Below are 288,358 nucleotides of genomic sequence, written 5' to 3' on the forward strand. Positions count from 1 at the left end.
CAACTAAGCCCGTGCGCCACAACTACCGAGCCCGCGTGCCTAGAGTCTGTGCTCCACAAGAGAAGCCACTGCAATGAGAAGCCGGCACCACAAGGAAGAGTAGCCCCTTCTCGCCACAACTAGAGAAAGCCCGTGCACAGCAATGAACACCGGACGCAGCCAAAAATAAATAAATAGATAAAGGAATAAATTTATTTAAAAAAATTGATACAATCCACCAAGCTTATATATAGGCGTGTATTTAGTGCTGTGCAATTTAATGTGACCACCACAGCGAAGGTACACTTGAGATGGATTTTTACAGGCACCTTCCTTTCAAGTCTCCATTTACAAAGGAAAAGTCACCTCATTCTTCTAACTAGAGGCATTCTGGACACGGCAGCTTGGAGTTATTTATGAGGCGGTGACCCCGTGCCCAGCGCCATGACCGGTGCCCAGGGGAGCTGGCTCTCTTTCTTCAATTGTCCGGATAAGATGCAACTGATCAGCCACAGAACCAGAGAATGCAAATCTCTCTTGACCGCTAAAGACACTGGGACTGCTGCTGAGATTCCTCGTCCTGGCTCTACAGCGGCAGATCCCAGACAAGGACTCAGGGACCCCTGACTCTCTGTTCTGCGCTCTCCTGGCTTGTCCTTGCCACCTACTTCCTGCATCATCACCTGGATGAAGCGTCTTCGAGGAACCAGCTGCTTCCTAGCGTCCAGCTACAGAACAGTAATATACCTAATACGTCAAGTCCTCTGGGCACAGTTGTACCAAAGGGAGAGCGGGGTTTGAACGCAATGACTTCCTCAGCTGTAACTATAGAAAGAGCCAACACCGGCCACTCGGTATCTGGGCTGCAGCGCCGGACAATGCGGGCGCGCGCAGAGGGCTCCAGGGACCCGCCATCCCGCTGCCCTGCGCTGGGGGCACAGTGGGCCGGCGCGGGGACAGGCGGGCGGCACGCGGGTGGGCGCGGGACTGCGGCGGGGACCCCCGCGGCGCTCCCGGCCTCACCTGCGCGGCCGCCCACCGCCCGCGGTCCGCGAGAACAAAGGCGGGGGCGCCAGCCGGCCGCGCGCTCCAAGATGGAGGGCGCCGGGGGCTCCGGCCGCCGCTGGGCCCACCTCGCCCCGGCCCGCCCCGCGCGGGCGCTTCCGCCGCCTCACCTGCCGCACCTAGGCCACCCGAACATTGAGCGGACGTGCCCCGAGCCTCCGAGGGCGGCCCGGCGCCCGAGACGGAGGAGGGGCCTCCGGACCTCGAGCCCCCGCCCCCGCCCGCCCTCTGGCCCCGCGGGTCGCGCCCCTCACCCCGAGCGCGCGCCCCCCACTCCGCCCCCCAGGCCTCCGCGCGCCCCGAGCGTGAGCTCCGGCCCCGGCCCCCAGTACACTGCGCTCGGCTGGCGGCGCGAGGTCCTGAGCGCGCTCCCAGCCTCGGGGCGACTTGGGGAGCCCCGGGCGCGCGCCCCCGACCCCCCGCCTCTCCCCGCCCCTCCCACCGCCGGCGGCCGCGAGGGTCCCGGACGGCGCGCCTCTCCCCCCACTCCGCCTCCCACCCTCCGGGCAACTCGCGGGAACCCGAGCGCTCGCCCCGCCCCCTGCCCCCCGGGCGGCGCGAGCCCCCGAGCGCGCGCCGGACCCCGCCGCTCCCCGCCCCCTCCCCGCGGGCCCGCCCCCTCCGGGGCCCGCCCTCCCCCGCGCGCCGCGCCGCGCCGCGCAGCGCCGCGCGTTCTCCCGGCTCCCTCCCTGTCCAGGGCCGGTACTTTCCTCCCAAGTTGCAGCGCAAGTTTGCCAGTGGCCGGCGGCGGCGGGGCGCCGGGAGCCTCCCTCGCCCTCGGCCGGCCGGGGCTCCCCCGAGTGCATGGGCGCAGGTCGGGCGGCCCTGGGGGCCTGAGCGGCCGCGCCGCCTCCGAGCCCCGCGCCATGGAGGGCGCAGAGCCCCGTGTGCGGCCAGAGCGCCTGGCAGAGGCCGAGGCGCGGGCGGCCGATGGCGGGCGCTTGGTGGAGGTGCAGCTGAGCGGCGGCGCCCCTTGGGGCTTCACCCTGAAGGGCGGCCGCGAGCACGGCGAGCCGCTGGTTATCACGAAGGTACGGAGGGCGCGGGACACGCACGGTGACAGCCGGGAGGTGGCCTGGGGCCGAGGGACTCGTCGGGGGGTAGGAGCGCTGGAGGGGGTGTCCAGTTCGCGCCCCCGGGCCCGGAACGCGCGTCCGCCCGGGTCACCTGCGAGGACGTGGGTAGTAGGACTCGCATAGGTGTGTGGTCCGGGCGCCACCTTGGTCCCTCTGCGTTGTTTCCCGGTCCTGCTGGCTCCCAGCGCCGCGCAGTTTCAATGGCTCCTGTTCCGGGTCCCCTCCCCTCCCCCTCCTGGGAAGGGCCTGGCAGGGTCCCCTGTCACTCCCGGCTTCGCCTGCGCCGGCCTGCACCTGTGGGCCTACCCAGAGGTCGGGGAGGGACATTCCCACGTGCCGGGGGTGGACAGAGACGTCCCCACCTGTGTTTGCCTGTCTAGGTATTTGTTTCTGCACCCCTTGGACCTGCACCCGTTATCGCTAGGAAGCCCAGACTAGCAGCTGCCGCCAGCCGAGCTTCTCGATTCCCAAAAGCCCATCAATATTTATTGACTTTCGCTTCCAGCCCTAGACCCACGGCGCTCTGGATACCTGCAAAAACAAATTGAAACTTTTCGTCGTCCTTTATGAAAGTGGGGTTTGAGCCCCCAAAATAAGTTCCTAGTGTGTGTGTGTGTGTGTGTGTGTGTGTGTGTGTGTGTGTGTGTGTAGGGGTAACTTTGAATTCTCTTGTCTCGAAACAGAAAACCATCTTGAAACTTACCAGCCGAACCCGTATAAACCTGTAAAAAGCACACAGACAGCAAACCAGTCGTCCTGTTTTCTTCTGGTTAAAAGTGTCTGTTGGTCAGTTTCTCTGGGAAGGTCTGGGCCGCGCCATTCCTGGGGACAAAGTTCCCTTTAAAATGCAAAAATTCTTGGCTTCTAGTAGCGTTTTAAGGTGACTTACTGGTTTTCTCTGCTTTCCTACTTCACCACAGCAGGAAGAACTACAGTGACTCCTAACCCACCCCACCGGATTGAATTTGGGAGGCGGTGTGGCTTTGTTGTCTAGATAGTAAATGAGACACTCAACTTCTGATCTTTATTTTCTCTCATTTTTATATTTATAAAACTAGAGACTTTGAGGGGAGACGTGCACTGAATTTATGTGGAACCGGGGAAAGAGGGTGTCATTGTTGTTATAAGTTTCACCCATGTGCAAACCCATTAATGAATTGGATTCTTTGGAAAAATGTATGTGGTGGAGTAGCCATAGAATGTACACCTTGTGCAGGACAGGCATTTCCTGCATATACGTGTATTAAGGCACAGTAGCCTGTGCCTTTTCAATAATAAAAGTTTTACTGGGCATTTCTGATGGTAAAAGTTAAAAAGATATCAGGTAAGTTACTCAAACTTTTATCGTTTCTAGAGATTCTTTTAAAAAAGAATATGCGCGCGCGCACGCGCGATTCAACCTGTCTTCCTCGGACCTGTCTTTACAGCAGATGGAGTAAGTCGTAAAACATTATTTAAGATGACATCTTGCTTTTTGGGCTTATGCAGTGTAAGAAAGCTGGACTTAAACTCTAAAATTCAGTTGTTTGACCGGAAGCTGGAGAAGGGGACCTCCTCCTTTCTCTGTACCTCAAGTTCTAAAAAACCCCGCGCATTTTTAGTTGTTTCTCCTCAGCTTGTGCAAGAGGACCCTGTTCTAGAAACTGAAGGAGGTGGACAGTAAAACGCATGGACACACACCAGGGCCTAATCAGGGCACAGGAGGCAGGCAGTCTGCTCCTGACTGGGCCCCTGGGTTGGCTGTCACGGTAGTTGCTAAGGTGTGTGGGTAGGTAGGGCTAGGCTGGTAGCGGTGTACACGCCCTGCCTTTCCAGATCGTGCTTCAGGGTTTTGCAGAAATAAAACTGCTTCTGAGTCTTATCTGAGATGCTCATATGTCCCTCCCTTAAACTGCTGCTTGGTTTTTATAGGTGCTTTACTGTGACTGGAGATATGTGGTTTCTTTGCTTAGGATGGAGAGGATTCAGGACAGTTTGGGACATCTGTGACAAATTTCCATGCACACTTGTGTACACATGCACACACGTGTCCTCACACGCGCACACACGTGTGCTCACACATGCATGTATATATTCCTTAACCACACATTGTATTGCATGGTATTTGCAGTATTTCACCTACTTGTCTTTTCTCCTGCATTAAGTCATCACTGATGCATGTTTACAATCCAACAGCTGGTAATTAACTGTCACATTATTAGAGAAGGATAAAGGAAAGCGTGTCCATTATAATCACTTAAAAAATGGAAATAGACTGTTGTGATGGAGACTGGGGAAATTTGTTCCACCTCCAGAATGTAGATGAATCCAAGCTTTGAATCTTCCTTTCCCAGTACCTACTAAAAAATCTTTAGGGCTCGTTAAATAATAGGCCTTCTAATGGCTTTTTTTTTTTTTTTTTGCATTGAAAAAACCTTGTAATTAAATTGTTACATATTAGAGCCCTGGGATATTATACAGCTCACTTCTAACAGAATCTGACTTGGAAGAAGCTTGATCCAGTGTAAGAGGATGCACTCTGTTTACGATGATGATGTCTCAGTTGAAAGCCTCATTGGAGTATACGTCTTAGAACTGGAAGTGATGCCAAGAACAAGGCTGGTTCAATCCCTGATCTCCTGATGGAGTTTTTTATTTTATTTATTTATTCATTCATTTATTTTTGGCTGTGTTGGGTGTTCGTTGCTGCCCACGGGCTTTCTCTAGTTGTGGCGAGGGGGGCTACTCTTCATTGCGGTGTGCGGGCTTCTCATTGCAGTGGCTTCTCTCGTTGCAGAGCATGGGCTCTAGGCGCGTGGGCTTCAGTAGTCGTGGCTCGCGGGCTCTAGAGCGCAGGCTCAGTAGTTGCGGCGCACAGGCTTAGTTGCTCCGCAGCGTGTGGGATCTTCCCGGATGAAGGCTCGAACCCGTGTCCCCTGCATTGGCAGGCGGATTCTTAACCACTGCGCCACCAGGGAAGCCCCTTGATAGAGTTTCATTAGCCCATTTTGTAGATGAAACAGCTAAGGCCAAGGAGGGTTCAGTGGTGTGCCCTGAGGTCACAAACCTGGCAAATCTTGAGAAGGGTCCTCAGGACCAGATCTTGACCCTGCATGTCTCTGCTTTCTCTCCATGTGCTGCCATCTGCTCTTGTCTGGAATCCCTTGCAATGCCATCTTCAGTGACTTTGTCACATCCTATGAGGGTTTTTCAGCCTTGGCACTACCGATGTTCTGGCCTGGATGTGTCTTTGCTGGGGGCGGGGCGCTGTCCTGTGCATTGTAGGGTGTCCAGCAGCAGCCCTGGCCTTTGCCCACTGACACCACCCCCCAGGTGTGACAACCAGAAAAGTCTGCACACGTTGCCAGATGTCTCCCAGGCACAGATCACCCTCGCTAGAGTGACTGTACATCCCTTTTGCTTTGAAAGGATTTTAGCTTTGAACGCGTGTGCTGAATTCTTCCTTCTGAAGATACTCAGAGGCCCCTGGCATAGTCAGCTTTGGCGGGGAAGGCTGTTTTCTTCCTAAGCGCTCGCTGGCCCTGGTGATAGGCTTTATTTACATAGTAAAACTCAAACAAATACTTGCTTCATCTGCATTTTTGTATCTGGAAAAAGGAAATGGAAGCAGGAACTCCCGAGTGCTGTGTTTCATGGGCATTCAGCGGGGCTGCTCGGGGAGGACTGCCTTTTCTCTGGGTCGGGTTTGAAGTTACAGGGATACTGACTTCCCGGGAGTGGCATTCCTGGAATTCAAAGCGCACACTTGAAGTCCCCCAGCAAGGTGGCAACCAGATTTGTAACCATTCGTTACATTGACACTGACTTGCAGCTTGAGGTATTACCAGGGCTGGGAGAGACACAGAACCCCAGTGTTTCATACTGCTGTCGGAGGGGAGCAGAAATAATGTCCGTGCCTTAAGAAACTCCAAAGACTCTGACTTGTTAGTGTTTCCGAGACTGTGCTTTGACGCGGGGCCTCTCAGGACCTGTGTAAGCAGGTGCGATGTTGTACGTGGTCCTGCTGTGTACGTGGTCCTGCTGTCTGCGTGGCGCCTTCTTTCCCCATCAGCTCAGCAAGTGTAGAAGTGCCGTGGGCGTGGCTAGGGCCTGCTTTCTAGCGCGTCCCTGGAGGGGCTGGAACTCCAGGAGGGGAGGGCCTGCTTTCTAGCGTGGCCCTGGAGGGGCTAGAACTCCAGGAGGGCCCTTGGGGATTCGTTAGGAAACCTTAAGTGGGCCAGCTGGGTGTCAGCAGGCCCCCTTCGGCCTCAGGAATGTTTGTGAACCGGGGAAGGAATGAAGCCCCTGGCCCTCCTTTTCACCGTTTCTTAGCCCTCCCCGCCCCTTCCCGCCAAGAATGCGAGAGAGCCTTAGCCGGGAGCTCCAAAGAGGACAGTAATTTGGGCCTGGCCTGGTCCCACGGGCGGCTCCTTTGGGAACCCGTTGATTTTCAGGTTGCCTTTGGGGACCAGAGCCGTCCTGGGGGGTGGTGCGGGGGAGCTGGGGCTTGGGGTGCCCAGCCTGACGCACCCTCTCGGGAGCCTTCGGACCGTGCGGCGTTCGCTGGATGCCAGGCCGTGTCCTTAAACGTCCTTCTTGGTCTGCACGCTGAAGGCGGGGTGGAGGGGAAGCGGGGCGCATTTCTGGGGGGTTGGCCCACACACCCAGGTGGCACATGTCCTGTGTGAGCCGTTAGAGCTCCTGATGGCGGAGGCTTGGGGCAGAGACTAGCTGTCGGTTGGGGGTGGGAGGTCCCTTCCGCGGTGGTCTGAAAGGGGCTCCGTTTCATGGGCTGTGCTGAGTCACGGTCGTTGGTGACCTGGCAGCCCTGGTCAGAACAAGTTGTTGTCTGGACGTCCTTATATTTGCCCCCAAGAGCCAAGTTCTTTATCAGTTACCACTGAAGGCTGTGAAAAAGGGTGGTGGGGGGGGTGTTGAATTCAGCTGTGTATCGGGAACCGATGGATCTCAGCCTCTCTGGGTTTTGCTCGATGTCGGTGTCGAAGCACAATCCCACGTCAGCACCTGTCTAAGGACCGCTGCCGCTTTCCCAGGGCTCCATAGAAATAAGTGGTGGGTGGGCGAGGGCTGGGCGCCCCTCCTCGGCAGACCCAGGTGCTGTGGGTACCGTTATGGCCGAGGCAACTCCTGGGCACTGTGAGATCCCAGCCTCTTGGAGGCCAGCTGCAGTTTGCTGATTGTTCAGAGGAGTGTAATGCCAGAGACTCATTTGTATTTAAAAATTAATAGTACGGTTAAAAAAAAAAAAGAAGGGTGAGTTTTCTTTCCTGTGCTGAAACCCCTTTCCAGTTGGTGGAAAGGCAAGACCTGTCTTGCCAGCTGGCATACAGATGTATCTTTATTCCCCTGTCCCAGCCTGTGCCTAGCTGGGTCCTGTTAGTTCTTACCCCTGGTCCTCCTGAGGTGTTTTGGGTGCAGGGGTGGGAAGTCTGGCAGAGAGACCCAAGTCCCATCCCGAGCTCTGGTGCTGGAGCTTTGAGGTGCAGTGGGTGGGGGGTTCTTCCTCTCGTAGAAATTAATTCAGCAGGACTCACATCTATAAATCCAGAAGCTTCCACAGTGTGAAAAGCTATAAACGTAAGCTGTCCATCACACTTCTGCATCGTGATGGATTTTGCCCTTCCTGGTTCAGTTATGAGTGCTTCGTAACATGTCCTAACACTCATCTTTTGAAAAGAAGAAAACAGGTTTGCCCGAGAGCTAAATGTGGAAGAGAATGAGAATGGAAGTCTCATAAAAATAGCCGTTTTCACCTTGTCCTAAGTATCTGGGATTTCTTAATTCACCTTTCCATTTCTCGGCCAAAGAAACTGGGCTCCCAGCTTGCAAAGGGCTGGCTTTTCTACTTGGAAGGCATTTTGGAGCTGTCCCCTTGCCGAAGTTGCTTTGTGTCAGCATGCAAATGAACCTGGATTTGAGGATTTCTTCGGGGCTCTGGGGAGCTTTTCTTCTTGTACACTGGGCGCAGTGTAAACAGTCAACGAGATAATTTAAGGACTTAAAGGCTGAACAGACTTTTTATTCAGTCTTACCTCTTTTACTTTTCATGCACTGCAGTCAGGCATGGGGCCATCCTTTGATGAGAAATTATGCAAGCCGCACTCTTCCAAGCTGCAATTTCCACCCACACGAAGGGTTTTGAAAGCCCTCAGGGTTGCATATTGCTCTTTTGGTCTTTTTAAAACCTTGCCAGTGCTCAACAGAGGGAGGGTGTATTCTGGAAGAATTGTTTTCCTGTTACCTTGCTGGATTCGATATTTGCATGGCCCTGTGGTAGGTGGAGCCTGTTTCCCTGACCAGTGCGAATGTTAAGGCCTCTCTTTGGGGGAACGTATCTTAGTGGAAGGACGACGGTAGGATATGGTTAAAAAATAATTGGACTAACTTTATTTTAGGTTCGAACAACTAAGGTTGTTCTGAAAAGCCAGGATATTCTGAATTGCAATGCAGAGGTGACTTTTTTTTTTAACCTGGGCTGTTTTTCTGAAATCTCCTGGGTATGAAGTTGGAGGTAATGTGTGCCGCCTCTGTGGGATGGGTCTGGAAGAACAGTGCTCTACGTGGCCTGGGAAGGGTTGGGATTGTCTTTCTTTTGGCCAAAGGTGACTAAGACTTTCAGATCAAAGGCAAATTGTGACGGTCAACAAGAACCCAGGCAGGGTAGATCGTGTGGGCTCTAAAGGCAACATTTTACTTATTCAAGGGAGGAAAGACACAAAATGTTAGTGTATCTTTTTTTTTTTTTTACTGTATCTTTTTGAGATTTGTTTTTATTTTTATCAGAGTGGCTCTTGCAGGGTTGAAATAATCAAATAGTTCTGCAGGGCTTGTTATCATACCAGCAGTTCCCCACTGTCATTTCCTCTTCCCTAGAGAAGCTATTGAAACTTTTTAGCTGATTTCTTTGGGCATTTGCCTATATTCTGTACGGCTGCTACTTTCATTGTTCCGTTTCGGGGTAACTGTTGACTTCCCACTGTGGGAGCTTGGGATGTGGTCTTTTTTTCCACACCAGCTACCCAGACACATACCTTGGGCCCCCATACTCCCAACGTAACTACATCATAATTTTGGTTAGAAGAGGGTTTTTTCGACCTTAGCATCACTGACGTTTGGGGCCACCTAGTTCTTTGTTGTGGGGGGCCGTCCTGTGCCCTGTGGGAGCAGCATTCCTGGCCTCCACCCCCGAGAAGCCAGTACAGATTCCTCCGTCTCCGGTAGCCGAGATGGTCAGAAACGTCTCCAGACGTTGCCAGATGTCCACTGGGGGACAAAAATCGCCCCCTTTGAACTGGGAGTTTGGGATGAGCAGATGTAAACTATTGTATGTAGGATGGATAAACAATAGGGTCCTACTGTAGAGCACAGGGAACTGTATTCAGTATCCTGTGGCAAGCAATAATGGAAAAGAATATTAAAAAAAAAGAATGTCTCTATGTGTAGAACTGGGTCACTTTGCTGTACAGCAGAGATTGGCGCACGTTGTAAATCAACTCAACTTCAATAAAAAAAATAAAATTAAAAAAAAAAATCCTGTGTGCTGAGAAGACCATGGTTCGGGGGAGAGTCATGTGCCACGGTGTTCATTGCGGTGCTCTTTGCAGGGGCCAGGACCTGGGGGCATCCTGGCTGTCCATCGACAGATTAATGGGTGGGGAAGATGGCTGGTGGGGGGCGGCCGCGTGGCAAGGGGAGATCAGCTTGGTGCTTTGTGACCACCCGGAGGGGTGAGATAGGGAGGGTGGGAGGGAGGGAGACAAAAGAGGGAGGAGACGTGGGGATGTATGTATGCGGGTGGCTGACCCGCTTTGTTGTACAGCAGGGGCCGACACACCATTGTGGAGCAATTGTACTCTAATGAGGATGTTAGAAAAGAAAAACTAATATGAATACAAAAAAAAAAAATAAATGCTAAAGCATCTTGCTAATATGTAGAAAAAGTTATTTAAAGACAAAATTTATTTTTAAAATTTGTTTTTCGTCTCATAATTGACAGAATAAAATGTTACAGCATTTGCAAAAAAATAAAATAACTTGCCCCCTTTGAGAACCACTTGGTTAGCAGTATTCGGTGTGTGTGTTATTTTGAATGCCAGTGCCAACACTTGCTGAGCCTGGTGGTGCAAACTATGATTATTTCTCCTGCACAAGTTTTCATAACCACCAAGTGTAAGGATATGCTTTGCTTCTTTGCCTGATTTTCTATGTGCATATCGTTGATTCATCCGCCGCATCTTCCCCAGTTGCAAAAAATCTTTTACTATATTCAGACACACAGTGGGTCATCTTTTGAGACCTTCTCTATCTGAGAATGTCGTTATTTTACCTTGACAGTAAATGGACTGTTGGGTGTGCAAGTCTGAGTTGGAGACGGTTTTCCCTAGGCACTTTCTTTGCAGGTGGTGTTCTAACCTCTGCAGGTGTACAGTATTGTTGGGGAGACAACAGAGCTTTCTGTTTCTTTTCTTTAATTTAATTAGTTTATTTTTATTTCTGGCTGCGTTGGGTCTTCGTTGCTGCACGTGGGCTTTCTCTGGTTGCGGCAAGCGGGGGCTACTCTTCGTTTTGGTGCGCGGGCTTCTCATTGAGGTGGCTTATCTTGCTGCAGAGCACGGGCTCTAGGCGCGCGGCCTTCAGTAGCTGTGGCACGCGGGCTCAGTAGTTGTGGCTCGCGGACTGTAGAGCGCAGGCTCAGTAGTTGTGGCGCACGGACTTAGTCGCTCTGCGGCATGTGGGATCTTCCCGGACCAGGGCTGGAACCCGTGTCCCCAGCGTTGGCAGACGGATTCTTAACCACTGCACCACCAAGAAGGTCCCAAAGCTTTCTGTTTCTTAGTCCTTTGGACTAACTCTAATTTTTTCTGTCGTATTTTTCTTTTCTCTGTATTTTTGTTCTTCTCCGGAGATTTTGTACAGCCTTATCTTCCAACCCTTCCACTGAGTTTTAAATGTGTGCTTTTGGGTTTTTTTTATTTCCAGAGTTGTTTGTTTTTTGTTTGTCTGTTTGTTTTGTTAGTGTTGTTCTCGAATGTTCCTTTTTGATACCATACTGATCTTGTTTCATGGTTCTTCTTTCATATCTTTGAGAATATTCACTGGTTTTACAAAATGTCTTCTTGCTGTGTAGATTCCGTTTCTGAGCTCCGCTGCTTTTTGTGTGTGTGTTTGCCTTCTGTTGGGGGCTCAGTTCGTCCTTGCGGTCTGCAGGGATGTAAGAGTGGGTGACCACAGTGCTTTTTGGAGGCTGGTGCATGTGGGTGAATGATCTAGCCAGGCTGCTTCTCTGGGGACTCCTTTAAGGCCATAGCTTCGCTTGTTTCTTTTGCACTGGTCACATCCCTTCAGATAGTAATGTTTTCCTCTACTGAACATAAGTTTCTGGTGTAGGGCAGATTTGAACGTTGGTGCGAGGTTTGCCAGTTTGGAGGAGCCCTGCTTTGCTTGGCGACGTGAGAGTGGTCATCTCTGCCTCCTGCTGTGGCCACAGTGGTTCCAGTTTGGAGAGAACGTCTTGCATATGTAGCTGAATCGTGCACTCTGTCCTTAACCTTTTCTCACCCTTAATCCTTCAGGCTGTCAAACTAGAATCATTCCCACTTCACTATATTGACATAGGGGTGAAATGAGTCAGTATGGAAAGCTAGCTCTAGTAGATTTTTTTTTTTTTTTTTTACATTTTAAAATTTTTATTTATTTAGTTTTGGCTGCATTGGGTCTTTGTTGCTGTGTGCGGGCTTTCTCTAGTTGCGAAGAGCGGAGGCTACTCTTCTTTGCGGTGCACGGGCTTCTCATCACGGGGGCTTCTCTTGTCGCGGACCACAGGCTCTAGGCACGTGGGCTTAAGTAGTTGTGGCTCGTGGGCTCAGTAGTTGTGGCTCACGGCCTCTAGAGCGCAGGCTCAGTAGTTGTGGCACACGGGCTTAGTTGCTCTGCGGCATGCGGGATCTTCCCGGACCAGGGCTCGAACCCGTGTCCCCTGCATTGGCAGGCGGATTCTTAACCACTGTGCCACCAGGGAAGCCCTAGTTCTAGTAGATTTAAATTCCATCTCTCCTCCGCCTTCCCCCCTTTCCCCTACTTCATCCTGCTTCACTAAGAATTTGGAAAACTATAAAAAGTAATGTGAAAAAATTTCTTAAAAAAGTAATGTTAATGTATGAAATTGCCAATTTATTATGGAAGGACTTTAAGCTGGATTTTGTATGGCAACATTTTAATGTGTCTCCTAGAGATTTTGGTACTTATTCTGACTGTTTAGCATTGGATTTGTAGAAAAGCATTTAATTCAAATACACATCTTATGCCAAGCACCAGTACATTAGTTGTGCTATTTACAGCCTACTGGAAGTGATTATTTCCTCCTTTCCACCAAAAACTGGTGTTTTTTTTTGTTTTTTTTTTCCCCAAAAACTGGTTTTTTAAAAATATATTTATTGGGGCTTCCCTGGTGGCGCAGTGGTTGAGAGTCCGCCTGCCGATGCAGGGGATACGAGTTCATGCCCCGTTCCGGGAGGACCCCACATAATATATATATATTATATATAATATATATATATTTATTTAGGCTGTACCGGGTCTTAGTTGTGGCATGCGGGATCTTTAGTTGCAGCATGCAGGCTCTTTAGTTGCGGCATGCGTACTCCCAGTTGTGGCATGTGGACTTTTAGTTGCAGCAGGCATGTGGGATCCCCAACCAGGGATGGAACCTGGGCCCCCGCATTAGGAGCGTGGAGTCTTAACCACTGGACCACCAGGGAAGTCCCTACAGTATTTTTGAATAATACTGGTCTTTCTTTTTTATAATATTAATGAAAGGTGGCTCTTTCAGATCAATGTGATATTCAGAAGAATTGGATTTTAAAAAGTGGTTTGGGAAGTGAAAATAGTAGGAAAGATGAAGGTTAAATATCCCATGGCAACAAACTCCATTTCTTCACCGCTTTGCTTTCTGGCAGTAGAAAATCTTTCAGGGCATGGAGTCAGACCCACAGGCTTGGTAGAGATGCTATCTGTTTACTGGAGCCTGCGTCTCCTTTTCCTTCTGCACATGCTGCTGGACTACACTTCCCAGATTCCCTTGCAGCTATGAGGCCATAGTTCTACCCAATCAGAAGCAAGTAGAAGTGATGCAGGCCATTTACCGCCTGTCGTGCTTTCCTCTTCTGGTTGTCTGGAATGAAGATGGTCCTGGGGCAGAGCCTCATCAGCACGGGTCCCTGAAAGCCTGAGGAGGAAGCTAGCTGACCATAGCCTGGTTACCCTCCCAGTAGTACCAGTATATGAGCAAGAAATAAGCCTCTGTTGTATTTGGGCCATTACACGTTTCTTTGATTACTCACTACAAGAGTTAGACCATTCTAACAAACGAAATCTGGAGAGAAATCAGGAATTTTCTTTTTTGTTGTTGTTGTTTTTTTGTTCTGTTTGTTTGTTTTAAATTTTTATTGGAGTATAGTCGGTTTACAGTGTTGTAAATAGTTTATAGTATAGTTTCAGGTGTATAGCAAAGTGAGTCAGTTATAATATACATATATCCACTCTTTTTTAGATTCTTTTCCCATATTGGTCATTACAGAGTACTGAGAAGAGTTCCCTGTGCTGTACAGTAGATCCTTACTAGTTATCTATTTTATATGTAGTGGTGTGCATACGTCAATCCCAGTCTCCCAATTTATCCCTCCCCCCCCCGTTACCCCCCTTGGTAACCATAAGTTTGTTTTCAAAAGTTTTCCTTTTAATGAATACCGCTAGCTTTAAGAGACTGAATATATAATGTTTAATTTACACCCATACAGAGGGAATGATTATTTACTTTGTAGAAGGAATCACTGTGGGTGTCCATTTAGCATGTAGCTTATTCCCTGCACACTTATTACGTAAAATGAGACCTGCGTGCTCAGAAGTTCCGCTTCTTTCCACCGTAGCTTTTCCCTCAGCTGGTAATTTAATTTTCACCCCGTGTTGCTTTGCCTTCCCCTCCCTGCAGACGATTGCCTGGGAGCTATGGAGAGGTGGGGCAGAGGCGGGGAGGCTCCCCAGTCCAGCTCCTTAGCCCCCTGGGAGGGCTGACCACAGGAGAGGAGGGTGGCTGCCCAGCCGCCGGTATGCTGTCAGGGCGTGCACCTTTCTCCTGGTTGAATTGTGCTTTACTTACCACTTTGGTTCAAGTGCAGAGGGTATTGCCTGGGTGGGTTACATTAAATCCTCATTAACCGGGCTGCCTCTATCAGATTAATCACTTATGATCTTGTATGGCAGGCTCTTCTTTTCCCTAGGGAATAGAATACAGAGACACATGAGGTAGACCATCAAGGAAAGGGAGATAAAGGCGAGTGCAAAGTAAAGCTGGTCCCCGGAGGAAGGTGGCATTCGTGTGGGGATCTGAGGGTTAGGGGGCAGGGGATGCCGAGAGGGGTGGGGAAGGAGAGCCTCTTCTGTTCCAGGTGTTGAAATGCTTACCGAAAGCTTGGGAAGGTGGGTGGGGGGAACCCCGGTGGCCCTCCATGACTTTCAAAGGAGGTGAAGGGATTCTTTGCTTGTGGCTTGGAAATGCTGAAGCTGATGAAATACTGCTGCTGCTGAAATTCTGATCTGTCTCTGTGAATTGTGCCATGTTTGTAAATCTGTAAACACAGTGATACTTATCTGTGCTGATTGTACATGTGGTTGTCAATTTGTAAGCATAGTAGTACTGTTTTTTTCTTGTTGCAGAAAGATTCAAACCATCTTCAAAAAATTGAAACTCACGGAAAAGATAATCAACAACCCAAAACATTTAATAATCTTATTTTTGGTAGTAGAGCTATATTGAATTTTTTTTCCCCGTCTGTGGAATTCTTTGCTTGGTACCGTGCAGATCTAATTACGAGTTGCTTGAACGTAATTCTCTTAAGAATTACGTTGTCGACAATCTTTGGAATCACATGCTAGCTTAAAGGAAGCTGAGTTTTGTGTATGCCACTTGGAATTTAAAAATGATATGTTTCGTTTCTATGGTATATATTGAGTTTTATCATTTAGCTTTTTGTAGACAAGCATATAAAAAAGAAAACCCTAACTTCTGGAAAACTGAGTACTTCGTATTGATCAAATACGTTGGTCTTTAAAACAGCTGTGTGCTTTTTTTGGTAGGTGCAGCTTTTCTTTTAATTTTCATTAGTGTTTAGATGCCCTGAATCTTTTTTTTTTTTTTTTTTTGTGGTACGCGGGCCTCTCACTGCCGTGGCCTCTCCCGTTGCGGAGCACAGGCTCCGGACGCGCAGGCTCAGCGGCCATGGCTCACGGGCCCAGCCGCTCCGCGGCATGTGGGATCCTCCCGGACCGGGGCACGAACCCGCGTCCCCTGCATCGGCAGGCGGACTCTCAACCGCTGCGCCACCAGGGAAGCCCAAGATGCCCTGAATCTTGAATGAAAGTTTGGAAAGGAACATCTAGACTTGAAAAGACAGGCCTGCTGCTGCTCGAGTCATATTTATTTTGTGCTGATCTCACCACAGAGTGGATGAAATCGTCCAGAGTGGATGCCTCTATGGGTTACGAGCTGGGGTGGGGCTACTGTTCCCCCTCTTCCTCCCCACTTTCAGGGGCTGGCATTTTGGAGAGAAATTATTAGAACCTCACACCACTGCATGTACTTGTGCAGTTTTACCCCCAAAGGTGAATTTACATTGTCTGCTACTGATCGAGGACACTCCTTCTCATGCTCCCTGGCAGGGACTCGGTTTGCTTTTACAGAGTGTAATTCTCGAATTACCTGTGGTGGTATTGCCGATTTGAAAGAGATGTCTCATTCATGCAGAAACGCTCTCTTTCTTTTGACCCTTGTGAAAGTGGCCTCTACTGTCTCTTCCTGTTGGCGTGCGCGGCAGTGTTGGTTTCTGCTGGAGGCCCCTCCTTCCTCTCTCCTCTCTTGTCTAGGTGGTCTCGTGCGCTTCCTTGAGGCAGGCAGACGGCGCTCAGGTCTCCACTGCAGGCCCAGAATCTGGGAGAGCCCCCGGGTACCGCCCAGGCTGCTCCAACTCAGCGTGTTGCAGATGCAGAGCTTGCACCTTCCTTTACCTTAATTCTCCTGCACTTCCGGGCCTGCCCACAGGTGTATCCCCAAATGCAGGAGTCATCCTTGATGCTTGTCTCTCCTTGACCTCCCGTGGCCAACCGATCACCCAGTCCCTGGAGCCTCAGTGTCTCGTATTTGTACCTTCTCTTTCACCCCCGGTGTCCCCGCCTCCGTTATCGCCTCTCGGGGCAGTCACGGGACCAGTCTTGTACCGTCACCACCTCTGGACTCTCCGTGCGCCAGCCTCCTCTAGACCCCCAGCCGTGCACGTGCCAGAGCCCGGCGGGGCTTCTCAGGCTCTTGCTGGAAAGGTAAACTCGTGTTGCACCTTAGCTGGTGCAGAAGGTTCTTTACCTTTCAGCTCCTGCCCATTTCCAGCCTCGTCTTCTGCAGTCCTCCCTCCTGCCTTGACTGAGGAAGGAACCTTAGGTGTTTCTAAAGAACGAGGCCACGCGTGTTGTGACACCATTACAGAATGATGCTTCCCAGGCCTCCCAGCGACAGGGGATGACTTGCGGTGTGTGACGGGCAGTGGAAGGAAAAGCAGAGTGCGGGACTGGAGGAGTCTGCCCTGTAGAGACGGTGCCCCCGGCCTCACCACAGCGGCTTGTCTTGCACATTGCTGTCGCCTGGTCCTGCTTTATCCTGGAAAGGCAGGCACGTGCACACGTGTGAAGGAGGCCCTGCCAGAATCCCCCGCAGCGGGGAGAAGGGGAGAGGGTCCGTGGGCTGTCCTGAGTCTCCCTTGCCTGCTCTCCCAGGCTGCATTTCTGCTGTCTTTACTGCCTCCGAGGTCCCTTGTTAACCAGACTTCAGTGTCATGGGCAGGTGCAGGAGGGGGTGGCCCAGGGAGTGTGGAGGACGCAGAGAACCCGACCTGTGACCAGCCTGGGGGCCAGGCCCGCCCCGAGCACCTGTGGCCCCGCGCGGTCGCCCAGAACCAGCCCGGGCCTGGCGCCACGGGGCGCTCGTCCCGTGGATCCACACAGAGACCACGGCCTGGCTTCCTTGCCATCCTTGCAGCCCCGAGAGCATTCTGACCTTGGATCTTTGTGCATGTCTCCCAGCTCTGCACCCACTTGGACTAAGGGTGCATGCACAGTGTTGAGGAAGCCCGTTCCATTCCCTGGGGGCGCTAGAAAGCGTGCAGGGCAGGCCTGCCGGAATGTTTTTTCCCTTGAGTTTAAAAAAAATTTTTTTTTTGGGGGTGTACGCGGGCCTCTCACTGTTGTGGCCTCTCCCGTTGCGGAGCACAGGATCCGGATGCGCAGGCTCAGCGGCCATGGCTCACGGGCCCAGCCGCTCCGCGGCATGTGGGATCTTCCTGGACCGGGGCATGAACCCGCGTCCCCTGCATCAGCAGGCGGACTCCCAACCACTGCGCCACCAGGGAAGCCCTAAAAATTTTTTTTTTAATTGAGATATAACTCACGTAGCATAAGATTCATCCTTTTTAAAAAATGTACAGTTTGGCGGGGTTTAGTATTCTCGGTTGTGCAGCCATCGCTCTAATTCCAGAAATTTTCATCACCCACTAAAGAAACCCTGTGCCCACGAGCAGTGCCTCCCCGTTCCTGCTGCCCCCAGCCCCTGGCAACAACCGGTCTGCTGTCTGTCTCCATGGGTTTGCGTCTGCTGGACATTTCATCTAAATAGAACCACACAGTGCGTGGCCTTTTGTGTTGGCCTCTTTCACTCAGCATCACGTTTTCGAGGCCCATCCATGTTAGCGCGTGTCAGGATTTCTTTCCTTTTTATGGCTGAATAATATTGCACTTTATGGATAGAGCACATTTTGCTTATCATTTGTCAGTGGATCGACGTCTGGTTGTTTCCACCTTTTTTGCTTTTATGAATAATGCTCCTGTGGAGAGTCGCACATTCACAGTTGTCTGTGTGTGGATGTATGTTTCACTTCTCTTGGGTGTTTTCCTTGCATTTTGAGCCTGCCATCCACACGCCCAGGCGTGGTACCTGCGATTCCCTGGGCACGGTCGGCGGGGGCGGGGGTGGGTCATACCTCTCATAAATCAAAAGAATAGAATTGGTCATTCTGGCTTCGAGGCTGTTTAAGCACAGTTGAAACTGACCATTTGGAAACCTTAAAATCTTTTAAAATCTTAAAAAGAACACTTTTCAAAACTCATGGGACTTCTGTCTTAACGACAACAGAGGGGATGTGGGCCCCTGCCCTGACACACGCGGTCAGCGTCTCACCTCGGCCCCTGGAACACTCCAGAGTGTGTGTTGGTTCCCGGCATCGTCATCGTCTTCGTCTGTAGGATGACAACTGACTTTCTGAGGCCTTGCTTTTGCCTGCTGCTTCTTGCTTTTGTGCAGGAGTGTAGAGCACCTCCAAACAGCCCTAGAAAGTGGACACCCGTATTTCTCCTGTATCGCAGATGAGGGTAGAGATTTGCCAAAAGGGGGGACTGCGCCCACTGCCCTGGTCACCCAGCAGGGCCGTCCTCAGGAGGAGGGAAGCTGCAGCCTGTCTCTTGAGGGCGTGGAAGATGCCCATGGACCCATCTTGGAAGGAGGACACCGTCCTTTCCTCCTGGCACCCTGCTGACCTCCATTCTTCTGTTGAGGGATGCCTTTTCCTCTCTGCAGGGGTGGATTCTGGGGTGCAGACACTGAGTAGGGTCGCTCTGTGGCCGAGGGCAATAACAGCTCAGCAAGGTGTCGCCCCTCCTTGGGAAATGAGCTGCTCTCTTTTCCTTTCTGCTCTCTTTCCTCTTTCCAGTAACACAGCTTCAAATGAAAATGAGGCTCCGCATCTCCAACCTTTCTGGTTGTTTAACGAACCCAGACTACAGGGGAATCCCTGAATGGGCTTAACCTTTCCAGGGTTGGGGGTGCCTTGATATTATCTTGATATCACATTGTACAGTTTATCAGGTTTTCTGCTGAGTCTTTCTTCTCATCCTTGTTCTGTAATGAGCCTGCTGGGAGGCTTCACCAGGGTTGTTTATGTTTACAGGTGGGAAACCAAGCCCCAGGCGGCCTGCTTGCAGATCACATTAGGCGGTCAGGACTCCACGACTCTAGCCGGGGGCCTTTGAGTACAGGAGTGCAGTAAAGCTCTTTTTGCTATGTGACTTAAAAAAATCTTTCTTTTTTTTTTTTTTTTGGGCTGCATGGCTTGCGGGATCTTAGTACCCCGACCAGGGATTGAACCCGGTCCCCCTGCATTGGGGGCATGGAGTCTTAACCACTGGACCACCAGGGAAGTTCCCCAAAAATCTTTTTTTTTTTTAAAATATTTATTTATTTGGCTGCGCTGGGTCTTAGTTGCGGCACGCAGGATCTTTTTTTTTTTTTTAGTTGTGGCATGCGTGTGGGATCTTAGTTCCCCAACCAGGGATTGAACCCGGGCCCCCTGCATTGGGAGCATGGAGTCTTAACCACTGGACCACCAGGGAAGTCCCCGAAAGTCTTTCTTAAGGGCATTGTTTAAAGGGTAAAGATCCTGAGGATTTTATAAAATTACATGCCATCCCCCCGCTTCTCTGAAATGCATATGAAGTACCGGAAGTCTCACCTTGGCCATAGACACACTCATGATATTTCTAATACTAGGATCATCCTCTGTAAACTAGAGGTCAGCAGACTTTTTTCTGCAAACGGCCAGGGTCAGTGTTTTTGGCTTTGTGGACCGAACTACTCCTTTCTCCTGTTGTGGCATGAGAACAGGCTGGCTCCAGTTTGAGAACTGCTGCTCTAGAAAGGTGTGACTCACCTGCCATTTATATCGGAATTAACAAGTGCTAGCCTACTGAATCAGGGTTGGTGGTGCCCAGGAATCTGAATTTTAACAGTGGCCCCAAGATGGTCTTATGCCCATGAGATAAGAACCAATTGCTAAAGCGGGACTGGTTTGGACCAGTAGAGGAGATGGGGGAGGTGTCAGGGAACTTCTGAAACCTCAGCTGGGACTTGTTTGGGGTAGGGCGTAGTGAGAAGAGGGTGATGTGGAAGGTTGGGGTGAGGGTGGCCTTGTCCCAGAAGGTGGATTTCTTTCTCCCAACCCCTCATGTGTGTCCCAAAGCTGGGAGTTTCTGAAACTGAAATTCAGCCCTTCTGTTAATAGCTATCGGACACCACATTTCCTAATGCGTGTGTTTGGCATTTGAAATGAAAACAGGTCAGGAGCACACACTGTATGTTTCCTTCGATATAAATGTCCCGCGTAGGCCAGACGCACAGAGACAGAGCTGACGGGCAGTCGTCAGGGGGAGGAATGGGGTGATGAAAATATGCTGGAATTAGAGAGTGGTCATGGCTGCACCGCTCCGAGCATGCTAAACCCCACTGGATTTCCTCTTTTTTTAAATTAATTTTTATTGGAGTAGAGTTGACTTACAATGTTGCGCTAGTTTCAGGTGTACAGCCCAGTGAATCAGTTATACGTACACCTGTATCCGCTCTCTTTCAGATTCTTTTCCCATAGAGGCCATGACAGAGTATTGAGTAGAGTTCCCTGTGCTGTACCGTAGGTCCTTGTTAGTTATCTATTTTGTATATGGATGTTCTCTTTGAAGGGGTGAATTTTATGGTGTGTGACTTACAGCCCAATAAAGTTGTTACTTCCCATAAGGAAATGGGTCAAGGTGTTCAGCCTTATCCTTGAGTTGCCCAGACCTGGCGGAGAGGAGGCTGAGGGAAGGCCCCTCCTAGGGCTCGTCCTGTGGGCAGACCCTCCACACCCCTCACCATGCATGTCATAGGGATTCCTCTGCTGGTGCTGGGTGGACCCACAGGCGGACAGCCTGGGGAGAGAGTCAGGCCCTGGGCTGGGGGAGGGGCCCACGCTGTTCCTGCAGGTTAGTGGCAGGGGAGGGGGCTGCCGTGGGTGAGGTGGGCGCTGAGAGCCAGGGAAGGTTGTTTTCTTAAAAATTTATTTATTTATTTCTGGCTGTGTTGGGTCTTCGTTTCCGTGCGAGGGCTTTCTCTAGTTGCGACAAGCGGGGGCTACTCTTCGTTGCGGTGCGCGGGCCTCTCACTGTTGCGGCCTCTCCCGTTGCGGAGCACAGGCTCCAGACGTGCAGGCTCAGTAGTTGTGGTTCACGGGCCCAGTTGCTCCGCGGCCTGTGGGATCCTCCCAGACCAGGGCTCGAACCCGTGTCCCCTGCATTGGTAGGCAGACTCTCAACCACTGCGCCACCAGGGAAGCCCAGGGAAGGTTTTTAAGCAGGAGGTGATGGCGGGGATCTCTCCGCAGCAGAGGGCAGATGGGTGCGGGGGTGTGGGCAGGAGTCGGAACGCTGCGGGCTCTGGTGCCGATAGAGAGAAGGCAAGGGATCTGAGGGGTACCCCGGGGCACAGCAGGGTCCACCTAGCGCTTGGCTGGAGGATGCTGGAGATGTCCTGAAGGAGCTGGGCGGCTGCAGGTGCTGGTCACCTCTTCCATCCCATTTGGTGGAGGCCCGGGGCTGCATGGCCATGGGAGTCCCAGCTCCTACGTGCAGGTGGCACCTCTAGAAAGCCCCGGGGAGGGAGCAGGTGTGTTCCAGGGCAGCCCGGGCCCCTCCTCTTTGCCCAGGTGTAGTTGGGGTGATGGGGCAGGTGTGCTAGGGGCGCCTCCCCTGGGCCTCTGTGCCTTCCAGAGGGTTCCCGACAGACACTCGGCTTGCCTTGCTGCTGTGTTTTCCATGCTTGGTCGTAGCTGCTTCAAAAGGAAAGGAATCATTTGGAAAACAAAACTCCCTTGAGTGTAATAATTATTGAAAAGTAGGTGTCTGGTTCAACCATTGGAGTCACTTTGACTCAATTTTTGTCCTCCCCCCCCCCCTCCTTTTTGTGAAACATCCGTCAAAATAAGGATGTCACAGACAAACCAAAGGCTAGGTATTGACTGGGCTTCTCTGGAAGGGAAGATTACAGTCGTTTTGCTTTTCTTGTTTTAAATAACATGCAGCCAGCGATATCCTGGTGAGGATTAAATGTCATAATGATGATTTCAGGGGCTCTAGAAGTGAGGAGATAGCGGAAAGTTCAGATGTCCCTTTCATTACAAAGAGTTAGGAAGAGTGTCTCTACATGGACGTGTGTTCACCGTTGAAGGGATTACAGACCACGTGTAGAAATGACCTCTGTGCATAACAGAAAAAGCAGTAATTTAAAAGTGCAGTAAATATCAAACAGCCCTGGGCTGACAGCCTGCACTTTGGGGACCCAGTTCCAGTAGTAGCATTAAAAGCTAGACTTCCCTTGTAATTTAGCCCCAAGCTGTAGCCCGATATAAACAATATGAATCCCCACAAAACTGTAACTCATCAAATGAACCACCTAATTTTGCACAGATCAGTACCCATTCTGGTTATGTGACTTCTGGCAAATTGATTGCACTGTAGAGTAAAAATCGATGGCTGTAATTGAATAAATCTCTTCCATGCTTTGTTCTCTTACCTTTCTTGTTATTCTTAATTGTAGATTGTATATAGTTTTTAAATTTTTATATTTATTTATTTATTTATTGGGTTGCTCTGGGTCTTAGTTGCGTCAGGCGGGCTCCTTAGTTGTGGCTCGCTGGCTCCTCAGTTGCGGCATGCATGTGGGATCTAGTTCCCTGACCACGGATTGAACCCGGGCCCCCTGCATTGGGAGCGTGGAGTCTTAACCACTGTGCCACCAGGGGAGTCTGTTGTAGATTGTATTTAAATTGTCAGTAGATTGTATTTTTATAGTTGTGCCTTCAATTCATTAAAATTACATGCTGCGAAAACATAATCAGGTATTACTTTTCTCAGAAAGAGGGAGGATCTGAGAAAGTCATTTTTGGTTTTTGGCTATGTTTTTTGTTCTTGGTGGGAATCAGGAAATCATGTTTCAGATTTAAATAAAGAAACAACATTTAGGTTTTAGGCGAACGAGGTTAGTACATTCTGGGTTTTCCCTCAAATCGTTCTAGTTTAACTGTTTAAGCGTTTAAAAAAATCATTGATTTCTAGTGAGAGAAGGGAAACACGTTAAGTTCACATACATAAAACCTAGAAGTCTTCCATTGATTCTCCCCGCCTCCCAGGAATGAGGCGTTTGGACAAAAGTAATTGCACGGAACCTTTGTTAGTTCCAGAATTTTGAGCCTCCGAGTCCAGGGAACAGTGATGGACAGCGGGAGAAGCATTCTGGGGATTGGAATGCCTGCGAGCGGATCAGCAGCCCCGCTGTGCTTCTGTGACCCCAGCACACAAGAATTCTGCCCTTTTGCACCGGGCAGGGTCTTGATTGGGCCAGGCCAGTTAATGTAGCTGTTTTCCCCCATTCAGACGCTGCATTAGGGTTCAGAACCTGGGCAGGGTAGGGAGAGCCTCTCAAAGCCAAACACTCGCAGAAATCCCAGGTGGGATGCAAGGGAGCGCCACCCACTGGGACCGCCAGCATCTCCACTGCTCGTGACGCTCTGCTGAAAGGAATGAAGCAGTTTCACTTCTTGCTCTGGAGTAGCTCATTTTCAGATGTGGTGGAGTAAAAGCAGGAAAGATTTTGGACTTCCCTGGTGGCGCAGTGGTTAAGAACCTGCCTGCCAATGCAGGGGGACACGGGTTTGAGCCCTGGTCTGGGAGGATCCCACACGCTGCGGAGCAGCCGGGCCTGTGCCCCACAGCTGCTGACCCTGCGTGCGCTCTGGAGCCCGTGAGCCACAAGTGCTGAGCCCACGTGCCGCAACTGCTGAAGCCCGCGCGCCTGGAGCCTGTGCTCCGCAACGGGAGAGGCCACCCAATGAGAAGTCTGCGCACCGCGACGAAGAGTAGCCCCCATTCGCCACAACTGGAGGGAGCCTGCGCACAGCGACGAGGACCCAGTGCAGCCCAAAATGAAAACAAATAAATAAATTTATTTTAAAAAAAAAAAAAGCAGGAAAGATTTCTCCTGAATGAAAGATCACTGTTCTTACATCAGGAGCTGTGGAAAAATAACCCCTCAATATCAAAATACAAAGGTTATGGAATGATATGTGCTTGGAATAGCTGTAAAGGGCTCCATCTAGAAACTTCAAGTTTCAAAAATTTCTCTGTGCAGCTCAATATTAAAGAAAAAAACCAGACTGCTCCTGGACAAAATGAAAGGAATTGCAGGGAATGTATTTTAAGCCTGCTTCGTTGACTGGGGTAATTACCCATGATTCTGTCTTCTGAGTAGAGACCACATTCATTGTGTAATTAGTTTTTGCTTCAAGAAAACAGTATTTGCACAGATACCCTCCTAATAGCATGAAATTTTAGCTTTTAAAGCTTTTTGGGTTCTCACTAAATGGTGAGAATCTGGGGTTCTATTCCCATCATCCACTTGGTAGTGAGAAAATTAATGGGCTGGCATTTTAGGGAAACTTACATGCGTGGTTACTTCTCTTCCTGTGTTTATATCCACACTGTCAAAAATGCACCCTGGCTAGCTCATTGTTTAGGAACTTGGGTGTTAAGGACAGTCACTGGGTGCTCAGGCTGTGTTCATGGTACCGTCTGTATTGCATGAGAGCAAAGGGAGGAGCTGCTTCCCTTCGGGAAGAAGAACCTGTGGGTGTGTTTGAAGCTCTCCGGGTGACTCCACCTTGACCCGTGGCCTCCTGCAGCTGTATGGCCCCCTTAGCATGAGCTTCCCCAGGTAGCAACTCCAGGGCCTGGCAGCGTGGGCCCAGCATTCCCCTGGGAGCTGCATCCCCACTTCACTGCCCAGCGCCTGACACGTTTTAGCTACTCAGTGAATGTGTTATGCAACGGCCTTTGTCAAAGTCAAGGGCACCTTTCTTCCTTTTACTTTCCTTTTGCATATTGGGTTTTGAAAGCAGGTTTGTAGTCATCCAAACTGAGCTCTTTGTGGATCACCTAGCGGTATGTGTCACCGCTGGGCTCAGGTGACGCGGGCAGAACAGCTTGATATAAGGTAACCGTAACATCTAAAGTTTACACCAAATGACTTTTCTTTGATAGCTCTCATTTTACCTGTTTCAGGTCTCGATTTCTAAGAGTAACTTTACTTTCATTTAAACACAGTAAGAACAACAATAACAAAATCACTGCATACATTCTCACTTTTCACAAGATGAGCACGAGTTGGGAGATCTCGTCCAAAGGCGCAACTGCGTTTGTAAGACGGACCGTGGCAAAGGGTGCCGAGCCTTAAAGCCTCTGGTCAGTTTTAAAACCCGAGTGACCCTGACTCCCGGAAGTGTCACTGTAGGTTTTGGGTACGTACGGGAAAGGGCACGACTTGACAGTTCTTCTGGGGGGGGCGGGCAGCGGATTGAAACCCCGGCTGCACATTGGAATCACCTGGGGGAGGGAGGGGCTTTGAAAGCTGTCGCTGCCTGGCCACACCCTGGGCCAGTTAAGTCGGGGTCTCGGGGGTGGCCCAGCGTCCGTGACTCTGAAGCTGGCCGGGAGATTTGAATGTGCAACCAGGTGGAGAATCACGGCCTGACATTTTAGTTTTTACTCGTGTTGGTAGGTTTACAGACAGGCACCAAGAGCTCCCTGCAAAACTCAGAGAGAAAATTCCGTCCGTCTGGCCAGAGGTCCCCCGGGTACGCTTACAGGTGTGTTTTCTTAAGCCGAGGAGGCGTGTTTTCAGCCAGGGCAGGGAAGCAGGGTCAGGCTCTGGCCGGGTTCTCGTGGCCGGGGCAGTCACGGGAAGCAGGGGCGGAGGGGGGCACAGCCTGCAAGCTGAGGCTGGGGCCGAGGGATTTTTAACACAGCAGGAGAGCTGGGGTGCTGAGCTGTGCTTATGGGGTCCTGGCTGCCAGTTGCAGGCCTGCCAGGTGCCGGGGTAGACGCTTGAAGCGGGCATTCTCTAGGCGGGGTTTCTGAGTCAGCAGCGTTCTCCTCAGGGAGCTTGTCAGAAATGCAGAGTATCAGGCCCTGCCCCCGACCCGCTGCTTCAAAAACTGCACCAGAAACCCCGGGGGTGGGGGGAGCTTAGCAGGGTGCATTTAAGGCCCCTCCCGGAGCTCCTGTTCGTAGCCCAGGTTTGGGAATCTCAGCTGTATATCCTTTCTCTCGCTTACTCCTCACATCTGCTCTGTGGAAGCGCTTGTTATTTTGTAACACGTTACAGCTGAGGAGATCATGCTTTTACGTTTTCCAGCTGCTGGAAATTGAGGCTCGGGGATATATCAGTCCAGGGTAGCGACGTTGGCGGACGGCGGAGCTGCGAGCCGCGGTCAGCCGGGTGCCCCGGGGCTCTGGGCGTGGGCGCAGGACTTGGGGCCACTTGCAAAGCCCCTGCACCCCAAGTCTGTCACCTTTATGACATCTCCTTCCAGGGCTGCCGGGATTAAATGAAGTGTGAGGTATGTAAGCGTGGGACCAGCAGTTGGTGTTAATAGATGGTTAGCTTTTGTCGTTTTTTAATCTTTTTAAAGGTTATATACTGTGTGGTTCCATTTATTTGATATTCTTTTTTTTAATAAATTTATTTTATTTATTTGTTTTTGGCTGCATTGGGTCTTTGTTGCCGCGCGCCGGCTTTCTCTAGTTGCGGAGAGCGGGGGCTACTCTTCGTTGCGGTGCGCAGGTTTCTCATTGCGGTGGCATCTCTTGTGGAGCACGGGCTCCAGGCGCGAGGGCTTCAGTAGTTTTGGCTCGTGGGCTCTAGAGTGCAAGCTCACTAGTTGTGGCACACGGGCTTAGTTGCTCCGCGGCATGTGGGATCTCCTCGGACCCGTGTCCCCTGCATTGGCAGGCGGATTCTCAACCACTGCACCACCAGGGAAGCCCAGGCGGTTAGCTTTTAACAAACACTTATGTGGCCCTTGTGGGGGGTTACTTTCTACTTTATGCCCTGCTGTAGCGCTTGAGGTTTTTTAACAGCATCGTGGCCTGTGTATACATACACACAAGTCTGTGTACAGATAGTAAAGCAATGGTTATTTCCATTTGAACAGGCAAATAGGAGACTCAGCACGGGTAGCATAAAGACCTTAGAATTATGCATGAGTTAGGAAACAGGACGCTTGTGAATTGAGCTTAGACAGGCACTTAAAATCTCTGGACACATGGGCTTCCCTGGTGGCGCAGTGGTTAAGAATCCACCTGCCAATGCAGGGGACACGGGTTCGAGCCCTGGTCCGGGAAGGTCCCACATGCCACGGAGCAACTAAGCCCGCGCGGCACAACTACTGAAGCCTGCGCGCCTAGAGCCTGTGCTCCGCAACAAGAGAAGCCACCACGATGAGAAGCCCGCGCACCGCAACAAAAAGTAGCCCCCTCTCGTTGCAACTAGAGAAAGCCCGCACGCAGCAATGAAGACCCAACACAGCCAAAAATAAAATAAATAAATTTTAAAAAATAGTAATTAAAAAGAAATCTCTGGACACAGTTCTCTTCTACCTCTAAACTTGGCGTGCACAGGGTCGTTTGAGCAGTGGGCTGGAGCGTGTTCGAAATGCTACAGCAACACCCGTCAGCTTCCCCGCTTTTCAGTGTCCTTGCAGTAGCTGTGATTGGTGTGTTTGGCTAAGCGGACGCCTGGTCAGAGGTGGCAATGAACAGAGCTGTCCTGTGGCCATGGAATCCCGGGGATGCCCAGTCACCACGCTGGGAGAGGTGGTAACAGGGCCACCGTCTGTCCAAACAGCAGGTGGTTACACACTTGCTTCCCTTTCAGTCCTTAGGGTGACGTTCTAGGGCCCACCCAGGGTTCTAGGGCTCACAGGCTGGGAGTCCACCCCAGGACAAGAGATTTTTTTTTTTTCATATGAAAACTGGAACAGAGAACTTCAGGGCTGAGAAATTGCTTTTGGCTGAAGATGAATCACACGTGAGTGTGTTTTCTGAAGTTCGCGTCCAAGTCAGGTAGAAAGTATGATTCCGACTGGGAAAAGAGCATATACCTGTTTGTCGGGGCGCAGTTACCTACCTGAATGCTTATTGTGACATCCTAGTTGGGGTAGGTACCAAGGTTCGTTATGCTGAGTGTTTTCAGGGTGAGAAAACCCAGGACTGGGATCTCACACAGTATGATGCAGGCGTCAGGTTCAGCTGGGAGAGCATTTCCAGCCAGTGCTTTTGAAGATCGAGAGCTACTGGCTTCAGAAAATGATCAGACCATTTCAGGTTTCCGGTGGCACGTTCGGGTGCTTCCGAGGGGTTGGACTTGGAAGAGGTAGGGGACTTGCTCTTTGCGTGTTGTCGGTGAGCGTGATCAGGTTGGCAGGAGATGGAAAGGAAAACTCAAAGCCGGGGCCAGGCGCACGCGGGCCGGGGCCGCTCTCTCTGATATCAGCGTCTTGTGGGGCTCTGTGCTGGCTTCCTGTGACGGGAGTGTCTGTGCAGGCCGCCGGGACAGTGGTGATGGCGGCAGGCTTGGTAGTAGGAAGCCGTTGGCTCAGAAGCAGGCCGACGGGAAGGGAGTGGGCAAAGCCCGTTCGGGAAGTCGCCACCAGCTGGAAAAGCAGCCCAGCCCGAGTGTGGAGCAGATGTGCGGCTGTGAACGGTGAAGTGTGCGGCGTGCGGCGGGGCCGTGAATCACCGGGCGCCCCTGCTGGTCCAGCATCGAAGTGTGCACCGTGCTCCGGGGCCCTGTCACTGGCTCCCAGCCAGCGTCATCCTGATTCCCCCCCGGCTGGCCAATGGACCAGGTGCTCCCCCGGCCAAGGTTAAGGTGTCAAGTATTTGATGTCACTTGCTTGTGTCTAGGTCACAGGAGAAACCCACCTAATAAATGGGTCAAAGGGAGGGTGAGGACGTATTCCTCCTAGTTTGCGCAGCAGGCGTGGCCAGACCCGAGGGTTTTGCCGTGACCAGCCGTGCGCTTGAAGAGGAGAGGATAGAGTCGCCAGAACCACTGTGAGTGTTTTCCTTCACCTTCTACCAAGTGTTTTCTGCTATCGCTCTGGTAAAGGAAAACCGCAAGCAATCCTTAGACTCTGCTAGGAATGGACACACCTGAAAACTGCAGCCTGGTGCAGAGCTCACCAAGCACCCTTAACTGTCGGCGTGGGCCGGCAGGCTGCTTCTCATTGGGAACACATGGACCCCAGTGGGGAGTGGGCGTTCTCTTACCAGCCGTTTCTCATTGCCTGTTTGGGGAAATGAAAGCTTGCCGAGGTTTCTCTCTGGCTTTCCTGTTAAGACTACTCTCACTAGTCCTGTGACTGGTCTCTCCAAGAGTGAGAATTCCACTCTGAGTTTTTCCAGTATTTCTGAAATTCCCCTCTCCTAGGTCATGATTGTGAAAATAGTTCAGAATCCTGGGTGCGACGTTTGAGCTGCCGGCTATTTTTGCTTGTAACCTTATCGTGAATCTCTCTACGTTTTTAGCCTCCCCTTACCCGCAGGGACCTCCTAACTCTAAGCACTTAGTTACTAAGACATTGACCACCGAATGGCGACCTGCAGGCACATTCATACGTGTGGCTGATGAGGGGAACAGAGCCCTTGAGAGAGCTGGACCATTTCGGTTGCAGGGAGCCAAAGCGTTTTTAATACCCAGAGTAGAAAAGGGAATACGCGCACTCCCCCAGCTGGGACACCTCCAAGATGCATCAGGCGTGGTGGGAGAGGGCCTTGTGCCAACGCTGGAGGCCCGCATCTCCCTCCACCACCCCCTTAGGTCTGATTGTGTCCCTCCTGCTGGCTGGCTTCTCGGGCAGACTGCCCCACGGGCAGGGGATGGTGGCCGCACATGGCCCTGGGCATGTGCTCTACAGGCGTGCCTTCTCAAAGGGGGTCCTTTCCTCCCTGTCAGGCCTAACAGGTGCTCACCTAGACTGCAGCCGGGGGTGGCTTTGTCCCACACACGTCTGGTGATGTCTGGAGGTACTTCTGGCAGCTGAGGGGGAGGGTGGCTCCTGGCGCCTGGTGGAGAGAGGCCAGGGATGCTGCTTGCCGTGCTGCAGTGCACAGGGCGCCCCACCATAGAGAGCGGTCCGTCCCGGCATGTCAGTAGTGCTGGGTTGAGAACCACAACGCCAGACCCAGCGAGTGGTCCCTCGCGTGGGTGCAGCAGTGAGCCTTCGCTGTTGGGAAAGGGGCAGGGCAAACGGGACGGTGGTGGGGACACCTGTGGGGGACAGACGGTTTTCTCAAGAGGAGGGAATGTTGACAGACAGAAAGGAATCTCTGGAGTTAGCTGCTAGGTGTGGGCCCCCGGGGGGCCCTTCCTCTGTGTTCTCTGGAGTAGTGAGTACACAGCGGACACTCCGTAGACGCTTGCTAAAATGCATGGAAGTTGCGGATGCATCTGGAGCTCTTTAGGCGGGATTGCATAGCTCAGCATTTACTGCTGTGCTCAGGTGTTGGGAGTTTTGGGAACATACTGCAGATGAAGCAAGGGTAATTGATGAGCTCTGAAAAGTCATCTGATACTGGTCCACAGTGCCCTCCCCAGCCCCCTTTCTCTGCCTTGGTTTTGTTTGTACAAACCTTGCCGCTTTGTCAGCTAATTTTACACCCACTCTTTTTCCCTGCCCGGTAGGTACCATTTCTTAGTTGAACCCCTCTCCGTTTCTGCACGTGTCATCTGCAGACCCTGATGATGTCTTAGGGCAAGAAGGGACTGGGAGCTACACACCCTCGTGTGATGGAGAAAACACTGAAGTCCAGGGAAGTAAAGGACACTCCCCAAGGTCACACAGCTGGTTTTTGGAAGAATAATGCTAAAAGGAGGTTTGTTTGGGGCTGTTTCTTAAAAAAAAAAAAAAAAAATTTAACACGAATGACACAATCATATAGTTACTTTTAAAAAATAAATTTATTGGGCTTCTCTGGTGGCGCAGTGGTTGAGAGTCCGCCTGCCGATGCAGGGGACATGGGTTCGTGCCCCGCTCTGGGAAGATCCCACGTGCCGCGGAGTGGCTGGGCCCGTGAGCCATGGCCGCTGAGCCTGCGCGTCCGGAGCCTGTGCTCCGCAACGGGAGAGGCCCGCATACTGCCAAAAAAAAAAAAAAATTTATTTATTTTTGGCTGCGTTGGGTCTTCATTGCTGCACGCGGACTTTCTCTAGTTGTGGCGAGCGGGGGATACTCTTCATTGCGGTGCGCGGGTTTCTCTTTGTAGTGGCTTCTCTTGTTGCAGAGCACAGGCTCTAGGCGTGCGGGCTTCAGTAGTTGTGGTGCGCAGGCTCAGTAGTCATGGTGCACGGGCTTAGTTGCTCTGCAGCATGTGGGATCTTCCCGGACCAGGGCTCGAACCCCTGTCTCTTGCATTGGCGGGTGGATTCCTAACCACTGCGCCACCAGGGAAGACCGTATATAGTTACTTCTAAAGAGTCATAAAAACAATGGTAGTGGATATGGGTTAAAAAAAGCAATAATTATTCCAGCCTGGGGTTTCAGAGACTTGTGCAAAATAGATGCAGGCTTACCTCCTCCTTTTTTTAAAAATAAATAAATAAATAAATTGGTTGCGCCGGGATTTAGTTGCGGCTCGTGGGCTCCTTAGTCGCGGCACGCATGTGAGATCTCTTTCCCTGACCAGGGGTCGAACAGGGCCCCCCGTCATTGGGAGCTCAGAGTCTTAACCACTGGGCCACCAGGGAAGTCCCTAGACTTACGTCCTTTGAGTATCTTTATTACGTGGCATTTTTTCCAGTTATAAATTGGTGAACTGGCAGTGTGACATTATAGGGTGACATCTGGGTTTTTTTTAATAAGACTTTATTTTTTAGAGCAGTTTTAAATTGTGCAATACAAAGATTTCCAGTGTACCCACCCCCCGTACACACACAGCCTCCGCCGTTATCAGTCTCCTCCACATTTGTCACCAGGCCTGAACCTGTGTTGACACACCGTCGTCAGCAAGTCCGTAGTTGACATTGGGGTTCACTCTTGGGGTGGGACGTTCTCAGGTTTGGACAAATATATAATGATATCTATCCATCGTTATAATATACAGAATAGTTTCACTGCCCTGAAAGTCCTCTCTGTTCCACCCATTCATCTCCTGATGAATTTTTAGACTGTCTGCATGGTTGAGCCTTTTCCAGAATGTCGTATAGTTGCAATCCTATAGAATGTAGCATTTTCAGATTGGCTTCTTTTATGTAGTAGTATGCGTTAAGGTTCCTCCATGTGTTTTCATGGCTTGATAGCTCATGTCTTTTTAGTGCTGTGGAGCAGAAAATGATGTTACTTCTTATGGAATGAAATATCGATTAAAAAAAAAAAATTCCCCGCCCCTCATTTGTCCTTCTCCTCCCTGAGTTGCTGAGCAGCTTCTCTTCTGTGTCCAGTTGGTCCTGTACAATGTACTTTGGAAATCATATCACTCAGTGAGCGTCTATTATGTAGCAGATTCTTTGCTACGTGTAGGACATAAATTATCCATTTGATTCCTCGACAGCGCTGAGCTATGTACTGTTATTCCTACTGATAAATGAGGAAACTGGAGTGTGCACACCTTAGTTAGTCCAAGACCATGAGCCAGTACTTAGTGGATGCAAATCAGGGCTCTCGCTTTCTGGATCCTGTGTGCTTTGCACCTGCACCGTCTCTGATCGGAGTATGTGCTTTAATATGGTAACGTGGGTGTTCTCCAGTAGGGCAGGGCTGAGGGTTCCCTGAGGACACCACGTGGTGGTCTAGACCATCTTCAGAACACTGTTGATCATTGCTGTTGGGATTGAACAGGAGTCACTGCAGAAAATACTCTTCTATTTGGTTAAAACCTGCTGTAAGGAGTGAAGTAAGTCAGAAAGAGAAAAACAAATACCGTATGCTAACACACATGTATGGAATCTAAAAAAAAAAAGTCATGAAGAACCTAGGGGCAAGACAGGAATAAAGACGCAGACCTACTAGAGAATGGACTTGAGGACACGGGAAGGGGGAAGGGGAAGCTGGGACGAAGTGAGAGAGTAGCATGGACATATATATATACTACCGCACGTAAAGTAGATAGCTAGTGGGAAGCAGCCGCATAGCACAGGGAGATCAGCTCGGTGCTTTGTGACCACCTAGACGGGTGGGATAGGGAGGGTGGGAGGGAGACGCAAGAGGGAAGAGATATGGGAACATATGTATACATATAGCTGATTCACTTTGTTATAAAGCAGAAACTAACACACCATTGCAAAGCAATTATACTCCAATGAAGATGTCAAAAAAACAAAAACCTGCTGTAAGGAATTTGTATTTCTAGCTGAGATGCACAGTTTGTTCCTGTCCTTTAAGTCCCATGTCGTGTTTTGTTTGAGTGTTGCTTGGTGAAATTAGCTCTTGTCTTAAAAGAGGACAACTGTCCCCTTTCTTGGGCACTTGTTCCTCCAAGTCCTCTGTGGCTTTGTCCTCTCCTGTCCCCACTAGCTGGTGTTTGTCTCTTATCTGTCTGAACGATCAGCCCCTCGGGAACCTTCGCTTGCTGTGTGGTCGGCCCGCTTGGGTTCTGGGTTCTGGGTGCCTGCCGGGTCCTCCCGCCCCCGCCCCACTCCCGCAGTTTGTCGTTTGTCGTGCTCTCCACGGTCGTGGACTTAGAGATCGTTCGATGCTTTGCCTCACGTGCAGTGGACTGTGCAGCCGTAAGATCGGTTTCTCTTCCCCTTTGACAAGCAAGGGAGAGCTGGAAATGCCCTCTCTCGGAGCTGGCTGGGCGGAGGTCAGGGGCTAGAGGTCCCATTTGGTGGGCAAGTTGCTGCTCGAAGGTGTCACATTAGAGACGATCCCCCGGCACAGGGACAGCGGAGAGGGGAAGGGAGCAGGTGAGGGAAGAAGGGGACAGCTGGATGGAGAGGAACGGGTGTGAACACCAACGGAGTGGAGAAGCTAGAAATGATGGGATAACAGCGGTCCAGCGCTGGCGTGAGAAGGCGTCCCTGAGGAACCTCGTCTCTGCGCTGGCGGGACACTTCCTACCCACCTGCCTTCTCATTCACCCTGCAAATTCCCAAGCTGTGTGGGCGTCTTCCCCCCAAAGAGGCCTTGGAGCCTCTTGGGAAGGAGTCAGGACGAGCATCTTCCGGGAGGGAGGACAGAGGGGCTGTGTGGTGGGGGTGACCGTCACATCAGAGCTGAGCAGAACCGGCTCCACACGCACCCCGCCAGGGCCCACACGGGAACACGCCCGCCGGTGGCCGCAGAGCCGCTGTTCAGCCTCCGCTGCGGAGCCGTCCCCAGGGCCTGGCCAGTGCGGGAGGGAGGAGGTGTTGGCGAGCACTCTCCCTGCCTGACCGCTGGCCTCCAGCTCACGGGGAATGGCAGCCTCGCCCTGCATTGGCCCTGGAACGTCAGCAGCCTCTGCAGCGCCGAGCCCGGAAGGTTCCCTTAGAAGGCGTGGGCTGGTGTGTCCTCCTTGGCCACTCGAGGTTGTCCCTGTTTGTCCCGACAGATGCCAGCTCCCAGTCTCGCAGAGAGCTTTTCGTCGTTACGGAAAGCAGGTTTTATCCTGCTAACCCTGGAAACAGCTCGCTGATGGAAACAACGCAATGCCAATATTTACTGTAAATATGGTGACCTAATACTTTCATTTCAAAACTGGGAGTCGGGAAACTTAAAGCACGGCTCCTTTCTTCCTGACAGGTGACCTCAGGTAAAACATCTGACTTACACTCTGTGGTTGCTTGGAGGACCAGAGCTCTGCAGGAGGGAGGGGTGGGCTGTCTACGTGTACTGCACGTGTGGATGTATAGGTGGCAAATAACTTCTGGGAATCAGTCTGTCTGCCTCCCCAGTTCCACCCCTCTCCTCCTCATGGGTCCCAGTTCCTTCATCCCACTCGTTTTCTTCCTTGACTGGTGAGCTCAGGTAACATATCTCATCACTGGCCTCAGTTTCCTCATCTGTAAAATGGGTGGAAAACCCTCCCTGTGGCCTTGTTTCCAGGACCTGCAGGGCCTGATGTGTTGCCTGACACTCGGGCAGTGCTCAGCAGATCGGAGCCTCAAATTACGAGGGACATCTGTGACCCTCGTTTGTGTGTGTGGAATGTCCGTCTTCCCTCTGCACTGGCCTGTGCCAGCTCGTCTTCTCCCTTATTTGCCTGCCTGTTTTGTCTCCCTTCCCGTCTTCCTCCCCCTTCCGTCCTCCTTCCCCTCCCCTTTCTTCTTCTGCAGCTTTATGTAGGTATGTCATTTCCATACTATACAATTCGATCGTCTTACGTGTCCAGTCCAGTGACTTTTAGTAAAGTCAGAGTTGGGCATCCATTCCCGGAATCCAGTGTTTCAGAGCATTTCCATCACCCGAAAAAGATCCTTTGTACTGCCTGGTCCCACCCCGGCCCCAGGCAACCACGAATCTCCTCTCGGTCTTTCCGGGTTTGCCTGTTCTGGACATTGATGTGAATGGAATCGTGTTCTCTGTGGCCTTTTGTGCGTGGCTTAGTTCCCTCAGCATCACGTGGTTCAGGTTCATCCGTGTTGTAGCCTGTGTCACTAACTCATTCCTGTTTCTTGCTGAATACTAGTCCGTCGTGTGGACAGACTGCCTTTGTTCATTTGTTCATCAGCTGGTGGGTATCTTCGCGGTTTCCCGTGCGTGCCCTGTCTTAACTGTCCGAGTGGGCGCATCCCCACCTCCGGTGGGCCCCCGGGGGAGGTGGTGAAGCGCCATGGCCAGGGGGGAGACAGGTCGCTTAAGTCCTTGGACTATCGGTCAGTTCCATCGCTTGTAAATAGGGCTCCTAAAATATGTCATAAGCTCGTTAGGAAAATCTAATAAACCAACTATTTGAAAAATGTGTTTCACGTCGTCTCTGTCTGACCTCAGGAAGTAACTCTGAATTCCTGTAACGTGGAGAAAAATCCCCGGCTTCATCAGACTGACAGCTAAATGGACGAAGCTTCGGGAGGCACCTCTTCCACGTTGCTTTTCTTAAGATAAAGCGTGTAGTGTGCTCGTGTCCGGTCTTGCCTCCTGCTAGTGTGGAATGGGTTCGTCTGTAGAGTGTCAGGATGTCTGGGGGCGGCGGGCTGCACCCCGAGGCTGGATGCCTTGTCTTGCATTGTTCTGCCCTCTCCATGGAGTGGAGCGAGCGTCAGGCGGTCACAGACACCGCGTCCTGCGTCCAGGCCCTCCTTCACGGGGTCGGCGAGTCCCTCGCGGGCCTGGCTCTGTGGTCAGTGCCCAGCCCGGGACAGTGGGGGACACTCGTCCCCGCGTTGTGCATCAGGCCACTGGGCGATGGGGGGCGCAGTTTATTGGCAGAAGCGCGGGAACTGGGTGGTCCTGGACACTTGGCTCGCAGAGCAGGGGTGCTGAGGTGGGTCGGGGTTGAAGTATGGGGGTTGGCTGGGGTTGGCCCCGTGCTCCCCTCCACGACGGCTGGAAACCGCTATTAGTGTGTTTTATTATGGTCTGCGTGGCTCAAGGGAGCCTGGGGCTGTCTGAATCCCGCAGCACGCATCTGGTCTTGACCACTGAGGAAGGCGTTAGAGTAACTTGCCTGTTTCCAAGTTTCTAGAAGAGCAAGCAACTCGTCATAGAACATCCTTTGTTTCTTTTCAGAACTTTCACAGCAAGTCCAGTGCAAACTTAGGCCCTGTAGAGTTAAAGCCAAAAGGAAAACCTTAGAGAACGTTAAGATGGCCTCCCTGCCCTGCCTCAGTTTACGTTGGAAAACATCTGCGTATGATGGTCAGGGAGGGGAGAGGGCCGGCCCTTCTTCCAGAAGCGGCCTCAGCTCTGTGACCTGCATGGGAGAGCAGTTATCCGCTGAGATGCAACACGAGTCTTCCGTGGAAGGAAACGGGAAACCTAACAGAGGGCTGGATGCATGGAATCGGCGACATCATTATCTTGACTGAAATTTCACCAGGTGGCTCTCGGGGTTGAGATAGACGACATTGAGTAATACCAGGTTACACCGAACATTCATGGTTTTTGTCACTTCCCTTGGTGTGCTTGAGGCCAGCAGCCCTTGCCTGCCCGGTGAGCGGCGTTGGTTCTCCACAGCCGTGAGGGGGCTCTGGGGAAGGGGAGGGTTTCTGCTGGTCACCCCCTGTGGTTTGGGTGCCGTGTATTCACGTGATGGGTCTCCTGCTCTCCTCACCCGCGTTTCCTTGCTGTGGCCTGGGATCTGGCCAGGAAGGAAACCTTGTGTGTTCTTCTAAGGCTCAAGAGCTTCCCCACCCCCTCACCCTCCAGAAAACAAGTGACTGAGGGTGAGTCTTTGAAAACCACAGCTGGAGCTCCTAGTGCCTTCTGTGTGTGCTTCCTAACTGCTCATTACAGCCCCACCTCCAGGCCTTGCGAACGCCCTTCCAGAGGAGTTCTTTTAAAAAGGCTTTAAGGGGAGTTCCCCGATGGCCTAGTGGTTAGGATTCCGGGCTGTCACTGCCATGGCCCGGGTGCAGTCCCTGGTTGGGGAACTGAGGGTCCCGCAGACCACACAGTGCAGCCAAAAATAAAAATAAAATAAAAGGCTTTTAGGAATAGAACTCAGTTGAATGACTCAATGAAGTTCTGACTTTTTTTTGGTTTTGACATTTTATATATGTGTACTTGTATACACACACACGTGTACGTATATGGATACACTGTACATGGGAAACCGTCCGCAGCATCGAAGGGTGAACGACAGGCATCACCCTGAAAGTGTCCTCATGCTGCACCCTTGCGATCTCTCCTTCCAGCCTCGCCCCCAGCCCTGACGCCAGTCTGCTTTCTGACCCACTGTGGGTCAGTGTACGTTTTCTGGAATTTCATACAAACGGACTCTGGTCAGTACTCATTCCTCTCCGGCTGCTCTCCTCAGTAATTGTTCTGAGGTCACCTGTGGGGACGAATATACCAATAGTTCGTTCCATTTTTTCACTACTGCACTGGCAGGCTGTGTGTTACGTGCTGGTGGGAATCTGTATTTTTGAATATTAGAGGCTACTTTCTAGAAATAGTTGAAAGGAGAGCTAACGAGGCGGACAGAGCCAACTTCCCTTGGCTGTGAAGGCTGCCGCTCTGGACGGATGGAGAGAAGCACGTGTCTGCCACTTCCGATTCCTGCGTTTAGCCCCAATGCCGCGAGCTCTGACTTCAACCTTGACTTAGGTCTTCTCTAAACTGGGAAGGTTATCTCCTACCATGTTGGAGGCCATTGGACACCTTCATTTTATCACCAGCAGGAGAACAGTGGAAGGTTTTTTAGGGGATTATTAAGGGGTGTGACGTCCATCTGGGAGGAGAATGTGACTTCACAAGGCCTTGCACACCTGCTTCAGTGTGCCATTCCCAGCCCGCCTGCTCTACTAGTATCTTTTTTAAAAAAATTCAAAGAATGTCTGTAGATGTACTTAAAGGCAGTCTTTCATACAGAAAAAAAAAATGTAAATTGAACTCACCTGTATAGTTGATTCCTGTCTTAAATTCTTGTGACTGCGTGTTAGAAAACAAAAATTTGAACCTCAGGGTTAAAATCTGCTGTTGTCACGGTTGCTAAGTGAAAACAGATTCAGAATTCTAGGCAGGTGTTCAGCCCATGGAATATTCTGCAGCCATTCAAGCTGCTGTTTATGCGGAGTTTATAGGAGGGCAGATGCTCGTAACTTAATGTAAAATTGAATGTGCAACGTAGAAAGAGGAAACAAAATTGAGAGTACAGAAAGATGTTACGTGTTTGTGTTTTGGTGGTTGAATGTGGATGAGGTCCCCCCACCCCCATTTCTTTAATACTTTCAAGTAATTTAAAACTTTTCTGGAGTGAGTACTTGTTTTTAAGAAGGAAAATGAGTGTTGCATGCAACCTGCTTTGCAAAACTGGGCTTTCCTGACTAGGGTTACTGGCAGACTGAAAGAACTTCTCTCTTGAAAAGTGAATATGGTAACATATGTACGCAAGGGCTTTTGTAATGGAGAAGATATTACAGTATAGATTACCGTACATGCGTTTGATGTGTTTGCGGCCTTCTCCCTTTGGCTTACATAATAAATGATGAAAACCCTGTAGAGTTTCCAGCTGGGGCCACCGAGAATTCCTAGGAAGGGAAAGCGGAGTCGACAGGAGAGAAGAAGCTGGGAGAGATGCCGGTGTAACAGTAGCTGTTTCTTTCTGTGGTCCGCTGTGTGTCAGACGCAGGATGCTCACTGCACTGTCCCTTGCCCCGCGGTTAGTATTCCCCCCCTTTCCCGAGGTCACACAGCTCAGCAAGGGCACTGACAGACCGCGATGTCCCAGTCTGCCTTTGAGGCATTGCTGGACACTCCTCAGCAGTTACTCACCATGAGTTACATGCAAAAACGACCAGAGACTTTTCAGTAACGGGCCACAGAATTGAATCTGATGTCGCAGTGCTGTGCGGTGTGTATGTTTGTGCGTGGTATCGTAACTTGGCCACTTCTTTTTTTTTTTTTTTTTTTGCTGTACTGCGCGGGATGTTAGTTCCCCAACCAGGGATCGAACCCGTGTCCCCTGCATTAGAAGTGCAGGGTCCGCTGGCCCGCCAGGGAAGTCCCAGTAACGTCTTTAATAAGCATTCTGTGTTATAAGTTTCTCTTATTTATGATTTCCTGAGATTCTTTCAGTTCTTGTTAAAGCAACATAAATTTAAGGAGTTTGGACCTTTCCCCCTCAACCTAGTTAGCGTTCTACTTAATGATTGATATATCTTTTATTTAAAGGAACTCCTGAAGGTCCGTGGGGGGTTCTGAGCGATTTCTGAAATGCATTCACACTTTGCCGTTGCACTGTGGCAGTCACGCCTGTCCTGGGGTCCTCGGGAGAGAATTCAGCTGCCGGGCGTGCGGCGGCTGGATGACTTTTAGTCCTAGCCTGTAAGCACGGTGGGCTCTTAAGGGGGAGTGGAGGTCCCCTCCTGTCCCTGAGTCTGAAGGCAGCACGTAATCTGATGGCACACATGCCTTTGGTCCATTCAGAGCCTTCAAGGGGATCTCCCCCTACGTGCTCTCGCAGCTGTGGAAGGCCGGGGAGCCAGGCGGGATTCGGTCTGGTCCTTCGGTTTCCTCGGAGATGCTGTCTTGCGTTCCACACCAGTGCCACGTCGGGGAGGGCCGGAGGCCCGGTCTGTCCCTCTCTCACGTTTCCCCTCCCTCCCGCCTTTCCTGGAGGTGGGGTGGGGTCTGTCTTGGGAGGGAAGTAAAGAAAGCTGGAATTTGTCTCCAGTGCTTCCAGTGTGCCCTTTTCTGACATTGTCCCGCCCATCAGGTGGCTGGGGTGCCGTCCGCCTGGCAGGGGCTCGTCATCCAGTGGGTTGGCCCAGGAGGTCTGCAAGCCCTGTCGCAGTCAGACTTGTTGAATCCTTGCAGCTCTTCTGTGGCTTATAGGACTTTTCTAAGACATTTAATTTAGTGACTTGTATCTTAAAAAAAAAAGATGATATGGGTATCCATTTCTTAAAGGCTAAGTTTTCAAGTTACTCTTGGGGAAATAATGCGAGTTGACTTCTGCCTTGCCTCCGTGATCCCTCGAGCTGGGTGTTGCCGTGTTTAAAGGAGAGCCCTGCGTGCTGAGCTCTGTTTCTCCAGGCTTCTGAAGGCGGTGGAGTAGGGCTGCTTGTCTGCCTACTTGCTGTCCTGCTGCCGTGTCCCTACAGCACGGCTGCTCCGGAAGTTCTCACCTGTGGGCTTCACCCCGCAGCTTCCCTGGGCATCGTGCCCTGGGTCCCACAACTGCTACAACACTTTGGGGTGGCATCTTGGCTTCCTGGTGCTTTTGCTGAGGTGCGCTTTATCAATCAGCGTGACCTTGACCCCACGGGCCCTAGACCTCTTACCGGGCAGTGAGCTGGCCTGTCATTGGATATGGTTGTTGAAGTGCAGATGCCAGTCGCCGGTGTCATGGTGGTATTGATGTAAGAGTGGCATAACCCTGCTGTGGGCAGTACCGAGGGACACCCCAGCAAGGGGCTGGTTCTGTTCTAGAACAGATGCGTTTGGGGCTGTGCTGCTATGTGTTTTCTGAGTTTTGTTGCTTTTTTATTTCCTTGAAATAGTAGACACACCCTCTGTTTGTTTTTTTTTTTTTTGTCTGCACCTCGCGGCATGCGGAAATTCCCCGACCAGGGATCGAACCCGAGCCCCCTGCAGTGGAAGCACAGAGTATTAACCACTGGACCGCCGGGGAAACCCTATTTTTTTTTTTTTTTTGTGGTATGCGGGCCTCTCACTGCTGTGGCCTTTCCCGTTGCGGAGCACAGGCTCCGGACGCGCAGGCTCAGCGGCCATGGCTCACGGGCCCATCCGGTCCGCGGCATGTGGGATCTTCCCGGACCGGGGCACGAACCCGTGTCCCCTGCATCGGCAGGCAGACTCTCAACCACTGTGCCACCAGGGAAGCCCCACCCTTTTTTTTTAATGTGTATATTTTTGGTAATGTAACTTGCATTCAGAAAAGTGATCCCACAGTGATAAACAGCTGGATGAATTTTCATGGGATGAACACAGCTGTGTAACCCACTACCCAGATCAAGAAATAGAACGTTCCTATTTATGTTCTGGGAATGTTCTAGTTTCCCAGAGGTGCCCTTGAGTCTCCCCGCCAAAATACTGCTATCTTGAACTTTCATACCACAGGTTAGCCCCTATTTGACTTTTATGTAAATGGAATAATATATTTATGTCTAGCGTTTTTTCACTCAATCTTACATATGTGACATTCACTCCTATTATTGCTGGTGGCAGTCGTAGCCCGTTTTCTTTGCCGCACCTCAGTGTTTCTTTTTTTCTTTTTTTTGTTTTTTTCCGGTACGCGGGCCTCTCACCTCTCTGGCCTCTCCCGTTGTGGAGCACAGGCTCCGGACGTGCAGGCTCAGCGGCCATGGCTCACGGGCCCAGCCGCTCTGCAGCATGTGGGATCTTCCCGGACCGGGGCGCGAACCCGTGTCCCCTGCGTCGGCAGGCGGACTCCCAACCACTGCGCCACCAGGGAAGCCCTCAGTGTTTCTTTTTCTAAGGGCACTTCTGAACGTGGTTTTGAGCTTAGTTTAGTCCCTTTTCATCCTTCCCCAGAGGCGAGCCATCTTGAACACAGATTTGGCGTCTGTGTTGCCTCGGAGCCTGTGTCTGGCTGCTCTGCGGTGGGTGTCTGCCTTCCAGAAAATTCATTGTTTTCCCACAGCCGGTGGGTAACTCTTCAGTAGAGCCTTGGGGATCATGTGAGCTGCTTCTGGGTTTCACTTCCTGTCCGGCACACCTGAGGGTTGTAGAGGTTTGCAGGTGGTGGGCTCTTAGAGGTGGAATCTGCACTCCAGGACAGGTCGGCTTCCCACGGTTAATGAGGGTCAGCCAACTGCCAGAAGATGGCTTTGGACCTGTTGGTTTTCCTCATTTGGGTTTCTCAACACTGTTAACCGTGTTGATCGTTCTGTGCTTGTCTCGGCTTGAGCTGAGTATCCATGGAGCCGGACAGATCTCGTAGAAGAAGGCTGGCATGCCAGAGGGATAGCATTCAAACCCAAGGGCAAGGGATGGGACCTTGAAATTTACATCCGTCTCTGGGTGCATCGTTGGTCGGGGCTTTGACGTGACTGCGAGATGGTGCTCGAGGAGTAATGGTCGTGTTGGGGGCTTTTGGGGTGCATCGTGGGCTGCTGGGCGAGAATCTGTTTCATAAGCTGTCTTCTGCAGCGAGTGACCATGGCGTGCTGAAATGCAGCGTGTACCAGAGGATGGTAGGATTTTGCGGAACATCCCAGCCTACTGCTGAAGTTTTCAGTACAGAGGAGCGTAGGAGACTCAGTGTCCTGGGGGCGTCTGCATAAGTAAGTAGAGGTCCGGGGAAAGGGAGAGGAGGGGGTGCTGGAGGAATCATAAGGTAAAAGTTTTACCGGGAGGAAAACTGATCAAATGTCCAGTTGTATAAAATGTGGTGTTCCTAAGAAGTCCGCGGGGCAAGGCGTGGCCAGTCCTGAAACGAGTGCTATCTGGGATTTATTTTAATCGGTGTTCTCATCCTCACCAGTGATTGGGGAACCTGCTTGTGCTAACTTTCGTGTGTCGACTGCTGTAACACGGTCCGACTTTTCTGCGTTTCCAGTGTTGCCTCGTTCTTTCTAAAGATTTCTTCCATTCAGCTTACTCTTGTCCCAGTCGCTTTGTCATTTTAAAAATAGTTTTTTTCTCTTTTTTAAATATTTATTTATTTGGCTGCACCAGGTCTTACTTGTGGCATGTGGACTTCTTAGTTGTGGCATGCCTGCAGGATCTAGCTTCCCGACCAGGGATCGAACCCAGGCCTCCTGCGTTGGGAGCGCGGAGTCTTACACACTGGACCACCAGGGAAGTCCCAGAATAGTTTTTCTCTTAATCTCTGGCACCTGTAGCTGCATTTCTCCTCACCCACAATGCAGGTAAGGGGTGGAAGGAGGAATATATTATGGATTTGAAAGGCTTACGTTCTAAGGGGGTTAATACCACCCAGGCCTTGGAGTGCGTGTCATGAGGGTTATAGATGTACGAATCCACATTTTGTGAGCTCAGTTCAAGGTAGCCTTGGGGGATCCTGCCTTTGTTTTCCACCCTGACTGTTGAAATGTTTGTTATGGTTCTTGAATTTAAAAGGATTTTCAAGATGCTTGTCAAAATGCTTCGCACGCGACGGGCTCATTGGTTCTAAGTATACTGGGAGTCAGATGACGGTGCATACAGTCATACGAGCTTGGTGTATTTGTTCAGAACGTAGCGGAGCCCTTCCCATAAGCCAGGTTCTGTGCTGGGCGGTTTGGGGAGACTTCCAGGAAGAGGACTTGGGTATGAGGTGGACAGCTCGCCACAGGGCTCATCACCTCACTTTGTAATCTGTGTCCTGAACTCAGCAGAGTTGACAATCAGCGAGTTAATGTTAGGAGTCTACCCAAAGTAAGGCAGGACAGACTTTAGTTTTATTGACCCCAAGGGATTGTTCATTTAAAAATTGTCCATTAAATTCTGTACTCAAATGAGAATATGGTTAAAAATCTCATACCATACAGACATCCTGTAATTCCGTTAAGTGCAGAGGGACATCACGTCTAATTCCCAGGGTTTTCTTTAAGTGAGCTAGATAAATTCACATCAGGGAAGTGTTATTGATGTTACTGTCTAGCTGTCAGTCGAGATGGAAGAAGATATACTTCCTTTTTATAAAAGCTGAGTGCTTTAATGGTGCGGATTTAAAGCCAAGTTCTGTGTCTGCCTAGAATGGTGGTAGAGAGAAGGGCCCTGCATTCCACATGCTTAAGTTCCCCCTCCCTGCTCCCTTTGATGACTGTAACTGTCGAGTTTTTTCCATGGGCCGAGTTGTTGATAGTCTGCTGAGTGTTAGTGGCAGCAAACAGGCTGCATCAGTAGAACTTGGGTAGTCGTTTTTCTAAGACTTTGCAAAGTGGCTTCAGATTATGAAGTGAGTGAGTGGCTTGCTGACCGGCTGCTGGGTGAGAGTTCACATCCTCTGAAACGAGTAGTGGACGTTGGTCGGTGTTTGGCTTCCTCGCTCCCGCGGCCCTTCCTTGGAGCACCCCGATTCCTTTACGAAAATCGCTTCCCCGTTGTTAAGTCTTGGCTTGTCCCCACGGCCTCCCAAGGGTCAGCCAGCCACATTCCTTCGCTTCTGCCCCCGGAACAACCTGGGTGGCCGTGTGATCTGCTCTTGGCCAGTCTTTTTAATTAAGCTTGTATTTTGAGAGAACTGTAGATTGACTTGCAATTGTAAGACTATAGAGAGATGCCACATACCCTTTACCTGGTGTCTCCCAATGGTAACACCTTGCAGAGCTCTAGTAACAGTGTCACAACCAGCATGTTGACATGGATACGGTCAAGATACAAACCGTTCGATCCCGCATGTGGCCCCTGGATAGCCATACCCGCTCCCTCCTGCCCTCAACCCCACCTTAAGCCCTGGCTGCTGGTTTTGTAATTGTTTCATTTCAAGAATAAGACATAAATAAAATCAGACAGTATGTCACCTTTGGGGATTGGCTGTTTTCACATAGCATAACTCTCTGGAGATGTGCCCACGTGCATGTATATCAATAGTTGATTTTACTGCTGAGTCATGTTCCATGCTGTTCACTCACTGAACGACCTTGGGCCAGTCTTTTGTCTCAGACTCGTAGGACTTTTGTCCTTACACGAGGAAGTAAGGAAAGAAGGAGGGGTTGGAGCACATTCACGCAGCCGCCTCCAGGACCTTGGCATGCCAACCAGCCGGTTTCTGCCCTGGGGCCGTTGCGGACTTTCCTTGTCCTCTTTGCTCTCTGGAACCTGCTTGGGCAGTTCCCAGTCCTGTGGTTTGCATGTTTCCCCATCTCTCTGTAATAAATTCCACTTTGCTTGTCTCTCGGTCGGAGCCTTAAATGATCCAGAACCCGGTGATTACTTGGTCATATATGCCCTACCTCGAGCTAACTGGCCATCCAGGAGGCTGGAGTTCAGAGAAAACAGTGCAGCGCTGCCACTCAGATGTTTGAGTTTCTCGCCGGTTCGTCCAGTATTTTCCTCTGAAGTTTGCGTGTGCAGACAGTGCTGTTATCCCAGGCGCATGAATGGAAATGTGGAAAGGTACAGAATTGTTTTTCTTCTACTCTGTCAAAACACTGCTGCTTCCCCTTTCTGGTGACACTACTCTTTTAGCTTTTGCTTTGGGTTGCCTCCTCTGTCCTGCTTTTATAAGGATAAAAAGTTCAGAACCTTATTCTGTGGTAAAACTCTGTTAATCAGTCATTGACCACTTAGCCTGGAATTTAACTTAGAGCCAGGGATCTTCCCTAGGTGACGAGTGTCTGTTTTGTCCCATCAGTTTCTAGTCTTGTATTAATAGGAGTTCACTGTGTCAGACAAGAGGCCTGTCTCTGCCTCATTCCGTTCCTTTCAAGTTAGGGTCCAGCAGGAAGGGCCTGCTCGTTAAAGGCAGTGTCTCCTGAAGCTGATGGAGATGTACAGCAGGGCAGGGCGTGACTACCAGCTGGCTGAGCCATCCACATCCTTTGGGGGAGGTTAGTGCCCATGAAAAGGCCGAGTGGTAGTCTGTAAAAAACAACAGCAACAACAAAAAAACCTGACAGCAGCTCCCAGCAACATATTCAGCTAAAGCTTTGATTACTTGGAATATTCAATTGACTAGATTGATTTTCCATGCTCTGCTCTTAAGGACCTTCCAGGCTTCTCTGTGCTGGGGTGGAGAGCAGCAAACATATGACCTCCTGGTGCCCAAACCGTCTGTACAAGTTTTCCTGCTGAGACTTGTCTAGCTCCTTGCTGGGTTTTTTTTGTTTGTTTGTTTGGGGTTTTTTTTTTTTTTTTTGGTAGCATCTGAGGCTTAATTCTTTCTTATTTTATTTATTTTATTTTTGGCTGTGTTGGATTTTCATTGCTGTGCACGGGCTTTCTCTAGTAGCGGGGGCTACTCTTTGTTGAGGTGCACGGGCTTTTCATTGCCGTGGCTTCTTGTTGTGGAGCACGGGCTCTAGGGCGCACGGGCTTCAGTAGTTGTGGCTCGTGGGCTCTAGAGCGCAAGCTCAGTAGTTGTGGCTCGCGGACTTTGTTGCTCCGCGGCATGTGGGATCTTCCCGGATCAGGGCTTGAACCTGTGTCCCTGCATTGGCAGGCGGATTCTTAACCACTGTGCCACCAGGGAAGTCCCTGAGGCTTAATTCTTAATGGCATCATCTTGAATTTCTATTTGAACTGGGTCTGCCGGAGGCTTTCTTTCTGTTATGCGCAGTCTCCCTTGGGACACACATCATACCTTATTAGGGCACAGGTCTGCATGAATTGCAGTTTTCAGGTGTGTTGAATTAGACCCACAATAAAAATGACTGTAGAATTGCTGTTGCAGAAAAATTTAATTATGCTAATAATCGAGGCTAAAATTACTTGTAGATATATAACATTTCCTAGTAACTTTAGTCAGGAAATGGAAAATTCTCTAAAACACATTACAACTTAGAGAATTTTATAAGGATACTCCTCATAGATAAAGTTATATTTTTAAAATGAGATACTAATTTTCTAGGTTACAGAAAAATCACGCAATAATCATTAGTGCCTTGGGGGAAAATGGTATTTTAGAACATTATAGAACATAAGAACGTAAGAAATGTAATCTGTTTTAAAAAATTTTATTGGAATATAGGTGACTTACAATTTTGTGTTAGTTCAGGTGTACAGCAGAGTGGTACAGTTATACATATATTCGTTCTTTTTCAGATTCTTTTTGCATACACTTATTACAGAATATTGAGTAGAGTTCCTTGTGCTCTACAGTAGGTCCTTGTTGTTTATCCATTTTATATATAGTGGTTTGCATCTGTTAACCCCAAACTCCCAATCCACCCCTCCCCCTGCCACCCCCTTGGCAACCACAGCTCTGCTCTCTGTGTCTGTGATCTTGTTTCTGTTTCGTGGATAAGTTCATTTGTGTCATATTTTAGATTCCAGGTACAAGTGATATCATTTGGCATTTTGGACAAAGTATTTTTTAATACCCTGTCATGGGAGATAGCTGCCTCCCCCCCTTTTTTGAACACAGTGATAAAAGTCCCAAATAGTCCCATAGCAGTCCTAGCAGACGAATGTATATTTTGTATTAATTTGTCCCCCGTAGGGCGGAATAAAGCACAGGAGATGGAACGAAGGCAGGCTGTGGCCAGCTTCAGAAATGCCCTTGCACAGCAGTGTGAAGCAACTATACTCCAGTAAGGAAAAAAAAAAAAAAAAAGTCCTTGCACAGCAGTGTAAAGCAGCTATACTCCAGTAAGGAAAAAAAAAAAAAAATGACCTTGGTGCTGCTGAGTGTTACAGCGCCCCAACCCAGGAAGAAGTAATGGCTCCTTCCCTCCTCCGGGCACAGTCTCGGGGTGTGTCGGGCTCTCGTGGCCCGTGCCTGCCTCTGCACACTTCTGCCCATCGTAAACTGGCACATGGTTACCTGTTTTCCCTTGACTAGTGAGTAATACAATCTTCAGCCTGGGGAAGAAGGAGGAATGGGCTCCTAAGCAGACTCTGACGTCCTGATACAAGGTTGCACACCTCCCTCCCCGCGAAGCACAGCGCAGAGGCTCTCGACGTGCCCTGCCTCGGCAGACGATGAGGCGCTGCTGTGTCGGAAGAGTTAAAGTCATTGTAATACGAGTCTTTTTTTTTTTTTAAAAAACTTAAGAATGAGTCCAGTTTTTCCCCAAAGCTGTGAATGCACTTGGGAGACATAAATGTAACATTCAGGAATGAGGATTTCGCCTATGAAAGCTGGCCGCTGAAAAGTCGGCAAAAGGTTTCTGTTTTTTTTCGGTGCAGACGCATCACGATTGGAGTAGCTTAAATCTTTTCTTTCTTTTTATTGAAGTATAGTTGAGTTACAGTGTTGTATTAATTTCTGCTGTACACCACAGTGATTCCGTTATACATATTTACGTTCCTTTTCATATTTTTTTCCCATTATGGTTTGTCGTAGGATATTGACTGTAGTGCCCTGTGCTCTACAGTAGGACCTTGTTGTTTATCCATTCTACGTATACTAGTTTGCATCTGCTCATCCCAAACTCCCAGTCCATCCCTCCCCCACCCCTCCTCCCCCTTGGCAACCACAAGTCTGTTCTCTATGCCTGTGAGTCTGTTTCTGTTTCGTAGATAAGTTCATCTGTGTCATATTTTAGATTCCACACATAAGTGATATCCTATGATGTTTGTCTGACTTACTTCACTCAACGTGATCATCTCTAGGTCCATCCATGTTGCTGCAGATGGAACTATTTTGTTCTTTTCTATGGCTGAGTAGTATTCCATTGTATACATGTACCACATCTTTATCCATTCCTCTGTTGATGGGCATTTAGGTTGCTTCCATGTCTTGGCTATTGTGAACAGTGCTGCTCTGAATATAGGGGGCGCATGGAGTAGCTTAAATCTTAAGTGCTTTCTTTTTTTTTTCTGTTTTTAGATGACAGAGGGAGGTTACAAGTTAGAAACATAATATTTTGGCAGTTTTGGTTTGATTCTAAACTTCAGTTCACTGGGGAGAAATAATATTCCTGTGGAGATGAGGAATGTGTTTAGTGAAACACCTGTGTGCATGTAGTAGTCCCATTGATTTAAACTCTCTAGATTTTCTAAGTCTCCAACCCTCACTCCCCTCGTCCATGATATATTTTTTAAATGCATTATACTCCTCTGTCAGCCAGGAGTACAGGTGTTAGATGAGGAGAAATGTAGTGACTTGGAGCTGGTAGATTTCTAGAGCGTACGCAGTATGTCTTAAATAAAAACATGAGTACAGCAAGACGTTATAGGTTTTCGTAGCCTGTGTCTCAGACGTGATAATAAATGATGCTCCTCAGCGGTTTTTTGTTTTTTTTTCTTTTTTGGCCACCATGCGCGGCCTGCGGAATCTTAGTTCCTCGACCAGGGATTGAACCTGCGCCCTTGGCCGTGAAAGTGCAGAGTCCTAACCCCTGGACCGTCAGGGAAGTCCTTCAGTAGGGTTTTTTTTTTTTTTTCTTTGCGGTACGCGGGCCTCTCACTGTCGTGGCCTCTCCCGTTGTGGAGCACAGGCTCCGGATGCGCAGGCTCAGCGGCCATGGCTCACGGGCCCAGCCGCTCCGCGGCATGTGGGATCTTCCCGGACCGGGGCACGAACCCGTGTCCCCTGCATCGGCAGGCGGACTCTCAACCACTGCGCCACCAGGGAAGCCCCGTCAGGAGTTTTTTAATTAGAAAAGCTAACAAAGTTTTAGTGTTTCAAACTGTTTTATTTGGTGTTGATTTTTTTAACATTATAAACATTAAAAGGAAAAAACGATTTGCATTGATAAAGAATTAGGACTCATTCTAAAGTATGGATGTCTTCTGGATGAACCCGTCTGGTTCTCTAAGGACCTCACCCTAGGCCCTTCCAGGGAGCCCCGGGAGAGGGTGGGGTGGGGTGTGTGTGTGCTGCTGCCTCACCGCCCAGCCCCATGCTGGGCACACCTAGGGCCCTGGGACCCTTCGGGTCTCTGCCCTGCATCCACAGTCGGTGTCTTTGTTCACGGCCAGAAGCAGAGGGAAAGGGTGGTTCCAGATGTTTCTGCCCCTTTGATGGCAGAGACAAAGGCTTTCCTCACAGGCCTCCAGCCGACATCCGCTCCCGTCTCCTGTCAGGACCGTCACGGCTACCCTCCCTGTGAGGGGGGGCGCACGCGGCCCCTCCCGTGTCTGCGGGGACTCTGGCTCCACAGTGCTGCCGGCCACCGCGGATGGTCGGATCGTAGTAACAACGGTGGAGGGCGGCACCTGCGCAAGATGGGGTCAGGGATCTTGGAGGATCCGGACGGGGGCGAAGCCCTGATAGACCGGCCGGCCGTGGGGAGGCAGGAAGAGGAGCTGGCGGTGGGCGTAGCGGAGACCACCTTGGTGTGTGCAGGATCCTGCGTGGGGGTGGATGCTAACTGCAGAGAGGAGGCGTGTACACAGAGTAGGACGGGAACGCCCCAAATCACAGGCTGCCCCTTGGGGGTTATGCGCGTGTGACTTACCCGTGCAGCTTTTCTTTTGGTGTGGGGGGCGTTCTCGCCAAGTTTTAAAAGCAGAAGAGTGCCAGCGATTTGAGGACAGAGGAATAGTACCCGTAAAAATCCAGATCTCCAGCTTCTTTAAAACAAAACAAAAAAAAATCAGAAACCTGGAAGACCCGCCCACACTGGCTGTTAATTTCCCCGGGGCTCCCAGCAGCCAGGACCGGATCTAGCTGCTGCGCCTTCAGAGGGGAGCGCCCTGCCGCCGCCCCAGGGCCCCCTTCGAGGGCTGTCTTTTACACCCCGGTCCCCTTCCCCACTCTCTGGGTGCGAGTGTGTGCAGCCCCGAGATTCCTGTGCTTAGTTAGGTTCCCCAGGCTTGGACTTTGACATCTATCTTTGTCCATTTGAGCTGCTGTAATTAAAAAAAAAAAAAATTCCTATAAACAAGAAACATTGAGTTTTTTTTTTTTTTTTTTCCTGCGGTACGCAGGCCTCTTACCGCTGCGGCCTCTCCCGTCGCGGAGCACAGGCTCCGGACGCGCAGGCTCAGCGGCCATGGCTCACGGGCCCAGCCGCTCCACGGCATGTGGGATCTTCCCCGATCGGGGCACGAACCCGTGTCCCCTGCATCGGCAGGCGGAGTCTCAACCACTGCGCCACCAGGGAAGCCCGAAACATTGAGTTTTCATAGTCTGGAGGCTGGAAGTCCAGGATCCATCCAGGTGCCGGCATATTCAGTGTCTGGCGAGGACCTGCTTCCTGGTTCATAGGTGGCATTTTCTTTTATCTTTAGCCGGTAGAAGGGGTGAGGCGGCTGTCGGTGGGGGGAGGGGGCTCTCGTATAACAGCACTGATCTCATTCCTGAAGGTTCCACCTTCATAACCCAGTCACCTCCGCGAGACCCCACCTCCTTATACCGTCACATTGGGGGTTGGGTTTCAACATGTGAATTTGGCGGGGGGCGGGGGGTGGGCACAAGCATTCTGTCTCTGACAGCATCCCTGAGGAGAGTTTTTCAAAGAGACAGCCCTCGTGATGGGTGAGATCTTCTCTCTTTCACCCGATAGAGAGACGAAGCCTTCCGGGGAGCTCTGACTCATCTAAAGGGAAGGTGAGGTGGCCTTGGGCGGGTCCCCTTGGAGCAGCCCCTCTCCTGAGTTGCCCAGCGGCAGCCTTATCTAAAAGAACAGGCGCCGTTTCTTTGAAACAGCAGAAGGCTGGGAACGTCCATTACAAATAAACAGCCATGTGTCTGACAAGCAGGGACACTTTGTTCTCGTGTCCAGCAGTTCCGCTTCCTGTTTCTTGATTGTCTATCAGCTCCTGCAGATCGCTTTTCTTCTTTGAAAACTGCAGAATTAAGTCACTCCAGTTATCCCTGTTGAACCGGTGCTTAAATGTTCCCACTACTCCTGTGCAAACGATGTATGAGAAAAGGTTCGAGTCGGGGCAGGTCTCTGTTCCCCGTCGGCTGCGGAGCCCGCTTGCTTCTGCCCGGTCCGTGCCTGATGCTCGTACAACGCACTGCAGAGGGCAGGTGTGCCTCGTATTCCTCCTGTGGTGTAAGGTGAAGGCTGGCTCTAGACGGGAACTTCACTCTCCAGGCTCTTTTCCCTCTCTGTTCACCCTTCCCACAGACGTTGCGTGACAGACGCTGGTATCGGAGGGGAAGAGATAAAGAGACTCTCGGGGTTTTATCCTCCAGGAGGTGCTAGTCTTGCTGTGGGGCTGGCAGCAGAAGCAGGGAACCGAAAACGGGGGGTTTGGGGGACTTCCCGGTGGTCCTGTGGTTAGAACTTTGAGCTTCCATTGCAGGGGGCATGGGTTCCATCCCTGGTCAGGGAACTAAGATCCCGTGCGCCACGTGGCGCGGCCAGAAAGAAAGAAAGGAAGGAAGGAAGGAAGAAGAAGGAAGGAGGGAAGGAAAGGAAGAAAGGAAAGGAAGAAAGGAATATATAGGGCTTCCGTGGTGGCGCAGTGGTTGAGAGTCTGCCTGCCGATGCAGGGGACACGGGTTCGCGCCCCGGTCCAGGAAGATCCCACATGGCGTGGAGCGGCTGGGCCCGTGAGCCATGGCCGCTGAGCCTGCGCGTCCGGAGCCTGTGCTCCGCAGCGGGAGAGGCCGCAACAGTGAGAGGCCCGCGTACCGCAAAAAAAATAAGGAATATATAAAAACCCAAAACCAGGGGGTTTGGAGCCCTGAGTGGTGATGCGCCCAGGGTATTCAGGAGGCCAGGAGGTGGCCACTGGGTCCCATGGTGGAAGCGGTGTTGGGGGGTCCTGGTGTGGGACCCAAAAGGATGAGTGGGGTGAGCCAGGCGGAGTGAGTGTGTGCGTGTCAGGGGTAGCGGGGTGTGAATAGAGGGGACCCAGCCAACAAAGCCTGCAGGCAAGGAGGACCATTTCTTCGGGGAGAAAGGACAGAGGCTTCTTAGTTGCAGCCCCGTGCTGTTTGGGCCGGGCTCAGGGCGTCCAGAACAAGGCCTGTTCCTCCTGGTAATGGTGGGATCTGGCTGAACACAGTGGCTCCACCTGGCCTGACTCGCTGGCCTCTCGCGTTGCTGGTGGAAGAGGCTTTGCGGCAGGTTCAGAGGGGGTGTTAGAGCTGTCCGGTTTCCTGTGTTCCCCAAGAGTTATGATGACTGCTGCAGGTACTTCGTCCTTTCTCTAGAACAGTAGTTCTCAACTGGGGGTGATGGCCCTTGTCCCCAGCCCCCTCCCCCCCACCCCGGGGCACCCTGAGTAGTATCCGGAGACGCTTGGGTTGTTCTGACTTGGGGTTGGGGACGCTGCTGACACCTAGTGGGTGGGGACCGAGAATGCCGCTCCTCAGTGTCTGACGGCCGCCACCCAGAGCTCAGGACCATCCAGCCCTGGTATTGGATGTCTGTAGCGCCGTGGCGGGGAAAGGCGGTGTGGTACCCCATCGTACCCCGTCGTTGGGCTATGCTGTGTTTTGTCTGCTGGACATTTGGGTGGTTTCTGTGTTTTAGCTGGTGTGGTTGATGCCAGTATGATCATTCTTGAACGGGCCTCTTGGTGAACATACCTACACAGGGTTGACTTGAAGGTTATTCTCTCTGTTTCTGCAAGTGGTTGTGTTGATCTGTGCATCCGCCCCGTACACAAGAGTTGCAGGGGTTAGAAGGAGGCCAAGTGTCCACCGACAGGCGAAAGGATAAGGAAAATGTGGCATACACATACGATGGAATATTAGCGTTAGAGAAGTGTGATCACGTGGACGAACCTCAAGCGCCGTAACCAGACACAGAAGGACAGTCCTGTATGATTCCACTTACACAGGGTATCCTCAGGAGTCAAGTTCATGGAAACAGAAAGCAGAACGGTTGTTGCCAGGGGCCGGGGAGATGCTGGATGGATATGGAGTTGTGCAAGATGAAGTTCTAGGGATCGGTTACACACAATGTAATTCTAGGGAACACTGCTGAGCTGTACATTTAAAAACGGTTGATGGTAAATTTTCTGTGGGGTTTTTAAACCACGCTTTTAAAAAACAAGAATTACAGGTGCTCCTTGCCCAGCTGCTTTCCTTCGGGTGTCCTGGTGTCTCCGTGGTTGCACTGCACTCCTTTGCAGCTCGTGGGACCCACCCTGCCTCTTCTCCGAGGTACGCTCGCTCGCTCGGGGCAGCAGAGGCACAGTGGGTGTTACAGGGTGACAGGAGTTTGAGCTTATGTAAATGTGGGAGAGGGTCCGTAAGGGAGACCTGGGGGATCCTGGACGGAAGGAGTGCCTCTGAGAAGCCACGCCCAGCCGGCCTGGGGAGCTGTCCCGGAGGGTGCCTGCATGCAGCCACCTGTACGTGGGCCCGGGCCAGGCATCTCCTCGTAGGAAGACGGGGTGCAGAGCAATGGGGTGTAAGAGAAGCTGGAGGCCGCCGGGCTCTTCTGCATCGCTTCCACCTTCTATCCTTGGACAGATTCTCCTTTGGACCCAATCTAACCAACCGTACAGGGATAGAGATTGTAGAAAACGTAGTTCCTGTGTTAACCACGAGGACCCAGAGCTGTGCCTGTTATGAACACCTGACCTGTGCCTGCAGCGTACATTTCAAAGGGCCGCCTGGGGAGATGGGGCATGTGTCCTTTTTTCCCCTTTGCTTCGTTGCAAAGCCACAGTATATAAACCATGACATCTTTTAAAGAGGTATTTGTGTCTTAGCCTGAGAACTTAAGTACCACTTAAATCATGTTGTTTGTTTTTTGTTGTTTTTAATGTGAGAAACGCGGTCTGGGTTTCCATGAACATAATCCACTTAGGGGCAACTTTTGTAAAACGCTCCATGTGTAAATGGCAACTTGCTGTATTTTAGAAGTTTTCTGTAAGGCTATAGTAGCTAATCAAGGGGAAAAAGAAACTTTAAATTAGCTTGAGAATAACCACTAAGAACATCTAGGATAACTGAGCTTCGGGTTTCACTTTCCCCCCAAACAATGTTGCTTGAAAGGACTTAGAAACCGCTCTACCTGAATAGCGTGCAGTATTGTAAGTGAAGCAGTCTCCCTTTACCACTTCAACATCTGGTTTCCCCGTGTTCATGATCAGGAATGGGGATCATTTGTCCCTGAACTGGAGAGTCCAGGAACCTAGCCTGTGCTGTAGTCCTGATTGGAACGCCAGCAAATGACAAGTAAAATGATTTGTAAACATACTTGTATAATACTTCTGAATTTACGAAATATTTCCATAATTGTCTCACTTTTATCCCCCTGTTGGTCCCGGGTTGTAAGACAGCCAACTCCTCCCACCCTTGTTTTGGGCGACAGAACCGAGGCAAAGAAAAATCAGTGACTCCCTTCCCGTTGTGTAGTGAGGGGTCGGGGTGAGTCTCCAGCCCTCGGTCCAGCACCCCCATCTCTGTGAAACCTTGCCTGATACCCCTCCCCGTACCCTGTGGTTTGACTCTTCCCTCCTCTGTGCCACCGGGGCCCACGGGTGCCTCCCTTGCTGTGCTGTCACCTGGAATTTATATCCGTCAGGGTCCAGTTGGGAGGCAGAAAGCGCATAGTAATTGGAACAGGGCCCGCATGATAGGAAACAGGATTCCGCAAACTGGCCACATAGCAAAACACCCCTTATGTCTTGTCTGTCTGTCCGGCAAGGTTGAGCAGTTACCATAGGGACCGGAAGGCCCCGCAAAGCCTAGAATATTTACCATTTGGCTCTTGAAGGAGAAGTTTGCCAGCCCCTGGTGTAGAGGATTACTAACTATTAGCAGATGATTACTTACTGTCAACTTACTGAGTCACGATGAGCTAGGAACTCCTCCGGGGTAGAGAGAGCTTTAAAAGAGTGCAGGAGTAGCAGGCGCAAGGACCAACCACTGCCTCTAGGGCTGAGGCCCGTTACCTATAAGGGAGGAGGCAGGAGGTGTGCGGCTGCCCCCCCCTTACTGCCCTCCCTTCCCCCAGTCTGAGATTCAGATCTGCATGGCATGGGTGTGACAGCAAAGTCACTAGCCCCTCGGGCTAGCTGACAGACAGGAAGCTGCCCGTGCAGAACCTGGCAGGTGGCCAGGGAGCCGGCTGGCATGCCAGTGGAACCCCTGGGAAGCCGTCCGAGGGCATGCTTCTAAAACTGGCCGGGAAGCTGCCCGCTGGAGCGCTCGTGGAACTTGGCTGTGGGGCCGCGGTGGATTCAGCCACTGCCTTGTCCACAGGAGGGGGCGGAGAGGACAGCAGCCCCTCCAGCGCCCTCTCCTGAGGACCCTTGCAGGGCTGCCAGCCCACGGAGGAGAGCTATCCTCAGGTCCTGCCCCAGCATCACCGCTCGCTCGGGCAGCGACGGGTGGTTTGCACTTAAGAGGCTAGCTGGCGTGGTGTTGAAATGGGTCGTTCGCCCACCTTGCTCCTTCTGGATCGTAACGTACCAGGCAGGGGTGTTCGGAAAATGCTCCCTGAATGTTGCGTTCCAGAAACTGTCCCTTGCACGGGCTGGCCCGTGTTCTCTAGAGTGCTGTGCTGTGCTGAGGCTCTGGACTCCGCAGGGTCCCGAGGCCCCTAGACCTTTGCCCCACCTGGAGAAGAGGCACATACCTTGGGCTTTATCCTCCCCGGGGGAGGCCGTGGCCCCTTGGCTCCGAACGAATGCTCCTCCCGGGGTTCTCTTCTGCAGCCAGCCTGGGGTCTGAGCTGCCGCTGCTGATCCCCTGTTGCAAATTCCCTCCCCTCTGTTTCTTAAAACCGCTCCCTGAGCAGCCAGCTTCTTGTCTGTGTGTGTTTGGGCTTGTGGTTGCGCAGTGCAGCCTCCACTGCCTCTGGGTCTTCACACATCTCATTGACCTGCTCAGCCCCTCAGCCTGGCTCTGTCGCCTTGTCGGGGCCACACCTGCCTTTGTCTTGGGGTGGCATGTGACCCAGCGTTCGCTTTAGCCATGGGTGGCAGGCGTGTGTTAGAATCTTCAGAGCAGACGCTCCTGTTCTTGCGCATGGGACTGAATACTGACGTGCTCATCTGAATCCGAATGTGTGAGGTGGGTGTTGGTTTCTTAGGATTTTTTGCATGTGGGGGTAGTTATCATTTTTCTTGCTTTTTGGTATGTTTTTTTGTCAACCATGAGGAAAGCAGTTTTCTTCCCTAATTGATATTTTATTGGTTGTTTTGAGGATTGGTACACACACGGTTCAATTTGTACATCCTTCCTAATGTATGTAGGAACCGAGGAACTAAGAAACCACGTAGTTCTGATTCTTTTCTAAACAGGTGTTCCACTGACTTTCTGGCTTAAAATGTGGAAACAACTTTTCCTTAAGAGGATATCAAGTATGAATCCCTTCAAATGTTGATAGGCTGTGACATCACAGGTCCCACTTCACCATTTCATATCATAAGCACCACGTGCTCAAATTTCCATGTTTTTCTTGGCACATTCATGGCGCGTTATTAGGGAAACTGGAGTGTCATGACCGGGGACAGGAAGGGCCAAGATCAAGAAGTGGTTTTCTTTAGGAAGTAATTATACTAAAAAACATAGGAGTACAGGTAATTTTATTTTTATTTTTTTAACTTATTTTTTTGTTTTGTTTTGTTTGTTTGTTTTTGCGGTACGCGGGCCTCTCACCGCTGTGGCCTCTCCCGCCGCGGAGCACAGGGTCCGGACGCGCAGGCTCAGCGGCCATGGCTCACAGGCCCAGCCGCTCCGCGGCATGTGGGATCCTCCCAGACCGGGGCACGAACCCGCGTCCCCTGCATCGGCAGGCGGACTCTCAACCACTGCGCCACCAGGGAAGCCCTAACTTCTTATTTTATATCTGAGTATAGTTGATTAACAATGTTGCATTCGTTTCAGATGTACAACAGAGTGATTCAGTTATACGGTATACATGTATCTATTCTTTTCTAAATTCTTTTCTCAGGTTGTTACAGGATATTGAGCTGAGTTCCCTGTGCTACACAGTAGGTCCTTGTTGGTTATCCATTTTAAATATAGCAGCGTGTATCTGTCAGTCCCAAACTCCCTAACTATCCCTCCCCCCACCCCCCTTGGTAACCATAAGTTCGTTCTCTAAGTCTGAGTCTGTTTCTGCCTTTTGTAGCATTTTTAAAATTTTCCACATATAAGCGATATCATACGATATTTCTCTTTGTCTGTCTGACTTGTGTCACTCAGTATGACAATCTGTAGGTCCATCCGTGTTGCTGCAAATGGCATTATTTCATTCTTTTTAATGGCTGAGTAATATTCCATTGTGTGTGTGTGTGTGTGTGTGTGTGTGTACACACACACCACATCTTCTTTATCCTTTCCTCTGTTGATGGACGTTTAGGTTGCTTCCGTGTCTTGGCTATTGTAAACAGTGCTGCAGTGAACACCGCAGTGCACATATCCTTTTGGACCATGTTTTTCTCCGGGTATCCTGTTCAAGACCTATTACGTGCGTGACTGCGTCTCCAAATTGCCATTGAGTATGTTTTATGTTGTCAGGTTAAGAAAAACTACCCCCCATGGAATGTTAAGCTGAATTCATTATCCCACCCTTCCCTGGTTGGACTAAAAAATAACCAACGAACAATTTCACCTCTTCAGAAAGCGTTTATACTCCAGAAATGGGGTGAGGTGGGATTTCCTTCTTAAGCATGTTTCCAGAGCTACGGCGAAGCTTAAATTCCCCAAATAGTCGATAAAAACACTCCTCGGGATGTACAAGAAGGGAGACAGGGACCAGTGACTGATGGTATGTTCACGTCTTAACACTTGAGAGGTTTTTGGTTTTCGATGGGCTTCTCGGTTACCAGAGATGCACTCTCCGATTAGTTCACAATTTGATACTTTTCCTGGATGAGTCAGCTCTCTTTTCTGAAACAAGGGAGCTCAAGGAGAACGAGTTAAAATAGTTAAATGAAGCAGACCAAGGAGGTGACGTCAGTGATTGTCCTGGCTCACAAAAGGCAGTGCTTTCTCATGGCTTGTTCTCCAGACAGCAAAGCTTTCTTTGAGATAGTCATAACTGATTAATCACGGGTGTGATTCATGGCCTTTGAAATATGATACTGGACTTAACACATTCTTCCTCCTTTGGTTTTGATCTCTGGGTGTCACGATTTTCCACATCAGTCCCGCTCAACGTCTGAGCTCCCCCCGGCCGACCCCTTTCCTGTGGCCCTTGACGTCCAGCATCGCTTCTGTCCTTAGACCTTCCTTCCCAGTGTCTGGAGCACTTACTTACATTAGTGTTCTCTGCCCTGTGTTGGTTTGAGCCCTTGTTTCTGTCCAGTACAAAGACAGAACCCGCCGCCTTCTGTTCTCGGGCAGAAGAAATTCTTTTCGCGTCAGCCTCCAGGATGAAGCTACCAGACGCATTTGCTGGAATAAGAAGGTCGCTCCCCTGCTTCCGTGCTGGCCTTCGGGGGCCCCCACTGCCTCCAGGATATCATGCCAGATTCTGACCCAAGGTCAAGTTCCTCATCTTCCTCTTTCTGCCCTTATCTTCAAACGCTCCCCAGCCAGAGCTCTGCGCTGGGCCAGGCTGACATTCCTCAGACCGGCCCGGCTTCCTGCCTCTGCCCCATCTTCACATGCAGACCCCCCTGTGGACTGTCCGCCCCCATCCATGCCACCCCTTTCAAGTTGCCCTTCGTGGGCCTCTCTCTTCGTGAAGTCTTTCATCTCCAGCCCCGAGGCCAAGCGAGCCCGGCCCCTCGCGCTCCTGCTGCCCTGATGTGGTTCCTTCCCACGGGAGTCCCGGCTTCCAGGAGAATCAAGGTTCTCCGGCCTCCGTGGATGTCATCCTTGATCAGCTGTAACTAACATCCGTTGGATGAAATACAAAAACTTTGTTCCAACGAGATTTCCATTGACTGTTTTTTTCCCCCGCTGCTGTTTCCAGAAAAAGTGTTTCCATAAGAACAGCAAGGAAATCTGCACATTTGGGGACACTTGAGTCTTAATTGAGGCCCTACACAGGAGTTTTCCAATGCCAGTGAACACTCAGACCAGAATATTTGACCTGGCATGTGAACGTGGGACGTTGATTCTGCCCGTGACACACGGACAGGCATCATGGGTGTGGAGTCATTTGTTCTCGTGTGCCTGTCTTTTTGTAAAGGGACTTTTCTTCTGAGCTACAGCGAGCGGCACTGAGAACTTCGCCTGGTGGCTCTGGGACAGGACTGCCCTGTTTGTGGCTCCCGAGTGCTGTAGATGTCAGGCAGTTCCCTCTGCTAGTGGCAATGCCAAGCGCTCTCTTGACTATAAGGTAGGGGACGGTGACAGAACGATCCTGAGTGTCTGTAATGTGTGATACACTGTACAGTGCTGGCAGGCAGAGTCAGTAAGTATCCTATGAGACTAGAGCCAACTTCAGGTTTGCTCTCTACCAAGTTCAAGCCTAATTAATTCTTCCTAATGGGAGAAGTTTGAGGGGGTCAAGAGTACAGACTGCAGGTTTTCAAAACGTCTTCTTTTACAACTGTTTTCTCCATGAGCACAATAAACGTCAAACAGACAGTTTGTCTTGGCGAGGAAGCCAGGCGGGGAGAATTCCCCAGCTTCTGTGTCGCCCAAGCCCAGTGCCGTCTTTGCTGGGAATGTAGGTAGAGTGTGGTCGGGACAGCACAGGTGGACACTTCGGAGTGCGGTCTTCACTGGTGCAGGAGGAGCTTGGGAAGTCTTTGCGGATGAGGGGAAGCAACACGATGTCATCACACTTCGATGCCAGCGCTTGGAGACAGTCTCGCAGAACTTGTGCATCCAGGGGTTTGTGGGAACGAGACTGAAAAACCCACCAGGTCATGGCTGAGTCACACGGGTTGCCTCCAGGACGTCCTGCCTTGGAAAGCTGTCCTAAGGCCCTTGCAGGTTCCTTGGTCATAGTTGTCTTGCCTGAAGAGTTTTCTTGTGAAGCTGAAATTCAGAGAGGCATCATCGCAAGGAGAGGGACACACGTACACGCGCTACCCTCGCTTCTCGCCAGCTCTGCGCGTGTTTGCTTGTTTGGGCTTTTGTGACTCTCACCCCCTCTTTGTTCACTTTCTGCACCTCACCCACCCATCTTCTTCCAGGTTTCTCCGTGTTGGGGCCCCAGGGTTCTGTCCTCAGCTCTTGGTGGGTCTGTTTTCTGTGTAGGAGGCCTCCATCCCCGTCCCTCCAGTTTTTAAATTCCTTCCGCTGCTGGTCACCCCGTGAGCAGGCCACCTCTCCCCGGGTACCCTCCCCTCCCCTCAGGCAGCCGCCCACCGACCCTCTGCCTGGACGGCCCTTTGGCCTCCCACCCAGGGCGTGCCAAAACAGAAACTCCCCACCACGTAACCTTCACCTTGGCCATGTGTGGCTGAGTGTGTAATCTTGGTGGGGTGGAAACTTATTTACGATCTGTTATCATGTCGGGATAAAAGTTGTCTAGACTTTGAAACCGGTTGTTAACCGAATGGTTCGCTTCATAGTTTAGTTAGGAGTGCTCATTTTGTTTATGCCGTGGACTTGCAATGAATAATTGCTTTATTAACCTAGGAAAAGTTCAGCTGTCCTTGGGATCGGGCGGAGACTTCAGGAAAGCACCACGTGGTTTCAGAGCGGAGCCTGTGAGTTGCCTCGTTTCCAGCTCTGTAACTACCGGAGGAGAAACGTTCACGGCTTTAGTGCTTTGTGAGGTTCGGAACGGACCTTTAGGTTAGTCCTGGCAAACAGCAGCGAACTTCCTAACCCGTACACCTCTGTGCCTAGAAGCATTCATCTTTTTCACTAGTTGTCCTAGCAGTTCGTAAACATAATGGCTTTTCAGTGTGAAACGGGGGTTGGCAACTTTTTTTTAATAACAAGCCAAGTAGTAAATATTTTTGGCTTTGTGGGTCAGACTCTGCTGTTCTCTCCTGTAGCAGTGTATAAACAGATAGCTCTGGTTGTATTCCAGTAAAATTTTATTTACAAAAAAAAAAAAAGCAGCTGGCTGGATTTGACGCATGGGCCCCAGTTTGCCAAGCGCTAGTACAGAAAGCAGATTGGTTAATCGATGGATTATTTGATGCTGAGTTGGATTATTACTGTATAGGGCAGACGAGGGTGAGGATTTAAAGATTGAGATTCCTCAGGATAAAAATCATAAAACGCTTTTAAGGAGTCAGTCAACACACATTCATACACGCGTGTTCAACACTGAGTAGGGAGTATTTTACGTACCCAGCGTGGTGTAATCATCTAGGACTGTAATGAAAGGAATCAGATGCTAAGCGTCAGCAAGGATGTGGAGAAACTGGGGCCCTCGGATGCAGAACGTAAAACGGTGCAGCTGCTTCAGAAGGCAGTCTGGCAGGTCCTCACAAGGTTCGCCGTAGCTACCGTGCGACCCTGCCGTTCCACTCCTAGGCGTACACCCAAGGGAAGTGAAGACGCACGCGCAGGCACGCACTTGTACACCAGTGCTCACGGCAGCGTTAGTAGCCAAAAAGGAAAAGCAGCTTCAATACCCGGCACCGATGAACGGATAAATAAAATGTGGTCGGTCCATACAGTGGAGCGTCCTTCAGCCATAAGAACGAGTGAAGCTGTGACGCAGGCTACGACACGGTGCACCTTGAAACCCTGAGCAAAAGAAGCCAGACACAGAAGGCCGCCTACTGTAGGATTTTGTTTATATGAAATATCCAGGGTAGGCAAACCTAGACGCAGAGAGCAGACGCATGGTTGCCAGGGGCTGGAAGCCTCGGGAAGTGACCGCTGACAGGCACGGACGAGGTTTCTTCTGGGGTTAGGAAACCGTTCTAAAGTGGGTGGTGGTGGTGGCTGGACAGCTCTGTGAATATACTAAGAAGCCACTCATTTATCTTTATATGGGTGAGTTGTGTGCTGTCTGAATTATATCTAAATACAGCTGTTACGGAAATAACTAGGTGCGGGATTAATCTATGAGAAATAACTAGTAAATAATAATTTAAAAAAAATCCATCATGATTTTTTGGAGGAAGGAGATCCAGAAAGTGAATCGGTATTTCTGGCTCTGCTGTTTCTGGTGTGTTTCTGAGAGCTCGTGCGCTTTCCCGCCCCTCCGTGAATGGTACACCTTGAGGAGGCAGACCGGGTGAGGGATGCGTCCCTGGTCTCCCGCTGGGAATCATGGCCCAGGTGGATCCCTTCACCCCTGGGTTGTCCTGAAGCCAGTCTGAGAAAACCTGTGGGTGGCGTGTGTCACGGGCATGTTGTCTTCCTGGCCAAGTCCTGGGGACTTGTTTGCTTGTTCAAGAGGCTCACAGGGTACACTTCTGTGTTGCAGATCGAAGAAGGAAGCAAAGCCGCGGCAGTGGACAAGTTGTTGGCCGGAGATGAGATCGTTGGCATCAACGACATCAGTCTGTCGGGGTTTAGACAGGAAGCGATTTGCCTGGTGAAGGGGTCGCATAAGACCCTGAAGCTGGTGGTGAAAAGGTAAGACCTGGGCCTCGTGCCTTGTTTACAAACAGAGATGAGCGGGACCGTGAAACCTGGAGTCTATTGGCCACGCCGTGTCACTGTGGCAATCGTGATTTGGACTTAAGTCACGCGCGTGTGTGTGTGTACATGCATGTACACTTAGGAATCTATCTCTTGGCCAAGGATGAATCCAACATCAAAAATTTTAAACATTCTTTTTTAAAAATTAATTTTTATTGGAGTATAGTTGATTTACAGTGTTGTGTTAGTTTCTGCTATACAGCAAAATGAATCAGCTATACATATACAGATGTCCACTCTTTTAGATTCTATTCCCATGTAGATTATTACAAAGTTGTTGTTTTTTTCCCAATAGTTATTTATCTTGGCTGCGCTGGGTCTTAGTTGTGGCACTCAGGGTCTTCATTGCAGCACGTGGCATCTTTAGTTGCGGCATGTGGACTTGTAGTTGTGGCGTGCATTCAGGATCTAGTTCCCCAGCCAGAGATCGAACACAGGCCCCCTGCATTGGGAGCGTGCAGTCTTGCCCACTGGACCACCAGGGAAGTCCCTACAAAGTATCGAGTAGAGTTCCCTGTGCTATACAGTAGGTTCCTAAAAGATTTCTTCTTTTATTACTGTTGACTGTTAATTTCGATGTAAGTGATTTTGAATACTTAAATCTTATTCTTGGCGACATGTCGGTGGTTTTCTGGCAGTGAGGAAACTGCTTATGCTCCAGATGATGAAGTGTCATTGCTTGTGTTTTACACAAGGTGGCAGGCTACCAGGTTTCGGGGTTTTATGCTAAAATGGGATGCATATAGACTTACAGGTCAGCTGGCAGGTGTTTCCAGTGCTGTGCTGAGGTCCGAGGGGAGCAAGTGCATATTCCGAGAAAGGAGATTGTGGATAGGAGTTGGCATGATTTGAAGGGGTCGGAACGTGAAGTTGGGCACGTGATGCTTTCACACACAGGCACTAGAACGGTCCTACGGGGCAGCATGGAGGTGTTGTGTGACTTTTGTTTTTTGGCCACGCTGCACAGCTTGTGGGAATCTTAGTTCCCCAACCGGGGACCAGGAATCGAACCTGTGCCCCCTGAAGTGGAAGTGCTGAGTCTTAACCCCTGGACCGCCAGGGAATGCTGGTGACTGGTTTCAGATAGAAATAATTCTCGACCTTGTGTTCTACAGTTGGCTAATTCATAGTAAAGTGTTGACGTGCCCCTTTTAGCAGAATTAGTGCAGTCTTTCCAAGGTTGGCTGTAAATTTTATTTTACTTTTTAAAATGTTATTTATTTATTTATTGTTTATTTTTGGTTGCATTGGGTCTTTGTTGCTGTGTGCGGGCTTTCTCTAGTTGCGGCGAGCAGGGGCTACTCTTCGTTGCAGTGCATGTGCTTCTCACTGTGGTGGCTTCTCTTGCTGCAGAGCATGGACCCTAGGCGCGCGGGCTTCAGTAGTTGTGGCACACAGGCTTCAGCAGTTGCGGCTCACGGGCTCTAGAGCACAGGCTCAGTAGCTGTGGCGCACAGGCTTAGTTGCTCCGCGGCATGTGGGATCTTCCCGGACCAGGGCTCGAACCCATGTCCCCTGCATTGGCAGGCGGATTCTTAACCACTGTGCCACCAGGGAAGCCTGGCTGTATATTTTAAAAAGTAAATTGACTCAAGGCCTTCAGTTTTTAGTACAGACTTGAAGACATTATCCCTGTGGACTTTTTATGTATTTATTTTTGGGGGACCAAAATAGCATCCAAGGAGGAGGTTCAGAAACGAAGAAGGAAAAAATTTCATCCTTTGCCACATTAATGTAGCAGCCTCATTTCTCAGTGGAATAGGCTGTCCTCCTTGTAAATCAGAAAACTGAAGTCTCAGAATGGCCATTTTGGAGACTTCTGGGGGAGCAAGGGACAGGACGGGTACCATCATGGTGTGTAATTTCTTTGAGGTCACCTTATTAAGCCTCCTAAGGCAGGACGTGTGAAGTCCTCACAGGATTCCGTCAGACTTGGTGGAGCGCTGGTGATGGTGAGGGACACTGACCCACACAGGGGAGACAGCGGTTATAAACCACCACCTGAAGTGTCTCCTTTGCGGGGCTGCCCGAGCCCCCAGAACACACAGACGGCTCGTTGGCTTACTGTCCATCTCCCCCCACTGGGAAAACACTGGCTTCGTTGACGCGGTGAGCAAACCGTCTCGCCAGTTTGCGGCTCCTTATTGCAGTGCCCGACGCGCAAGGGCAAGTGAAGGGCTTGGACTTACTGAATCGAATTGATTTGAACTGCACCGGGACGGGCATCATTGGAGGGCCTCATGGGGATGCTGACACTGAGGTGCTCACTCAGTAAAACCTGTCAGTGTGACATCGGCCAGCCCGGGGGAGGCAGCAGCGAATAAAACCGAGCCAGTGACACATCCTGGGGGACGGAATCAGGATGCATGAATATTTTCACCGGTTGCATCTCACAAGGTAAAAATGAAATGTTGGTCTATGTCAGATCTTATTCTAGGGTCCAAAAAAAGAAAAAGCAGGTGTGTAATAAAGTTGGTTTAGTAACAACAGCTATAAAGAAGGGAATTTGCACCCCAGTAGGAAGTTGGATGAAAGACACTCATAGGCAGTTTCTAATATGAGAAATGCACATAGGAAACAAGTGTTTAAAAAGACGTTTAACTAGGGATCGACAAGTTTACTTACAAACCAGGTTTTGATTCTCCAGCTGGCCGAGATCTAATGGAATAGCAATGCCCGTTGGTGCTGAGATGTGGGGAAACAAGTGCTTATTTGATGTAATGCTGATGAGACTTTCTGGTAAGCGGTTTGGCAACATGTGTCAAAAGGCCTGTTTTGGACTCAGAATTTCATTTCTTGGATCCTAGATATTCAGCAAAAGGAAATGACTGAAGTGAATTAGGGACCATCCATACTGCAGAGTGCTGCCATTATAAATGGTGTGAGCCAAATGAACTTACCTACGAAACACAAACAGACTCCCAGACACAGAGCACAGACTGGGGGTTGCCAAAGGCGGGTGGGGGGCGGAGGAGGGATGCATTGGGAGGTTGGGATTAGCAGATGCAAACTCTTATATATAGAATGGGTAAACAACAAGGTCCTACTGTAGAGCACAGGGAACTCTAGTCAGCATCCTGTGACAGACCGTAATGGAATAGAATATGAAAAAAATATATATGTGTGTGTATAACTGAGTCTCTGCTGTACAGCAGAAATGAACACCTTATAAATCTATACGTCAATAAAAGTTTTTAAAAAGAATACCAGTGCTACTACAAAATTAAAAAATGGTGTCAGTGGGCTTCCCTGGTGGCACAGTGGTTAAGAATCCGCCTGCCAATGCAAGGGACACGGGTTCGAGCCCTGGTCCGGGAAGAATCCCACATGCCGCGCGGAGCAACTAAGCCCACGCACCACAGCTACTGAGCCTGCATGCTAGAGCCCGCAAGTCATGATTACTGAAGCCTGCACGCCTAGAGCCCGTGCTTTGCAACGGGAGAGCCCACTGCAATGAGAAGCCCGCGCACCGCAGAGGGGACTGAGAAAGCCCGTGTGCAGCGACAAAGACCCAACGCAGCCAAAAATAAATAAATAAAATAAATTTATGGGAAAAAAATGGTGTCAGTATTTCGTGACATGGAAAGATGCCCCTCAAAGTCCAGTTGAGTGGAACACATACAAGCAGTTACAGAACTGTATCGGCCCCATGAAAAAAAGTTTTAATTTTTAATTGTGGTAAAATACACATAACAAAACTTACCATCTTATCCATTAAGTGCACAGTCTAAGTGTATTACTTCTCTGATGATAAAAATGGCGAGCTTGTTGCACTTTTTTTTTTTTTTTTTTTTTTTTTTGCGGTACGCGGGCCTCTCACTGTTGTGGCCTCTCCCGTTGCGGAGCACAGGCTCCGGACGCGCAGGCTCAGCGGCCATGGCTCACGGGCCCAGCCGCTCCGCGGCATGTGGGATCTTCCCGGGCCGGGGCACGAACCCGTGTCCCCTGCATCGGCAGGCGGACTCTCAACCACTGCGCCACCGGGGAAGCCCTCGTTGCACTTTTAAAGAGGAGAGGCCTTTGGGGTTCCGTGTGATGTGTTCACAGGACTCAGCAGGAGGTTTGGTCCCCAGGAAGCGGTCAGCTGTGCTCTGTTCTGGGCGGTGCCCCCCAGGAGGCTCTGTTTATTGCTCTGTGATCAAGACAGGCAGGATCACCCTAAGGGGTGGGTGTTGGAATGCCGGCTACAGTTACTCCAAGAGTGACTTTTTATTCCGCATTTATGAGTACTCAGAGTAGTAACCCGTGGGCGTGGGACAACATTCACTTTGGAACGAGAACTGGGTGGGATACATCAGCCTTTCTCCCAAGCCCTCTCATCTTCCCATTTTGCCGCTCCGGAGAGTGGCCGTGTCAGTACTAATCTCTTAGGTTTCCTTTTAGAAACAGGTACCTCCTTATGTGTTACACGTGAAAATGGGGGTTGGTCCAGGGTGAGTGCTCTGAGTCGAGATTTCTCCTGACCCCGTGCGGCTCCACGGTCTGGATCCTCTGCTGTGTGTCTAGCAGGTCCTCTGTGTGCGGACATTTACGGTGCTTCCGGTGTCCAGCAGACAGTGCTGCGGTGTGATGCTTCTGTACCCGAGACCCCATACATGTGCGTGTAGGCCGTCCTGATCCGTTCCTAGCGTGGGAGGTTTTGAGGCAGAAAGCACCGTGCATCGTGAAGTCTGTTTTTGTTGGCTTTGTGGATGTGATAGGTGACCGATGCTTTTACCGTTTAAATGGGCATTTCTGTCATTATGACCGAGGTTGGGCATCATTCCATGTGTTCAGAAGCTTTTTTTTTTTTTTGAATTCGAGGAACATAGTTAAGGATCTAAAAACCGGATGATGTGAGTTCTGTTCGGAGTACACACCATGAGAACTGGGGGTAGAAGGAGAGAGAAGGCCTGGGGGCCCGGCCCGTTGGCCGTGGAGCTGACTGCGTATCCAACAGACTTGTGGGGAGACCGGTCAAACTTTGGCTGTGAAGGGTTGATGGGGGCCCTGGTGTAGAATCCCACTTTGTAATCCGCATACCCGGTTTCCCTTTAAGTGAGGGGTGTGCAGGATGACTATCTAGTTTAGATAGAGCTTAATAGTCTAACTAACACATATAACCCAATATAAAACCAAACCAAGCAGTTTGTCCAAATGTTTTTTTCTTTTCAAACACACTTTTAAAAACAAACTTAGGTGTTTTTAAATTTTTTAAAGGTAATTTTGGATTAAATTTTAATACTGTGTGTGGGTATTACTTTTGCCTATTAGAAAAGTCTGAAACGGTGGTTTTGCCTAGAAATGTGAATAAAATTCTACAAAATGGTTAATTAGTCAATACTAGGATCTGTTGATGTCGTCTGGCACATGGTGAATTACGGTTGTAAGTACTGAAGATGCACATAATAAGGAGTTTTAAAACTCCATATGGGGCTTCCCTGGTGGCGCAGTGGTTGAGAGTCCGCCTGCCGATGCAGGGGACGCTGGTTCGTGCCCCGGTCCGGGACGATCCCACGTGCCACGGAGCGGCTGGGCCCGTGAGCCATGGGCGCTGAGCCTGCGCGTCCGGAGCCTGCGCTCCGCGACGGGAGAGGCCACGGCGGTGAGAGGCCCGCGTACTGCAAAAAAAAAAGAAAAAAAGAAAAAAACTGCATACTAACTTACCATTTACCTTATTACAAAGGCACCAGTGAGTGCTTTTAACATGATTTCTCTTAAATCGGTGACGTTTTCTTCTCTCTCTAAATCTCACCATTCTCGTGTTTCTTTATCCCTAGGCAACCACTAATCTGACTTGTATCTCAGAGATTAGTTAGCATTTTCTAACTAGTGTTATATGTAGAGCTCCAAAAGGGATCATGTACTCTTTTAATATATATATATATAAATTTATTTACTTTTGGCTGCTTTGGGTCTTCGTTGCTGCGCGTCGGTTTTCTCTAGTTGCGGCGAGCTGGGGCTACTCTTCGTTGCGGTGCATGGGCTTCTCATTGCGGTGGCTTCTCTTGTTGTGGAGCACAGGCTCTAGGCGCACGGGCTTCAGTAGTTGTGGCGCGTGGGCTCAGTAGCTGTGGCTCGCGGGCTCTAGAGTGCAGGCTCAGTAGTTGTGGCGCACAGGCCCAGCTGCTCCGCGGCATGCGGGATCTTCCCGGACCAGGGCTCGAACCCGTGTCCCCTGCATTGGCAGGCGGATTCTTAACCACTGCGCCACCAGGGAAGCCCTGGATCACGTACTCTTAAAAAAAAAAAATGTGTTTGGTGTCTGAAGGCACTCTGTAGTTAATTCATAGACGGAGCCACCAACACGTCAATATCAAGTGTTGCCCTACCTGCGGATCACCAAATGATAAATGAGCTGCCTGAACCCTCAACTCCCTGCCCAGCCCAGGCACCTTAAGAAAGCGTGGCTTTTCTGATGAAGATTGAAAACAGCTTAGGGTCCTGAGGGTGAGAGTGGCCAGTGCGGGCTTGGTTTTTCTCGGAGGTTCTGGGAAGAGGCGTGTACGCGCCTCGGTGTAAAACACATACCCGTGGTTTTATGAACGAAGTGGGCATCGCGGATCACATCCTGACGCCCTCCCGCTGGTGACAGCTGCTGGGTGTGCGTGTCTTGCTTCAGACTGTGCGGCGAGCAGGGCACCCGGCGGCCAGGCGAGGGTGGTGGCGGGCTGACTTCACGAGGCGGTGGCGTCCGGTTTCACGGGGCATGGGCACCGTGTATCTTGTCATCGTTTAGAAGCCGGGACTGGGCGAGCGCGATGCCTTGGGAGACAAGGACCCAGATCACTGTCTCTCCCCAGCCACGTTTCTTTCCCAGACAGCTGAGAGCCAGCGCTTCCCTCCCAGAGCTGTGTCGGCTGGAAACAAAGCAGGGTAACAGGAAGCCCCACCGGGTGCACACATGTTCTCCTTTGAGATGTCCAGGTGGCATCCTGGCGTCTGCCCGGGAGTCAGCGGAACCGGGGCACCAGCAGGGGCAGCCTGGCCGTGCCTCCCGGGCACCCTGTCCTTCCCTCTTTGTTCGGCCAAGGAAGTGCTGCTCGCAGGAAAGTGTGGGAGGATGTGGTAACCTCTTCTTCTGTGTCTGTTTCTCTGTGTACTTGTCGCCTGCACTTTCTTCCCCCGTGTCGGCCCCTCCCTGGAGATCCTGATGGGCAGGTGTGGGATGAATCTCGGCGCTGGTGTTTCCCTGAGGGCCACGGGCTAGTTTGCTGGGTGGCCGCAGTGCTTATACCACTGGCTTAAGCACATGTGCTTGGAAAAGGTTAAGACCCGAAACTAGGTCACTCGAGGCCTTTTCCTGATTAACGCAGGCGTCGGTAAGCCCCTTGCTGTGGGAGACGTGCTGAAGTAGGGGACGCTTCTCGCCCGGTGCTGGGTTAAGGCTGTTGCCGTCCGATGCCGTAAAATGCTCACTAAAAGCTCTGTGCACAGCACCGGGATACCATCCACTGTCCTCCGTTCACAGGGAAGTTGGTACCATACGTTCAGCTCCTAAAACGTACATGGAATTTCAAACACCATAGGGAACACGTCTCTTAACTGTCAGGCCGTGAATTCTATTGTATAGCTTGTAATGACTCTTTCGGTCTTCCTTCCAAATGTATGTGGTAATCTTAGTCTCGTCTACAGTGAACTTCGCCTGCCACTTCGTCGTTCATGGCCCTCTTGAGCCGTCCGCTGCTGCGAGCAGTTTTTATGCCAGGGCCACGTTATGCATAGGGTTGACGTATGTTTCCTGCCTCTTTGCCGGAGGCCTTAAACCCTTCCGTGACTCTGCTTACGTCCGCCAAGCTTGCCTTCGGGAGGAGATTAACACCCAAGGATGGAGGTTCGCTGCAGGAGGCCGTAAGGGACGGCCACGTGGGGTGGCGTGGCGACACATCTGAAGAAAGGAGGTGTCTGGTCTAGTGACGGCACCCACGCCTGCTAGGAGCAAGTTTCTTGCCCCGTGCGTGGGTTTCTGGACGTCACTGAGTTGCAGTGAGTTCTACACCAAACCAGTGTGGTGCCGGGCTCCCCTCTGCTGCTGGCTCCTTGGAGCTGTCCTAGGGCAGGTGGCTCTGTGCGTGGCCCCAACATTGATGAGTGCAGGTGTTCCTAAAGCAGCAAGAGGAGAGGGATGGATAGGACGTCAGCAGGTTGTATCCCTCCTGCTTTTCCCTCCTCCCCCTTCCTCTCCTTTCTCCCCCTCTCCCCCACCCCCAAGAGCTCTTCCTGGGGCAGAAACTGTGTGTTCCCACAGAGGGTGTCTGTCTTACTGGGGATGCTGGTGGGTGTTGCCTTTGGAGGGTGGTCTGAGATGGATCGTTCAAATTTCAGGGGGAAAGTGTCTGTTTTGAGCATTTGCGGGATTTATTCCTTTGTTCCTGTGCTTATTTTCTTCTTAAAACAGAGTAGACCCAGAGGTTTATCCTGGACAGATGCCGACTCGCTTGGGCTGTTTGCCATTCTTGTTTTTATGAAATAAAATCGGGGGGAAAAAGCCACACAGAGCAGGACTGTGTTATTTGGGGAAAGGTTGCTTCTACTCAGATGCAGATTCAGCGTGTGGCTTAACCAGCTTAATCAGCTGAATCTCCAGGTGAGATGTTTCAGATTCTAAGCCACGTAGAGAGCGGTAAACAGTTAGGATTTTGGTTTTCGTCAGAAGGCGTGCGAGTGATGTTGATATAATTTAGTTTGGAAGCGCTGGTGGTTTCTAATATATTAAGGCAGGCAGAGAACGTTTCACGTACTTTTGTTTCTATACCCTGACGTATGAGACTCTGTTGCTCTGTTGCTCATCCTTAGGGCTGCTCGTACTTAGTTATGTTAATGGTTGCACATTTGAGTGTCCGGGGTGTCTTTACCGAAAAATCCATTCTGTTTAAGTGTAGCCAAGAAGCTGCATCGGTGCCTTTCTGAAAACTGGGGACATGCACCGTGACCTCGGGTGGTTTGGACAAAGCGTTTTTAGTACGGGTAGTGCTGGGTGAGACAGTCCCCTTCACCCCCCTTTGCAAAAGTTAATGGAAAAATAGCCAGGCCATTTGGGTCTGCTCCAGTTCTGCCTGCGTTCATTGTGTGACATTTCTACACGGTCTTTCCTGCTTATGCACCCGGGGAACGCCGGAGGCCGAGACAGGCGTGCACTTGCCCTTGCTGGGAGACAGATAAGGGGTGCCCTGGCCTCGTGGGGCGGAACCCTGATGCTTTTATCCCGTGTGAATGCTGCTACACGGCCCTGGCATTGGTTTAAAATGCAGCTTTGATGTCTTGTATCAGTTTCAGCTATTTAGGTCATTTGGGAATTTTCCTCTTTACCTCTTTCGCCTCGTGTATAAAGGCAGGAGCTCCTGGACTCTTATCCCGGTTTATCAAGTGTGATGTCACCACCCACAGCATCGTGTTGTCAGATCAGTGCCCGGGAAAACAACTCCGCCATTCACAGAGTGGTCTGATCTCTGTTTTTATTCATTCACGTAATGTACATTGGAAGCGCTCCAGCCAGGCGGCTGAAGTCGTACCCATAGGTCCTGCCCTCGGGGCGCTGGCAGCTGAGGGGGCGGATGGGCATGGACAGGAAAAGCTCTAACAAGTGGTGGCTCTGGGAGAAGGAGGGAGGGCTGGAGCAGAGCTCAGCAGTCAGGCTGTCCTTTGAAGGCTGAGCCAGCTTTGAGACACAGACGTGGACCTAAGTCAGTGATGCCGGGACCTCCTAAAGAGGCTGGCAGAGCGGATGGGGGAAGGGAGGAAGGGTATCTCGGGGCTAGAGCGGTGAGTCTCAGACCTGAGCTCGCCTCGGAATGACCTTGAGGGCTTGTGCAAACACAGCCGTCCCAGCGATGCCAGTGCCGCCTGGCCCGGGCTTCGCTCCGTGGCAGTTGGGAGCAGCTGAGGGCGGTGGGATGAGGGCAGGAGCTGCCAGAGCTGAGTTGCAGGGAGACTGGTGTGGTAGAAGGTAGAGGCAGCTCGGAAGAGGGAGAGGCCGGTCAGCATCTGTCCTCTAGAGGCTTGACCGGCGCAGGAAGGAAGCAGCAGCTCAGGGCAGGCTTCATTTTGTGTCTGTAGGGTGGTGCTTTTTATGTGTGTGTTTCACTTTTAAAGAATAAAAAGGCTGTTTGCAGTTGTCGCCCTCCTCCAGCCCAGTATCTCGAGGGCCTGTACCCTCTGTGGGCCTGTCCCTCGGGGCCTCTGCACACCCTCCCTCCCTAAGCTTCTGGGGGCTCCTTGCCCGGAACTCACCCCCATCACCCGCAGGACTCACTGGGAAGCATTTGAGGAACTTCCAGCCTTCCCTTTATCTGGAAGTCCCTCCCCACTGCCGCCCCCCTTGGCGCTTGCTTCTAAGGTGCCCCAAGCATCACTGTTGGTTTCATTTTCCCCGAGGATGTCGCCTGCAGCCAACACACCCTGTGGTGCCCCCTCACAGTGTCCCGCCAGGCCCTTCCTGTTGGCTTCCCAGCCTGTAGGCCTGGTACTGTCAGCGCCCCCCGCCCCCCCACCCCCCCCCCCCCCGCGCGCTCTTGGGGACCACATGCGGACCGCGTTTATTTTCTGAGGCAGCGCCTGTTGGCTGCACGTGGAAACGTTAGGAAAATAATCCGGCGTTCACGTGATTTTTTTTTTTTTTTTTTTTTAGGGACTTCTCTTTTTCTGAATGAGAAACATTTCATTGAAGCCCTTATTTTAATAATTTCTTTTTAAAAATGAATTTTATGTATCTAGATCCATTCTTAACTTTCATTGGTATCCTAGCATTTTTTATATTTGAGATCTAAACCCCTTCCCTTCAAAAAAAAAAAAAAGACTACCTAGCATAAAAAATTATTTTTAGAAATTGAAGTAAATTTAGATTAATTTTGGTGTGCACCTTTTGGGAAAGGTTTCAGAGAACCCTCATTAGGGCGAATAATTTGATTTGGAAGCCAGAAAACCCGGTGTTTAATAGTCAGCAGCATTGCTTTTCAGTATTCATGTGGAAGGAATATTATGCCATATTAAAAATGACATTTTGGAAAAGTGACGGTGGCCTGGAGAGTCAATGCTCACCAAACCAGGCGGGCTGCAGAGAGAAAGGGCCCCGCCAAGTCTGCACGATGCTCTCAGCCGTCTGAAACGGGGAAAGAAATGCAGAGACGTTACCCACCGTTCATCTTCAGATGACGGGTTATCCTCCTTTATTGTCTTAATCGCATTTCAGTTTTTAAATGTTCCATGTTTTCTACAATATGCCTATTCTTTAAGCTTTCCCAGCAGCAGTGGCCATGTGAATGAAAAGGCTTTCTTCCCTGTACACGGGGTGACCGTGGTAGTGGCTGTTAGTCTCCCGTGGGCGTGACTTGGACGCAGCCCTGTTGCGTTTCCGGAGCTGGCAGGATTGTGCAGCTGCACGCACAGGAGGGGTCAGCACCCGCACCCCGGCCGGGTCACGGCTGTTTCCTCCCTGGCATCGCTGACCACACTGCCTTGCACAGGAAGCATGGCCTTGGATGTCTCTGGGCTGAGCCGTGCCGTCCTTCTTCCTCCCGGAAGGGGCGTCCTTGCTGGTCTCCCCAGCCGAGCTGGCTTGTGTCTGACTGCGTGGCCTGCGGAGGGGGCGTTCCTTTCACAGCTCTCCCTTCTGTTCCTGTTTGATGTCTGTTGCGGGGGGGCTGGTCCAGCTGTAGCAGACATAGCAGACGTCCCGCCCGCCAGGACAGGAAGGTTCGGGTGTGGTTCGCTGCGTACCTGCTGTGTGTGCCTTTCCTTCCGACACGCGTGGCCCCCTGAGGGGGCAGGGCGGTTAACCCCTAACCAGGTACCACCAGGTACCACGTGGTCCGAGTTCTCCGAGGCCCTCACATCGGGGCACCTTGCCCACCTGTTTTGGCACAGCCTGTGGCCTGTGCACCCCTCACGGCCCCAGACTTCCAGGGACCCGGGTGGTTTAAAGCCACCTGGAGTGCGTATCTTGTGTGGGAAGAAACACCATCGTCTGTTGAAACGAGCGCCTTAAATCGGCCCCTGCCATTTCTGTTCCATCTGGGAACGCTAGGTGGCGCCAGAGCGTTCGGTCCCCAGAGCTTTCCTGTCCAGCGTGGTCACGGGCTTGTGATGGAGAGACCAGCCCTCAGCCACATGTCCTCCTTTCATCAGCCACATGTCCTCCTTTCATCAGCAGAATCCAGTTTTAAACATCAGAGGGGCTGACAGAAACTGCCTGAACCTTCCTCGATTCCCAGATACGTTCACTGTGCTCTAGGAAAGTCTGAGGACCTGACGAGAGCCACATACGTAGGAAAATTTCAGTCTCCCCAGGAGCCATGATTCCTCACTTAGAGCTTCTAGGTATCACCCTTTTCACTGTGTTTTCCTTTTTATTTCTTTAAAGCTCCAATTAGTACCGTAACTGTTGACTATGTCTCCTCGAAGTAGAGGCATGTATCTGTGTACAGACATACCTTGCTGTGTTGTGCTTCACAGATACTGCGTGTTTTCTGTTTGTTTGTTTTACAAATGGAAGGTTGTAGCAACCCTGTGGCAAGCAAGTCTGTTGGCAGCATTTTTGCAACAGCACTGGCTCACTTTGTGTCTCACAGTTTGGTAATCCTCACAGTATTTCAGACTTTTTCACTATCTTATTTGTTACGGTGATCAGTGATCTTTGATGTTACTAATATTATTACTAGAGCTCAGATAATAGTGTTTTTCAGCAATAAAGTCTTTTAAAATTAAGGTATGTACATTGTGTTTTTGTAGGCATGATGCTGTTGCACACTTGGTGGACTATAGTATAGTGTAAACATAGCTTTTATATGCACTGGGAAACCGAAAAGTTCACGTGACTAGCTTTATTACAATGTTCACTTTATTTTGGTGGTCTGGAACCCAACTCGAAACATCTCCAAGGTCTGCCTGTATTATCCTTTAAAATAAGAGGAGAAACATTTAGTCTTCTCAAAGAGCACGACTTCTGCCCCAGTAAACCAGCTGGTTCCCCACTCATTCCAATTACAGAGTTGAAATATGTTACCACAAAGTGTAAGGCGTTTTCTTTTCCAAGCCTCTTTTTCCTTTGCCTGCAGTTTGTCTAGTTTGTTTCCTTCATTAATTACCTGTAAAGGAAGATGACAGACGTTACGGATATTATAGCACAGGAAAAGCCATCTGAAAATGAAATTCACGTGGCCAGAACCTTCCTTACGAGGATTTTGAGAAACTTTATGAGGTACAGTTTTGGTTTTACAATCCCTTTACTTCTGTGGTGTGATGAATTCGTCTGTTTTATGCTTTAGCTCGTGGGAAACTATCAAAGAGTCAACACATTCCACATTTTGCCACCCGTGTATTTTTCCTCGTTTCTGAGTCATCAGAAGGTTTATGTTATAAATGCTTTCTGGGTTTTCTTTAATATTCGTTGTTGCATAATATTCTTTAATGTTTTTGCCTGTTGGAAGAATGTTTGATCCCCATCAGGTACTTAGAGGCTCAGTTGAACCCTTTCTCCCATCTCGATTGGGCTGTACAAAGTGTCCCTGGTGAGGCTAGATCCGTCTTAAATTGCAGGAGGGGGCTTCCCTGCTGGCGCAGTGGTTGAGAGTCCATCTGCCGATGCAGGGGACACGGGTTCGTGCCCCAGTCCGGGAGAATCCCACATGCCGCGGAGCGGCTGGGCCCGTGAGCCATGGCCGCTGAGCCTGCGCGTCCGGAGCCTGTGCTCCGCAATGGGAGAGGCCACAGCAGTGAGAGGCCCGCGTACAGCAAAAAAAAAAAAAAAAATTGCGGGAGGAGGAGGGGCGAGCATGGGCCATGTGCTCCTGCAGTAGCTTTACCCGGGAGGCCCTGGGATGTTCCTATGTCGGCTGCAGGGATGTCCAACTGGACATGCTGTTTCACACCTGGGCAGGTGTGGTCAAAAACCTAATAAGCCACCCACGGATGGTGGGGGCGGTGGAGGCGGGCAGGGAAGGCTCCTGCCACGTTCAGAAGCCCTGGCAGGAATGGACTGGAGCCTGTTGGTCTTAGGGTGTGGTGATTCCCATGACAGGAACCCTTAGATGACTTCGGACGCTCTGGGAGGCTCAGAGGAATACATGTCCACCAGTCCCCGTTAACTGCAGGATAGCTGTGTTCACTTAGTGAAGTGAGTGAATAAATAAATACAGTCAAAACTCCACGGGACCCAGCTCAAGCTTTTCTGCAGCCCAGTGCCTTCTCCTCAAACAGGCTAAGGGCCCGTGCAAAGTTGCACTGACACCAGACAGACAGAAGATGCTGCTGTGTCTTGGGGGTGGGGCAGCGGGGGTCGTGGGCAAGATTCATGTACTTACTTAGAATAAATTTGGAAGCCTAAGGGCTGGTTCACATCCTGGGGCCTGTGATTCTCGCCCGGGGATGTTCTCCGGTAACGAACCTGTACAAAGAGCGTTGGTGCCCAGATGCAGTGGGAAGCACCTGACAGCGATGCAGTAAATCACCCGGGAATCGTTTCTGCCTCCCACTCCTTTCTTCGCCTGAAGTTGTCCTTGGTGTGAAGTCCCTGAGCCATCTGCATCCTTTTTCAGGAGGACTGAGCTGAGCTGGAGGCCACACTCCTGGCACGTCACCAAGTTCTCCGACAGCCACCCCGAGACATCGGCATCTCCATTCCCCTCTACCAGCTCCTGCCCCTTGTGGCCAGGCCAGCACCACGCCAGGTAGGCACGCCTTTCCCGCCGGGATGGGAAACTGGTTTCACTTTCTGCCACACTCATGACTTCCCTGCCTTGTCGTAATTGTGCATTTCTCACTTTTAGTTTTTGTTGAGGTACAGTTAATTTACGATATTATTCATTTCCGGTGTACAACATAGTGATGCAAAATTTCTATAGCTTATACTCCATTTAAAGGTATCATAAAGCATTGGCTCCGTTCTCTGTGCTGTACAATATATCCTTGTAGCTTATTTATTTTATAGCTTATACCCCTTCCTCCCCTACCCCTATCTTGCCCCGTCGCCCTTCCCTCTCCCCACTGGGAACCACTAATTTGTTCTCTACGTCTGTGAGTCTGCTTCTGTTCTGTTATATTCGTTTGTTTATTTTTTTAGGTTCCACATATAACTGATATCATACAGTATTTGTCTTTCTCTGTCTGACTTAGTTCATTAAGCGTAATACCCCTCTAGGCCCATCCATGTTGATGCAAATGGCAAAATTTCATTCTTTTTTATGGCTGAGCAGCATTCCATTGTGTGTGTGTGTGTCTGTGTGTGTGTGTCTGTGTGTATAAGATATACCAATCTTCACCTTGTAAATAATGCTGCTATGAACATTGGGGTGCATGTATCTTTTCAAATCAGTGTTCTCATTTTCTTTGGGTATATACCCAGGAGTGGAATTGCTAGATCATAGAGTAGTCCTATTTTTAGTTTTTTGAGGAACCTCCATACCGTTTTCCACAGTGGCTGCACCAGTTTACATTCCCGCCAATAGTGAACAAGTGTTCCTTTTTCTCTACGTCCTCACCAGCAGTTGTTATTTGTTGTCTTTTTGATGACGGCCATTCTGGCAGCTGTGAGGTGATACCTCATTGTGGTTCTGATTTGCATTTCTCTGATTAGTGATGTTGAGCACTTTCCATGTGCCATCTATATGTCTCCTTTGGAAAAATGTCTGTTCAGGTCTTCTGCACGTTTTTAAATCAGGTTTGTTTTTTTAGATATTGAGTTGGATGGGCTGTTTATATATTTTGCATATTAACCCCTCATTGGTCATATCATTTGCAAATATCTTCTCCCATTCAGTAGGTTGTCTTTTCATTTTGTCGATGGTTTCCTTTCCTCTGAAAAAAAAAAAGGCCTTTAATTTTCGGGATTTCCCTGGTGGCACAGTGGTTAAGAATCCGCCTGCCAATGCAGGGGACACGGGTTCGAGCCTTGGTCCGGGAAGATCCCACATGCAGTGGAGCAACTAAGCCTGTGTGCCACAACTGCTGAGCCTACGCTCTAGAGCCCGCAAGCCACAACTGCTGAAGCCCACGTGCCTAGAGCCTGTGCTCCACAACTAGAGAAGCCACCCCAATAAGAAGCCTGTGTACCGCAATGAAGAGTAGCCCCTGCTCACCGCAACTAGAGAAAGCCTGCGTGCAGCAACAAAGACCCAACACAGCCATAATTAATTAATTAATTATTTTTTAAAAAAAGCCTTTAGGGCTTCCCTGGTGGCGCAGTGGTTGAGAGTCCACCTGCCGATGCAGGGGACACGGGTTTGTGCCCCGGTTCGGGAAGATCCAACATGCTGCGGAGCGGCTGGGCCCGTGAGCCATGGCCACTGAGCCTGCGCGTCCGGAGCCTGTGCTCCGCAACAGGAGAGGCCACAGCAGTGAGAGGCCCGTGTACCGCAAAAAAAAAAAAAAAAAAAAAAGCCTTTACTTTTAATTAGGTCCCATTTGTGTATTTTTGCTTTTCTTTCTTTTGTCTTAGGAGACAGATCCTAAAAAATATTGCTACAGTTTATATCAGAGAGTGTTCTGCCTATGTTTTCCTCTAGGAGTTTCATGGTGTCTGGCCTTACATTTAGGTCTTTAATCCATTTGGAGTTTATTTTTGTGTATGGTGTTAGGGAGTGTTCTAATTCATTCTTTTACATGTAGCTGCCCAGTTTTCCAAGCACCACTCACTGAAGAGGCTGTCTTTTCTCCACTGTATATTCTTGCCTCCTATGTCATGGATTAATTGACTATATGTGTGTGGGTTTACTTCTGGGCTCTCTATTCTGTTTCATTGTTGTATGTGTCTGTTGTTGTGCCAGTACCATATTGTTTGATGACTGTAGCTTTGTGGTATAGTCTGAAGTCAGGGATTGTGATACCTCCAGCTCTGTTCTTCTTTCTCAAGATTGTTTTGGCTCTTCAGGGTCTTTCATGTTTCCATGCAAATATTAAAATTATTTATTCTTGTTTTGTGAAAAATGCCCTTGGTATTTTGATAGGGATTGCATTGAATCTGTAGATTGCCTTGGGTAGTATGGTCATTTTAACAGTATTCTTCCAGTCCATGAACACAGTATATGTTTCCATCTGTGTATGTCATCTTCAGCTTCCTTCATCAGTGTCTTACAGTTTTCTGAGTAGGTCTTTTACCTCCTTGGTTAGATTTATTCCTAGGTATTTAGTTCTTTTTGATACAGTGGTAAATGGGATTGTTTCCTTAGTTTCTCTGTCAGATAGTTCATTGTTAGTATGCAACACGTTTTTTTGTATTGATTTTGTATCCTACAACTTGACCAAATTCACTGATGAGCTCTAATAGTTTTTTGGTGGCGTCTTTAGGATTATCTATGTACAGGAAGTCCCCTACATACGAACGAGTTCTGTTCTGAGAGCACGTTTGTAAGTCCAGTTTGTTCGTTAAGTCCAACAAAGTTAGCCTACGTACCCAACTAACACAGTCGGCTATATAGTACTGTACAGTAAGAGTTTTATAATACTTTTCACACAAACAATGCATAAAAAAACAAGCACAAAAAATAAAACATTTTTAATCTTATAATACAGTACCTGGAAAAGCACAGCAGTCCAGTACAATAGCTGGCATCCAGGGGCTGGCATCGAGTGAACAGGCCAGAAGAGTTACTGACTGGAGGAGGGAGAGGAGGTGGGAGGTGTAGAGCTGAAGGATCGTCAGCAGTAGTAGACAGAGGGGGAGCTGCAATTTCACTCACTCCTCACGTTGCTGGCACAGGTTCTGGTTCCTTGCTTGATTCAGTTCTATCTACCCTCTTGAAAAAACGATCCAGTGATGTCTGGGTAGTAGCACTATTTTTTTTTTTTTTTTTTTTTTTTGCGGTACACAGGTCTCTCACTGCCGTGGCCTCTCCTGTTGCGGAGCACAGGCTCCGGACGCGCAGGCTCAGCGGCCGTGGCTCACGGGCCCAGCCGCTCCGTGGCACGTGGGATCCTCCCGGACCGGGGCATGAACCCGCGTCCCCTGCATCGGCAGGCGGACTCTCAACCACTGCGCCACCGGGGAAGCCCGGTAGTAGCACTTTTCTTCTCGTCCTAGATGACACGGTAGCACTGGATTGCATTCTGAACGGCTGCTGCAGCCTTTGTGTACCGTTCTAAGTTTGGGCCCTGTGCCTCGAAAACTAACAGTGCCTCCTCAGAGAAAGAAAATCCCCTGCCGTTTCCTGCATCGTGAATCTCCTTGGTTCTTCAGCTACTTCTTCCTCTTGTTCCTCTGTGCTTTCTCTGGGCCTCCAGTTCTGTCAGGTCTCCATCAGTAAGCTCCTCGTGTTACACAGCAAGGAGTTCAATGAAATCATCCTCTTGCAGATCTCGCTTGAAATAAAGATACTGTACTGCTGTACTCTACACAGTACTGTACAGTACACAGAAGCACAGCCACTTGTAGAGATGCACGCACGTGACAATGTGCCAGACACATGAACTAACTTATGTGATTGGACAGGCGAATGCGTGTTGCCGTCTTTGAAAGTTCTCAACCTGAAGGTTCGTAGGTAGGGGACTTGCTGTACAGTGTCACGTCATCTGCAAGCAGTGACAGCAGTTTGACTTCTTCCTTTCCAGTTTGGATTCCTTTCATTGCTTTTACTTTGATTGCCGTGGCTAAGACTTCCAAAAGCATGTTGAATAAGAGCGGTGAGAGCGGGCAGCCTTGGCTTGTTCCTGATCTTAGAGGAAATGCTTTCAGCTTTTCACCATCGAGTATGATGTTGGCTGTGGGTTTGTCATAGATGGCCTCTATTATGTTGAGGTACGTCCCCTCTATACCCACTTTGTTGAGAGTTGTTATCATAGTGGGTGCTGAATTTTGTCAGAACCTTTCTCTGCATCTCTTGAGCTGATCATATGGTTTTCATCCTTCAGTTCGTTAATGTGGTGTCTCACGTTGGTTGATTTGTAGGTGTGGAACCATCCTTGCATCCCTGGGATAAATTCCACTTGATCATGGTGTATGATCCTTTCAATATATATTTTGGATTCAGTTTGCTATTATTTTGTTGAGGACTTTTCATCTATGTGCATCAGTGGTACTGACCTGTAATTTTATTTTTCTGTGATATCTCTGTCTGGTTTTTGTATCAGGGTGATGCTGGCCCTGTAGAATGAGTCCAGAGCATTCCTTCCTTTGCAATTTTTAGGAAAGTTGGAGAAGGAAAGGCATTAGTTCACCAGGTGAAGCCATCTGGTCCTGGACTTTTGTTTGTTGGGAGTTATTTATTTTTTTAGATTGAGTTTCATTACTGGTAATTGGTTTCTTCATATTTTCTACTTTCTGGTTCGGTCTTGGGAGATTGTACTTTCCTAGAAATTTGTCCATTTCTTCTAGGTTGTGTCTCTGTGGTATCAGTTATAACTGTTTTCATTTCTGGTTTTATTGATTAGGGGCCCTCTTTTTTTCTTGATGCGCCTGGCTAAAGATTTATCGATTTTGTTTACCTTTTGGAAGAATCGGCTTTTAGTTTTATTGATCTTTGTTAATGGCTTTCTAGTCTGTATTTCATTTATTTCTGCCCCAATCTTCATGATTTCTTTTCTTCTGCTAACTTTGGGCTTTGTTTGTTCTTTTTCTAGTTCCTGTAGGTATAAGGTTAGGTTGTTCGAGCTGTTTGTTTCCTGAGGTAAGCTTGTGTTGCTCTAAACGTCCCTCTTAGGACTGCTTTTGCTGTGTCCCATAGATTTTGGCTTGTTGTGTTTTAAATAGCATCTTTCTTGACCTGAGAATGATGTTCTTTTTCTGATGAGAAAAGGCCGTGGACACACCGTTACTGGTAGGAACTCTAATTTTTTCACTGAGCAGGCAGGTGTATAATGCCTGAAAACAAAAAATAAAACAGCAAGAGAAACGACAGGCAAGTGTGCTTCCTCATTTATGTTGTCCAGCTGATAAGTCAGGAGCCTGGAGGCTTCGCTTTCTGGCTGAATCCCTTTGGGCCAGCCGAGTGGGATGGCTGTCCGCGTCCCCCACGTGTCCACAGCCACCACGTTACTTATTGCTGGGCAGGTTTTTTGGCCAAAGCTCCCCCAGGAAATTCTGTTAAACACCAGCACTCTCTCCCCAAACCCCAGGTTGCTGTGTGGAGGTACAGGGGCGACCAGGGGGCTTCACAGCCCATGTGCCAGGCCTGGTGGTTTCTTGGTAACTGTGAGACAGAGGATGTTAGAATGGTGAGCTGGTGGAAGGGGCGGGGGGCGCTGCTCAACCTGGCTTCTCTGGAGCCCACATTTTGGGGTCAGAAGGGCTAATGCAAGGCACACATGGGAGAGCACCATGGGTGTGTTGGCTTGGAGACGTTCCTCCTGGCCACGTGGAGCGTCCAGTCACCTGAGGCTAGCGGCCAGTGTCTTCACTGGTCTGTTAGAAGGATGATGGTAACAGCAGTAGTGTGGCTGTGGGGTATGTACACCAGTGCACGTGTGAGTGTGTGTGTGTACCTCTGTGTGTGTATGTATCTGGGTATGTGTGTGTATCTGCGTGTGTGCATATTTGTGGTATGCATGACTGTGTGTGTCTGTATGTGTGTGTGTGTGTGTGGAGCTAACATAACTATTTCAAAATGAGTTTTCGGCTGTTAGTAAATACTGGTCTGCTGCGAAGGAAATAGGTCTTAAATACAGTATTACCTATTTCAAGCCATAAGAGATTATAGTAGTTGGAGTCCCGGGTGTTTTTGAAAAACCAGATTCTCCTCCGTGTGGTAAAACTTAAGTAAAAAGCGGGCCTTATATTTCATTAAGCCCGTTTGGTGGTTTCTTGATTAAAGAAACACATACGCCCTGTGGAAGAAGTGCTTAGCTTTGTTTATATTTGCTTGGACTTAGAATCTCCTGGAAAAATCCCCTCAGGAATACTGGTGGGAGGATGGAGAAGAACATGCTCCGTTTCTGCGAAGGGTACCTGGTCTGTCCTCTGCAGACATGGCGTGGAACGGTCATTGCCTCCCTCGTATGACTTAATGAAAGCACTTAACACGCCTGGAGAAATAGTTTCATTATTGAGAGCTTTAAGTATGCAGTAGTAGCACTATGTCTAAAAAACAAGTACATACGTTAGTCTTAAAATATTGCTAAAAAATGCTAATCATCATCGGAGCTTTCATTAAATCACAGGCAGACGTCATTTCAAAAGGAGGTATGCCTGTGATTTTAATATCTGGGCTTGGAAAAGTCATGTTATCTCTGAACTTGCCTTTTTAAGTTGAAGATCGTTCTCTTTTGATGGCTTTCTTTGCGTTAGCAGTCTGTAGTATGAATCATTTCCTGCACTCAACCAGGGGTCCACAGACTCGTCTCGCAGGGGGCCAGACAGGATTGACACCTCAGGCTGGTGGGCCAGTGTCCACGGCAGCTGCGCAGCTCTGCCGTTGGGAGCAAAGCACACAGCCATGACCGAGTTCCCGTCAAACTCGAGTTATGAGCACTGAAATCGGAATTTCGTATCATTTTCACGCATCAGGAAGTACTCTTTTGATTCCGTGCCCTGCCCCGCCCCCATTAAAAAACTCTAAAAGCCGTCCTTAGCTCACGGGCTGCGGTTTGCTATCTGCGACACTTAACCGGTGATTGAAGATCAAGGTGTTCACAGGGGCATTGCCTGCTGCTGCCTGCTCTGGACCTGGTCCAGCCTGTGGGTGTCGAGCTGAGAGATGTACCGCGGCGTGGAAGGTTTTCCGTTTGGGGACAGGCGTCGTGTGGGTAGGACTCGGTCCTTTCAGCCTGCCCTTGGAAAGCTGCTCTTTGAAATGGGAAAACTTAGACGCGCCGCACCCAGGGGTCTCGCTCCGGGACGAGTGGCTGCCTTCTGCCCAGGGCCAGCCGCTCCTACGTGCATTGTCTCATCTTGCCCTTTGTTGCAACATGACTCTAAAGCACGCTGTTGCCTGTGGTTCTTGTTTCCTAGCTCTTCGTCCCAGGACCTGTCGAGCGGCCTGTGGGAGCAGACGCATCTGCAGCGCGCCTCTGACCACTTCAGCTCCCTGGGGAGTGTGGACAGCCTGGACCAGCCTGCCCAGTCCTACCCGTCCGGGCGCCTCTCGGCTGCCAAGTCCAACAGCAGCATCGACCACCTGGGCGGCCCGAGCAAGCGGGACTCCGCTTACGGCTCCTTTTCCACCAGCTCCAGCACGCCTGACCACACCCTGCCCAAGGCGGATGCCTCCTCTGCTGAGAACATCCTCTACAAAGTAGGCCTTTGGGAGGCCTCCACCGGAGGCAGCGACCGGCAGGGCCTGGCTGCCGGCGACCCTCAGTGTGTGGACGAGAGGCTCGGGTGCTTCCCCCCCAGGGTCCCCTGTGACAGCAGCAGGAGCCCCAGGCCCGAGGACAGCCCTGAGCCCAAGCTAGCTGCTTCCGGGAGGTCCAGTTTTGGGCCAGTCTGGTATGTTCCCGATAAGAAGAAGGCCTCTTCGTCCCCTCCTCCGCCCCCTCCCCCTCTCCGCAGTGACAGCTTTGCGGCCACCAAGAGCCACGAGAAGACCCAGGGCCCTCCATTCTCAGAGGTGGCCACCACGCAGCACCCTCCGGGCCTGACCCGCGCTCCGTCCCACAGCGACTGGCGACCGGAAGCGGCCGATCAGCCGCAGAGACCAGCGCGCCTGGGCGACGGGAGGAGAGCCGGAAGCTCGGGCTGCGCGCCGGGTGTCCCCCTGGACTGCGGGTGGCCGCCGTGCGACAGCGGGGCCAGGGCCCTCCCGGGGGCCCCCAGCCGGCTCCAGGCCTCCCTGTCCAGCACGGACGTGCGCTGCCCGCCACCTTCGCCCGCGTGCCAGCACCCGCGCCACTCCAGCGACGAGAGCCCCTTCTTTCACGAGGGGCCCGGTGCCGCCACGTGGCTCAGGGAGCAGCCGCCTGCCGAGCGCTTCCCGGATGACAGCCCCGCTCCGGTGGGGCGGCCCAGCGCTGGCGACCAGAAGGGGGACGGTGGCGCGCAGAGCCGCTACTACTGTGTGACCTCCAGACGCGGCCCGCAGGGCGGCGCCCCGGCCGCGCAGCCTCGCTGCTACCCGCCCCGGCTCGAGGGGCCCCCGGGCGCCCGGCAAAGGGGGAGAGTGGCGCCGGCGGACAGGGAGGCCGGGGGCCACTGCGAGGGAGCCGAGGAACCGCCCGCGGCTGGCCTCGTGGAAACGGCGAGTGTGAAGAGGGTCGCAGGCGGCTTTGCGTGGGGCCACGCGGGCGGCGAGATCTGCCCCCTGCAGACGCCCATGCTGCACTCGCTGACCCAGGAAGGGGCGCGCCGGCCCGAGGCCGGCCACGAGGGCGCCCCGGAGAGGCCCCCGCCCGAGGCCCCGGCGGGCAAACCCATGCGGAGGAGCGACCGTTTCGCCACCACCCTGAGGAACGAGATCCAGCTGCGGCGAGCCAGGCTGCAGAAGAGCCGGAGCACGGCAACCCTGGCCGGCGCCGCGGAGGGGGACGAGACCACCGCCGAGGCAGAGGCGCGCGACTGGGGGGTGCAGCCGGCAGGGGGCGCCCCGGAAGCCGCCTTCTCCAGCACATATAAGGACCACCTGAAGGAGGCGCAGGCCCGCGTCCTGAGGGCCACGTCGTTTAGGCGCCGCGACCTGGAGCCCAGCCCGTCGGACCCCGACACCCTCCCTCGCGTCTGGGAGGCAGCCCCGGCCAGGCTGCCCTCGAGCGCCGGTGGCGCGCTGCACGCCCCGCGCATCGCAGGCCGGAGGCGCTTCACGGCCGAGCAGAAACTGAAGTCCTACTCCGAGCCCGAGAAGATGAACGAGGTAGGGCTCGCGGGGGATGAGCGCCCGCGCCAGCGCCCCGCGCCTCCCGACGAGACCGTGCGCACCTTTGTCGACAGGTGGAAGTTTTTTGAGGAAACCAGCAAGCCCGTAGGCCAGCGGTCGGGGCTGAGGCCGGCACCCTGTGGGTTCCCGAAGGAGAAGCCAGAGAGGCCTTGGACAGCGGGCCCCGGAAAGGAGGGAAAGGTGGGGAGATCAGACCCACCTCAGAGGCTGGGAACCTTTGCAGAGTATCAAGCCTCGTGGAGGGAACAGAGGAAAGCCCCGGAAGCCAGGAGTTCTGGGAGGTACCACTCGGCAGACAACATCCTGGACGTGGGTCTGGACCAACACGAGAGGCCACAGTACATCCACGGAAGGTCCCGGTCGTCGCCCTCGACCGACCTCTACAAGCAGGTAAGCGTCCTGCAGGGAGCCAGGACAGAGCCACCGCAGTCCCATCTTAAGGTGCGTACAGGACAGCCCCAGGATATCATGGCCCATTGCCGTTGTGACTTGTGTCCAGCTGTCTGAGCGTTTACGTGCACCAGCTTTTCTAGTATCTGCACCTGGGGACAGAGGCGATACACGCATGACAATTGCGAGTGCCCTGTTTTCACCCACGTCTCGAGTTCCCAGCCTCATTGTCAGCTCTCGCTGAAGCGGTCTTTCCCTTTGATTAGCTTGCCCTTAATATACAAGGGGAAGAAATTGGGGGAGATGATAGAAAATGGCAAGCTCTCCTCTGAAATTACAAGGGGCGCTTTATAGCAAGGCTTAAGGCAACCTTGATGTCAACTTGTGCTATTAGTTTTCTTCTTAGTCCCTTTTTGTGGTGAAATATTTTTAAAGGTTGTTCTGGGGCAAATGTAATTGAAAATGCAGTGTGTTAAACTATTTCACTTTTATTTTAAAGTAGGAGTTTTGATGGTGAAAGTTGATGGGAAGCTTTCTGAAAAGCTACACATTTGTATCCATATCTCAAAGTCCATAGTCAGTCTTCCTCTCCCACTCTCTCTGCTTTTTCTCCCCCTTCCATCTGCATTTGTACATTTCAAAGAAAAGATTTCCTGCAGCATCAGATGGAGGTTCTTTTAAGAAAAACCAGCCATCGGTTTGTTACACAATAATGAACGTCCGCATGTGAAGACAGGTGCAGGTTTCTGTGTGGCCCCCTGGTGCAGAAAGGCCTGCAAACACCGCGACCGTGTGCCCATGCCCCGTGCAGTGTGACCTCTGAGAATTCCATGCTTGATCGGTCAAGAAACAAGGCTCCCAGACTCCAGGTCCCGGGGCTTGAGGTTTCGCTGCAGGGAGCCGTGACCAGCTGGGTTTGATTTGATGAGGGTTTGGGGGCCAGTGTGTCAACACAGGTTTATGACCCTCACGTAGGAGTTCTGCTTCCTGCCCAGAGCCGAAGGGGACACGTGGTCTTGTTGAGTCTTTTCGGTGAGATGCTTTGGGGAGCCGGGCTCACGGGTCCCGTGGCCGGCTGACGGCAGGCGGCGTCACTGCCTTCGTGGTGCGGGCTCACAGGACGAACCCACAATGAAGGGTTCGTGATCACAGAGGTCTCGGAGGCGGTGGCTTGATGACCGGGTGTCTCATTGTGCCACCCTTGGCAGGAAGCTTCTGTGGAAGTGCGACGGCAAACGGAGGACCCCGGTGCGCGCAGAGAGCTTTCTTCCTCAGTCCAGGCCGAGGAGGGACGCCCCACCCCAAGGTAGGAGACTCTTGGACTCGGGGTTACTGAGAAGGCATCTTGGGGTGGGCTGCGTTGTGGTGGGTGAGTGCTTGGGCGTCCGGTTTCCGCCAGACCTGAAGTGGCCACGAACCAGGTTCAGCTTCCAGCGTCCCCAGGACCAAGCCCTCAGCCCTACCCCACTGCCGGCGGGAGAAGCATCCCCAGGGCGGGGACGCTCTGAATGCCATCGTGGCAGTTTTGGTTCTTAAAACAGCTGCTGTGTTTTCCGTACAGTGGAGTTCTTTATGTTCACAGAACGAGAAACCTAGCGTAGTGGCTTGAATGACATGCTTTATCCAGAGCGGCCATCTGACGGGATGCTTTAACGTCGAGGGCACGGCTGGGTTGCTGGGTCTGGAAATCCACATTGTCTGGAAGGATCGTTAGTCAAAGGACGAGGGCAAGCCTTTCTCAATTGGCCTTATTTACTGACTTAATTTTGAGCTTTAAAATAGAAATCGAGTCGGTTGGCTCCCCGGGAGGGGATCAGAGCATCTGAAAGAACGGAATGGCAGCAGTGTTACACTGTCACGTGCCCTGATTCTCCAGTGTGTCCAGTGGAGCTGTGTCACTGTAGTGAGGGTGGAATTTAGGTGAAATACATACTGTCATCTGGACCCTATCCACAAGGAGGGCGGGGGAGGGAAGTGTAGGTCACTGCAGGAACTGGGGTACGACCTTATTTTAAAAGGGCTGATGGAAGAATGGAAGCAAATTTGTACACAGTAGCGTCGCTGAGTGCATATCTTTCTGTTCCTTGAGCATCTCTGGGAGTTGGCGTGCCGCTCAAATTAAACACCAACCTCAAAATGGAAGATTCTGTCCCAGAGATGAGCAGTTTAAATGCTTGCTTTTGAGAGCCTTACGTAACGGGGTTTTATTTCATTTGGCTGTCAGCTGAGCGCTGCTGGCCTTGAACAGGAGTGCCGATGGCTCTGAGGGAGCAGGCGTGGTGGTCTGTGTGTGCATGTGTAGGGTATGGTCGCAGTTACTTACCAGTCTGCACGGCCAAGACCAGAGACCCCTGGGTGAGAGAGGAAGGTCCATGAATAACACGTACAGAGCTGAGCTGTGTCTGAGCGGCACAGTCAGAGCTCCATGGCTCTGGATTGCGAGCAGCTCACGTGCCAAGTGCCGGCTGTCCTCTTTATCAAAAGCCACTTCCGGGCCCTGCTGCCGTCGTGGGAGTGCGTGCAGTGCTGTGGTGTGGTGCGGTGCAGTGCAGTGCGGCGGGGACGCTCCCCGCACACTCGGGCGCGGGCTTCGCTGCTGCACGGAGGCCTCGGGCGTTTATCCTGCAGAGAGAGACGCATGTGCTGCTTGGAGTTCAGCTCTCCTGCTGTGAAAAGTCATAACACATGGCTTCTAATGTACATACCGTGTGTGTGTGTGTGTGTGTGCGCGTGTGCGTGCGTGTGTGTGTGTGCGCGCGCGTGCGTGTGTGCGGTAACGGTACTGTCGGCAGCGAAGGGGTCAACGGGAACGGGGGAGGGGCCCCACGCTGCCTGTCTCACAGCTGTGTCCTCTGGCAGGCTGCGTAACCACTCTGACGGAACGAGTTCCAGAAACTTTCTGCTTTTGAGCTGCAAACCCAGCAATTTTCAGAATCATTGTGTCTGCTTTTAAAGAGTGGTGAGACTCAGTGAAATCCTAGGTTAGGGATGTCGAAGAGGCTTTTTTTTTTTTTTTTTGAGAAAATGTTTATCTTCTGAAGGAGCAGCGAGGAAGAGTGCCCTTGAAACATTAAATGGGAGAAAAAAGAAATGAAAATGCAGGCAGGGACTGTCCTTTGCTCACCAAAACCCAATCTATAATGCAAAGATTTAAAGATGCCCAGTGTTTTGCATACATTGATGTAATGTATCCGTGTAAAGAAATCGAATCGCTGATCTGTTAACGAGAACACGATGATGAAGACTGGCTTCTGTTGTGATGCCAGAAGAGCGTCGAGAGAACATTTATGCCGCTAATCGAATTGAGAACATTTTTGTGAGGTTCAGGATTCTGTGTTCCAGATAAAGTAGGACAGAGGTTCTGCCCCAGGGGACCTCCCAGCGTAGGGGGGACGGAGAGACACCAGCACTCAGCACTGAAGCGATGACGCGTAATTGTCATCTTTGTGAAAAGTCACGGGATGGTTCAGAATCTTGGAGGGACGAGGGTGAGGCGACTTCTGCCTGGGGGTTGTGGACACGACGGTGGTGTTTGAGCAGGACCCAGGCCCTCAGGAGAAGATCTGACAGCATTTGCTTGCCTCCAGCTGTGTTCGCGTGGGAGTGGCCTCCTCAACCATCATGTTTCCAGAGCCAGCGTCCACTGTTTTTGGAGGTTTTGCACCAGATCTCCAAGCTCAGGTGTCCTGCCTAACGGCAGTCTGCTCCCTGCCCCAGTGTCACGGGGACCTTGAGAGCTCGGTGCAGCAGTTTGCGTGGCTGCCGTGACAGACTGCCGGGGTCTGGGCGGCTTCAGCAACAGACAGGTATTTATTTATTTATTTATTTTGCGGTACGCGGGCCTCTCACTGCTGTGGCCTCTCCCTTTGCGGAGCACAGGCTCCGGACGCACAGGCTCAGCGGCCATGGCTCACGGGCCCAGCCGCTCCGCGGCATGTGGGATCTTCCCGGACCGGGGCACGAACCCGCATCCCCTGCATCGGCAGGCGGACTCTCAACCACTGCGCCACCAGGGAAGCCCCAGACGGTTATTTTCTCACAGCTCTGGAGGCCTGAGTCTAAGCTCCAGGTGCTGGCAGGGTGGGTGTCTCCCAGGGCCTCTCTCGGGGTCTTGCAGGCGGCCGCCTTCTCCCTGTGTCCTCACCTGGTCTTCCCTCTGTGTGTGTCTCTGTCCTGATCTCTTCTTAGAAGGACACCAGCCAGATTGGATTAGGGCCCCCCCCCCATGCCCTCACTTTGCCTTAATCACCTCTTGAAAGAGCTTCATTCCATCACCTTCTGAAGTCCTGGGGGGTTAGGACTTCAAGGTATGAAGGGGGGAGCAGAGTTAGCTCCTAATACTAGGAGTGTCTCTGCTTCTCTCTGACGCCTTTAACCAGTTCTGTCTGCTGTGTCCACTCTCTCAGGAAGCGTCCTTTCATTGTCCAGACAAGGTCACACCTGATGTCCTAGCGTTTAAAATAAAGGAGCTGCCATCCTAGCGAGCAGCTGGTGAAGAGGGGAGAACAGTGGAGCCCCTTTGGAGGGCTGTTGCCGGCGTGGAGTTGCACACACCCTCGGGTGGGTGATTCCCTTTCTAAGAGTGACCTTCTGAGCAGACGCCCATCGCCCTGTAAACAGCGTATGGGGACCAGGGGCTCCTGGTGCCGCCTCTGCCGCTTCTCATGGAGCTGCCCCCTCGTCGGCTGCTCTCTCCCTACCTGGATGGCTGGTAGCGCCCCTGGCAGACCCTGGGCAGAGTGGAGGTGGGGCTCTGTGCTCCTTCTGGATCGTGGGGAATAGTGCTTCCATGTTGGCATGACCTGCTTGCTGAAATTGTATTGACGATTTTAGTCTACATGACAGTACAGTGCATGAAGCGGGCTTTCCGTGCCCGTTAGAGGGGCGTCATCAGCATCTCAAATTTGGCACGCGGACTTGTTGGCCAGTGTCGTGTTTTAAGCCTTGTGAGAAAGCTAAGTTTACCGCATGGGGTTCGTGCCCCTCACACGTGAGGGTCTTCTAGAGGACTGCGTCTGCGGGGTTCTGCAGACAGGTCTTGTAGGGGAAGAGCCCGGGAGGCTGTGGCCACTGGCAGGCTCTCACTCCCCGGCCTTCTCCCGGCCATTTCTGCCCCCATAGGAGCTGCCGCCAGCAGGCTGGCTCTGATCTGCAGGCTTGTATTTTGTTGCGACAGATGGGAGAGGAGGGGCGGGGGGAGAATAAGAATAAATCCTAAATCCCGCTAACAGCCAGAAGGCGGAGTCTGTATGAAATCAAGCTCTTTCATTTCACGTGAAATTCATCAACAAGCTAAGTCCACCTGAGGGTCACCTTCCTGTACTTTTGCCCTGAGAGGTGATTTGCGGTACAGAGATCGATAAGACTGATTTCCATTTACTCCACAGGCTGCTTGCAAGTAGGTTTCGGAGTGAGAGCGTTGCCATCCGACCTGCACCCCTCATTTGTTGCTTTGGGGGAGACGTTTACTTCTCCTGGCCTTCAGTTAGCTAAGGGGCGGTTGAAGCTTTCCGTTCTGAACTGCTGTGCTGGGTAATTAGGAAGCCCACGCTGGCGTGATCACAAGGGGAACCTCAAGCTTGGAAGTTTTCTGGGGTGGAGCCCGGCATCGGCACAGCTCCCTCTCGGGCAGTGCACTGTCTCCCGTGCCCAGAGCCCTTGCTGAGACACAGACCTCCGTCCTCCCAGAGGTGAAAAGCAGCGGCTGTCGGAAGACCCTGGGCCTGGGCTCCGGTGGTGTGTTTTTACGTCTTGCTTTGTGACGACACTTTCCCCTCGTGTTTATAGCCGCGTGGCTTCAGGAAGAGCAGAGTCAGGACGAGGCACAGCAGGTTGTTGACCTGCCGGCTTGGTCTCGTGACTGCACGCTATTCTGAAGGACGCATTGTCAGGCGGTGGTTTGAGGGTTCCAGGGCTTGGGGCCCTGGAGCAGAAAGTGAGGCCAGGGAGCCAGGTCCACGGAGCAGTGAGATGTGGGCAGAGACCGTGCCGAAATGTTAACCACTGCGGCGCCGAGGGACAGCAACGGAGACTGGACCCGGGCACCCTAGTTCCGGACGCGGCGGGGAAGCGGTCCTCCACAGACCCCACTTGTGAAGGCAGCCTCTGCCCTCTGAGAGGGTTCTGACACACGTCGGCTGATTGCCCCGGTGGCTGCATGCGAGTCCTTTGTTGGGGGCGGGGGTGGGGGAGGGAAAAGCCAAGAGTCCACGGCCCCTCTTCTTGGATGGAGAGACTTCCACAGCTGTTTGACAGGATCCTCTGCTCTTTTATCCTCTGGTCTCCTTTCTTCTCAGTTGACTCCTGTCTTCAAGCTCAAACCCTTGGGACTTCCCTGGTGGTGCAGTGGTTAAGAATCCACCTGCCAAGGCAGGGGACACAGGTTTGATCCCTGGTCTGGGAAGATCCCATGTGCCACGGAGCAGCTGAGCCCGCGAGCCACAACTACTGAGCCCATGCGCCCTAGAGCCCACGCGCCACAACTACCGAGCCCGTGCTCTAGAGCCCTCGAGTCACAACTACTGAGCCCGCGTGCTGCAGCTGCTGAAGCCCGCACACCTAGAGTTATGCTCCACAACAAGAGAAGCCACCGCATTGAGAAGCCCGCGCACCGCAAGGAAGGGTAGCCCCCGCTCGCCGCAACTAGAGAAAGTCCGTGCATAGCAACAAAGACCCAATGCAGCCAAAAAAAAAAAAAAAAGCTCAAACCCTTGTCAGTTGCCCTTGGTCGAACTTGCACGTACAGGTACTCTTTGCTGTTTTTGCCTTTCTCCAGAAACCCACAAGAACACACCGCCACTCATCATCTCCTTTTGATCCTTCCACCCATGCTTCTTTGCTCGATGCCGTGTTTTAAGTCAGCGTACCACGGTTTAGGGCTGGGATGACCTGGAAGGCGGCCATATGGGTTTAAGTACACCTTACGTTAATGCTCTTCATGGTGGCAGGGGTGTCGGCAAAGTCTCCTCTGACTGCTTTTGAGACGATCTTTGCTGCCTTTCACTTCTTCTAGACCCTTCTGGCTCATTGTCTCATTAAAGTGCTTTCCTCTTGGCTCAAGAACCGAATTGTCGGGACTTCCCTGGTGGTCCAGTGGTTAAGAATCCGCCTCCCAACACAGGGGACGCAGGTTTGATCCCTGGTCGGGGACCTAAGATCCCACGTGCCACGGGGCAGCCAAGCCTGAGCAAAAGAACCGAATTGTCAAGGACCGGATCTCTGATTCCTGTTTCTTCTAATGGGACCGAGTGTGGCGACCTACTTAATCCTAATGTGGTAGACTTTCATACCGTTAATGGGTGAAGTCACGCGTCTTAATCCAGGCTGCGTGGTGAATCCGTGTTGGGAACACGAGCACGTCTCGTCCGTGAGCTGTGAACACCGACTTGTGGCTCCTCCCCTGCGGAAGGTATGGCCTGTGAGAGGCACTGCAGCATCCTTGCAGGGTGGAAACGAGATCGAGCTTCGTTGCAGAAGTGGACGTGGCAGAGCCACGTTAGGATGAAAACTTGCTTCCCAGAGATGATCGAGGGCATCCCTGATGCCGGGGAGGGTCGTGGTTGAGTCCACGTATCCTTCTCACACCTGCCTCTCCCCAGGCCTTCTTGAGCAATGTTCGGGAACTTTGGAGACCAGGTACCAGGCGCAGGCTTTTCTCTCTTGGGCAAGGACGAGGCAGCTTAACTGCAGTAGGTTTCTCCTGTGTTCCTTTCTGTCTGTGTCGGCATTTGATATTAGAACTCTGAAATCATTGGAGAAGACCCGCGGGCAGTGAGTCTCGGGCCCACCGAGGTCAGGCGCCCTGACGAGATGGCTTCGAGGACCGGGCACCTGTCCAGTTTGACCTCCGTCCCTTGGGACTCACAGGCTTTGTAGGTGTCTGTGTGTTGGGTCACGTTGGCTGCTGTCTGTGAGGTTCCTGTAAATGACTTGCTTTAATTTTTAAGTTACGTGAAGTAACTTATGCTGCTGTATTTAAAATGGATAACCAACAAGGGCCTACTGTGTGAAACAGGGAACTCTGCTCACTATTATGTAACAACCTAAATGGGAAAACAGTTGGGAAAAGGAGTAGATAAGACTTAATCACTTTGCTCTACATGTGAAACTAATGCAACATTGTTACTCAGCTAGACTCCAACATAAAATAAAAGTTTAAAAACATAAAAAATAAGTAACTTACGCTTTTTGCAATGGGGCTGAAAAGATTTTATTTATTTTAAAATTGTGGTGGGATCCACGTAATGTAAAGTTAACCATTTGAGTGTATGTGATTCAGTAACACTTAATACATTCACAGCATTAGGCATCCATCACCACCGTCTGGTTCCAGAAGATTTTCATCACCCCAAAAGGAGACCTTGTACCCCTTGAGTGGTCACTCCTGAAGTGGGTTTATTATTTTTCTCCCCCATCCCCCCTTTCCACTTCGCATTTTCCTTTTTTTAAAAATTATTTCTGGCTGCGTGGGTCTTCGTTGCTGCGTGCAGGCTTTCTCTAGTTGCAGAGAGCGGGGGCTACTCTTTGTTGCCGTGCGCGGGCTTCTCATCGTGGGAGCTTCTCTTGTTGCGGAGCACGGGCTCTAGGCGTGTGGGCTTCAGTAGTTGTGGCACGCAGGCTCAGTAGTTGTGGCTCGCGGGCTCTAGAGCGCAGGCTCCGTGGTTGTGGCGCACGGCCTTAGTTGCTCCGCGGCATGTGGGATCTTCCCGGACCAGGGCTCGAACCCGTGTCCCCTGCATCAAGGGCGGATTCTTAACCACTGTGCCACCAGGGAAGTCCCCGTGAAGTGGGTTTATTTTTAAGGTTCAATTTGAAGTGACGCCCTCTCTAGAGTTAGACCGCATCTTATACATGGCTGCCATCAGTCAGAGGTGAGGTGGACCCTTGGCTGTCAGAGTTGATTTCCTCGTACTCGGCGTGTTAAGTGGTGGTGAGACGCCTGCAGCTAGTCCCAGAAATCAGTTTTCTCATAAACTTTCTGAAGGTCCACACGTTGAAAATAAAAAAGAATGGTTCTGCGATTTGCCTCTTAAGCAGCGTACGGTGCATTAAAATATTTCCGAGTGGACGTGAAACATGCACGAAACCGAGGAGTCGGTGGATCCCCTCGGTCCCCCAGGCAGCCACCTGCTCTCCCCTGGCACTGCGGAGGTCGCACCACCTCCACCAGCAGCTGGAGTCAGAGGACAGGAAGGTGAAGGAGGAAGACAGTGGTGTGGGCAGTGGGAGGGCGCTAGCCGGGAAAGTGCATGGACTTGAGGTTTTCTCAGATGCAGCACTTGGAGCACGTGGGTTCCTGGAAAACGTGCCTGTTCTCTTTCGAGTTGAACCTTTTGTGTCTTTATTTCCATGTGAATCTTAACATTCTTACCAGGATATCCTGGATGGTGTGCACGGTCGTGCCTGTGTGTGTGGGGAGCCCCACTGTCAGAGGTAATGAGGTTGCTGTCCCGTGCAGGGAGGAGAGAATGAGTCCAGGCTCACACGTGAACCCAGCTCTCCCGCCGAGGCGAGGGACAAGTCATCAGGGTGCCATGCCAGTAGAGCTCCAGGTCCTGTCTGTCCGGAGACGCGTGATGAGTCCTTTCGTGGCATCTGGGAACCCAGGGTAGCTGAACCCACGAGAAGCGGGGTGTCCGGAGCCACGAGAGGAAGAGTTCATTCCCAGCAAAGCCATTAAAGTCACGTTGGCTTTATAGTTCTTTTCCCACGTCACTTGCAAATGTGTTGTGTGTTATGTAGCCTATGAGCCATAAAACTAAGGAAAATATATTTAGACACATTTAACAATACAATAAAAGGCCACACGTTGCGTGATTCTGGTGCGTGTGTGCTGCCCAGAACAGGTCGATCCGTAGAGACAGAAGGGAGGTGGGTGGCTGACCGTAATGAAGGCCCGAGGGAATGGCAGTCACTGCCAGGGGGTGTGGAGTTCTTGGCGGGTGAGGGAAACGCTTTGGAATTAGATAGTGGTGATGGCTGCACAACTCTGTGAGTTTACTGAAAGCTACTAAATCATACGCTTCCAAAGGCTGAATTTTAGGGTATGCGAACTTCATCTCAATTTTTAAAATCTGGTCGGTGCTGAGAGTCCCCAGGAAGAAAAGGTTTTAAAATTTAAAACGAGGCCGCGCGTTACCCAGGTCTGGGAGTCGCGGCTCTAGCTCAGACTTGGCCAAGGATCAGATGGTGAGTACTTTGGGCTTTAAGGACCTCAGTGTTCCCGCTTGCGGACATCTCTGCCCTTGTAGCCCGGGAGCAGCCGTGGACAGTCCATGAAGGGGTGGGTGTGGCTGTGCTCCCATAAAACTGGACAGAGAAGGTTTGCCAGCCCTGGGATTTGACCAAGGGCCGTAAGAGATTGGCCTTCAGTGAGTGTGCATCCCGGACGGGGAGGTGAGGCCTGCATGGCCGACTGTCTGGATGTTTGCAGAGAGGCTTCTCGCGTGCTTCTCTGCAGCATGACGTCCGTCCCTCTTGCCATTTTCATTTTACTGGTCTCTCCGGCTTGGTTGACTTAACTGTGGCCCGTTCACGGCACGAGCGTGTGGGAGAGCGAAGGATGCTGTTAAGCACGGGCTCCTTGGTGATGCTCTGACTTGGAGCGCTGGCATCCTTGGACTGTAAGAGCTCAGTTCAGGCGAAGTGACTTGGGGAAGGGTTGAGGCTTCGCCAGGCTTGGCCCAGCGGCTACGAGGAGTTCTTGCGGCATTTCATTGTGCCGGGGTGCTTATCATGTTCCGTTCCCTTCTTATTTGTGGACTTCCTCGAGGACGTGAATGTACTGTATCAAGTAAAGGCACATTTGTTTTCAACTTTTTACAGGTATTTACGGTGCACAGTCTTAACGACATAAACAGCGTAGGCTTTGAGCATCTTGTACGCCCTGATAATTACGCCTTGTTCTAGGAAACACGGATATATGAAAACCCAACGATAAACCTTAATATTATGAAAGTGCTCCCCCTTTACAAATTGTTCAGAGAGGGTGTCCTTTAAAAATGGATTCCTAGAGCAAAAGCACCACCCAGATCCTGGTTTCTAATGCGCTTCTCCATGAGGAGGACGCAGGGCTCCTTGGAGAAACGGCTGACGCTAGGGCTGGGACAGAGGGTGTGTGCGGAACGAGTATGGAGTGTCTCGTGCCCTAAAAGTAAGGAAGTGTTCAAACAAACACAAACACCTGTAACAGTGAGGCTATGCCAGAGGGACAACAGGGGTCCACTTAGAGGTAGGTATGACCAAAGCTGCAATGAAATAAAGTCGTGCAGGATTATAACCCAGCATATAAAGTATCCCTGAGTCCACACTGATAGACGTAAATGATTGGGTGTATTAATAAGTGGGGGAGAAGAGACAAATCTGTGCCGAAAAATTCCAGATCTCTGTAGATCCTCTGCCCTCAAGGGGGTGGGGCAGAGCCCTTCATTCCTGTAATATGGGCTCCGTATGGTAACGTCGTTCCGCAGAGGGCAGGGTGAACAGGTGGGGTGAAAGTCACGTGACCGAGGAGGAGCTGATGCATGCCGTGCCTGACCCTGCCAGCCGATGAGCAGACTGCTGTGTTGACGGCGTGATCCTTGGTATCGTATGGTAAGCAGGGCATTCACCTCTTGTGGCCTGCCCTCCACGTCCATAACTCCAGGGTAATCACGACAAAAACATCAGACGCATCCCAGTTGAGAGGCATTCTGCAAAATGCCAGCACGGTACTCCTCCAAACCGTGGAGGGCGTGGAAAACAAGGGCAGTCTGAGAAGCTGTCGCTTAGGTGGGAGGAGCTGAAGCAGATGTGACAACTAAATGCAATGTGGTGTCCTGGCTGGGATCCTGGGACCGAAGGAGGCTATTAGGCGAGAGTGAAGGAAGTCTGAATAAAGTGTAGACTCCAGTTAATGTGACTGTACCAAGATTGGGGTCACTAGTTATGGCGAAGGTACTCATGTCATGTGTAGACAGTAGGGGAAACTGGGCTGTAGGGTACATGGGAACATTCTCCTCTCGTTGCAATTTTTCTGTCAATCTAAAACCATGTTAAAATAGAGTGTTGAGATGTTTCGAGTTACTCAGTTTGTAAACATCAGGAACATACCTTTTGAGCAGTAAGTGGGTGAAATCCCTGGTCAGCCGCCAGGCTCTTACTGGATGCCTGTTACGTGGATGGCCTCACATTGTGCTCTGAGGTATAGACAGGTGTGGAGCTGGCCTGGGGTGGATGGTGCCCTCTCTTAGTGATGGGATCCTGTACTTGGTAGAATAACACGTGGAGATGAAAACTAGTGCAAAGAATGTGGGACGTGGCGTGGGGGGGCAGACACAGGTTCAGATTCTTACTCTCGTTCTCCGTGTGCTTGCATCAGGCCACCTAAGCTTGCTAATAACTTCCCTTCCCTGGATGATGGGATAGCCACACCAACCTTCCTTGCAGACTCACTTAAATGCCAAGTGGGTTTCACACGAACGCAGCAGCGCAGTGCTTAAAATCAAGCAGGTGTGAAAAAATGGAAAAAGTCACTCTTGGTGAAATAGTGGTAACGTGGGAGATACTGCAAAGTAGCACGTGTTACTTGTTTAAATGAGGAAGAGTCGGAAGTAACCGCAGTGAATTTTGAAGACGTTGACTGAAGCAGGTGGTGAAAAGAGACAATCCATCCTGGAGGGTAAGTGCAGGACTGGGGAGGGTCGGGGCTGTCCGTGTGGCTGTTAGAGACCCTGGTGGGAGGGGCACTGCCTGCGTCAGGGGGCGGGAGCTGCCTGAGGAGGGGAGGTGGGGCGCGGGGACTTTCAATGCAGTTCATTGTGAAGTGTCAGGGTCAGCCTGTGACCCCTTTGTGGTCTGCAGCGAATGCCTTGTGCGCAGTGAAACCTCCGGAAACACTTTGTTAGTTGTTTGGGTTACGTTCCTCCTGAGTGTGTAATAAACCCCCAGATACAGAAGGACGTAAAATAGGCTATTGTTTGTTTTTGTTTTGTTTTGTTTTAAACGTCATTGTTTCATCTGACTTAACGGCTGTGGGATTGAGCCTTGGATTGCACACGTTATGCGATGGTCTAGCACAGTTAAACAGGCAAAGCTGCGTAAAATTCGTGCAGCAGGCTTTTCTGCGTTTCCTTCTTTTAAATTACAAAGAGGAAGACACCCGTGCCTTTAGGGGTTTAAAAGGGCAAGGCTTTGGGGGTTTAGGCAGAGAAGCCTTGGGAACATTTCCCCCTGAGGTCAGGAGTCGTCAGTGAGGTCACAAGGGAGCCTTGAGTCCCGGGGTTGGGGGGGGGGCGGGGCTGCGTGAACTTGACCGTCACGAGGCAGCGGGCACAGACAGGCAGGCAGACGCCGGGGCTGCCGCAGAGCGGGTCCGTGGGGCGCTGTGCTCACGGCGGGCGGAGAGCCGGTAAGAGAGCCTGGGTCCCCTCTCGGAGCATCTCCTGCAGGACAGGGATGCTTTCCTGCCGCCGTGGCTGTGTGCCAGGCTTTGCAGCGACTCGTGCCCCTTTTGTTGTGCTGTTTTGAAGAGCAGGTGATCAGCTCACAGGGCGGTGTGAGGCCAGCGGGAGAGGTTTGCAGACACGCTCCTCACGTGTTGTTCTGCCTGAAAGTGAACGATAATGCAGATCGGCGTGCAGAGTCCACCTGAGCTCTGCCCGTGCGCACGTGTGTGTGTGGGCACGCGAGCCCGTGCTGTGTGTGTCTCTGTGTGTGTGTGCTTGTACACACGTGCGGTTTTGGTCGCCAGGGTTTCTGCCGTTGGCTGAAAGCGCGCTGGAGCTAGAAGGCAGTGCCCCTCTGGACTTGCTCTGGGCGGTGAGCTGGTGTGACTGGGAGCCCTTGGTATGTGGGGCGCGCTCCACGTGAGGTCTGCAGACCTGCCTTCCCTGCCGAAGGGTCCCCGAGGAGACCGGCGGGAGGGCACTAGCGTTTCACGAAGACCCTTCCTTGCTTTGCCTTTTCTTTTTCCGTAGCAGTGAGACATGAGCGTTCTCACAACGGAGGCTTTGACTGTGGATGTAGAAAGGAAATGGTGAGTCAGCCACATCAGAATGAAAAAGGCAGGGAAATCAGGTGTGCGTGTTGAGTCGTGAAAAAGATGCTTGGTGGGTAAATTCACTCATCGCCTGCTGATGGCAATGAAAAAATGCAAATGGAGAAAATGGCACGGGGTGGTTCTGAGCATTTTGCAGCTTTTGCTCTGCAGTCGTGACAATTTAAAGGCAGCATTTCTTGCGGGGTTTACTGTACATGTGCTGTGGGGTTTGGGGTTTTTTTTTTTTGCCTTTTATATTGTGATAAATAAAACAAGTTATTAATTTTGGCCATATTTCTAAACGACTGAAATTGTTTGGCTTCACTAAAGCAGGCTTCTGTGTGTGTGGCGGGAGTGTGCCATTTCCACAGGGAAACGGCTGCATGTGTGTGGTACACAGACGCTCACGCACAGTTCGGGTCTGCACTGACTGACTCACGTGGGTAGGAGTCAATCTTGAAATGACTTAGTGGTCGTGCTTAGGTGGAACGTAAAGAGGCACAGGGGTTTGAAGACAGGTTTTCAGAAATCTACCTGACAGCATTTATAATGAAAGAACCTGCTGTCGTATACATTGTCTGAAGACTTACACAATGAAGGCATGGAAAATGATATTTTAACATGTCGTAAAATAACTGAAGATTAGGGACAGGTTTGATGAATGGTTGACATATTTCTTTTCCTTGCAGAGCAGAATCTTTGAGGGCGTATATTATAAATATTTTTTATGATTATGTTGCAGAAAAGTATTTGATGGCTGGTGGGAAACTGGACATCTCTGTGCAGCTTTTTGTCAAGCAGAATGGAAAAATCATTTCACACTTTCTCTCTCTGTCTCTCTCACACACATGCCCACAAACATATACCCCTTAGGGAAAAATATTTGCAGGGGTATTTTCATCCATGAATGCATGAACGAACAAAACACAGAAAAGCCATTAATAGAAGGAGTATTAGAAATCACCATGCATATTGGTGTTGACCATGCAGGGCAGGTAAGGCTTCTCCTGCCCAGCTGGGGTGACAGACAGCCCTAAATGTATGCTGATGGCTGCGTATTTGGCGTGAATTGGCTGCTCCCCCAGCCACCTTTGGGTTTTGGAGGTTGCGGAAGCTAATACTTCATGTGGCCTGTAGAATGCATTTGCTTTACTCTCACTGCCTTGAATTCTTTGCCTCTTGTGTGCATTAAAATTTAGGAAGGTCTAGGTGGGGAAGCAGTAGAAACAAGAGGTGGTGTTTTGTGTCCACCGGATCGGCCCATCTCTCCCCGGTCAGCAGACACTCGTGTGTTCTGGCGGGCTTTCCCTCCAACAGGTTAGATAAGTCATTTCTGTGAGGCTTGTAGACATCCCTGGATGTCTGAAGAGATCCTCAAGTTACTTAGTTTTTCACCTTTGAAAAAAGACTTGCAGAATCCTTTGTGTTCATTACTTAAGGTTCAGAAGGGCTTCTCGCCTGTATACCTTGGACCTCACAACGTGGGTACCATGTTCATTTGACGATAAGCAAACTGGGGCTTCAGTAACTGGACTCACACAGCTTCCTAATGGAGAGCCCTGCATGCAGTACGGCTGCTCTTCAATCTGCTGGGTTCCTGCTAAGTCCTGCCACCTCGGATGTTGGAAGGTTCTCCAGATGGGCACAGCCTGCATATAGACCTGTATAAGATGCCACATCTCTTCTGTTATTAGCTGTCACGTCCCAGGGCCAGTGCACCAACAGTGCAGTGAGAAGGGGTTCCAGTGTGGGTTTCCGGGGCAGTGGTGTAATACAAAGACCTCTTAACCAGGCTGAGAAACTGCGGACTCAGGTCCCAAGCCTGCGTGGACGTGACCTTCTGTTTCTTCATCCACGAAATAGGAAGTTTGGATGGAGTGATTTCTGAGGACCCTTTCAGCTATCATCATTTTTGATTCTCGGGGAGAGAAGCCAGGGACTCAGATTCCCCTTAGATGACACATCCAGGCCAGTGGGTTGTAGTGTTGTATTCATTTGCTACCAACATGCATGTGAGTGAAGACATCTATGAGATACACGCGTGTGTAGCATCTTTGAGACCCGTCTGTCAGTACATGCGCTCCGCAGCAGACTTGATTTTTCTGCCTGCAGGGGTTTCTTTCTTTTTTTCTGCAGGGGTTTCTTGATGCAATGGCGGTGTCACTGACAGCACACCCACTTGGGTGTTCTGTGCTGAAGTCAGCTGCTACCAGACGAAGCTCTCCCAGGTACAGCTTACATACCATGTGTTATTTAATGACTTTGTTAAAAAGTCCAGCCAGTGGGCGCTTACACATATTTGGAGGCCATTAAAAATAGAATAACTCGGGCTTCCCTGGTGGCGCAGTGGTTGAGAGTCCGCCTGCCGACGCAGGGGACACGGGTTCGTGCCCCGGTCCGGGAGGATCCCACGTGCCGCGGAGCGGCTGGGCCCGTGAGCCATGGCCGCTGAGCCTGCGCGTCCGGAGCCTGTGCTCCGCAACGGGAGAGGCCACGACAGTGAGGGGCCCGCGTACCGCAAAAAAACAAAAAACAATAACTAGAAATTCTAGGAAGGTATTAAACATTTATACAGACATACACACCTGCAGATATATGTGTGTACACCTGCATGTATATGTATACACATGAGCATGCAAGTATGTGTGTATATACACATGTGCACATAAATATGTATTACAGACATTTTATATAGGAATAAAGTAAATTTTCATGTACAGTATATATCTGAAGCCTATTGAGTAATCATTTCTAAATATGGTTCAGCTTAGTAACAATCATGCAGTATTCTGAGATGGTATTTTCAAAATTTTGGGTCACGTGCATTGCGCTAAAAGGACACGCTTAAAGCAGATGGTTTTCTCTTAATTTTCGGAGATCCTATGCTATTCTAAGTATGTTTTAATCTCTTTTACCACAGAGTTTCCCAGAATTAAAAAATGGCTCCTTATTTCATAAGCTTGTTGTATGTTTTTGAGAGCTAGGATTTATGCTTATCTGTGGTTACAGCCTTCTAGGGTGTGTGGTATATAGTCTGTAATAACATTTCCTTCTTTAAATTCCGGAAAGCAGAATGAAGACATTAAAAATTGCCCTCAGCCTCACCGTCCAGAGAGACCGCTGTACCCACTTCGTGTCCTTTTTCAGCACAAATGTTCATTGATACACATGTGATCACACGATACGTACTGTATATGAACAGCTTTTTCTCCCCTTGTACGTATGTGCTGCCTGGCATTCTAAGATGCGGTGGCCCAGTAGGAACACCATGGGCTTGTAGGGATGTTCCCAGTCTTTCACAGTGGGAAGTGATACCACAGCGGACATAAGTGGTGAAATATTTGTGCTGTCACACGCTCATTTCCTTAGGAGAACATTCTAGACATGGAATTGCCAGGCAGTCTTTTGGAAAATACCCCCAAGTTGCCCTCCATAAGGTGGGTCCCTTTCATAGCCCACCACCAACAGCCTAGGCCCGTCCTCCTTCTCCCGAAACCTTGTCCATGTTAGACATTTTTAAAATTCTGTGACTTGGTAGGCAAAACTATTTCATTTTTAACCAGCATTTCCTTGGTGACTAGTAAAGTTGAACTTCTTTGTGTGTTCTTATTGAGCCATTTGTATTTTTTCTTGTGAGCATTACTGTTCACATTTTCTATGTCTTCCTGCTGATCACTGTTCTTTACATTGCAAATAGATGCCCGAGGTGTGTTGTGTGCTTTTCAAACACTAATGGTTGGTTAGGGTTAGATTTTTTTTTTTTTAATTGAAGTATAGTTGATTTACAGTGTTTTAGGTGTGCAGCAAAGTGATTCAGTTATACGTGTATATGTATTCTTTTCCAGATTCTTTTCCATTATAGGTTATTACAAGATATTGAATATAGTTCCCTGTGCTGTACAGTAGGTCCTTGTTGTTTGTCTGTTTTATTTATAGCAGTGTGTATATGTTAATCCCAAACTCCTAATTCATTCCTCCCCTCCCTTTCCCCTTTGGTAACCATAAGTTTGTTTTCTATGTCTGTGAGTCCGCTTCTGTTTTGTAAGTAAGTTCGTTTGTATCATTTTTTAGATTGCACATATTAAGAGATGTCACATGGTATTTGTCTTTCTCTGTCTGGCTTACTTAGTATGATAATCTCTAGGTCCATCCATGTTGCTGCAAATGGCAATATTTCATTCTTACTTATGGCTGAATAATATTCCAGTGAATATGTATACCCCACATCTTCTTTATCCATTCGTCTGTCGATGGGCATTTAGGTTGCTTCCATGCCTTGGCTGTTGTAAATAATGCTGCTGTGAACGCTGGGGTGCATGTGTCTTTTCGAATTAGAGTTTTCCTCTTTTCTGGACATATGCCCAGGAGTGGGATTGCTGGATCATATGGTAGCTCTTTCTTTCTTTCTTTCTTTCTTTCTTTTTTTTTTTCCGGCCATGCTGCATGGCTTGCAGGATCTTAGTTCCCTGACCAGGGATTGAACCTGGGCCGCCTGCAGTGGAAGCACAGAGTCCTAACCACTGGACCGCCAGGGAATTCCCAGCAGCTGTATTTTTAATTTTTTAAGGAACCTCCACACTGTTCTCTGTAGTGGCTGCACCAACTTACATTCCCACCAAGAGTGCAGGAGGGTTCCCTTTTCTCCACACCCTCTCCAGCATTTATTATTTGTAGACTTTTTGATGGTGGCCATGCTGACTGGTGTGGTTAGTTGTTTTTTTTTTTTTCAAACTGTACAAGTGTTTGGGTTTTTTTTTCCCCCTTAATTGGGGTATAGTTGCTTTACAATGTTGTGTTAGTTTCTGCTGTACAGCAAAGTAAATCAGCTATATGTGTACTATATATCCCCTCTGTTTTGGATTTCCTTCCCATTTAGGTCACCACAGAGCATTGAGTAGAGTTTCCTGTGCTATACAGCAGGTTCTCATTAATTATCTATTTTATACATAGTACTGTATATATGTCAATCCCAATCTCCCAATTCATCCCACCTCCCTTTCCCCCGCTTGGTGTCCGTACATTTGTTCTCTACTTCTGTGTCCCTGTTTCTGCTTTGCAAATAGGTTCATCTGTACCATTTTTATAGATTCCAAATATATGCGTTAATATACGATATCTGTCTTTCTCTTTCTGACTTACTTCACTCTGTATGACAGTCTCTAGGTCCCTCCACATCTCTACAAATGACCCAATTTCATTCCTTTTTATGGCTGAGTAATATTCCATTGTATATATGTACCACATCTTCTTTATCCATTCATCTGTCAGTGGGCATTTAGGTTGCTTCCATGACCTGGCTATTGTAAAGAGTGCTTCAGTGAACATTGGGGTGCCGTGTATCTTTTCGAATTACGGTTTTCTCTAGATATACGCCCAGGAGTGGGATTGCTGGATCGTACAGTAGCTCTATTTTTAGTTTTTTAAGGAAACTCCATACTCTTCTCCATAGTGGCTGTATCAATTTGCATTCCCACCAACAGTGCAAGAGGGTTCCCTTTTCTCCACACCCTCTCCAGCATTTGTTATTTGTAGATATTTTGATGATGGCCATTCTGACCGGTGTGAGGTGATACCTCATGGTAGTTTTTATTTGCATTTCTCTAATAATTAGTGATGTTGCGCATTTTTTCATGTGCCTCTTGACCATCTGTATGTCTTCTTTGGAGAAATGTCTACTTAGGTCTTCCGCCTACTTTTTGATTGGGTTGTTCGTTTTTTTGATATTAAACTGCATGAGCTGTTTGTGTATTTTGGAGATTAATCCCTTGTCGGTCACTTCGTTTGCAAAGATTTTATGTGGGTTGCAGATATTTTCTGTGGGTTGTTGGTCACTTTGTTTGCAAACCCATTCCGTGGGTTGTCTTTTCGTTTTGTTTCTGGTTTCCTTTGCTGTGCAAAAGCTTTAAAGTTTCATTAGGTCTCATTTGTTTACTTTTTTTATTTCCATTACTCTAGGAGATGGGTCAAAAAAGATCTTGCTGTGATTTCTGTCAAAGAGTATTCTTCTTATGTTTTCCTCTGAGAGTTTCATGGTGTCTGGCCTTACATTTAGGTCTTTAATCCATTTGGAGTTTATTTTTGTGTATGGTGTTAGGGAGTGTTCTAATTTCATTCTTTTACATGTAGCTGTCCAGTTTTCCAAGCACCACTTATTGAAGAGGCTGTCTTTTCTCCATTGTATATCCTTGCCTCCTTTGTCATAGATTAGGTGACCATAGGTGCGTGTGTTTATCTCTGGGCTTTCTATCCTGTTCCGTTGATCTATATTTCTGTTTTTGTGCCAGTACCATACTGTCTTGATTACTGTAGCTTTGTAATATAGGCTGAAGTCAGAGAGCCGTGATGGCCATTCTGACTGGTGTGGTTAGATTTTCTTTTAAACCATACGAGTGTTTTTAACTGTCACATCATCACCCTTGCCAGGTGGCTTTGTGCAGTCTGTTTGTATTCTGGTGGCTGCTGGCTCCTGGTGGCTGTGCACTCGGCTCAGTGTTTGCAGAAAGGGTGTCCACCCGGGGGTCTATGGGCTGAATCCCTTGTGAGGTGTAGACTGCCATCTGAAATACTCTGCAGTGCTTTGCAGAGAAGATAAAACTGCTTGGGAGAAGAACCCGCGGGTTTGATGAACGTCTAATGTGGTGATGCCATGTGGAAGCAGGAGTCAAAAGATGGGCGCTGCAATCCTCGCTCAGGGGGTCGGGCGGGTCACTTAGGCTCGTGGCATCAGTGAGGCGGGCATGCTGTGCTTTCTCGGGTGTGTGGAGCTCTGTAGGTGGAGGTTGGTACTAGATTTGTCTCCCCCCGAGAATAGAGATGTACCCTCTTTCCCAATAACCCCCACTCACCGTCCTCTCTTTTTGCTCTGGGTGGCAGGAACCTCAGGGTCACATTTGAGGCACATATACCCTAATGACATTGGAGGCACATATACCCTAATGACATTGGAGGCACATATACCCTAATGACAGGCCTCTTTGTGATGCTTTCCCACCCTTATGCCTTTTCACTTTTTAAAAAGATACTATCTCTTGTTGGGATGTTTCTATGTTCATTTTAATGCTCCTGTTGTGTTTTTGTCTGATAAGTCACCTCAAAACATTTGATCATTGAGGGTGTAAGTATGTTGAAATAAATAGGTGTCGTAGAACTATAAACTAAACAGATTCAAAAGAGCCAAGGGCTTCTCAATAATCAGTTAATATTTTTGTGATGGTCATTGTTTTATGGAAAAACCAACTTAGTGCGAATTGCCCTCAGTGACCAAGTCACCCTGATGGAACCTGCCCGTTGGACTCGTGTCTGTAGCAGTCGGGGCAGCGTGGTGGTCATAAGCGGAGATGGAGCCGGGGCTGCCCACCTCTCAGGTAAGGTGAGGGGGCAACGTGAGTCCTCTCCCAGGCCCGTCAGCTCCGACACGCTGGACTCCTGAGGGTGCGGGTTGGTTTCCAGATCAGAAGAAGAAGTGCATTCTCAATGGACAGGTCTTTGGGTGACATCGTACAATATCTTACAGGTTACCGATTGTGTTCGTGTGGTTAGGTGCCCTGGAGCCTGCAAAGTCGTATCAGGTAGACAGAGCACCTCCCTTGAAGGCGCTTACCCTCTGCTGTAATGGAGAATAATACATAACAGATTACCACAGACCAGGTGACTTCAGCAATGGTCATTTATCTCTCACAGTCCAAGATCAAGGTGCTGGCCAGTTCAGTTCCTGGTGAGACCCCTTTCCTGGTGGGCAGACAGCCATCGTCCTGCTGTGTCCTCACACGGTGGAGAGCAGGGGCGTGGTGGGAAGCAAGCTCTCTTGTGTGTCTTCTTATACGGGCACTAATGCCACTCACGAGGGCTCCACCCTTACAACCTAATCATTTCCCAGCCATGTGATACCATCTTGTTGGGGGTTAAGATTGAACATGAATTTTCAGGGGACACAAACATTCAGTCCATAACATAAGTGTAAATGGCTGTGATGTAGGGTAGTCAGAAGGCCCAAGAGAATCAGTCTGCCTGCTTTGACTTCCAGTCCTGTACCTTCCCTCCCCCTCCCTCCCCCTCCCCCTCCCTCCCCCTCCCTCCCCCTCCCCCTCCCTCCCCCTCCCCCTCCCTCCCCTCCCTCCCCTCCCCCTCCCTCCCCTCCCCCTCCCTCCCCTCCCCCTCCCCCTCCCCCCTCCCCCTCCCTCCCCTCCCCCTCCCCCTCCCTCCCCCTCCTCCTCCCTCTCCCCCCCCTTCCTTCCTGTTACCTCACTGGGCCCTTGCTGAAACCTGCTTTGTGCCAGGCACTGTTAGGACCCGGGACACACAGGGTAGACAAGACAGAAGTGGGTGCTGTCAGTCTAGCCAAGAGGAGTGATATTAAATTAAAATAATACAGATGCGTCAAGTACAGTTTAGGGACAAACCCATAGAGATTAAATCCTTATGGGGGTTCACGAGCAGAAAGGCTTATCTTTGGCAATAGGCCGGGGAAGCGCTTGATCGCAAAAAGGTTTCCCTTCATTTGGATCTTAAAGAATAGGAACGGTGTCCACGCGGCAGAAAAGGGAGCCCCAACTGTGTGGGGCGGGGAAGGGCCTTTGTCTGAAGTGTATGTGCAGGAACGGGGGTGACTGGCGAGTGGCAGGTGGTTTGGGGCGGACGTGAGGGAACCTGGCAGATGAAAGCGGGCAGGCTGGCCTTGAGTTGGGAGGGAGGGCGGGAAATTTTAGGGGGAGAGAATTAAGCATATCTGCCTTCCATGCTAACTGTAATTAAGATGTGTGCGTGTCTGTAAAATTGAAGAAGTAGAGGAGACAGGAGGATTGGACATGCCCGTCACCGGTCATCTATCACACAGGACGCTTGAACATTCCGGAAAAGTCACCGCGAGATGGCTTTGCTTTCAGAAAATGTAACTTGTGAATGTTGTAAATGGATTCACGCTCTAATGTTTTGAAATGGGGTGTTTCCCCCTTATAACTGCAATATGGTTTGACTTGTAGTTTGAATCCTTCACATCTGCTGCAGACAGTCGGCCATCTTTGCAGACAAGAGTGCTGAGTAACTTACAAGGATTTCAGGCAATGACCGCCGTAGAGCGAAAGGAAACTTTCTTAGGCAGTGGAATTGTACTTAGGCTTGGTTGTGGTGGTGAACGCACAGCCCTGCACATTTACCCAAACTCGTCCACCGGGTACACCTCGAATCAGTGAATTTTATGGTATGTAATTGATACCTTGATAAAAGTGGGATGGGCTGTGGAGAAAAATGCAAGTGGAAATGTTATGGAATGTGAAAACCTCCTACATCCATAGCTACCTGTCTAGGAAATCAAACGTGCCTTTTTAAAACAGCGAAGTGGCTCAGAAGAGCGTGTACCTGTAAGGGACAAGAATTAAGGTGACCCCAATTCATACGTTGCTTGTTACCTAGGCCCTAACATTTTTAGCTTTTTCGTTTTCATCAACCGTAGATCACACTTAATAAAAAATGACACAGGCTAAATAAAAATGACACAACTTAGATGTTCCTAAAACTGTTACTAAGGTAAATGTCTGCCGTAATAAAATAGTATTTTTCACGGTGACTGTCCAGACCTGATTTTTCTTCTAACTCTTTTGACTTTGTTTTTTGGTTATTATTTTTTTTTTTTTTGGCTGCTCTGTACAGCTTGCAGGATCTTAGTTCCCCAACTAGGGATTGAACCTGGAGCTGTGGCAGTGAAAGTGCAGAGTCCTAACCCCTGGGCCACCGCAGAATCCCCCACCACCACCCTTTTTTGTGCACCGTCACGACTTTGAATGACGGTTTGTGGAGGTGCCCTTGGTTCACAGGTGGACGGTCACGAGGGACCATTGCTCCTACTAGCAGCTCAAAAGGAGGGGGGCGCAGAAAAGTAATTAAAATCGTTGTTTTAAACTCCGCAGATGCTCCCCCATGTAAATGAAATCCCTTCCCTAGCATTCTCGTCATAGCCTGCAGAGTGCGTATCAAAGTGAGCACTGACATATGTTTGCATTTTGCAAAAATTACTGTCTTCCTTGATTTCTAGACCAGGGCTCAGCAAACCACAGCCCAAGCGCCCAATCCCCTGGGCCAGGGTTCGGGAAGCCTGTCCTGGTGCACGACTGTGGGTTGGTCCCTGCAGGCTTGGTACCAAGGGGTATCTCATCGTTTTGTTTTGTTTTGTTTCAGATGATGATGATCTAGTTGGGGAGAGACATGCCACGCCAAGGATGAAAACTTCAGGAGTAGCTTTTAATACCCAAAGTGGATAGAAAAGTGAGAGAGAAGGAAGTTGGGAAGGGAGGTCCCATAAAGCACAGCTTCCTAACACTGGCGTGACATCCAGATTGCCTGGGAGGTGTTCTGTCAGACACAGATTTGCAGGCAAGCATTTCCTCCCCGGTCCCTACCTCCATCTGCCCAGGCCTGGCTTTCTGATGGAGTAAGTCTGAGGAGAGCTTAGATTCGTGTGTCTAAAATCATCTACATTCTTCAGAGTAGTCTCGACAAGAATTGGAGGGGGGGGGTTGGTTTGAAGAAATAAGGTTGGCTGTGAATACAAGATGATTGTCGGATACTTGGGGATTGCCTGTATATCCTCTCTCACATATTCAGTGGAAATTTTCTTACCTAAAAAACTTTAGGACTTCCCTCGTGGCACAGTGGTTTCAGAATCCGCCTGCCGGGCAGTGGACATGGGTTTGATCCCTGGTCCGGGAAGATTCCACATGCCGCGGAGACACTAAACCCGTGCGCCACAACTACTGAGCCTGCGCTCTAGAGCCCGAGAGCCACAACTGTTGAGTCCACGTGCCACAGCTACTGAAGCCCGTGTGCCTAGACCCCGTGCTCCGCAACGAGAGAAGCCACCGCGGTGAGAAGCCCGCGCACCGCAACAAAGAGTAGCCGCCGCCTACCGCAACTCAAGAAAGCCCACGTGCAGCCACGAAGACCCAGTGCAGCCATGCGTAGACAGATAGATGGACAGATAGATAGCTTGCTTTAAAACCAAAAAATAAAACTAAAAATGTTGCCCGGCTCTCTGCAGTAAGGGCAGGGGTGGTTCTGGGTGGGAGGGAAGGGCAAGGGGTTGCGTATCTGCAGCATTCTAGTTTTTCTTCTTTTTGGAAACTTTGGAAACGAGTACGGAAAGGGTAACTTTATTCCTGGGAGGGTAGTAAAGCCTCTGATGTTTGTTACAGTTTGCTCCGTTCTTTTCTGTGGGTTTGGGATACTTTGTTTGTTTGTTTTTGCGGTACGCGGGCCTCTCACTGTTGTGGCCTCTCCCATTGCGGAGCACAGGCTCCGGACGCGCAGGCTCAGCGGCCATGGCTCACATGCCCAGCCGCTCCGCGGCACGTGGGATCCTCCCGGACCGGGGCACGAACGCGCGTCCCCTGCATTGGCAGGCGGACTCTCAACCACTGCGCCAGCAGGGAAGCCCTGGGATACTTTCTAATGTATCCACTTAGCTCTCTAGACAGCCTGGTCTACTATCGAACAGGATACAGTGGTCTCCTATGTGCATAGCAGGGGCTGTAGGGTCAAAGGCAGGTGGAGCTGCTTTTGAGTGCCTCCCCTGCCTGTGGCTTGCGTTTTGTTCCGCGCTTCAGGTGCCTTCTGCTCAGCTGTTGGTTGACCGGTGCTGACTGTGTGGGACCGGCTTGGCTGCCTTTGTGTGCAGCTGAGCCGAGGGGTCTGAGTGCCCATCTGAGGAGGTAGCAGCTCCGCACTGGGACTGGGAGGTCACTGTGGATCCCTGAGGACCCTCTTCTGTCCTCCAGCTTCACAAGACAGATCGTGTCCCGCCTGATTGCCGAGTCAGCTTACGGCACACACTCAAATTGTCACCTATGACAGGGGGCGCAGCGTTGCTGATGGCCAGCCCCGCCTCTCCAGACATGTTAATCCAATCAGTTTGGCCAGTTGTAAGAAAATTTCAGATCGGTGTCAGGCTTGCCCAAAAGACTGTGTGTAATGTATGTTTTTAGCAAAGCAAGTAAGAGAAAGGCAGAAGAAAACTTGGCTAAAAAAATCACATGAAAATAGCATTTTTATTCCGTTAGTCTATGGTGATATGATTCTCTTCTTCTGAAAAATAATTTTGCAACAGAAACCGGTCTGGAGCTTTGATTGGCAGAGGGGATTTGCCTGATTTCTGTCAAAACAAAAACAAAACCTCCAAGGGTCACATCTTGGGACGAAGAATGAAGGTCTCTAGCGACAGAAGTAAGAAAGGCCTGGAATAGATTCTCGAAACATGTTCTGAAAACGTAGCGCTGGATACTTGAGGGGCTGTCCCAGGTGATCATCTCTGGATCCAGGTGTTCTCTGTTACTGGAAACCAGCCCCTCAAGAAATCAGTGCCTTTACACATTTGGTTTTGGATCATCTGTGAGTGGCGTCTTTTCATCTGTTCTTCCCACTTAACCACAAATGACATCAGTCTCTCTAATTCGAGTTCTTTCCTCTTACCATCCAAGTTCCTGCAAGCCAAAATAAAACCCAAAGGAAGCAGCAAACCTTTTTATCCATCTGTTAAGACACGGAAGGAGTAACATTTCATCTGGTTTTGTAAAGTAAGTGCTTTCCCCACATGGCATTAGAATCACGGAAGGGAGAGCCTGCTTGGGGGCTGGTGCAGAGGAAGCTTCGCTGGAGAGGTTGCAGGGAAGAAATGACCGGGGACTTCCCCGGTGGTCCAGTGGTTAGGACTCTGCACTCTCACTGCCGAGGGCCGGCGTTCAGTCCCTGGTCGGGGAACTAAGGTCCTACAAGCTGCACCGTGCAGCCGAAAAAAAAAGAGAAAAGAAAAATGAGTAAGTGAAGCATGATTCCGGCTACCGTCTTCCCTGAAGGTGGTCCTCCAGGATACACATTGGGAGCTGAACTTGTGGACACGGCCCTCCTGCATCGTCACTGGCATATCTGTGCATTCATTTGGTCAGTGTTGGTTTTGTGCCTGGAAACAGAGAGAAGGACAGTCGGACAGCCTGTGCCCTTGGGGGGCTCCCCATGTGGGAAATGCCAGGGAAAACTGGTGTCTCCTGGGAGAAAAGTGGTAACGCCATCATTCCAGGGCATCCGTGCTGTTTGAACGGACTCTCATGTGTTTCTGTCCATTGGTGAGTGGATTGGTTGGTCAGCTGGTTTACGGCCTCTCTTGGGTTCCCACGTCTTGCCCCCCATCTCATTGGGCTTGTGTGAGGTGCCGTGTAGACAGACGAGCCTGCAGTTCCCCAAGGCGATGGGTGGCTGCTGGGGATTCCTTGGGGGACAGGAAGATCCCTGGCGACACCAGCGGCTCCTTCAGGAGACCTGCACGTGGAATGGTGTGGGTGTCCCGTGTCCCCCCAGCCCCCTGGCCCTGTGCTAAGGCCTGGTGGTCCTCCGGCTTCAGAGAACCTGAGTGGCGATGCCCGATACCTCCCAACACGCCAGTGTCCCTGATCGTTAACAAACAGTTCGACACTTCACAAAATCACCGTGATTCACACCTGCAGCCAACAGACGTGCGGTTTCTAGGAACCTCGGACTGTGACTCAAGTCCTTGGTGGAAGCGTGTCTCTGTTGGAAGGCAGCCCCTCGGGTCTCACCAGCTGTCAGGCAGTTTCACTCTGCAGACAGCGCAGGCCCCGGACCCTGGGTCTGCAGCACGTTCTCAAGCACACTTCTCGGAGCACCCAGCCGCCCGGTCCATGGCTGACCTTGGCGGTGTGCTGGCCATGTGTACAGCCTAAGTGGTGGTATCCGCTGGAAGCTCTCTCTGTCTCCCCCTCTCTCTGTTGTTGCAGTGAGGCAGTTCCACTGCACGGAGTTCTGGTGGTGCCCTTCGTACCCACAGATGCCCCGGGGTGGGTGGGGGGCTGCCGCTGGGATGCCCTTCCCCGCTCGGGGGCCTGTGCTGTGCCGTGCTGTGGGGAGAAGGTACACAGGGTGTTGGTATCGCGGGGACCTGCTTTGGGGTCTGCGCGGCCGCACGCCGGCCCCTTCCTGGTGGGTGCCAGGTGTAGCATCCGGCTGGTAGGAAGCCCCACTCCGGTCCTTCCACACCAGGGGCTTTGTCTGCCTCTGCCCCCGCCCACAGCGACCCCATGTGGCCTGTGGTTCACCCGGGGAGGTTAGGGAATGAACCTCCGTGGGGGCACAGTCACTTGCCCGACGGCACATAGCTAGTAAGTGATTCTGCGCCTGCAAGTGGGTGCCCGAGGGAGCCCCAGTCGGGCGTGGCCTAGTTCTCTCTAGCCGCCTCAGGCCCCAGAGCACGTTAGGAGTAACAGCCTCCAGCCGTAGCTGTGGGCACAAGTCACACTTGGCCATGCGTCCTCTTCTGATCATTGATTCCAGAAGTACTTAGGAAGGGAGGGAGGGAGCCTGTGTGAGTTAAGTTGTCCAAAGAGTTGGAATTTTTCTCTTCTTTGGTGAGGATAATTGCTCACCCTGTTTACAGAGGTGTGCTAACTTAGTGATCCCAGGGAGATCCAGAAACACTTGCTTATGTTGGGAATGTTCACATGCAAGCTCATGTGAACCCTGCTGCCTACATCTCCGAAAAAATGCGTCTTCCCTCCTTACCTTTCTGCCCGGGGACCGAAAGCCACGAATGCATTTGTGCATGTAACAGACGTCCAGGCCGTGGTGTGACTCAGTGCACGTAGCTAACGATGGCCCGCGAGGCCTTGGAGAAGAAAACCTGGCTCCCTGTCTCCGTCGAGGTGCTCACAGCCCCAGGGTGAGAGTGGAGACCAGTGAACAGTACAGTCATCAGAGAGAGTGACCAGCCCTGTGCTAGGGGCTACCCGGAGGCCGGGAGACCGCAGGGCTTGCGGAGCCGCGGGCCTGTGTGACGGCAGGGCAGCTGTGCAGAAGATGGGGCGGCAGGGAGCAGAACGCTGGCACCCGAGGACACAAGGAGCCCAGTGACGTCACGGGCTCGTCAGGAACAGATGGCATCTGGAGATAGAGCTGCCGCCTCTCAGGGATGCAGCCTGTGCTTAGACACAGGGCTGGCCGTCTCCACACCATGATCAGAAGTGGAGACTTGAGGGCTTCCCTGGTGGCGCAGTGGTTGAGAGTCCGCCTGCCGATGCAGGGGACACGGGTTCGTGCCCCAATCCAGGAGGATCCCACATGCCACGGAGCGGCTGGGCCCGTGAGCCATGGCCGCTGAGCCTGCGCGTCCGGAGCCTGTGCTCCACAACGGGAGAGGCCGCAACAGTGAGAGACCCACGTACTAAAAAAAAAAAAAAAAAAGTGGAGATTTGAATCAGAGCAGTGTTGACGGGATTTCAAGAGCATTTGATACATAACTTATAATTGTTTTTTTTTATTACATTTTTTGGGGCTGTTAACAGTGGTTTGTGTCCTCTCGCAGGGTGTTTGCACTACCGGGCAGTGTTGAAGGTGGCCTTTCCTGCGCTCTTCCCCCTTCAGATTAGCTGTGTTTCCCTCTGCAGTCCTGTCGCGGACCTTTCTCCTCCCCGTGTCCTTCACAGCATCCAGTCGGCCTGCTGGGCTCCAGCCCCCAGAGGGGGCTGCGGGTCTGTGGAATCCTCAGCCGCTGAGAACCTGCTGCCTGCCCTCCCTGCCCTGGGAGCTGCTGTCTCCTTGGTAACAGGTCCTGAGTGTGTTCCACAGGGGAATGAGCACCCGAAGCCGTATATCGCGGCTGCCTTTGCAGTTCTCCTTTGCGCTGCTGACTCCCCGCTCCTGGGTCCACCCTGGAGTGCATGCAGGGAGATACTTAGTTGCTTACTCGCCCGTGCAGAGTCCTTAACTCATTGTATATTCTTGGTCTTTACGTCTGGATCTTGCTATCACCATTGACTATCCGTGAAGATACAATAGAAGGGGATATACATGCATACACACAGATACCACACAGACACACGTGCGACACGTGATATGTAAACACACACATTATCCATGTTATGTACAAACTAGTCACTTGGAACCTATTAGAAACACAGGTTGGAATATGACCCCAGTAGAACCCCGAATTCCCGCCTTTAGTCCTCCTTTCTTTGTGAGCTGGATTTCCTGAATTCTTACCAGCTGGCACAGTAAGAACCAATTCGTGCTTTTATGGCTTTCACTTTGCAAGTTCGGGAGGAAGCCAAGAAAAAATCAGGGGTGGAGGACAAACTTGGCCCAGAAATTGCCACGTGAAGTTAGATGTGGGGTGGGCCACAGGGGACCAGCTGTGTTCCTCCAATGAGAAGTGGCCAGGCAGCCCTCACTTAGAGAGTGCCCTCGGGTCCTGCGAAGGCTGCCGCGCTAGTAAGGCAGGAAGGAGCCCGGAGCACCTGCTGACGACAGAGGGTCTTTTGCTCTGAGTCACTGTCCCACTCTCAGTGGGGCTTTGCTCCTACAGGTGTGACCTCTGCCTTCTCTGGGTAGATCTTAGCGTGTCCTGTCTAAGGCACTTTGCAAATAGAGCTCCTTTTATTTTTATTTATTAAATTTACTTTTGGCTGCATCGTGTCTTCGTTGCTGCACGCGGCCTGTCTCTAGTTGTGGCGAGGCGGTGGGGGGGCTACTCTTGGTTGCAGTGTGCGGGCTTCTCATTGCCGTGGCTTCTCTTGTTGTGGAGCACGGGCTCTAGGCATGCGGACTTCAGTAGTTGTGGCACAGGGGCTTAGCTGCTCTGCGGCATATGGGATCTAACCGGACCAGGGCTTGAGCCCGTGTCCCCTGCATTGGCAGCCGGATTCTTAACCACTGCACCACCAGGGAAGTCCCTAGAGCTCCTTTTAAATTAACATATTAAATATGAACCCAGATGGCCCAAGACGCTTAGATTTTAGCAGTAAATTGTAGCTGATTTAATTCTCCGTTTTAATGAGGTGGTGGCTATTCATTTAATAGGTACCAAGTGCTTTCGTGTGGGTCTGTGGATGCTAGAGTTCAAGAGTTTTATAATCAAAAAAGTTCAAGTGTTCCTCAACTCTTTGAAGTGAAAGATTGGGGAGGCGTTCATGAATTGTCATAAATTAGGTTTTACTGTCTTAAGAGGCACTATAGTTTCAATGGAACAGAGGCACGAGGTTTGCTTTTCCGCGGCAGGCCAGATGAAGTAGTGTGTGACAGGGCATCTGAGCTGTGAGTCACACTTCTCCCACTGTTGTCCATTTGATGACGTCTAAATGCCATTCTGTCTTTTGTAACCAGACAGCTGCTGTGTATTGTTCTCTAAACCATCCATTACATTGTTTGGGTTATTTTGATAACTTCTAGTTTAATGTTGTCAACGCAAATAATCGAAAAACAATCTGTAACAGGAATAGAAAAGAGTTTTATCTGAGCCAAACTGAGGACTACAGCCCAGAGAAGCCTGCTTCCCAGAGTAGTCTGAGGAACTGCTCCCAAGAAGCATGGCGTTCGGCACAGCTTTACGTCTTGTCAAAAACAAAGAACGTTAAACAAGTCGGGAATACATCGCTTCACAGTTTCAAAACAGACCAGCACGTACACAGCGAGTCAGTGTGGCCTTGGCACCTGGGAAAGGGAGTCTTAGCATTGAAGGAGCGCCTGCATGGACTTTCCGGGAACAGAAGCATTTAATCTTTATTTTTAACATGGACGTTCTTTACTTGTGGTCAGTGCGCCCTTTTCTTTAATAATTAATGCAGATGCACAGTGTATGTTTGCTAGGCCACAAACAGGCTGTTTAAGTTAGCATAAAATTCAAGTTAACTTATGTGTAAGCCGGAATGACTTCCCCAGACCTCAGTAAGTTAGCATTTCTTTCATCAATGTGTGCCCAGTACAGATTAAAAAAATAAAAATAAACAACACCTAACCTCCCCGAGCTGGGTTAATATTGTCTTAATTTGGAAGCAGAGAACAAACCTCTGCCCCCTTTTAGGGTCCTAGCAGGTCTGGCTCTCTTCTGTCCTCCTGCAGATGCTGAGCCCTTGCAGCTGCTGTCTCTGGGCTGGAGGTAGTGCCAGTGGGGAGTGTGGCCCCAGCTGGCTGATGGGGGAAGGGAGGGGAGTTCGGGGTGGTCCATGGTCTACTCTCGACCAGCCATTGAACCTGGAAGGGACCTTTCTCCTGAGGACATAGCAAGAGAGACATGCAACGAGCAGTTGACTCTGAGTACAGCTGCCTGGATGGGGTTGGGACATCTGTAATGCCCAGGCCTGGTATCGTGTCCCGGGAGGAGGACACACGTCCAGGGCCCCAAGGGGTTGCCAGGGTGTGCCACTTGTTTCGCAGTAGGTTACATCTCTTACTGGCACTTGTGCTCTACCTACTGGGTCTCTGATTGCTGCCCTTTTTAGGGTCTCCTTTAACAGCTCTGAGGGTGTCTTAACAGAGAACAGCTCTTCCTGTGAACGGAAAGGTCAGTCAGAGGCTCATTTTATTATTCAGCCAGGTCGGAAGAAAGTGGGTCAGCGAAAGCAGCAAAGGCGTGGCCGGCTGACTTGTTGCGAGTTTGATGGTTATTATAACGCCCACGAGCTGTAGCTTCGGCACAGCTATACGTGCATGTGGAGCATGCCTGCATGTGTTTTGCAGGTGTGTGTGTGTGTGTGTGTGCGCGCGCATGTAAGTACGTTTCAGGGAAAGAGAGAAATGGATACGGATGTGGAAATGGATGAGTATGGAAAGATCAGTGTCGCACTGCAGCTTCCAAAACGAAGCCTCTGTTTTTCTTCTATTTAACGACAGACTACTGATTTTAAAGTTTATCAGTTTACTTGCTGCCCGTCTTAGAAAGTTCCGTCCCTTTGTATATGGCAATTTCCCGAAATAAACCACGTGAAAATATTGTTGCAACATGAAGTAAACATTTCTGAATATCACAGTTTGAGGATTTCTACACACATTGTTTTTTTAAATGTTTGTGTGAATTATATTTTGCCCCCAAATTGCAGTCTGTGTGTACACGTGTGTGTGTCTGTAACGTGCGTACCTCCTGTCCTGTGGTATGACACGCCAGCGTACTGGCGAATGTCCAGTGTGGGTTTGGCGTTGATGCCTTGTGTTAGGAATCGCAGCGGGGACAGGCGCAGGCAAACGTATGTGGATTGAATTTCTTAACATGACTGAAGGAGGTTATGGAGACGTGGGTGTAGTCCTGTTTGGGGAGAAGATGTTAACTGGAACCGTTGGCTCATTTTTCTTCCCTTCTCCCCTAGACAAGCAGATGCCCCGTGTGCAGAAGACAGTCCAGGAGCGCAGCGGGACCCCCAGCAGCCGTCCCAGGTCTCTGAACCAGCTGGCTCCCGGGAAGCTCCCGAGGTGCCCCCGGAGGGCCGTGGCCGGGCGGGGACCCTTCCTTGCGATTACAGATACCCGGAGGAACGCGCGCCCGCGGACCGGCCTGCCGCCCCGCATGCCCGGGGGCAGGACCCCCGGCCCCTGAGCGCCGCCCCGCTCTCCCGGAGGCCCGCCCCACAGAGGCCGCCGCCGCCCAGGCGTGAGCCCAGGCCCTTGGCGGGCGCACCTGCGCCTGCTCACCTGGGCGCGCCCGGCAGGCCCCGCCCCCTGGCCCCGGAGGTGTGCTCGTGCTCGGACCGCCCGGCCCTCGCCCGCTGCAGCCCCGGCGCCTCGGCGGAGAAACCGAGCGCCGCCCGGCCCGCGGCAGATGGCCCGCGGGCTGCGGGGGAGCCGGCCGGGCAGCATGTAGACGAGCGCGCAGGCTGGCCCCGGCGGGAGGCGCCGCTCCTTTCCAAGTTCCGGCCCTTGCAGACCTCCGCCATGGAGACCTCGCGCTCCCCGTCGCCTCAGTTCGCGCCGCAGAAGCTGACGGACAAACCCCCGCTGCTCGTCCAGGATGATAATTCCACCAGGTACTGTCTCTGGACGGCGGCCTGAGGCCTTCTTCCCCTCTGCCGGCCCCCTTCCACCGTGGGAGGCTTTCAGCACTCCTTTCCTGGGTGGTGAACCACTGCCGCCTTGCTCCCGGCTCCCCGTCCTGGAGTTTAAGTGGGTCCTGGGGGCTGACATGGGGGAGAACCCACCACTCGAGTGGTCAGCTGGATTGTTAACTTGCTGGGGGCTTTCCTGCCCCACAGGGGGTGAGGGAGGTAAAGGAGGGAGTAGACTGTCCCCTGGTCCTGTTCCCAAGCCCGACAGGTTGGTAGCTGCGTTACCTACAGGCTTCTGCACAGCGGGGCTGGTTTTCCCAGCTGAGTTCTGTTTGTAATCAAGTTTAACCTAAGCATGAGACTTTCAAGCAAAATCGGTGTTTTTCGTGATGTCCAGTATTTCCACATGCCTTTTTTTCTAGTTCTTTTTATATGAAAAGGCTGTGGTGGTGTCTACCTTTTATTAAAGCAGAGGAAAACTCGATCCCGTCCCATGGTGCTGTTCTCAGGGTCGCCGGCATGGGATTGTCGGTTGTGCCCACTGAGCCACTGGTGAATGCTGTCAGGCAGGGACCAGTCAAGAAATGAGAAATAGAAGGGGGGGAATTTTCTTCTCATTCTCTAGAGCACTGGTTCTCAGCCAGGGGGGTGGCATTGCGGCCCCCAGGAGGACACTGGGCCGTGTCTGCAGACGTTTTGGGCGTCACAGCTGTTGGGCGTGGGGCTTGTTCCTCGGCTCCTGGCATCTGTTGGGCGGAGGCCAGGGGTGCCGCTTAGTATCCTACAGTGCCCAGGACGGCCCCCCAGCAAAGAATTCGCTGGCCCTGCATGTCAGTACCGTCTGATATAGTAGCTACCAGTCGCACGTGGCCATAGCGATATAAGTTAATGAGAATGAAATGAAACCCGTTGCTCAGTTGCGCCCTCTGGGGCTAGTGGCTACCACCCTAGACAGCCCAGATGATGGCTGACTTCATCATCATGGAAAGTTCTGCTAGATCTCCCCGCTGTAGAGTCTTGAACTTTGTTTTTTTTTTTTAACCCTTAAGATAACTTGACAGAGAGGAAACAGTACTGATAGCGTCCTGGGTCTCCGTGCGTGGCATGGCCAAATGCGGCTGCACCTGCGGGCCGGCACTGTTCTGCATCGTTCAGAATGCAGGTGTCACTTAGAGATCCTTTCTGTTGGCAATGTTGTTCAGCCCTGAAAGGGAGGAGAAGCGATGAAGTAGTTTGTGTGGTTGGTGGAGTGTGTTGGTACTGCTGTAGGGAAGGTGACCGGGCCCCTCGGGTCTCGGGAGCTGGTTTGGGCACAGCGGGCTCCACGGCTTTGCGGAGAAACAGGGCCACGTGTTTGCTCAGTGCTCACCACGTCTGTAGACTTCAGGAGGTGGGAAGTGGCTCATACTGTACTGAGTTCGGTGTCCCCGTCCCCAGAGCGGGTGTTACCGGTTAGCGTGGGCCTGAGAGAGTGGCATGCCCTTGGCATACACTGCGAACCTGAGGCCGGCGCTCCACACGAGCGCTGGCCGGCTCCATACCCACCATCAGCCACCAACGGGCAGCGAGCGCAACACAGTGGCCGGGGCCTCGCAAGCTGCCTGGTGTTTGGGCACAGCTCAGAGACTCTCTTCTTGTCTGCACGTGTGCTGACTGATTTCTTGAGCACTACCCGCCCCCCTCATCTCCCTCCGCGTTCATCTGTCCCTCCCTCCAGTTACCTCTGCTGGGGAACCAGCCAGGGTGCAGAGCAGCTCCTGTGTCCCTGAGACACGCCTTCCCGAATTCAGCAGGCAGGTCCAGAGCCCTCCCTCGTGCCAGGCCGCGGAAGGGATGCCACGAGGCAGAAAGTGCAGCCTTCCCACCCTGTGGGGAATTTCAGAGTCATTCACTCCGAATAAAAATGCCTCAACTCCTGTTGCAAAGCCAGGAAGCTTACTATGAAAAAACTTCTAAAATTTTGAGGGTTTTGCTGGTTTACAACAACATGGAGACAATGCCCAGCAGCACGGGCGAGTGAAAATGAGAGATTTCATTGCGCCCAGCAGTGTTCCCAGGAGATTTCCTGGGGCCGGTTTCTGGGTTTGGGAGCGTGTGTGAGCATGGAGCTGGGGGGCTGCTTCGGGGTCGTTCGGACAGTCTTGCGGTCACCTCGGGCATCTTGTGGTTGGAGAATCTCCTTGTGGGGGTTGTGGTTTATCAGACCCAGGGTGGCATGTGGGCTGAGGGCTCCCTCGGGACTGGGTGTGTGAGCACAGCGGGTTGGACTGCTTGCTGTGGGGGGCTGGGCCCCTGTGGGCGGCCGGCGGCTCACCTGGACGGAGCCCGCGCTCTGGGAGGAGCCGCTGCACGGAGAGGGGGCCAGGCCCGGCACAGCCCGCATCCTCCATCCCTCCTGGTCCGGCTTACCATGAGGAACGGGTGCGGTCTGGCTGCGGTAAGGTCTTGTCCACTGTGTTTTGTCTTCACTTTGAGGTAGAAGTTCATCAGACTTCTTAAATGTGAAAGTCTGCCTAGGTTTCAAGAGGAGAGATCATTTGTGCTTAGAAATGACCAGGAAGAGATGCTTTGTTGGAAAGTATAGGACAACCTGCGGAGGATTTGTTTTTGTTTTTACCTCGTGTCTTCCTTCGCTGGAAATTAAGTTTCCCCACGAATCGGGCCGGGGGAGATGCAAATACAGGCTGACTTTGAAGTCCCTAACAGGAGTTGAGGGTCTCTACGCATGGAATGCAAGGAATGGAATGAAGAGGGGTTCTTGTTTGTGTGTCCTTGCTTTGATAAGATGCCAGAATTTTCCTTCGGAAGTTCAGCATGTCTCAGCAGTATTATGCACGGAGTGACAGCCTTTTGAAATTTATTCACTAAGAAGGCACGACAGGGACTATATATGACCACCTAGATTAATAAACAAACACCTCTGCTCTCAGTGGTTTCTGCTGGAGGAGAGAAGAAAATAAAGTTATTTCATTGTGGCCTGCGTGCCCCACCCTTAGGAACAAGGAAAGAACCGTAATGTGTTGTGTTATGCCCCTTGTGCACCATAAGATTACGTCCATTCGGATCATAGAAGTGGTTTTACGCTGAGTTAGGAACAAGTCGGGGTGTTGGTTGTATGATTTTGGCCTGTCTTTTGCCTTCCCTCCTGGCTACCAGCAGATGGCTCTCTTTCTCCAATTTGTCCTTCAAGGGTATTTGAAATGGATTTGTGTCCCAGCGGCCCTGGTCCGGGGGATCCCCCGGCACCAGCCGGCTTTCGGGTGGCCCCTGACGCAGCCCCATTGCCTCGACCAGGCCGTTCCTGTCCGTTTTCTCTTCCATGTGGCTGCTCGAGGTGCCTCCCCCGCTTTCACCGACAAACTTTTTTTATTTTATTTTATTTTTTTTTAAAAGGACGCCTGCATGAGTCATTTCCAAGATAGCGCAGGAGCAGCGTGTCCCATGTTTGCTGCTGGATTCTTATCTGTCTGGTATGAAATGCCGTGTGGAGGGCAGCTCGAAGTGTGGGGCAGTGGCAGGCAGGTGGGGTGAGACCCGGGGCGCACGAGGGTCCAAGGACGCTTCCAACCGGGACCAGGACCGGGCGGCGCTCAGCGTCTGCTCAGAACACGGCTGCTTGTTCTAAAGGAGTCCTCCGGCCACCGCGAGGACCACGCAGGCACCCAGCTGTGAGAGACGCTGGCTGACGCACCGGCGCTAATTCTGTGAAACACGCCTGTCTGTTGCAGGGCTCCCTTGCAAAAGAAAATCTCACTGAGCAGGCTTCTTACCGTTGGCTCTGCCATTGACCTAAAAACAAATGAGCATCACACTGCCCTTCTATCTGTCAGTAAGCCCACGGATGTGCCTTCAGGCGTGCAGGTGACCGTTGGAAAACGGAAAGACACCTACACGCCCAGGAGGCTTAGGAGATCAAGGTAGGGGTGGCAGGCACTCCTCAACCTGGTCTCCCCATCCTGGGACGTGTGACCATGAAGGCTTCTCCCCTGGGGCCGCTGCAGGCCTTTGAGTCAGGCTTCCCAGGCTGTAAGGGGATGCGGAAACCAGCCGATTTCTCATCCAATTTCTAATTCTGGTCTGTGCCTGGGCGTACAGCGTGTCTTTAACAGACGGCCCTTCTCTTTGCAGAATCGAGCGGGTGATGGACAACAACACCACGGTGAAGATGGTGCCCATCAAGATCGTGCACTCGGAAAGCCAGCCCGAGAAGGAGAGCCGCCAGGGCCTGGCCCGCGTCCCGGAGCCACCCGTGCTGCCCAGCGGGCTCGAGCGGGACCAGATCAAGACGCTTAGCACGTCCGAGCAGTCCTACTCCCGCTTCTGCCTGTACAGCCGCCAGGGCGCCGAGCCCCAGCCCCCTGGCACCCTGGTGCCCACGGCCAAGGACAGCCGGGCCTCCACGCCCACACTCAGCTACGTGAAGGCCAAAGAGAGGACTGCCGAAGACCTCAAGTCGGAGGAGCTGGCCCGCGAGATCGCGGGCAAGGATAAGTCCCTGGCGGATATCCTGGACCCCAGCGTGAAGATCAAAACCACCATGGACCTTATGGAGGGCATCTTCCCCAAAGACGAGCACCTCTTGGAGGAAGCTCAGCAGCGGAGGAAGCTGCTCCCCAAAATCCCCTCTCCCAGAACCACAGAGGAGAAGTGAGTAGACGCCACCCTGGTTCTGCCCCCTGGCTGGATGTGGTTTTGCCCGGTGCCTCTTAGGCTTACAAGGGCGAGGGAGTGTATCTCTTTGTCTGTTTTCGTGACTGCTCTTTGGGGACAGATTTCCATAAGTGCTTATGAGCACTCTGGGGCTCTTCTGTCACCCTCCCGAAATTAAAAGCCCATTCTGGGGATGATGACGTCAGGTCCTGGCAAAGATGTGAAAATATACGTTTCCGGAGATGCCCACGGGGCTTCTTCTCATGAGGCGGTGGTTCTCAGCCGGAGGCTGTTGTCTCCCGCCACGGGACAGTTGGCAATGTCGCGATACACTTTCGGTTGCCACCACTGGGAGAGGTGCCCTGGCATCTAGTGGGTGGAGACCAGGGATGCTGCTTGCGGCTCTGCACTGCACGGGACGGCCCCCCATCAAAGAATGGTCCTTCAGTCACCTGCCCACAAAGGTGTATCTGCTCACATCTCTCCTGTTTCTGTACATGGTCTCCATAAGCATCGTTGACTGACGGTAGGCGGGAGTACCAGGCAGACAGGAAGTCAGGCCGTAGCAAGAGGCAGCAAATACGGCTGCTGGTAGAAAGGTGCCCGGTGACCTTGGGCGTGCGGCCACGCCTACGGATAGCGGCAGACCTCTCCCCATGGACCTCGGGCTCCCGGCGGATACTATCTGCACTCTCCTCCCTCCGGGGCGAGCCTTCAAGCACCACCTGGCGGGGTGTTTTAGTTCTGACCTCACAACCTACTCCTTCCCCACTCTTGCTGTCTCATCTCTCTAGCTGGTGCCTTTCCGTTAGCACCACCATTTGCCGGTCACAGCCCAGGCTGTGGGACTTGCGGGCACGTCTGTGTGTACGCTCAGAGCTAACGGGTGTTCTGATGTTTTGTTACCCAGGAAGGAGGAGCTGAGTGTGCCGGCAGCCGTGTCCCTGGCCACCAACTCCACCTACTACAGCACATCGGCCCCCAAGGCGGAGCTGCTGATTAAGATGAAAGACCTGCAGGACCAGCAAGAAGCCGAAGAGGATTCAGGGAGTGACGCCGACCACGACCTGTCGGTGAAGAAGGTAGGGGAGCTGCAATTCCAAACGAGAACGCGCCGGCTGCCTGGCAGGCAGGCCGGCCGGGGGCGGCACCCGGCTCCACCCCGACCCTGGGCCCTGCGCCGAGCGCCGTTGGTGTTGGGCTTCTATGTGGGACGCTGACATTTGGGCCTGTGTATTAAGCCCTTTGTGGGTGAGTCTTCTGTTCTAAAATTGGGCCTCTCTGCCAGGGTCTCTTTGCCATCTCTTTGTAATGAGATCCAGTGTCAAATTAGCTAGGTGGCCACCAGTCTCTCTCATTTTAAGGTCAACTGATATGTCTCTTCTACCCCAGTTAAATCCAGAGGGCTTAATTGTATGACCTTCCACAAGGCACATGTCCTCTTTGACTATCCGTTTCAAATATCTGTGATCATCTGTGATCCGATGATGTTAATTAAATTCAACAGTACATTGTGAAGTGCGTTGTTAACCAAAAAGCATCATCTGTTCAACTCCAAAAACTCACCCAGGCACTTGGGGATACAGCAGTAGACAAAACAGACTGGAGTCAGTCTTTATTTCCCTGAAGGCACTTGAGTGCTCACAGAGGAGATGGATAGCCAACATAAAAACAAATATAAAAAAACAAACAGGGCCCCGTGGGCCCCCGCCCCCCACCTGCTCTTGTAAATACAGTTTTATTGCAACACGGCCACACTCGTTCATTTACATATGGTCTCTGGTAGCTTTCACGCTACACCAGCAGTGTTGAGTAGTTGCAACAGTGGCTGTGTGGTCCCTGAAGTCTAAAATATTTACTGTTTGGCCATTTATAGAAAAAGTTTGCCAACCCTTAATGGAGTAGGTCGGGTGGTCAGAAAACTAAAACAGCGTGAAGGACTAGAGAGAGGTAAAGGAGTATGATTGTAGAGAAGGCTCTGATGAGCGGATGGTGAACAGAGACCTGGAGTGATGTGAGCGAATGTCTGGTTGATCTGGGGAGGGTCTGGGGGAGTGGGGTTGGGGCAGCAAGTGCAAAGGCCCTGGGGTGGGAGTTTTGTGACACGTGGGGGAAGCAGCAGTGACCAATAGCTGGAGCTGTGTGGACAAGGAAGGGGGAGGATTAGAGAGGAGGTCAGAGGTGAAATAGCGTGTAACCATGAGGTCACGGTAGGGACAAAATTATTGCTATCAGTGCCGATGTCTTCACTACCGTACGAGCTTCAAATCTTCACGGCATGTCAACGGGCCAGACTTGTGACATCTAGGTGTGATTACCTGGTTTTTTTTTTTAGGAAGGATTTAGCATAAAGGGAGAAAGGAATTGCCCAAGGCAGTCAGTTTCAGAGGATAGCATGTGCTGTTGGTTTAATTCCAGGGGCTTTGAGCATGCGTAGTCAGCACCAGGAGAAAAAGGAGGGAACCAGCATTTGGTGCATTTTTCCGTACACTTAGCATCTTGGAAGGGGCTTTCATAAAAAATACCAATTTGCTTTGACAAGACCCTTGCAAAGGATAATGTTTAATACCTCCTCGTATTGTTAGTTGTTTAAAAAATGCCATTGATTGGTTTCAAATATGATAGACAAACCCATTCCAGAAGAAATACCCTGACCCTTGTGTAAAAGAAAGTGACTTTCAATTTAGGAAGTGATAGCCTTTTTTTAATTCAAAAAGGAAATGAAAACTAAGAGTTTTGGTCCTGGGATTTTAGAGGCCCTGTGTCTGGCACAGGGTACCATTTGCTTTCTTCTGGTTGTGTTTTCCACGTTCTTAAAAATAATGAATTTAAAAAAACAAAGTGGTGTTATTCTCATACACCTAGAAAAAACATCCAGTTTGGACAGTTTTAATTTCGTCCACACCCTAGATGCAAAGAACTATGTTCTTTACACTGTGCCTTTGTTTCTCATGATGTACTGAATTTGGGAAGCAGCAGCCTTGGTACCGCTCCTTTCATCTGTCTGGGGCCTCTCCCGATTTCTTTGGGGGCACGAGATGCCGGCTTTGGGATTGACATGAGTCACTGTGAGCTTGCCCCCTGCCCATCACCCCACCAGGATTAACTTCCTCAGCCAGCTGACGCTTTTGGTTCAGTAAGCGTATGTCGGGCACTTTCACCCCAAGCAGGAAATGCTTTAAGCGCTAGGTCAGTGCTCTCGCTGACCCAGTAGTCCTGTTCTCCTGGCTGCGCTGCCTCTGCTGCCTTTCCAGTGCCCTCATATCTACGGTGTCACGCGCTTACGAAGTGTGCACGGGACGAGGAGAAGGGAGGGCTGTGCAGGTGCGCTTGGGAGGACTTGATGGCTCGCTTGATAGGAAAAATGCTGCATGGAGACCCTCTTTGGAAGCATCGTCCTGAGACACAGATCACCCGTATCAGGCATACGAAGTGTAGGGTGCCTCCAGCGCTTCAGCGGGTCTCCCGAGGTGGTTTGATTTTTTTTTTTTTTCCCCTCCTGCCCAAATAGTCCCTGGGATGGGGCAGTGTCTACCGAACGGTAGCGGTGAGCTCGGAGCAGCTTCTCATGCACACTTGCAGTCTTGCCGGCAGCGGCTGTGGACAGGCGCCTACTGCATGCCAAGCAGCGGGCTGAGCCTCCGGGGATTTCACCCATCTTTATGTTAACCCTGGAGGCCGCGGCAACTGCTCCCTGCTCAGCTCTGGACACCATCCTGGAGGGTTTCACGAGACTGAGCCTTCTCCCTGCCGAGCCCTGCGGACTCCGTCTGGGGCCAGAGTTTGGAAACTGCCCCAGGACGGGGCGGGGGGGGGGGCGGTGGACAGCACGGACCATTTTCATGGGTATGTTGTACATAAAATAGTGTTACTCACTGTGGAGCAACAGACTGAGTTTAAAAATCCTAATCGGACTTAACATTCCAACTAATTGTTTAATCCTCATTTGGGTGTGGGCAGCAGAGCACTGCCTCCGTTTTCATCACCCCAGCCTCGGGCTAGCACAGGGATGCGTTGGCCTCCTAAACCCCACATAACCTGCTGTGTCCGTCGACACGAGGTTGGCGGACTCGTGCAGGGCGGGTGGCAGCAGGGTTCCGAAAAGGACAACGGGTGACTTTGCTTCTCGCCGTTGGCCCTTCACCGCTCACCGTGTCAGGGCGGGCCGCCAGTTGGCATCCGCCATGCGTGGGTTTTAACAGCAGAAGCACGTCCGTAGTCATGGGAACAGGGTTTTTCTGGGGAAGGCTTCCCTGCTGGACCCCTTCTGAGCGGTCCTTGTAATTTTTCTCAAATGTGATGACCCACGAGACAGATAATCTGCTTTCTCTGCCCCTCAACTTGGACCACATGGTGCCGCTTCACTTCAGGATGGTGACCGATTAAAAGGTCTTTGTACGTGTCATTTTTGCTCTGTAAAAATTAGTCATTTCGAGAGCTGGCAGGAGGGGGGAATGGGGAGCTCGTATTGAATGCTCGGAGTTTCCGTTTCGGAGGATGGAGAGGATGTGGAGATGGGTGGCGGTGCTAGCCCACAGCACCGTGCACGCCTCAATGCCACAGAACAGCACACGAGAAAAGAGGCGGGACGGTAAACGTTGCAGCATGTATATTTCATGACGTTTAAAGAAGTCATTTATTTACATTTTGGTCAAATGGAGATCAGTACTTTATTATTGTGAAAGACTTGCCTAAGTTCATTGACATCCTTCATTTGTCTTAATTTTTATTGCTCATTCTACATGGAAGACACGTTTTAATCACGGAATTCAGTACCAGACGTTCACTACCAGACTCAATAACTTGTGTGCATGTAAGTCTTCCAATTGGGAACTGCCAAAGAAGGAAGCGCAGGGACTTCCCTGGCGGTCCAGGGGTGAGGACTCGGCGCTTTCACTGCTGAGGGCCTGGGTGTGATCCCTGGTCGGGGAACTAAGATCCCACAAGCCGCACAGCGCGGCCAGAAAAAAAAGCAAAAAACAAAGAAGGAAGCACAGGGTATCACAGAGGCCCGGAGAATCCTTGCAAAGATACAGGCTGAAACGAGGTTTACCGTGAGTAGCCCCAGGGGTCCCACTCCTGCATAGTCTGATAGGACAGTCACAGGATGAGAATAGGTTTGTTCTGTTCCGTTTCTAAATCAAACGCCAATGATTGAACAGGAAGGCCTTATCCTTCCCCTAGTCTTAAACATCCCCAGTTAGTTATATTTATTTTTAGCTGCGTTGGGTCTTCGTTGCTGCACGCGGGCTTTCTCTAGTTGCGGCGCGCAGGCTTCTCATTGCGGTGGCTTCTCGTTGTGGAGCACGGGCTCTGGGCGCGCGGGCCTCAGTAGTTGCAGCACTTGGGCTTCAGTAGTTGTGGCTCGCGGGCTCTAGAGCGCAGGCTCAGTAGTTGTGGCACACGGGCTTAGTTGCTCCACGGCATGTGGGATCTTCCCGGACCAGGGCTCGAACCCGTGCCCCCTGCATTGGTAGGCGGATTCCCAACCACTGCGCCCCCGGGGAAGTCCCCCTGTTATTTACTGATGCCAAACAAGCTGCCGCCCGGCTGAGCTGAGTGGCCCGCAGATCCGGGATGGGTGAGGGGGTGCCGCAAGGCGGCCCTGACCGTGTCCCCTGCCCTGTGCCCACAGCAGGAGCTCATCGAGAGCATCGGTCGCAAGCTGCAGGTGCTGCGGCAGGCGCGGCAGAGCCTGCGGGAGGACATGCAGGCCAACAGCGCGCTGGGCGACGAGGTGGAGGCCCTGGCCAAGGCCGTCTGCAAGCCCAACGAGTTCGACAAGTTCCGCATGTTCATCGGGGACCTGGACAAGGTGGTGAACCTCCTGCTGTCGCTGTCCGGCCGCCTGGCCCGCGTGGAAAACGCCCTCAACAATCTGGACGACGGCACTGCTCCTGGCGATCGGGTAACTATGGCCAGGGCTGACCTGGAAGGCGGGGCGGGGTGTGGCTTTCCTGTGGGGGGTGGAGCAGACCGCCGGGAAGTCTCGTTCAGCCGCCGCGGCCACCTGTCCGCCTCGTAGCGCAAGACGCCGTTGAACGCCCAGGGCTTGCTCGCTCCGTCCTTGTAGCGGGGGCGGGGGGTGGGGTGGGGGGGGAGGCGGCGCGGCGCGCGTCCGGGAGAGTGGACCTCTTCTCGTATAGTCCCACGACCGCTGCTAGTGTCGGTCTCTTCCTAGTAACCTTTCCCCACCGCAGGTAAGTGGGTAAGTGGAGCTCCCCCACTGCCTGACGAGTCCTCGGCCCCCAGTGACAGTGCCGTTTGATGGTGACTTGGTTGCTGGGACTTCACAAGAGGGCCGGCAGGGTCTAGAATGAGTCTAAGAGCTGCTCTGCTTTCCTCCTCCCTTCACAGCAGTGCAACTTGGGACATTTCTTAGTGGGTCTGCGTGTCTGCTCTTTGCACATGCAAGACACCGTCTACCTTACAGGCTTTACTACTTCGTAGGTCAGGTAGCAGGAGCACATCTAGTTTGCTTCTTTCCACATAATAGGCCTTCAAAATGATCATCTTCATCATTAATAAGGCACTTTAACTTCTCTACAAGGGGAGCAGAAAAGGCACCCCTCCCCCTGGACTCCAGGTGAGAGTGGTTTCAGGTTACACAGAAAGATCTTACAAAGCGCGTGGCTTTGAGCCCGTGATCTTTTGTGCTTAGCCAAGTCGTTAGTGACTATCAATCACGGAACGTATTGCATAAGGGTCGAAAAAGTAACTGGGGCTTTGGACCCCGATCCCCTTGGGTTACGTTCGCATTCCATTTTGCTACTCTTGCCGTCTTTGCCAAGTTTATCTGAAAGAACTTAGGGAAATAACATGAATGGGAAAGAGAGACTTACTTGTAATTGAAATAGTAAACTCTCAAGGATCGATTAAATGAAAAATAGTAATATGTTTGCAGCTCAGCTCATCCTTATCTCCCCTTGCTTGGGACTGACCAAGCCTTACTTAGAATTGGAGGAAGTAGAAGCAGTCACACACCGGGGACCGTGGTCCTCCTGGGGACCTGGCTGCATAGCTCCTAACTGCATCCCTAGGGGGGGCCGTGGGAGGGAGGAGAAGCAGACAGGCGCTCTCCCCCGTGGCTGTGTGTGGCTGATGCAGCGTCACCTTCGTGGACCCAAAGGAGTGCTCAGTCACCACGTCCAGGGGCAGCACAGTGGGCTAGCCTCCCGTGTGGCCGGTGCCAGATGAAAATCTCCGTGTCAGGCAGCCAGGGCTTGGGAAAGCTGCGGTTTGCAGAGACAGGCACGCTAACGAGTGAAAAGATGTGGCCTCAGGCTGTAGGCGGCTTCCCCTGTCTTCCCAGGTAGAAAATGAGCACGTGGGCAGATGCAGACACGTGAATCCCTCCCTCCCATCAGCAGCTTCTAGTTGCCAGGGAGCCCAGCTGACCTTAGTGGCCCGAACCGCATTTCTCGCATCAGTTGAGGTCTGTTTCCCTTTTGGTTGGCATGAATTGGCCTTATACCTTGCCTCTTGCCATGAAAATACATTGTCTTTGTTTCACAAGCACCTGAAGCTCAAGGTGTCCCCCGGAACAGGTGACCCCGAAAGGTTGTGCAGTCGGGGGCACTTCCCGGAAGCCTCACCCCAGGAGCAGCTTCTGCTGTCAGCCTCCGTTTCATAGCAGCTCACCTTTTCTGAGCTCTTTCTGTGGATCGGCGCTCTGCAGAGCACTCGCGCACCCGGGATGCTCATGCGTGGCCGTGGGTAGAATGTCCAAGCTGCAAGGTGGCCCTGCTGGTGTCAGAAACTCGCACCGAGGACAGGGCGTCCGTGGGTTCTGCCAGCCGGCACTTGCAGACATCTACCGCGTTCACCTCTCCCCCCCTCAGTTTTCATTAAAGTTAGAGAGGGCAGGGGAAGTGGGGGCGCGCCCTGTGGGCAGACAGCAACTGTGAGTGCTGCGTTCTGGAAACGGGGGCGTCTGTGTGACCCAGGGCGGGACCCTCGGAAGGAGAGAGGGCACCTCCCCGACAGGCGCAGTCTCTCCCCCCGCCCCACCGCCCCCTCTCACGGCCTCGGCTACAGCTTTGCTCCCGGGCTGCAGCTCCGTCTGCCGGAAGGGTCTAGTAGTCCTGCCCTGGAATCTCTTTAGAACCTGCGCCTTGTGTCCGTTTGGCCACGGTATTGGCAGGGAAAGGCCTTGGACGCACACCGGCTGCCTCAGCCCTTTGCTCTTCCTGAGCATCTCCCGGTCCTGGAGCATTTTGTGCCTGGATGGCTCCCGTGTTCCTCACGGCCTTTCACGGAGACAGGAGCAAGTGGAGGTGGCAGCGGCCCAAGAGCGCCAACGGGGGAGCTGGCGCTGGGGCCTCTGCTCCGCGAGGTGCCTCCTGCCCACGCCCCAGGTGCTTCTGCGCGGGTCCCTAACTCGGGTGGCGTCAGGGTCTCCACTGGACCAGCCCCCAAAAGAGCTGCCGGACATCGTTCCCCCCCCGGCCCCCACCACCGCCGCCACTGCCTGGTCCCCAGCAGGCTCGTCTCTCTCTGTCTCTCCAGCAATCGCTGCTCGAGAAGCAGCGGGTCCTGATCCAGCAGCACGAGGACGCCAAGGAGTTGAAGGAGAACCTGGACCGCCGGGAGGGCATCGTGTCCGACATCCTGGCCAGCTACCTCAGCCAGGACAGCCTGGCCGACTACGCGCACTTCGTGAGGATGAAATCGGCCCTCCTCATCGAGCAGCGCGAGCTGGAGGACAAGATCCACCTGGGCGAAGAGCAGCTCAAGTGCCTGCTGGACAGCCTTCCGCCCGACAGAGGCAAATGAGGGGCCTGCGGCCCGACGCCTCCCCGGCGGGGCACGCAACAGGAGGCAGATGAAAACCCCAGCCTGGACTTAGGTCCTGGAGAGAGAATCCCTCCCAGAACCAAATGGCCGTTAGAAAAGCAATAATTTCCGTGGGCGCGTTTGGGATGATTGATTGATGTCTTAGTTCCCTGCTGAGCAGAGTGGCTCCCCGTCACCCTTGGCCTGGAAGCAACCCCACGTGGCGCCCGGTGAACGGTGAGTTCCCGAGTACGGACTGAGCTCTGGTCCCGAGGTGCACGCACATGGTCCTTGCCGGCTCGGGTCTGCCCTTCCGTCTTCCCACGCTGCACCCCTTCCTCCTCTCAGGAGGCAATGAGCGTGTGTCGGGCAAAGCCTGGCGCACGACCTCTCCTGTGGGTCACGGGAGGTGGCGGCTGCCGGCTTCTCCTGTTGGCCCAGAAGTGTTGAGCGTTCGTTGTGTCTGTCCTATAAGGATGATCTGCGGCCCAGCAAAAATCAGGATGATACTTTAGTAACACTCTGCAAAGGTGAATGGTTTTCCATGTGGTTAAAAACCAACTGTGAAAAGAAGAGCGTACATGTTGGGTTCACTCACTAAAATTGCCACTTAAATAGCGTTCGCGCTTTAAAACACACGCAAAGCAGACACACGGTTTTAGGACTTCTCGGCTGACATCACGGTTCAAATGGTATTTTCCTGCAAAGAGAAATTACTTGGCTAAAAGCGTGTCCGGTAAATGTGCTTGCTAGGTGTTTTTTTGCTTAAGGCCGACGAGATATTTCTTAACTTACTCTTTCCCCAGAACATTTATTTTGCGTGTGTATGATCCTTAATTACAATTGGCAATTTCTCTCTTTTTGCCTCTATTTGTTCCCGTGCCGTAAGGGCCACATACCGTTTAAGAACCGTTGCTCTGGTTTCTCAGCGGTCCCGGTGGACCACAGAACTCCTAGACCCAATCTTTTTCTGCCACACAGTGTACAGCTCCTAGTACCCTTTTTTAGTGGTTGAAATTGTGAGATGGTAAAGAGTCTATTCACTAAAGAAAACTGTCAAGCTGTCATTTTCCACTGGACAGATCACAGGCTAGGAGAAAATAACTTGCAAATCATGTATGTGACAAACCGTTTGTATCCAGAATGTATAAGAACGCTCAAACTTAACAGTAAGAAAACAAACAGCCCGATTAAAAGGTGGGCAAAAGACTGAAATAGACACTTCACCAAAGAGGATATATGCATGGCGTTTTAGCCACCAGTGGCGTGGTTCTCACGTACTTCTTTTTAATCTGATCACTGTGGAGTGGTGAGTTTCGTCACAGTGCTCATCTGTTGAAATGTGTGGTTAATGGCGGGAGAAGCCCTAGGATAACTTCACGTCGAGGTCATGTGCAGACTTTGGTTTGATCTGTGAGATCGTTTTACTCCTTATTCCTCTTACTCCTATAAAAGAAGTTTTCCAGCGGCGGGGGGAGATGTCCCTCTGTCAGCAGTGGCTGCTGCCTTACCAAACACAGACGCACGCAAATGTCTTAAAGGACACTAACTAGGCCATACTTCGCCAGCCAGAGGGGAGACTGGACTCCCGGGCTGCCGCAGTGATCTCCGTGCACCCGTAGAGGGGGCCGACCTGGCAGGCGTCTGTGATGCTGGCAAAATAAACACTCCTTTGGCAGCCCACCGACGCCAAAGAGAAATGCCTTTTCAAGTTTTTACTCCTATTCAATTAAGCTATTCCTGACTTGAAAAATCCCTCTTCTGCCAACGAAGTGTCCTTGCCACGTGGTGTGGGTCACTTGCTGTGAAAACTGATCACGTCAGGAAAGGTAAAGCTGGCTGTCCATGGACACCCCCCCCCCACACACTGCCCCTGCTTCCTCCTTCGGGGAGACAACCACGGTGATTTCAGTGTTTTTAATTGTCACAGAGCTTTTACCTGTGATTCTTTCCCTTCAGATACAGTATTGTGATTTTGATGATATGTCTGTAAAATGTGAAAATAGAATTTGTGTCTGTATCCAGCTTTTTGGTGTCTTTTGAGCCCTTTCTCTTCTACATAGCAATATATAGTGCTCTACTGTCCTTTTAACAAAGCACATAGAATCACAACATTCCCGTTTGCCTCTTCAATGTCTGGTTAGTGGGGACCCACAGATTGCAGTGAGTCAATGTACATAACTTTGTATATAGTTATGTTATTGCATATAAAGACAATCTGGTGCTAATGTTTTGCCCTTGGCATTCTTCGGTGGTGGCTGATAGCTCACCCTCGGTCATAGCTCAGCTGTGGAATGCTCTGTATAGCGAGATTCCAGTCAGGGGCGTTGCGCCTTTGGAAGATGCGTACAGATTTCACGCTCAATACTTTCACTTACGTCTCAACAGATCATTCTGCTTGACGTTCACAAAATAAATGGTGTCCTTCCGTGAACCGAGCATGTCTTTCTTTGATTTACATCTTTTTTTTTTTTTAAGAATTGCAATATCCTTACCATATATTAGATTCTTCAACCATTGATAAATGGTGGGATTAATTCTATGTATGTATGTATGTGACTATTTCTGCCAGTCTAGTAAAGGGCAGTCAATTTGCAGTCAGGAAAATGTCACAGACACAGGTTGTATAAGTCAGTGCCTGCCACAGCACTGCTGTGTAACAAGCACTGTAAAATCGCAGCAGGGTCCAGTGAGACGTATTCCATTAGCTCATGAAATTGGAGATCAGGCTCTGCTCCACGTGCCTGTCATGTTCCTCCTGGCACCAGGAGTTTGGCCTGGGCAGGTCAGTGGCAGATGCATAAGAGAACAAGCCCAGTCCCAGCAGTGCTTCTCCTGTCTCTGGTTAGAGTGCACCTGCTAACCTTCCATTGCCAAAGCAAGTGCTGCAGCCAAACCCGAAGTCAGAGGGTGCGGCATGTGCTCTACCCCTTTAGTGGAAGGAACCGGAAGTCCCGTGGCAGAGTGTGGCTACAGGGAGCTGTGAGGAGTTGGGGCCGTTGATGGACCACACCTCCCACACCAGGGCCCGATACCGAAGAGCACGAAATCGTCCAGGACCCGAAGCCAAGTTCCTGGAGCAAAGCCAGCTCTGTCACTTCGGGCGGATGGCTGTGAGCAAGCGCCAGCCTCTCCAGCCTCAGCTTCCTCCTCTGTAGTTGGAGGAGAGCTGTTGTGAGAGCAACTGAGCTGATGTGTTAATGTGCTCAGGACCAGTGCCTGGATCAGAGGGGTGCCAGTGGAAGCGCCCACACTTCTGCTGCCATCACTGTATTCTGGACCTGGAGGAAGTGCCTTCCCTGCATCCAAACGCATCTGTCGGAACCACCCAGCACACGGCAGTTGCTCCTGGTTGGCTGATTAGAAACGCTTCTGCTGTGCAGCAGGTTGGTGGGACCCGAAGGTTAGCCAATTGAGAGGGAGGGATTCTTTTGTTTTTAACAAATTTATTTATTTTTGGCTGCACTGGGCTTTCTCTAGTTGTGGCGAGCAGGGGCTACTCTTCGTTGTGGTGCACGGGCTTCTCATTGCACTGGCTACTTTTGTTGCGGGCTCTAGGTGTGTGGGTTTCAGTACTTGCGGCATGCGGGCTCAGTAGATGTGGCTCGCAGGCTCTACAGTGCAGGCTCAGTAGTTGTGGCACATGGGCTTAGTTGCTCCGCGGCATGTGGGATCTTCCCAGACCACAGCTTGAACGCGTGTCCCCTGCTTTGGCAGGTGGATTCTTTTTTTTTTTTAATTCATTCATTCATTTATTTTTGGCTGTGTTGGGTCTTCGTTGCTGCGCGCAAGCTTTCTCTGGTTGTGGTGAGCAGGGGCTGGTCTTCGTTGCAGTGCGCGGGCTTCTCATTGCAGTGGCTTCTCTTATTGTGGAGCACGGGCTCTAGGTGCGCAGGCTTCAGTAGTCGTGGCTCGCAGACTCTAGAGCGCAGGCTCAGTATTGTGGCTCACGGGCTTAGTTGCTCCGTGGCATGTGGGATCTTCCCGGACCAGGGATCAACCCGTGAGCCCTACATCGGCAGGCGGATCCTTAACCACTGCACCACCAGGGAAGCCCCAAGAGGGAGGGATTTTTCTTAACAAGCATTACTCAAAATTAGGAGAGTGAATTTGTATTTAGAACAAGAAAAAAATTGACCCAAATCACAGATTTTTAAAAAGTGCACAAATGCCTCCTACATTTTATGCTTGCCTTCTACCAGGATACTCTGCTTGTCTTATGTGAGTTCTGATATGGTCGAGGAATTCATCACACAGGGGGCAATGGAAACGCACCTTAGGCTGCTGCTGGGATGGTGCTTCTGGGAGCCAGTGACCCTTGTGCCGCACTCCACGACCCATGGAAAGAGATGCTCAACGTTTTGCTTCTTCAGGGCCAGCTGCACTGCACACGCTGAGCCAGTCTCAGGCACAGGGACGCAGGAGACACTGACTCCATCATTAACCTGTCAGCTGTACTGCCCTGTGGCTGTGCCCTGAAAGCCCAGGCATCCTGAGTGTGTGTTTTCTGCATTTCCCATTAAAACAATAGAACCCCGGAGGGGTGTGTGTGTGTGTGTGTGTGTGTGCTGGTATAGGCTGAGCATTGAGTCACAGTGAGCCGTTTGCCTGTGTGTGTGTGGGCGTACGGGCTAGTATACACTGTGCATTTAGTCACAGTGAGACGTGTATGTGCGTGTCTCTGTGTGTGATGCTATAGGCGGTTCATTGATTCACAGTGAGATGTGTGAGTGCGTGTTTGTGTGTGTGTATGCTGCTACATATTAAGCATAGATTCACAGCCGTGTGTGTGTGTGTGTGTGTGTGCTGGTACAGGCTGTGCAATGAATCAGAGAGCTGTGTGTGCGTGTGCGTGTGTGTGTAGGGGGCTCAGCACTGAGTTAGTGAGGTGTGTTGTGTGTGTGTGTGTGTGTGTCTGTGCACACTGGTATGGACTGTACATTGAGTCACAATGAGCTGTGCATGTGTGTGTGTGTGTGTGTGTATTTGGCTTAGTGTCTACGTGAGTCACACTAAGTTGTGTGTTGTGTGCAGGTATACGCTGAGCATTGAGTCACATGTAGGTGTGTATGTGTGTGTGTGTGTGTGACGGTATAGGCAGTTCATTGACTGACAGTGAGCCATGTGTGAGTGCATGTTTTTGTGTGTGTGTGCTTGTATAAACTGTGAATTTAGTTACACTGATGTGCCTGTGTGTCTGTATGTGTTGGTATGGACGGTGCACTGAGTAACAGTGAGCCGTGCGTATGTGTGTCTTTGTGTATGTACGTGCTGGTATAGACTGTGCACTGAGTTACAGCAAGGTGTGTTTGTGTGTGTGTGTGTGTGTGTGCTGGTATGGTCTCTGCATTTAGTCACATTGAGCCAGGCCTGTGTGTGTGTGTGCTGGTAAAAACTGTACATTGAGTCACAGTGAGCCGTGTGTGTGTGTGTGTGTGTGTGTGTGTGTGTGTGGGTATAGGCTGAGCATTTAGTCACAGTTAGCTGCGTGGATGTGTTTTTGTGTGTTGGTATAGGTTTTACGAGTCACTGGGGGGTGTGTGTGTGTGTGTGTGTGCTGGTATATTCTGAGCACTGAGTCACAATGAGGTGTGTGTGTCTGTGTGTGTGTATATGCTGGTATGGACTGCGCATTCAATCACAATGAGCCGTGTGTGTTTGTGTGTGTGTGTGTGTGTGTGTATGTAGTGGTGTGGGTGTGCACTGAATCACAGTAGGGTGTGTGTGTCTGTGTTTGTGTGCTGGTATAATCTGAGCATCGAGTCACAGTGAGCTGTGTGGTGTGTGTGTGTGCTGGTACAGGCTGTGCACTGTGTCAGAGTGAGCCGTGCATGTGTATCTGCTGGTATAGGCTAAGCATTGAATCACAGTGAGCTGTGTGTTATCTGTGTGTGTGTAGTGTAGGCTGTGCATTGAGTCACAGTGAGCCGTGTGTCTGCCTGTGTGTGTCTGCCTACATGTGTCTGCCTGTGTGTGTCTGCCTGTGTGTGTCTGGGAGTGTGGGCTGGTATAGGCTGGGCATTGAGTCACAGTGAGCCGTGTGTATTTCTGTGTGTGTGTGTGTGTGTGTGTGTGTGTGTGTGTTTGTGTATGTGTGGCCTGGCATATGCTGTGCACTGAGTCACAGTCAGCCGTGTGTGTGTGTGTGTGCTGGTACGGGCTTTGCACTGAGTAACTGAGGTGTGTGTGTGTGCTGCTACAGACTGTGCATTGACTCCCAGTGAGCCCTATGTGTGTGTATGTGTGAGTGTGATGGTATAATCTCAGCACTGAGCCACAGTGAGCTGTGTGTATGTATGTGCTGGTAGGGACTGTGCATTGAGTCACACTGAGCCGTGCATGTGAGTCTTTGTGTGTGTGTGCTGGTATATGCTGTACATTGAGCCACAGGGAGCCGTGCGTGTGTGTGTTTGTGTGTGTGTATTTGGTGGTGTAGGGTCTGCATGAGTCACAATGTGTGTGTGTTTGTGTGTGCTTGTATAGGCTGAGCATTGAGTCACATTTAGATATGTGTGTGTGTGTGTATGTGTGTGCTGGTATGGGCTTTGCATTGAGTCAATGGTGTCTGTGTGTGTGCTTGTGTGTGTGCTGGGATTGGCTGAGCATTGAGTCAGACTGCGCGGTGTGTATGCGTGTGGGGGGCGGCGCTGATATCGTCTGAGCATTGAGTTACAGTGAGGTATGGTGTGTGTGTGTGTGTGCTGGTATGGACTTTACATTGAGTCACAATGAGCTGTGTGTGTGTGTTTGTGTGTGTATTTGGCTTAGTGTCTACGTGAGTCACACTAAGTTGTGTGTGTTTGTGTGTGCGGTATACGCTGAGCATTGAGTCACACGTAGGTGTGTGTGTGTGTGTGTGTGTGACGGTATAGGCAGTTCATTGATTGACAGTGAGCCATGTCTGTGTGTTGTTTCTAGTGTAGCCTGTGCATTGAGTCACACTGAGCCGTGTGTCTACCTGTGTGTGTTTGGGTGTGTGGGCTGGCATAGGCTGGGCGTTGAGTCACAGTGAGCCGTGTATGTTAGTGTGTGTGTGTGTGTGTGTGTGTGTGGCCTGGCATATGCTGTGCACTGAGTCACAGTCAGCCACGTGTGTGTGTGTGTGTGTGTGTGCTGGTAAGGGCTTTGCACTGAGTAACTGAGGTCTGTGTGTGTGGTGCTACACACTGTGCATTGACTCACAGTGAGCCTTGTGTGTGTGTCTTTGTGTGTCTGTGTCTGCTGATATAGGCTGTACATTCAGTAACAGTGAGCCCGTGCATGTGAGTCTTTGTGTGTGTGTGCTGGTATATGCTGTACATTGAGTCACAGGGAGCCGTGTGTGTGTGTGTTTCTGTGTGTGTATTTGGTGGTGTAGGGTCTGCATGAGTCACAATGTGTGTGTGTGTGCTTGTACAGGCTGAGCATGGAGTCACATTTAGATGTGTGTGTGTGCGTGTGTGTGCTGGTATGGGATTTGCATTGAGTCACTGGTGTGTGCGTGTGTGCTTGTGTGTGCGTTCGTATAGACTGAGCATTGAGTCAGACTATGCCGTATGTTCTGGGGGGGGTTGATACAGTCTGAGCATTGCGTTACAGTGAGGTGTGCTCTGTGTGTGTGTGTATATTTGGTTCAATGTCTGCATGAGTCACAGTATTGTGTGTGTGTTTGTGTGTGCCGGTATACGCTGAGCATTGAGTCACACTTAGGGGTGTGTGTGTGTGTGTGTGTGCGCTGGTGTAGGCGGTTCACTGATTCACAGTGAGCCATGTGTGAGTGCGTGTTGCTGTGTGTGTGTGCTGATACACACGGTGAGTTTAGTTACACTGAGGTGCCTGTGTGTGAGTGTATGTGTTGGTATGGACGGTACACACCGATGGTCTATTAATTTTTGACGAAAAAGGCAAGAATATACAATGGGAAAAAGTCTCTTCGGCAAGTGGTGCTGGGAAAGTTGGACAGCTGCATGTAAATCAATAAATTTAAAACACACCCTCTCACCGTACACAAAAATAAACTCAAAATGGCTTAAAGACTTAAACGTAAGACATGACACCATAAAACTCCTAGAAAGGAACACAGGCAAAACATTCTCTGACATAAGTTGCACCAATGTTTTCTTAGGTCAGTCTCCCAAGGCAATAGGAATAAAAGCAAAAATAAACAAATGGGACCGAATCAAACATACAAGCTTTTGCGCAGCAAAGGAAACCATTAACAAAACGAAGAGATGACCTACAAAACGGGAGAAAATATTTGCAAACGATGCAACTGAGAAGGGCTTAATTTCCAAAATATATAAACAGCTCAGACACCTCAACAACAACAAAATAAATGAACCAATCAAAACAGGGGCAGAAGATCTAAAACGACATTTCTTCAAAGAAGAAACACAAATAGCTAATAGGCACATGAAAAGATGCTCAAAATCACTAATTATCAGAGAAATGAAAATCAAAACTACAATAAGGGACCATCTCACACTGGTCAGAATGGCCATCATGAAAAACTCTACAAATAACAAATGCTGGAGAGGGTGTGGAGAAAAGGGAACCCTCTTACACTGTTGGTGGGAATGTAAATTGGTACAGCCAATTTGGAGAACAGATGTGGAGGTTCCTTAAAAAACTAAAAATTGAATTACCATATGATCCAGCAATCCCACTCCTGGGCATACGCCCAGACAAAACTCTAATCCAAAGAGATACATGCACCCCTATGTTCACAGCAGCACTATTCACAATAGCCAAGACATGGACACAACCTAAGTGTCCACTGACAGATGAATGGATAAAGAAGATGTGGTACATGTATACAATGGACTAGTACCCAGCCATAAAAAAGAACAAAATAATGCCATTTGCAGCAACACGGACGCAACTAGAGATTACCATACTAAGTGAAATATGTCAGACAGAGAAAGACAAATACCATACGACGTCACTTACATGTGGAATCTAAAATATGACACAAACGAACATATCTATGACACAGCAACAGACTCACGGACATAGAGAACAGACCTGTGGTTGCCAAGGGGGAGGAGGTTGGGGGAGGGATGGAATGGGAGGTTGGGGGTAACAGATGTAAGCTATTATACATGGAATAAACAAGGCCCTACCGTGTAGCACAGGGAACTATATTCAGTATCCTATGATAAACCATAAGGGAAAAGAATATTCAAAAAGAATGTATATATATGTATAACTGAATCACTTTGCTGTACAGCAGAAATTAACACAACGTTGTAAATCAACTACACTTCAATAAAAAATAAAATAAAATGACCGAGAGAAAAAACAATGATGGGTGTATTTTACTCTGTGTAAAGTTTACGTTCAAAGAAAAGCACTGTAAACAAATACGGCTCACTAGTTAACGCCACGCTTGCTGAGATACTTAAGGAGACATGTACTCATGTCTGCAGTTTACCACAAAATGCATCAAGGGATAAGGTGGATCGGGGCTTTCCTGGCGGTACAGTCGTTAAGAATCCACCTGCCAATGCAGAGGACACGGGTTCGAGCCCTGGTCTGGGAAGATCCCACATGCCGCGGAGCAACTAAGGCCGTGCAGCACAACTACTGAGCTAGCGCACCACAACTCCTGAAGCCCGCGCGCCTAGAGCCCGTGCTCCGCAACAAGAGAAGCCACGGCAATGAGAAGCCTGCACACCTCAACGAAGAGTAGCCCCCCACCCCCGCTCGCCGCAACTAGAGAAAGCCCGCGCGCAGCAACGAAGGCCTAACACGGCCACATAAACAAATAAATAAATTTATTTTAAAAAAAAATGTCTAGGTTAGCACTCCAATAGCAGAAAAGCTGACTTTATACTGAACGAACTACTACACCCTCATCTTGTTTATCTCCCCTGCCCAGGAACTCAGAATCCTGAGCTAATAATAAAGGGAGATTATGGGTGAGGTTTTCCTTTCTTTGTATTTCTCCGGGTACTTTAAGTTTTTTACATTGCACATGTATTAATTTTTAATAAAGTTATATAGCATCTTTATCAACATGTGAAGAACACATCTGCATTTTATAAACTGCTCTGCGTTCATAAGCATTCTTCTATTTCTCCACCGGAGGGCAGCATAAGCACAGTAAATAGCAAAAATAATTTCAAGGCGTTTGGTCTGAAATTGAACGCTGCTCTTCAGCTGTTTATTTCGACAGGCTGCTGGTACAAATTAATCATTAGGTTCTTTATTTTTCTGATAACTGACTATATATTCACTGTAAAAACTGACATATTGGAGAAAAGACAACTCACCTATAATCAGGGAAGACATGGCATTACGAAAAGAGGAAGGTACATCTCTTTTTAAAAGTCTGCTGACAAAAAGTCCCCCATACAACAATTTTCTAATCTACGCTTCACATCAAATGTCTCTTAAGCATTTCCCTGCTTCCCTAAGTTCTCTGACGTGGTGGTTTCTAAAGGCCGCCTGGTGTTCCGGTCTGTGGACTCGTTGGACCTTGCTTCCCTGATTTAAATTGGTCATTTAGGTGTTTTAACCGTCTTTAAAGTATTAAAGATTTCCCATGTATAAAATATACATAGAAAACTATACCACCCAATTAATCACTACTCGAATTCGATAGATGTTAATTGTTGCCACTTTTACTTCAGATATTTTGAAGAAAGAAAAAGTTTACAGGTAGGGTTGGAGGTCCCCATGTCCAACTAACTTCTCTCCTTCTTTCCCCAGAGTCACCTCTGATCTGAAGCTGCTGCTTATTTTTCCTATCCTTGATCTCAGGCTTTCATTACAAAACTATGTTCTGTAAACAATATAGTATTGTCCTGAGCTTTTAAATTCTACACGTAAATGTAATCACCACGGCATGTCCCATATTTGCTTAACGTTATGATTTACCCCCTGTTGATTTAGACCTAGTTAACTTTAACTGCTTTAAGGTATTATACTTTAGAAATAGAATTTATTAACACATTCCCTATCGATAAGCATTTAGGTGGTTTCTAATCATTGAGTATCACTGCTCCTTTGATGGGGCAGGTGTGCACAGCTTCTCTAGCTGTTATCCCTAGAGAAGAATTAAGTTTGGGACTCCAGCAGAGGAATGGCGGATTCGAAAGGGTCATCCCCTTCAGCTCTACTGGCTACTGCTGAATCACACTCCTGAATTACCAAGTTTCAATTTAGCGGGTCGTGAATTAGTCCCGTTTCCTCACTTCCTCTTTGTGGTAGGAGGCATGGCTTTAAGCATCTCGGACGTTAAGCACCTCTTCACGGCCACTGGCAACAAGGTTTTGTCTTTTGCGAATCCATTGCCTTTGCTTATTACCTGCTTGGGTTCTTTACCTTTTTCTTATCGATTTGTACAAATTGTGTATCTATGTCTGATTGAGTCACAGTGAGCCGTTTGTGTGTGTGTGTCGGTGTGTCTGTGTGCTGGTATAGGTTGAGCATTGAGTCATACTTAGATGTGTGTATGTGTGTGTGTGTGCTGGTATGGGCTTTGCATGGAGTCACTGAGGGGTGTGTGTGTGTGTGTGTGTGTGTGTGTATGCTGGTATAAGCTGTGCATTCAGTCTACACTGAGCCGTGCCTATGTGCATGTGCGTGTGTGTGTGTGCGGGCATAGTCAGTGCATTGAGTCACAGTGAGCCATGTGTGAGTGCGTGTTTGTGGGGTCTGTGCTGGTACACACGGTGAATTTAGTTACACTGAGGTGCCTGTGTGTGAGTGTATGTGTTGGTATGGACGGTACACACCGATAGTCTATTAATTTTTGACGAAAAAGGCAAGAATATACAATGGGAAAAAGTCTCTTCGGCAAGTGGTGCTGGGAAAGTTGGACAGCTGCATGTAAATCAATAAATTTAAAACACACCCTCTCACCGTACACAAAAATAAACTCAAAATGGCTTAAAGACTTAAACGTAAGACATGACACCATAAAACTCCTAGAAAGGAACACAGGCAAAACATTCTCTGACATAAGTTGCACCAATGTTTTCTTAGGTCAGTCTCCCAAGGCAATAGGAATAAAAGCAAAAATAAACAAATGGGACCGAATCAAACATACAAGCTTTTGCGCAGCAAAGGAAACCATTAACAAAACGAAAAGATGACCTACAAAACGGGAGAAAATATTTGCAAACGATGCAACTGAGAAGGGCTTAATTTCCAAAATATATAAACAGCTCAGACACCTCAACAACAACAAAATAAATGAACCAATCAAAACAGGGGCAGAAGATCTAAAACGACATTTCTTCAAAGAAGAAACACAAATAGCTAATAGGCACATGAAAAGATGCTCAAAATCACTAATTATCAGAGAAATGAAAATCAAAACTACAATAAGGGACCATCTCACACTGGTCAGAATGGCCATCATGAAAAACTCTACAAATAACAAATGCTGGAGAGGGTGTGGAGAAAAGGGAACCCTCTTATACTGTTGGTGGGAATGTAAATTGGTACAGCCATTTTGGAGAACAGATGTGGAGGTTCCTTAAAAAATTAAAATTGAATTACCATATGATCCAGCAATCCCACTCCTGGGCATACGCCCAGACAAAACTCTAATCCAAAGAGATACATGCACCCCTATGTTCACAGCAGCACTATTCACAATAGCCAAGACATGGACACAACCTAAGTGTCCACTGACAGATGAATGGATAAAGAAGATGTGGTACATGTATACAATGGACTAGTACCCAGCCATAAAAAAGAACAAAATAATGCCATTTGCAGCAACACGGACGCAACTAGAGATTACCATACTAAGTGAAATATGTCAGAAAGAGAAAGACAAATACCATACGATGTCACTTACATGTGGAATCTAAAATATGACACAAACGAACATATCTATGACACAGCAACAGACTCACGGACATAGAGAACAGACCTGTGGTTGCCAAGGGGGAGGAGGTTGGGGGAGGGATGGAATGGGAGGTTGGGGGTAACAGATGTAAGCTATTATACATGGAATAAACAAGGCCCTACCGTGTAGCACAGGGAACTATATTCAGTATCCTATGATAAACCATAAGGGAAAAGAATATTCAAAAAGAATGTATATATATGTATAACTGAATCACTTTGCTGTACAGCAGAAATTAACACAACGTTGTAAATCAACTACACTTCAATAAAAAATAAAATGACCGAGAGAAAAAACAATGATGGGTGTATTTTACTCTGTGTAAAGTTTACGTTCAAAGAAAAGCACTGTAAACAAATACGGCTCACTAGTTAACGCCACGCTTGCTGAGATACTTAAGGAGACATGTACTCATGTCTGCAGTTTACCACAAAATGCATCAAGGGATAAGGTGGATCGGGGCTTTCCTGGCGGCACAGTCGTTAAGAATCCACCTGCCAATGCAGAGGACACGGGTTCGAGCCCTGGTCTGGGAAGATCCCACATGCCGCGGAGCAACTAAGGCCGTGCAGCACAACTACTGAGCCAGCGCACCACAACTCCTGAAGCCCGCGCGCCTAGAGCCCGTGCTCCGCAACAAGAGAAGCCACGGCAATGAGAAGCCTGCACACCTCAACGAAGAGTAGCCCCCCACCCCCGCTCGCCGCAACTAGAGAAAGCCCGCGCGCAGCAACGAAGACCCAACACGGCCACATAAACAAATAAATAAATTTATTTAAAAAGAAAATGTCTAGGTTAGCACTCCAATAGCAGAAAAGCTGACTTTATACTGAACGAACTACTACACCCTCATCTTGTTTATCTCCCCTGCCCAGGAACTCAGAATCCTGAGCTAATAATAAAGGGAGATTATGGGTGAGGTTTTCCTTTCTTTGTATTTCTCCGGGTACTTTAAGTTTTTTACATTGCACATGTATTAATTTTTAATAAAGTTATATAGCATCTTTATCAACATGTGAAGAACACATCTGCATTTTATAAACTGCTCTGCGTTCATAAGCATTCTTCTATTTCTCCACCGGAGGGCAGCATAAGCACAGTAAATAGCAAAAATAATTTCAAGGCGTTTGGTCTGAAATTGAACGCTGCTCTTCAGCTGTTTATTTCGACAGGCTGCTGGTACAAATTAATCATTAGGTTGTTTATTTTTCTGATAACTGACTATACATTCACTGTAAAAACTGACATATTGGAGAAAAGACAACTCACCTATAATCAGGGACCACGTGGCATTACGAAAAGAGGAAGGTACATCTCTTTTTAAAAGTCTGCTGACAAAAAGTCCCCCATACAACAATTTTCTAATCTACGCTTCACATCAAATGTCTCTTAAGCATTTCCCTGCTTCCCTAAGTTCTCTGACGTGGTGGTTTCTAAAGGCCGCCTGGTGTTCCGGTCTGTGGACTCGTTGGACCTTGCTTCCCTGATTTAAATTGGTCATTTAGGTGTTTTAACCGTCTTTAAAGTATTAAAGATTTCCCATGTATAAAATATACATAGAAAACTATACCACCCAATTAATCACTACTCGAATTCGATAGATGTTAATTGTTGCCACTTTTACTTCAGATATTTTGAAGGAAGAAAAAGTTTACAGGTAGGGTTGGAGGTCCCCATGTCCAACTAACTTCTCTCCTTCTTTCCCCAGAGTCACCTCTGATCTGAAGCTGCTGCTTATTTTTCCTATCCTTGATCTCAGGCTTTCATTACAAAACTATGTTCTGTAAACAATATAGTATTGTCCTGAGCTTTTAAATTCTACACGTAAATGTAATCACCACGGCATGTCCCATATTTGCTTAACGTTATGATTTACCCCCTGTTGATTTAGACCTAGTTAACTTTAACTGCTTTAAGGTATTATACTTTAGAAATAGAATTTATTAACACATTCCCTATCGATAAGCATTTAGGTGGTTTCTAATCATTGAGTATCACTGCTCCTTTGATGGGGCAGGTGTGCACAGCTTCTCTAGCTGTTATCCCTAGAGAAGAATTAAGTTTGGGACTCCAGCAGAGGAATGGCGGATTCGAAAGGGTCATCCCCTTCAGCTCTACTGGCTACTGCTGAATCACACTCCTGAATTACCAAGTTTCAATTCAGCGGGTCGTGAATTAGTCCCGTTTCCTCACTTCCTCTTTGTGGTAGGAGGCATGGCTTTAAGCATCTCGGACGTTAAGCACCTCTTCACGGCCACTGGCAACAAGGTTTTGTCTTTTGCGACTCCATTGCCTTTGCTTATTACCTGCTTGGGTTCTTTACCTTTTTCTTATCGATTTGTACAAATTGTATATCTATGTCTGATTGAGTCACAGTGAGCCGTTTGTGTGTGTGTGTCGGTGTGTCTGTGTGCTGGTATAGGTTGAGCATTGAGTCATACTTAGATGTGTGTATGTGTGTGTGTGTGCTGGTATGGGCTTTGCATGGAGTCACTGAGGGGTGTGTGTGTGTGTGTGTGTGTGTGTGTGTGTGTGTGTATGCTGGTATAAGCTGTGCATTCAGTCTACACTGAGCCGTGCCTATGTGCGTGTGTGTGTGTGCTGGTATAGGCAGTGCATTGAGTCACAGTGAGCCATGTGTGAGTGCGTGTTTGTGGGGTCTGTGCTGGTACACACGGTGAATTTAGTTACACTGAGGTGCCTGTGTGTGAGTGTATGTGTTGGTATGGACGGTACACACCGATAGTCTATTAATTTTTGACGAAAAAGGCAAGAATATACAATGGGAAAAAGTCTCTTCGGCAAGTGGTGCTGGGAAAGTTGGACAGCTGCATGTAAATCAATAAATTTAAAACACACCCTCTCACCGTACACAAAAATAAACTCAAAATGGCTTAAAGACTTAAACGTAAGACATGACACCATAAAACTCCTAGAAAGGAACACAGGCAAAACATTCTCTGACATAAGTTGCACCAATGTTTTCTTAGGTCAGTCTCCCAAGGCAATAGGAATAAAAGCAAAAATAAACAAATGGGACCGAATCAAACATACAAGCTTTTGCGCAGCAAAGGAAACCATTAACAAAACGAAAAGATGACCTACAAAACGGGAGAAAATATTTGCAAACGATGCAACTGAGAAGGGCTTAATTTCCAAAATATATAAACAGCTCAGACACCTCAACAACAACAAAATAAATGAACCAATCAAAACAGGGGCAGAAGATCTAAAACGACATTTCTTCAAAGAAGAAACACAAATAGCTAATAGGCACATGAAAAGATGCTCAAAATCACTAATTATCAGAGAAATGAAAATCAAAACTACAATAAGGGACCATCTCACACTGGTCAGAATGGCCATCATGAAAAACTCTACAAATAACAAATGCTGGAGAGGGTGTGGAGAAAAGGGAACCCTCTTACACTGTTGGTGGGAATGTAAATTGGTACAGCCAATTTGGAGAACAGATGTGGAGGTTCCTTAAAAAACTAAAAATTGAATTACCATATGATCCAGCAATCCCACTCCTGGGCATACGCCCAGACAAAACTCTAATCCAAAGAGATACATGCACCCCTATGTTCACAGCAGCACTATTCACAATAGCCAAGACATGGACACAACCTAAGTGTCCACTGACAGATGAATGGATAAAGAAGATGTGGTACATGTATACAATGGACTAGTACCCAGCCATAAAAAAGAACAAAATAATGCCATTTGCAGCAACACGGACGCAACTAGAGATTACCATACTAAGTGAAATATGTCAGACAGAGAAAGACAAATACCATACGATGTCACTTACATGTGGAATCTAAAATATGACACAAACGAACATATCTATGAAACAGCAACAGACTCACGGACATAGAGAACAGACCTGTGGTTGCCAAGGGGGAGGAGGTTGGGGGAGGGATGGAATGGGAGGTTGGGGGTAACAGATGTAAGCTATTATACATGGAATAAACAAGGCCCTACCGTGTAGCACAGGGAACTATATTCAGTATCCTATGATAAACCATAAGGGAAAAGAATATTCAAAAAGAATGTATATATATGTATAACTGAATCACTTTGCTGTACAGCAGAAATTAACACAACGTTGTAAATCAACTACACTTCAATAAAAAATAAAATACAATGACCGAGAGAAAAAACAATGATGGGTGTATTTTACTCTGTGTAAAGTTTACGTTCAAAGAAAAGCACTGTAAACAAATACGGCTCACTAGTTAACGCCACGCTTGCTGAGATACTTAAGGAGACATGTACTCATGTCTGCAGTTTACCACAAAATGCATCAAGGGATAAGGTGGATCGGGGCTTTCCTGGCGGCACAGTCGTTAAGAATCCACCTGCCAATGCAGAGGACACGGGTTCGAGCCCTGGTCTGGGAAGATCCCACATGCCGCGGAGCAACTAAGGCCGTGCAGCACAACTACTGAGCCAGCGCACCACAACTCCTGAAGCCCGCGCGCCTAGAGCCCGTGCTCCGCAACAAGAGAAGCCACGGCAATGAGAAGCCTGCACACCTCAACGAAGAGTAGCCCCCCACCCCCGCTCGCCGCAACTAGAGAAAGCCCGCGCGCAGCAACGAAGGCCCAACACGGCCACATAAACAAATAAATAAATTTATTTAAAAAGAAAATGTCTAGGTTAGCACTCCAATAGCAGAAAAGCTGACTTTATACTGAACGAACTACTACACCCTCATCTTGTTTATCTCCCCTGCCCAGGAACTCAGAATCCTGAGCTAATAATAAAGGGAGATTATGGGTGAGGTTTTCCTTTCTTTGTATTTCTCCGGGTACTTTAAGTTTTTTACATTGCACATGTATTAATTTTTAATAAAGTTATATAGCATCTTTATCAACATGTGAAGAACACATCTGCATTTTATAAACTGCTCTGCGTTCATAAGCATTCTTCTATTTCTCCACCGGAGGGCAGCATAAGCACAGTAAATAGCAAAAATAATTTCAAGGCGTTTGGTCTGAAATTGAACGCTGCTCTTCAGCTGTTTATTTCGACAGGCTGCTGGTACAAATTAATCATTAGGTTCTTTATTTTTCTGATAACTGACTATACATTCACTGTAAAAACTGACATATTGGAGAAAAGACAACTCACCTATAATCAGGGACCACGTGGCATTACGAAAAGAGGAAGGTACATCTCTTTTTAAAAGTCTGCTGACAAAAAGTCCCCCATACAACAATTTTCTAATCTACGCTTCACATCAAATGTCTCTTAAGCATTTCCCTGCTTCCCTAAGTTCTCTGACATGGTGGTTTCTAAAGGCCGCCTGGTGTTCCGGTCTGTGGACTCGTTGGACCTTGCTTCCCTGATTTAAATTGGTCATTTAGGTGTTTTAACCGTCTTTAAAGTATTAAAGATTTCCCATGTATAAAATATACATAGAAAACTATACCACCCAATTAATCACTACTCGAATTCGATAGATGTTAATTGTTGCCACTTTTACTTCAGATATTTTGAAGAAAGAAAAAGTTTACAGGTAGGGTTGGAGGTCCCCATGTCCAACTGACTTCTCTCCTTCTTTCCCCAGAGTCACCTCTGATCTGAAGCTGCTGCTTATTTTTCCTATCCTTGATCTCAGGCTTTCATTACAAAACTATGTTCTGTAAACAATATAGTATTGTCCTGAGCTTTTAAATTCTACACGTAAATGTAATCACCACGGCATGTCCCATATTTGCTTAACGTTATGATTTACCCCCTGTTGATTTAGACCTAGTTAACTTTAACTGCTTTAAGGTATTATACTTTAGAAATAGAATTTATTAACACATTCCCTATCGATAAGCATTTAGGTGGTTTCTAATCATTGAGTATCACTGCTCCTTTGATGGGGCAGGTGTGCACAGCTTCTCTAGCTGTTATCCCTAGAGAAGAATTAAGTTTGGGACTCCAGCAGAGGAATGGCGGATTCGAAAGGGTCATCCCCTTCAGCTCTACTGGCTACTGCTGAATCACACTCCTGAATTACCAAGTTTCAATTCAGCGGGTCGTGAATTAGTCCCGTTTCCTCACTTCCTCTTTGTGGTAGGAGGCATGGCTTTAAGCATCTCGGACGTTAAGCACCTCTTCACGGCCACTGGCAACAAGGTTTTGTCTTTTGCGACTCCATTGCCTTTGCTTATTACCTGCTTGGGTTCTTTACCTTTTTCTTATCGATTTGTACAAATTGTGTATCTATGTCTGATTGAGTCACAGTGAGCCGTTTGTGTGTGTGTGTCGGTGTGTCTGTGTGCTGGTATAGGTTGAGCATTGAGTCATACTTAGATGTGTGTATGTGTGTGTGTGTGCTGGTATGGGCTTTGCATGGAGTCACTGAGGGGTGTGTGTGTGTGTGTGTGTGTGTGTGTGTGTGTGTGTGTATGCTGGTATAAGCTGTGCATTCAGTCTACACTGAGCCGTGCCTATGTGCGTGTGTGTGTGTGCTGGTATAGGCAGTGCATTGAGTCACAGTGAGCCATGTGTGAGTGCGTGTTTGTGGGGTCTGTGCTGGTACACACGGTGAATTTAGTTACACTGAGGTGCCTGTGTGTGAGTGTATGTGTTGGTATGGACGGTACACACCGATAGTCTATTAATTTTTGACGAAAAAGGCAAGAATATACAATGGGAAAAAGTCTCTTCGGCAAGTGGTGCTGGGAAAGTTGGACAGCTGCATGTAAATCAATAAATTTAAAACACACCCTCTCACCGTACACAAAAATAAACTCAAAATGGCTTAAAGACTTAAACGTAAGACATGACACCATAAAACTCCTAGAAAGGAACACAGGCAAAACATTCTCTGACATAAGTTGCACCAATGTTTTCTTAGGTCAGTCTCCCAAGGCAATAGGAATAAAAGCAAAAATAAACAAATGGGACCGAATCAAACATACAAGCTTTTGCGCAGCAAAGGAAACCATTAACAAAACGAAAAGATGACCTACAAAACGGGAGAAAATATTTGCAAACGATGCAACTGAGAAGGGCTTAATTTCCAAAATATATAAACAGCTCAGACACCTCAACAACAACAAAATAAATGAACCAATCAAAACAGGGGCAGAAGATCTAAAACGACATTTCTTCAAAGAAGAAACACAAATAGCTAATAGGCACATGAAAAGATGCTCAAAATCACTAATTATCAGAGAAATGAAAATCAAAACTACAATAAGGGACCATCTCACACTGGTCAGAATGGCCATCATGAAAAACTCTACAAATAACAAATGCTGGAGAGGGTGTGGAGAAAAGGGAACCCTCTTACACTGTTGGTGGGAATGTAAATTGGTACAGCCAATTTGGAGAACAGATGTGGAGGTTCCTTAAAAAACTAAAAATTGAATTACCATATGATCCAGCAATCCCACTCCTGGGCATACGCCCAGACAAAACTCTAATCCAAAGAGATACATGCACCCCTATGTTCACAGCAGCACTATTCACAATAGCCAAGACATGGACACAACCTAAGTGTCCACTGACAGATGAATGGATAAAGAAGATGTGGTACATGTATACAATGGACTAGTACCCAGCCATAAAAAAGAACAAAATAATGCCATTTGCAGCAACACGGACGCAACTAGAGATTACCATACTAAGTGAAATATGTCAGACAGAGAAAGACAAATACCATACGATGTCACTTACATGTGGAATCTAAAATATGACACAAACGAACATATCTATGAAACAGCAACAGACTCACGGACATAGAGAACAGACCTGTGGTTGCCAAGGGGGAGGAGGTTGGGGGAGGGATGGAATGGGAGGTTGGGGGTAACAGATGTAAGCTATTATACATGGAATAAACAAGGCCCTACCGTGTAGCACAGGGAACTATATTCAGTATCCTATGATAAACCATAAGGGAAAAGAATATTCAAAAAGAATGTATATATATGTATAACTGAATCACTTTGCTGTACAGCAGAAATTAACACAACGTTGTAAATCAACTACACTTCAATAAAAAATAAAATACAATGACCGAGAGAAAAAACAATGATGGGTGTATTTTACTCTGTGTAAAGTTTACGTTCAAAGAAAAGCACTGTAAACAAATACGGCTCACTAGTTAACGCCACGCTTGCTGAGATACTTAAGGAGACATGTACTCATGTCTGCAGTTTACCACAAAATGCATCAAGGGATAAGGTGGATCGGGGCTTTCCTGGCGGCACAGTCGTTAAGAATCCACCTGCCAATGCAGAGGACACGGGTTCGAGCCCTGGTCTGGGAAGATCCCACATGCCGCGGAGCAACTAAGGCCGTGCAGAACAACTACTGAGCCAGCGCACCACAACTCCTGAAGCCCGCGCGCCTAGAGCCCGTGCTCCGCAACAAGAGAAGCCACGGCAATGAGAAGCCTGCACACCTCAACGAAGAGTAGCCCCCCACCCCCGCTCGCCGCAACTAGAGAAAGCCCGCGCGCAGCAACGAAGGCCCAACACGGCCACATAAACAAATAAATAAATTTATTTAAAAAGAAAATGTCTAGGTTAGCACTCCAATAGCAGAAAAGCTGACTTTATACTGAACGAACTACTACACCCTCATCTTGTTTATCTCCCCTGCCCAGGAACTCAGAATCCTGAGCTAATAATAAAGGGAGATTATGGGTGAGGTTTTCCTTTCTTTGTATTTCTCCGGGTACTTTAAGTTTTTTACATTGCACATGTATTAATTTTTAATAAAGTTATATAGCATCTTTATCAACATGTGAAGAACACATCTGCATTTTATAAACTGCTCTGCGTTCATAAGCATTCTTCTATTTCTCCACCGGAGGGCAGCATAAGCACAGTAAATAGCAAAAATAATTTCAAGGCGTTTGGTCTGAAATTGAACGCTGCTCTTCAGCTGTTTATTTCGACAGGCTGCTGGTACAAATTAATCATTAGGTTCTTTATTTTTCTGATAACTGACTATACATTCACTGTAAAAACTGACATATTGGAGAAAAGACAACTCACCTATAATCAGGGACCACGTGGCATTACGAAAAGAGGAAGGTACATCTCTTTTTAAAAGTCTGCTGACAAAAAGTCCCCCATACAACAATTTTCTAATCTACGCTTCACATCAAATGTCTCTTAAGCATTTCCCTGCTTCCCTAAGTTCTCTGACGTGGTGGTTTCTAAAGGCCGCCTGGTGTTCCGGTCTGTGGACTCGTTGGACCTTGCTTCCCTGATTTAAATTGGTCATTTAGGTGTTTTAACCGTCTTTAAAGTATTAAAGATTTCCCATGTATAAAATATACATAGAAAACTATACCACCCAATTAATCACTACTCGAATTCGATAGATGTTAATTGTTGCCACTTTTACTTCAGATATTTTGAAGAAAGAAAAAGTTTACAGGTAGGGTTGGAGGTCCCCATGTCCAACTGACTTCTCTCCTTCTTTCCCCAGAGTCACCTCTGATCTGAAGCTGCTGCTTATTTTTCCTATCCTTGATCTCAGGCTTTCATTACAAAACTATGTTCCGTAAACAATATAGTATTGTCCTGAGCTTTTAAATTCTACACGTAAATGTAATCACCACGGCATGTCCCATATTTGCTTAACGTTATGATTTACCCCCTGTTGATTTAGACCTAGTTAACTTTAACTGCTTTAAGGTATTATACTTTAGAAATAGAATTTATTAACACATTCCCTATCGATAAGCATTTAGGTGGTTTCTAATCATTGAGTATCACTGCTCCTTTGATGGGGCAGGTGTGCACAGCTTCTCTAGCTGTTATCCCTAGAGAAGAATTAAGTTTGGGACTCCAGCAGAGGAATGGCGGATTCGAAAGGGTCATCCCCTTCAGCTCTACTGGCTACTGCTGAATCACACTCCTGAATTACCAAGTTTCAATTCAGCGGGTCGTGAATTAGTCCCGTTTCCTCACTTCCTCTTTGTGGTAGGAGGCATGGCTTTAAGCATCTCGGACGTTAAGCACCTCTTCACGGCCACTGGCAACAAGGTTTTGTCTTTTGCGAATCCATTGCCTTTGCTTATTACCTGCTTGGGTTCTTTACCTTTTTCTTATCGATTTGTACAAATTGTGTATCTATGTCTGATTGAGTCACAGTGAGCCGTTTGTGTGTGTGTGTCGGTGTGTCTGTGTGCTGGTATAGGTTGAGCATTGAGTCATACTTAGATGTGTGTATGTGTGTGTGTGTGCTGGTATGGGCTTTGCATGGAGTCACTGAGGGGTGTGTGTGTGTGTGTGTGTGTGTGTGTGTGTGTGTGTATGCTGGTATAAGCTGTGCATTCAGTCTACACTGAGCCGTGCCTATGTGCGTGTGTGTGTGTGCTGGTATAGGCAGTGCATTGAGTCACAGTGAGCCATGTGTGAGTGCGTGTTTGTGGGGTCTGTGCTGGTACACACGGTGAATTTAGTTACACTGAGGTGCCTGTGTGTGAGTGTATGTGTTGGTATGGACGGTACACACCGATAGTCTATTAATTTTTGACGAAAAAGGCAAGAATATACAATGGGAAAAAGTCTCTTCGGCAAGTGGTGCTGGGAAAGTTGGACAGCTGCATGTAAATCAATAAATTAAAAACACACCCTCTCACCGTACACAAAAATAAACTCAAAATGGCTTAAAGACTTAAACGTAAGACATGACACCATAAAACTCCTAGAAAGGAACACAGGCAAAACATTCTCTGACATAAGTTGCACCAATGTTTTCTTAGGTCAGTCTCCCAAGGCAATAGGAATAAAAGCAAAAATAAACAAATGGGACCGAATCAAACATACAAGCTTTTGCGCAGCAAAGGAAACCATTAACAAAACGAAAAGATGACCTACAAAACGGGAGAAAATATTTGCAAACGATGCAACTGAGAAGGGCTTAATTTCCAAAATATATAAACAGCTCAGACACCTCAACAACAACAAAATAAATGAACCAATCAAAACAGGGGCAGAAGATCTAAAACGACATTTCTTCAAAGAAGAAACACAAATAGCTAATAGGCACATGAAAAGATGCTCAAAATCACTAATTATCAGAGAAATGAAAATCAAAACTACAATAAGGGACCATCTCACACTGGTCAGAATGGCCATCATGAAAAACTCTACAAATAACAAATGCTGGAGAGGGTGTGGAGAAAAGGGAACCCTCTTACACTGTTGGTGGGAATGTAAATTGGTACAGCCAATTTGGAGAACAGATGTGGAGGTTCCTTAAAAAACTAAAAATTGAATTACCATATGATCCAGCAATCCCACTCCTGGGCATACGCCCAGACAAAACTCTAATCCAAAGAGATACATGCACCCCTATGTTCACAGCAGCACTATTCACAATAGCCAAGACATGGACACAACCTAAGTGTCCACTGACAGATGAATGGATAAAGAAGATGTGGTACATGTATACAATGGACTAGTACCCAGCCATAAAAAAGAACAAAATAATGCCATTTGCAGCAACACGGACGCAACTAGAGATTACCATACTAAGTGAAATATGTCAGACAGAGAAAGACAAATACCATACGATGTCACTTACATGTGGAATCTAAAATATGACACAAACGAACATATCTATGAAACAGCAACAGACTCACGGACATAGAGAACAGACCTGTGGTTGCCAAGGGGGAGGAGGTTGGGGGAGGGATGGAATGGGAGGTTGGGGGTAACAGATGTAAGCTATTATACATGGAATAAACAAGGCCCTACCGTGTAGCACAGGGAACTATATTCAGTATCCTATGATAAACCATAAGGGAAAAGAATATTCAAAAAGAATGTATATATATGTATAACTGAATCACTTTGCTGTACAGCAGAAATTAACACAACGTTGTAAATCAACTACACTTCAATAAAAAATAAAATACAATGACCGAGAGAAAAAACAATGATGGGTGTATTTTACTCTGTGTAAAGTTTACGTTCAAAGAAAAGCACTGTAAACAAATACGGCTCACTAGTTAACGCCACGCTTGCTAAGATACTTAAGGAGACATGTACTCATGTCTGCAGTTTACCACAAAATGCATCAAGGGATAAGGTGGATCGGGGCTTTCCTGGCGGCACAGTCGTTAAGAATCCACCTGCCAATGCAGAGGACACGGGTTCGAGCCCTGGTCTGGGAAGATCCCACATGCCGCGGAGCAACTAAGGCCGTGCAGCACAACTACTGAGCCAGCGCACCACAACTCCTGAAGCCCGCGCGCCTAGAGCCCGTGCTCCGCAACAAGAGAAGCCACGGCAATGAGAAGCCTGCACACCTCAACGAAGAGTAGCCCCCCACCCCCGCTCGCCGCAACTAGAGAAAGCCCGCGCGCAGCAACGAAGGCCCAACACGGCCACATAAACAAATAAATAAATTTATTTAAAAAGAAAATGTCTAGGTTAGCACTCCAATAGCAGAAAAGCTGACTTTATACTGAACGAACTACTACACCCTCATCTTGTTTATCTCCCCTGCCCAGGAACTCAGAATCCTGAGCTAATAATAAAGGGAGATTATGGGTGAGGTTTTCCTTTCTTTGTATTTCTCCGGGTACTTTAAGTTTTTTACATTGCACATGTATTAATTTTTAATAAAGTTATATAGCATCTTTATCAACATGTGAAGAACACATCTGCATTTTATAAACTGCTCTGCGTTCATAAGCATTCTTCTATTTCTCCACCGGAGGGCAGCATAAGCACAGTAAATAGCAAAAATAATTTCAAGGCGTTTGGTCTGAAATTGAACGCTGCTCTTCAGCTGTTTATTTCGACAGGCTGCTGGTACAAATTAATCATTAGGTTCTTTATTTTTCTGATAACTGACTATATATTCACTGTAAAAACTGACATATTGGAGAAAAGACAACTCACCTATAATCAGGGACCACGTGGCATTACGAAAAGAGGAAGGTACATCTCTTTTTAAAAGTCTGCTGACAAAAAGTCCCCCATACAACAATTTTCTAATCTACGCTTCACATCAAATGTCTCTTAAGCATTTCCCTGCTTCCCTAAGTTCTCTGACGTGGTGGTTTCTAAAGGCCGCCTGGTGTTCCGGTCTGTGGACTCGTTGGACCTTGCTTCCCTGATTTAAATTGGTCATTTAGGTGTTTTAACCGTCTTTAAAGTATTAAAGATTTCCCATGTATAAAATATACATAGAAAACTATACCACCCAATTAATCACTACTCGAATTCGATAGATGTTAATTGTTGCCACTTTTACTTCAGATATTTTGAAGAAAGAAAAAGTTTACAGGTAGGGTTGGAGGTCCCCATGTCCAACTGACTTCTCTCCTTCTTTCCCCAGAGTCACCTCTGATCTGAAGCTGCTGCTTATTTTTCCTATCCTTGATCTCAGGCTTTCATTACAAAACTATGTTCTGTAAACAATATAGTATTGTCCTGAGCTTTTAAATTCTACACGTAAATGTAATCACCACGGCATGTCCCATATTTGCTTAACGTTATGATTTACCCCCTGTTGATTTAGACCTAGTTAACTTTAACTGCTTTAAGGTATTATACTTTAGAAATAGAATTTATTAACACATTCCCTATCGATAAGCATTTAGGTGGTTTCTAATCATTGAGTATCACTGCTCCTTTGATGGGGCAGGTGTGCACAGCTTCTCTAGCTGTTATCCCTAGAGAAGAATTAAGTTTGGGACTCCAGCAGAGGAATGGCGGATTCGAAAGGGTCATCCCCTTCAGCTCTACTGGCTACTGCTGAATCACACTCCTGAATTACCAAGTTTCAATTCAGCGGGTCGTGAATTAGTCCCGTTTCCTCACTTCCTCTTTGTGGTACGAGGCATGGCTTTAAGCATCTCGGACGTTAAGCACCTCTTCACGGCCACTGGCAACAAGGTTTTGTCTTTTGCGACTCCATTGCCTTTGCTTATTACCTGCTTGGGTTCTTTACCTTTTTCTTATCGATTTGTACAAATTGTGTATCTATGTCTGATTGAGTCACAGTGAGCCGTTTGTGTGTGTGTGTCGGTGTGTCTGTGTGCTGGTATAGGTTGAGCATTGAGTCATACTTAGATGTGTGTATGTGTGTGTGTGTGCTGGTATGGGCTTTGCATGGAGTCACTGAGGGGTGTGTGTGTGTGTGTGTGTGTGTGTGTGTGTGTGTGTATGCTGGTATAAGCTGTGCATTCAGTCTACACTGAGCCGTGCCTATGTGCGTGTGTGTGTGTGCTGGTATAGGCAGTGCATTGAGTCACAGTGAGCCATGTGTGAGTGCGTGTTTGTGGGGTCTGTGCTGGTACACACGGTGAATTTAGTTACACTGAGGTGCCTGTGTGTGAGTGTATGTGTTGGTATGGACGGTACACACCGATAGTCTATTAATTTTTGACGAAAAAGGCAAGAATATACAATGGGAAAAAGTCTCTTCGGCAAGTGGTGCTGGGAAAGTTGGACAGCTGCATGTAAATCAATAAATTTAAAACACACCCTCTCACCGTACACAAAAATAAACTCAAAATGGCTTAAAGACTTAAACGTAAGACATGACACCATAAAACTCCTAGAAAGGAACACAGGCAAAACATTCTCTGACATAAGTTGCACCAATGTTTTCTTAGGTCAGTCTCCCAAGGCAATAGGAATAAAAGCAAAAATAAACAAATGGGACCGAATCAAACATACAAGCTTTTGCGCAGCAAAGGAAACCATTAACAAAACGAAAAGATGACCTACAAAACGGGAGAAAATATTTGCAAACGATGCAACTGAGAAGGGCTTAATTTCCAAAATATATAAACAGCTCAGACACCTCAACAACAACAAAATAAATGAACCAATCAAAACAGGGGCAGAAGATCTAAAACGACATTTCTTCAAAGAAGAAACACAAATAGCTAATAGGCACATGAAAAGATGCTCAAAATCACTAATTATCAGAGAAATGAAAATCAAAACTACAATAAGGGACCATCTCACACTGGTCAGAATGGCCATCATGAAAAACTCTACAAATAACAAATGCTGGAGAGGGTGTGGAGAAAAGGGAACCCTCTTACACTGTTGGTGGGAATGTAAATTGGTACAGCCAATTTGGAGAACAGATGTGGAGGTTCCTTAAAAAACTAAAAATTGAATTACCATATGATCCAGCAATCCCACTCCTGGGCATACGCCCAGACAAAACTCTAATCCAAAGAGATACATGCACCCCTATGTTCACAGCAGCACTATTCACAATAGCCAAGACATGGACACAACCTAAGTGTCCACTGACAGATGAATGGATAAAGAAGATGTGGTACATGTATACAATGGACTAGTACCCAGCCATAAAAAAGAACAAAATAATGCCATTTGCAGCAACACGGACGCAACTAGAGATTACCATACTAAGTGAAATATGTCAGACAGAGAAAGACAAATACCATACGATGTCACTTACATGTGGAATCTAAAATATGACACAAACGAACATATCTATGAAACAGCAACAGACTCACGGACATAGAGAACAGACCTGTGGTTGCCAAGGGGGAGGAGGTTGGGGGAGGGATGGAATGGGAGGTTGGGGGTAACAGATGTAAGCTATTATACATGGAATAAACAAGGCCCTACCGTGTAGCACAGGGAACTATATTCAGTATCCTATGATAAACCATAAGGGAAAAGAATATTCAAAAAGAATGTATATATATGTATAACTGAATCACTTTGCTGTACAGCAGAAATTAACACAACGTTGTAAATCAACTACACTTCAATAAAAAATAAAATACAATGACCGAGAGAAAAAACAATGATGGGTGTATTTTACTCTGTGTAAAGTTTACGTTCAAAGAAAAGCACTGTAAACAAATACGGCTCACTAGTTAACGCCACGCTTGCTGAGATACTTAAGGAGACATGTACTCATGTCTGCAGTTTACCACAAAATGCATCAAGGGATAAGGTGGATCGGGGCTTTCCTGGCGGCACAGTCGTTAAGAATCCACCTGCCAATGCAGAGGACACGGGTTCGAGCCCTGGTCTGGGAAGATCCCACATGCCGCGGAGCAACTAAGGCCGTGCAGCACAACTACTGAGCCAGCGCACCACAACTCCTGAAGCCCGCGCGCCTAGAGCCCGTGCTCCGCAACAAGAGAAGCCACGGCAATGAGAAGCCTGCACACCTCAACGAAGAGTAGCCCCCCACCCCCGCTCGCCGCAACTAGAGAAAGCCCGCGCGCAGCAACGAAGGCCCAACACGGCCACATAAACAAATAAATAAATTTATTTAAAAAGAAAATGTCTAGGTTAGCACTCCAATAGCAGAAAAGCTGACTTTATACTGAACGAACTACTACACCCTCATCTTGTTTATCTCCCCTGCCCAGGAACTCAGAATCCTGAGCTAATAATAAAGGGAGATTATGGGTGAGGTTTTCCTTTCTTTGTATTTCTCCGGGTACTTTAAGTTTTTTACATTGCACATGTATTAATTTTTAATAAAGTTATATAGCATCTTTATCAACATGTGAAGAACACATCTGCATTTTATAAACTGCTCTGCGTTCATAAGCATTCTTCTATTTCTCCACCGGAGGGCAGCATAAGCACAGTAAATAGCAAAAATAATTTCAAGGCGTTTGGTCTGAAATTGAACGCTGCTCTTCAGCTGTTTATTTCGACAGGCTGCTGGTACAAATTAATCATTAGGTTCTTTATTTTTCTGATAACTGACTATATATTCACTGTAAAAACTGACATATTGGAGAAAAGACAACTCACCTATAATCAGGGACCACGTGGCATTACGAAAAGAGGAAGGTACATCTCTTTTTAAAAGTCTGCTGACAAAAAGTCCCCCATACAACAATTTTCTAATCTACGCTTCACATCAAATGTCTCTTAAGCATTTCCCTGCTTCCCTAAGTTCTCTGACGTGGTGGTTTCTAAAGGCCGCCTGGTGTTCCGGTCTGTGGACTCGTTGGACCTTGCTTCCCTGATTTAAATTGGTCATTTAGGTGTTTTAACCGTCTTTAAAGTATTAAAGATTTCCCATGTATAAAATATACATAGAAAACTATACCACCCAATTAATCACTACTCGAATTCGATAGATGTTAATTGTTGCCACTTTTACTTCAGATATTTTGAAGAAAGAAAAAGTTTACAGGTAGGGTTGGAGGTCCCCATGTCCAACTGACTTCTCTCCTTCTTTCCCCAGAGTCACCTCTGATCTGAAGCTGCTGCTTATTTTTCCTATCCTTGATCTCAGGCTTTCATTACAAAACTATGTTCTGTAAACAATATAGTATTGTCCTGAGCTTTTAAATTCTACACGTAAATGTAATCACCACGGCATGTCCCATATTTGCTTAACGTTATGATTTACCCCCTGTTGATTTAGACCTAGTTAACTTTAACTGCTTTAAGGTATTATACTTTAGAAATAGAATTTATTAACACATTCCCTATCGATAAGCATTTAGGTGGTTTCTAATCATTGAGTATCACTGCTCCTTTGATGGGGCAGGTGTGCACAGCTTCTCTAGCTGTTATCCCTAGAGAAGAATTAAGTTTGGGACTCCAGCAGAGGAATGGCGGATTCGAAAGGGTCATCCCCTTCAGCTCTACTGGCTACTGCTGAATCACACTCCTGAATTACCAAGTTTCAATTCAGCGGGTCGTGAATTAGTCCCGTTTCCTCACTTCCTCTTTGTGGTACGAGGCATGGCTTTAAGCATCTCGGACGTTAAGCACCTCTTCACGGCCACTGGCAACAAGGTTTTGTCTTTTGCGACTCCATTGCCTTTGCTTATTACCTGCTTGGGTTCTTTACCTTTTTCTTATCGATTTGTACAAATTGTGTATCTATGTCTGATTGAGTCACAGTGAGCCGTTTGTGTGTGTGTGTCGGTGTGTCTGTGTGCTGGTATAGGTTGAGCATTGAGTCATACTTAGATGTGTGTATGTGTGTGTGTGTGCTGGTATGGGCTTTGCATGGAGTCACTGAGGGGTGTGTGTGTGTGTGTGTGTGTGTGTGTGTGTGTGTGTATGCTGGTATAAGCTGTGCATTCAGTCTACACTGAGCCGTGCCTATGTGCGTGTGTGTGTGTGCTGGTATAGGCAGTGCATTGAGTCACAGTGAGCCATGTGTGAGTGCGTGTTTGTGGGGTCTGTGCTGGTACACACGGTGAATTTAGTTACACTGAGGTGCCTGTGTGTGAGTGTATGTGTTGGTATGGACGGTACACACCGATAGTCTATTAATTTTTGACGAAAAAGGCAAGAATATACAATGGGAAAAAGTCTCTTCGGCAAGTGGTGCTGGGAAAGTTGGACAGCTGCATGTAAATCAATAAATTTAAAACACACCCTCTCACCGTACACAAAAATAAACTCAAAATGGCTTAAAGACTTAAACGTAAGACATGACACCATAAAACTCCTAGAAAGGAACACAGGCAAAACATTCTCTGACATAAGTTGCACCAATGTTTTCTTAGGTCAGTCTCCCAAGGCAATAGGAATAAAAGCAAAAATAAACAAATGGGACCGAATCAAACATACAAGCTTTTGCGCAGCAAAGGAAACCATTAACAAAACGAAAAGATGACCTACAAAACGGGAGAAAATATTTGCAAACGATGCAACTGAGAAGGGCTTAATTTCCAAAATATATAAACAGCTCAGACACCTCAACAACAACAAAATAAATGAACCAATCAAAACAGGGGCAGAAGATCTAAAACGACATTTCTTCAAAGAAGAAACACAAATAGCTAATAGGCACATGAAAAGATGCTCAAAATCACTAATTATCAGAGAAATGAAAATCAAAACTACAATAAGGGACCATCTCACACTGGTCAGAATGGCCATCATGAAAAACTCTACAAATAACAAATGCTGGAGAGGGTGTGGAGAAAAGGGAACCCTCTTACACTGTTGGTGGGAATGTAAATTGGTACAGCCAATTTGGAGAACAGATGTGGAGGTTCCTTAAAAAACTAAAAATTGAATTACCATATGATCCAGCAATCCCACTCCTGGGCATACGCCCAGACAAAACTCTAATCCAAAGAGATACATGCACCCCTATGTTCACAGCAGCACTATTCACAATAGCCAAGACATGGACACAACCTAAGTGTCCACTGACAGATGAATGGATAAAGAAGATGTGGTACATGTATACAATGGACTAGTACCCAGCCATAAAAAAGAACAAAATAATGCCATTTGCAGCAACACGGACGCAACTAGAGATTACCATACTAAGTGAAATATGTCAGACAGAGAAAGACAAATACCATACGATGTCACTTACATGTGGAATCTAAAATATGACACAAACGAACATATCTATGAAACAGCAACAGACTCACGGACATAGAGAACAGACCTGTGGTTGCCAAGGGGGAGGAGGTTGGGGGAGGGATGGAATGGGAGGTTGGGGGTAACAGATGTAAGCTATTATACATGGAATAAACAAGGCCCTACCGTGTAGCACAGGGAACTATATTCAGTATCCTATGATAAACCATAAGGGAAAAGAATATTCAAAAAGAATGTATATATATGTATAACTGAATCACTTTGCTGTACAGCAGAAATTAACACAACGTTGTAAATCAACTACACTTCAATAAAAAATAAAATACAATGACCGAGAGAAAAAACAATGATGGGTGTATTTTACTCTGTGTAAAGTTTACGTTCAAAGAAAAGCACTGTAAACAAATACGGCTCACTAGTTAACGCCACGCTTGCTGAGATACTTAAGGAGACATGTACTCATGTCTGCAGTTTACCACAAAATGCATCAAGGGATAAGGTGGATCGGGGCTTTCCTGGCGGCACAGTCGTTAAGAATCCACCTGCCAATGCAGAGGACACGGGTTCGAGCCCTGGTCTGGGAAGATCCCACATGCCGCGGAGCAACTAAGGCCGTGCATCACAACTACTGAGCCAGCGCACCACAACTCCTGAAGCCCGCGCGCCTAGAGCCCGTGCTCCGCAACAAGAGAAGCCACGGCAATGAGAAGCCTGCACACCTCAACGAAGAGTAGCCCCCCACCCCCGCTCGCCGCAACTAGAGAAAGCCCGCGCGCAGCAACGAAGGCCCAACACGGCCACATAAACAAATAAATAAATTTATTTAAAAAGAAAATGTCTAGGTTAGCACTCCAATAGCAGAAAAGCTGACTTTATACTGAACGAACTACTACACCCTCATCTTGTTTATCTCCCCTGCCCAGGAACTCAGAATCCTGAGCTAATAATAAAGGGAGATTATGGGTGAGGTTTTCCTTTCTTTGTATTTCTCCGGGTACTTTAAGTTTTTTACATTGCACATGTATTAATTTTTAATAAAGTTATATAGCATCTTTATCAACATGTGAAGAACACATCTGCATTTTATAAACTGCTCTGCGTTCATAAGCATTCTTCTATTTCTCCACCGGAGGGCAGCATAAGCACAGTAAATAGCAAAAATAATTTCAAGGCGTTTGGTCTGAAATTGAACGCTGCTCTTCAGCTGTTTATTTCGACAGGCTGCTGGTACAAATTAATCATTAGGTTCTTTATTTTTCTGATAACTGACTATACATTCACTGTAAAAACTGACATATTGGAGAAAAGACAACTCACCTATAATCAGGGACCACGTGGCATTACGAAAAGAGGAAGGTACATCTCTTTTTAAAAGTCTGCTGACAAAAAGTCCCCCATACAACAATTTTCTAATCTACGCTTCACATCAAATGTCTCTTAAGCATTTCCCTGCTTCCCTAAGTTCTCTGACGTGGTGGTTTCTAAAGGCCGCCTGGTGTTCCGGTCTGTGGACTCGTTGGACCTTGCTTCCCTGATTTAAATTGGTCATTTAGGTGTTTTAACCGTCTTTAAAGTATTAAAGATTTCCCATGTATAAAATATACATAGAAAACTATACCACCCAATTAATCACTACTCGAATTCGATAGATGTTAATTGTTGCCACTTTTACTTCAGATATTTTGAAGAAAGAAAAAGTTTACAGGTAGGGTTGGAGGTCCCCATGTCCAACTGACTTCTCTCCTTCTTTCCCCAGAGTCACCTCTGATCTGAAGCTGCTGCTTATTTTTCCTATCCTTGATCTCAGGCTTTCATTACAAAACTATGTTCCGTAAACAATATAGTATTGTCCTGAGCTTTTAAATTCTACACGTAAATGTAATCACCACGGCATGTCCCATATTTGCTTAACGTTATGATTTACCCCCTGTTGATTTAGACCTAGTTAACTTTAACTGCTTTAAGGTATTATACTTTAGAAATAGAATTTATTAACACATTCCCTATCGATAAGCATTTAGGTGGTTTCTAATCATTGAGTATCACTGCTCCTTTGATGGGGCAGGTGTGCACAGCTTCTCTAGCTGTTATCCCTAGAGAAGAATTAAGTTTGGGACTCCAGCAGAGGAATGGCGGATTCGAAAGGGTCATCCCCTTCAGCTCTACTGGCTACTGCTGAATCACACTCCTGAATTACCAAGTTTCAATTCAGCGGGTCGTGAATTAGTCCCGTTTCCTCACTTCCTCTTTGTGGTAGGAGGCATGGCTTTAAGCATCTCGGACGTTAAGCACCTCTTCACGGCCACTGGCAACAAGGTTTTGTCTTTTGCGAATCCATTGCCTTTGCTTATTACCTGCTTGGGTTCTTTACCTTTTTCTTATCGATTTGTACAAATTGTGTATCTATGTCTGATTGAGTCACAGTGAGCCGTTTGTGTGTGTGTGTCGGTGTGTCTGTGTGCTGGTATAGGTTGTGCATTGAGTCATACTTAGATGTGTGTATGTGTGTGTGTGTGCTGGTATGGGCTTTGCATGGAGTCACTGAGGGGTGTGTGTGTGTGTGTGTGTGTGTGTGTGTGTGTGTGTGTGTATGCTGGTATAAGCTGTGCATTCAGTCTACACTGAGCCGTGCCTATGTGCGTGTGTGTGTGTGCTGGTATAGGCAGTGCATTGAGTCACAGTGAGCCATGTGTGAGTGCGTGTTTGTGGGGTCTGTGCTGGTACACATGGTGAATTTAGTTACACTGAGGTGCCTGTGTGTGAGTGTATGTGTTGGTATGGACGGTACACACCGATAGTCTATTAATTTTTGACGAAAAAGGCAAGAATATACAATGGGAAAAAGTCTCTTCGGCAAGTGGTGCTGGGAAAGTTGGACAGCTGCATGTAAATCAATAAATTTAAAACACACCCTCTCACCGTACACAAAAATAAACTCAAAATGGCTTAAAGACTTAAACGTAAGACATGACACCATAAAACTCCTAGAAAGGAACACAGGCAAAACATTCTCTGACATAAGTTGCACCAATGTTTTCTTAGGTCAGTCTCCCAAGGCAATAGGAATAAAAGCAAAAATAAACAAATGGGACCGAATCAAACATACAAGCTTTTGCGCAGCAAAGGAAACCATTAACAAAACGAAAAGATGACCTACAAAACGGGAGAAAATATTTGCAAACGATGCAACTGAGAAGGGCTTAATTTCCAAAATATATAAACAGCTCAGACACCTCAACAACAACAAAATAAATGAACCAATCAAAACAGGGGCAGAAGATCTAAAACGACATTTCTTCAAAGAAGAAACACAAATAGCTAATAGGCACATGAAAAGATGCTCAAAATCACTAATTATCAGAGAAATGAAAATCAAAACTACAATAAGGGACCATCTCACACTGGTCAGAATGGCCATCATGAAAAACTCTACAAATAACAAATGCTGGAGAGGGTGTGGAGAAAAGGGAACCCTCTTACACTGTTGGTGGGAATGTAAATTGGTACAGCCAATTTGGAGAACAGATGTGGAGGTTCCTTAAAAAACTAAAAATTGAATTACCATATGATCCAGCAATCCCACTCCTGGGCATACGCCCAGACAAAACTCTAATCCAAAGAGATACATGCACCCCTATGTTCACAGCAGCACTATTCACAATAGCCAAGACATGGACACAACCTAAGTGTCCACTGACAGATGAATGGATAAAGAAGATGTGGTACATGTATACAATGGACTAGTACCCAGCCATAAAAAAGAACAAAATAATGCCATTTGCAGCAACACGGACGCAACTAGAGATTACCATACTAAGTGAAATATGTCAGACAGAGAAAGACAAATACCATACGATGTCACTTACATGTGGAATCTAAAATATGACACAAACGAACATATCTATGAAACAGCAACAGACTCACGGACATAGAGAACAGACCTGTGGTTGCCAAGGGGGAGGAGGTTGGGGGAGGGATGGAATGGGAGGTTGGGGGTAACAGATGTAAGCTATTATACATGGAATAAACAAGGCCCTACCGTGTAGCACAGGGAACTATATTCAGTATCCTATGATAAACCATAAGGGAAAAGAATATTCAAAAAGAATGTATATATATGTATAACTGAATCACTTTGCTGTACAGCAGAAATTAACACAACGTTGTAAATCAACTACACTTCAATAAAAAATAAAATACAATGACCGAGAGAAAAAACAATGATGGGTGTATTTTACTCTGTGTAAAGTTTACGTTCAAAGAAAAGCACTGTAAACAAATACGGCTCACTAGTTAACGCCACGCTTGCTGAGATACTTAAGGAGACATGTACTCATGTCTGCAGTTTACCACAAAATGCATCAAGGGATAAGGTGGATCGGGGCTTTCCTGGCGGCACAGTCGTTAAGAATCCACCTGCCAATGCAGAGGACACGGGTTCGAGCCCTGGTCTGGGAAGATCCCACATGCCGCGGAGCAACTAAGGCCGTGCAGCACAACTACTGAGCCAGCGCACCACAACTCCTGAAGCCCGCGCGCCTAGAGCCCGTGCTCCGCAACAAGAGAAGCCACGGCAATGAGAAGCCTGCACACCTCAACGAAGAGTAGCCCCCCACCCCCGCTCGCCGCAACTAGAGAAAGCCCGCGCGCAGCAACGAAGGCCCAACACGGCCACATAAACAAATAAATAAATTTATTTAAAAAGAAAATGTCTAGGTTAGCACTCCAATAGCAGAAAAGCTGACTTTATACTGAACGAACTACTACACCCTCATCTTGTTTATCTCCCCTGCCCAGGAACTCAGAATCCTGAGCTAATAATAAAGGGAGATTATGGGTGAGGTTTTCCTTTCTTTGTATTTCTCCGGGTACTTTAAGTTTTTTACATTGCACATGTATTAATTTTTAATAAAGTTATATAGCATCTTTATCAACATGTGAAGAACACATCTGCATTTTATAAACTGCTCTGCGTTCATAAGCATTCTTCTATTTCTCCACCGGAGGGCAGCATAAGCACAGTAAATAGCAAAAATAATTTCAAGGCGTTTGGTCTGAAATTGAACGCTGCTCTTCAGCTGTTTATTTCGACAGGCTGCTGGTACAAATTAATCATTAGGTTCTTTATTTTTCTGATAACTGACTATATATTCACTGTAAAAACTGACATATTGGAGAAAAGACAACTCACCTATAATCAGGGACCACGTGGCATTACGAAAAGAGGAAGGTACATCTCTTTTTAAAAGTCTGCTGACAAAAAGTCCCCCATACAACAATTTTCTAATCTACGCTTCACATCAAATGTCTCTTAAGCATTTCCCTGCTTCCCTAAGTTCTCTGACGTGGTGGTTTCTAAAGGCCGCCTGGTGTTCCGGTCTGTGGACTCGTTGGACCTTGCTTCCCTGATTTAAATTGGTCATTTAGGTGTTTTAACCGTCTTTAAAGTATTAAAGATTTCCCATGTATAAAATATACATAGAAAACTATACCACCCAATTAATCACTACTCGAATTCGATAGATGTTAATTGTTGCCACTTTTACTTCAGATATTTTGAAGAAAGAAAAAGTTTACAGGTAGGGTTGGAGGTCCCCATGTCCAACTGACTTCTCTCCTTCTTTCCCCAGAGTCACCTCTGATCTGAAGCTGCTGCTTATTTTTCCTATCCTTGATCTCAGGCTTTCATTACAAAACTATGTTCTGTAAACAATATAGTATTGTCCTGAGCTTTTAAATTCTACACGTAAATGTAATCACCACGGCATGTCCCATATTTGCTTAACGTTATGATTTACCCCCTGTTGATTTAGACCTAGTTAACTTTAACTGCTTTAAGGTATTATACTTTAGAAATAGAATTTATTAACACATTCCCTATCGATAAGCATTTAGGTGGTTTCTAATCATTGAGTATCACTGCTCCTTTGATGGGGCAGGTGTGCACAGCTTCTCTAGCTGTTATCCCTAGAGAAGAATTAAGTTTGGGACTCCAGCAGAGGAATGGCGGATTCGAAAGGGTCATCCCCTTCAGCTCTACTGGCTACTGCTGAATCACACTCCTGAATTACCAAGTTTCAATTCAGCGGGTCGTGAATTAGTCCAGTTTCCTCACTTCCTCTTTGTGGTACGAGGCATGGCTTTAAGCATCTCGGACGTTAAGCACCTCTTCACGGCCACTGGCAACAAGGTTTTGTCTTTTGCGACTCCATTGCCTTTGCTTATTACCTGCTTGGGTTCTTTACCTTTTTCTTATCGATTTGTACAAATTGTGTATCTATGTCTGATTGAGTCACAGTGAGCCGTTTGTGTGTGTGTGTCGGTGTGTCTGTGTGCTGGTATAGGTTGAGCATTGAGTCATACTTAGATGTGTGTATGTGTGTGTGTGTGTGTGTGCTGGTATGGGCTTTGCATGGAGTCACTGAGGGGTGTGTGTGTGTGTGTGTGTGTGTGTGTGTGTGTATGCTGGTATAAGCTGTGCATTCAGTCTACACTGAGCCGTGCCTATGTGCGTGTGTGTGTGTGCTGGTATAGGCAGTGCGTTGAGTCACAGTGAGCCATGTGTGAGTGCGTGTTTGTGGGGTCTGTGCTGGTACACACGGTGAATTTAGTTACACTGAGGTGCCTGTGTGTGAGTGTATGTGTTGGTATGGACGGTACACACCGATAGTCTATTAATTTTTGACGAAAAAGGCAAGAATATACAATGGGAAAAAGTCTCTTCGGCAAGTGGTGCTGGGAAAGTTGGACAGCTGCATGTAAATCAATAAATTAAAAACACACCCTCTCACCGTACACAAAAATAAACTCAAAATGGCTTAAAGACTTAAACGTAAGACATGACACCATAAAACTCCTAGAAAGGAACACAGGCAAAACATTCTCTGACATAAGCTGCACCAATGTTTTCTTAGGTCAGTCTCCCAAGGCAATAGGAATAAAAGCAAAAATAAACAAATGGGACCGAATCAAACATACAAGCTTTTGCGCAGCAAAGGAAACCATTAACAAAACGAAAAGATGACCTACAAAACGGGAGAAAATATTTGCAAACGATGCAACTGAGAAGGGCTTAATTTCCAAAATATATAAACAGCTCAGACACTTCAACAACAACAAAATAAATGAACCAATCAAAACAGGGGCAGAAGATCTAAAACGACATTTCTTCAAAGAAGAAACACAAATAGCTAATAGGCACATGAAAAGATGCTCAAAATCACTAATTATCAGAGAAATGAAAATCAAAACTACAATAAGGGACCATCTCACACTGGTCAGAATGGCCATCATGAAAAACTCTACAAATAACAAATGCTGGAGAGGGTGTGGAGAAAAGGGAACCCTCTTACACTGTTGGTGGGAATGTAAATTGGTACAGCCTATTTGGAGAACAGATGTGGAGGTTCCTTAAAAAACTAAAAATTGAATTACCATATGATCCAGCAATCCCACTCCTGGGCATACGCCCAGACAAAACTCTAATCCAAAGAGATACATGCACCCCTATGTTCACAGCAGCACTATTCACAATAGCCAAGACATGGACACAACCTAAGTGTCCACTGACAGATGAATGGATAAAGAAGATGTGGTACATGTATACAATGGACTAGTACCCAGCCATAAAAAAGAACAAAATAATGCCATTTGCAGCAACACGGACGCAACTAGAGATTACCATACTAAGTGAAATATGTCAGACAGAGAAAGACAAATACCATACGATGTCACTTACATGTGGAATCTAAAATATGACACAAACGAACATATCTATGAAACAGCAACAGACTCACGGACATAGAGAACAGACCTGTGGTTGCCAAGGGGGAGGAGGTTGGGGGAGGGATGGAATGGGAGGTTGGGGGTAACAGATGTAAGCTATTATACATGGAATAGATAAACAAGGCCCTACCGTGTAGCACAGGGAACTATATTCAGTATCCTATGATAAACCATAAGGGAAAAGAATATTCAAAAAGAATGTATATATATGTATAACTGAATCACTTTGCTGTACAGCAGAAATTAACACAACGTTGTAAATCAACTACACTTCAATAAAAAATAAAATACAATGACCGAGAGAAAAAACAATGATGGGTGTATTTTACTCTGTGTAAAGTTTACGTTCAAAGAAAAGCACTGTAAACAAATACGGCTCACTAGTTAACGCCACGCTTGCTGAGATACTTAAGGAGACATGTACTCATGTCTGCAGTTTACCACAAAATGCATCAAGGGATAAGGTGGATCGGGGCTTTCCTGGCGGCACAGTCGTTAAGAATCCACCTGCCAATGCAGAGGACACGGGTTCGAGCCCTGGTCTGGGAAGATCCCACATGCCGCGGAGCAACTAAGGCCGTGCAGCACAACTACTGAGCCAGCGCACCACAACTCCTGAAGCCCGCGCGCCTAGAGCCCGTGCTCCGCAACAAGAGAAGCCACGGCAATGAGAAGCCTGCACACCTCAACGAAGAGTAGCCCCCCACCCCCGCTCGCCGCAACTAGAGAAAGCCCGCGCGCAGCAACGAAGGCCCAACACGGCCACATAAACAAATAAATAAATTTATTTAAAAAGAAAATGTCTAGGTTAGCACTCCAATAGCAGAAAAGCTGACTTTATACTGAACGAACTACTACACCCTCATCTTGTTTATCTCCCCTGCCCAGGAACTCAGAATCCTGAGCTAATAATAAAGGGAGATTATGGGTGAGGTTTTCCTTTCTTTGTATTTCTCCGGGTACTTTAAGTTTTTTACATTGCACATGTATTAATTTTTAATAAAGTTATATAGCATCTTTATCAACATGTGAAGAACACATCTGCATTTTATAAACTGCTCTGCGTTCATAAGCATTCTTCTATTTCTCCACCGGAGGGCAGCATAAGCACAGTAAATAGCAAAAATAATTTCAAGGCGTTTGGTCTGAAATTGAACGCTGCTCTTCAGCTGTTTATTTCGACAGGCTGCTGGTACAAATTAATCATTAGGTTCTTTATTTTTCTGATAACTGACTATACATTCACTGTAAAAACTGACATATTGGAGAAAAGACAACTCACCTATAATCAGGGACCACGTGGCATTACGAAAAGAGGAAGGTACATCTCTTTTTAAAAGTCTGCTGACAAAAAGTCCCCCATACAACAATTTTCTAATCTACGCTTCACATCAAATGTCTCTTAAGCATTTCCCTGCTTCCCTAAGTTCTCTGACGTGGTGGTTTCTAAAGGCCGCCTGGTGTTCCGGTCTGTGGACTCGTTGGACCTTGCTTCCCTGATTTAAATTGGTCATTTAGGTGTTTTAACCGTCTTTAAAGTATTAAAGATTTCCCATGTATAAAATATACATAGAAAACTATACCACCCAATTAATCACTACTCGAATTCGATAGATGTTAATTGTTGCCACTTTTACTTCAGATATTTTGAAGAAAGAAAAAGTTTACAGGTAGGGTTGGAGGTCCCCATGTCCAACTGACTTCTCTCCTTCTTTCCCCAGAGTCACCTCTGATCTGAAGCTGCTGCTTATTTTTCCTATCCTTGATCTCAGGCTTTCATTACAAAACTATGTTCCGTAAACAATATAGTATTGTCCTGAGCTTTTAAATTCTACACGTAAATGTAATCACCACGGCATGTCCCATATTTGCTTAACGTTATGATTTACCCCCTGTTGATTTAGACCTAGTTAACTTTAACTGCTTTAAGGTATTATACTTTAGAAATAGAATTTATTAACACATTCCCTATCGATAAGCATTTAGGTGGTTTCTAATCATTGAGTATCACTGCTCCTTTGATGGGGCAGGTGTGCACAGCTTCTCTAGCTGTTATCCCTAGAGAAGAATTAAGTTTGGGACTCCAGCAGAGGAATGGCGGATTCGAAAGGGTCATCCCCTTCAGCTCTACTGGCTACTGCTGAATCACACTCCTGAATTACCAAGTTTCAATTCAGCGGGTCGTGAATTAGTCCCGTTTCCTCACTTCCTCTTTGTGGTAGGAGGCATGGCTTTAAGCATCTCGGACGTTAAGCACCTCTTCACGGCCACTGGCAACAAGGTTTTGTCTTTTGCGAATCCATTGCCTTTGCTTATTACCTGCTTGGGTTCTTTACCTTTTTCTTATCGATTTGTACAAATTGTGTATCTATGTCTGATTGAGTCACAGTGAGCCGTTTGTGTGTGTGTGTCGGTGTGTCTGTGTGCTGGTATAGGTTGTGCATTGAGTCATACTTAGATGTGTGTATGTGTGTGTGTGTGCTGGTATGGGCTTTGCATGGAGTCACTGAGGGGTGTGTGTGTGTGTGTGTGTGTGTGTGTGTGTGTGTGTGTGTGTATGCTGGTATAAGCTGTGCATTCAGTCTACACTGAGCCGTGCCTATGTGCGTGTGTGTGTGTGCTGGTATAGGCAGTGCATTGAGTCACAGTGAGCCATGTGTGAGTGCGTGTTTGTGGGGTCTGTGCTGGTACACATGGTGAATTTAGTTACACTGAGGTGCCTGTGTGTGAGTGTATGTGTTGGTATGGACGGTACACACCGATAGTCTATTAATTTTTGACGAAAAAGGCAAGAATATACAATGGGAAAAAGTCTCTTCGGCAAGTGGTGCTGGGAAAGTTGGACAGCTGCATGTAAATCAATAAATTTAAAACACACCCTCTCACCGTACACAAAAATAAACTCAAAATGGCTTAAAGACTTAAACGTAAGACATGACACCATAAAACTCCTAGAAAGGAACACAGGCAAAACATTCTCTGACATAAGTTGCACCAATGTTTTCTTAGGTCAGTCTCCCAAGGCAATAGGAATAAAAGCAAAAATAAACAAATGGGACCGAATCAAACATACAAGCTTTTGCGCAGCAAAGGAAACCATTAACAAAACGAAAAGATGACCTACAAAACGGGAGAAAATATTTGCAAACGATGCAACTGAGAAGGGCTTAATTTCCAAAATATATAAACAGCTCAGACACCTCAACAACAACAAAATAAATGAACCAATCAAAACAGGGGCAGAAGATCTAAAACGACATTTCTTCAAAGAAGAAACACAAATAGCTAATAGGCACATGAAAAGATGCTCAAAATCACTAATTATCAGAGAAATGAAAATCAAAACTACAATAAGGGACCATCTCACACTGGTCAGAATGGCCATCATGAAAAACTCTACAAATAACAAATGCTGGAGAGGGTGTGGAGAAAAGGGAACCCTCTTACACTGTTGGTGGGAATGTAAATTGGTACAGCCAATTTGGAGAACAGATGTGGAGGTTCCTTAAAAAACTAAAAATTGAATTACCATATGATCCAGCAATCCCACTCCTGGGCATACGCCCAGACAAAACTCTAATCCAAAGAGATACATGCACCCCTATGTTCACAGCAGCACTATTCACAATAGCCAAGACATGGACACAACCTAAGTGTCCACTGACAGATGAATGGATAAAGAAGATGTGGTACATGTATACAATGGACTAGTACCCAGCCATAAAAAAGAACAAAATAATGCCATTTGCAGCAACACGGACGCAACTAGAGATTACCATACTAAGTGAAATATGTCAGACAGAGAAAGACAAATACCATACGATGTCACTTACATGTGGAATCTAAAATATGACACAAACGAACATATCTATGAAACAGCAACAGACTCACGGACATAGAGAACAGACCTGTGGTTGCCAAGGGGGAGGAGGTTGGGGGAGGGATGGAATGGGAGGTTGGGGGTAACAGATGTAAGCTATTATACATGGAATAAACAAGGCCCTACCGTGTAGCACAGGGAACTATATTCAGTATCCTATGATAAACCATAAGGGAAAAGAATATTCAAAAAGAATGTATATATATGTATAACTGAATCACTTTGCTGTACAGCAGAAATTAACACAACGTTGTAAATCAACTACACTTCAATAAAAAATAAAATACAATGACCGAGAGAAAAAACAATGATGGGTGTATTTTACTCTGTGTAAAGTTTACGTTCAAAGAAAAGCACTGTAAACAAATACGGCTCACTAGTTAACGCCACGCTTGCTGAGATACTTAAGGAGACATGTACTCATGTCTGCAGTTTACCACAAAATGCATCAAGGGATAAGGTGGATCGGGGCTTTCCTGGCGGCACAGTCGTTAAGAATCCACCTGCCAATGCAGAGGACACGGGTTCGAGCCCTGGTCTGGGAAGATCCCACATGCCGCGGAGCAACTAAGGCCGTGCAGCACAACTACTGAGCCAGCGCACCACAACTCCTGAAGCCCGCGCGCCTAGAGCCCGTGCTCCGCAACAAGAGAAGCCACGGCAATGAGAAGCCTGCACACCTCAACGAAGAGTAGCCCCCCACCCCCGCTCGCCGCAACTAGAGAAAGCCCGCGCGCAGCAACGAAGGCCCAACACGGCCACATAAACAAATAAATAAATTTATTTAAAAAGAAAATGTCTAGGTTAGCACTCCAATAGCAGAAAAGCTGACTTTATACTGAACGAACTACTACACCCTCATCTTGTTTATCTCCCCTGCCCAGGAACTCAGAATCCTGAGCTAATAATAAAGGGAGATTATGGGTGAGGTTTTCCTTTCTTTGTATTTCTCCGGGTACTTTAAGTTTTTTACATTGCACATGTATTAATTTTTAATAAAGTTATATAGCATCTTTATCAACATGTGAAGAACACATCTGCATTTTATAAACTGCTCTGCGTTCATAAGCATTCTTCTATTTCTCCACCGGAGGGCAGCATAAGCACAGTAAATAGCAAAAATAATTTCAAGGCGTTTGGTCTGAAATTGAACGCTGCTCTTCAGCTGTTTATTTCGACAGGCTGCTGGTACAAATTAATCATTAGGTTCTTTATTTTTCTGATAACTGACTATATATTCACTGTAAAAACTGACATATTGGAGAAAAGACAACTCACCTATAATCAGGGACCACGTGGCATTACGAAAAGAGGAAGGTACATCTCTTTTTAAAAGTCTGCTGACAAAAAGTCCCCCATACAACAATTTTCTAATCTACGCTTCACATCAAATGTCTCTTAAGCATTTCCCTGCTTCCCTAAGTTCTCTGACGTGGTGGTTTCTAAAGGCCGCCTGGTGTTCCGGTCTGTGGACTCGTTGGACCTTGCTTCCCTGATTTAAATTGGTCATTTAGGTGTTTTAACCGTCTTTAAAGTATTAAAGATTTCCCATGTATAAAATATACATAGAAAACTATACCACCCAATTAATCACTACTCGAATTCGATAGATGTTAATTGTTGCCACTTTTACTTCAGATATTTTGAAGAAAGAAAAAGTTTACAGGTAGGGTTGGAGGTCCCCATGTCCAACTGACTTCTCTCCTTCTTTCCCCAGAGTCACCTCTGATCTGAAGCTGCTGCTTATTTTTCCTATCCTTGATCTCAGGCTTTCATTACAAAACTATGTTCTGTAAACAATATAGTATTGTCCTGAGCTTTTAAATTCTACACGTAAATGTAATCACCACGGCATGTCCCATATTTGCTTAACGTTATGATTTACCCCCTGTTGATTTAGACCTAGTTAACTTTAACTGCTTTAAGGTATTATACTTTAGAAATAGAATTTATTAACACATTCCCTATCGATAAGCATTTAGGTGGTTTCTAATCATTGAGTATCACTGCTCCTTTGATGGGGCAGGTGTGCACAGCTTCTCTAGCTGTTATCCCTAGAGAAGAATTAAGTTTGGGACTCCAGCAGAGGAATGGCGGATTCGAAAGGGTCATCCCCTTCAGCTCTACTGGCTACTGCTGAATCACACTCCTGAATTACCAAGTTTCAATTCAGCGGGTCGTGAATTAGTCCAGTTTCCTCACTTCCTCTTTGTGGTACGAGGCATGGCTTTAAGCATCTCGGACGTTAAGCACCTCTTCACGGCCACTGGCAACAAGGTTTTGTCTTTTGCGACTCCATTGCCTTTGCTTATTACCTGCTTGGGTTCTTTACCTTTTTCTTATCGATTTGTACAAATTGTGTATCTATGTCTGATTGAGTCACAGTGAGCCGTTTGTGTGTGTGTGTCGGTGTGTCTGTGTGCTGGTATAGGTTGAGCATTGAGTCATACTTAGATGTGTGTATGTGTGTGTGTGTGTGTGTGCTGGTATGGGCTTTGCATGGAGTCACTGAGGGGTGTGTGTGTGTGTGTGTGTGTGTGTGTGTGTATGCTGGTATAAGCTGTGCATTCAGTCTACACTGAGCCGTGCCTATGTGCGTGTGTGTGTGTGCTGGTATAGGCAGTGCGTTGAGTCACAGTGAGCCATGTGTGAGTGCGTGTTTGTGGGGTCTGTGCTGGTACACACGGTGAATTTAGTTACACTGAGGTGCCTGTGTGTGAGTGTATGTGTTGGTATGGACGGTACACACCGATAGTCTATTAATTTTTGACGAAAAAGGCAAGAATATACAATGGGAAAAAGTCTCTTCGGCAAGTGGTGCTGGGAAAGTTGGACAGCTGCATGTAAATCAATAAATTAAAAACACACCCTCTCACCGTACACAAAAATAAACTCAAAATGGCTTAAAGACTTAAACGTAAGACATGACACCATAAAACTCCTAGAAAGGAACACAGGCAAAACATTCTCTGACATACGCTGCACCAATGTTTTCTTAGGTCAGTCTCCCAAGGCAATAGGAATAAAAGCAAAAATAAACAAATGGGACCGAATCAAACATACAAGCTTTTGCGCAGCAAAGGAAACCATTAACAAAACGAAAAGATGACCTACAAAACGGGAGAAAATATTTGCAAACGATGCAACTGAGAAGGGCTTAATTTCCAAAATATATAAACAGCTCAGACACTTCAACAACAACAAAATAAATGAACCAATCAAAACAGGGGCAGAAGATCTAAAACGACATTTCTTCAAAGAAGAAACACAAATAGCTAATAGGCACATGAAAAGATGCTCAAAATCACTAATTATCAGAGAAATGAAAATCAAAACTACAATAAGGGACCATCTCACACTGGTCAGAATGGCCATCATGAAAAACTCTACAAATAACAAATGCTGGAGAGGGTGTGGAGAAAAGGGAACCCTCTTACACTGTTGGTGGGAATGTAAATTGGTACAGCCTATTTGGAGAACAGATGTGGAGGTTCCTTAAAAAACTAAAAATTGAATTACCATATGATCCAGCAATCCCACTCCTGGGCATACGCCCAGACAAAACTCTAATCCAAAGAGATACATGCACCCCTATGTTCACAGCAGCACTATTCACAATAGCCAAGACATGGACACAACCTAAGTGTCCACTGACAGATGAATGGATAAAGAAGATGTGGTACATGTATACAATGGACTAGTACCCAGCCATAAAAAAGAACAAAATAATGCCATTTGCAGCAACACGGACGCAACTAGAGATTACCATACTAAGTGAAATATGTCAGACAGAGAAAGACAAATACCATACGATGTCACTTACATGTGGAATCTAAAATATGACACAAACGAACATATCTATGAAACAGCAACAGACTCACGGACATAGAGAACAGACCTGTGGTTGCCAAGGGGGAGGAGGTTGGGGGAGGGATGGAATGGGAGGTTGGGGGTAACAGATGTAAGCTATTATACATGGAATAGATAAACAAGGCCCTACCGTGTAGCACAGGGAACTATATTCAGTATCCTATGATAAACCATAAGGGAAAAGAATATTCAAAAAGAATGTATATATATGTATAACTGAATCACTTTGCTGTACAGCAGAAATTAACACAACGTTGTAAATCAACTACACTTCAATAAAAAATAAAATACAATGACCGAGAGAAAAAACAATGATGGGTGTATTTTACTCTGTGTAAAGTTTACGTTCAAAGAAAAGCACTGTAAACAAATACGGCTCACTAGTTAACGCCACGCTTGCTGAGATACTTAAGGAGACATGTACTCATGTCTGCAGTTTACCACAAAATGCATCAAGGGATAAGGTGGATCGGGGCTTTCCTGGCGGCACAGTCGTTAAGAATCCACCTGCCAATGCAGAGGACACGGGTTCGAGCCCTGGTCTGGGAAGATCCCACATGCCGCGGAGCAACTAAGGCCGTGCAGCACAACTACTGAGCCAGCGCACCACAACTCCTGAAGCCCGCGCGCCTAGAGCCCGTGCTCCGCAACAAGAGAAGCCACGGCAATGAGAAGCCTGCACACCTCAACGAAGAGTAGCCCCCCACCCCCGCTCGCCGCAACTAGAGAAAGCCCGCGCGCAGCAACGAAGGCCCAACACGGCCACATAAACAAATAAATAAATTTATTTAAAAAGAAAATGTCTAGGTTAGCACTCCAATAGCAGAAAAGCTGACTTTATACTGAACGAACTACTACACCCTCATCTTGTTTATCTCCCCTGCCCAGGAACTCAGAATCCTGAGCTAATAATAAAGGGAGATTATGGGTGAGGTTTTCCTTTCTTTGTATTTCTCCGGGTACTTTAAGTTTTTTACATTGCACATGTATTAATTTTTAATAAAGTTATATAGCATCTTTATCAACATGTGAAGAACACATCTGCATTTTATAAACTGCTCTGCGTTCATAAGCATTCTTCTATTTCTCCACCGGAGGGCAGCATAAGCACAGTAAATAGCAAAAATAATTTCAAGGCGTTTGGTCTGAAATTGAACGCTGCTCTTCAGCTGTTTATTTCGACAGGCTGCTGGTACAAATTAATCATTAGGTTCTTTATTTTTCTGATAACTGACTATACATTCACTGTAAAAACTGACATATTGGAGAAAAGACAACTCACCTATAATCAGGGACCACGTGGCATTACGAAAAGAGGAAGGTACATCTCTTTTTAAAAGTCTGCTGACAAAAAGTCCCCCATACAACAATTTTCTAATCTACGCTTCACATCAAATGTCTCTTAAGCATTTCCCTGCTTCCCTAAGTTCTCTGACGTGGTGGTTTCTAAAGGCCGCCTGGTGTTCCGGTCTGTGGACTCGTTGGACCTTGCTTCCCTGATTTAAATTGGTCATTTAGGTGTTTTAACCGTCTTTAAAGTATTAAAGATTTCCCATGTATAAAATATACATAGAAAACTATACCACCCAATTAATCACTACTCGAATTCGATAGATGTTAATTGTTGCCACTTTTACTTCAGATATTTTGAAGAAAGAAAAAGTTTACAGGTAGGGTTGGAGGTCCCCATGTCCAACTGACTTCTCTCCTTCTTTCCCCAGAGTCACCTCTGATCTGAAGCTGCTGCTTATTTTTCCTATCCTTGATCTCAGGCTTTCATTACAAAACTATGTTCCGTAAACAATATAGTATTGTCCTGAGCTTTTAAATTCTACACGTAAATGTAATCACCACGGCATGTCCCATATTTGCTTAACGTTATGATTTACCCCCTGTTGATTTAGACCTAGTTAACTTTAACTGCTTTAAGGTATTATACTTTAGAAATAGAATTTATTAACACATTCCCTATCGATAAGCATTTAGGTGGTTTCTAATCATTGAGTATCACTGCTCCTTTGATGGGGCAGGTGTGCACAGCTTCTCTAGCTGTTATCCCTAGAGAAGAATTAAGTTTGGGACTCCAGCAGAGGAATGGCGGATTCGAAAGGGTCATCCCCTTCAGCTCTACTGGCTACTGCTGAATCACACTCCTGAATTACCAAGTTTCAATTCAGCGGGTCGTGAATTAGTCCCGTTTCCTCACTTCCTCTTTGTGGTAGGAGGCATGGCTTTAAGCATCTCGGACGTTAAGCACCTCTTCACGGCCACTGGCAACAAGGTTTTGTCTTTTGCGAATCCATTGCCTTTGCTTATTACCTGCTTGGGTTCTTTACCTTTTTCTTATCGATTTGTACAAATTGTGTATCTATGTCTGATTGAGTCACAGTGAGCCGTTTGTGTGTGTGTGTCGGTGTGTCTGTGTGCTGGTATAGGTTGTGCATTGAGTCATACTTAGATGTGTGTATGTGTGTGTGTGTGCTGGTATGGGCTTTGCATGGAGTCACTGAGGGGTGTGTGTGTGTGTGTGTGTGTGTGTGTGTGTGTGTGTGTGTGTATGCTGGTATAAGCTGTGCATTCAGTCTACTCTGAGCCGTGCCTATGTGCGTGTGTGTGTGTGCTGGTATAGGCAGTGCATTGAGTCACAGTGAGCCATGTGTGAGTGCGTGTTTGTGGGGTCTGTGCTGGTACACATGGTGAATTTAGTTACACTGAGGTGCCTGTGTGTGAGTGTATGTGTTGGTATGGACGGTACACACCGATAGTCTATTAATTTTTGACGAAAAAGGCAAGAATATACAATGGGAAAAAGTCTCTTCGGCAAGTGGTGCTGGGAAAGTTGGACAGCTGCATGTAAATCAATAAATTTAAAACACACCCTCTCACCGTACACAAAAATAAACTCAAAATGGCTTAAAGACTTAAACGTAAGACATGACACCATAAAACTCCTAGAAAGGAACACAGGCAAAACATTCTCTGACATAAGTTGCACCAATGTTTTCTTAGGTCAGTCTCCCAAGGCAATAGGAATAAAAGCAAAAATAAACAAATGGGACCGAATCAAACATACAAGCTTTTGCGCAGCAAAGGAAACCATTAACAAAACGAAAAGATGACCTACAAAACGGGAGAAAATATTTGCAAACGATGCAACTGAGAAGGGCTTAATTTCCAAAATATATAAACAGCTCAGACACCTCAACAACAACAAAATAAATGAACCAATCAAAACAGGGGCAGAAGATCTAAAACGACATTTCTTCAAAGAAGAAACACAAATAGCTAATAGGCACATGAAAAGATGCTCAAAATCACTAATTATCAGAGAAATGAAAATCAAAACTACAATAAGGGACCATCTCACACTGGTCAGAATGGCCATCATGAAAAACTCTACAAATAACAAATGCTGGAGAGGGTGTGGAGAAAAGGGAACCCTCTTACACTGTTGGTGGGAATGTAAATTGGTACAGCCAATTTGGAGAACAGATGTGGAGGTTCCTTAAAAAACTAAAAATTGAATTACCATATGATCCAGCAATCCCACTCCTGGGCATACGCCCAGACAAAACTCTAATCCAAAGAGATACATGCACCCCTATGTTCACAGCAGCACTATTCACAATAGCCAAGACATGGACACAACCTAAGTGTCCACTGACAGATGAATGGATAAAGAAGATGTGGTACATGTATACAATGGACTAGTACCCAGCCATAAAAAAGAACAAAATAATGCCATTTGCAGCAACACGGACGCAACTAGAGATTACCATACTAAGTGAAATATGTCAGACAGAGAAAGACAAATACCATACGATGTCACTTACATGTGGAATCTAAAATATGACACAAACGAACATATCTATGAAACAGCAACAGACTCACGGACATAGAGAACAGACCTGTGGTTGCCAAGGGGGAGGAGGTTGGGGGAGGGATGGAATGGGAGGTTGGGGGTAACAGATGTAAGCTATTATACATGGAATAAACAAGGCCCTACCGTGTAGCACAGGGAACTATATTCAGTATCCTATGATAAACCATAAGGGAAAAGAATATTCAAAAAGAATGTATATATATGTATAACTGAATCACTTTGCTGTACAGCAGAAATTAACACAACGTTGTAAATCAACTACACTTCAATAAAAAATAAAATACAATGACCGAGAGAAAAAACAATGATGGGTGTATTTTACTCTGTGTAAAGTTTACGTTCAAAGAAAAGCACTGTAAACAAATACGGCTCACTAGTTAACGCCACGCTTGCTGAGATACTTAAGGAGACATGTACTCATGTCTGCAGTTTACCACAAAATGCATCAAGGGATAAGGTGGATCGGGGCTTTCCTGGCGGCACAGTCGTTAAGAATCCACCTGCCAATGCAGAGGACACGGGTTCGAGCCCTGGTCTGGGAAGATCCCACATGCCGCGGAGCAACTAAGGCCGTGCAGCACAACTACTGAGCCAGCGCACCACAACTCCTGAAGCCCGCGCGCCTAGAGCCCGTGCTCCGCAACAAGAGAAGCCACGGCAATGAGAAGCCTGCACACCTCAACGAAGAGTAGCCCCCCACCCCCGCTCGCCGCAACTAGAGAAAGCCCGCGCGCAGCAACGAAGGCCCAACACGGCCACATAAACAAATAAATAAATTTATTTAAAAAGAAAATGTCTAGGTTAGCACTCCAATAGCAGAAAAGCTGACTTTATACTGAACGAACTACTACACCCTCATCTTGTTTATCTCCCCTGCCCAGGAACTCAGAATCCTGAGCTAATAATAAAGGGAGATTATGGGTGAGGTTTTCCTTTCTTTGTATTTCTCCGGGTACTTTAAGTTTTTTACATTGCACATGTATTAATTTTTAATAAAGTTATATAGCATCTTTATCAACATGTGAAGAACACATCTGCATTTTATAAACTGCTCTGCGTTCATAAGCATTCTTCTATTTCTCCACCGGAGGGCAGCATAAGCACAGTAAATAGCAAAAATAATTTCAAGGCGTTTGGTCTGAAATTGAACGCTGCTCTTCAGCTGTTTATTTCGACAGGCTGCTGGTACAAATTAATCATTAGGTTCTTTATTTTTCTGATAACTGACTATATATTCACTGTAAAAACTGACATATTGGAGAAAAGACAACTCACCTATAATCAGGGACCACGTGGCATTACGAAAAGAGGAAGGTACATCTCTTTTTAAAAGTCTGCTGACAAAAAGTCCCCCATACAACAATTTTCTAATCTACGCTTCACATCAAATGTCTCTTAAGCATTTCCCTGCTTCCCTAAGTTCTCTGACGTGGTGGTTTCTAAAGGCCGCCTGGTGTTCCGGTCTGTGGACTCGTTGGACCTTGCTTCCCTGATTTAAATTGGTCATTTAGGTGTTTTAACCGTCTTTAAAGTATTAAAGATTTCCCATGTATAAAATATACATAGAAAACTATACCACCCAATTAATCACTACTCGAATTCGATAGATGTTAATTGTTGCCACTTTTACTTCAGATATTTTGAAGAAAGAAAAAGTTTACAGGTAGGGTTGGAGGTCCCCATGTCCAACTGACTTCTCTCCTTCTTTCCCCAGAGTCACCTCTGATCTGAAGCTGCTGCTTATTTTTCCTATCCTTGATCTCAGGCTTTCATTACAAAACTATGTTCTGTAAACAATATAGTATTGTCCTGAGCTTTTAAATTCTACACGTAAATGTAATCACCACGGCATGTCCCATATTTGCTTAACGTTATGATTTACCCCCTGTTGATTTAGACCTAGTTAACTTTAACTGCTTTAAGGTATTATACTTTAGAAATAGAATTTATTAACACATTCCCTATCGATAAGCATTTAGGTGGTTTCTAATCATTGAGTATCACTGCTCCTTTGATGGGGCAGGTGTGCACAGCTTCTCTAGCTGTTATCCCTAGAGAAGAATTAAGTTTGGGACTCCAGCAGAGGAATGGCGGATTCGAAAGGGTCATCCCCTTCAGCTCTACTGGCTACTGCTGAATCACACTCCTGAATTACCAAGTTTCAATTCAGCGGGTCGTGAATTAGTCCAGTTTCCTCACTTCCTCTTTGTGGTACGAGGCATGGCTTTAAGCATCTCGGACGTTAAGCACCTCTTCACGGCCACTGGCAACAAGGTTTTGTCTTTTGCGACTCCATTGCCTTTGCTTATTACCTGCTTGGGTTCTTTACCTTTTTCTTATCGATTTGTACAAATTGTGTATCTATGTCTGATTGAGTCACAGTGAGCCGTTTGTGTGTGTGTGTCGGTGTGTCTGTGTGCTGGTATAGGTTGAGCATTGAGTCATACTTAGATGTGTGTATGTGTGTGTGTGTGTGTGTGCTGGTATGGGCTTTGCATGGAGTCACTGAGGGGTGTGTGTGTGTGTGTGTGTGTGTGTGTGTGTATGCTGGTATAAGCTGTGCATTCAGTCTACACTGAGCCGTGCCTATGTGCGTGTGTGTGTGTGCTGGTATAGGCAGTGCGTTGAGTCACAGTGAGCCATGTGTGAGTGCGTGTTTGTGGGGTCTGTGCTGGTACACACGGTGAATTTAGTTACACTGAGGTGCCTGTGTGTGAGTGTATGTGTTGGTATGGACGGTACACACCGATAGTCTATTAATTTTTGACGAAAAAGGCAAGAATATACAATGGGAAAAAGTCTCTTCGGCAAGTGGTGCTGGGAAAGTTGGACAGCTGCATGTAAATCAATAAATTAAAAACACACCCTCTCACCGTACACAAAAATAAACTCAAAATGGCTTAAAGACTTAAACGTAAGACATGACACCATAAAACTCCTAGAAAGGAACACAGGCAAAACATTCTCTGACATACGCTGCACCAATGTTTTCTTAGGTCAGTCTCCCAAGGCAATAGGAATAAAAGCAAAAATAAACAAATGGGACCGAATCAAACATACAAGCTTTTGCGCAGCAAAGGAAACCATTAACAAAACGAAAAGATGACCTACAAAACGGGAGAAAATATTTGCAAACGATGCAACTGAGAAGGGCTTAATTTCCAAAATATATAAACAGCTCAGACACTTCAACAACAACAAAATAAATGAACCAATCAAAACAGGGGCAGAAGATCTAAAACGACATTTCTTCAAAGAAGAAACACAAATAGCTAATAGGCACATGAAAAGATGCTCAAAATCACTAATTATCAGAGAAATGAAAATCAAAACTACAATAAGGGACCATCTCACACTGGTCAGAATGGCCATCATGAAAAACTCTACAAATAACAAATGCTGGAGAGGGTGTGGAGAAAAGGGAACCCTCTTACACTGTTGGTGGGAATGTAAATTGGTACAGCCTATTTGGAGAACAGATGTGGAGGTTCCTTAAAAAACTAAAAATTGAATTACCATATGATCCAGCAATCCCACTCCTGGGCATACGCCCAGACAAAACTCTAATCCAAAGAGATACATGCACCCCTATGTTCACAGCAGCACTATTCACAATAGCCAAGACATGGACACAACCTAAGTGTCCACTGACAGATGAATGGATAAAGAAGATGTGGTACATGTATACAATGGACTAGTACCCAGCCATAAAAAAGAACAAAATAATGCCATTTGCAGCAACACGGACGCAACTAGAGATTACCATACTAAGTGAAATATGTCAGACAGAGAAAGACAAATACCATACGATGTCACTTACATGTGGAATCTAAAATATGACACAAACGAACATATCTATGAAACAGCAACAGACTCACGGACATAGAGAACAGACCTGTGGTTGCCAAGGGGGAGGAGGTTGGGGGAGGGATGGAATGGGAGGTTGGGGGTAACAGATGTAAGCTATTATACATGGAATAGATAAACAAGGCCCTACCGTGTAGCACAGGGAACTATATTCAGTATCCTATGATAAACCATAAGGGAAAAGAATATTCAAAAAGAATGTATATATATGTATAACTGAATCACTTTGCTGTACAGCAGAAATTAACACAACGTTGTAAATCAACTACACTTCAATAAAAAATAAAATAAAATGACCGAGAGAAAAAACAATGATGGGTGTATTTTACTCTGTGTAAAGTTTACGTTCAAAGAAAAGCACTGTAAACAAATACGGCTCACTAGTTAACGCCACGCTTGCTGAGATACTTAAGGAGACATGTACTCATGTCTGCAGTTTACCACAAAATGCATCAAGGGATAAGGTGGATCGGGGCTTTCCTGGCGGCACAGTCGTTAAGAATCCACCTGCCAATGCAGAGGACACGGGTTCGAGCCCTGGTCTGGGAAGATCCCACATGCCGCGGAGCAACTAAGGCCGTGCAGCACAACTACTGAGCCAGCGCACCACAACTCCTGAAGCCCGCGCGCCTAGAGCCCGTGCTCCGCAACAAGAGAAGCCACGGCAATGAGAAGCCTGCACACCTCAACGAAGAGTAGCCCCCCACCCCCGCTCGCCGCAACTAGAGAAAGCCCGCGCGCAGCAACGAAGACCCAACACGGCCACATAAACAAATAAATAAATTTATTTAAAAAGAAAATGTCTAGGTTAGCACTCCAATAGCAGAAAAGCTGACTTTATACTGAACGAACTACTACACCCTCATCTTGTTTATCTCCCCTGCCCAGGAACTCAGAATCCTGAGCTAATAATAAAGGGAGATTATGGGTGAGGTTTTCCTTTCTTTGTATTTCTCCGGGTACTTTAAGTTTTCTACATTGCACATGTATTAATTTTTAATAAAGTTATATAGCATCTTTATCAACATGTGAAGAACACATCTGCATTTTATAAACTGCTCTGCGTTCATAAGCATTCTTCTATTTCTCCACCGGAGGGCAGCATAAGCACAGTAAATAGCAAAAATAATTTCAAGGCGTTTGGTCTGAAATTGAACGCTGCTCTTCAGCTGTTTATTTCGACAGGCTGCTGGTACAAATTAATCATTAGGTTGTTTATTTTTCTGATAACTGACTATACATTCACTGTAAAAACTGACATATTGGAGAAAAGACAACTCACCTATAATCAGGGACCACGTGGCATTACGAAAAGAGGAAGGTACATCTCTTTTTAAAAGTCTGCTGACAAAAAGTCCCCCATACAACAATTTTCTAATCTACGCTTCACATCAAATGTCTCTTAAGCATTTCCCTGCTTCCCTAAGTTCTCTGACGTGGTGGTTTCTAAAGGCCGCCTGGTGTTCCGGTCTGTGGACTCGTTGGACCTTGCTTCCCTGATTTAAATTGGTCATTTAGGTGTTTTAACCGTCTTTAAAGTATTAAAGATTTCCCATGTATAAAATATACATAGAAAACTATACCACCCAATTAATCACTACTCGAATTCGATAGATGTTAATTGTTGCCACTTTTACTTCAGATATTTTGAAGAAAGAAAAAGTTTACAGGTAGGGTTGGAGGTCCCCATGTCCAACTGACTTCTCTCCTTCTTTCCCCAGAGTCACCTCTGATCTGAAGCTGCTGCTTATTTTTCCTATCCTTGATCTCAGGCTTTCATTACAAAACTATGTTCTGTAAACAATATAGTATTGTCCTGAGCTTTTAAATTCTACACGTAAATGTAATCACCACGGCATGTCCCATATTTGCTTAACGTTATGATTTACCCCCGTTGATTTAGACCTAGTTAACTTTAACTGCTTTAAGGTATTATACTTTAGAAATAGAATTTATTAACACATTCCCTATCGATAAGCATTTAGGTGGTTTCTAATCATTGAGTATCACTGCTCCTTTGATGGGGCAGGTGTGCACAGCTTCTCTAGCTGTTATCCCTAGAGAAGAATTAAGTTTGGGACTCCAGCAGAGGAATGGCGGATTCGAAAGGGTCATCCCCTTCAGCTCTACTGGCTACTGCTGAATCACACTCCTGAATTACCAAGTTTCAATTCAGCGGGTCGTGAATTAGTCCCGTTTCCTCACTTCCTCTTTGTGGTACGAGGCATGGCTTTAAGCATCTCGGACGTTAAGCACCTCTTCACGGCCACTGGCAACAAGGTTTTGTCTTTTGCGAATCCATTGCCTTTGCTTATTACCTGCTTGGGTTCTTTACCTTTTTCTTATCGATTTGTACAAATTGTGTATCTATGTCTGATTGAGTCACAGTGAGCCGTTTGTGTGTGTGTGTCGGTGTGTCTGTGTGCTGGTATAGGTTGAGCATTGAGTCATACTTAGATGTGTGTATGTGTGTGCTGGTATGGGCTTTGCATGGAGTCACTGAGGGGTGTGTGTGTGTGTGTGTGTGTGTGTGTGTGTGTGTGTATGCTGGTATAAGCTGTGCATTCAGTCTACACTGAGCCGTGCCTATGTGCGTGTGTGTGTGTGCGGGCATAGTCGGTGCATTGAGTCACAGTGAGCCATGTGTGAGTGCGTGTTTGTGGGGTCTGTGCTGGTACACACGGTGAATTTAGTTACACTGAGGTGCCTGTGTGTGAGTGTATGTGTTGGTATGGACGGTACACACCGATAGTCTATTAATTTTTGACGAAAAAGGCAAGAATATACAATGGGAAAAAGTCTCTTCGGCAAGTGGTGCTGGGAAAGTTGGACAGCTGCATGTAAATCAATAAATTAAAAACACACCCTCTCACCGTACACAAAAATAAACTCAAAATGGCTTAAAGACTTAAACGTAAGACATGACACCATAAAACTCCTAGAAAGGAACACAGGCAAAACATTCTCTGACATAAGTTGCACCAATGTTTTCTTAGGTCAGTCTCCCAAGGCAATAGGAATAAAAGCAAAAATAAACAAATGGGACCGAATCAAACATACAAGCTTTTGCGCAGCAAAGGAAACCATTAACAAAACGAAAAGATGACCTACAAAACGGGAGAAAATATTTGCAAACGATGCAACTGAGAAGGGCTTAATTTCCAAAATATATAAACAGCTCAGACACCTCAACAACAACAAAATAAATGAACCAATCAAAACAGGGGCAGAAGATCTAAAACGACATTTCTTCAAAGAAGAAACACAAATAGCTAATAGGCACATGAAAAGATGCTCAAAATCACTAATTATCAGAGAAATGAAAATCAAAACTACAATAAGGGACCATCTCACACTGGTCAAAATGGCCATCATGAAAAACTCTACAAATAACAAATGCTGGAGAGGGTGTGGAGAAAAGGGAACCCTCTTATACTGTTGGTGGGAATGTAAATCGGTACAGCCAATTTGGAGAACAGATGTGGAGGTTCCTTAAAAAATTAAAATTGAATTACCATATGATCCACCAATCCCACTCCTGGGCATACGCCCAGACAAAACTCTAATCCAAAGAGATACATGCACCCCTATGTTCACAGCAGCACTATTCACAATAGCCAAGACATGGACACAACCTAAGTGTCCACTGACAGATGAATGGATAAAGAAGATGTGGTACATGTATACAATGGACTAGTACCCAGCCATAAAAAAGAACAAAATAATGCCATTTGCAGCAACACGGACGCAACTAGAGATTACCATACTAAGTGAAATATGTCAGAAAGAGAAAGACAAATACCATACGACGTCACTTACATGTGGAATCTAAAATATGACACAAACGAACATATCTATGACACAGCAACAGACTCACGGACATAAAGAACAGACCTGTGGTTGCCAAGGGGGAGGAGGTTGGGGGAGGGATGGAATGGGAGGTTGGGGGTAACAGATGTAAACTATTATACATGGAATAAACAAGGCCCTACCGTGTAGCACAGGGAACTATATTCACTATCCTATGATAAACCATAAGGGAAAAGAATATTCAAAAAGAATGTATATATATGTATAACTGAGTCACTTTGCTGTACAGCAGAAATTAACACAACGTTGTAAATCAACTACACTTCAATAAAAAATAAAATAAAATGACCGAGAGAAAAAACAATGATGGGTGTATTTTACTCTGTGTAAAGTTTACATTCAAAGAAAAGCACTGTAAACAAATACGGCTCACTAGTTAACGCCACGCTTGCTGAGATACTTAAGGAGACATGTACTCATGTCTGCAGTTTACCACAAAATGCATCAAGGGATAAGGTGGATCGGGGCTTTCCTGGCGGCACAGTCGTTAAGAATCCACCTGCCAATGCAGAGGACACGGGTTCGAGCCCTGGTCTGGGAAGATCCCACATGCCGCGGAGCAACTAAGGCCGTGCAGCACAACTACTGAGCCAGCGCACCACAACTCCTGAAGCCCGCGCGCCTAGAGCCCGTGCTCCGCAACAAGAGAAGCCACGGCAATGAGAAGCCTGCACACCTCAACGAAGAGTAGCCCCCCACCCCCGCTCGCCGCAACTAGAGAAAGCCCGCGCGCAGCAACGAAGACCCAACACGGCCACATAAACAAATAAATAAATTTATTTAAAAAGAAAATGTCTAGGTTAGCACTCCAATAGCAGAAAAGCTGACTTTATACTGAACGAACTACTACACCCTCATCTTGTTTATCTCCCCTGCCCAGGAACTCAGAATCCTGAGTTAATAATAAAGGGAGATTATGGGTGAGGTTTTCCTTTCTTTGTATTTCTCCGGGTACTTTAAGTTTTCTACATTGCACATGTATTAATTTTTAATAAAGTTATATAGCATCTTTATCAACATGTGAAGAACACATCTGCATTTTATAAACTGCTCTGCGTTCATAAGCATTCTTCTATTTCTCCACCGGAGGGCAGCATAAGCACAGTAAATAGCAAAAATAATTTCAAGGCGTTTGGTCTGAAATTGAACGCTGCTCTTCAGCTGTTTATTTCGACAGGCTGCTGGTACAAATTAATCATTAGGTTGTTTATTTTTCTGATAACTGACTATACATTCACTGTAAAAACTGACATATTGGAGAAAAGACAACTCACCTATAATCAGGGACCACGTGGCATTACGAAAAGAGGAAGGTACATCTCTTTTTAAAAGTCTGCTGACAAAAAGTCCCCCATACAACAATTTTCTAATCTACGCTTCACATCAAATGTCTCTTAAGCATTTCCCTGCTTCCCTAAGTTCTCTGACGTGGTGGTTTCTAAAGGCCGCCTGGTGTTCCGGTCTGTGGACTCGTTGGACCTTGCTTCCCTGATTTAAATTGGTCATTTAGGTGTTTTAACCGTCTTTAAAGTATTAAAGATTTCCCATGTATAAAATATACATAGAAAACTATACCACCCAATTAATCACTACTCGAATTCGATAGATGTTAATTGTTGCCACTTTTACTTCAGATATTTTGAAGGAAGAAAAAGTTTACAGGTAGGGTTGGAGGTCCCCATGTCCAACTAACTTCTCTCCTTCTTTCCCCAGAGTCACCTCTGATCTGAAGCTGTTGCTTATTTTTCCTATCCTTGATCTCAGGCTTTCATTACAAAACTATGTTCTGTAAACAATATAGTATTGTCCTGAGCTTTTAAATTCTACACGTAAATGTAATCACCACGGCATGTCCCATATTTGCTTAACGTTATGATTTACCCCCTGTTGATTTAGACCTAGTTAACTTTAACTGCTTTAAGGTATTATACTTTAGAAATAGAATTTATTAACACATTCCCTATCGATAAGCATTTAGGTGGTTTCTAATCATTGAGTATCACTGCTCCTTTGATGGGGCAGGTGTGCACAGCTTCTCTAGCTGTTATCCCTAGAGAAGAATTAAGTTTGGGACTCCAGCAGAGGAATGGCGGATTCGAAAGGGTCATCCCCTTCAGCTCTACTGGCTACTGCTGAATCACACTCCTGAATTACCAAGTTTCAATTCAGCGGGTCGTGAATTAGTCCCGTTTCCTCACTTCCTCTTTGTGGTAGGAGGCATGGCTTTAAGCATCTCGGACGTTAAGCACCTCTTCACGGCCACTGGCAACAAGGTTTTGTCTTTTGCGAATCCATTGCCTTTGCTTATTACCTGCTTGGGTTCTTTACCTTTTTCTTATTGATTTGTACAAATTGTGTATCTATGTCTGATTGAGTCACAGTGAGCCGTTTGTGTGTGTGTGTCGGTGTGTCTGTGTGCTGGTATAGGTTGTGCATTGAGTCATACTTAGATGTGTGTATGTGTGTGTGTGTGCTGGTATGGGCTTTGCATGGAGTCACTGAGGGGTGTGTGTGTGTGTGTGTGTGTGTGTGTGTGTGTGTGTGTGTGTGTATGCTGGTATAAGCTGTGCATTCAGTCTACACTGAGCCGTGCCTATGTGCGTGTGTGTGTGTGCTGGTATAGGCAGTGCATTGAGTCACAGTGAGCCATGTGTGAGTGCGTGTTTGTGGGGTCTGTGCTGGTACACACGGTGAATTTAGTTACACTGAGGTGCCTGTGTGTGAGTGTATGTGTTGGTATGGACGGTACACACCGATAGTCTATTAATTTTTGACGAAAAAGGCAAGAATATACAATGGGAAAAAGTCTCTTCGGCAAGTGGTGCTGGGAAAGTTGGACAGCTGCATGTAAATCAATAAATTTAAAACACACCCTCTCACCGTACACAAAAATAAACTCAAAATGGCTTAAAGACTTAAACGTAAGACATGACACCATAAAACTCCTAGAAAGGAACACAGGCAAAACATTCTCTGACATAAGTTGCACCAATGTTTTCTTAGGTCAGTCTCCCAAGGCAATAGGAATAAAAGCAAAAATAAACAAATGGGACCGAATCAAACATACAAGCTTTTGCGCAGCAAAGGAAACCATTAACAAAACGAAGAGATGACCTACAAAACGGGAGAAAATATTTGCAAACGATGCAACTGAGAAGGGCTTAATTTCCAAAATATATAAACAGCTCAGACACCTCAACAACAAAAAAATAAATGAACCAATCAAAACAGGGGCAGAAGATCTAAAACGACATTTCTTCAAAGAAGAAACACAAATAGCTAATAGGCACATGAAAAGATGCTCAAAATCACTAATTATCAGAGAAATGAAAATCAAAACTACAATAAGGGACCATCTCACACTGGTCAGAATGGCCATCATGAAAAACTCTACAAATAACAAATGCTGGAGAGGGTGTGGAGAAAAGGGAACCCTCTTACACTGTTGGTGGGAATGTAAATTGGTACAGCCTATTTGGAGAACAGATGTGGAGGTTCCTTAAAAAACTAAAAATTGAATTACCATATGATCCAGCAATCCCACTCCTGGGCATACGCCCAGACAAAACTCTAATCCAAAGAGATACATGCACCCCTATGTTCACAGCAGCACTATTCACAATAGCCAAGACATGGACACAACCTAAGTGTCCACTGACAGATGAATGGATAAAGAAGATGTGGTACATGTATACAATGGACTAGTACCCAGCCATAAAAAAGAACAAAATAATGCCATTTGCAGCAACACGGACGCAACTAGAGATTACCATACTAAGTGAAATATGTCAGACAGAGAAAGACAAATACCATACGATGTCACTTACATGTGGAATCTAAAATATGACACAAACGAACATATCTATGAAACAGCAACAGACTCACGGACATAGAGAACAGACCTGTGGTTGCCAAGGGGGAGGAGGTTGGGGGAGGGATGGAATGGGAGGTTGGGGGTAACAGATGTAAGCTATTATACATGGAATAAACAAGGCCCTACCGTGTAGCACAGGGAACTATATTCAGTATCCTATGATAAACCATAAGGGAAAAGAATATTCAAAAAGAATGTATATATATGTATAACTGAATCACTTTGCTGTACAGCAGAAATTAACACAACGTTGTAAATCAACTACACTTCAATAAAAAATAAAATAAAATGACCGAGAGAAAAAACAGTGATGGGTGTATTTTACTCTGTGTAAAGTTTACGTTCAAAGAAAAGCAGTGTAAACAAATACGGCTCACTAGTTAACGCCACGCTTGCTGAGATACTTAAGGAGACATGTACTCATGTCTGCAGTTTACCACAAAATGCATCAAGGGATAAGGTGGATCGGGGCTTTCCTGGCGGTACAGTCGTTAAGAATCCACCTGCCAATGCAGAGGACACGGGTTCGAGCCCTGGTCTGGGAAGATCCCACATGCCGCAGAGCAACTAAGGCCGTGCAGCACAACTACTGAGCTAGCGCACCACAACTCCTGAAGCCCGCGCGCCTAGAGCCCGTGCTCCGCAACAAGAGAAGCCACGGCAATGAGAAGCCTGCACACCTCAACGAAGAGTAGCCCCCCACCCCCGCTCGCCGCAACTAGAGAAAGCCCGCGCGCAGCAACGAAGGCCCAACACGGCCACATAAACAAATAAATAAATTTATTTTTAAAAAAAATGTCTAGGTTAGCACTCCAATAGCAGAAAAGCTGACTTTATACTGAACGAACTACTACACCCTCATCTTGTTTATCTCCCCTGCCCAGGAACTCAGAATCCTGAGCTAATAATAAAGGGAGATTATGGGTGAGGTTTTCCTTTCTTTGTATTTCTCCGGGTACTTTAAGTTTTTTACATTGCACATGTATTAATTTTTAATAAAGTTATATAGCATCTTTATCAACATGTGAAGAACACATCTGCATTTTATAAACTGCTCTGCGTTCATAAGCATTCTTCTATTTCTCCACCGGAGGGCAGCATAAGCACAGTAAATAGCAAAAATAATTTCAAGGCGTTTGGTCTGAAATTGAACGCTGCTCTTCAGCTGTTTATTTCGACAGGCTGCTGGTACAAATTAATCATTAGGTTCTTTATTTTTCTGATAACTGACTATATATTCACTGTAAAAACTGACATATTGGAGAAAAGACAACTCACCTATAATCAGGGACCACGTGGCATTACGAAAAGAGGAAGGTACATCTCTTTTTAAAAGTCTGCTGACAAAAAGTCCCCCATACAACAATTTTCTAATCTACGCTTCACATCAAATGTCTCTTAAGCATTTCCCTGCTTCCCTAAGTTCTCTGACGTGGTGGTTTCTAAAGGCCGCCTGGTGTTCCGGTCTGTGGACTCGTTGGACCTTGCTTCCCTGATTTAAATTGGTCATTTAGGTGTTTTAACCGTCTTTAAAGTATTAAAGATTTCCCATGTATAAAATATACATAGAAAACTATACCACCCAATTAATCACTACTCGAATTCGATAGATGTTAATTGTTGCCACTTTTACTTCAGATATTTTGAAGGAAGAAAAAGTTTACAGGTAGGGTTGGAGGTCCCCATGTCCAACTAACTTCTCTCCTTCTTTCCCCAGAGTCACCTCTGATCTGAAGCTGCTGCTTATTTTTCCTATCCTTGATCTCAGGCTTTCATTACAAAACTATGTTCTGTAAACAATATAGTATTGTCCTGAGCTTTTAAATTCTACACGTAAATGTAATCACCACGGCATGTCCCATATTTGCTTAACATTATGATTTACCCCCTGTTGATTTAGACCTAGTTAACTTTAACTGCTTTAAGGTATTATACTTTATAAATAGAATTTATTAACACATTCCCTATCGATAAGCATTTAGGTGGTTTCTAATCATTGAGTATCACTGCTCCTTTGATGGGGCAGGTGTGCACAGCTTCTCTAGCTGTTATCCCTAGAGAAGAATTAAGTTTGGGACTCCAGCAGAGGAATGGCGGACTCGAAAGGGTCATCCCCTTCAGCTCTACTGGCTACTGCTGAATCACACTCCTGAATTACCAAGTTTCAATTCAGCGGGTCGTGAATTAGTCCCGTTTCCTCACTTCCTCTTTGTGGTAGGAGGCATGGCTTTAAGCATCTCGGACGTTAAGCACCTCTTCACGGCCATTGGCAACAAGGTTTTGTCTTTTGCGAATCCATTGCCTTTGCTTATTACCTGCTTGGGTTCTTTACCTTTTTCTTATCGATTTGTACAAATTGTGTATCTATGTCTGATTGAGTCACAGTGAGCCGTTTGTGTGTGTGTGTCGGTGTGTCTGTGTGCTGGTATAGGTTGAGCATTGAGTCATACTTAGATGTGTGTATGTGTGTGTGTGTGCTGGTATGGGCTTTGCATGGAGTCACTGAGGGGTGTTGTGTGTGTGTGTGTGTGTGTATGCTGGTATAAGCTGTGCATTCAGTCTACACTGAGCCGTGCCTATGTGCGTGTGTGTGTGTGCTGGTATAGGCAGTGCATTGAGTCACAGTGAGCCATGTGTGAGTGCGTGTTTGTGGGGTCTGTGCTGGTACACATGGTGAATTTAGTTACACTGAGGTGCCTGTGTGTGAGTGTATGTGTTGGTATGGACGGTACACACCGATAGTCTATTAATTTTTGACGAAAAAGGCAAGAATATACAATGGGAAAAAGTCTCTTCGGCAAGTGGTGCTGGGAAAGTTGGACAGCTGCATGTAAATCAATAAATTTAAAACACACCCTCTCACCATACACAAAAATAAACTCAAAATGGCTTAAAGACTTAAACGTAAGACATGACACCATAAAACTCCTAGAAAGGAACACAGGCAAAACATTCTCTGACATAAGTTGCACCAATGTTTTCTTAGGTCAGTCTCCCAAGGCAATAGGAATAAAAGCAAAAATAAACAAATGGGACCGAATCAAACATACAAGCTTTTGCGCAGCAAAGGAAACCATTAACAAAACGAAAAGATGACCTACAAAACGGGAGAAAATATTTGCAAACGATGCAACTGAGAAGGGCTTAATTTCCAAAATATATAAACAGCTCAGACACCTCAACAACAACAAAATAAATGAACCAATCAAAACAGGGGCAGAAGATCTAAAACGACATTTCTTCAAAGAAGAAACACAAATAGCTAATAGGCACATGAAAAGATGCTCAAAATCACTAATTATCAGAGAAATGAAAATCAAAACTACAATAAGGGACCATCTCACACTGGTCAGAATGGCCATCATGAAAAACTCTACAAATAACAAATGCTGGAGAGGGTGTGGAGAAAAGGGAACCCTCTTACACTGTTGGTGGGAATGTAAATTGGTACAGCCAATTTGGAGAACAGATGTGGAGGTTCCTTAAAAAACTAAAAATTGAATTACCATATGATCCAGCAATCCCACTCCTGGGCATACGCCCAGACAAAACTCTAATCCAAAGAGATACATGCACCCCTATGTTCACAGCAGCACTATTCACAATAGCCAAGACATGGACACAACCTAAGTGTCCACTGACAGATGAATGGATAAAGAAGATGTGGTACATGTATACAATGGACTAGTACCCAGCCATAAAAAAGAACAAAATAATGCCATTTGCAGCAACATGGACGCAACTAGAGATTACCATACTAAGTGAAATATGTCAGAAAGAGAAAGACAAATACCATACGACGTCACTTACATATGGAATCTAAAATATGACACAAACGAACATATCTATGACACAGCAACAGACTCACGGACATAAAGAACAGACCTGTGGTTGCCAAGGGGGAGGAGGTTGGGGGAGGGATGGAATGGGAGGTTGGGGGTAACAGATGTAAACTATTATACATGGAATAAACAAGGCCCTACCGTGTAGCACAGGGAACTATATTCAGTATCCTATGATAAACCATAAGAGAAAAGAATATTCAAAAAGAATGTATATATATGTATAACTGAATCACTTTGCTGTACAGCAGAAATTAACACAACGTTGTAAATCAACTACACTTCAATAAAAAATAAAATACAATGACCGAGAGAAAAAACAATGATGGGTGTATTTTACTCTGTGTAAAGTTTACGTTCAAAGAAAAGCACTGTAAACAAATACGGCTCACTAGTTAACGCCACGCTTGCTGAGATACTTAAGGAGACATGTACTCATGTCTGCAGTTTACCACAAAATGCATCAAGGGATAAGGTGGATCGGGGCTTTCCAGGCGGCACAGTCGTTAAGAATCCACCTGCCAATGCAGAGGACACGGGTTCGAGCCCTGGTCTGGGAAGATCCCACATGCCGCGGAGCAACTAAGGCCGTGCAGCACAACTACTGAGCCAGCGCACCACAACTCCTGAAGCCCGCGCGCCTATAGCCCGTGCTCCGCAACAAGAGAAGCCACGGCAATGAGAAGCCTGCACACCTCAACGAAGAGTAGCCCCCCACCCCTGCTCGCCGCAACTAGAGAAAGCCCGCGCGCAGCAACGAAGGCCCAACACGGCCACATAAACAAATAAATTTATTTAAAAAGAAAATGTCTAGGTTAGCACTCCAATAGCAGAAAAGCTGACTTTATACTGAACGAACTACTACACCCTCATCTTGTTTATCTCCCCTGCCCAGGAACTCAGAATCCTGAGCTAATAATAAAGGGAGATTATGGGTGAGGTTTTCCTTTCTTTGTATTTCTCCGGGTACTTTAAGTTTTTTACATTGCACATGTATTAATTTTTAATAAAGTTATATAGCATCTTTATCAACATGTGAAGAACACATCTGCATTTTATAAACTGCTCTGCGTTCATAAGCATTCTTCTATTTCTCCACCGGAGGGCAGCATAAGCACAGTAAATAGCAAAAATAATTTCAAGGCGTTTGGTCTGAAATTGAACGCTGCTCTTCAGCTGTTTATTTCGACAGGCTGCTGGTACAAATTAATCATTAGGTTGTTTATTTTTCTGATAACTGACTATATATTCACTGTAAAAACTGACATATTGGAGAAAAGACAACTCACCTATAATCAGGGACCACGTGGCATTACGAAAAGAGGAAGGTACATCTCTTTTTAAAAGTCTGCTGACAAAAAGTCCCCCATACAACAATTTTCTAATCTACGCTTCACATCAAATGTCTCTTAAGCATTTCCCTGCTTCCCTAAGTTCTCTGACGTGGTGGTTTCTAAAGGCCGCCTGGTGTTCCGGTCTGTGGACTCGTTGGACCTTGCTTCCCTGATTTAAATTGGTCATTTAGGTGTTTTAACCGTCTTTAAAGTATTAAAGATTTCCCATGTATAAAATATACATAGAAAACTATACCACCCAATTAATCACTACTCGAATTCGATAGATGTTAATTGTTGCCACTTTTACTTCAGATATTTTGAAGAAAGAAAAAGTTTACAGGTAGGGTTGGAGGTCCCCATGTCCAACTAACTTCTCTCCTTCTTTCCCCAGAGTCACCTCTGATCTGAAGCTGCTGCTTATTTTTCCTATCCTTGATCTCAGGCTTTCATTACAAAACTATGTTCCGTAAACAATATAGTATTGTCCTGAGCTTTTAAATTCTACACGTAAATGTAATCACCACGGCATGTCCCATATTTGCTTAACGTTATGATTTACCCCCTGTTGATTTAGACCTAGTTAACTTTAACTGCTTTAAGGTATTATACTTTAGAAATAGAATTTATTAACACATTCCCTATCGATAAGCATTTAGGTGGTTTCTAATCATTGAGTATCACTGCTCCTTTGATGGGGCAGGTGTGCACAGCTTCTCTAGCTGTTATCCCTAGAGAAGAATTAAGTTTGGGACTCCAGCAGAGGAATGGCGGATTCGAAAGGGTCATCCCCTTCAGCTCTACTGGCTACTGCTGAATCACACTCCTGAATTACCAAGTTTCAATTCAGCGGGTCGTGAATTAGTCCCGTTTCCTCACTTCCTCTTTGTGGTAGGAGGCATGGCTTTAAGCATCTCGGACGTTAAGCACCTCTTCACGGCCACTGGCAACAAGGTTTTGTCTTTTGTGAATCCATTGCCTTTGCTTATTACCTGCTTGGGTTCTTTACCTTTTTCTTATCGATTTGTACAAATTGTGTATCTATGTCTGATTGAGTCACAGTGAGCCGTTTGTGTGTGTGTGTCGGTGTGTCTGTGTGCTGGTATAGGTTGAGCATTGAGTCATACTTAGATGTGTGTATGTGTATGTGTGTGTGTGTGTGTGCTTGTATGGGCTTTGCATGGAGTCACTGAGGGGTGTGTGTGTGTGTGTGTGTGTGTGTGTGTGTGTGTGTGTGTGTATGCTGGTATAAGCTGTGCATTCAGTCTACACTGAGCCGTGCCTATGTGCGTGTGTGTGTGTGCGGGCATAGTCGGTGCATTGAGTCACAGTGAGCCATGTGTGAGTGCGTGTTTGTGGGGTCTGTGCTGGTACACACGGTGAATTTAGTTACACTGAGGTGCCTGTGTGTGAGTGTATGTGTTGGTATGGACGGTACACACCGATAGTCTATTAATTTTTGACGAAAAAGGCAAGAATATACAATGGGAAAAAGTCTCTTCGGCAAGTGGTGCTGGGAAAGTTGGACAGCTGCATGTAAATCAATAAATTTAAAACACACCCTCTCACCGTACACAAAAATAAACTCAAAATGGCTTAAAGACTTAAACGTAAGACATGACACCATAAAACTCCTAGAAAGGAACACAGGCAAAACATTCTCTGACATAAGTTGCACCAATGTTTTCTTAGGTCAGTCTCCCAAGGCAATAGGAATAAAAGCAAAAATAAACAAATGGGACCGAATCAAACATACAAGCTTTTGCGCAGCAAAGGAAACCATTAACAAAACGAAAAGATGACCTACAAAACGGGAGAAAATATTTGCAAACGATGCAACTGAGAAGGGCTTAATTTCCAAAATATATAAACAGCTCAGACACCTCAACAACAACAAAATAAATGAACCAATCAAAACAGGGGCAGAAGATCTAAAACGACATTTCTTCAAAGAAGAAACACAAATAGCTAATAGGCACATGAAAAGATGCTCAAAATCACTAATTATCAGAGAAATGAAAATCAAAACTACAATAAGGGACCATCTCACACTGGTCAGAATGGCCATCATGAAAAACTCTACAAATAACAAATGCTGGAGAGGGTGTGGAGAAAAGGGAACCCTCTTACACTGTTGGTGGGAATGTAAATTGGTACAGCCAATTTGGAGAACAGATGTGGAGGTTCCTTAAAAAACTAAAAATTGAATTACCATATGATCCAGCAATCCCACTCCTGGGCATACGCCCAGACAAAACTCTAATCCAAAGAGATACATGCACCCCTATGTTCACAGCAGCACTATTCACAATAGCCAAGACATGGACACAACCTAAGTGTCCACTGACAGATGAATGGATAAAGAAGATGTGGTACATGTATACAATGGACTAGTACCCAGCCATAAAAAAGAACAAAATAATGCCATTTGCAGCAACACGGACGCAACTAGAGATTACCATACTAAGTGAAATATGTCAGACAGAGAAAGACAAATACCATACGATGTCACTTACATGTGGAATCTAAAATATGACACAAACGAACATATCTATGAAACAGCAACAGACTCACGGACATAGAGAACAGACCTGTGGTTGCCAAGGGGGAGGAGGTTGGGGGAGGGATGGAATGGGAGGTTGGGGGTAACAGATGTAAGCTATTATACATGGAATAAACAAGGCCCTACCGTGTAGCACAGGGAACTATATTCAGTATCCTATGATAAACCATAAGGGAAAAGAATATTCAAAAAGAATGTATATATATGTATAACTGAATCACTTTGCTGTACAGCAGAAATTAACACAACGTTGTAAATCAACTACACTTCAATAAAAAATAAAATACAATGACCGAGAGAAAAAACAATGATGGGTGTATTTTACTCTGTGTAAAGTTTACGTTCAAAGAAAAGCACTGTAAACAAATACGGCTCACTAGTTAACGCCACGCTTGCTGAGATACTTAAGGAGACATGTACTCATGTCTGCAGTTTACCACAAAATGCATCAAGGGATAAGGTGGATCGGGGCTTTCCTGGCGGCACAGTCGTTAAGAATCCACCTGCCAATGCAGAGGACACGGGTTCGAGCCCTGGTCTGGGAAGATCCCACATGCCGCGGAGCAACTAAGGCCGTGCAGCACAACTACTGAGCCAGCGCACCACAACTCCTGAAGCCCGCGCGCCTAGAGCCCGTGCTCCGCAACAAGAGAAGCCACGGCAATGAGAAGCCTGCACACCTCAACGAAGAGTAGCCCCCCACCCCCGCTCGCCGCAACTAGAGAAAGCCCGCGCGCAGCAACGAAGGCCCAACACGGCCACATAAACAAATAAATAAATTTATTTAAAAAGAAAATGTCTAGGTTAGCACTCCAATAGCAGAAAAGCTGACTTTATACTGAACGAACTACTACACCCTCATCTTGTTTATCTCCCCTGCCCAGGAACTCAGAATCCTGAGCTAATAATAAAGGGAGATTATGGGTGAGGTTTTCCTTTCTTTGTATTTCTCCGGGTACTTTAAGTTTTTTACATTGCACATGTATTAATTTTTAATAAAGTTATATAGCATCTTTATCAACATGTGAAGAACACATCTGCATTTTATAAACTGCTCTGCGTTCATAAGCATTCTTCTATTTCTCCACCGGAGGGCAGCATAAGCACAGTAAATAGCAAAAATAATTTCAAGGCGTTTGGTCTGAAATTGAACGCTGCTCTTCAGCTGTTTATTTCGACAGGCTGCTGGTACAAATTAATCATTAGGTTCTTTATTTTTCTGATAACTGACTATATATTCACTGTAAAAACTGACATATTGGAGAAAAGACAACTCACCTATAATCAGGGACCACGTGGCATTACGAAAAGAGGAAGGTACATCTCTTTTTAAAAGTCTGCTGACAAAAAGTCCCCCATACAACAATTTTCTAATCTACGCTTCACATCAAATGTCTCTTAAGCATTTCCCTGCTTCCCTAAGTTCTCTGACGTGGTGGTTTCTAAAGGCCGCCTGGTGTTCCGGTCTGTGGACTCGTTGGACCTTGCTTCCCTGATTTAAATTGGTCATTTAGGTGTTTTAACCGTCTTTAAAGTATTAAAGATTTCCCATGTATAAAATATACATAGAAAACTATACCACCCAATTAATCACTACTCGAATTCGATAGATGTTAATTGTTGCCACTTTTACTTCAGATATTTTGAAGAAAGAAAAAGTTTACAGGTAGGGTTGGAGGTCCCCATGTCCAACTGACTTCTCTCCTTCTTTCCCCAGAGTCACCTCTGATCTGAAGCTGCTGCTTATTTTTCCTATCCTTGATCTCAGGCTTTCATTACAAAACTATGTTCTGTAAACAATATAGTATTGTCCTGAGCTTTTAAATTCTACACGTAAATGTAATCACCACGGCATGTCCCATATTTGCTTAACGTTATGATTTACCCCCTGTTGATTTAGACCTAGTTAACTTTAACTGCTTTAAGGTATTATACTTTAGAAATAGAATTTATTAACACATTCCCTATCGATAAGCATTTAGGTGGTTTCTAATCATTGAGTATCACTGCTCCTTTGATGGGGCAGGTGTGCACAGCTTCTCTAGCTGTTATCCCTAGAGAAGAATTAAGTTTGGGACTCCAGCAGAGGAATGGCGGATTCGAAAGGGTCATCCCCTTCAGCTCTACTGGCTACTGCTGAATCACACTCCTGAATTACCAAGTTTCAATTCAGCGGGTCGTGAATTAGTCCAGTTTCCTCACTTCCTCTTTGTGGTACGAGGCATGGCTTTAAGCATCTCGGACGTTAAGCACCTCTTCACGGCCACTGGCAACAAGGTTTTGTCTTTTGCGACTCCATTGCCTTTGCTTATTACCTGCTTGGGTTCTTTACCTTTTTCTTATCGATTTGTACAAATTGTGTATCTATGTCTGATTGAGTCACAGTGAGCCGTTTGTGTGTGTGTGTCGGTGTGTCTGTGTGCTGGTATAGGTTGAGCATTGAGTCATACTTAGATGTGTGTATGTGTATGTGTGTGTGTGTGTGTGCTGGTATGGGCTTTGCATGGAGTCACTGAGTGTGTGTGTGTGTGTGTGTGTGTGTGTGTGTGTGTGTGTGTGTGTGTGTGTGTGTGTATGCTGGTATAAGCTGTGCATTCAGTCTACACTGAGCCGTGCCTATGTGCGTGTGTGTGTGTGCGGGCATAGTCGGTGCATTGAGTCACAGCGAGCCATGTGTGAGTGCGTGTTTGTGGGGTCTGTGCTGGTACACACGGTGAATTTAGTTACACTGAGGTGCCTGTGTGTGAGTGTATGTGTTGGTATGGACGGTACACACCGATAGTCTATTAATTTTTGACGAAAAAGGCAAGAATATACAATGGGAAAAAGTCTCTTTGGCAAGTGGTGCTGGGAAAGTTGGACAGCTGCATGTAAATCAATAAATTTAAAACACACCCTCTCACCGTACACAAAAATAAACTCAAAATGGCTTAAAGACTTAAACGTAAGACATGACACCATAAAACTCCTAGAAAGGAACACAGGCAAAACATTCTCTGACATAAGTTGCACCAATGTTTTCTTAGGTCAGTCTCCCAAGGCAATAGGAATAAAAGCAAAAATAAACAAATGGGACCGAATCAAACATACAAGCTTTTGCGCAGCAAAGGAAACCATTAACAAAACGAAAAGATGACCTACAAAACGGGAGAAAATATTTGCAAACGATGCAACTGAGAAGGGCTTAATTTCCAAAATATATAAACAGCTCAGACACCTCAACAACAACAAAATAAATGAACCAATCAAAACAGGGGCAGAAGATCTAAAACGACATTTCTTCAAAGAAGAAACACAAATAGCTAATAGGCACATGAAAAGATGCTCAAAATCACTAATTATCAGAGAAATGAAAATCAAAACTACAATAAGGGACCATCTCACACTGGTCAGAATGGCCATCATGAAAAACTCTACAAATAACAAATGCTGGAGAGGGTGTGGAGAAAAGGGAACCCTCTTACACTGTTGGTGGGAATGTAAATTGGTACAGCCAATTTGGAGAACAGATGTGGAGGTTCCTTAAAAAACTAAAAATTGAATTACCATATGATCCAGCAATCCCACTCCTGGGCATACGCCCAGACAAAACTCTAATCCAAAGAGATACATGCACCCCTATGTTCACAGCAGCACTATTCACAATAGCCAAGACATGGACACAACCTAAGTGTCCACTGACAGATGAATGGATAAAGAAGATGTGGTACATGTATACAATGGACTAGTACCCAGCCATAAAAAAGAACAAAATAATGCCATTTGCAGCAACACGGACGCAACTAGAGATTACCATACTAAGTGAAATATGTCAGACAGAGAAAGACAAATACCATACGATGTCACTTACATGTGGAATCTAAAATATGACACAAACGAACATATCTATGAAACAGCAACAGACTCACGGACATAGAGAACAGACCTGTGGTTGCCAAGGGGGAGGAGGTTGGGGGAGGGATGGAATGGGAGGTTGGGGGTAACAGATGTAAGCTATTATACATGGAATAGATAAACAAGGCCCTACCGTGTAGCACAGGGAACTATATTCAGTATCCTATGATAAACCATAAGGGAAAAGAATATTCAAAAAGAATGTATATATATGTATAACTGAATCACTTTGCTGTACAGCAGAAATTAACACAACGTTGTAAATCAACTACACTTCAATAAAAAATAAAATAAAATGACCGAGAGAAAAAACAATGATGGGTGTATTTTACTCTGTGTAAAGTTTACGTTCAAAGAAAAGCACTGTAAACAAATACGGCTCACTAGTTAACGCCACGCTTGCTGAGATACTTAAGGAGACATGTACTCATGTCTGCAGTTTACCACAAAATGCATCAAGGGATAAGGTGGATCGGGGCTTTCCTGGCGGCACAGTCGTTAAGAATCCACCTGCCAATGCAGAGGACACGGGTTCGAGCCCTGGTCTGGGAAGATCCCACATGCCGCGGAGCAACTAAGGCCGTGCAGCACAACTACTGAGCCAGCGCACCACAACTCCTGAAGCCCGCGCGCCTAGAGCCCGTGCTCCGCAACAAGAGAAGCCACGGCAATGAGAAGCCTGCACACCTCAACGAAGAGTAGCCCCCCACCCCCGCTCGCCGCAACTAGAGAAAGCCCGCGCGCAGCAACGAAGGCCCAACACGGCCACATAAACAAATAAATAAATTTATTTAAAAAGAAAATGTCTAGGTTAGCACTCCAATAGCAGAAAAGCTGACTTTATACTGAACGAACTACTACACCCTCATCTTGTTTATCTCCCCTGCCCAGGAACTCAGAATCCTGAGTTAATAATAAAGGGAGATTATGGGTGAGGTTTTCCTTTCTTTGTATTTCTCCGGGTACTTTAAGTTTTCTACATTGCACATGTATTAATTTTTAATAAAGTTATATAGCATCTTTATCAACATGTGAAGAACACATCTGCATTTTATAAACTGCTCTGCGTTCATAAGCATTCTTCTATTTCTCCACCGGAGGGCAGCATAAGCACAGTAAATAGCAAAAATAATTTCAAGGCGTTTGGTCTGAAATTGAACGCTGCTCTTCAGCTGTTTATTTCGACAGGCTGCTGGTACAAATTAATCATTAGGTTATTTTTCTGATAACTGACTATACATTCACTGTAAAAACTGACATATTGGAGAAAAGACAACTCACCTATAATCAGGGACCACGTGGCATTACGAAAAGAGGAAGGTACATCTCTTTTTAAAAGTCTGCTGACAAAAAGTCCCCCATACAACAATTTTCTAATCTACGCTTCACATCAAATGTCTCTTAAGCATTTCCCTGCTTCCCTAAGTTCTCTGACGTGGTGGTTTCTAAAGGCCGCCTGGTGTTCCGGTCTGTGGACTCGTTGGACCTTGCTTCCCTGATTTAAATTGGTCATTTAGGTGTTTTAACCGTCTTTAAAGTATTAAAGATTTCCCATGTATAAAATATACATAGAAAACTATACCACCCAATTAATCACTACTCGAATTCGATAGATGTTAATTGTTGCCACTTTTACTTCAGATATTTTGAAGAAAGAAAAAGTTTACAGGTAGGGTTGGAGGTCCCCATGTCCAACTGACTTCTCTCCTTCTTTCCCCAGAGTCACCTCTGATCTGAAGCTGCTGCTTATTTTTCCTATCCTTGATCTCAGGCTTTCATTACAAAACTATGTTCCGTAAACAATATAGTATTGTCCTGAGCTTTTAAATTCTACACGTAAATGTAATCACCACGGCATGTCCCATATTTGCTTAACGTTATGATTTACCCCCTGTTGATTTAGACCTAGTTAACTTTAACTGCTTTAAGGTATTATACTTTAGAAATAGAATTTATTAACACATTCCCTATCGATAAGCATTTAGGTGGTTTCTAATCATTGAGTATCACTGCTCCTTTGATGGGGCAGGTGTGCACAGCTTCTCTAGCTGTTATCCCTAGAGAAGAATTAAGTTTGGGACTCCAGCAGAGGAATGGCGGATTCGAAAGGGTCATCCCCTTCAGCTCTACTGGCTACTGCTGAATCACACTCCTGAATTACCAAGTTTCAATTCAGCGGGTCGTGAATTAGTCCCGTTTCCTCACTTCCTCTTTGTGGTAGGAGGCATGGCTTTAAGCATCTCGGACGTTAAGCACCTCTTCACGGCCACTGGCAACAAGGTTTTGTCTTTTGCGAATCCATTGCCTTTGCTTATTACCTGCTTGGGTTCTTTACCTTTTTCTTATCGATTTGTACAAATTGTGTATCTATGTCTGATTGAGTCACAGTGAGCCGTTTGTGTGTGTGTGTCGGTGTGTCTGTGTGCTGGTATAGGTTGAGCATTGAGTCATACTTAGATGTGTGTATGTGTGTGTGTGTGCTGGTATGGGCTTTGCATGGAGTCACTGAGGGGTGTGTGTGTGTGTGTGTGTGTGTGTGTGTGTGTGTGTGTGTGTGTATGCTGGTATAAGCTGTGCATTCAGTCTACACTGAGCCGTGCCTATGTGCGTGTGTGTGTGTGCTGGTATAGGCAGTGCATTGAGTCACAGTGAGCCATGTGTGAGTGCGTGTTTGTGGGGTCTGTGCTGGTACACACGGTGAATTTAGTTACACTGAGGTGCCTGTGTGTGAGTGTATGTGTTGGTATGGACGGTACACACCGATAGTCTATTAATTTTTGACGAAAAAGGCAAGAATATACAATGGGAAAAAGTCTCTTCGGCAAGTGGTGCTGGGAAAGTTGGACAGCTGCATGTAAATCAATAAATTTAAAACACACCCTCTCACCGTACACAAAAATAAACTCAAAATGGCTTAAAGACTTAAACGTAAGACATGACACCATAAAACTCCTAGAAAGGAACACAGGCAAAACATTCTCTGACATAAGTTGCACCAATGTTTTCTTAGGTCAGTCTCCCAAGGCAATAGGAATAAAAGCAAAAATAAACAAATGGGACCGAATCAAACATACAAGCTTTTGCGCAGCAAAGGAAACCATTAACAAAACGAAAAGATGACCTACAAAACGGGAGAAAATATTTGCAAACGATGCAACTGAGAAGGGCTTAATTTCCAAAATATATAAACAGCTCAGACACCTCAACAACAACAAAATAAATGAACCAATCAAAACAGGGGCAGAAGATCTAAAACGACATTTCTTCAAAGAAGAAACACAAATAGCTAATAGGCACATGAAAAGATGCTCAAAATCACTAATTATCAGAGAAATGAAAATCAAAACTACAATAAGGGACCATCTCACACTGGTCAGAATGGCCATCATGAAAAACTCTACAAATAACAAATGCTGGAGAGGGTGTGGAGAAAAGGGAACCCTCTTACACTGTTGGTGGGAATGTAAATTGGTACAGCCAATTTGGAGAACAGATGTGGAGGTTCCTTAAAAAACTAAAAATTGAATTACCATATGATCCAGCAATCCCACTCCTGGGCATACGCCCAGACAAAACTCTAATCCAAAGAGATACATGCACCCCTATGTTCACAGCAGCACTATTCACAATAGCCAAGACATGGACACAACCTAAGTGTCCACTGACAGATGAATGGATAAAGAAGATGTGGTACATGTATACAATGGACTAGTACCCAGCCATAAAAAAGAACAAAATAATGCCATTTGCAGCAACATGGACGCAACTAGAGATTACCATACTAAGTGAAATATGTCAGAAAGAGAAAGACAAATACCATACGACGTCACTTACATATGGAATCTAAAATATGACACAAACGAACATATCTATGACACAGCAACAGACTCACGGACATAAAGAACAGACCTGTGGTTGCCAAGGGGGAGGAGGTTGGGGGAGGGATGGAATGGGAGGTTGGGGGTAACAGATGTAAACTATTATACATGGAATAAACAAGGCCCTACCGTGTAGCACAGGGAACTATATTCAGTATCCTATGATAAACCATAAGAGAAAAGAATATTCAAAAAGAATGTATATATATGTATAACTGAATCACTTTGCTGTACAGCAGAAATTAACACAACGTTGTAAATCAACTACACTTCAATAAAAAATAAAATACAATGACCGAGAGAAAAAACAATGATGGGTGTATTTTACTCTGTGTAAAGTTTACGTTCAAAGAAAAGCACTGTAAACAAATACGGCTCACTAGTTAACGCCACGCTTGCTGAGATACTTAAGGAGACATGTACTCATGTCTGCAGTTTACCACAAAATGCATCAAGGGATAAGGTGGATCGGGGCTTTCCAGGCGGCACAGTCGTTAAGAATCCACCTGCCAATGCAGAGGACACGGGTTCGAGCCCTGGTCTGGGAAGATCCCACATGCCGCGGAGCAACTAAGGCCGTGCAGCACAACTACTGAGCCAGCGCACCACAACTCCTGAAGCCCGCGCGCCTATAGCCCGTGCTCCGCAACAAGAGAAGCCACGGCAATGAGAAGCCTGCACACCTCAACGAAGAGTAGCCCCCCACCCCTGCTCGCCGCAACTAGAGAAAGCCCGCGCGCAGCAACGAAGGCCCAACACGGCCACATAAACAAATAAATTTATTTAAAAAGAAAATGTCTAGGTTAGCACTCCAATAGCAGAAAAGCTGACTTTATACTGAACGAACTACTACACCCTCATCTTGTTTATCTCCCCTGCCCAGGAACTCAGAATCCTGAGCTAATAATAAAGGGAGATTATGGGTGAGGTTTTCCTTTCTTTGTATTTCTCCGGGTACTTTAAGTTTTTTACATTGCACATGTATTAATTTTTAATAAAGTTATATAGCATCTTTATCAACATGTGAAGAACACATCTGCATTTTATAAACTGCTCTGCGTTCATAAGCATTCTTCTATTTCTCCACCGGAGGGCAGCATAAGCACAGTAAATAGCAAAAATAATTTCAAGGCGTTTGGTCTGAAATTGAACGCTGCTCTTCAGCTGTTTATTTCGACAGGCTGCTGGTACAAATTAATCATTAGGTTGTTTATTTTTCTGATAACTGACTATATATTCACTGTAAAAACTGACATATTGGAGAAAAGACAACTCACCTATAATCAGGGACCACGTGGCATTACGAAAAGAGGAAGGTACATCTCTTTTTAAAAGTCTGCTGACAAAAAGTCCCCCATACAACAATTTTCTAATCTACGCTTCACATCAAATGTCTCTTAAGCATTTCCCTGCTTCCCTAAGTTCTCTGACGTGGTGGTTTCTAAAGGCCGCCTGGTGTTCCGGTCTGTGGACTCGTTGGACCTTGCTTCCCTGATTTAAATTGGTCATTTAGGTGTTTTAACCGTCTTTAAAGTATTAAAGATTTCCCATGTATAAAATATACATAGAAAACTATACCACCCAATTAATCACTACTCGAATTCGATAGATGTTAATTGTTGCCACTTTTACTTCAGATATTTTGAAGAAAGAAAAAGTTTACAGGTAGGGTTGGAGGTCCCCATGTCCAACTAACTTCTCTCCTTCTTTCCCCAGAGTCACCTCTGATCTGAAGCTGCTGCTTATTTTTCCTATCCTTGATCTCAGGCTTTCATTACAAAACTATGTTCCGTAAACAATATAGTATTGTCCTGAGCTTTTAAATTCTACACGTAAATGTAATCACCACGGCATGTCCCATATTTGCTTAACGTTATGATTTACCCCCTGTTGATTTAGACCTAGTTAACTTTAACTGCTTTAAGGTATTATACTTTAGAAATAGAATTTATTAACACATTCCCTATCGATAAGCATTTAGGTGGTTTCTAATCATTGAGTATCACTGCTCCTTTGATGGGGCAGGTGTGCACAGCTTCTCTAGCTGTTATCCCTAGAGAAGAATTAAGTTTGGGACTCCAGCAGAGGAATGGCGGATTCGAAAGGGTCATCCCCTTCAGCTCTACTGGCTACTGCTGAATCACACTCCTGAATTACCAAGTTTCAATTCAGCGGGTCGTGAATTAGTCCCGTTTCCTCACTTCCTCTTTGTGGTAGGAGGCATGGCTTTAAGCATCTCGGACGTTAAGCACCTCTTCACGGCCACTGGCAACAAGGTTTTGTCTTTTGTGAATCCATTGCCTTTGCTTATTACCTGCTTGGGTTCTTTACCTTTTTCTTATCGATTTGTACAAATTGTGTATCTATGTCTGATTGAGTCACAGTGAGCCGTTTGTGTGTGTGTGTCGGTGTGTCTGTGTGCTGGTATAGGTTGAGCATTGAGTCATACTTAGATGTGTGTATGTGTATGTGTGTGTGTGTGTGTGCTTGTATGGGCTTTGCATGGAGTCACTGAGGGGTGTGTGTGTGTGTGTGTGTGTGTGTGTGTGTGTGTGTGTGTGTATGCTGGTATAAGCTGTGCATTCAGTCTACACTGAGCCGTGCCTATGTGCGTGTGTGTGTGTGCGGGCATAGTCGGTGCATTGAGTCACAGTGAGCCATGTGTGAGTGCGTGTTTGTGGGGTCTGTGCTGGTACACACGGTGAATTTAGTTACACTGAGGTGCCTGTGTGTGAGTGTATGTGTTGGTATGGACGGTACACACCGATAGTCTATTAATTTTTGACGAAAAAGGCAAGAATATACAATGGGAAAAAGTCTCTTCGGCAAGTGGTGCTGGGAAAGTTGGACAGCTGCATGTAAATCAATAAATTTAAAACACACCCTCTCACCGTACACAAAAATAAACTCAAAATGGCTTAAAGACTTAAACGTAAGACATGACACCATAAAACTCCTAGAAAGGAACACAGGCAAAACATTCTCTGACATAAGTTGCACCAATGTTTTCTTAGGTCAGTCTCCCAAGGCAATAGGAATAAAAGCAAAAATAAACAAATGGGACCGAATCAAACATACAAGCTTTTGCGCAGCAAAGGAAACCATTAACAAAACGAAAAGATGACCTACAAAACGGGAGAAAATATTTGCAAACGATGCAACTGAGAAGGGCTTAATTTCCAAAATATATAAACAGCTCAGACACCTCAACAACAACAAAATAAATGAACCAATCAAAACAGGGGCAGAAGATCTAAAACGACATTTCTTCAAAGAAGAAACACAAATAGCTAATAGGCACATGAAAAGATGCTCAAAATCACTAATTATCAGAGAAATGAAAATCAAAACTACAATAAGGGACCATCTCACACTGGTCAGAATGGCCATCATGAAAAACTCTACAAATAACAAATGCTGGAGAGGGTGTGGAGAAAAGGGAACCCTCTTACACTGTTGGTGGGAATGTAAATTGGTACAGCCAATTTGGAGAACAGATGTGGAGGTTCCTTAAAAAACTAAAAATTGAATTACCATATGATCCAGCAATCCCACTCCTGGGCATACGCCCAGACAAAACTCTAATCCAAAGAGATACATGCACCCCTATGTTCACAGCAGCACTATTCACAATAGCCAAGACATGGACACAACCTAAGTGTCCACTGACAGATGAATGGATAAAGAAGATGTGGTACATGTATACAATGGACTAGTACCCAGCCATAAAAAAGAACAAAATAATGCCATTTGCAGCAACACGGACGCAACTAGAGATTACCATACTAAGTGAAATATGTCAGACAGAGAAAGACAAATACCATACGATGTCACTTACATGTGGAATCTAAAATATGACACAAACGAACATATCTATGAAACAGCAACAGACTCACGGACATAGAGAACAGACCTGTGGTTGCCAAGGGGGAGGAGGTTGGGGGAGGGATGGAATGGGAGGTTGGGGGTAACAGATGTAAGCTATTATACATGGAATAAACAAGGCCCTACCGTGTAGCACAGGGAACTATATTCAGTATCCTATGATAAACCATAAGGGAAAAGAATATTCAAAAAGAATGTATATATATGTATAACTGAATCACTTTGCTGTACAGCAGAAATTAACACAACGTTGTAAATCAACTACACTTCAATAAAAAATAAAATACAATGACCGAGAGAAAAAACAATGATGGGTGTATTTTACTCTGTGTAAAGTTTACGTTCAAAGAAAAGCACTGTAAACAAATACGGCTCACTAGTTAACGCCACGCTTGCTGAGATACTTAAGGAGACATGTACTCATGTCTGCAGTTTACCACAAAATGCATCAAGGGATAAGGTGGATCGGGGCTTTCCTGGCGGCACAGTCGTTAAGAATCCACCTGCCAATGCAGAGGACACGGGTTCGAGCCCTGGTCTGGGAAGATCCCACATGCCGCGGAGCAACTAAGGCCGTGCAGCACAACTACTGAGCCAGCGCACCACAACTCCTGAAGCCCGCGCGCCTAGAGCCCGTGCTCCGCAACAAGAGAAGCCACGGCAATGAGAAGCCTGCACACCTCAACGAAGAGTAGCCCCCCACCCCCGCTCGCCGCAACTAGAGAAAGCCCGCGCGCAGCAACGAAGGCCCAACACGGCCACATAAACAAATAAATAAATTTATTTAAAAAGAAAATGTCTAGGTTAGCACTCCAATAGCAGAAAAGCTGACTTTATACTGAACGAACTACTACACCCTCATCTTGTTTATCTCCCCTGCCCAGGAACTCAGAATCCTGAGCTAATAATAAAGGGAGATTATGGGTGAGGTTTTCCTTTCTTTGTATTTCTCCGGGTACTTTAAGTTTTTTACATTGCACATGTATTAATTTTTAATAAAGTTATATAGCATCTTTATCAACATGTGAAGAACACATCTGCATTTTATAAACTGCTCTGCGTTCATAAGCATTCTTCTATTTCTCCACCGGAGGGCAGCATAAGCACAGTAAATAGCAAAAATAATTTCAAGGCGTTTGGTCTGAAATTGAACGCTGCTCTTCAGCTGTTTATTTCGACAGGCTGCTGGTACAAATTAATCATTAGGTTCTTTATTTTTCTGATAACTGACTATATATTCACTGTAAAAACTGACATATTGGAGAAAAGACAACTCACCTATAATCAGGGACCACGTGGCATTACGAAAAGAGGAAGGTACATCTCTTTTTAAAAGTCTGCTGACAAAAAGTCCCCCATACAACAATTTTCTAATCTACGCTTCACATCAAATGTCTCTTAAGCATTTCCCTGCTTCCCTAAGTTCTCTGACGTGGTGGTTTCTAAAGGCCGCCTGGTGTTCCGGTCTGTGGACTCGTTGGACCTTGCTTCCCTGATTTAAATTGGTCATTTAGGTGTTTTAACCGTCTTTAAAGTATTAAAGATTTCCCATGTATAAAATATACATAGAAAACTATACCACCCAATTAATCACTACTCGAATTCGATAGATGTTAATTGTTGCCACTTTTACTTCAGATATTTTGAAGAAAGAAAAAGTTTACAGGTAGGGTTGGAGGTCCCCATGTCCAACTGACTTCTCTCCTTCTTTCCCCAGAGTCACCTCTGATCTGAAGCTGCTGCTTATTTTTCCTATCCTTGATCTCAGGCTTTCATTACAAAACTATGTTCTGTAAACAATATAGTATTGTCCTGAGCTTTTAAATTCTACACGTAAATGTAATCACCACGGCATGTCCCATATTTGCTTAACGTTATGATTTACCCCCTGTTGATTTAGACCTAGTTAACTTTAACTGCTTTAAGGTATTATACTTTAGAAATAGAATTTATTAACACATTCCCTATCGATAAGCATTTAGGTGGTTTCTAATCATTGAGTATCACTGCTCCTTTGATGGGGCAGGTGTGCACAGCTTCTCTAGCTGTTATCCCTAGAGAAGAATTAAGTTTGGGACTCCAGCAGAGGAATGGCGGATTCGAAAGGGTCATCCCCTTCAGCTCTACTGGCTACTGCTGAATCACACTCCTGAATTACCAAGTTTCAATTCAGCGGGTCGTGAATTAGTCCAGTTTCCTCACTTCCTCTTTGTGGTACGAGGCATGGCTTTAAGCATCTCGGACGTTAAGCACCTCTTCACGGCCACTGGCAACAAGGTTTTGTCTTTTGCGACTCCATTGCCTTTGCTTATTACCTGCTTGGGTTCTTTACCTTTTTCTTATCGATTTGTACAAATTGTGTATCTATGTCTGATTGAGTCACAGTGAGCCGTTTGTGTGTGTGTGTCGGTGTGTCTGTGTGCTGGTATAGGTTGAGCATTGAGTCATACTTAGATGTGTGTATGTGTATGTGTGTGTGTGTGTGTGCTGGTATGGGCTTTGCATGGAGTCACTGAGTGTGTGTGTGTGTGTGTGTGTGTGTGTGTGTGTGTGTGTGTGTGTGTGTGTGTGTGTATGCTGGTATAAGCTGTGCATTCAGTCTACACTGAGCCGTGCCTATGTGCGTGTGTGTGTGTGCGGGCATAGTCGGTGCATTGAGTCACAGCGAGCCATGTGTGAGTGCGTGTTTGTGGGGTCTGTGCTGGTACACACGGTGAATTTAGTTACACTGAGGTGCCTGTGTGTGAGTGTATGTGTTGGTATGGACGGTACACACCGATAGTCTATTAATTTTTGACGAAAAAGGCAAGAATATACAATGGGAAAAAGTCTCTTTGGCAAGTGGTGCTGGGAAAGTTGGACAGCTGCATGTAAATCAATAAATTTAAAACACACCCTCTCACCGTACACAAAAATAAACTCAAAATGGCTTAAAGACTTAAACGTAAGACATGACACCATAAAACTCCTAGAAAGGAACACAGGCAAAACATTCTCTGACATAAGTTGCACCAATGTTTTCTTAGGTCAGTCTCCCAAGGCAATAGGAATAAAAGCAAAAATAAACAAATGGGACCGAATCAAACATACAAGCTTTTGCGCAGCAAAGGAAACCATTAACAAAACGAAAAGATGACCTACAAAACGGGAGAAAATATTTGCAAACGATGCAACTGAGAAGGGCTTAATTTCCAAAATATATAAACAGCTCAGACACCTCAACAACAACAAAATAAATGAACCAATCAAAACAGGGGCAGAAGATCTAAAACGACATTTCTTCAAAGAAGAAACACAAATAGCTAATAGGCACATGAAAAGATGCTCAAAATCACTAATTATCAGAGAAATGAAAATCAAAACTACAATAAGGGACCATCTCACACTGGTCAGAATGGCCATCATGAAAAACTCTACAAATAACAAATGCTGGAGAGGGTGTGGAGAAAAGGGAACCCTCTTACACTGTTGGTGGGAATGTAAATTGGTACAGCCAATTTGGAGAACAGATGTGGAGGTTCCTTAAAAAACTAAAAATTGAATTACCATATGATCCAGCAATCCCACTCCTGGGCATACGCCCAGACAAAACTCTAATCCAAAGAGATACATGCACCCCTATGTTCACAGCAGCACTATTCACAATAGCCAAGACATGGACACAACCTAAGTGTCCACTGACAGATGAATGGATAAAGAAGATGTGGTACATGTATACAATGGACTAGTACCCAGCCATAAAAAAGAACAAAATAATGCCATTTGCAGCAACACGGACGCAACTAGAGATTACCATACTAAGTGAAATATGTCAGACAGAGAAAGACAAATACCATACGATGTCACTTACATGTGGAATCTAAAATATGACACAAACGAACATATCTATGAAACAGCAACAGACTCACGGACATAGAGAACAGACCTGTGGTTGCCAAGGGGGAGGAGGTTGGGGGAGGGATGGAATGGGAGGTTGGGGGTAACAGATGTAAGCTATTATACATGGAATAGATAAACAAGGCCCTACCGTGTAGCACAGGGAACTATATTCAGTATCCTATGATAAACCATAAGGGAAAAGAATATTCAAAAAGAATGTATATATATGTATAACTGAATCACTTTGCTGTACAGCAGAAATTAACACAACGTTGTAAATCAACTACACTTCAATAAAAAATAAAATAAAATGACCGAGAGAAAAAACAATGATGGGTGTATTTTACTCTGTGTAAAGTTTACGTTCAAAGAAAAGCACTGTAAACAAATACGGCTCACTAGTTAACGCCACGCTTGCTGAGATACTTAAGGAGACATGTACTCATGTCTGCAGTTTACCACAAAATGCATCAAGGGATAAGGTGGATCGGGGCTTTCCTGGCGGCACAGTCGTTAAGAATCCACCTGCCAATGCAGAGGACACGGGTTCGAGCCCTGGTCTGGGAAGATCCCACATGCCGCGGAGCAACTAAGGCCGTGCAGCACAACTACTGAGCCAGCGCACCACAACTCCTGAAGCCCGCGCGCCTAGAGCCCGTGCTCCGCAACAAGAGAAGCCACGGCAATGAGAAGCCTGCACACCTCAACGAAGAGTAGCCCCCCACCCCCGCTCGCCGCAACTAGAGAAAGCCCGCGCGCAGCAACGAAGGCCCAACACGGCCACATAAACAAATAAATAAATTTATTTAAAAAGAAAATGTCTAGGTTAGCACTCCAATAGCAGAAAAGCTGACTTTATACTGAACGAACTACTACACCCTCATCTTGTTTATCTCCCCTGCCCAGGAACTCAGAATCCTGAGTTAATAATAAAGGGAGATTATGGGTGAGGTTTTCCTTTCTTTGTATTTCTCCGGGTACTTTAAGTTTTCTACATTGCACATGTATTAATTTTTAATAAAGTTATATAGCATCTTTATCAACATGTGAAGAACACATCTGCATTTTATAAACTGCTCTGCGTTCATAAGCATTCTTCTATTTCTCCACCGGAGGGCAGCATAAGCACAGTAAATAGCAAAAATAATTTCAAGGCGTTTGGTCTGAAATTGAACGCTGCTCTTCAGCTGTTTATTTCGACAGGCTGCTGGTACAAATTAATCATTAGGTTATTTTTCTGATAACTGACTATACATTCACTGTAAAAACTGACATATTGGAGAAAAGACAACTCACCTATAATCAGGGACCACGTGGCATTACGAAAAGAGGAAGGTACATCTCTTTTTAAAAGTCTGCTGACAAAAAGTCCCCCATACAACAATTTTCTAATCTACGCTTCACATCAAATGTCTCTTAAGCATTTCCCTGCTTCCCTAAGTTCTCTGACGTGGTGGTTTCTAAAGGCCGCCTGGTGTTCCGGTCTGTGGACTCGTTGGACCTTGCTTCCCTGATTTAAATTGGTCATTTAGGTGTTTTAACCGTCTTTAAAGTATTAAAGATTTCCCATGTATAAAATATACATAGAAAACTATACCACCCAATTAATCACTACTCGAATTCGATAGATGTTAATTGTTGCCACTTTTACTTCAGATATTTTGAAGAAAGAAAAAGTTTACAGGTAGGGTTGGAGGTCCCCATGTCCAACTGACTTCTCTCCTTCTTTCCCCAGAGTCACCTCTGATCTGAAGCTGCTGCTTATTTTTCCTATCCTTGATCTCAGGCTTTCATTACAAAACTATGTTCCGTAAACAATATAGTATTGTCCTGAGCTTTTAAATTCTACACGTAAATGTAATCACCACGGCATGTCCCATATTTGCTTAACGTTATGATTTACCCCCTGTTGATTTAGACCTAGTTAACTTTAACTGCTTTAAGGTATTATACTTTAGAAATAGAATTTATTAACACATTCCCTATCGATAAGCATTTAGGTGGTTTCTAATCATTGAGTATCACTGCTCCTTTGATGGGGCAGGTGTGCACAGCTTCTCTAGCTGTTATCCCTAGAGAAGAATTAAGTTTGGGACTCCAGCAGAGGAATGGCGGATTCGAAAGGGTCATCCCCTTCAGCTCTACTGGCTACTGCTGAATCACACTCCTGAATTACCAAGTTTCAATTCAGCGGGTCGTGAATTAGTCCCGTTTCCTCACTTCCTCTTTGTGGTAGGAGGCATGGCTTTAAGCATCTCGGACGTTAAGCACCTCTTCACGGCCACTGGCAACAAGGTTTTGTCTTTTGCGAATCCATTGCCTTTGCTTATTACCTGCTTGGGTTCTTTACCTTTTTCTTATCGATTTGTACAAATTGTGTATCTATGTCTGATTGAGTCACAGTGAGCCGTTTGTGTGTGTGTGTCGGTGTGTCTGTGTGCTGGTATAGGTTGAGCATTGAGTCATACTTAGATGTGTGTATGTGTGTGTGTGTGCTGGTATGGGCTTTGCATGGAGTCACTGAGGGGTGTGTGTGTGTGTGTGTGTGTGTGTGTGTGTGTGTGTGTGTGTGTATGCTGGTATAAGCTGTGCATTCAGTCTACACTGAGCCGTGCCTATGTGCGTGTGTGTGTGTGCTGGTATAGGCAGTGCATTGAGTCACAGTGAGCCATGTGTGAGTGCGTGTTTGTGGGGTCTGTGCTGGTACACACGGTGAATTTAGTTACACTGAGGTGCCTGTGTGTGAGTGTATGTGTTGGTATGGACGGTACACACCGATAGTCTATTAATTTTTGACGAAAAAGGCAAGAATATACAATGGGAAAAAGTCTCTTCGGCAAGTGGTGCTGGGAAAGTTGGACAGCTGCATGTAAATCAATAAATTTAAAACACACCCTCTCACCGTACACAAAAATAAACTCAAAATGGCTTAAAGACTTAAACGTAAGACATGACACCATAAAACTCCTAGAAAGGAACACAGGCAAAACATTCTCTGACATAAGTTGCACCAATGTTTTCTTAGGTCAGTCTCCCAAGGCAATAGGAATAAAAGCAAAAATAAACAAATGGGACCGAATCAAACATACAAGCTTTTGCGCAGCAAAGGAAACCATTAACAAAACGAAAAGATGACCTACAAAACGGGAGAAAATATTTGCAAACGATGCAACTGAGAAGGGCTTAATTTCCAAAATATATAAACAGCTCAGACACCTCAACAACAACAAAATAAATGAACCAATCAAAACAGGGGCAGAAGATCTAAAACGACATTTCTTCAAAGAAGAAACACAAATAGCTAATAGGCACATGAAAAGATGCTCAAAATCACTAATTATCAGAGAAATGAAAATCAAAACTACAATAAGGGACCATCTCACACTGGTCAGAATGGCCATCATGAAAAACTCTACAAATAACAAATGCTGGAGAGGGTGTGGAGAAAAGGGAACCCTCTTACACTGTTGGTGGGAATGTAAATTGGTACAGCCAATTTGGAGAACAGATGTGGAGGTTCCTTAAAAAACTAAAAATTGAATTACCATATGATCCAGCAATCCCACTCCTGGGCATACGCCCAGACAAAACTCTAATCCAAAGAGATACATGCACCCCTATGTTCACAGCAGCACTATTCACAATAGCCAAGACATGGACACAACCTAAGTGTCCACTGACAGATGAATGGATAAAGAAGATGTGGTACATGTATACAATGGACTAGTACCCAGCCATAAAAAAGAACAAAATAATGCCATTTGCAGCAACACGGACGCAACTAGAGATTACCATACTAAGTGAAATATGTCAGACAGAGAAAGACAAATACCATACGATGTCACTTACATGTGGAATCTAAAATATGACACAAACGAACATATCTATGAAACAGCAACAGACTCACGGACATAGAGAACAGACCTGTGGTTGCCAAGGGGGAGGAGGTTGGGGGAGGGATGGAATGGGAGGTTGGGGGTAACAGATGTAAGCTATTATACATGGAATAAACAAGGCCCTACCGTGTAGCACAGGGAACTATATTCAGTATCCTATGATAAACCATAAGGGAAAAGAATATTCAAAAAGAATGTATATATATGTATAACTGAATCACTTTGCTGTACAGCAGAAATTAACACAACGTTGTAAATCAACTACACTTCAATAAAAAATAAAATACAATGACCGAGAGAAAAAACAATGATGGGTGTATTTTACTCTGTGTAAAGTTTACGTTCAAAGAAAAGCACTGTAAACAAATACGGCTCACTAGTTAACGCCACGCTTGCTGAGATACTTAAGGAGACATGTACTCATGTCTGCAGTTTACCACAAAATGCATCAAGGGATAAGGTGGATCGGGGCTTTCCTGGCGGCACAGTCGTTAAGAATCCACCTGCCAATGCAGAGGACACGGGTTCGAGCCCTGGTCTGGGAAGATCCCACATGCCGCGGAGCAACTAAGGCCGTGCAGCACAACTACTGAGCCAGCGCACCACAACTCCTGAAGCCCGCGCGCCTAGAGCCCGTGCTCCGCAACAAGAGAAGCCACGGCAATGAGAAGCCTGCACACCTCAACGAAGAGTAGCCCCCCACCCCCGCTCGCCGCAACTAGAGAAAGCCCGCGCGCAGCAACGAAGGCCCAACACGGCCACATAAACAAATAAATAAATTTATTTAAAAAGAAAATGTCTAGGTTAGCACTCCAATAGCAGAAAAGCTGACTTTATACTGAACGAACTACTACACCCTCATCTTGTTTATCTCCCCTGCCCAGGAACTCAGAATCCTGAGCTAATAATAAAGGGAGATTATGGGTGAGGTTTTCCTTTCTTTGTATTTCTCCGGGTACTTTAAGTTTTTTACATTGCACATGTATTAATTTTTAATAAAGTTATATAGCATCTTTATCAACATGTGAAGAACACATCTGCATTTTATAAACTGCTCTGCGTTCATAAGCATTCTTCTATTTCTCCACCGGAGGGCAGCATAAGCACAGTAAATAGCAAAAATAATTTCAAGGCGTTTGGTCTGAAATTGAACGCTGCTCTTCAGCTGTTTATTTCGACAGGCTGCTGGTACAAATTAATCATTAGGTTATTTTTCTGATAACTGACTATACATTCACTGTAAAAACTGACATATTGGAGAAAAGACAACTCACCTATAATCAGGGACCACGTGGCATTACGAAAAGAGGAAGGTACATCTCTTTTTAAAAGTCTGCTGACAAAAAGTCCCCCATACAACAATTTTCTAATCTACGCTTCACATCAAATGTCTCTTAAGCATTTCCCTGCTTCCCTAAGTTCTCTGACGTGGTGGTTTCTAAAGGCCGCCTGGTGTTCCGGTCTGTGGACTCGTTGGACCTTGCTTCCCTGATTTAAATTGGTCATTTAGGTGTTTTAACCGTCTTTAAAGTATTAAAGATTTCCCATGTATAAAATATACATAGAAAACTATACCACCCAATTAATCACTACTCGAATTCGATAGATGTTAATTGTTGCCACTTTTACTTCAGATATTTTGAAGAAAGAAAAAGTTTACAGGTAGGGTTGGAGGTCCCCATGTCCAACTGACTTCTCTCCTTCTTTCCCCAGAGTCACCTCTGATCTGAAGCTGCTGCTTATTTTTCCTATCCTTGATCTCAGGCTTTCATTACAAAACTATGTTCCGTAAACAATATAGTATTGTCCTGAGCTTTTAAATTCTACACGTAAATGTAATCACCACGGCATGTCCCATATTTGCTTAACGTTATGATTTACCCCCTGTTGATTTAGACCTAGTTAACTTTAACTGCTTTAAGGTATTATACTTTAGAAATAGAATTTATTAACACATTCCCTATCGATAAGCATTTAGGTGGTTTCTAATCATTGAGTATCACTGCTCCTTTGATGGGGCAGGTGTGCACAGCTTCTCTAGCTGTTATCCCTAGAGAAGAATTAAGTTTGGGACTCCAGCAGAGGAATGGCGGATTCGAAAGGGTCATCCCCTTCAGCTCTACTGGCTACTGCTGAATCACACTCCTGAATTACCAAGTTTCAATTCAGCGGGTCGTGAATTAGTCCAGTTTCCTCACTTCCTCTTTGTGGTACGAGGCATGGCTTTAAGCATCTCGGACGTTAAGCACCTCTTCACGGCCACTGGCAACAAGGTTTTGTCTTTTGCGACTCCATTGCCTTTGCTTATTACCTGCTTGGGTTCTTTACCTTTTTCTTATCGATTTGTACAAATTGTGTATCTATGTCTGATTGAGTCACAGTGAGCCGTTTGTGTGTGTGTGTCGGTGTGTCTGTGTGCTGGTATAGGTTGAGCATTGAGTCATACTTAGATGTGTGTATGTGTGTGTGTGTGTGTGTGCTGGTATGGGCTTTGCATGGAGTCACTGAGGGGTGTGTGTGTGTGTGTGTGTGTGTGTGTGTGTATGCTGGTATAAGCTGTGCATTCAGTCTACACTGAGCCGTGCCTATGTGCGTGTGTGTGTGTGCTGGTATAGGCAGTGCGTTGAGTCACAGTGAGCCATGTGTGAGTGCGTGTTTGTGGGGTCTGTGCTGGTACACACGGTGAATTTAGTTACACTGAGGTGCCTGTGTGTGAGTGTATGTGTTGGTATGGACGGTACACACCGATAGTCTATTAATTTTTGACGAAAAAGGCAAGAATATACAATGGGAAAAAGTCTCTTCGGCAAGTGGTGCTGGGAAAGTTGGACAGCTGCATGTAAATCAATAAATTAAAAACACACCCTCTCACCGTACACAAAAATAAACTCAAAATGGCTTAAAGACTTAAACGTAAGACATGACACCATAAAACTCCTAGAAAGGAACACAGGCAAAACATTCTCTGACATACGCTGCACCAATGTTTTCTTAGGTCAGTCTCCCAAGGCAATAGGAATAAAAGCAAAAATAAACAAATGGGACCGAATCAAACATACAAGCTTTTGCGCAGCAAAGGAAACCATTAACAAAACGAAAAGATGACCTACAAAATGGGAGAAAATATTTGCAAACGATGCAACTGAGAAGGGCTTAATTTCCAAAATATATAAACAGCTCAGACACTTCAACAACAACAAAATAAATGAACCAATCAAAACAGGGGCAGAAGATCTAAAACGACATTTCTTCAAAGAAGAAACACAAATAGCTAATAGGCACATGAAAAGATGCTCAAAATCACTAATTATCAGAGAAATGAAAATCAAAACTACAATAAGGGACCATCTCACACTGGTCAGAATGGCCATCATGAAAAACTCTACAAATAACAAATGCTGGAGAGGGTGTGGAGAAAAGGGAACCCTCTTACACTGTTGGTGGGAATGTAAATTGGTACAGCCTATTTGGAGAACAGATGTGGAGGTTCCTTAAAAAACTAAAAATTGAATTACCATATGATCCAGCAATCCCACTCCTGGGCATACGCCCAGACAAAACTCTAATCCAAAGAGATACATGCACCCCTATGTTCACAGCAGCACTATTCACAATAGCCAAGACATGGACACAACCTAAGTGTCCACTGACAGATGAATGGATAAAGAAGATGTGGTACATGTATACAATGGACTAGTACCCAGCCATAAAAAAGAACAAAATAATGCCATTTGCAGCAACACGGACGCAACTAGAGATTACCATACTAAGTGAAATATGTCAGACAGAGAAAGACAAATACCATACGACGTCACTTACATGTGGAATCTAAAATATGACACAAACGAACATATCTATGAAACAGCAACAGACTCACGGACATAGAGAACAGACCTGTGGTTGCCAAGGGGGAGGAGGTTGGGGGAGGGATGGAATGGGAGGTTGGGGGTAACAGATGTAAGCTATTATACATGGAATAGATAAACAAGGCCCTACCGTGTAGCACAGGGAACTATATTCAGTATCCTATGATAAACCATAAGGGAAAAGAATATTCAAAAAGAATGTATATATATGTATAACTGAATCACTTTGCTGTACAGCAGAAATTAACACAACGTTGTAAATCAACTACACTTCAATAAAAAATAAAATACAATGACCGAGAGAAAAAACAATGATGGGTGTATTTTACTCTGTGTAAAGTTTACGTTCAAAGAAAAGCACTGTAAACAAATACGGCTCACTAGTTAACGCCACGCTTGCTGAGATACTTAAGGAGACATGTACTCATGTCTGCAGTTTACCACAAAATGCATCAAGGGATAAGGTGGATCGGGGCTTTCCTGGCGGCACAGTCGTTAAGAATCCACCTGCCAATGCAGAGGACACGGGTTCGAGCCCTGGTCTGGGAAGATCCCACATGCCGCGGAGCAACTAAGGCCGTGCAGCACAACTACTGAGCCAGCGCACCACAACTCCTGAAGCCCGCGCGCCTAGAGCCCGTGCTCCGCAACAAGAGAAGCCACGGCAATGAGAAGCCTGCACACCTCAACGAAGAGTAGCCCCCCACCCCCGCTCGCCGCAACTAGAGAAAGCCCGCGCGCAGCAACGAAGGCCCAACACGGCCACATAAACAAATAAATAAATTTATTTAAAAAGAAAATGTCTAGGTTAGCACTCCAATAGCAGAAAAGCTGACTTTATACTGAACGAACTACTACACCCTCATCTTGTTTATCTCCCCTGCCCAGGAACTCAGAATCCTGAGCTAATAATAAAGGGAGATTATGGGTGAGGTTTTCCTTTCTTTGTATTTCTCCGGGTACTTTAAGTTTTTTACATTGCACATGTATTAATTTTTAATAAAGTTATATAGCATCTTTATCAACATGTGAAGAACACATCTGCATTTTATAAACTGCTCTGCGTTCATAAGCATTCTTCTATTTCTCCACCGGAGGGCAGCATAAGCACAGTAAATAGCAAAAATAATTTCAAGGCGTTTGGTCTGAAATTGAACGCTGCTCTTCAGCTGTTTATTTCGACAGGCTGCTGGTACAAATTAATCATTAGGTTATTTTTCTGATAACTGACTATACATTCACTGTAAAAACTGACATATTGGAGAAAAGACAACTCACCTATAATCAGGGACCACGTGGCATTACGAAAAGAGGAAGGTACATCTCTTTTTAAAAGTCTGCTGACAAAAAGTCCCCCATACAACAATTTTCTAATCTACGCTTCACATCAAATGTCTCTTAAGCATTTCCCTGCTTCCCTAAGTTCTCTGACGTGGTGGTTTCTAAAGGCCGCCTGGTGTTCCGGTCTGTGGACTCGTTGGACCTTGCTTCCCTGATTTAAATTGGTCATTTAGGTGTTTTAACCGTCTTTAAAGTATTAAAGATTTCCCATGTATAAAATATACATAGAAAACTATACCACCCAATTAATCACTACTCGAATTCGATAGATGTTAATTGTTGCCACTTTTACTTCAGATATTTTGAAGAAAGAAAAAGTTTACAGGTAGGGTTGGAGGTCCCCATGTCCAACTGACTTCTCTCCTTCTTTCCCCAGAGTCACCTCTGATCTGAAGCTGCTGCTTATTTTTCCTATCCTTGATCTCAGGCTTTCATTACAAAACTATGTTCCGTAAACAATATAGTATTGTCCTGAGCTTTTAAATTCTACACGTAAATGTAATCACCACGGCATGTCCCATATTTGCTTAACGTTATGATTTACCCCCTGTTGATTTAGACCTAGTTAACTTTAACTGCTTTAAGGTATTATACTTTAGAAATAGAATTTATTAACACATTCCCTATCGATAAGCATTTAGGTGGTTTCTAATCATTGAGTATCACTGCTCCTTTGATGGGGCAGGTGTGCACAGCTTCTCTAGCTGTTATCCCTAGAGAAGAATTAAGTTTGGGACTCCAGCAGAGGAATGGCGGATTCGAAAGGGTCATCCCCTTCAGCTCTACTGGCTACTGCTGAATCACACTCCTGAATTACCAAGTTTCAATTCAGCGGGTCGTGAATTAGTCCAGTTTCCTCACTTCCTCTTTGTGGTACGAGGCATGGCTTTAAGCATCTCGGACGTTAAGCACCTCTTCACGGCCACTGGCAACAAGGTTTTGTCTTTTGCGACTCCATTGCCTTTGCTTATTACCTGCTTGGGTTCTTTACCTTTTTCTTATCGATTTGTACAAATTGTGTATCTATGTCTGATTGAGTCACAGTGAGCCGTTTGTGTGTGTGTGTCGGTGTGTCTGTGTGCTGGTATAGGTTGAGCATTGAGTCATACTTAGATGTGTGTATGTGTGTGTGTGTGTGTGTGCTGGTATGGGCTTTGCATGGAGTCACTGAGGGGTGTGTGTGTGTGTGTGTGTGTGTGTGTGTGTATGCTGGTATAAGCTGTGCATTCAGTCTACACTGAGCCGTGCCTATGTGCGTGTGTGTGTGTGCTGGTATAGGCAGTGCGTTGAGTCACAGTGAGCCATGTGTGAGTGCGTGTTTGTGGGGTCTGTGCTGGTACACACGGTGAATTTAGTTACACTGAGGTGCCTGTGTGTGAGTGTATGTGTTGGTATGGACGGTACACACCGATAGTCTATTAATTTTTGACGAAAAAGGCAAGAATATACAATGGGAAAAAGTCTCTTCGGCAAGTGGTGCTGGGAAAGTTGGACAGCTGCATGTAAATCAATAAATTAAAAACACACCCTCTCACCGTACACAAAAATAAACTCAAAATGGCTTAAAGACTTAAACGTAAGACATGACACCATAAAACTCCTAGAAAGGAACACAGGCAAAACATTCTCTGACATACGCTGCACCAATGTTTTCTTAGGTCAGTCTCCCAAGGCAATAGGAATAAAAGCAAAAATAAACAAATGGGACCGAATCAAACATACAAGCTTTTGCGCAGCAAAGGAAACCATTAACAAAACGAAAAGATGACCTACAAAACGGGAGAAAATATTTGCAAACGATGCAACTGAGAAGGGCTTAATTTCCAAAATATATAAACAGCTCAGACACTTCAACAACAACAAAATAAATGAACCAATCAAAACAGGGGCAGAAGATCTAAAACGACATTTCTTCAAAGAAGAAACACAAATAGCTAATAGGCACATGAAAAGATGCTCAAAATCACTAATTATCAGAGAAATGAAAATCAAAACTACAATAAGGGACCATCTCACACTGGTCAGAATGGCCATCATGAAAAACTCTACAAATAACAAATGCTGGAGAGGGTGTGGAGAAAAGGGAACCCTCTTACACTGTTGGTGGGAATGTAAATTGGTACAGCCTATTTGGAGAACAGATGTGGAGGTTCCTTAAAAAACTAAAAATTGAATTACCATATGATCCAGCAATCCCACTCCTGGGCATACGCCCAGACAAAACTCTAATCCAAAGAGATACATGCACCCCTATGTTCACAGCAGCACTATTCACAATAGCCAAGACATGGACACAACCTAAGTGTCCACTGACAGATGAATGGATAAAGAAGATGTGGTACATGTATACAATGGACTAGTACCCAGCCATAAAAAAGAACAAAATAATGCCATTTGCAGCAACACGGACGCAACTAGAGATTACCATACTAAGTGAAATATGTCAGACAGAGAAAGACAAATACCATACGACGTCACTTACATGTGGAATCTAAAATATGACACAAACGAACATATCTATGAAACAGCAACAGACTCACGGACATAGAGAACAGACCTGTGGTTGCCAAGGGGGAGGAGGTTGGGGGAGGGATGGAATGGGAGGTTGGGGGTAACAGATGTAAGCTATTATACATGGAATAGATAAACAAGGCCCTACCGTGTAGCACAGGGAACTATATTCAGTATCCTATGATAAACCATAAGGGAAAAGAATATTCAAAAAGAATGTATATATATGTATAACTGAATCACTTTGCTGTACAGCAGAAATTAACACAACGTTGTAAATCAACTACACTTCAATAAAAAATAAAATAAAATGACCGAGAGAAAAAACAATGATGGGTGTATTTTACTCTGTGTAAAGTTTACGTTCAAAGAAAAGCACTGTAAACAAATACGGCTCACTAGTTAACGCCACGCTTGCTGAGATACTTAAGGAGACATGTACTCATGTCTGCAGTTTACCACAAAATGCATCAAGGGATAAGGTGGATCGGGGCTTTCCTGGCGGCACAGTCGTTAAGAATCCACCTGCCAATGCAGAGGACACGGGTTCGAGCCCTGGTCTGGGAAGATCCCACATGCCGCGGAGCAACTAAGGCCGTGCAGCACAACTACTGAGCCAGCGCACCACAACTCCTGAAGCCCGCGCGCCTAGAGCCCGTGCTCCGCAACAAGAGAAGCCACGGCAATGAGAAGCCTGCACACCTCAACGAAGAGTAGCCCCCCACCCCCGCTCGCCGCAACTAGAGAAAGCCCGCGCGCAGCAACGAAGACCCAACACGGCCACATAAACAAATAAATAAATTTATTTAAAAAGAAAATGTCTAGGTTAGCACTCCAATAGCAGAAAAGCTGACTTTATACTGAACGAACTACTACACCCTCATCTTGTTTATCTCCCCTGCCCAGGAACTCAGAATCCTGAGCTAATAATAAAGGGAGATTATGGGTGAGGTTTTCCTTTCTTTGTATTTCTCCGGGTACTTTAAGTTTTTTACATTGCACATGTATTAATTTTTAATAAAGTTATATAGCATCTTTATCAACATGTGAAGAACACATCTGCATTTTATAAACTGCTCTGCGTTCATAAGCATTCTTCTATTTCTCCACCGGAGGGCAGCATAAGCACAGTAAATAGCAAAAATAATTTCAAGGCGTTTGGTCTGAAATTGAACGCTGCTCTTCAGCTGTTTATTTCGACAGGCTGCTGGTACAAATTAATCATTAGGTTGTTTATTTTTCTGATAACTGACTATACATTCACTGTAAAAACTGACATATTGGAGAAAAGACAACTCACCTATAATCAGGGACCACGTGGCATTACGAAAAGAGGAAGGTACATCTCTTTTTAAAAGTCTGCTGACAAAAAGTCCCCCATACAACAATTTTCTAATCTACGCTTCACATCAAATGTCTCTTAAGCATTTCCCTGCTTCCCTAAGTTCTCTGACGTGGTGGTTTCTAAAGGCCGCCTGGTGTTCCGGTCTGTGGACTCGTTGGACCTTGCTTCCCTGATTTAAATTGGTCATTTAGGTGTTTTAACCGTCTTTAAAGTATTAAAGATTTCCCATGTATAAAATATACATAGAAAACTATACCACCCAATTAATCACTACTCGAATTCGATAGATGTTAATTGTTGCCACTTTTACTTCAGATATTTTGAAGAAAGAAAAAGTTTACAGGTAGGGTTGGAGGTCCCCATGTCCAACTGACTTCTCTCCTTCTTTCCCCAGAGTCACCTCTGATCTGAAGCTGCTGCTTATTTTTCCTATCCTTGATCTCAGGCTTTCATTACAAAACTATGTTCTGTAAACAATATAGTATTGTCCTGAGCTTTTAAATTCTACACGTAAATGTAATCACCACGGCATGTCCCATATTTGCTTAACGTTATGATTTACCCCCGTTGATTTAGACCTAGTTAACTTTAACTGCTTTAAGGTATTATACTTTAGAAATAGAATTTATTAACACATTCCCTATCGATAAGCATTTAGGTGGTTTCTAATCATTGAGTATCACTGCTCCTTTGATGGGGCAGGTGTGCACAGCTTCTCTAGCTGTTATCCCTAGAGAAGAATTAAGTTTGGGACTCCAGCAGAGGAATGGCGGATTCGAAAGGGTCATCCCCTTCAGCTCTACTGGCTACTGCTGAATCACACTCCTGAATTACCAAGTTTCAATTCAGCGGGTCGTGAATTAGTCCCGTTTCCTCACTTCCTCTTTGTGGTACGAGGCATGGCTTTAAGCATCTCGGACGTTAAGCACCTCTTCACGGCCACTGGCAACAAGGTTTTGTCTTTTGCGAATCCATTGCCTTTGCTTATTACCTGCTTGGGTTCTTTACCTTTTTCTTATCGATTTGTACAAATTGTGTATCTATGTCTGATTGAGTCACAGTGAGCCGTTTGTGTGTGTGTGTCGGTGTGTCTGTGTGCTGGTATAGGTTGAGCATTGAGTCATACTTAGATGTGTGTATGTGTGTGCTGGTATGGGCTTTGCATGGAGTCACTGAGGGGTGTGTGTGTGTGTGTGTGTGTGTGTGTGTGTGTGTGTATGCTGGTATAAGCTGTGCATTCAGTCTACACTGAGCCGTGCCTATGTGCGTGTGTGTGTGTGCGGGCATAGTCGGTGCATTGAGTCACAGTGAGCCATGTGTGAGTGCGTGTTTGTGGGGTCTGTGCTGGTACACACGGTGAATTTAGTTACACTGAGGTGCCTGTGTGTGAGTGTATGTGTTGGTATGGACGGTACACACCGATAGTCTATTAATTTTTGACGAAAAAGGCAAGAATATACAATGGGAAAAAGTCTCTTCGGCAAGTGGTGCTGGGAAAGTTGGACAGCTGCATGTAAATCAATAAATTAAAAACACACCCTCTCACCGTACACAAAAATAAACTCAAAATGGCTTAAAGACTTAAACGTAAGACATGACACCATAAAACTCCTAGAAAGGAACACAGGCAAAACATTCTCTGACATAAGTTGCACCAATGTTTTCTTAGGTCAGTCTCCCAAGGCAATAGGAATAAAAGCAAAAATAAACAAATGGGACCGAATCAAACATACAAGCTTTTGCGCAGCAAAGGAAACCATTAACAAAACGAAAAGATGACCTACAAAACGGGAGAAAATATTTGCAAACGATGCAACTGAGAAGGGCTTAATTTCCAAAATATATAAACAGCTCAGACACCTCAACAACAACAAAATAAATGAACCAATCAAAACAGGGGCAGAAGATCTAAAACGACATTTCTTCAAAGAAGAAACACAAATAGCTAATAGGCACATGAAAAGATGCTCAAAATCACTAATTATCAGAGAAATGAAAATCAAAACTACAATAAGGGACCATCTCACACTGGTCAAAATGGCCATCATGAAAAACTCTACAAATAACAAATGCTGGAGAGGGTGTGGAGAAAAGGGAACCCTCTTATACTGTTGGTGGGAATGTAAATCGGTACAGCCAATTTGGAGAACAGATGTGGAGGTTCCTTAAAAAATTAAAATTGAATTACCATATGATCCACCAATCCCACTCCTGGGCATACGCCCAGACAAAACTCTAATCCAAAGAGATACATGCACCCCTATGTTCACAGCAGCACTATTCACAATAGCCAAGACATGGACACAACCTAAGTGTCCACTGACAGATGAATGGATAAAGAAGATGTGGTACATGTATACAATGGACTAGTACCCAGCCATAAAAAAGAACAAAATAATGCCATTTGCAGCAACACGGACGCAACTAGAGATTACCATACTAAGTGAAATATGTCAGAAAGAGAAAGACAAATACCATACGACGTCACTTACATGTGGAATCTAAAATATGACACAAACGAACATATCTATGACACAGCAACAGACTCACGGACATAAAGAACAGACCTGTGGTTGCCAAGGGGGAGGAGGTTGGGGGAGGGATGGAATGGGAGGTTGGGGGTAACAGATGTAAACTATTATACATGGAATAAACAAGGCCCTACCGTGTAGCACAGGGAACTATATTCACTATCCTATGATAAACCATAAGGGAAAAGAATATTCAAAAAGAATGTATATATATGTATAACTGAGTCACTTTGCTGTACAGCAGAAATTAACACAACGTTGTAAATCAACTACACTTCAATAAAAAATAAAATAAAATGACCGAGAGAAAAAACAATGATGGGTGTATTTTACTCTGTGTAAAGTTTACATTCAAAGAAAAGCACTGTAAACAAATACGGCTCACTAGTTAACGCCACGCTTGCTGAGATACTTAAGGAGACATGTACTCATGTCTGCAGTTTACCACAAAATGCATCAAGGGATAAGGTGGATCGGGGCTTTCCTGGCGGCACAGTCGTTAAGAATCCACCTGCCAATGCAGAGGACACGGGTTCGAGCCCTGGTCTGGGAAGATCCCACATGCCGCGGAGCAACTAAGGCCGTGCAGCACAACTACTGAGCCAGCGCACCACAACTCCTGAAGCCCGCGCGCCTAGAGCCCGTGCTCCGCAACAAGAGAAGCCACGGCAATGAGAAGCCTGCACACCTCAACGAAGAGTAGCCCCCCACCCCCGCTCGCCGCAACTAGAGAAAGCCCGCGCGCAGCAACGAAGACCCAACACGGCCACATAAACAAATAAATAAATTTATTTAAAAAGAAAATGTCTAGGTTAGCACTCCAATAGCAGAAAAGCTGACTTTATACTGAACGAACTACTACACCCTCATCTTGTTTATCTCCCCTGCCCAGGAACTCAGAATCCTGAGTTAATAATAAAGGGAGATTATGGGTGAGGTTTTCCTTTCTTTGTATTTCTCCGGGTACTTTAAGTTTTCTACATTGCACATGTATTAATTTTTAATAAAGTTATATAGCATCTTTATCAACATGTGAAGAACACATCTGCATTTTATAAACTGCTCTGCGTTCATAAGCATTCTTCTATTTCTCCACCGGAGGGCAGCATAAGCACAGTAAATAGCAAAAATAATTTCAAGGCGTTTGGTCTGAAATTGAACGCTGCTCTTCAGCTGTTTATTTCGACAGGCTGCTGGTACAAATTAATCATTAGGTTGTTTATTTTTCTGATAACTGACTATACATTCACTGTAAAAACTGACATATTGGAGAAAAGACAACTCACCTATAATCAGGGACCACGTGGCATTACGAAAAGAGGAAGGTACATCTCTTTTTAAAAGTCTGCTGACAAAAAGTCCCCCATACAACAATTTTCTAATCTACGCTTCACATCAAATGTCTCTTAAGCATTTCCCTGCTTCCCTAAGTTCTCTGACGTGGTGGTTTCTAAAGGCCGCCTGGTGTTCCGGTCTGTGGACTCGTTGGACCTTGCTTCCCTGATTTAAATTGGTCATTTAGGTGTTTTAACCGTCTTTAAAGTATTAAAGATTTCCCATGTATAAAATATACATAGAAAACTATACCACCCAATTAATCACTACTCGAATTCGATAGATGTTAATTGTTGCCACTTTTACTTCAGATATTTTGAAGGAAGAAAAAGTTTACAGGTAGGGTTGGAGGTCCCCATGTCCAACTAACTTCTCTCCTTCTTTCCCCAGAGTCACCTCTGATCTGAAGCTGTTGCTTATTTTTCCTATCCTTGATCTCAGGCTTTCATTACAAAACTATGTTCTGTAAACAATATAGTATTGTCCTGAGCTTTTAAATTCTACACGTAAATGTAATCACCACGGCATGTCCCATATTTGCTTAACGTTATGATTTACCCCCTGTTGATTTAGACCTAGTTAACTTTAACTGCTTTAAGGTATTATACTTTAGAAATAGAATTTATTAACACATTCCCTATCGATAAGCATTTAGGTGGTTTCTAATCATTGAGTATCACTGCTCCTTTGATGGGGCAGGTGTGCACAGCTTCTCTAGCTGTTATCCCTAGAGAAGAATTAAGTTTGGGACTCCAGCAGAGGAATGGCGGATTCGAAAGGGTCATCCCCTTCAGCTCTACTGGCTACTGCTGAATCACACTCCTGAATTACCAAGTTTCAATTCAGCGGGTCGTGAATTAGTCCCGTTTCCTCACTTCCTCTTTGTGGTAGGAGGCATGGCTTTAAGCATCTCGGACGTTAAGCACCTCTTCACGGCCACTGGCAACAAGGTTTTGTCTTTTGCGAATCCATTGCCTTTGCTTATTACCTGCTTGGGTTCTTTACCTTTTTCTTATTGATTTGTACAAATTGTGTATCTATGTCTGATTGAGTCACAGTGAGCCGTTTGTGTGTGTGTGTCGGTGTGTCTGTGTGCTGGTATAGGTTGTGCATTGAGTCATACTTAGATGTGTGTATGTGTGTGTGTGTGCTGGTATGGGCTTTGCATGGAGTCACTGAGGGGTGTGTGTGTGTGTGTGTGTGTGTGTGTGTGTGTGTGTGTGTGTGTATGCTGGTATAAGCTGTGCATTCAGTCTACACTGAGCCGTGCCTATGTGCGTGTGTGTGTGTGCTGGTATAGGCAGTGCATTGAGTCACAGTGAGCCATGTGTGAGTGCGTGTTTGTGGGGTCTGTGCTGGTACACACGGTGAATTTAGTTACACTGAGGTGCCTGTGTGTGAGTGTATGTGTTGGTATGGACGGTACACACCGATAGTCTATTAATTTTTGACGAAAAAGGCAAGAATATACAATGGGAAAAAGTCTCTTCGGCAAGTGGTGCTGGGAAAGTTGGACAGCTGCATGTAAATCAATAAATTAAAAACACACCCTCTCACCGTACACAAAAATAAACTCAAAATGGCTTAAAGACTTAAACGTAAGACATGACACCATAAAACTCCTAGAAAGGAACACAGGCAAAACATTCTCTGACATAAGTTGCACCAATGTTTTCTTAGGTCAGTCTCCCAAGGCAATAGGAATAAAAGCAAAAATAAACAAATGGGACCGAATCAAACATACAAGCTTTTGCGCAGCAAAGGAAACCATTAACAAAACGAAGAGATGACCTACAAAACGGGAGAAAATATTTGCAAACGATGCAACTGAGAAGGGCTTAATTTCCAAAATATATAAACAGCTCAGACACCTCAACAACAAAAAAATAAATGAACCAATCAAAACAGGGGCAGAAGATCTAAAACGACATTTCTTCAAAGAAGAAACACAAATAGCTAATAGGCACATGAAAAGATGCTCAAAATCACTAATTATCAGAGAAATGAAAATCAAAACTACAATAAGGGACCATCTCACACTGGTCAGAATGGCCATCATGAAAAACTCTACAAATAACAAATGCTGGAGAGGGTGTGGAGAAAAGGGAACCCTCTTATACTGTTGGTGGGAATGTAAATTGGTACAGCCTATTTGGAGAACAGATGTGGAGGTTCCTTAAAAAACTAAAAATTGAATTACCATATGATCCAGCAATCCCACTCCTGGGCATACGCCCAGACAAAACTCTAATCCAAAGAGATACATGCACCCCTATGTTCACAGCAGCACTATTCACAATAGCCAAGACATGGACACAACCTAAGTGTCCACTGACAGATGAATGGATAAAGAAGATGTGGTACATGTATACAATGGACTAGTACCCAGCCATAAAAAAGAACAAAATAATGCCATTTGCAGCAACACGGACGCAACTAGAGATTACCATACTAAGTGAAATATGTCAGACAGAGAAAGACAAATACCATACGATGTCACTTACATGTGGAATCTAAAATATGACACAAACGAACATATCTATGAAACAGCAACAGACTCACGGACATAGAGAACAGACCTGTGGTTGCCAAGGGGGAGGAGGTTGGGGGAGGGATGGAATGGGAGGTTGGGGGTAACAGATGTAAGCTATTATACATGGAATAAACAAGGCCCTACCGTGTAGCACAGGGAGCTATATTCAGTATCCTATGATAAACCATAAGGGAAAAGAATATTCAAAAAGAATGTATATATATGTATAACTGAATCACTTTGCTGTACAGCAGAAATTAACACAACGTTGTAAATCAACTACACTTCAATAAAAAATAAAATAAAATGACCGAGAGAAAAAACAGTGATGGGTGTATTTTACTCTGTGTAAAGTTTACGTTCAAAGAAAAGCAGTGTAAACAAATACGGCTCACTAGTTAACGCCACGCTTGCTGAGATACTTAAGGAGACATGTACTCATGTCTGCAGTTTACCACAAAATGCATCAAGGGATAAGGTGGATCGGGGCTTTCCTGGCGGTACAGTCGTTAAGAATCCACCTGCCAATGCAGAGGACACGGGTTCGAGCCCTGGTCTGGGAAGATCCCACATGCCGCAGAGCAACTAAGGCCGTGCAGCACAACTACTGAGCTAGCGCACCACAACTCCTGAAGCCCGCGCGCCTAGAGCCCGTGCTCCGCAACAAGAGAAGCCACGGCAATGAGAAGCCTGCACACCTCAACGAAGAGTAGCCCCCCACCCCCGCTCGCCGCAACTAGAGAAAGCCCGCGCGCAGCAACGAAGGCCCAACACGGCCACATAAACAAATAAATAAATTTATTTTTAAAAAAAATGTCTAGGTTAGCACTCCAATAGCAGAAAAGCTGACTTTATACTGAACGAACTACTACACCCTCATCTTGTTTATCTCCCCTGCCCAGGAACTCAGAATCCTGAGCTAATAATAAAGGGAGATTATGGGTGAGGTTTTCCTTTCTTTGTATTTCTCCGGGTACTTTAAGTTTTTTACATTGCACATGTATTAATTTTTAATAAAGTTATATAGCATCTTTATCAACATGTGAAGAACACATCTGCATTTTATAAACTGCTCTGCGTTCATAAGCATTCTTCTATTTCTCCACCGGAGGGCAGCATAAGCACAGTAAATAGCAAAAATAATTTCAAGGCGTTTGGTCTGAAATTGAACGCTGCTCTTCAGCTGTTTATTTCGACAGGCTGCTGGTACAAATTAATCATTAGGTTCTTTATTTTTCTGATAACTGACTATATATTCACTGTAAAAACTGACATATTGGAGAAAAGACAACTCACCTATAATCAGGGACCACGTGGCATTACGAAAAGAGGAAGGTACATCTCTTTTTAAAAGTCTGCTGACAAAAAGTCCCCCATACAACAATTTTCTAATCTACGCTTCACATCAAATGTCTCTTAAGCATTTCCCTGCTTCCCTAAGTTCTCTGACGTGGTGGTTTCTAAAGGCCGCCTGGTGTTCCGGTCTGTGGACTCGTTGGACCTTGCTTCCCTGATTTAAATTGGTCATTTAGGTGTTTTAACCGTCTTTAAAGTATTAAAGATTTCCCATGTATAAAATATACATAGAAAACTATACCACCCAATTAATCACTACTCGAATTCGATAGATGTTAATTGTTGCCACTTTTACTTCAGATATTTTGAAGGAAGAAAAAGTTTACAGGTAGGGTTGGAGGTCCCCATGTCCAACTAACTTCTCTCCTTCTTTCCCCAGAGTCACCTCTGATCTGAAGCTGCTGCTTATTTTTCCTATCCTTGATCTCAGGCTTTCATTACAAAACTATGTTCTGTAAACAATATAGTATTGTCCTGAGCTTTTAAATTCTACACGTAAATGTAATCACCACGGCATGTCCCATATTTGCTTAACATTATGATTTACCCCCTGTTGATTTAGACCTAGTTAACTTTAACTGCTTTAAGGTATTATACTTTATAAATAGAATTTATTAACACATTCCCTATCGATAAGCATTTAGGTGGTTTCTAATCATTGAGTATCACTGCTCCTTTGATGGGGCAGGTGTGCACAGCTTCTCTAGCTGTTATCCCTAGAGAAGAATTAAGTTTGGGACTCCAGCAGAGGAATGGCGGACTCGAAAGGGTCATCCCCTTCAGCTCTACTGGCTACTGCTGAATCACACTCCTGAATTACCAAGTTTCAATTCAGCGGGTCGTGAATTAGTCCCGTTTCCTCACTTCCTCTTTGTGGTAGGAGGCATGGCTTTAAGCATCTCGGACGTTAAGCACCTCTTCACGGCCACTGGCAACAAGGTTTTGTCTTTTGCGAATCCATTGCCTTTGCTTATTACCTGCTTGGGTTCTTTACCTTTTTCTTATCGATTTGTACAAATTGTGTATCTATGTCTGATTGAGTCACAGTGAGCCGTTTGTGTGTGTGTGTCGGTGTGTCTGTGTGCTGGTATAGGTTGAGCATTGAGTCATACTTAGATGTGTGTATGTGTGTGTGTGTGCTGGTATGGGCTTTGCATGGAGTCACTGAGGGGTGTGTGTGTGTGTGTGTGTGTGTGTGTGTGTGTGTGTGTGTGTGTATGCTGGTATAAGCTGTGCATTCAGTCTACACTGAGCCGTGCCTATGTGCGTGTGTGTGTGTGCTGGTATAGGCAGTGCATTGAGTCACAGTGAGCCATGTGTGAGTGCGTGTTTGTGGGGTCTGTGCTGGTACACACGGTGAATTTAGTTACACTGAGGTGCCTGTGTGTGAGTGTATGTGTTGGTATGGACGGTACACACCGATAGTCTATTAATTTTTGACGAAAAAGGCAAGAATATACAATGGGAAAAAGTCTCTTCGGCAAGTGGTGCTGGGAAAGTTGGACAGCTGCATGTAAATCAATAAATTTAAAACACACCCTCTCACCGTACACAAAAATAAACTCAAAATGGCTTAAAGACTTAAACGTAAGACATGACACCATAAAACTCCTAGAAAGGAACACAGGCAAAACATTCTCTGACATAAGTTGCACCAATGTTTTCTTAGGTCAGTCTCCCAAGGCAATAGGAATAAAAGCAAAAATAAACAAATGGGACCGAATCAAACATACAAGCTTTTGCGCAGCAAAGGAAACCATTAACAAAACGAAAAGATGACCTACAAAACGGGAGAAAATATTTGCAAACGATGCAACTGAGAAGGGCTTAATTTCCAAAATATATAAACAGCTCAGACACCTCAACAACAACAAAATAAATGAACCAATCAAAACAGGGGCAGAAGATCTAAAACGACATTTCTTCAAAGAAGAAACACAAATAGCTAATAGGCACATGAAAAGATGCTCAAAATCACTAATTATCAGAGAAATGAAAATCAAAACTACAATAAGGGACCATCTCACACTGGTCAGAATGGCCATCATGAAAAACTCTACAAATAACAAATGCTGGAGAGGGTGTGGAGAAAAGGGAACCCTCTTACACTGTTGGTGGGAATGTAAATTGGTACAGCCAATTTGGAGAACAGATGTGGAGGTTCCTTAAAAAACTAAAAATTGAATTACCATATGATCCAGCAATCCCACTCCTGGGCATACGCCCAGACAAAACTCTAATCCAAAGAGATACATGCACCCCTATGTTCACAGCAGCACTATTCACAATAGCCAAGACATGGACACAACCTAAGTGTCCACTGACAGATGAATGGATAAAGAAGATGTGGTACATGTATACAATGGACTAGTACCCAGCCATAAAAAAGAACAAAATAATGCCATTTGCAGCAACACGGACGCAACTAGAGATTACCATACTAAGTGAAATATGTCAGACAGAGAAAGACAAATACCATACGATGTCACTTACATGTGGAATCTAAAATATGACACAAACGAACATATCTATGAAACAGCAACAGACTCACGGACATAGAGAACAGACCTGTGGTTGCCAAGGGGGAGGAGGTTGGGGGAGGGATGGAATGGGAGGTTGGGGGTAACAGATGTAAGCTATTATACATGGAATAAACAAGGCCCTACCGTGTAGCACAGGGAACTATATTCAGTATCCTATGATAAACCATAAGGGAAAAGAATATTCAAAAAGAATGTATATATATGTATAACTGAATCACTTTGCTGTACAGCAGAAATTAACACAACGTTGTAAATCAACTACACTTCAATAAAAAATAAAATACAATGACCGAGAGAAAAAACAATGATGGGTGTATTTTACTCTGTGTAAAGTTTACGTTCAAAGAAAAGCACTGTAAACAAATACGGCTCACTAGTTAACGCCACGCTTGCTGAGATACTTAAGGAGACATGTACTCATGTCTGCAGTTTACCACAAAATGCATCAAGGGATAAGGTGGATCGGGGCTTTCCTGGCGGCACAGTCGTTAAGAATCCACCTGCCAATGCAGAGGACACGGGTTCGAGCCCTGGTCTGGGAAGATCCCACATGCCGCGGAGCAACTAAGGCCGTGCAGCACAACTACTGAGCCAGCGCACCACAACTCCTGAAGCCCGCGCGCCTAGAGCCCGTGCTCCGCAACAAGAGAAGCCACGGCAATGAGAAGCCTGCACACCTCAACGAAGAGTAGCCCCCCACCCCCGCTCGCCGCAACTAGAGAAAGCCCGCGCGCAGCAACGAAGGCCCAACACGGCCACATAAACAAATAAATAAATTTATTTAAAAAGAAAATGTCTAGGTTAGCACTCCAATAGCAGAAAAGCTGACTTTATACTGAACGAACTACTACACCCTCATCTTGTTTATCTCCCCTGCCCAGGAACTCAGAATCCTGAGCTAATAATAAAGGGAGATTATGGGTGAGGTTTTCCTTTCTTTGTATTTCTCCGGGTACTTTAAGTTTTTTACATTGCACATGTATTAATTTTTAATAAAGTTATATAGCATCTTTATCAACATGTGAAGAACACATCTGCATTTTATAAACTGCTCTGCGTTCATAAGCATTCTTCTATTTCTCCACCGGAGGGCAGCATAAGCACAGTAAATAGCAAAAATAATTTCAAGGCGTTTGGTCTGAAATTGAACGCTGCTCTTCAGCTGTTTATTTCGACAGGCTGCTGGTACAAATTAATCATTAGGTTATTTTTCTGATAACTGACTATACATTCACTGTAAAAACTGACATATTGGAGAAAAGACAACTCACCTATAATCAGGGACCACGTGGCATTACGAAAAGAGGAAGGTACATCTCTTTTTAAAAGTCTGCTGACAAAAAGTCCCCCATACAACAATTTTCTAATCTACGCTTCACATCAAATGTCTCTTAAGCATTTCCCTGCTTCCCTAAGTTCTCTGACGTGGTGGTTTCTAAAGGCCGCCTGGTGTTCCGGTCTGTGGACTCGTTGGACCTTGCTTCCCTGATTTAAATTGGTCATTTAGGTGTTTTAACCGTCTTTAAAGTATTAAAGATTTCCCATGTATAAAATATACATAGAAAACTATACCACCCAATTAATCACTACTCGAATTCGATAGATGTTAATTGTTGCCACTTTTACTTCAGATATTTTGAAGAAAGAAAAAGTTTACAGGTAGGGTTGGAGGTCCCCATGTCCAACTGACTTCTCTCCTTCTTTCCCCAGAGTCACCTCTGATCTGAAGCTGCTGCTTATTTTTCCTATCCTTGATCTCAGGCTTTCATTACAAAACTATGTTCCGTAAACAATATAGTATTGTCCTGAGCTTTTAAATTCTACACGTAAATGTAATCACCACGGCATGTCCCATATTTGCTTAACGTTATGATTTACCCCCTGTTGATTTAGACCTAGTTAACTTTAACTGCTTTAAGGTATTATACTTTAGAAATAGAATTTATTAACACATTCCCTATCGATAAGCATTTAGGTGGTTTCTAATCATTGAGTATCACTGCTCCTTTGATGGGGCAGGTGTGCACAGCTTCTCTAGCTGTTATCCCTAGAGAAGAATTAAGTTTGGGACTCCAGCAGAGGAATGGCGGATTCGAAAGGGTCATCCCCTTCAGCTCTACTGGCTACTGCTGAATCACACTCCTGAATTACCAAGTTTCAATTCAGCGGGTCGTGAATTAGTCCAGTTTCCTCACTTCCTCTTTGTGGTACGAGGCATGGCTTTAAGCATCTCGGACGTTAAGCACCTCTTCACGGCCACTGGCAACAAGGTTTTGTCTTTTGCGACTCCATTGCCTTTGCTTATTACCTGCTTGGGTTCTTTACCTTTTTCTTATCGATTTGTACAAATTGTGTATCTATGTCTGATTGAGTCACAGTGAGCCGTTTGTGTGTGTGTGTCGGTGTGTCTGTGTGCTGGTATAGGTTGAGCATTGAGTCATACTTAGATGTGTGTATGTGTGTGTGTGTGTGTGTGCTGGTATGGGCTTTGCATGGAGTCACTGAGGGGTGTGTGTGTGTGTGTGTGTGTGTGTGTGTGTATGCTGGTATAAGCTGTGCATTCAGTCTACACTGAGCCGTGCCTATGTGCGTGTGTGTGTGTGCTGGTATAGGCAGTGCGTTGAGTCACAGTGAGCCATGTGTGAGTGCGTGTTTGTGGGGTCTGTGCTGGTACACACGGTGAATTTAGTTACACTGAGGTGCCTGTGTGTGAGTGTATGTGTTGGTATGGACGGTACACACCGATAGTCTATTAATTTTTGACGAAAAAGGCAAGAATATACAATGGGAAAAAGTCTCTTCGGCAAGTGGTGCTGGGAAAGTTGGACAGCTGCATGTAAATCAATAAATTAAAAACACACCCTCTCACCGTACACAAAAATAAACTCAAAATGGCTTAAAGACTTAAACGTAAGACATGACACCATAAAACTCCTAGAAAGGAACACAGGCAAAACATTCTCTGACATACGCTGCACCAATGTTTTCTTAGGTCAGTCTCCCAAGGCAATAGGAATAAAAGCAAAAATAAACAAATGGGACCGAATCAAACATACAAGCTTTTGCGCAGCAAAGGAAACCATTAACAAAACGAAAAGATGACCTACAAAACGGGAGAAAATATTTGCAAACGATGCAACTGAGAAGGGCTTAATTTCCAAAATATATAAACAGCTCAGACACTTCAACAACAACAAAATAAATGAACCAATCAAAACAGGGGCAGAAGATCTAAAACGACATTTCTTCAAAGAAGAAACACAAATAGCTAATAGGCACATGAAAAGATGCTCAAAATCACTAATTATCAGAGAAATGAAAATCAAAACTACAATAAGGGACCATCTCACACTGGTCAGAATGGCCATCATGAAAAACTCTACAAATAACAAATGCTGGAGAGGGTGTGGAGAAAAGGGAACCCTCTTACACTGTTGGTGGGAATGTAAATTGGTACAGCCTATTTGGAGAACAGATGTGGAGGTTCCTTAAAAAACTAAAAATTGAATTACCATATGATCCAGCAATCCCACTCCTGGGCATACGCCCAGACAAAACTCTAATCCAAAGAGATACATGCACCCCTATGTTCACAGCAGCACTATTCACAATAGCCAAGACATGGACACAACCTAAGTGTCCACTGACAGATGAATGGATAAAGAAGATGTGGTACATGTATACAATGGACTAGTACCCAGCCATAAAAAAGAACAAAATAATGCCATTTGCAGCAACACGGACGCAACTAGAGATTACCATACTAAGTGAAATATGTCAGACAGAGAAAGACAAATACCATACGACGTCACTTACATGTGGAATCTAAAATATGACACAAACGAACATATCTATGAAACAGCAACAGACTCACGGACATAGAGAACAGACCTGTGGTTGCCAAGGGGGAGGAGGTTGGGGGAGGGATGGAATGGGAGGTTGGGGGTAACAGATGTAAGCTATTATACATGGAATAGATAAACAAGGCCCTACCGTGTAGCACAGGGAACTATATTCAGTATCCTATGATAAACCATAAGGGAAAAGAATATTCAAAAAGAATGTATATATATGTATAACTGAATCACTTTGCTGTACAGCAGAAATTAACACAACGTTGTAAATCAACTACACTTCAATAAAAAATAAAATACAATGACCGAGAGAAAAAACAATGATGGGTGTATTTTACTCTGTGTAAAGTTTACGTTCAAAGAAAAGCACTGTAAACAAATACGGCTCACTAGTTAACGCCACGCTTGCTGAGATACTTAAGGAGACATGTACTCATGTCTGCAGTTTACCACAAAATGCATCAAGGGATAAGGTGGATCGGGGCTTTCCTGGCGGCACAGTCGTTAAGAATCCACCTGCCAATGCAGAGGACACGGGTTCGAGCCCTGGTCTGGGAAGATCCCACATGCCGCGGAGCAACTAAGGCCGTGCAGCACAACTACTGAGCCAGCGCACCACAACTCCTGAAGCCCGCGCGCCTAGAGCCCGTGCTCCGCAACAAGAGAAGCCACGGCAATGAGAAGCCTGCACACCTCAACGAAGAGTAGCCCCCCACCCCCGCTCGCCGCAACTAGAGAAAGCCCGCGCGCAGCAACGAAGGCCCAACACGGCCACATAAACAAATAAATAAATTTATTTAAAAAGAAAATGTCTAGGTTAGCACTCCAATAGCAGAAAAGCTGACTTTATACTGAACGAACTACTACACCCTCATCTTGTTTATCTCCCCTGCCCAGGAACTCAGAATCCTGAGCTAATAATAAAGGGAGATTATGGGTGAGGTTTTCCTTTCTTTGTATTTCTCCGGGTACTTTAAGTTTTTTACATTGCACATGTATTAATTTTTAATAAAGTTATATAGCATCTTTATCAACATGTGAAGAACACATCTGCATTTTATAAACTGCTCTGCGTTCATAAGCATTCTTCTATTTCTCCACCGGAGGGCAGCATAAGCACAGTAAATAGCAAAAATAATTTCAAGGCGTTTGGTCTGAAATTGAACGCTGCTCTTCAGCTGTTTATTTCGACAGGCTGCTGGTACAAATTAATCATTAGGTTATTTTTCTGATAACTGACTATACATTCACTGTAAAAACTGACATATTGGAGAAAAGACAACTCACCTATAATCAGGGACCACGTGGCATTACGAAAAGAGGAAGGTACATCTCTTTTTAAAAGTCTGCTGACAAAAAGTCCCCCATACAACAATTTTCTAATCTACGCTTCACATCAAATGTCTCTTAAGCATTTCCCTGCTTCCCTAAGTTCTCTGACGTGGTGGTTTCTAAAGGCCGCCTGGTGTTCCGGTCTGTGGACTCGTTGGACCTTGCTTCCCTGATTTAAATTGGTCATTTAGGTGTTTTAACCGTCTTTAAAGTATTAAAGATTTCCCATGTATAAAATATACATAGAAAACTATACCACCCAATTAATCACTACTCGAATTCGATAGATGTTAATTGTTGCCACTTTTACTTCAGATATTTTGAAGAAAGAAAAAGTTTACAGGTAGGGTTGGAGGTCCCCATGTCCAACTGACTTCTCTCCTTCTTTCCCCAGAGTCACCTCTGATCTGAAGCTGCTGCTTATTTTTCCTATCCTTGATCTCAGGCTTTCATTACAAAACTATGTTCCGTAAACAATATAGTATTGTCCTGAGCTTTTAAATTCTACACGTAAATGTAATCACCACGGCATGTCCCATATTTGCTTAACGTTATGATTTACCCCCTGTTGATTTAGACCTAGTTAACTTTAACTGCTTTAAGGTATTATACTTTAGAAATAGAATTTATTAACACATTCCCTATCGATAAGCATTTAGGTGGTTTCTAATCATTGAGTATCACTGCTCCTTTGATGGGGCAGGTGTGCACAGCTTCTCTAGCTGTTATCCCTAGAGAAGAATTAAGTTTGGGACTCCAGCAGAGGAATGGCGGATTCGAAAGGGTCATCCCCTTCAGCTCTACTGGCTACTGCTGAATCACACTCCTGAATTACCAAGTTTCAATTCAGCGGGTCGTGAATTAGTCCAGTTTCCTCACTTCCTCTTTGTGGTACGAGGCATGGCTTTAAGCATCTCGGACGTTAAGCACCTCTTCACGGCCACTGGCAACAAGGTTTTGTCTTTTGCGACTCCATTGCCTTTGCTTATTACCTGCTTGGGTTCTTTACCTTTTTCTTATCGATTTGTACAAATTGTGTATCTATGTCTGATTGAGTCACAGTGAGCCGTTTGTGTGTGTGTGTCGGTGTGTCTGTGTGCTGGTATAGGTTGAGCATTGAGTCATACTTAGATGTGTGTATGTGTGTGTGTGTGTGTGTGCTGGTATGGGCTTTGCATGGAGTCACTGAGGGGTGTGTGTGTGTGTGTGTGTGTGTGTGTGTGTATGCTGGTATAAGCTGTGCATTCAGTCTACACTGAGCCGTGCCTATGTGCGTGTGTGTGTGTGCTGGTATAGGCAGTGCGTTGAGTCACAGTGAGCCATGTGTGAGTGCGTGTTTGTGGGGTCTGTGCTGGTACACACGGTGAATTTAGTTACACTGAGGTGCCTGTGTGTGAGTGTATGTGTTGGTATGGACGGTACACACCGATAGTCTATTAATTTTTGACGAAAAAGGCAAGAATATACAATGGGAAAAAGTCTCTTCGGCAAGTGGTGCTGGGAAAGTTGGACAGCTGCATGTAAATCAATAAATTAAAAACACACCCTCTCACCGTACACAAAAATAAACTCAAAATGGCTTAAAGACTTAAACGTAAGACATGACACCATAAAACTCCTAGAAAGGAACACAGGCAAAACATTCTCTGACATACGCTGCACCAATGTTTTCTTAGGTCAGTCTCCCAAGGCAATAGGAATAAAAGCAAAAATAAACAAATGGGACCGAATCAAACATACAAGCTTTTGCGCAGCAAAGGAAACCATTAACAAAACGAAAAGATGACCTACAAAACGGGAGAAAATATTTGCAAACGATGCAACTGAGAAGGGCTTAATTTCCAAAATATATAAACAGCTCAGACACTTCAACAACAACAAAATAAATGAACCAATCAAAACAGGGGCAGAAGATCTAAAACGACATTTCTTCAAAGAAGAAACACAAATAGCTAATAGGCACATGAAAAGATGCTCAAAATCACTAATTATCAGAGAAATGAAAATCAAAACTACAATAAGGGACCATCTCACACTGGTCAGAATGGCCATCATGAAAAACTCTACAAATAACAAATGCTGGAGAGGGTGTGGAGAAAAGGGAACCCTCTTACACTGTTGGTGGGAATGTAAATTGGTACAGCCTATTTGGAGAACAGATGTGGAGGTTCCTTAAAAAACTAAAAATTGAATTACCATATGATCCAGCAATCCCACTCCTGGGCATACGCCCAGACAAAACTCTAATCCAAAGAGATACATGCACCCCTATGTTCACAGCAGCACTATTCACAATAGCCAAGACATGGACACAACCTAAGTGTCCACTGACAGATGAATGGATAAAGAAGATGTGGTACATGTATACAATGGACTAGTACCCAGCCATAAAAAAGAACAAAATAATGCCATTTGCAGCAACACGGACGCAACTAGAGATTACCATACTAAGTGAAATATGTCAGACAGAGAAAGACAAATACCATACGACGTCACTTACATGTGGAATCTAAAATATGACACAAACGAACATATCTATGAAACAGCAACAGACTCACGGACATAGAGAACAGACCTGTGGTTGCCAAGGGGGAGGAGGTTGGGGGAGGGATGGAATGGGAGGTTGGGGGTAACAGATGTAAGCTATTATACATGGAATAGATAAACAAGGCCCTACCGTGTAGCACAGGGAACTATATTCAGTATCCTATGATAAACCATAAGGGAAAAGAATATTCAAAAAGAATGTATATATATGTATAACTGAATCACTTTGCTGTACAGCAGAAATTAACACAACGTTGTAAATCAACTACACTTCAATAAAAAATAAAATAAAATGACCGAGAGAAAAAACAATGATGGGTGTATTTTACTCTGTGTAAAGTTTACGTTCAAAGAAAAGCACTGTAAACAAATACGGCTCACTAGTTAACGCCACGCTTGCTGAGATACTTAAGGAGACATGTACTCATGTCTGCAGTTTACCACAAAATGCATCAAGGGATAAGGTGGATCGGGGCTTTCCTGGCGGCACAGTCGTTAAGAATCCACCTGCCAATGCAGAGGACACGGGTTCGAGCCCTGGTCTGGGAAGATCCCACATGCCGCGGAGCAACTAAGGCCGTGCAGCACAACTACTGAGCCAGCGCACCACAACTCCTGAAGCCCGCGCGCCTAGAGCCCGTGCTCCGCAACAAGAGAAGCCACGGCAATGAGAAGCCTGCACACCTCAACGAAGAGTAGCCCCCCACCCCCGCTCGCCGCAACTAGAGAAAGCCCGCGCGCAGCAACGAAGACCCAACACGGCCACATAAACAAATAAATAAATTTATTTAAAAAGAAAATGTCTAGGTTAGCACTCCAATAGCAGAAAAGCTGACTTTATACTGAACGAACTACTACACCCTCATCTTGTTTATCTCCCCTGCCCAGGAACTCAGAATCCTGAGCTAATAATAAAGGGAGATTATGGGTGAGGTTTTCCTTTCTTTGTATTTCTCCGGGTACTTTAAGTTTTTTACATTGCACATGTATTAATTTTTAATAAAGTTATATAGCATCTTTATCAACATGTGAAGAACACATCTGCATTTTATAAACTGCTCTGCGTTCATAAGCATTCTTCTATTTCTCCACCGGAGGGCAGCATAAGCACAGTAAATAGCAAAAATAATTTCAAGGCGTTTGGTCTGAAATTGAACGCTGCTCTTCAGCTGTTTATTTCGACAGGCTGCTGGTACAAATTAATCATTAGGTTGTTTATTTTTCTGATAACTGACTATACATTCACTGTAAAAACTGACATATTGGAGAAAAGACAACTCACCTATAATCAGGGACCACGTGGCATTACGAAAAGAGGAAGGTACATCTCTTTTTAAAAGTCTGCTGACAAAAAGTCCCCCATACAACAATTTTCTAATCTACGCTTCACATCAAATGTCTCTTAAGCATTTCCCTGCTTCCCTAAGTTCTCTGACGTGGTGGTTTCTAAAGGCCGCCTGGTGTTCCGGTCTGTGGACTCGTTGGACCTTGCTTCCCTGATTTAAATTGGTCATTTAGGTGTTTTAACCGTCTTTAAAGTATTAAAGATTTCCCATGTATAAAATATACATAGAAAACTATACCACCCAATTAATCACTACTCGAATTCGATAGATGTTAATTGTTGCCACTTTTACTTCAGATATTTTGAAGAAAGAAAAAGTTTACAGGTAGGGTTGGAGGTCCCCATGTCCAACTGACTTCTCTCCTTCTTTCCCCAGAGTCACCTCTGATCTGAAGCTGCTGCTTATTTTTCCTATCCTTGATCTCAGGCTTTCATTACAAAACTATGTTCTGTAAACAATATAGTATTGTCCTGAGCTTTTAAATTCTACACGTAAATGTAATCACCACGGCATGTCCCATATTTGCTTAACGTTATGATTTACCCCCGTTGATTTAGACCTAGTTAACTTTAACTGCTTTAAGGTATTATACTTTAGAAATAGAATTTATTAACACATTCCCTATCGATAAGCATTTAGGTGGTTTCTAATCATTGAGTATCACTGCTCCTTTGATGGGGCAGGTGTGCACAGCTTCTCTAGCTGTTATCCCTAGAGAAGAATTAAGTTTGGGACTCCAGCAGAGGAATGGCGGATTCGAAAGGGTCATCCCCTTCAGCTCTACTGGCTACTGCTGAATCACACTCCTGAATTACCAAGTTTCAATTCAGCGGGTCGTGAATTAGTCCCGTTTCCTCACTTCCTCTTTGTGGTACGAGGCATGGCTTTAAGCATCTCGGACGTTAAGCACCTCTTCACGGCCACTGGCAACAAGGTTTTGTCTTTTGCGAATCCATTGCCTTTGCTTATTACCTGCTTGGGTTCTTTACCTTTTTCTTATCGATTTGTACAAATTGTGTATCTATGTCTGATTGAGTCACAGTGAGCCGTTTGTGTGTGTGTGTCGGTGTGTCTGTGTGCTGGTATAGGTTGAGCATTGAGTCATACTTAGATGTGTGTATGTGTGTGCTGGTATGGGCTTTGCATGGAGTCACTGAGGGGTGTGTGTGTGTGTGTGTGTGTGTGTGTGTGTGTGTATGCTGGTATAAGCTGTGCATTCAGTCTACACTGAGCCGTGCCTATGTGCGTGTGTGTGTGTGCGGGCATAGTCGGTGCATTGAGTCACAGTGAGCCATGTGTGAGTGCGTGTTTGTGGGGTCTGTGCTGGTACACACGGTGAATTTAGTTACACTGAGGTGCCTGTGTGTGAGTGTATGTGTTGGTATGGACGGTACACACCGATAGTCTATTAATTTTTGACGAAAAAGGCAAGAATATACAATGGGAAAAAGTCTCTTCGGCAAGTGGTGCTGGGAAAGTTGGACAGCTGCATGTAAATCAATAAATTAAAAACACACCCTCTCACCGTACACAAAAATAAACTCAAAATGGCTTAAAGACTTAAACGTAAGACATGACACCATAAAACTCCTAGAAAGGAACACAGGCAAAACATTCTCTGACATAAGTTGCACCAATGTTTTCTTAGGTCAGTCTCCCAAGGCAATAGGAATAAAAGCAAAAATAAACAAATGGGACCGAATCAAACATACAAGCTTTTGCGCAGCAAAGGAAACCATTAACAAAACGAAAAGATGACCTACAAAACGGGAGAAAATATTTGCAAACGATGCAACTGAGAAGGGCTTAATTTCCAAAATATATAAACAGCTCAGACACCTCAACAACAACAAAATAAATGAACCAATCAAAACAGGGGCAGAAGATCTAAAACGACATTTCTTCAAAGAAGAAACACAAATAGCTAATAGGCACATGAAAAGATGCTCAAAATCACTAATTATCAGAGAAATGAAAATCAAAACTACAATAAGGGACCATCTCACACTGGTCAAAATGGCCATCATGAAAAACTCTACAAATAACAAATGCTGGAGAGGGTGTGGAGAAAAGGGAACCCTCTTATACTGTTGGTGGGAATGTAAATCGGTACAGCCAATTTGGAGAACAGATGTGGAGGTTCCTTAAAAAATTAAAATTGAATTACCATATGATCCACCAATCCCACTCCTGGGCATACGCCCAGACAAAACTCTAATCCAAAGAGATACATGCACCCCTATGTTCACAGCAGCACTATTCACAATAGCCAAGACATGGACACAACCTAAGTGTCCACTGACAGATGAATGGATAAAGAAGATGTGGTACATGTATACAATGGACTAGTACCCAGCCATAAAAAAGAACAAAATAATGCCATTTGCAGCAACACGGACGCAACTAGAGATTACCATACTAAGTGAAATATGTCAGAAAGAGAAAGACAAATACCATACGACGTCACTTACATGTGGAATCTAAAATATGACACAAACGAACATATCTATGACACAGCAACAGACTCACGGACATAAAGAACAGACCTGTGGTTGCCAAGGGGGAGGAGGTTGGGGGAGGGATGGAATGGGAGGTTGGGGGTAACAGATGTAAACTATTATACATGGAATAAACAAGGCCCTACCGTGTAGCACAGGGAACTATATTCACTATCCTATGATAAACCATAAGGGAAAAGAATATTCAAAAAGAATGTATATATATGTATAACTGAGTCACTTTGCTGTACAGCAGAAATTAACACAACGTTGTAAATCAACTACACTTCAATAAAAAATAAAATAAAATGACCGAGAGAAAAAACAATGATGGGTGTATTTTACTCTGTGTAAAGTTTACATTCAAAGAAAAGCACTGTAAACAAATACGGCTCACTAGTTAACGCCACGCTTGCTGAGATACTTAAGGAGACATGTACTCATGTCTGCAGTTTACCACAAAATGCATCAAGGGATAAGGTGGATCGGGGCTTTCCTGGCGGCACAGTCGTTAAGAATCCACCTGCCAATGCAGAGGACACGGGTTCGAGCCCTGGTCTGGGAAGATCCCACATGCCGCGGAGCAACTAAGGCCGTGCAGCACAACTACTGAGCCAGCGCACCACAACTCCTGAAGCCCGCGCGCCTAGAGCCCGTGCTCCGCAACAAGAGAAGCCACGGCAATGAGAAGCCTGCACACCTCAACGAAGAGTAGCCCCCCACCCCCGCTCGCCGCAACTAGAGAAAGCCCGCGCGCAGCAACGAAGACCCAACACAGCCACATAAACAAATAAATAAATTTATTTAAAAAGAAAATGTCTAGGTTAGCACTCCAATAGCAGAAAAGCTGACTTTATACTGAACGAACTACTACACCCTCATCTTGTTTATCTCCCCTGCCCAGGAACTCAGAATCCTGAGTTAATAATAAAGGGAGATTATGGGTGAGGTTTTCCTTTCTTTGTATTTCTCCGGGTACTTTAAGTTTTCTACATTGCACATGTATTAATTTTTAATAAAGTTATATAGCATCTTTATCAACATGTGAAGAACACATCTGCATTTTATAAACTGCTCTGCGTTCATAAGCATTCTTCTATTTCTCCACCGGAGGGCAGCATAAGCACAGTAAATAGCAAAAATAATTTCAAGGCGTTTGGTCTGAAATTGAACGCTGCTCTTCAGCTGTTTATTTCGACAGGCTGCTGGTACAAATTAATCATTAGGTTGTTTATTTTTCTGATAACTGACTATACATTCACTGTAAAAACTGACATATTGGAGAAAAGACAACTCACCTATAATCAGGGACCACGTGGCATTACGAAAAGAGGAAGGTACATCTCTTTTTAAAAGTCTGCTGACAAAAAGTCCCCCATACAACAATTTTCTAATCTACGCTTCACATCAAATGTCTCTTAAGCATTTCCCTGCTTCCCTAAGTTCTCTGACGTGGTGGTTTCTAAAGGCCGCCTGGTGTTCCGGTCTGTGGACTCGTTGGACCTTGCTTCCCTGATTTAAATTGGTCATTTAGGTGTTTTAACCGTCTTTAAAGTATTAAAGATTTCCCATGTATAAAATATACATAGAAAACTATACCACCCAATTAATCACTACTCGAATTCGATAGATGTTAATTGTTGCCACTTTTACTTCAGATATTTTGAAGGAAGAAAAAGTTTACAGGTAGGGTTGGAGGTCCCCATGTCCAACTAACTTCTCTCCTTCTTTCCCCAGAGTCACCTCTGATCTGAAGCTGTTGCTTATTTTTCCTATCCTTGATCTCAGGCTTTCATTACAAAACTATGTTCTGTAAACAATATAGTATTGTCCTGAGCTTTTAAATTCTACACGTAAATGTAATCACCACGGCATGTCCCATATTTGCTTAACGTTATGATTTACCCCCTGTTGATTTAGACCTAGTTAACTTTAACTGCTTTAAGGTATTATACTTTAGAAATAGAATTTATTAACACATTCCCTATCGATAAGCATTTAGGTGGTTTCTAATCATTGAGTATCACTGCTCCTTTGATGGGGCAGGTGTGCACAGCTTCTCTAGCTGTTATCCCTAGAGAAGAATTAAGTTTGGGACTCCAGCAGAGGAATGGCGGATTCGAAAGGGTCATCCCCTTCAGCTCTACTGGCTACTGCTGAATCACACTCCTGAATTACCAAGTTTCAATTCAGCGGGTCGTGAATTAGTCCCGTTTCCTCACTTCCTCTTTGTGGTAGGAGGCATGGCTTTAAGCATCTCGGACGTTAAGCACCTCTTCACGGCCACTGGCAACAAGGTTTTGTCTTTTGCGAATCCATTGCCTTTGCTTATTACCTGCTTGGGTTCTTTACCTTTTTCTTATTGATTTGTACAAATTGTGTATCTATGTCTGATTGAGTCACAGTGAGCCGTTTGTGTGTGTGTGTCGGTGTGTCTGTGTGCTGGTATAGGTTGTGCATTGAGTCATACTTAGATGTGTGTATGTGTGTGTGTGTGCTGGTATGGGCTTTGCATGGAGTCACTGAGGGGTGTGTGTGTGTGTGTGTGTGTGTGTGTGTGTGTGTGTGTGTGTATGCTGGTATAAGCTGTGCATTCAGTCTACACTGAGCCGTGCCTATGTGCGTGTGTGTGTGTGCTGGTATAGGCAGTGCATTGAGTCACAGTGAGCCATGTGTGAGTGCGTGTTTGTGGGGTCTGTGCTGGTACACACGGTGAATTTAGTTACACTGAGGTGCCTGTGTGTGAGTGTATGTGTTGGTATGGACGGTACACACCGATAGTCTATTAATTTTTGACGAAAAAGGCAAGAATATACAATGGGAAAAAGTCTCTTCGGCAAGTGGTGCTGGGAAAGTTGGACAGCTGCATGTAAATCAATAAATTAAAAACACACCCTCTCACCGTACACAAAAATAAACTCAAAATGGCTTAAAGACTTAAACGTAAGACATGACACCATAAAACTCCTAGAAAGGAACACAGGCAAAACATTCTCTGACATAAGTTGCACCAATGTTTTCTTAGGTCAGTCTCCCAAGGCAATAGGAATAAAAGCAAAAATAAACAAATGGGACCGAATCAAACATACAAGCTTTTGCGCAGCAAAGGAAACCATTAACAAAACGAAGAGATGACCTACAAAACGGGAGAAAATATTTGCAAACGATGCAACTGAGAAGGGCTTAATTTCCAAAATATATAAACAGCTCAGACACCTCAACAACAAAAAAATAAATGAACCAATCAAAACAGGGGCAGAAGATCTAAAACGACATTTCTTCAAAGAAGAAACACAAATAGCTAATAGGCACATGAAAAGATGCTCAAAATCACTAATTATCAGAGAAATGAAAATCAAAACTACAATAAGGGACCATCTCACACTGGTCAGAATGGCCATCATGAAAAACTCTACAAATAACAAATGCTGGAGAGGGTGTGGAGAAAAGGGAACCCTCTTATACTGTTGGTGGGAATGTAAATTGGTACAGCCTATTTGGAGAACAGATGTGGAGGTTCCTTAAAAAACTAAAAATTGAATTACCATATGATCCAGCAATCCCACTCCTGGGCATACGCCCAGACAAAACTCTAATCCAAAGAGATACATGCACCCCTATGTTCACAGCAGCACTATTCACAATAGCCAAGACATGGACACAACCTAAGTGTCCACTGACAGATGAATGGATAAAGAAGATGTGGTACATGTATACAATGGACTAGTACCCAGCCATAAAAAAGAACAAAATAATGCCATTTGCAGCAACACGGACGCAACTAGAGATTACCATACTAAGTGAAATATGTCAGACAGAGAAAGACAAATACCATACGATGTCACTTACATGTGGAATCTAAAATATGACACAAACGAACATATCTATGAAACAGCAACAGACTCACGGACATAGAGAACAGACCTGTGGTTGCCAAGGGGGAGGAGGTTGGGGGAGGGATGGAATGGGAGGTTGGGGGTAACAGATGTAAGCTATTATACATGGAATAAACAAGGCCCTACCGTGTAGCACAGGGAGCTATATTCAGTATCCTATGATAAACCATAAGGGAAAAGAATATTCAAAAAGAATGTATATATATGTATAACTGAATCACTTTGCTGTACAGCAGAAATTAACACAACGTTGTAAATCAACTACACTTCAATAAAAAATAAAATAAAATGACCGAGAGAAAAAACAGTGATGGGTGTATTTTACTCTGTGTAAAGTTTACGTTCAAAGAAAAGCAGTGTAAACAAATACGGCTCACTAGTTAACGCCACGCTTGCTGAGATACTTAAGGAGACATGTACTCATGTCTGCAGTTTACCACAAAATGCATCAAGGGATAAGGTGGATCGGGGCTTTCCTGGCGGTACAGTCGTTAAGAATCCACCTGCCAATGCAGAGGACACGGGTTCGAGCCCTGGTCTGGGAAGATCCCACATGCCGCAGAGCAACTAAGGCCGTGCAGCACAACTACTGAGCTAGCGCACCACAACTCCTGAAGCCCGCGCGCCTAGAGCCCGTGCTCCGCAACAAGAGAAGCCACGGCAATGAGAAGCCTGCACACCTCAACGAAGAGTAGCCCCCCACCCCCGCTCGCCGCAACTAGAGAAAGCCCGCGCGCAGCAACGAAGGCCCAACACGGCCACATAAACAAATAAATAAATTTATTTTTAAAAAAAATGTCTAGGTTAGCACTCCAATAGCAGAAAAGCTGACTTTATACTGAACGAACTACTACACCCTCATCTTGTTTATCTCCCCTGCCCAGGAACTCAGAATCCTGAGCTAATAATAAAGGGAGATTATGGGTGAGGTTTTCCTTTCTTTGTATTTCTCCGGGTACTTTAAGTTTTTTACATTGCACATGTATTAATTTTTAATAAAGTTATATAGCATCTTTATCAACATGTGAAGAACACATCTGCATTTTATAAACTGCTCTGCGTTCATAAGCATTCTTCTATTTCTCCACCGGAGGGCAGCATAAGCACAGTAAATAGCAAAAATAATTTCAAGGCGTTTGGTCTGAAATTGAACGCTGCTCTTCAGCTGTTTATTTCGACAGGCTGCTGGTACAAATTAATCATTAGGTTCTTTATTTTTCTGATAACTGACTATATATTCACTGTAAAAACTGACATATTGGAGAAAAGACAACTCACCTATAATCAGGGACCACGTGGCATTACGAAAAGAGGAAGGTACATCTCTTTTTAAAAGTCTGCTGACAAAAAGTCCCCCATACAACAATTTTCTAATCTACGCTTCACATCAAATGTCTCTTAAGCATTTCCCTGCTTCCCTAAGTTCTCTGACGTGGTGGTTTCTAAAGGCCGCCTGGTGTTCCGGTCTGTGGACTCGTTGGACCTTGCTTCCCTGATTTAAATTGGTCATTTAGGTGTTTTAACCGTCTTTAAAGTATTAAAGATTTCCCATGTATAAAATATACATAGAAAACTATACCACCCAATTAATCACTACTCGAATTCGATAGATGTTAATTGTTGCCACTTTTACTTCAGATATTTTGAAGGAAGAAAAAGTTTACAGGTAGGGTTGGAGGTCCCCATGTCCAACTAACTTCTCTCCTTCTTTCCCCAGAGTCACCTCTGATCTGAAGCTGCTGCTTATTTTTCCTATCCTTGATCTCAGGCTTTCATTACAAAACTATGTTCTGTAAACAATATAGTATTGTCCTGAGCTTTTAAATTCTACACGTAAATGTAATCACCACGGCATGTCCCATATTTGCTTAACATTATGATTTACCCCCTGTTGATTTAGACCTAGTTAACTTTAACTGCTTTAAGGTATTATACTTTAGAAATAGAATTTATTAACACATTCCCTATCGATAAGCATTTAGGTGGTTTCTAATCATTGAGTATCACTGCTCCTTTGATGGGGCAGGTGTGCACAGCTTCTCTAGCTGTTATCCCTAGAGAAGAATTAAGTTTGGGACTCCAGCAGAGGAATGGCGGACTCGAAAGGGTCATCCCCTTCAGCTCTACTGGCTACTGCTGAATCACACTCCTGAATTACCAAGTTTCAATTCAGCGGGTCGTGAATTAGTCCCGTTTCCTCACTTCCTCTTTGTGGTAGGAGGCATGGCTTTAAGCATCTCGGACGTTAAGCACCTCTTCACGGCCATTGGCAACAAGGTTTTGTCTTTTGCGAATCCATTGCCTTTGCTTATTACCTGCTTGGGTTCTTTACCTTTTTCTTATCGATTTGTACAAATTGTGTATCTATGTCTGATTGAGTCACAGTGAGCCGTTTGTGTGTGTGTGTCGGTGTGTCTGTGTGCTGGTATAGGTTGAGCATTGAGTCATACTTAGATGTGTGTATGTGTGTGTGTGTGCTGGTATGGGCTTTGCATGGAGTCACTGAGGGGTGTTGTGTGTGTGTGTGTGTGTGTATGCTGGTATAAGCTGTGCATTCAGTCTACACTGAGCCGTGCCTATGTGCGTGTGTGTGTGTGCTGGTATAGGCAGTGCATTGAGTCACAGTGAGCCATGTGTGAGTGCGTGTTTGTGGGGTCTGTGCTGGTACACATGGTGAATTTAGTTACACTGAGGTGCCTGTGTGTGAGTGTATGTGTTGGTATGGACGGTACACACCGATAGTCTATTAATTTTTGACGAAAAAGGCAAGAATATACAATGGGAAAAAGTCTCTTCGGCAAGTGGTGCTGGGAAAGTTGGACAGCTGCATGTAAATCAATAAATTTAAAACACACCCTCTCACCATACACAAAAATAAACTCAAAATGGCTTAAAGACTTAAACGTAAGACATGACACCATAAAACTCCTAGAAAGGAACACAGGCAAAACATTCTCTGACATAAGTTGCACCAATGTTTTCTTAGGTCAGTCTCCCAAGGCAATAGGAATAAAAGCAAAAATAAACAAATGGGACCGAATCAAACATACAAGCTTTTGCGCAGCAAAGGAAACCATTAACAAAACGAAAAGATGACCTACAAAACGGGAGAAAATATTTGCAAACGATGCAACTGAGAAGGGCTTAATTTCCAAAATATATAAACAGCTCAGACACCTCAACAACAACAAAATAAATGAACCAATCAAAACAGGGGCAGAAGATCTAAAACGACATTTCTTCAAAGAAGAAACACAAATAGCTAATAGGCACATGAAAAGATGCTCAAAATCACTAATTATCAGAGAAATGAAAATCAAAACTACAATAAGGGACCATCTCACACTGGTCAGAATGGCCATCATGAAAAACTCTACAAATAACAAATGCTGGAGAGGGTGTGGAGAAAAGGGAACCCTCTTACACTGTTGGTGGGAATGTAAATTGGTACAGCCAATTTGGAGAACAGATGTGGAGGTTCCTTAAAAAACTAAAAATTGAATTACCATATGATCCAGCAATCCCACTCCTGGGCATACGCCCAGACAAAACTCTAATCCAAAGAGATACATGCACCCCTATGTTCACAGCAGCACTATTCACAATAGCCAAGACATGGACACAACCTAAGTGTCCACTGACAGATGAATGGATAAAGAAGATGTGGTACATGTATACAATGGACTAGTACCCAGCCATAAAAAAGAACAAAATAATGCCATTTGCAGCAACATGGACGCAACTAGAGATTACCATACTAAGTGAAATATGTCAGAAAGAGAAAGACAAATACCATACGACGTCACTTACATATGGAATCTAAAATATGACACAAACGAACATATCTATGACACAGCAACAGACTCACGGACATAAAGAACAGACCTGTGGTTGCCAAGGGGGAGGAGGTTGGGGGAGGGATGGAATGGGAGGTTGGGGGTAACAGATGTAAACTATTATACATGGAATAAACAAGGCCCTACCGTGTAGCACAGGGAACTATATTCAGTATCCTATGATAAACCATAAGGGAAAAGAATATTCAAAAAGAATGTATATATATGTATAACTGAGTCACTTTGCTGTACAGCAGAAATTAACACAACGTTGTAAATCAACTACACTTCAATAAAAAATAAAATACAATGACCGAGAGAAAAAACAATGATGGGTGTATTTTACTCTGTGTAAAGTTTACGTTCAAAGAAAAGCACTGTAAACAAATACGGCTCACTAGTTAACGCCACGCTTGCTGAGATACTTAAGGAGACATGTACTCATGTCTGCAGTTTACCACAAAATGCATCAAGGGATAAGGTGGATCGGGGCTTTCCAGGCGGCACAGTCGTTAAGAATCCACCTGCCAATGCAGAGGACACGGGTTCGAGCCCTGGTCTGGGAAGATCCCACATGCCGCGGAGCAACTAAGGCCGTGCAGCACAACTACTGAGCCAGCGCACCACAACTCCTGAAGCCCGCGCGCCTATAGCCCGTGCTCCGCAACAAGAGAAGCCACGGCAATGAGAAGCCTGCACACCTCAACGAAGAGTAGCCCCCCACCCCCGCTCGCCGCAACTAGAGAAAGCCCGCGCGCAGCAACGAAGGCCCAACACGGCCACATAAACAAATAAATTTATTTAAAAAGAAAATGTCTAGGTTAGCACTCCAATATCAGAAAAGCTGACTTTATACTGAACGAACTACTACACCCTCATCTTGTTTATCTCCCCTGCCCAGGAACTCAGAATCCTGAGCTAATAATAAAGGGAGATTATGGGTGAGGTTTTCCTTTCTTTGTATTTCTCCGGGTACTTTAAGTTTTTTACATTGCACATGTATTAATTTTTAATAAAGTTATATAGCATCTTTATCAACATGTGAAGAACACATCTGCATTTTATAAACTGCTCTGCGTTCATAAGCATTCTTCTATTTCTCCACCGGAGGGCAGCATAAGCACAGTAAATAGCAAAAATAATTTCAAGGCGTTTGGTCTGAAATTGAACGCTGCTCTTCAGCTGTTTATTTCGACAGGCTGCTGGTACAAATTAATCATTAGGTTGTTTATTTTTCTGATAACTGACTATATATTCACTGTAAAAACTGACATATTGGAGAAAAGACAACTCACCTATAATCAGGGACCACGTGGCATTACGAAAAGAGGAAGGTACATCTCTTTTTAAAAGTCTGCTGACAAAAAGTCCCCCATACAACAATTTTCTAATCTACGCTTCACATCAAATGTCTCTTAAGCATTTCCCTGCTTCCCTAAGTTCTCTGACGTGGTGGTTTCTAAAGGCCGCCTGGTGTTCCGGTCTGTGGACTCGTTGGACCTTGCTTCCCTGATTTAAATTGGTCATTTAGGTGTTTTAACCGTCTTTAAAGTATTAAAGATTTCCCATGTATAAAATATACATAGAAAACTATACCACCCAATTAATCACTACTCGAATTCGATAGATGTTAATTGTTGCCACTTTTACTTCAGATATTTTGAAGGAAGAAAAAGTTTACAGGTAGGGTTGGAGGTCCCCATGTCCAACTAACTTCTCTCCTTCTTTCCCCAGAGTCACCTCTGATCTGAAGCTGCTGCTTATTTTTCCTATCCTTGATCTCAGGCTTTCATTACAAAACTATGTTCCGTAAACAATATAGTATTGTCCTGAGCTTTTAAATTCTACACGTAAATGTAATCACCACGGCATGTCCCATATTTGCTTAACGTTATGATTTACCCCCTGTTGATTTAGACCTAGTTAACTTTAACTGCTTTAAGGTATTATACTTTAGAAATAGAATTTATTAACACATTCCCTATCGATAAGCATTTAGGTGGTTTCTAATCATTGAGTATCACTGCTCCTTTGATGGGGCAGGTGTGCACAGCTTCTCTAGCTGTTATCCCTAGAGAAGAATTAAGTTTGGGACTCCAGCAGAGGAATGGCGGATTCGAAAGGGTCATCCCCTTCAGCTCTACTGGCTACTGCTGAATCACACTCCTGAATTACCAAGTTTCAATTCAGCGGGTCGTGAATTAGTCCCGTTTCCTCACTTCCTCTTTGTGGTAGGAGGCATGGCTTTAAGCATCTCGGACGTTAAGCACCTCTTCACGGCCACTGGCAACAAGGTTTTGTCTTTTGTGAATCCATTGCCTTTGCTTATTACCTGCTTGGGTTCTTTACCTTTTTCTTATCGATTTGTACAAATTGTGTATCTATGTCTGATTGAGTCACAGTGAGCCGTTTGTGTGTGTGTGTCGGTGTGTCTGTGTGCTGGTATAGGTTGAGCATTGAGTCATACTTAGATGTGTGTATGTGTATGTGTGTGTGTGTGTGTGCTTGTATGGGCTTTGCATGGAGTCACTGAGGGGTGTGTGTGTGTGTGTGTGTGTGTGTGTGTGTGTGTGTGTGTGTATGCTGGTATAAGCTGTGCATTCAGTCTACACTGAGCCGTGCCTATGTGCGTGTGTGTGTGTGCGGGCATAGTCGGTGCATTGAGTCACAGTGAGCCATGTGTGAGTGCGTGTTTGTGGGGTCTGTGCTGGTACACACGGTGAATTTAGTTACACTGAGGTGCCTGTGTGTGAGTGTATGTGTTGGTATGGACGGTACACACCGATAGTCTATTAATTTTTGACGAAAAAGGCAAGAATATACAATGGGAAAAAGTCTCTTCGGCAAGTGGTGCTGGGAAAGTTGGACAGCTGCATGTAAATCAATAAATTTAAAACACACCCTCTCACCGTACACAAAAATAAACTCAAAATGGCTTAAAGACTTAAACGTAAGACATGACACCATAAAACTCCTAGAAAGGAACACAGGCAAAACATTCTCTGACATAAGTTGCACCAATGTTTTCTTAGGTCAGTCTCCCAAGGCAATAGGAATAAAAGCAAAAATAAACAAATGGGACCGAATCAAACATACAAGCTTTTGCGCAGCAAAGGAAACCATTAACAAAACGAAAAGATGACCTACAAAACGGGAGAAAATATTTGCAAACGATGCAACTGAGAAGGGCTTAATTTCCAAAATATATAAACAGCTCAGACACCTCAACAACAACAAAATAAATGAACCAATCAAAACAGGGGCAGAAGATCTAAAACGACATTTCTTCAAAGAAGAAACACAAATAGCTAATAGGCACATGAAAAGATGCTCAAAATCACTAATTATCAGAGAAATGAAAATCAAAACTACAATAAGGGACCATCTCACACTGGTCAGAATGGCCATCATGAAAAACTCTACAAATAACAAATGCTGGAGAGGGTGTGGAGAAAAGGGAACCCTCTTACACTGTTGGTGGGAATGTAAATTGGTACAGCCAATTTGGAGAACAGATGTGGAGGTTCCTTAAAAAACTAAAAATTGAATTACCATATGATCCAGCAATCCCACTCCTGGGCATACGCCCAGACAAAACTCTAATCCAAAGAGATACATGCACCCCTATGTTCACAGCAGCACTATTCACAATAGCCAAGACATGGACACAACCTAAGTGTCCACTGACAGATGAATGGATAAAGAAGATGTGGTACATGTATACAATGGACTAGTACCCAGCCATAAAAAAGAACAAAATAATGCCATTTGCAGCAACACGGACGCAACTAGAGATTACCATACTAAGTGAAATATGTCAGACAGAGAAAGACAAATACCATACGATGTCACTTACATGTGGAATCTAAAATATGACACAAACGAACATATCTATGAAACAGCAACAGACTCACGGACATAGAGAACAGACCTGTGGTTGCCAAGGGGGAGGAGGTTGGGGGAGGGATGGAATGGGAGGTTGGGGGTAACAGATGTAAGCTATTATACATGGAATAAACAAGGCCCTACCGTGTAGCACAGGGAACTATATTCAGTATCCTATGATAAACCATAAGGGAAAAGAATATTCAAAAAGAATGTATATATATGTATAACTGAATCACTTTGCTGTACAGCAGAAATTAACACAACGTTGTAAATCAACTACACTTCAATAAAAAATAAAATACAATGACCGAGAGAAAAAACAATGATGGGTGTATTTTACTCTGTGTAAAGTTTACGTTCAAAGAAAAGCACTGTAAACAAATACGGCTCACTAGTTAACGCCACGCTTGCTGAGATACTTAAGGAGACATGTACTCATGTCTGCAGTTTACCACAAAATGCATCAAGGGATAAGGTGGATCGGGGCTTTCCTGGCGGCACAGTCGTTAAGAATCCACCTGCCAATGCAGAGGACACGGGTTCGAGCCCTGGTCTGGGAAGATCCCACATGCCGCGGAGCAACTAAGGCCGTGCAGCACAACTACTGAGCCAGCGCACCACAACTCCTGAAGCCCGCGCGCCTAGAGCCCGTGCTCCGCAACAAGAGAAGCCACGGCAATGAGAAGCCTGCACACCTCAACGAAGAGTAGCCCCCCACCCCCGCTCGCCGCAACTAGAGAAAGCCCGCGCGCAGCAACGAAGGCCCAACACGGCCACATAAACAAATAAATAAATTTATTTAAAAAGAAAATGTCTAGGTTAGCACTCCAATAGCAGAAAAGCTGACTTTATACTGAACGAACTACTACACCCTCATCTTGTTTATCTCCCCTGCCCAGGAACTCAGAATCCTGAGCTAATAATAAAGGGAGATTATGGGTGAGGTTTTCCTTTCTTTGTATTTCTCCGGGTACTTTAAGTTTTTTACATTGCACATGTATTAATTTTTAATAAAGTTATATAGCATCTTTATCAACATGTGAAGAACACATCTGCATTTTATAAACTGCTCTGCGTTCATAAGCATTCTTCTATTTCTCCACCGGAGGGCAGCATAAGCACAGTAAATAGCAAAAATAATTTCAAGGCGTTTGGTCTGAAATTGAACGCTGCTCTTCAGCTGTTTATTTCGACAGGCTGCTGGTACAAATTAATCATTAGGTTCTTTATTTTTCTGATAACTGACTATATATTCACTGTAAAAACTGACATATTGGAGAAAAGACAACTCACCTATAATCAGGGACCACGTGGCATTACGAAAAGAGGAAGGTACATCTCTTTTTAAAAGTCTGCTGACAAAAAGTCCCCCATACAACAATTTTCTAATCTACGCTTCACATCAAATGTCTCTTAAGCATTTCCCTGCTTCCCTAAGTTCTCTGACGTGGTGGTTTCTAAAGGCCGCCTGGTGTTCCGGTCTGTGGACTCGTTGGACCTTGCTTCCCTGATTTAAATTGGTCATTTAGGTGTTTTAACCGTCTTTAAAGTATTAAAGATTTCCCATGTATAAAATATACATAGAAAACTATACCACCCAATTAATCACTACTCGAATTCGATAGATGTTAATTGTTGCCACTTTTACTTCAGATATTTTGAAGAAAGAAAAAGTTTACAGGTAGGGTTGGAGGTCCCCATGTCCAACTGACTTCTCTCCTTCTTTCCCCAGAGTCACCTCTGATCTGAAGCTGCTGCTTATTTTTCCTATCCTTGATCTCAGGCTTTCATTACAAAACTATGTTCTGTAAACAATATAGTATTGTCCTGAGCTTTTAAATTCTACACGTAAATGTAATCACCACGGCATGTCCCATATTTGCTTAACGTTATGATTTACCCCCTGTTGATTTAGACCTAGTTAACTTTAACTGCTTTAAGGTATTATACTTTAGAAATAGAATTTATTAACACATTCCCTATCGATAAGCATTTAGGTGGTTTCTAATCATTGAGTATCACTGCTCCTTTGATGGGGCAGGTGTGCACAGCTTCTCTAGCTGTTATCCCTAGAGAAGAATTAAGTTTGGGACTCCAGCAGAGGAATGGCGGATTCGAAAGGGTCATCCCCTTCAGCTCTACTGGCTACTGCTGAATCACACTCCTGAATTACCAAGTTTCAATTCAGCGGGTCGTGAATTAGTCCAGTTTCCTCACTTCCTCTTTGTGGTACGAGGCATGGCTTTAAGCATCTCGGACGTTAAGCACCTCTTCACGGCCACTGGCAACAAGGTTTTGTCTTTTGCGACTCCATTGCCTTTGCTTATTACCTGCTTGGGTTCTTTACCTTTTTCTTATCGATTTGTACAAATTGTGTATCTATGTCTGATTGAGTCACAGTGAGCCGTTTGTGTGTGTGTGTCGGTGTGTCTGTGTGCTGGTATAGGTTGAGCATTGAGTCATACTTAGATGTGTGTATGTGTATGTGTGTGTGTGTGTGTGCTGGTATGGGCTTTGCATGGAGTCACTGAGGGTGTGTGTGTGTGTGTGTGTGTGTGTGTGTGTGTGTGTGTGTGTGTGTGTGTGTGTGTGTATGCTGGTATAAGCTGTGCATTCAGTCTACACTGAGCCGTGCCTATGTGCGTGTGTGTGTGTGCGGGCATAGTCGGTGCATTGAGTCACAGCGAGCCATGTGTGAGTGCGTGTTTGTGGGGTCTGTGCTGGTACACACGGTGAATTTAGTTACACTGAGGTGCCTGTGTGTGAGTGTATGTGTTGGTATGGACGGTACACACCGATAGTCTATTAATTTTTGACGAAAAAGGCAAGAATATACAATGGGAAAAAGTCTCTTTGGCAAGTGGTGCTGGGAAAGTTGGACAGCTGCATGTAAATCAATAAATTTAAAACACACCCTCTCACCGTACACAAAAATAAACTCAAAATGGCTTAAAGACTTAAACGTAAGACATGACACCATAAAACTCCTAGAAAGGAACACAGGCAAAACATTCTCTGACATAAGTTGCACCAATGTTTTCTTAGGTCAGTCTCCCAAGGCAATAGGAATAAAAGCAAAAATAAACAAATGGGACCGAATCAAACATACAAGCTTTTGCGCAGCAAAGGAAACCATTAACAAAACGAAAAGATGACCTACAAAACGGGAGAAAATATTTGCAAACGATGCAACTGAGAAGGGCTTAATTTCCAAAATATATAAACAGCTCAGACACCTCAACAACAACAAAATAAATGAACCAATCAAAACAGGGGCAGAAGATCTAAAACGACATTTCTTCAAAGAAGAAACACAAATAGCTAATAGGCACATGAAAAGATGCTCAAAATCACTAATTATCAGAGAAATGAAAATCAAAACTACAATAAGGGACCATCTCACACTGGTCAGAATGGCCATCATGAAAAACTCTACAAATAACAAATGCTGGAGAGGGTGTGGAGAAAAGGGAACCCTCTTACACTGTTGGTGGGAATGTAAATTGGTACAGCCAATTTGGAGAACAGATGTGGAGGTTCCTTAAAAAACTAAAAATTGAATTACCATATGATCCAGCAATCCCACTCCTGGGCATACGCCCAGACAAAACTCTAATCCAAAGAGATACATGCACCCCTATGTTCACAGCAGCACTATTCACAATAGCCAAGACATGGACACAACCTAAGTGTCCACTGACAGATGAATGGATAAAGAAGATGTGGTACATGTATACAATGGACTAGTACCCAGCCATAAAAAAGAACAAAATAATGCCATTTGCAGCAACACGGACGCAACTAGAGATTACCATACTAAGTGAAATATGTCAGACAGAGAAAGACAAATACCATACGATGTCACTTACATGTGGAATCTAAAATATGACACAAACGAACATATCTATGAAACAGCAACAGACTCACGGACATAGAGAACAGACCTGTGGTTGCCAAGGGGGAGGAGGTTGGGGGAGGGATGGAATGGGAGGTTGGGGGTAACAGATGTAAGCTATTATACATGGAATAGATAAACAAGGCCCTACCGTGTAGCACAGGGAACTATATTCAGTATCCTATGATAAACCATAAGGGAAAAGAATATTCAAAAAGAATGTATATATATGTATAACTGAATCACTTTGCTGTACAGCAGAAATTAACACAACGTTGTAAATCAACTACACTTCAATAAAAAATAAAATAAAATGACCGAGAGAAAAAACAATGATGGGTGTATTTTACTCTGTGTAAAGTTTACGTTCAAAGAAAAGCACTGTAAACAAATACGGCTCACTAGTTAACGCCACGCTTGCTGAGATACTTAAGGAGACATGTACTCATGTCTGCAGTTTACCACAAAATGCATCAAGGGATAAGGTGGATCGGGGCTTTCCTGGCGGCACAGTCGTTAAGAATCCACCTGCCAATGCAGAGGACACGGGTTCGAGCCCTGGTCTGGGAAGATCCCACATGCCGCGGAGCAACTAAGGCCGTGCAGCACAACTACTGAGCCAGCGCACCACAACTCCTGAAGCCCGCGCGCCTAGAGCCCGTGCTCCGCAACAAGAGAAGCCACGGCAATGAGAAGCCTGCACACCTCAACGAAGAGTAGCCCCCCACCCCCGCTCGCCGCAACTAGAGAAAGCCCGCGCGCAGCAACGAAGGCCCAACACGGCCACATAAACAAATAAATAAATTTATTTAAAAAGAAAATGTCTAGGTTAGCACTCCAATAGCAGAAAAGCTGACTTTATACTGAACGAACTACTACACCCTCATCTTGTTTATCTCCCCTGCCCAGGAACTCAGAATCCTGAGTTAATAATAAAGGGAGATTATGGGTGAGGTTTTCCTTTCTTTGTATTTCTCCGGGTACTTTAAGTTTTCTACATTGCACATGTATTAATTTTTAATAAAGTTATATAGCATCTTTATCAACATGTGAAGAACACATCTGCATTTTATAAACTGCTCTGCGTTCATAAGCATTCTTCTATTTCTCCACCGGAGGGCAGCATAAGCACAGTAAATAGCAAAAATAATTTCAAGGCGTTTGGTCTGAAATTGAACGCTGCTCTTCAGCTGTTTATTTCGACAGGCTGCTGGTACAAATTAATCATTAGGTTATTTTTCTGATAACTGACTATACATTCACTGTAAAAACTGACATATTGGAGAAAAGACAACTCACCTATAATCAGGGACCACGTGGCATTACGAAAAGAGGAAGGTACATCTCTTTTTAAAAGTCTGCTGACAAAAAGTCCCCCATACAACAATTTTCTAATCTACGCTTCACATCAAATGTCTCTTAAGCATTTCCCTGCTTCCCTAAGTTCTCTGACGTGGTGGTTTCTAAAGGCCGCCTGGTGTTCCGGTCTGTGGACTCGTTGGACCTTGCTTCCCTGATTTAAATTGGTCATTTAGGTGTTTTAACCGTCTTTAAAGTATTAAAGATTTCCCATGTATAAAATATACATAGAAAACTATACCACCCAATTAATCACTACTCGAATTCGATAGATGTTAATTGTTGCCACTTTTACTTCAGATATTTTGAAGAAAGAAAAAGTTTACAGGTAGGGTTGGAGGTCCCCATGTCCAACTGACTTCTCTCCTTCTTTCCCCAGAGTCACCTCTGATCTGAAGCTGCTGCTTATTTTTCCTATCCTTGATCTCAGGCTTTCATTACAAAACTATGTTCCGTAAACAATATAGTATTGTCCTGAGCTTTTAAATTCTACACGTAAATGTAATCACCACGGCATGTCCCATATTTGCTTAACGTTATGATTTACCCCCTGTTGATTTAGACCTAGTTAACTTTAACTGCTTTAAGGTATTATACTTTAGAAATAGAATTTATTAACACATTCCCTATCGATAAGCATTTAGGTGGTTTCTAATCATTGAGTATCACTGCTCCTTTGATGGGGCAGGTGTGCACAGCTTCTCTAGCTGTTATCCCTAGAGAAGAATTAAGTTTGGGACTCCAGCAGAGGAATGGCGGATTCGAAAGGGTCATCCCCTTCAGCTCTACTGGCTACTGCTGAATCACACTCCTGAATTACCAAGTTTCAATTCAGCGGGTCGTGAATTAGTCCCGTTTCCTCACTTCCTCTTTGTGGTAGGAGGCATGGCTTTAAGCATCTCGGACGTTAAGCACCTCTTCACGGCCACTGGCAACAAGGTTTTGTCTTTTGCGAATCCATTGCCTTTGCTTATTACCTGCTTGGGTTCTTTACCTTTTTCTTATCGATTTGTACAAATTGTGTATCTATGTCTGATTGAGTCACAGTGAGCCGTTTGTGTGTGTGTGTCGGTGTGTCTGTGTGCTGGTATAGGTTGAGCATTGAGTCATACTTAGATGTGTGTATGTGTGTGTGTGTGCTGGTATGGGCTTTGCATGGAGTCACTGAGGGGTGTGTGTGTGTGTGTGTGTGTGTGTGTGTGTGTGTGTGTATGCTGGTATAAGCTGTGCATTCAGTCTACACTGAGCCGTGCCTATGTGCGTGTGTGTGTGTGCTGGTATAGGCAGTGCATTGAGTCACAGTGAGCCATGTGTGAGTGCGTGTTTGTGGGGTCTGTGCTGGTACACACGGTGAATTTAGTTACACTGAGGTGCCTGTGTGTGAGTGTATGTGTTGGTATGGACGGTACACACCGATAGTCTATTAATTTTTGACGAAAAAGGCAAGAATATACAATGGGAAAAAGTCTCTTCGGCAAGTGGTGCTGGGAAAGTTGGACAGCTGCATGTAAATCAATAAATTTAAAACACACCCTCTCACCGTACACAAAAATAAACTCAAAATGGCTTAAAGACTTAAACGTAAGACATGACACCATAAAACTCCTAGAAAGGAACACAGGCAAAACATTCTCTGACATAAGTTGCACCAATGTTTTCTTAGGTCAGTCTCCCAAGGCAATAGGAATAAAAGCAAAAATAAACAAATGGGACCGAATCAAACATACAAGCTTTTGCGCAGCAAAGGAAACCATTAACAAAACGAAAAGATGACCTACAAAACGGGAGAAAATATTTGCAAACGATGCAACTGAGAAGGGCTTAATTTCCAAAATATATAAACAGCTCAGACACCTCAACAACAACAAAATAAATGAACCAATCAAAACAGGGGCAGAAGATCTAAAACGACATTTCTTCAAAGAAGAAACACAAATAGCTAATAGGCACATGAAAAGATGCTCAAAATCACTAATTATCAGAGAAATGAAAATCAAAACTACAATAAGGGACCATCTCACACTGGTCAGAATGGCCATCATGAAAAACTCTACAAATAACAAATGCTGGAGAGGGTGTGGAGAAAAGGGAACCCTCTTACACTGTTGGTGGGAATGTAAATTGGTACAGCCAATTTGGAGAACAGATGTGGAGGTTCCTTAAAAAACTAAAAATTGAATTACCATATGATCCAGCAATCCCACTCCTGGGCATACGCCCAGACAAAACTCTAATCCAAAGAGATACATGCACCCCTATGTTCACAGCAGCACTATTCACAATAGCCAAGACATGGACACAACCTAAGTGTCCACTGACAGATGAATGGATAAAGAAGATGTGGTACATGTATACAATGGACTAGTACCCAGCCATAAAAAAGAACAAAATAATGCCATTTGCAGCAACACGGACGCAACTAGAGATTACCATACTAAGTGAAATATGTCAGACAGAGAAAGACAAATACCATACGATGTCACTTACATGTGGAATCTAAAATATGACACAAACGAACATATCTATGAAACAGCAACAGACTCACGGACATAGAGAACAGACCTGTGGTTGCCAAGGGGGAGGAGGTTGGGGGAGGGATGGAATGGGAGGTTGGGGGTAACAGATGTAAGCTATTATACATGGAATAAACAAGGCCCTACCGTGTAGCACAGGGAACTATATTCAGTATCCTATGATAAACCATAAGGGAAAAGAATATTCAAAAAGAATGTATATATATGTATAACTGAATCACTTTGCTGTACAGCAGAAATTAACACAACGTTGTAAATCAACTACACTTCAATAAAAAATAAAATACAATGACCGAGAGAAAAAACAATGATGGGTGTATTTTACTCTGTGTAAAGTTTACGTTCAAAGAAAAGCACTGTAAACAAATACGGCTCACTAGTTAACGCCACGCTTGCTGAGATACTTAAGGAGACATGTACTCATGTCTGCAGTTTACCACAAAATGCATCAAGGGATAAGGTGGATCGGGGCTTTCCTGGCGGCACAGTCGTTAAGAATCCACCTGCCAATGCAGAGGACACGGGTTCGAGCCCTGGTCTGGGAAGATCCCACATGCCGCGGAGCAACTAAGGCCGTGCAGCACAACTACTGAGCCAGCGCACCACAACTCCTGAAGCCCGCGCGCCTAGAGCCCGTGCTCCGCAACAAGAGAAGCCACGGCAATGAGAAGCCTGCACACCTCAACGAAGAGTAGCCCCCCACCCCCGCTCGCCGCAACTAGAGAAAGCCCGCGCGCAGCAACGAAGGCCCAACACGGCCACATAAACAAATAAATAAATTTATTTAAAAAGAAAATGTCTAGGTTAGCACTCCAATAGCAGAAAAGCTGACTTTATACTGAACGAACTACTACACCCTCATCTTGTTTATCTCCCCTGCCCAGGAACTCAGAATCCTGAGCTAATAATAAAGGGAGATTATGGGTGAGGTTTTCCTTTCTTTGTATTTCTCCGGGTACTTTAAGTTTTTTACATTGCACATGTATTAATTTTTAATAAAGTTATATAGCATCTTTATCAACATGTGAAGAACACATCTGCATTTTATAAACTGCTCTGCGTTCATAAGCATTCTTCTATTTCTCCACCGGAGGGCAGCATAAGCACAGTAAATAGCAAAAATAATTTCAAGGCGTTTGGTCTGAAATTGAACGCTGCTCTTCAGCTGTTTATTTCGACAGGCTGCTGGTACAAATTAATCATTAGGTTATTTTTCTGATAACTGACTATACATTCACTGTAAAAACTGACATATTGGAGAAAAGACAACTCACCTATAATCAGGGACCACGTGGCATTACGAAAAGAGGAAGGTACATCTCTTTTTAAAAGTCTGCTGACAAAAAGTCCCCCATACAACAATTTTCTAATCTACGCTTCACATCAAATGTCTCTTAAGCATTTCCCTGCTTCCCTAAGTTCTCTGACGTGGTGGTTTCTAAAGGCCGCCTGGTGTTCCGGTCTGTGGACTCGTTGGACCTTGCTTCCCTGATTTAAATTGGTCATTTAGGTGTTTTAACCGTCTTTAAAGTATTAAAGATTTCCCATGTATAAAATATACATAGAAAACTATACCACCCAATTAATCACTACTCGAATTCGATAGATGTTAATTGTTGCCACTTTTACTTCAGATATTTTGAAGAAAGAAAAAGTTTACAGGTAGGGTTGGAGGTCCCCATGTCCAACTGACTTCTCTCCTTCTTTCCCCAGAGTCACCTCTGATCTGAAGCTGCTGCTTATTTTTCCTATCCTTGATCTCAGGCTTTCATTACAAAACTATGTTCCGTAAACAATATAGTATTGTCCTGAGCTTTTAAATTCTACACGTAAATGTAATCACCACGGCATGTCCCATATTTGCTTAACGTTATGATTTACCCCCTGTTGATTTAGACCTAGTTAACTTTAACTGCTTTAAGGTATTATACTTTAGAAATAGAATTTATTAACACATTCCCTATCGATAAGCATTTAGGTGGTTTCTAATCATTGAGTATCACTGCTCCTTTGATGGGGCAGGTGTGCACAGCTTCTCTAGCTGTTATCCCTAGAGAAGAATTAAGTTTGGGACTCCAGCAGAGGAATGGCGGATTCGAAAGGGTCATCCCCTTCAGCTCTACTGGCTACTGCTGAATCACACTCCTGAATTACCAAGTTTCAATTCAGCGGGTCGTGAATTAGTCCCGTTTCCTCACTTCCTCTTTGTGGTACGAGGCATGGCTTTAAGCATCTCGGACGTTAAGCACCTCTTCACGGCCACTGGCAACAAGGTTTTGTCTTTTGCGAATCCATTGCCTTTGCTTATTACCTGCTTGGGTTCTTTACCTTTTTCTTATCGATTTGTACAAATTGTGTATCTATGTCTGATTGAGTCACAGTGAGCCGTTTGTGTGTGTGTGTCGGTGTGTCTGTGTGCTGGTATAGGTTGAGCATTGAGTCATACTTAGATGTGTGTATGTGTGTGTGTGTGCTGGTATGGGCTTTGCATGGAGTCACTGAGGGGTGTGTGTGTGTGTGTGTGTGTGTGTGTGTGTGTGTGTATGCTGGTATAAGCTGTGCATTCAGTCTACACTGAGCCGTGCCTATGTGCGTGTGTGTGTGTGCTGGTATAGGCAGTGCATTGAGTCACAGTGAGCCATGTGTGAGTGCGTGTTTGTGGGGTCTGTGCTGGTACACACGGTGAATTTAGTTACACTGAGGTGCCTGTGTGTGAGTGTATGTGTTGGTATGGACGGTACACACCGATAGTCTATTAATTTTTGACGAAAAAGGCAAGAATATACAATGGGAAAAAGTCTCTTCGGCAAGTGGTGCTGGGAAAGTTGGACAGCTGCATGTAAATCAATAAATTTAAAACACACCCTCTCACCGTACACAAAAATAAACTCAAAATGGCTTAAAGACTTAAACGTAAGACATGACACCATAAAACTCCTAGAAAGGAACACAGGCAAAACATTCTCTGACATAAGTTGCACCAATGTTTTCTTAGGTCAGTCTCCCAAGGCAATAGGAATAAAAGCAAAAATAAACAAATGGGACCGAATCAAACATACAAGCTTTTGCGCAGCAAAGGAAACCATTAACAAAACGAAAAGATGACCTACAAAACGGGAGAAAATATTTGCAAACGATGCAACTGAGAAGGGCTTAATTTCCAAAATATATAAACAGCTCAGACACCTCAACAACAACAAAATAAATGAACCAATCAAAACAGGGGCAGAAGATCTAAAACGACATTTCTTCAAAGAAGAAACACAAATAGCTAATAGGCACATGAAAAGATGCTCAAAATCACTAATTATCAGAGAAATGAAAATCAAAACTACAATAAGGGACCATCTCACACTGGTCAGAATGGCCATCATGAAAAACTCTACAAGTAACAAATGCTGGAGAGGGTGTGGAGAAAAGGGAACCCTCTTACACTGTTGGTGGGAATGTAAATTGGTACAGCCTATTTGGAGAACAGATGTGGAGGTTCCTTAAAAAACTAAAAATTGAATTACCATATGATCCAGCAATCCCACTCCTGGGCATACGCCCAGACAAAACTCTAATCCAAAGAGATACATGCACCCCTATGTTCACAGCAGCACTATTCACAATAGCCAAGACATGGACACAACCTAAGTGTCCACTGACAGATGAATGGATAAAGAAGATGTGGTACATGTATACAATGGACTAGTACCCAGCCATAAAAAAGAACAAAATAATGCCATTTGCAGCAACACGGACGCAACTAGAGATTACCATACTAAGTGAAATATGTCAGACAGAGAAAGACAAATACCATACGACGTCACTTACATGTGGAATCTAAAATATGACACAAACGAACATATCTATGACACAGCAACAGACTCACGGACATAGAGAACAGACCTGTGGTTGCCAAGGGGGAGGAGGTTGGGGGAGGGATGGAATGGGAGGTTGGGGGTAACAGATGTAAGCTATTATACATGGAATAAACAAGGCCCTACCGTGTAGCACAGGGAACTATATTCAGTATCCTATGATAAACCATAAGGGAAAAGAATATTCAAAAAGAATGTATATATATGTATAACTGAATCACTTTGCTGTACAGCAGAAATTAACACAACGTTGTAAATCAACTACACTTCAATAAAAAATAAAATACAATGACCGAGAGAAAAAACAATGATGGGTGTATTTTACTCTGTGTAAAGTTTACGTTCAAAGAAAAGCACTGTAAACAAATACGGCTCACTAGTTAACGCCACGCTTGCTGAGATACTTAAGGAGACATGTACTCATGTCTGCAGTTTACCACAAAATGCATCAAGGGATAAGGTGGATCGGGGCTTTCCTGGCGGCACAGTCGTTAAGAATCCACCTGCCAATGCAGAGGACACGGGTTCGAGCCCTGGTCTGGGAAGATCCCACATGCCGCGGAGCAACTAAGGCCGTGCAGCACAACTACTGAGCCAGCGCACCACAACTCCTGAAGCCCGCGCGCCTAGAGCCCGTGCTCCGCAACAAGAGAAGCCACGGCAATGAGAAGCCTGCACACCTCAACGAAGAGTAGCCCCCCACCCCCGCTCGCCGCAACTAGAGAAAGCCCGCGCGCAGCAACGAAGGCCCAACACGGCCACATAAACAAATAAATAAATTTATTTAAAAAGAAAATGTCTAGGTTAGCACTCCAATAGCAGAAAAGCTGACTTTATACTGAACGAACTACTACACCCTCATCTTGTTTATCTCCCCTGCCCAGGAACTCAGAATCCTGAGCTAATAATAAAGGGAGATTATGGGTGAGGTTTTCCTTTCTTTGTATTTCTCCGGGTACTTTAAGTTTTTTACATTGCACATGTATTAATTTTTAATAAAGTTATATAGCATCTTTATCAACATGTGAAGAACACATCTGCATTTTATAAACTGCTCTGCGTTCATAAGCATTCTTCTATTTCTCCACCGGAGGGCAGCATAAGCACAGTAAATAGCAAAAATAATTTCAAGGCGTTTGGTCTGAAATTGAACGCTGCTCTTCAGCTGTTTATTTCGACAGGCTGCTGGTACAAATTAATCATTAGGTTCTTTATTTTTCTGATAACTGACTATATATTCACTGTAAAAACTGACATATTGGAGAAAAGACAACTCACCTATAATCAGGGACCACGTGGCATTACGAAAAGAGGAAGGTACATCTCTTTTTAAAAGTCTGCTGACAAAAAGTCCCCCATACAACAATTTTCTAATCTACGCTTCACATCAAATGTCTCTTAAGCATTTCCCTGCTTCCCTAAGTTCTCTGACGTGGTGGTTTCTAAAGGCCGCCTGGTGTTCCGGTCTGTGGACTCGTTGGACCTTGCTTCCCTGATTTAAATTGGTCATTTAGGTGTTTTAACCGTCTTTAAAGTATTAAAGATTTCCCATGTATAAAATATACATAGAAAACTATACCACCCAATTAATCACTACTCGAATTCGATAGATGTTAATTGTTGCCACTTTTACTTCAGATATTTTGAAGAAAGAAAAAGTTTACAGGTAGGGTTGGAGGTCCCCATGTCCAACTGACTTCTCTCCTTCTTTCCCCAGAGTCACCTCTGATCTGAAGCTGCTGCTTATTTTTCCTATCCTTGATCTCAGGCTTTCATTACAAAACTATGTTCCGTAAACAATATAGTATTGTCCTGAGCTTTTAAATTCTACACGTAAATGTAATCACCACGGCATGTCCCATATTTGCTTAACGTTATGATTTACCCCCTGTTGATTTAGACCTAGTTAACTTTAACTGCTTTAAGGTATTATACTTTAGAAATAGAATTTATTAACACATTCCCTATCGATAAGCATTTAGGTGGTTTCTAATCATTGAGTATCACTGCTCCTTTGATGGGGCAGGTGTGCACAGCTTCTCTAGCTGTTATCCCTAGAGAAGAATTAAGTTTGGGACTCCAGCAGAGGAATGGCGGATTCGAAAGGGTCATCCCCTTCAGCTCTACTGGCTACTGCTGAATCACACTCCTGAATTACCAAGTTTCAATTCAGCGGGTCGTGAATTAGTCCCGTTTCCTCACTTCCTCTTTGTGGTAGGAGGCATGGCTTTAAGCATCTCGGACGTTAAGCACCTCTTCACGGCCACTGGCAACAAGGTTTTGTCTTTTGCGAATCCATTGCCTTTGCTTATTACCTGCTTGGGTTCTTTACCTTTTTCTTATCGATTTGTACAAATTGTGTATCTATGTCTGATTGAGTCACAGTGAGCCGTTTGTGTGTGTGTGTCGGTGTGTCTGTGTGCTGGTATAGGTTGAGCATTGAGTCATACTTAGATGTGTGTATGTGTGTGTGTGTGCTGGTATGGGCTTTGCATGGAGTCACTGAGGGGTGTGTGTGTGTGTGTGTGTGTGTGTGTGTGTGTGTGTGTATGCTGGTATAAGCTGTGCATTCAGTCTACACTGAGCCGTGCCTATGTGCGTGTGTGTGTGTGCTGGTATAGGCAGTGCATTGAGTCACAGTGAGCCATGTGTGAGTGCGTGTTTGTGGGGTCTGTGCTGGTACACACGGTGAATTTAGTTACACTGAGGTGCCTGTGTGTGAGTGTATGTGTTGGTATGGACGGTACACACCGATAGTCTATTAATTTTTGACGAAAAAGGCAAGAATATACAATGGGAAAAAGTCTCTTCGGCAAGTGGTGCTGGGAAAGTTGGACAGCTGCATGTAAATCAATAAATTTAAAACACACCCTCTCACCGTACACAAAAATAAACTCAAAATGGCTTAAAGACTTAAACGTAAGACATGACACCATAAAACTCCTAGAAAGGAACACAGGCAAAACATTCTCTGACATAAGTTGCACCAATGTTTTCTTAGGTCAGTCTCCCAAGGCAATAGGAATAAAAGCAAAAATAAACAAATGGGACCGAATCAAACATACAAGCTTTTGCGCAGCAAAGGAAACCATTAACAAAACGAAAAGATGACCTACAAAACGGGAGAAAATATTTGCAAACGATGCAACTGAGAAGGGCTTAATTTCCAAAATATATAAACAGCTCAGACACCTCAACAACAACAAAATAAATGAACCAATCAAAACAGGGGCAGAAGATCTAAAACGACATTTCTTCAAAGAAGAAACACAAATAGCTAATAGGCACATGAAAAGATGCTCAAAATCACTAATTATCAGAGAAATGAAAATCAAAACTACAATAAGGGACCATCTCACACTGGTCAGAATGGCCATCATGAAAAACTCTACAAATAACAAATGCTGGAGAGGGTGTGGAGAAAAGGGAACCCTCTTACACTGTTGGTGGGAATGTAAATTGGTACAGCCAATTTGGAGAACAGATGTGGAGGTTCCTTAAAAAACTAAAAATTGAATTACCATATGATCCAGCAATCCCACTCCTGGGCATACGCCCAGACAAAACTCTAATCCAAAGAGATACATGCACCCCTATGTTCACAGCAGCACTATTCACAATAGCCAAGACATGGACACAACCTAAGTGTCCACTGACAGATGAATGGATAAAGAAGATGTGGTACATGTATACAATGGACTAGTACCCAGCCATAAAAAAGAACAAAATAATGCCATTTGCAGCAACACGGACGCAACTAGAGATTACCATACTAAGTGAAATATGTCAGACAGAGAAAGACAAATACCATACGACGTCACTTACATGTGGAATCTAAAATATGACACAAACGAACATATCTATGACACAGCAACAGACTCACGGACATAGAGAACAGACCTGTGGTTGCCAAGGGGGAGGAGGTTGGGGGAGGGATGGAATGGGAGGTTGGGGGTAACAGATGTAAGCTATTATACATGGAATAAACAAGGCCCTACCGTGTAGCACAGGGAACTATATTCAGTATCCTATGATAAACCATAAGGGAAAAGAATATTCAAAAAGAATGTATATATATGTATAACTGAATCACTTTGCTGTACAGCAGAAATTAACACAACGTTGTAAATCAACTACACTTCAATAAAAAATAAAATACAATGACCGAGAGAAAAAACAATGATGGGTGTATTTTACTCTGTGTAAAGTTTACGTTCAAAGAAAAGCACTGTAAACAAATACGGCTCACTAGTTAACGCCACGCTTGCTGAGATACTTAAGGAGACATGTACTCATGTCTGCAGTTTACCACAAAATGCATCAAGGGATAAGGTGGATTGGGGCTTTCCTGGCGGCACAGTCGTTAAGAATCCACCTGCCAATGCAGAGGACACGGGTTCGAGCCCTGGTCTGGGAAGATCCCACATGCCGCGGAGCAACTAAGGCCGTGCAGCACAACTACTGAGCCAGCGCACCACAACTCCTGAAGCCCGCGCGCCTAGAGCCCGTGCTCCGCAACAAGAGAAGCCACGGCAATGAGAAGCCTGCACACCTCAACGAAGAGTAGCCCCCCACCCCCGCTCGCCGCAACTAGAGAAAGCCCGCGCGCAGCAACGAAGGCCCAACACGGCCACATAAACAAATAAATAAATTTATTTAAAAAGAAAATGTCTAGGTTAGCACTCCAATAGCAGAAAAGCTGACTTTATACTGAACGAACTACTACACCCTCATCTTGTTTATCTCCCCTGCCCAGGAACTCAGAATCCTGAGCTAATAATAAAGGGAGATTATGGGTGAGGTTTTCCTTTCTTTGTATTTCTCCGGGTACTTTAAGTTTTTTACATTGCACATGTATTAATTTTTAATAAAGTTATATAGCATCTTTATCAACATGTGAAGAACACATCTGCATTTTATAAACGGCTCTGCGTTCATAAGCATTCTTCTATTTCTCCACCGGAGGGCAGCATAAGCACAGTAAATAGCAAAAATAATTTCAAGGCGTTTGGTCTGAAATTGAACGCTGCTCTTCAGCTGTTTATTTCGACAGGCTGCTGGTACAAATTAATCATTAGGTTCTTTATTTTTCTGATAACTGACTATATATTCACTGTAAAAACTGACATATTGGAGAAAAGACAACTCACCTATAATCAGGGACCACGTGGCATTACGAAAAGAGGAAGGTACATCTCTTTTTAAAAGTCTGCTGACAAAAAGTCCCCCATACAACAATTTTCTAATCTACGCTTCACATCAAATGTCTCTTAAGCATTTCCCTGCTTCCCTAAGTTCTCTGACGTGGTGGTTTCTAAAGGCCGCCTGGTGTTCCGGTCTGTGGACTCGTTGGACCTTGCTTCCCTGATTTAAATTGGTCATTTAGGTGTTTTAACCGTCTTTAAAGTATTAAAGATTTCCCATGTATAAAATATACATAGAAAACTATACCACCCAATTAATCACTACTCGAATTCGATAGATGTTAATTGTTGCCACTTTTACTTCAGATATTTTGAAGAAAGAAAAAGTTTACAGGTAGGGTTGGAGGTCCCCATGTCCAACTGACTTCTCTCCTTCTTTCCCCAGAGTCACCTCTGATCTGAAGCTGCTGCTTATTTTTCCTATCCTTGATCTCAGGCTTTCATTACAAAACTATGTTCCGTAAACAATATAGTATTGTCCTGAGCTTTTAAATTCTACACGTAAATGTAATCACCACGGCATGTCCCATATTTGCTTAACGTTATGATTTACCCCCTGTTGATTTAGACCTAGTTAACTTTAACTGCTTTAAGGTATTATACTTTAGAAATAGAATTTATTAACACATTCCCTATCGATAAGCATTTAGGTGGTTTCTAATCATTGAGTATCACTGCTCCTTTGATGGGGCAGGTGTGCACAGCTTCTCTAGCTGTTATCCCTAGAGAAGAATTAAGTTTGGGACTCCAGCAGAGGAATGGCGGATTCGAAAGGGTCATCCCCTTCAGCTCTACTGGCTACTGCTGAATCACACTCCTGAATTACCAAGTTTCAATTCAGCGGGTCGTGAATTAGTCCCGTTTCCTCACTTCCTCTTTGTGGTAGGAGGCATGGCTTTAAGCATCTCAGACGTTAAGCACCTCTTCACGGCCACTGGCAACAAGGTTTTGTCTTTTGCGAATCCATTGCCTTTGCTTATTACCTGCTTGGGTTCTTTACCTTTTTCTTATCGATTTGTACAAATTGTGTATCTATGTCTGATTGAGTCACAGTGAGCCGTTTGTGTGTGTGTGTCGGTGTGTCTGTGTGCTGGTATAGGTTGAGCATTGAGTCATACTTAGATGTGTGTATGTGTGTGTGTGTGCTGGTATGGGCTTTGCATGGAGTCACTGAGGGGTGTGTGTGTGTGTGTGTGTGTGTGTGTGTGTGTGTGTGTATGCTGGTATAAGCTGTGCATTCAGTCTACACTGAGCCGTGCCTATGTGCGTGTGTGTGTGTGCTGGTATAGGCAGTGCATTGAGTCACAGTGAGCCATGTGTGAGTGCGTGTTTGTGGGGTCTGTGCTGGTACACACGGTGAATTTAGTTACACTGAGGTGCCTGTGTGTGAGTGTATGTGTTGGTATGGACGGTACACACCGATAGTCTATTAATTTTTGACGAAAAAGGCAAGAATATACAATGGGAAAAAGTCTCTTCGGCAAGTGGTGCTGGGAAAGTTGGACAGCTGCATGTAAATCAATAAATTTAAAACACACCCTCTCACCGTACACAAAAATAAACTCAAAATGGCTTAAAGACTTAAACGTAAGACATGACACCATAAAACTCCTAGAAAGGAACACAGGCAAAACATTCTCTGACATAAGTTGCACCAATGTTTTCTTAGGTCAGTCTCCCAAGGCAATAGGAATAAAAGCAAAAATAAACAAATGGGACCGAATCAAACATACAAGCTTTTGCGCAGCAAAGGAAACCATTAACAAAACGAAAAGATGACCTACAAAACGGGAGAAAATATTTGCAAACGATGCAACTGAGAAGGGCTTAATTTCCAAAATATATAAACAGCTCAGACACCTCAACAACAACAAAATAAATGAACCAATCAAAACAGGGGCAGAAGATCTAAAACGACATTTCTTCAAAGAAGAAACACAAATAGCTAATAGGCACATGAAAAGATGCTCAAAATCACTAATTATCAGAGAAATGAAAATCAAAACTACAATAAGGGACCATCTCACACTGGTCAGAATGGCCATCATGAAAAACTCTACAAATAACAAATGCTGGAGAGGGTGTGGAGAAAAGGGAACCCTCTTACACTGTTGGTGGGAATGTAAATTGGTACAGCCAATTTGGAGAACAGATGTGGAGGTTCCTTAAAAAACTAAAAATTGAATTACCATATGATCCAGCAATCCCACTCCTGGGCATACACCCAGACAAAACTCTAATCCAAAGAGATACATGCACCCCTATGTTCACAGCAGCACTATTCACAATAGCCAAGACATGGACACAACCTAAGTGTCCACTGACAGATGAATGGATAAAGAAGATGTGGTACATGTATACAATGGACTAGTACCCAGCCATAAAAAAGAACAAAATAATGCCATTTGCAGCAACACGGACGCAACTAGAGATTACCATACTAAGTGAAATATGTCAGACAGAGAAAGACAAATACCATACGATGTCACTTACATGTGGAATCTAAAATATGACACAAACGAACATATCTATGAAACAGCAACAGACTCACGGACATAGAGAACAGACCTGTGGTTGCCAAGGGGGAGGAGGTTGGGGGAGGGATGGAATGGGAGGTTGGGGGTAACAGATGTAAGCTATTATACATGGAATAAACAAGGCCCTACCGTGTAGCACAGGGAACTATATTCAGTATCCTATGATAAACCATAAGGGAAAAGAATATTCAAAAAGAATGTATATATATGTATAACTGAATCACTTTGCTGTACAGCAGAAATTAACACAATGTTGTAAATCAACTACACTTCAATAAAAAATAAAATACAATGACCGAGAGAAAAAACAATGATGGGTGTATTTTACTCTGTGTAAAGTTTACGTTCAAAGAAAAGCACTGTAAACAAATACGGCTCACTAGTTAACGCCACGCTTGCTGAGATACTTAAGGAGACATGTACTCATGTCTGCAGTTTACCACAAAATGCATCAAGGGATAAGGTGGATCGGGGCTTTCCTGGCGGCACAGTCGTTAAGAATCCACCTGCCAATGCAGAGGACACGGGTTCGAGCCCTGGTCTGGGAAGATCCCACATGCCGCGGAGCAACTAAGGCCGTGCAGCACAACTACTGAGCCAGCGCACCACAACTCCTGAAGCCCGCGCGCCTAGAGCCCGTGCTCCGCAACAAGAGAAGCCACGGCAATGAGAAGCCTGCACACCTCAACGAAGAGTAGCCCCCCACCCCCGCTCGCCGCAACTAGAGAAAGCCCGCGCGCAGCAACGAAGGCCCAACACGGCCACATAAACAAATAAATAAATTTATTTAAAAAGAAAATGTCTAGGTTAGCACTCCAATAGCAGAAAAGCTGACTTTATACTGAACGAACTACTACACCCTCATCTTGTTTATCTCCCCTGCCCAGGAACTCAGAATCCTGAGCTAATAATAAAGGGAGATTATGGGTGAGGTTTTCCTTTCTTTGTATTTCTCCGGGTACTTTAAGTTTTTTACATTGCACATGTATTAATTTTTAATAAAGTTATATAGCATCTTTATCAACATGTGAAGAACACATCTGCATTTTATAAACTGCTCTGCGTTCATAAGCATTCTTCTATTTCTCCACCGGAGGGCAGCATAAGCACAGTAAATAGCAAAAATAATTTCAAGGCGTTTGGTCTGAAATTGAACGCTGCTCTTCAGCTGTTTATTTCGACAGGCTGCTGGTACAAATTAATCATTAGGTTCTTTATTTTTCTGATAACTGACTATATATTCACTGTAAAAACTGACATATTGGAGAAAAGACAACTCACCTATAATCAGGGACCACGTGGCAT

At 46.1% G+C, this 288,358-nt stretch overlaps 2 protein-coding genes across 7 annotated transcripts; both read left to right on the forward strand.

The window, feature by feature from the left end:
* Positions 1-785: 785 nt before the first annotated feature.
* LOC125963099 (uncharacterized) lies at positions 786-1,881 on the forward strand. The gene is made up of 2 exons (XM_049704938.1): positions 786-1,503; positions 1,763-1,881. Exons 1-2 carry the CDS (start codon positions 786-788, stop codon positions 1,879-1,881), a joined length of 837 nt encoding a protein of 278 aa, XP_049560895.1.
* SHROOM2 (shroom family member 2) lies at positions 1,699-137,186 on the forward strand. Of its 6 annotated transcripts, none has more exons than XM_033420218.2 (10): positions 1,700-2,075; positions 63,196-63,347; positions 77,924-78,055; positions 85,264-87,511; positions 88,720-88,817; positions 120,656-121,309; positions 125,456-125,974; positions 126,888-127,059; positions 131,616-131,885; positions 134,486-137,186. In XM_033420218.2, exons 1-10 carry the CDS (start codon positions 1,911-1,913, stop codon positions 134,750-134,752), a joined length of 4,677 nt encoding a protein of 1,558 aa, XP_033276109.1. In that variant the 5' UTR covers positions 1,700-1,910; the 3' UTR covers positions 134,753-137,186. The 6 variants fall into 6 exon arrangements, with proteins under 6 accessions (XP_033276110.1, XP_033276109.1, XP_004265568.1 ...); XM_004265520.3 differs by having other exon boundaries at positions 1,701-2,075; positions 131,613-131,885; XM_033420219.2 differs by lacking the exon at positions 77,924-78,055 and having other exon boundaries at positions 1,699-2,075; positions 131,613-131,885.
* The last annotated feature ends 151,172 nt before the right edge of the window (positions 137,187-288,358 follow it).

Source organism: Orcinus orca, chromosome X, assembly GCF_937001465.1.
Source record: "Orcinus orca chromosome X, mOrcOrc1.1, whole genome shotgun sequence".
Taxonomy (NCBI): Eukaryota; Metazoa; Chordata; class Mammalia; order Artiodactyla; family Delphinidae; genus Orcinus; species Orcinus orca.

Excerpts from the sequence above, each read along its gene's own strand:
- LOC125963099 (XM_049704938.1), top strand. The coding sequence starts at position 786 with ATGACTTCCTCAGCTGTAACTATAGAAAGAGCCAACACCGGCCACTCG. Across the intron at positions 1,504-1,762 it reads CACCGCCGGCGGCCGCGAGG|TTGCAGCGCAAGTTTGCCAG; the intron begins GTCCCGGACGGC and ends TTTCCTCCCAAG.
- SHROOM2 (XM_004265520.3), top strand. The coding sequence starts at position 1,911 with ATGGAGGGCGCAGAGCCCCGTGTGCGGCCAGAGCGCCTGGCAGAGGCC. Across the intron at positions 121,310-125,455 it reads CAGGATGATAATTCCACCAG|AATCGAGCGGGTGATGGACA; the intron begins GTACTGTCTCTG and ends TTCTCTTTGCAG. Across the intron at positions 125,975-126,887 it reads CCCAGAACCACAGAGGAGAA|GAAGGAGGAGCTGAGTGTGC; the intron begins GTGAGTAGACGC and ends TTTGTTACCCAG.